The sequence below is a fragment of the Schistocerca gregaria genome, chromosome 7 (assembly GCF_023897955.1).
Source record: "Schistocerca gregaria isolate iqSchGreg1 chromosome 7, iqSchGreg1.2, whole genome shotgun sequence".
Lineage (NCBI taxonomy): Eukaryota > Metazoa > Arthropoda > Insecta > Orthoptera > Acrididae > Schistocerca > Schistocerca gregaria.
The window spans coordinates 182610527-182898884 of record NC_064926.1 but is presented as its reverse complement, the minus strand read 5'-3'; the positions used below and the strand labels follow the sequence as shown (position 1 = coordinate 182898884).

Genomic DNA, 288358 nt, shown 5'->3' with positions numbered 1-288358 from the left:
TGTACTGTGGAACCTTGTTGCTTGTGAAATGTCATGGTTCTAGGGCAACGAGAAATGCGCAATTGGTTTTTGCGAGATATGAGGCATAAGTGGCTGTATCTCTTGACTGCATTGACGAAGAAGCTTAAATTTTTTGTGCAGTCAAGGGACCACAGACCTTAGTATGTAACATAAATTTCAACTGGGCGCTTCCACCCGGTTCTGATCAAAGAGATGGGTAGACAGTCGGAAAAAAAGAAATAGAAATATTTTTATCGTATGATAGTATTAAAAAACAACAAATTTCGGATTTTTTCCTTTACTTTTACTGTAAAACCTTTCCTCTTGGGAAACTTCATGATTCTAGGTCAACGGGAAATACCCTATAGGTTTCGATCAGTTTGCAAGTATCACAATATGTGACATAAATGAGCTTATCTTTTGATTGCATTGACTCAGAACATTACATTTTTTACACCGTCGAGGGACCACAGACTTCAGTACAAGACATAAATTTTAACTTGATACGTCTACTCGAGCCTGAGACAAAGGGTTCTTAGCAGTCAGATAGACAGACACACAGACAGACAACCAAACGAACCTATAAATGTTCCATTTTTACCGATTGAGGTATGTAAGCCTAAAAAAAAGTATCTAATCTGTTTTCCACAGAGCCGAAGCGAAACGATCGTCCCGGAGGTGTAATAACTCAAAAAAACTTAAATATATTTTAATTTAAAAGGCACTATCATACTTGTCACAAAACACGTATATGTACAATATACTGAGGTGCATATGATGATTCTTGGGCTACTGTAGCCACACATCATCGAAGCGAAAAATCAGTTCACAACACTTATTTACACTGACCATATAACTGCTCTAAAGATGTACAGAAGTCATAGTTAAATTATTTGATATTATTAAAAATATATACATATGCAGAAATTCATCAGTGGAGTAGAAGCTTGCCACCAATCAATCCTCTAAACTCCTCTTAAACTGAACTGTACTAGTAGTTAAATTTTTTATAGCTGCTGGAAAGATACTGAAAATGTGTATTCTTGAATAATTGACACCTCTCTGGATCAAAGTAAGTGACTTCAGATATTTATGAAGATTACTCTTACTTCTGGTATTGATTTCATAAACTGAGCTGTTGGTCTGGAAAGGAGATATATCATTTTCAACAAATTTCATTAAGGAATAACTACATTGGAAAGCAATAGTTACTACTCCGATTTTCTTGAACACGCCTGTGCTGGCCGTTCTTGAGTTCACACAGACTAGTTACCATACATGTGGTTACAGTGTTGCCAGATTGCCACTATTTAACGTCCTTTTTCTGGCCGATGTACTCGCAGGACGAAATTTTGTGAGAGACTTTTTTTTGTCGCTGGCATGTGAGGAATCGCACTGCGAAGCCCAAGTGCGCGAATTTCGCTTCACCCTGTACATGACTCACATGTATGAAAAGAAAAGAACGAAAAAAAAAAATGATCCATTAAAATGCCCTCCCCCCCCACCTGTACACTGACGTCATACGGAGGTGCACAGTGTTGAGCTTATTTCCCTTTTTGAGGGATAGCCCTGGCCGGTATGGGCGTAGTCTTTATTTTTCTGCCACTGGAGTTATCCTGCATGGTTATCAATTTATATGGGCATTTCAGTTTCCTTTAACACAAACATACTTAAGTTTTCTTTCATTAACAAAGTGCTTGCTGTTACCGCATAGTCCCATTATTTTCAGTCAGAACGTGTCCCATATTTCCAGGCTCTCATGTGTTCCTTGTATCTGACATCAAATGTTCTCCCTGTTTGCCCTATGTATGTGCCTTCACAAGTGTTACACTGTAGCTGATATATACCTGCTGTCTGGTATATGTCTCTGATTTTTGTCAGTTCTGGGGGGTATTTTTGTATAGAATTGCCTGTTGTGTATGCTATGTTTATTCCATGTCTTTTGAAAATGTTTTTGATTTTATGGGTGAGTTTGTGTTTGTATGTCATTGTGTACCATCTTGTGTTTTCTCTCATCTTTTTCTGATTATACTGTGTAGTTGTTATGGGACTGCATGTTTGTGTTTGTCTCTATCCCCCCCCCCCTTTTCTCTCACTCATGCACACACACACACACACACACACACACACACACACACACACACACACACACGGTATAAACATCATAGATAGAAGTTAGTAAGGAACATATACCTCGTTAGTTTGGCAACAAATAGGTAAACATACTAAAGAAGATGAAGCACGTAATGGAGTCGCAATATTTACGCTGTGAAAAGTAGTGTACGACGAAATAGTTGTGTCGAGTGACAAAAGAACAATAGACCACGACAAAAAAGAGTGAGAAACATGGTGAACAGTGTGTGGAAGGCGAGAACACAAAGATGTGATTATATGGCAGTGATAAAAGTGGCAGTTATATTTACAAAACAATTAAAATAATTAGTTGTTTGTAAACAGAACTCAAATCTGACAATACCAATGACATGGAATACTTATTCAATGTTTAAAGTGCAGCTCAATATTTACTTGTTATGTTCATTGTCTGATAGACACGAAGCCCACACCTACTACAGTAATACAAGTTTATATGCCAACTAGCTCTGCAGGTGACGAAGAAATTGAAGAAATGTATGATGAAATAAAAGAAATTATTCAGATAGTGAAGGGTGACGAAAATTTAATAGTCATGGGTGACTGGAATTCGAGTGTAGGAAAAGGAAGAGAAGGAAACGTAGTAGGTGGATATGGATTGGGGCTAAGAAATGAAAGAGGAATCCGCCTGGTAGAATTTTGCACAGAGCACAACTTAATCATAGCTAACACTTGGCTTAAGAAACATGAAAGAAGGTTGTATACATGGAAGAACCCTGGAGATACTAAAAGGTAACAGATAGATTATATAATGGTAAGACAGAGATTTAGGAACCAGGTTTTAAAGACATTTCCAGGGGCAGATGTGGACTCTGACCACAATATTTTGGTTATGACCTGTAGATTAAAACTGAAGAAACTGCAAAAAGGTGGGAATTTAAGGAGATGGGTCCTGGATAACCTGACTAAACCAGAGGTTGTACAACGTTTCAGGGAGAGCATAAGGGAACAATTGACAGGAATGGGGGAAAGAAATATAGTAGAAGAAGAATGGGTAGCTTTGAGGGATGAAGTAGTGAAGGCAGCAGAGGATCAAGTAGGTAAAAAGATGAGGGCTAGTAGAAATCCTTGAGTGACAGAAGAAATATTGAATTTAATTGATGAAAGGAGAAAATATAAAAACACAGTAAATGAAGCAGGCAAAAAGGAATACAAGCGTCTAAAAAATGAGATCGACAGGAAGTGCAAAATGGCTAAGCAGCGATGGCTAGAGGACAAATGTAAGGCTGTAGAGGCTTATCTCACTAGGAGTAAGATAGATACTGCCTACAGGAAAATTAAGGAGACCTTTGGAGATAAGAGAACCACTTGTATGAACATCAGGAGCTGAGATGGAAACCCAGTTCTAAGAAATGAAGGGAAAGCAGAAAGGAGGAAGGAGTATATAGAGGGTCTATACAAGGGCAATGTACTTGAGGACAATATTATGGAAATGGAAGAGGATGTAGATGAAGATGAAATGGGAGATACGATACTGCGTGAAGAGTTTGACAGAGCACTGAAAAGCCTGAGTCGAAACAAGGCCCCGGGAGTAACAACATTCCATTGGAACTACTGACGGCCTTGGGAGAGCCCGTCCTGACAAAACTCTACCATCTGGTGAGCAAGATGTATGAGTCAGGCGAAATACCCTCAGACTTCAAGAAGAATATAATAATTCCAATCCCAAAGAAAGCAGGTGTTGACAGATGTGAAAATTACCGAACAGTCAGTTTAATAAGCCACAGCTGCAAAATACTAACACGAATTCTTTACAGACGAATGGAAAAACTAGTAGAAGCCGTCCTCGGGGAAGACCAGTTTGGATTTCGTAGAAATACTGGAACACGTGAGGCAATACTGACCTTACGACTTATCTTAGAAGAAAGATTAAGGAAAGGCAAACCTACGTTTCTAGCATTTGTAGACTTAGAGAAAGCTTTTGACAATGTTAACTGGAATACTCTCTTTCAAAGTCTGAAGGTGTCAGGGGTAAAATACAAGGAGCGAAAGGCTATTTACAATTAGTACAGAAACCAGGCGGTAGTTATAAGAGTCAAGGATCTTGAAAGGGAAGCAGTGGTTGGGAAGGGAGTGAGACAGGGTTGTAGCCTCTCCCCTCTCAATCTGTATATTGAGCAAGCAGTGAAGGAAACAAAAGAAAAGTTCGGAGAAGGTATTAAAATCCATGGAGAAGAAATAAAAACTTTGAGGTCCGCCGATGACATTGTAATTCTGTCAGAGACAGCGAAGGACTGGGAAGAGCAGTTGAATGGAATGGACAGTGTCTTGAGAGGAGTATATAAGATGAACATCAACAAAAGCAAAACGAGGATAATGGAATGTAGTCGAATTAAGTCGGGTGATGCTGAGGGAATTACATTAGGAAATGAGACACTTAAAGTAGTAAAGGAGTTTTGCTATTTAGGGAGCAAAATAACTGATGATGGTCGGAGTAGAGAGGATATAAAATGTAGACTGACAATGGCAAGGAAAGCGTTTTTGAAGAAGAGAAATTTGTTAACATCGAGTATAGATTTAAGTGTCAGGAGGTCATTTCTGAAAGTATTTGTATGGAGTGTAGCCATGTATGGAAGTGAAACATGGACGATAAATAGTGTGGACAAGAAGAGAATAGAAGCTTTCGAAATGTGGTGCTACAGAAGAATGCTGAAGATTAGATGGGAAGATCACATAACTAATGAGGAAGTATTGAATAGGATTGGGGAGAAGAGAAGTTTGTGGCACAACTTGACCAGAAGAAGGGATCGGTTGATAGGACATGTTCTGAGGCATCAAGGTATCACCAGTTTAGTATTGGAGGGCTGCGTGGAGGGTCAAAATCGTAGAGGGAGACCAAGAGATGAATACACTAAGCAGAGTCAGAAGGATGTAGGTTGCAGTAGGTACTGGGAGATGAAGAAGCTTGCACAGGATAGAGTAGCATGGAGAGCTGCATCAAACCCGTCTCAGGACTGAAGACCACAACAACAACAAATGTTGATTGTATAAAGGATAACCACTTCATGTGCTGAGGTATACAGTGTTGTATCATCAATACTATATGATATGTACAATGAGTGTTTACACCATCTGAGGTACCGAAGCACGACTCACGCCCGGTACTCACAGCTTTACTTCTGCCAGTATCCGTCTCCTACCTTCCAAACTTCGGTAGCTCAGATGGTAGAGCACTTGCCCTCGAAAGGCAAAGGTCCCGGATTCGAGTCTCGGTCGGGCACACAGTTTTAATCTGCCAGGAAGTTTCGTTTTATAAATCATGTGTTTGACGCTTCCATGGGTAGACGATGCTCGTAGTAGTTAGGTTTCGACTCCTTGATTGTTTGGTGGTGCTCAACCAAAGCTCAGCATCGCGATATGTGATGTAATGCAACTGCTTTCCTCTTCACATACTTTCACCCTATTACATTCATATGTATCATAAACTTATAACTATTTTTGACTTGCGATGCGGTTCAAAAATGGTTCAAATGGCTCTGAGCACTATGGGACTTAACAGCTGTGGTCATCAGTCCACTAGAACGTAGAACTACTTAAACCTAACTAACCTAAGGACATTACACACATATATGCCCGAGGCAGGTTTCGGACCTGCGACCGTAGGAGTCGCACGGTTCCAGACTGCGCGCCTAGAACCGCGAGACCACCGCGGCCGGCTTGCGATGCGGTCCTTCTTATTTTTATATGGTACCTAACACTTTACAAGCATTTTTATTTCTTCACTTTAGGACGTGTCGATGCATCGTTCCCTGGAAGAGAAACTTAATACTAACTTAAAATTAAATCTTCATAGATAAATGTAAAGTGGCTCGATGGCTACTAATACTTCTTTCATATATTCAACCATGTATTCACTCACTTCAGTGCGCAGTTGTGCTATCACAAATGGCTCTAAGCACTATGGGACTTAACATCTGAGATCATCAGTCCCCTCGTCTATCATTAACTCATTTAATGTCATGTGTGTATCTCTACTTACCTTATAAATGTGGAAGATAACGTTTGTTACAGGCATGGTGCGCCCTCTTATTCAGTTTGGCACAAATATTGTACGCGTTTGTTTACCTGCAGGAAGACCTTTCTGGTCCATCAAATATAATTAGTGCGTGTACTTTCAACACTTACTTTTGTAAATACTGTAAACATATAGATATAATATAGGTAGTAGCGTAACTTACGTAAATATCACGTAGTTTAGGGTCCCTTTCCGTGTATGTAATCCCGTAGCTTATCTTTGTTCTTGTGGATTGTGTAGATAGTCGTAGTTGTAGTATAGATTTTCCCTTAATTTTCTATGTCCCTGTTTATCAATAGGCTTTACAAATGCTAGTGCAGGCTGTAACTCATAGGGTTTGTTTGCTATGAGTGCTCCAACACTTCCAGCAGTGTCTGTCTGGCGCGCACGCGCTTGCTTTTTGTTGACTAGTTTGCTCCCCAATGCACATGCGCTGCGTCGTTCTGATACCACTAACATCGCGGCGAGTTGTGTATTGCACTGCGCGCTACCGTGTGTTTCACAAGTTCGGTTATTTGTTTACAACAGGGCTACGCGCAAGGCGAAGCGATATATTTAAAGTATCTTCGTCTCTAGACACATAAAAGTAAAATTCTTCCTTGTTACATCCACTCGTCTCATCATTTACACATTTGACGTATAAGGAAAAAAAACCCAAAAATTTTCCTTATCAGTTGACAACATAAATTCTGGAATGTTTTTCCTGCATACTAAATCTAATATTATTCTATATACATATAAATTTGAGGTTATACAGCCCTTTTCCAATATATAAACGATCTCAAGCCTTTGTGTGAGTAAAAGTCCTTGTCTTTACCCATGTTCGTGTGTACCGATCTGTATGCTCCAGGGTAGAGGATTTTAGTAATTATGTATGGTCCAGTGTACAGTAGTTGCCACTTACGGTTCAGGTTTGTGGATTTGGGATGTGTCCTAAGTAACACCTTTTGTCCTATATAAAACTGTGTTGTACGTTTCAACTTTCTGTCATAAATTCCTTTCCCTTACATAGCCCAGGTTTCAAGATTGATTACTGCTTGTCGTATTTTGTAATCCACTGATAATTCCGATATCGGTATCTTGGCCGAAGCTTTTTCCCACTCGTCTACCTGGTTGCAACTGAACATCAGCTCATTTGGTGTAAATTCAGTTGATGTATGCGGGAGGTTGTTAACAACTTGTAAAAAGGAGTGACATATTCAATCCACTCTTTCCATTTACATCCCACAAAATATAAGGCATTATTTGTTAACATGACTTCTGGTTTTCCAGCTCTTGCAAAATAATCCTCTTTAATTTGTCTTAAAGTTGAACTGAATGTAACGTTCTTTGCAACATACAGGTTCACGTATTTTGTGAAAATATCATACAGATCTACTATATATTTTACTCCCCCCTTACCTCTGGGATAGGGTCCAGTCACATCTAACGATACCTTTTCTACAGGTTTCTTAGGCACAATGGGATGTAATTCTATCTGTTTGGAGATGTTAGAGCGTTTTGCTTCCTGACAAACAATACACTTTCTTACCACCTGTAGTACTCTTCGTCTAAGGTTGGGGGAACAATAATATTTACCTACTTTATCAGTGCATTTTGCAGTGCCGTAATGGCCCCAAGTATTGTGTGTGTGTATGAGATAAAATGATCCACATATTCCTCTGACAAACACACCCGCCACTGTTCTAATTCAGGAGGGTTATTGTGGAACAGAACACCTTTAAGAATAGTGGAAAACTTTTTTCACTTTTCATCGCCGTCTTGCGTAAGTTTCGCTCTTACCTTACTCCAGCGTGTGTCTCCCCGCTGAAACAGCTCCATGTGTTTACACATGTGGACATAGCATGGATGGAGCGTTTTGTCCTCCATCAACATAGTTCTTATTTCACCTCCTGCTCTAAAAGATCGTTGAATTCCTCTAAGCCTTATGGTAGTCGAGAAAGAGCATCATATTTTATGTTTTGATTTCCTTTTATGTATGCTATTTCAAAATCTAATTCTTGAAGATACATACACCACCAGGCTATCCGTCTGTGTAGCAATTTACAAGTTAACATAAACGATAGGGACTGATGGTCACAATATACTTTTGTGTGTTTACCCCAAAGGAAATATTCAAACTTTTTAAAGGACCAATTTACAGCCAAACCCTCCAACTCCAAGACTGAATGTGAACGTGGGATCCGCACCAGGTAGGGTTGGTAGAAGAGATAGAGAAGATCCAACGGAGAGCAGCGCGCTTCGTTACAGGATCATTTAGTAATTGCGAAAGCGTTACGGAGATGATAGATAAACTCCAGTGGAAGACTCTGCAGGAGAGACGCTCAGTAGCTCGGTACGGGCTTTTGTTAAAGTTTCGAGAACATACCTTCATCGAAGAGTCAAGCAGTATATTCCTCCCTCCTACGTATATCTCGCGAAGAGACCATGAGGATAAAATCAGAGAGATTAGAGCCCACACAGAAGCATACCGACAATCCTTCTTTCCACGTACAATACGAGACTGGAATACAAGGGAGAACCGATAGAGGTACTCAGGGTACCCTCCGCCACACACCGTCAGGTGGCTTGCGGAGTATGGATGTAGATGTAGATGTAGATGAACGTTCAGCTTTCGATAAGGTGCGGCTGGCGAAGCTAATTACATTAGGGATGAGATTTCTCTCTTCTTCTACCATTTGAAAAAGGCATGCATCCAGAGAAGACGCGTCGCTGCACAAACAAAAATCTTCCTTTATGTCTGGTTGACATAAAATATTAGCATTTAATAAAGCTTACTTGATGTTCTCTAAATCGGTTTGACATTGCTTGTCCCGTAACCAAGGTCTGTTTTTCCAGAGAAGATTGAGTAAAGCATCACTTTTCATAAGTTGGTTAGGGATGAATTTCCTGAAAAATGACACTAGGCCTAAGTATGCCTTTAATTGTCTCTTGTTTTGAGGAACAGGGCTGTTACTAACGGCATCAAGTTTTTTAGGATCTCACAGTATGCCTTCCGAAGAGGTTATGTGTCCTCAAAATTTTATCTTTTTTTTGTCCGAAATTAGATTTCTTGAGATTGTTGTTACTCCATATTCGGAAAAGCGTCTCAATACTTGTTCAAATAATCTTAAATGTTCTAATCTTATCAATGCTACGTGCGTCGAGGACCAAGCGCACGTTGCCATCTGGCTTACTCGCGGCCAAAATAGGACGACAATAGGAGGAAAATGATGGTTGTATTATGCCCCATTCAATCAATCAGTTAATCTCTTTTCTTACTGTCTTTGTCCATGGTGTAGGGTATGAGGTAGAGCACAAAGTTTTGTCAGATATACTTCTATTTTGTACATCAAATCCTTAAGATACCTGGTCTTTTTTCAAATACATGAATATACGCAAGTATAGTTCCCTAAGTTTCGCTCGCTGTTTTTGAGACAGCACTTTGATTCACTTATCTTTGAGCTTATTGTGTCGACGTTTACTTCTTCTGCTGACGACTGTTCGTTATTGTATGTGTTGACAAACATACCTAGAGGATTTACCAATTGAACTTCAAAGTTGTGAGTAACTTCAGTTTTACATCTATTAGTACTTCCCCTGATTAGGCTTATTTCAAATAATTGGTCATTTACAGTGAAATGACATTGGTCTTTTCCTATATCAACTTGTACTTGGTATGTCCTAAATGTATCCATATCACTTACACAATCAACTATTAATTTCTCCTATTAAAAAATTGCATCGTACAGGAAACTGTCCTAAGTTTATGAGAATTGAGGCTTGTATCTTGACTCCTTCCGATTTCTGACCAGTGGCAGTTTGTACCTTGCAATTTTGCGCTGGAAGTTCTTGAAAGAATCTCTGTGACATCAAATTAGTCGTAGCACCTGTGTCATGCACAATGGATACATCAAGGTCAAATATTTTGCCTTTAATAGTTGCTTGTACCTTCTGTCAAGTTTTTCTGCGTATCCTCTTTACCTTGATTCAGATCACCTTTCACATCACTACCATGATCGTATTTGATGAAGCAAGTGTTGATCAAGCTCGTGCCTCCAACCTCCACCAAGGTCACAGAACGGAGGCCTACCGTGACCGGTTCAAGTTTTCCATCGTCTCGACTGAAATTCTCTTTGCCTCTGCGCGTTATTCGGCATATATGCGTTACTTTGCTGGCCGAATTCCGCTGTCTGTGGGTTGTTTGGTTGTTGGTATTGTTTTCCGTTTGCCAAGAAATCGGCTGATTATTGCCGGTAGCTTGTGTCTGTGTATATTGTACAGGCTGGCCATACGCTACTCGCCCGTTGCAGTCGTTTTTACTAAATTTTTGCCCATTTCTTTTATATCCGCCTTTGAATTTACGGCTTTCTCCATTGCCGTTGTGTTTACTGCTACCATTGCCATAGGTCTATGTGGGGTAAGGTTGCCATCTGTGTTTTGCTTACTTGTTGGTCCGTGAATCTCTGTGGCGCTATCGGTGTATTAACAAGCTTAGGTTGTTCTCGTTCCTCTTCGTATATCAAATCTATTGATAAAAACGGCTGAAAGCAAACAGCCTGCAGCAAACGTCGGAAGGGTCCGGGCTGGAGCAGGTAGTGTTTGGTCTGGGGAATGTTTTCGTAACATCCCCCGGGGTGATCTCGTCATTTTGGAAGGCACACTGGATCAACAGAAGTACGCATCTACCCTTGGGGACCATGTCCATCCCTACATACAGCTTGTTTTTTTCTCGGCGCTACAGAATTTTCCAGCAGGACAATTCAACGTGACACTCTCAGTGTTCGTGTATGGTTCAGGGAGCACCAGTATGAGTTAACCGTACTCCTATGGCCACCAAACTGCCCGGATTTAAACCCATTCGACAATCTGTTGGACCACCAGGGTCGGCAATTCGGTATTGGCGACGGTACAGCAGTCAGCGTACCATCTCTGTCGGTACCTTCGAGACTCTCATTGGCTCTCTTCCCGCACGACCCACAGCAAAAGATGCCTATTAGGGCTTTTGACAGGTAGTTACATCAATTTGAGGCAGCAGTGTAGTTATTTATGTAGCCGTTCAACTCCAGGACCGGTAATTATAGCTTTGCTATAATCAAGAGTTCCTGCTCACCTGGAAATCACTTTTAGACACGCTCACCGTGTTTTTGAAGACAAATACCCGCTGTAGCCTGCAAAAAATAATATTCATCTATTGCAATGATTAAGTTCTATAAGTATGTACAACGAGCTGTTAAAAATAAGATTTTAAAGTTAAGTAGAGTCACCAAAACATTTTCCTGTACCATTTTCACTTTTCAGCTTCTGGGACGCAACTGATGATCTTTTAAAGGGATTAAAGGGAGTCCATTCTAATATGAGCTTCATTATTTCTAGTCACCAACTTTTTTAGCCGATTTTCAAAAGTTTTCATCCCACTTGAGTTTGACATTATATTTATCCCAATAATTCAATTGACATCTTTTTATTACCTACCTGTACTTGTTTTTTTTTTTATTGGAATGGATTACATGTCACAAGCGAAAGACTTGCCATTAGAAATATTTTATGAACTTTCATTTAAAAACTGTGCTATAATTTTCATCCAGTATTCTGAAACGTGATTGTTATAGGGCACAGGAATATCTGCCGAGGGGAGCGTGTAGTGGGAACAACGCTGACCCCATCCCCTATAACCAAGCCAAACTGGCATTCAGCCCCACCACACAGAGAGATATGCCGCTCGGTTATGGCAGTTTTGAACCTGACACTCATTGTTCATCATAAAATATTCTCAGTGTATTTGCGAGGACAAAGCTTAAGTTTCTATTATTCCATTGTTAACGATCATGCTGCAGACAGAGCATGCCTACAGTTCGAGACACCGTAGTTTTTGTCTTCAGATGTTTAGAGAAACCAAACGGATATTAACTCTGTTTCTCTAGAGTGTGATAACTCGGGCAGGGAGCGACGGTGATAAAGGACGGAATCAGGGTTAGTGGGGGTGGCAGAAACAGGTAGGTAGGAATTGGATTGGGAGAGTGGGAGAGCGTGACAAAGTAAAGGCAAAGTTGGGAGAGGGAGTATCAGAGAGAGAGAAGCAGGAGGGAAAGATGGAAGGAAAGAGGGACAACAAAACAGATCGATGAAACATGCAAACTGTGAACTGCAGATAGCGCAGACAATACGGGCCGCGTTCTGTGCAGATGCCCTCGCTGAAAACGTATCGGGTGCAGTTTGTTGCTGCACTGAGTATCGAATATCGTGAGCATCGTTTTCGCATCTTCACAATCTCCTGACCTAGTTTCATGTAATGTTTTCCTCGTGAGGCTGTATCGGACATCGTGTGTTTATGCATCTGGGACAAAGCACGGGTTTCAACCATGACCTGCTGAGAAGTTTCTGGCGGCAGAAAATAATACTGACGTCAACTGAATCAAATGTCATTTGCGAGGTATGCCTAAGACCCGTAGGGATTCGTTATCGACTGATTATGACTTAATGCCACGCCCACTATATTTGTTTAGCAGTCATACTCCGTAAACATGCGGGTGGTTGTAAATAAACTAGCGCAAATCACTTATGTTATTTTTTTCTGACAAGTTAACTGTCAGTATTTGATTCACATGCTGGTCGTCTATAAATTTTCTTGCATTTACTTCCCGTACGTCACAAAAAGGAAAGGACAAGCTGGAAATAACTGACCAGATTACTCAGTTATAGTTTTGTTCTTTAAATCATGAACTCTGTAATGAGGAGCATGTTAATTGACACATGTTTGGTTGTTTTGCTAAATGGCGAAAAAGTGCTGGAAATCATCCCTGAAAGTTAAGGAGCAAAAATGATCAGATAGGCATGCGGCAGTAAACACACGATACTTATGTTGCAGGGTGTTTATTAACCATGCTGTTCCCATTAAAAATAGTATAAAATCTTGGTACTTCAGGTCATAATAACCCAACGGGCAAAACTCTAGGAGACTGCCTTAAGGAAATATTATCACATGAAATTTAACATAATTTAGTTCTTTTTTTTTTGACCTAGGTAAAGCATTATATATAATTTAATACTGATATTGATCAATATTCAGGTAAAGAAACGTAGAATGTATCTTTTAAACACAAATAATATTTCTGTAAAAATATAAGCCAATATCGGACTATCTATAGTATGGTACAAAATACAATAAAATAATAATCGATACATTAATTTTTAACAAAGGATGTCAAAATACAAATAAATGACAGTATATTTCCTTATCGTTATGGATTGCGCTCATTAGCATACTATTCTTATTTGTCGTTGGATTTTAGGATAATACTGTGAAATACAATTGTGAACTGTGGACGTCCTTGCATGATACCTTACGCAGTTCTGTCTTTTTTTTTCTAGCTGTACCCAACATCGTAACCTTTCTTTTGCGAAGTGTATGACCGCGCATATAGGATGCGAAAAAAATTATTCCATATAACATTCTGTCCTGTTAGCTCATGTGTAACAATCACGGCAACACACAAACCTTGGTTTTTCTCACGTACTACGTCAGGTGGTTTTCCTCTGTAGTTTTGCGTTTTCAGAACATACGAACTAGCACTGTCGCAGGGTATCGATACGTTTATCCCATACGTAACTGGTACGCTTGGAGTACGTTGTTTGAATTGGCAGCGGCCTCTAAAACCAACCAGTTGTTCATCAACAGTTACTTTTGGTCAACATATATATGATTACTCCGCAATTCACAATTAAGTGCCTGGCGGAGGGTTCATCTAACTACATTGAAACTATTTCTCCATCGTTCCACTTTCTAAAAGCTCGTGGGAAAACCTTCACTTGAATCATTTCTGGCGAGCTCTTATTTCTATTTTCTTATTATGATGATTCTTTCTCCCTATTCACGTGGGCGTCAAGAAAACACTTTCGCTCTCTGAGGAGAAAGTTGCCGATTGAAATTTCGTGAGAAGATCCTGCCGCAGCGAAAAACGCCTTTATTCAAAAGATGGCGACTTCAATTCGTGTATCATATTCATGACACTCTCTTCTATTTGGCGATAATACGAAACGACCTGTCCTTATTTAAACTTCTTCGATTTCCTCCCTTAATCCTATATGATGCGGATCCCACACGGCATAGCAACAATCCAGAAGAGGGCGGACAAGTGTAGTGGAAGCAGTGTCTTTAGCAGGCTACACCTGTTGCATTTTCTGAGTGTTGTACCTATAAATCGCAGTCTTTGGTTCGGTTTCCCCACGATATTGTCAATGTGATCGTTCCAATTTAAGTTATTCGTAATTGTAATCCCTAAGTTTTTGGTTTGATTTGCAGCCCTTAGATTTGTATGGTTTATCGTGTAGCTGAAATTTAGCGAATTTTTTTATTGCTCATGTGGATGACTTCAGACTTTTCATTATTTAGATTTAACTGCAATTTTTTGCACCGAACAGATATATTATCTAAATCAGTTTTCAATTGGTTTTGATCATCTGTTGACTTTACAAGACGGTAAACGAGTGCATCATTGCAAATAATCTAAAAGGGCTGCTCAGAACCAAAGAAATCGTTTATCCAGAGCAGGAACAGCAGAGAGCCTGTTGAAACTTCCTGGGGAAACGCCAGATATTATTTCTGTTTCACTCGATGACTTTCCGTCAGGTACTGCTGACTGTCACCTTTCTGACAGCCAGTCACGAATCCAGTCTCGCAGCTGAGACCATACGCCATAGGAAGCAATCAGATCATAAGTCGCTTGTAAGGGACGGTATCAAAAGCCTTTTGGAAATATGGAATCAATTTGACATCCTCTGTTGATAGCTCTCATTCCTTCGTGAGGATAAAGAGCTAGTTGTGTTTCACAAGAACGATATTTTCTGAATCCACGTTGGCTGTTTGTCAGTAATCTAACAAAGTATATGTTGCAGAATCCTACAGCGAATCGACGTTAGTGACATAAGTCTATAATTCAGCGGGATTACTCCTGTTTTCTTTGTTGTGTCCAGGATTACGTAATTTTGCAAGTGTTACAACCCACTGTTCCCGTCCCCCTTATTGGTCTTTTCATCCAAACCTAACACTCGGGAGATGCAAAAGAACATCTTTAGTGACATTGCACCAGGAAAAGCTGCTCTAACTGATTCTGGTTTCCATGAACGTCTTTTTAATTCACCAAACGATTTATAAACAACAGCAAGCTGTAATACACCAATACATTTCTAATGTAATTTCATTAAAAACTTCCCATTTGTCGTCGCACACTCTTTGGCTCTCAGTATTAGCCATTGGCAGCACAATACCACAGTGAATTTTGTTCATAATTACTTAAAAAAACAACAGATTTGACATCATTTAATCTGGACGTAGCAAATTAGGTTTGATCAGGTGTTTCTTTCAATATATTTGCATGGGATATCCTTCCACAGTTTGGAAAGGATACCAAACGGCAATAGATGTTCTTATCTTTCGACTGAACTACTTCTACATTTTGCGAATTGTCACTACTAACCTCATTGTCTGAACCACAGTCTTCCGATTCTGACGTAGGGTGAACGTTGCCTTCACTAATATGGTTTTCTTCTTTTGAAGTATTCTCCTCACTATCAGATACATTGCTCATTGCTTGTAATTCATTTTCAGTTAGGCGATATTTTGCCATCATAACAATATACCACTATTATGTGAAAGACCTAAAAATATAACGTCTTCGTTCAACAGTAAATCGGACGTACCTGATTTCCTAATCTCCAACATTTACACTCTCATCTTGTTGCAAAAGCAAACTGTGACAGCCATTATTATGTACATTGATATGAACATGGACCTGGATATAGTGAAACGTGAAGCTCAGTGAAAGAAGGGTAGAAATGACTGTTAACATAAGTGCAGCAATTGCAGCTATAAAAAGGAGAATAATGTTTTTACAACAATTCAGGGTTTTATGGGAAGTAGTTGTAAATGGAAATAAATGCATAAAGTTACGAGCACCAGACATTACATTTAAATTAGTAATAGAAAGATGAATTTATTGTCGATCAAGCTGACACAAGCGCAACAGCAGAGTTATTTAATTAAGCTTGTACCATATAACGCAATGCACTAGAAGCTGTGATGAGACCACAGTTATCAAAGTGTTCAAATTGTCACCACCGGCCTCTAAACATACATGAACACGACGTAGCAGCCACTGAAGTTCATTTTCAGTTGTGCCACACTCCACCCCACTGGGATCACAAGCAACATTAATGCGTTGTTCAAGTGTCTGCACATCTGGAATGGGTTCGGCATACACGATTTCTTTCAGGTGCCCCCACAGGTAGAAATATAATGATTGAGACCTGGCGATTTTGTGGGCCATGCTGATGCATTTCGTCCGATCCATCCGCCGGGGTAGAAGCCTCAGCACGGAAATGTGGCAATGAATTGGAGGACCGTTATGTAGTAATCACATGATCCTTCGTACCACTCAAGGCACGTCTTCCAGCAGAGAAGGCAGGCTCAGCAACAGGACGTGTAGATACGCCTCTCCAGTGAGGCGTTGGGGAAGGATGAAGTGGTCGCCAATAATAACCGGCCAGACACACGGGGTGAACCAGTGCTGATGGCTTACTGCCACTATAGGGATTCTACATAGCCCACAGGTGGGTTTGTGAAGCTTGACAATACCGCTCCTTGTGAAGGTAGCCTCATTCACTGATGAGCCAAAACATTATGACCACCTGCTGAGAAGCTTGTTTGTCCGTCTTTGAATGAAATGCATCACTTATTCTACGTATCAGGGCTCCGACAGTTTGTTGGTAGGTTTGTGGAGGTATATGGCATTAGATGTCTACAAACAGGTCATGTAACTCAAGTAAATAAAAGGCCGCTGATTTGCGTATGCGGTGAGGGCGTCCGATATCATCCAGATGGGTTCCTTAAGATTTACATCAGGCACATTTGGTCGTCGAGAAATCAACGTGAGTTCATTAATATGCTCCTCAAGCCACTGTAGCACTGTTCTGGCTCCAACTCACTGACAGTTATATTGTTGAAAGACGACAACACCGTCAGGGAAGCATAATTAAGCATGAAGGGATGCAGGTGGTTTGCAGCTGTCAGTGTGTCTTCGATTACTACCACATGTCACATGCAAGCATAGGAAAAAGTGTGTCGCGCTACACGTTTCGAACCGCCGTCCACCTCGAGCGAAGAACCGATACGTCTCCATTGATCGACGGTCGAATCCCGATGGTCCTGTGCCCGCTGCGATCGTAATTGACGGTGTCATAGGGTCAACATGTGTACATGTAGGGGTGGACTGCTGCGCCGCTCCATGTTCAACAATGTACAATGAACGATGCACCAGTACTGCGCTCTTTCAGCAGAGATGCCACAGATTACCATTTATCCTACTTTTTTTTTTTTTTTTTTTTTTTTTTTGGTCATCAGTCTACTGACTGGTTTGATGCGGCCCGCCTCTTCATCTCAGAGTAGCACTTGCAGCCTACGTCCTCAATTATTTGCTTGACGTATTCCAATCTCTGTCTTCCTCTACAGTTTTTGCCCTCTATAGCTCCCTCTAGTACCATGGAAGTCATTCCCTCATGTCTTAGCAGATGTCCTATCATCCTGTCCCTTCTCCTTATCAGTGTTTTCCACATATTCCTTTCCTCTCCGATTCTGCGTAGAACCTCCTCATTCCTTACCTTATCAGTCCACCTAATTTTCAACATTCGTCTATAGCACCACATCTCAAATGCTTCGATTCTCTTCTGTTCCGGTTTCCCCACAGTCCATGTTTCACTACCATACAATGCTGTACTCCAGACGTACATCCTCAGAAATTTCTTCCTCAAATTAAGGCCGGTATTTGATATTAGTAGACTTCTCTTGGCCAGAAATTCCTTTTTTGCCATAGCGAGTCTACTTTTGATGTCCTCCTTGCTCCATCCGTCATTGGTTATTTTACTGCCTAGGTAGCAGAATTCCTTAACTTCATTGACTTCGTGACCATCAATCCTGATGTTAAGTTTCTCGATGTTCTCATTTCTACTACTTCTCATTACCTTCGTCTTTCTCCGATTTACTCTCAAACCATACTGTGTACTCATTAGACTGTTCATTCCGTTCAGCAGATCATTTAATTCTTCTTCACTTTCACCCAGGACAGCAATGTCATCAGCGAATCGTATCATTGATATTCTTTCACCTTGTATTTTAATTCCACTCCTGAACCCTTCTTTTATTTCCATCATTGCTTCCTCGATGTACAGATTGAAGAGTAGGGGCGAAAGGCTACAGCCTTGTCTTACTCCCTTCTTAATACGAGCACTTCGTTCTTGATCGTCCACTCCTATTATTCCCTTTTGGTTGTTGTACATATTGTATATGACCCGTCTCTCCCTATAGCTTACCCCTACTTTTTTCAGAATCTTGAACAGCTTGTACCATTTTATATTGTCGAACGCTTTTTCCAGGTCGACAAATCCTATGAACGTGTCTTGATTTTTCTTTAGCCTTTCTTCCATTATTAGCCGTATCGTCAGAATTGCCTCTCTCGTGCCTTTACTTTTCCTAAAGCCAAACTGGTCGTCACCTAGGGCATTCTCAATTTTCTTTTCCATTCTTCTGTATATTATTCTTGTAAGCAGCTTCGATGCATGAGCTGTTAAGCTGATTGTGCGATAATTCTCGCACTTGTCAGCTCTTGCCGTCTTCGGAATTGTGTGGATGATGCCTTTCCGAAAGTCAGATGGTATGTCGCCAGACTCATATATTCTACACACCAACGTGAACAGTCGTTTTGTTGCCACTTCCCCAAATGATTTTAGAAATTCTGGTGGAATGTTATCTATCCCTTCTACCTTATTTGACCGTAAGTCCTCCAAAGCTCTTTTAAATTCCGATTCTAATACTGGATCCCCTATCTTTTCTAAATCGACTCCTGTTTCTTCTTCTGTCACATCTGACAAATCTACACCCTCATAGAGGCTTTCAATGTATTCTTTCACCTATCTGCTCTCTCCTCTGCATTTAACAGTGGAATTCCCGTTGCACTCTTAATGTTACCACCGTTGCTTTTAATGTTACCAAAGGTTGTTTTGACTTTCCTGTATGCTGAGTCTGTCCTTCCGACAATCATATCTTTTTCGATGTCTTCACATTTTTCCTGCAGCCATTTCGTCTTAGCTTCCCTGCACTTCCTATTTATTTCATTCCTCAGCGACTTGTATTTCTGTATTCCTGATTTTCCCGGAACATGTTTGTACTTCCTCCTTTCATCAATCAACTGAAGTATTTCTTCTGTTACCCATGGTTTCTTCGCAGCTACCTTCTTTGTACCTATGTTTTCCTTCCCAACTTCTGTGATGGCCCTTTTTAGAGACGTCCATTCCTCTTCAACTGTGTTGCCTACTGCGCTGTTCCTTATTGCTTATTATCTATTGCGTTAGAGAACTTCAAGCATATCTCGTCATTCCTTAGAACTTCCGTATCGCACTTCTTAGCTGACTAATGTCTTGAACTTCAGCCTGCTCTTCATCACTACTATATTGTGATCTGAGTCTATATCTGCTCCTGGGTACGCCTTACAATCCAGTATCTGATTTCGGAATCTCTGTCTGACCAGGATGTAATCTAATTGAAATCTTCCCGTATCTCCCGGCCTTTTCCAAGTATACCTCGTCCTCTTGTGATTTTTGAACAGGGTATTCGCTATTACTAGCTGAAACTTGTTACAGAACTCAATTAGTCTTTCTCCTCTTTCATTCCTTGTCCCAAGCCCATATTCTCCTGTAACCTTTTCTTCTACTCCTTCCCCTACAACTGCATTCCAGTCGCCCATGACTATTAGATTTTCGTCCCCCTTTACATACTGAATTACCCTTTCAATATCCTCATACACTTTCTCTATCTGTTCATCTTCAGCTTGCGACGTCGGCTTGTATACCTGAACTATCGTTGTCGGTGATGGTCTGCTGTCGATTCTGATTAGAACAACCCGGTCACTGAACTGTTCACCTTCCTATTCATAACGAATCCGACACCTGTTATACCATTTTCTGCTGCTGTTGATATTACCCGATACTCATCTGACCAGAAATCCTTGTCTTCCTTCCACTTCACTTCACTGACCGCTACTTTATCTAGATTGAGCCTTTGCATTTCCCTTTTCAAATTTTCTAGTTTCCCTACCACGTTCAAGCTTCTGACATTCCACGCCCCGTCTCGTAGAACACTATCCTTTCGTTGATTATTCAATCTTTTTCTCATGGTAACCTCCCCCTTGGCAGTCCTCTCCCGGAGTTCCGAATGGGGGACTATTCCGGAATCTTTTGCCAATGGAGAGATCATCATGATACTTCTTCAACTACAGGCCACATGCCATGTGGATACACGTTACGTGTCTTTAATGCAGTGGTTTCCATTGCCTTCTGCATCCTCATGTCGTTGATCATTGCTGATTCTTCCGGCTTTAGGGGCAATTTCACACCCCAAGGACAAGAGAGTGCGCTGAGCCTCTATCCGCTCCTCCGCCCTCTTTGACAAGGCCGTTGGCAGAATGAGGCTGACTTCTTATGCCGGAAGTTTTTGGCCGCCAATGCTGATTATTTATCAAAATTTAGGCAGTGGCGGGGATCGAACCCAGCGCCGAAGATGTTTCGATTATGAATCAATGACGCTACACCTAGACCACAGGTACCTGCTTCGCAGAGTACGTAAGGCTCTGAAACCAACGTTCTAACGTTCTGTGAAGAGTCGTGGACGTCCGACCATTTAGCGCCTAGTGGTAGTTCCACTGTCCTCCTACTTCCTTCTGTACAAGTCAGTTTTTATTTAATCGTACGGCTTGGGCCCCCGGCGGGCAGACCGTTCGCCGGGTGCCGGTCTTTCAATTTGACGCTACTTCGGCGACCTGCAACCGAAGAGGATGATCGGATGATGATGAGGACAGCACAACACCCACATTCGACCATCTTCACCGTTTTCGAGGTACTTGTTCCCAGGTTCTGCGCAATAACAATTCGTCCTTTGTCAAAGTCGCTTATCTCAATGGTTTTCCCCATGTGGACCCCACAACTTCACTAGGATCATCCCCCGTCCGTGTCTTCCCCTCTTACATACGAAGCGTGTTTTTTAAGTAAGTACCGTTTTGAAACTAAAAAAAGACGTGCTAAGATATCTCAATAATTTTATTTTTACGTGAAAGCCTGTATCTTAATCTACTTTTCTACATAATTTCCGTCAATATTGAGGCACTTGTCATAACGTTGTACCAGTTTTTGAATACCCTCCTCATAGAAGTCTGCCGCCTGACTTGTTAACCACTGCATCACCACTGTTTTGACTTAGTCATGAAGACGCTGACCGCCCAGGTGTTTCTTAAAGTGCAGGAACAGGTCGTAGTCACTGGGCGCAAGATCGGGGCTGTACCGAGGATGATCTAGAGTTTCCCATCGAAATATGTGATGAGGCCTTTGATCTGATTCGCCACATGCAGCAAAACGATGCCCTTGCTCAACTTGACACGTCTTTTATTCTGAATTGAACGGCGTAGATTGTGCAATATCTTACAGTAAGCTGCTGAGATGATTGTCTCATTACGAGGCAGTAATTCCACATGCAATAATCCTTTTCTGTCGAAAAAAACTGTGAACATGTATTTCCGGGCAGAAATTGTTTGCTTAAACTTCACTTTTCTGGGTGAATCTGAATGCCGCCATCCCATGGACTGTTGCTTTGATTCTGGTGTGACGTAGGCCACCCATGTTTCATCTTGAAGAAACACCTGGGCGGTCAGCGTCTTCAAGACGATGACGAAGTCAAAACAGTGGTCATGCAGTGGTTAACAAGTCAGGCGGCAGACTTTTATGAGGAGGGTATTCAAAAACTGATACAACGTTATGACAAGTGCCTCAATATTGAGGGAAAGTATATAGAAAAGTAGATTAACGTACAGGCTTTCATGTAAAAATAAAATTATTGAGATATCTTAGCACGTCTTTTTTTAATTTCAAAACGGTAATTACTTTAAAAAATACGCCTAGTACTTTTGTTACCGCGAAACCTGCGCGCAACGTCACCAGGCGGCATCCACCTCCGCGGAGGGCAGTGGTCCTAATGTTTTGGCTGATCAGTGTATGTGAGTGGGATGGATGAGAGGAATCTCAGCACCGTGGTGGCCTGTGCGACGAACCAGCAACAAAAACGTCAACGCGCACCCAAGTCTGTAGTTAAAAACGCCTGCGAGCGACGTAAATGATACGGACAGTGGCAGCTGTGTGCAGAATCTTAACACACGATCATCTGTCTCACCCCATGTTGGCGGGAAAACTACTTGGTGCTGATACTGGGATCATATTCCACAGTATTCCAAACCTTACAATATTAAACAAAATATTCACGGGTGTACTGCCGGTCTACAGTGTCCAACGGGCACAATACTTCGCCGATCATACATGTCGCCATCATCAGGTGAACTGACGGACTGAGCTCCTGTGAACGTGCGGGCACGCTATGGATGCTCAGAGGGAACTGGGTTCGCTCGCGACGGCGGCAGATTTAAATACCCTCCGCCCGCGGCGCTCGGACAACGGAGGGAGCGCGGTGGAACAGATTGCGACGGCGTCTGAGATAACGTCAGAGTGATGGCTCTGTCCGCCGTGGTCGTCACAACTATACGTCTGCTCGATTTACTCTTGATTAACCCAGTCGCTGGTTCCCAAGCCTTGCTAAGATTATAGCCACAGTCACGGTTTATTGGTGCGAATTTCGATGGCCTCTCTAACAACGCTGTCCCAGTATCTCGACGTCTGTACCAGAATCCTCGTGCGGTCATACTCCATAGCGTGATTTTCCGACAAACAATGTTCAGCGACCGCCGACTTGCTCGGATACATCAGTCGAGTGTGCCTCTGGTGTTCACGGCATCTATGCTCGACGGTACGCATCGTCTGACCAATATACGACTTGCCACATTGACACGGAATCTGGTACACGCCGGCCTTCCTCAAACAGAGGTCATCTTTGGCGCTCCCCAACAGTGCACGAGTTTTATTCGGAGGACAAAACACAATTCCGACGCGGTGTTTCTTCAAAATGTGGGCGATTTTCCCCGAGAGTGCGTCTGTATATGGAATAAACGCAGTGCCTACCTCCTCCCTCGTGATTTCATCCATCTCCACAGGTTGTGTTGTAGTGGTTGGGCGGAGAGCACGTTCAATCTGCCACTCTGAGTGCCCATTTTTTCGAAATACAGTTCTCAGATGTTCCAATTCCTGGGGTAGACTCTCTGCATCAGAGATAGTGCGCGCCCTATGTACTAGAGTTTTAAGTAGCTCATTCCTCTGTGAAGGATGGTGGCAGCTGTCTGCGTGCAAATACAGATCAGTGTGCGTTGTCTTCCGATACACCCCATGACCTAGGGTGCCGTCAGCCCTTCTCTTGACCAAGACGTCAAGGAAAGGTAATTTACCCTCCCTTTCAGTCTCCATAGTGAATTTGATGTTGGGGTGTGTGGAGTTTAGATCTGTAAGGAAGTCAAAGAGTTTATCCATACCATGTGGCCATATGACGAACGTGTAGTCCACGTAACGGAAAAAGCAAGTAGGTTTCCATTCGGATGACGACAGGGCTTCCTCCTCGAAGTTCTCCATGTACAAATTCGCCACCACCGGTGAGAGTGGGCTACCCATGGCGACTCCCTCCGAAAATACGTGGAAGTCAAGACATGCCTAAAAAGTTCAGTGGTCTTCTCGTCAAACTTCTGGCTAATCAATTCTAGTGACTCTCACAGGGGTATCCTCGTAAACAAGAATCACTTAAAATATTACTTTTACAGTACCGGTAGTGGAAATTGTCTCGTTTAAGCAGAATCGGGCATCTTTGTGGTTCGTGCTTGAAACTTACATCGTGATGGAGGAAACATATATCCGCGTAAACATTTTTGTGGAATCGCATTAGTGTTCAATACCTGTGAAATTTATAAAAGGAGGCATGTATAATATCTCGGTCAGAAATGAATAAGAATCGCACTTCTGCCTCATGGAGCCCGCGCCATCTGTCTCTCTCTTATCTGATGTTTTATGAAAAACATTTCAGTTGATCAGTATGTCAAATTAACTGAATAATTACTGTGTTCTATGATCTATTGCAGTGTGGGTCATTTCAATTCCATTACCCGTCTCATATCTTCCATGCAAATAATTTTCTCTGTGTTTTTTAGAATTTGTCGTATTTCAGGCTTCGAATAAGATGGATTGCTGTCTTATTGTTGGCGAACGACCGAATGGCAACCGCGTTCTCCTGTTAATTACTTCTTTAAATGTAATTAAAGCGCTCCTAAGTCAATTTGTACCGATCATTATTCAATAGCTTACGTGAAATTCTTCGTAAGAATTGTACGAGGTTGGTGGGTCACCCGCCGTCTAACAAGCGCGTTAACCAGTTTGCTCACAGGTCTGATGATGTATCGTCAAGCCAGATAGCTCGATGAAACTTGGACAACGCATAGAAAGAAATGATACAGTATAGTAAACAAGGTAACTGGAAGTAATCCTCAATGAGGCGAACAAGACGACACATTGATTCAAAGACAATAATTACGAGCACACCGAACTCGCTACGAATCATTCGGTTGACAACTGCCGGATGGTCGATGTAAACTTGATGCAATATGAAGACAACGAATCCCATTCGTACTCGGTGGGAATTAAAGTGGGGGAACAGGAAGGCGAGTTCATTCGCCGAACATCCTCTCGTGCCAAGAGCTCCTTATAACGACTTATCAGTATTTTTGCTTGTTTTGCTTGTGCTAGTAAAATTACTTTGTCTCAATATAATGAATAATTATGCTCTGAGCCGTTAATGACAAAGAAATGAGTCTTGTTTATAAAGTATGAATCCCTAGTGTTCCAAAAAGTGGTCTAAGTTATGATGTCTTTGTTATGTGTCTAAACATTCATGGTGGTGTCTGTTTGTTCTATAACGTGTCTCCCTACCACTTTCGCGCAACGACGCTCTGAGCGTGTTTTTTAGGGAATTAACTAGTTTGAACCTGGGACTTGTTGTTGGTAAGGAGACCCCAGACCACACATGACATGTAGAATTCAGAAGAGTTCAGTGAGACTAGCGATGATATAACCAAATACTTAATGATTTCAGCGTCAGCTTCACTGCACTCCCTGTAAAAGAATCTTAATACTAACTAAATTTAGTGGAAGGGGTTCAAGGCTTTCCTATTTTTAGTTAGCTGGTAAAATAACGTCGAAAAAGCAGTTAAGTTTACCATTGGAAATTTTATTCTACTCACAAAACATCGTTTATAAATTGCACTATTGATAAAAGGAAATGTTTTAATACAGGATGGTAAAAACCAACTGCGTTCAACGAAAATGTGAACGAATATTCCATGAATGGGTTTCCAAGTTCTACAATGGATCGAAGGATGACCTATGCCACACCACATCTATAATCTAGGTTTAATTTAAGTTTCACAAAAGAGAAAACTATCAAAATGGTCTACAGTGACCCTCAATTATCTTTAATTACTTATCTAACTTGTCGTAGATTACAGTGGCTGATGTGGCTTCTCAATAACTACATAACAGAAAAATCATCGCGTTTCAGGTTTTTACTTCAAGTGGCAAATGTGAACACCATGAGCTTTAATTGACGATCGACACTAGTATTACGCAAAAAGGGGGTGTAACATATTAGACTTCTGCAGTTCTGAGTGAAGTCTTATGCGCTCAAAAATGCGGCATCGTGTGCGTTTATTACCTTGTCGGTGTTTAGGCAGCGTCAGGGCAGCGGCGGGCAGCACAGCTCCGCTCACCTCGCCATCTCGGAAGCAACTCTTCTCCTAACTTCTCCTTACTACAATTTACCGAAGTTGGTTTAAAAAAAACTATCTGGCTGTGTTTTCATCTCACCAATCAGGGTCTCAATGTTAACCTTAAGCTCCGCCTACAAAAATTCTGTCTATCCAATGAGAAACGTTATACTTTTCGTGGTGGGGCAATGTTTTTAAAGTTTGCAACGTAACAGAGACTCGAAAAAGTCTTACGCGAAAACCTGCAGCTGGTGTGGTCCTTTTAGCGTTATCGTGAGATCCATACTGTTCTTCTGGAGGGCTCTATCTTTTAACATGGGCTGGGGGGTGGTCCTAATGTAACAGAGACGCGAAAAAGTCTCACTTTAAAACTTGTGGGTGGTAGTGGCCCTTTTTGTGTTATCATAAGATCTATACTGTTTTTCTGGAGGGCTCTAGCTTTTAACGTGGGCTGGGGGGTGGTCCTTGACGTAACAGTGACGCGAAAAAGTCTCACGCTAAAACTTGCGGGTTGTGTGGCCCTAGTGGTTAGCTGGCGACATGGGTGTCCAGTCGTCCCTTATCGTAGGGCCTTCTAGCTTAACACGGTTCTGCTCTCGGCTTCTATTTCTCCCCTCGGAACTGCGTCTGTCGCACGGTGGGAAGGTATGGCATGCATTTAGGCATTCTTGTGTTAGTCTGTGGTATTCCATTTGTTCACTCGTTACTCGTATTACTTTGGTTCATTTAATGTCACTATTCATTCGGAGGTATATGACATACTACTGGATTTGCTTAAAATGTCAGGGTTTTCATGGAAGGTGTTGGATTTGCCTGACACCTTCCATGTGATCTCTTTTGATTTGTCTATCTTTCTTCCTCTCTCATTTCCTTCATTACCTTCCCTCCTTCTGGCCTTGGACTGTTGAGATGTATGCATCACTGTAAATAAATATAAGTGCAAATAATTTTTTATTTCGTTCAGTAATGACTCTTGTTTTATTATTTCTTGACATTAACTTCTTTAATATGTTACTGACTGCATCCCAAGCGGAAATGTGGGTGGGTCTTGTTGCTGAGCGCGAATAACCGGCTTGAGCATTATTTGTTTAGGTGTCTTTAGCGCCATCCCTGAGAGATTACTATGAATTGTAGTAACTGCTTAGAATTTGAATATCATTTTATTAAGGAAAGTCCGAGTGCCCAGTGCGAATCAAATTAGCTCCCTTGAGACACTCCAAATCTTCAGGGTCACGAAAATACGGAGCCGAGAGAATAATATGTTGTACCTTACAAATTTTAATCCATAGACCTTTCGTCAACATAAACTTCCCCGGTACTAATCAGGGGCAGTTGAATCCGCCACCTGCGCCGTTCTCTAAGGTCGCGCATTGTCGCCATGGAAATGAAGTCCAGGCTGATTGTACGCACATGGGGAAGTACTGCAGTGCCACAAAAATTTTGACCGGCGAGTGTACCGTTCTGAAAAAAAAAAAAAAATAAAATGGTTCAAATGGCTCTGAGCACTATGGGACTTAACTGCTGTGGTCATTAGTCCCCTAGAACTTAGAACTACTTAAACCTAACTAACCTAAGGACACCACACACATCCATGCCCGAGGCAGGATTCCAACGTGCGACCGTAGCAGTCGCACGGTTCCGGACTGCGCGCCTAGAACCGCGAGACCACCGCGGCCGGCCGTTCTGAAACATTTGGAGGTCAGTTCGCCCATGTAACATTATTCCTCCCAACATCATAGCACCTGGGCCACCAAAACGATCATGTTTGGCAGTGTTCCTGCGTGAATTATGTGTCCCATCTCCAGCTATAGGAATGTAGTCCAGAATGACTACTCATACAAAAACGTCTCTCATCCGCGCTCGAGATACCACGCTTCGTTGATCCAGTGCCCATGCTCTTGGCACCACAGCAAACGGGGCAGTAGTGTGATACGGGGTTGTAACTGCACCCGCTGTATTACGTGGGTCCCTCCTTGCCTATTGCAAAATGTAGAGGCCATCTGCTGCTGTAGTTGACAGTGGCACGGCGACTGCAAGGGGATGGTCTTTCTGCTCGACGACCAGCACGTTGTGTTCTATGACGTCCAGCTTTCTGCACCCAGCTGTTGACCAGCACCAGCAGTTTCTTTCAGTTTTCACCGACTATGTTTGTTACTTTATTACTCTCATTTTTACGTTTTGCAGAGTGATGCAATATTATATTGAGGAACGTCACTGTTCCTCTCAAACTGTAATTCGTTGTTGAAGACAAAATATGAAAGGAATCAAATTTACTATGAGGCTGTTGCCAAAATGCTAATCTGTTTAAAGAGCTGTTTACAAGAAGTTCTAGAATGGCTACCACACATATTAAATACAAACTTCCGTGTAACAAACAGTTGTTTTTTTCAATGATGAGCTACCCCAGAAAACGATGTCATAAGACTTTGGTGAATGAAAATAGGAATGTAATATTTTTCACATTTTCATCTCCAAAAAATTATAGCATTCGTAAGGAAAAATTCGTAGGACTAAGACCTTTAAGAAGATCTGTAACATGTGACTTCCATTTCGTGTTCCTATCAATGCAGACATCTAAGAATGTAGAATACTGTGTTTCGCTTATTGATTTAGACTTATATATATGATATGAAATGGTGTGGCGATGCCGTCCCCGGTACAGAATTTCATGTGTTGTGTTTTATCTAAATTCAGCGACAGTCATTTGTAGAGAACCATTTTCTAATTTTCAAGAAACTATTATTTACGTTTTCAAGTGTTGAAGTTGCTCCACTAGGTTTGACTACAATAACAGCATCGCCAGCAAAGAGAACTATTTATATTTCTTAGATATATAAGGTTGGTTGGTTGATTTAGGGGAGGGAACGAACCAACGAAGTCATCGATCCTACCGGAGTAGGGAAGGATGGGGAAGGAAGTCGGCTGTGCCCTTTCAAAGAAACCATCCCGGCATTTGCCTGAAGCGATTTACGGAAATCACGGAAAACCTAAATGAAGGTAGCCGGAACATGGTACAGCAGGGTACAGCTATACAGCAGTGTGAGTAGTGGATCCGGCCACATCTCTCATTTTCCTCCTTAGAGTTCTCACCACACGCTCAAACTGATAAGTAACTTCCTGTCTATAATTCACATCAAATCCTGATCTACTACTAAACTAAATATGCTGTTCAATACCTTTTTGACATCACGCAAGATATGCTCTCCCTATAAATTTTTCAAAGTCAATTATGTGGGATTTATGTCATGTGAAATCACCTCGCTCGGTAGGTGTATGATGGACGACCATTTATATAGAGTATAACAAGAACAATACCTGAGCCAATACAGATTCCTGAGGTACACTTGCAGAGATTATGCCCCACTCTGAAGATGCTGATTTATTGTGTACACTCCTTGATTTTCTTAAAGCAACACTGTACATGCTTTCAGCTAGATAGGATGGAAACAGTTACCAGCAAAGTCTCTGGTACCAGAATACTTGGCCTCCTCCAACAGAAAACTGTGAACTGCAGGATCAGGACAAGTCACAGAAGATTTCAATTGCTAATATTTTGTTATTCAGATTTTATATAATTTGATTAGTCAACTGATTTGTGAACTGATTTGTGGAGAGACCCATCTGATTCTTGGAAGTGAAAACATGATTTACGGTATAAAATGTGCCGTTTGCATGCACTTTATAGCAATTCGCACAGTACAGTTGTAAAAGTCTACGACTATTGTACAGTGTTTGTGTTCCTGCTGAAGACGAAAATGCCAATATAAAACCATTCCCTTCCCCTTACAAATGGTCCCATGTTTATCGTACACGCTTAACGAACGAAAAACCACCAAGTTTGTGTTCTGCCTCTGGAATTTGAATCCGCCACTGCTACTCGCGGTTTATTGACTTGGGCCTGGAGGCATGTTTGCAACTCTCCGTGTGAAGCAGCGACGGCAAATATGTGGCCAGCCAACCACGAAAACAATCTCGTCCTCCTGACTACGGTACATCCATGTAGCTCAGAGCTAACGTTATGATAATCAACTGCTTGCAAAAGGAACTGTCGTAATTAATAAAAAAAGTCAAAAGTAGCTAGTTTGAAACAAATAGTCAGTTGAAAGTTACCAGTATGCTTTGATCACTGTGAAATAAGTAAACTGTAAAGAAGAGAGAAGTTTTTGGCAGAAACTGTTGTGACTGTCCCATGATTAATAAAGTAATCAATATTTAATAGTCTGTGGTTTAAAACAGCGGTAGCTGGAATGACACACCAGGCCACAAACTGCACACGCAACATCGATCACAGACTATTAGGCGATTACACTTCCAGAGGTACCATAATAACAAAAGAAAACTAAAGAAACATCAGTGTTATAGAGGAACGTCAGGAAACTGGATCTAGCAATGAAGTTAGTGTTTCACGATATTAGTATATCTAGTGTCAACTTCTGCATTTTTTTTCTTTAAGAGTGGTTGCTTATTGAATTATCAAGTGATTTGTTTTCAGAACCACAAAATGAGGTACAACTGTGGTGTTAAAGAATGAACACAGCGTGGCTAGAAAAATGCGTTATGCGTCTGAAAGCAATGAAAGAATGACTGAACTTTTAAAAAAAATCAGTTCTTATTTATCAGGATTTATTGTGCATTTTTGTGTTGATATTATTTGACTTATCAGCTACCTGTGTAACCATATGATCTTGTAGGCACATGGGGAAAGGCAGCGGGACAGTGAAACCTAAGCACTCTCTACTCGTCTCTCCTTATAAATTATGTTCCTATCGACCCGCTCCGACTTTACACATGTAGCACTAAGTAGCTACGGTCAGATATACCAAATCTTTCTCGTGTATCAGTCTGTCTAATAGTGAAAGCCAAGTTCCTACAGTAGCTCCTCAGATTAACATTCACATAGAGACAGAAAAAACGTGGCAGGAAACTTCAAGATGTAGTATACTGCCAGATAAAAATGTGTAGCACCAGAAGACATGGTCAAATGTCAGTGTATTAGGTTGATGCATAAGTTCGTAGCGTTTTTGTTTTGCATGTTGGTATTCCGGTTGCTATGGATTTATTTACCGATTGTCGTTTTTTATTTGTAAATCACTATTGCTATTTGAATTTACATATGGTCATTCTATCATTTGAAGATAGCGAGTGTAGCTGTGGACACTAGAAAAGGGAGTGCCAAGTGGAGAGCTCGGAACATTTCGGACATATAACATTTGCACTTTGTGTAGAGATAATAGAGTTACACCCGTGGTCTAGGGATCGTGTTCGGTCAGAGGGTTAGCTGCCCTCCGTAATAAAAAAAACTGAGTTCATGGACCAATGATGAATTCGAACGGATGTCATGGGGCGCCCGCCCCGAACAAATGCAACGAACGGAAGCTAAAAAAATGGGATAAAAAAGGGGGGTAGCGTCCTCGGTCCCGGATTCGAAACCCACCTCCACTTAAATTTTGATTAATAATCAGCATTGGCCGCCGAAGACTTCTCGCATAACAAGTCATCCTCATTCTACCAATGGCCTTGGAAAAGAGGGCGGAGGAGCGGACAGATGTTCAGGGCACTCTCTTGTCCTTGGCTTGGGAAGCTGCCCCCTAAAGGCGGAAGAATCAGCAATGATCAACGGCATGAGCATGCAGAAGGCAATGTAAACCACTGCTTTAAAGACAAATAACGTGTATGCACAAGACATGTGCCATGCAACTGAACAAGTGTCCTGATGATCCCCCCATTGGTAAAAGATTCCGGAATAGTCCCCCATTCGTATCTCCGGGAGGGGACGGCCAAGGGCGGAAAAGATTTGAAGAATCAACGAAAGAATAACGTTCTACGAGTCGCGGCGTGGAATATCAGAAGCTTGAATGTGGTAGGGAAGCTAGAAAATCTGAAGAGGGAAATGCAAATGCTCAATCTAAGTATAGTAGGGGTCAGTGAAGTGAAATGGAAGAAGGCAAGGATTTCTGGTCAGATGAGAATAAAGTAATATCAACAGCAGCGGAAAATGGTACAACGGAAGTTAGACTCGTTGTGAATTGAAAGATAGGGCAAAGAGTGCGTTACAGTGAACAGTTCAGTGATACGTTGTTCTTCTCGGAATCGATAGCAAACCATCACCGACAACGATAGTTCAGGTTTACATGCCGACATCACAAGCTGAAGTTGAAGATACAGAGAAAGTATATGAGGATATTGAAAGGGTAATACAGTACATAAAGGGAGATGAGCATCTAGTAGTCATGGGGGACTGGAATGCAGTTGTAGGGGAAGGAGTAGAAGAAAAGCTTACAGGAGAATATGGGTTTGGGACAAGGAATGAGAGAGGAGAAAGACTACTTGAGTTCTGTAACAAGTTTCAGTTAGTAATAGCGAATACCCTGTTCAATAATCACAGGAGGAGGAGGTATACTTGGAAAAGGCCGGGAGATACGGGAAGATTTCAATTAGATTACATCATGGTCAGACAGAGATTCCGAAATCAGATACTGGATTGTAAGGCGTACCCAGGAGCAGATATAGTCTCAGATCGCAATGTAGAGGTGATGAAGAGTAGGCTGAAGTTCAAGAGAAGGGTAAGGAAGAGTCAATACGCAAAGAAGCGGGATACGGAAGTACTAAGGGATGACGAGACACGCTTGAAGTTATCTATGGCTATAGATACAGCAATGAGGAATAGCACAGTAGGGAGTACAGTTGAAGAGGAATGGACGTCCCAAAAAAGGGCAAACGCAAAAGTTGGAAAGAAAAACACAGATACAAAGAAGATAACTGCGAAGAAACCATAGGTAACAGAAGAAATACTTCAGCTGATCGATGAAAGTAGGAAGTGCAAAAATGTTCAGGGAAATTCAGGAATACAGAAATACAAGTCGCTGAGGAATGAAATAAATAGGAAGTGGTGATGGTAAGATCTTCTGGGACCAAACTGCTGAGGTCATCGCTCCCTAGGCTTACACACTGCTTTATCTAACTGGAACTAACTTTCGCTAAGGACAACAACACATCCATGCCCGAGGGAGGACTCGAATCTCTGAAGGGGAAGCCGCGCGAACCGCGGCAAGGCGCCTCAGACGGCGCGGCTACACCGCACGGCAAATAGGAAATGTAGGGAACCTACGATGACTCAGCTTGTAGGAAAGTCAGAACAACCATCGCTGACATTTAAAGCAAGAGTGGTAGCATAAAAAGTGCAATGGGAATTCCACTGCTAAATGCAAAGGAGAAGGCGGGTAGGTGGAAAGACAACATTGCGGGCCTCTATGAGAGGGAAGATTTGTCTGATGTGATAGAAGACGAAACAGGAGTAGATTTAGGAGAAATAGAGAATCCAGTATTTGAATCAGAATTTTAGAGATCTTTGGAGGACTTGATATGAAATAATGCTGAAGGAGTAGATAACACCCCATCAGAATGTCTAAAATCATTGGGGGAGTTGCAACATCTACATCTACATCTACGTGATTACTCTGCTATTCAGAGTAAAGTGCCTGGCAGAGGGTTCAATGAACGACCTTAAAGCTGTCTCTCTACCGTCCCACTCTCTAACGGTACGCGGGAAAAACGAGCACTTAAATTTTTCTGTGCGAGCCCCGATTTCTCTTATTTTATCGTGGTGATCATTTCTCCCTATGTAGGTGGGTGCCAACACACTCTTCACGTTGGTGTGTAGAACGTGTGAGTCTGGTGACATACCATCTGACTTTCGGAAAAATATCCTCCACACAATTCCGGAGACTACAAAAGCTGACAAGTGCGAGAGCTATCGCACAGTCTGGTTAACAGCTCATGCATCCAAGTTGCTAACAAGATAATATACAGAAGAATGGGAAAGAAAATTTAGGATGTGTCAGATGACGATCACTTTGGCTTTAGTAAAGGTAAATGCACCCGAGAGGCAATTCTGACGTTGCGGTTGATAATGGAAGCAAGACTAAAGGAAAATCAAGACACGTTCATTGGATTTCTCGACCTGTAAAAAGCGTTTGACAATGTAAAACGGTGCAAGATGTTCCAAATTCTGAGAAAAATAGAAGTAAGCTAAAGGGAGAGTCGGATAATATACAATATGTGCAAGAGCAAGGGGGAATAAGTGCTCGGATTAAAAAGGGTATAAGACAGGGATGTAGCCTTTCGCCCGTACTGTTCAATGATAGAAGAAAGTTTCAGGAGTGGAATTGAAATTCAGGGCGAAAGGATATCAATGGTACTATTCACTGATGACATTGCTATCCTGATTGAAAGTCAAGAAGAATTACATGATATGCCGAATGGAATGAAAAATCTAATAAGTACAGATAAATATGGATTGAGAGTAAATCGAAGGAAGCCGAAAGTAATCAGAAGTAACAGAAATGAGTACAGCCAGAACATAACACCAGTATTGATAGTCACAAGGTAGATGAAGTTAAGTAATTCTGTTACCTAGGCAGCAAAATAACCAGTGACGGACGGAGCAAGGAGGCCAACAAATGCATACTAGCACTAACAAAAAGGGCATTCCTGGCCGGAAGAAGTCTACTAGGCCTTAATTTGACAAAGAAATTTCTGAGAATGTATGTCTAGAGCTCAGCATTGTATTGTATTGAAACCTAGACTGTAGGAAAACCGGAGCAGAAGAGAATCAATGCATTTGAGACGAATATTGAAAATTAGGGGATTGAAAAGGTAAGGAACGAGGTGGTTCTGCGCAGGACTGGAGAGGAAAGGAATACATGGAAAACATAGACAAGGATAAGCGACAGGATGATAGGACATCTGTTAAGACATCAGGGAATGTCTTCTATAGTACTAGAGGGAGCTGTAGACGGAAAAAACGAAGACAGAGATTGGAATACATCCAGAAAATAATTGAGGACATAGGTTGCAAGTGCTACTGTGAGATGAAGATGTTGGCACAGAAGAAGAATTCGTGGCGGGCCGCATCAAACCAGTCAGAAGACTGATGACCCAAAAAGAAAAAAATGCCAATGTACAGAGCACTGCAAGAAATTATTTTCTCGTGTTATGGAGGATCGTTTTGACATTAGTGACGCTCCACGTTCACGAAGACCCCCGGGGTTTTGATGATCGTTTAAACGCATTAATCTTCAATCTTCCACGTCAGCGTACTCGACAACTGGCAAATGGGATGAACTACGATCATTCCACCATAGTACGACTTTTGCATTCAATGAGAAAGGTTAAAAAACGGGTATATGCGTACCGCATGCTCTGAGCCAAAATCACAAAAATTGTCGGGTGGCCAGACGTGCATCCTTGCTTGTTCGTCATCAAATGGCTTTTGAACAGCACTGACCATTCCTATTCACTATCGTTAATGGCGAAGGGAAATGGTGTGTTTGTGCCAACATAAGGAAGAGAAAGTAATGGTTGAGCCCAAATAAAGCATCAACTCACCTCTCACATCCACAAAAAAGAATGTTATGCATCTGGTGGAATAGGGACGGTGTGGTGTTCTTCGAGTTGGTTCCCCGTGGTGTAATCATAGCTGCTGACATTTAATGTCCTGCAGACGCAATACAAGAATAAGGATCAGAAAGACAGCAAGAAGTGATGGTACTCCACGATAAAATCCGTCCGTATTCTGCTAGACTAACTAAAAACTCTATACAGGAGTTGGGTTGGGAAGACATTCTGCACCCACATTATGCACCTGTTCTCGCACCCACAGAGTTTCACCTTTTCCGCTCTCTATCGAACAACCTACAAGGAACTTCCTTCCCGGATGAAAATGCGTTCCGAATATGGCTCGATGAGTTCTTCGCCTCGCCCTATATAAGGGATGTGAACGGCATCAAATGTTGAGTTATCACTTTGTAGGACACATAAACGGCGCATACTCGTCAGATGATGATGATGTTTGCTTTGTGGGGCGCCCAACTGCGCGGCCATCAGCGCCTGTACAAATTCCCATCTTTACTCAGTTCAATCTTGCACTTCCATGAATGATTATGAAATGATGGGGACAAGACAAACACCCAGTCCCTGGGAGGAGAAAATCCCCAAGCCTGCCGGGAATCGAACCCGTTACCCCGTGATCCAGAGATATCGACGCTAACCACTAGACCACGAGCTGCGGACTAGTCGTCTGAGACAGCGTTGTCAGCACTTGACAGTTTGAAAGGGGTCGCATTTAGGGTGTCAGTTTCATCGGCTGGTCGAATCGTGCAGTACCCAGAGTTGTGGGGTATTCGGCTGTGACAGTGGCCCGATATTGGCGGCATGGGAACCTGAGGGCAGGCACACTCGTCGATCACAACTGTGAAGCACAAGGGAGATCACTTCATTGCGTTCCATGCACAATGTTACATCATCACATCTGGGCCTGCGTCATCCGAAAACAAGTAGTGGGTGTCCTGCGACATATCATCCCGCTCCATTGCTCTGAGACTAGTACGAGGGGCGGTTGAAAAGTCGGTGCAAAAATAAAAACTACTTACATGTTTGGGGTAAACCCTTTTAATTTTTTGACATAGTCTCCTTTTAGACTTATACACTCCGTCCAATGCTGTTCTAATTTGTTGAACCCTTCTGAATAATTGGAATTGTCCAAGTCTGCAAAACAGCTATTAGTTACTGCAATCACCTCCTCGTTTGAATAAAATCTTTGTCCCGCCATCCTTTTCTTCAAATTGGGGAACAAATAGTAGACTGAGGGAGCGACGTCTGGAGAATAGGGAGGGTGTGAAACGATTTGGTATCTTATTTCCATTAATTTTGCGACCACAACAGCTGAAGTGTGTGCTTGTGCATTGTCGCGATGGAAAAGGACTTTTTGCGGTCCAATCGCTAGCGTTTTTCTTGCAGCTCGGTTTTCAAACGGTCCAGTAACTATGAATAATATGCACCTGAAACAGTTTTACCTTTTTCCAGACAGTCGATGAGGATTATCCCTTACGAATCCCAAAAGACAGTCGCCATAACCTTTCCGGCCGAAGGAATGGTCTTTGTCTTTTTTGGTGCAGATTCTCCCTGGTAACCCATTGTTTAGACTGTTATTTGGTCTCAAGAGTATAGTAATGTATCCATGTTTCATCCACAGTGACGAAACGACACTTACAAAGTCTTGCGGATTCTTCCTGAACAGCTGCAAACAATCCTTGCAACACTTCACACGATTCCGTTTTTGGTCAAGCGTGAGCAATCGCAGAACCCATCTTGCGGATAGCTTTCTCATGTCCAAACGTTTATGCAAAATATTATGTACCCATTCATTCGAGATTCCCACAGCACTAGCAGTCTCATGCACCTTTTCTGTCACCCATCACCATATCATGGATTTTATCAATGACTTCTGGAGTCGTAACATCCACAGGGCGTCCAGAACGTTCAGCATCACCTGTGCCCATATGGCCACTCCCAAAATTTTTAAACCACTTATAAACTATTCTAATTGAAGGTTCAGAGTAACCGTAGTGTTTATCAAGCTTCTCTTTAGTCTCCGGAGGCGTTTTGCCTTTCATAAAGTAATGTTTAATCACCACACGTAATTCTTTTTCGTCCGTTTTTTGACAATCACTCGACTTCCTTTATTGACACGAATTCCAAACATAAAGAAATAGACCAATATGGCTGAAAGTTGATGTGTGTTCTTTCCAAAGATGCTACTAACTAAATATGACATCGATACGTGACGGTGGTGCCATCTCTCGGACTTTGCAAGGACTTTTCAAACGCCCCTCGTAGCAGCCAGGCTACGGAACTACCCCACCACGCGCAGGCTGCTGTTAACACCACAACGCAAACAGTTACGTTTGGAGTGGTGGCGCGACTGGGAAGCTTGGACTGCAGGTGAATGACATATTGTGTTCGGCGATGAATGACGGTTCCGTACACCACCGACTGACCATCTTCAACGAGCATGGCAGCGACCTGGGGAGAGGCCCCTTCTTATAATGTTTTGGAGAGGCACAGAGATGTTACTCCTGGCGTCACGTTATGAGAAACCGTCGGGTATTATTTCAGGTCACGGCTTGTACTGACTGAGGGAGGTCTCTGAGGACACTAATGTACGTCACGGACGTCGTGCGCCCTCATGTTTTAATTCTGATGCATCATTATGATAATGCCATTTTTTTTAACAGGACAATTCTCGTCTGCTAGGGCATACGTCTCTATGAGCTACCAACATGTTGAGATACTCCAGTGGCTAGAAAGCTGCTCACATCTGTCCCTGATAGAACTTGTGTGAGACCAGCTCTGACGTCAGCTTCATTCCAGTGCCAGTATCCAGGATATAAGGACTAGCTGAAATAGTTGTGATCCAGCTTGCCTCAGGATAGCATACAGTGGCTTTTGGACACTCTGCGCAACAGATTCAGGCTTGCATCCAAGCCAGAAGGGGAGCAGCGTAATACTGATAAGTGGATTCATAGCGCCAAGTTCTTTGCAAATTTGATTCGAGATTTTAATCACTTAGGTAACACCAAACAGTGAAGTTACATTTAATGTCCTGCTTTACTTATGGGTACTTCACTTCTTATTCAGGTAGTGTCTGTACAACTTCTGGTCAAGATTCTCTGTTATCTGGAGTTGTGACGGCTGCTTTCCCACCAGATAACGCCTCCTCACTAGATGACCATGTAGTTGCAAACGCCAAATAAAATGAAGCAGGTAGCAGACGGAAGAAAGCGGCGGGGGTCTTAATTTTTAAAACACTCTAAGACAAGAAAACAAATAAGTAAATAAAGAAATGTAATGTACATGTAGAGACAAGCAAATGATGACAGTTTCAGACAAATTGGGCGATTTATCAAACAGAAAGAGCTTCACAAACTGAGCAAGTCAGTAAGCCGTTGGTCCGCTTGTTGGCCCTTATGAAAGCAATTATTCGGCTTGGGATTGATTGATAGAGTTGTTGGATATCCTTCAGAAGGATATCGTGCCAAATTCTGTCCAATTGGCGCGTTAGATCGTCAAGATGCCGAGCTCGTTGATGTGTCCTGCTATAATGCTACAAACTTCTCAATTGGGGAGAGATTAGGCGGCCTTCCTGGTCGATGTAGGCTTTGGCAAGCACGAAGACAAGCAGTAGAAACTCTCGCCGTGTGTGGGCGGGAATTATCGTGCTGAAATGTAAGCCCAATATGGCTTCCCACGAATGGCAACAAAACGTGGCGTAGAATATCGTCGATGTACCGCTGTGCTGTAAGGGTGTCACGGATGACAACCAAAGGGCATGAAAAGAAATGGCACCCCAGGCCATCACTTCCGGTTATCGGGCCGTATGGCGGTTGGTAACCCACTGCCATCCACGGCGTCTCCAGGCAGGTCTCCGGCCAGGGATCTCATTGGCTGAAGTAGAACTGTCTTCACTGAAAAGCCCCGCTTCGATTTCACCCCAATTCGTCCATATCTTTCAAAGAAATATCTTCCTCAAAGAAAGTATCTGCCCAAATCTGTTACAGATCCATTTAGTGTATTCTGTTTCCAGTCGCACAGCTCTCTGATGAACGTTGCCACTTCTCATATAGATAACAGAAAGCTTCAATCAAGTGCTTGAAATATCAAGAATATAGGGAACAAATAGGTAAAATCTGGGTTGTCCCTTTAGAAAATAGAAATGAATTTTTATAAACTAATTTCCATACACACACTATTGTGAAGTCGTGAAACTTGGATAAGAAAAGGACAAATATAGAATCCAGAAGATTGACATCAAATTTTTCAGAGGAGTTCCTGGACCCTAAAGGGAGAAGAAACGTGGGAAGAACAAGAACTAGCTTCACTGTTTGACAGGAACAGGCAGTATGCCTAGTAAGAGGAGTGGTGGGTGAAGTAGATGCTAGAAAACTTCTAAAACAACGACGCGTCTGACAGCCCAGTATTCAGTAAAGCATTCACTTATGGATCCAGAAGACAACGTTGCTATTGGAAGGCATCCGCTGACAATACTTTATGAACGGCCTTTGTATTAAGAATGTAATACCACTGCCATATGGTGAATGCTTCCACAAAAGTAGTTAGTAATAAGGCCTCGCGTTGTTAGTGACCCCATGGCAATGTACCAGAAATTAGTCGACGACGCTATACAGTAACTGAGGTAAAAGTCAACGGTTTCCCCGTCTCGTGCGTTATCTACTTAAGTTTCCCATATTTCACAAAGTATTTCTCGCACATAGAAGTCGTTCTGCGACAGTTGTTGTATTCTTAATCGTCGGTGACGTCCACATCATGATAATGTATGGCCTGCAAAAAGTCTTGGCACTTGGCAGCTTTTTCCGCCAAGATAGTGCCCGACACAAACTCTGATGCCAGCGACAGAGACAAAGAAGCAGAACTGACACTTCCTGTATCTAAAAGGGACAGTGTTTCAAGCCCTCCCAAAAATCAGTGGAGCTCATGTTATACTAGGTACAGAAAGCTGGTAAAAACTCGAATTTGACAGCTGTGTGTTTTTTGCAGTAAATATGAGAGCATATAGAAAGGATATATTACTGGGAATAGGAGGTGCTCTCTTCGCAGCTGTAGACAAGAAACTAAAATCAACAGAGAGAGAAATTACGCAAGATTGCTTGGACAGAACTTAGCATCAAGAATGGGCATAAACCTTCAGATATAACCGAAAACATTAAACCTCATCTCATTAACACATATGTTCCTCAGGCATACTGTCATTATTGGAGGAGACTTTAATCATCCAAAAATCGGTTTGGATAATAGTTTTATAGGTGATGTGTTTGACAAGGTACCCTGTGAAATGCGAAATAATACAAAATGCTTTCTCTGAAAACTACTTACAACAGATTGCTCGGAAGCCAACTCATGGCGGAATGTATTGGATCTAATGCTAAGATATAGACAAGATCTCCTTGATAACGTCCAAATTAAAACTGTTACAAGTGATCATGAGGCAACAATTATTACTGAAGCAGAAAGTGCAACTAAAACAAGTAAAAAAGTGTATGTGCTCTTTAAACTAGATAAAGAGACAGTTGTGTCACATCTCAAAAGGAACTTAAGACATTTACCTGTTCGCAGCGGCATGTAGAGGATTTGTGGTAAAAGCTTAGCTAAATAGTTGACTAAAAATAGTAGAACTGAAAACTGGCAGAACAGTTCATGACCGTATAAAGTTATTTTAAAGAAAATTCCAACAAAAAAGCTACTACTACGTAATACGTGTAAAACAATGTAGTGGTCTAGAAACAGAGCGATGGAAAATTAAATGCATTTGGCTGTCAAAAGGGCAATGCCTACGACCTCATACGGAACACAAAGAAATTTGGTAATATTTTAATACTGTTGGTGGCGCCGACTTTACTGTCCAGACAGTCATGGATGACGCAGGAACTAACTTGAAGACAGAAAAGCAAAAACCAGAGCGCTAAACTCCGTTTAAAATGTCACTTTGTAAAGGAACTGCCCCAGACTATTTAAAGTTTTGGATACGTGACAACCAACAGCCGTTAAGTACTTGAAAAAAAGTGCATTAGTAATCATCAGCTGTTTAATATAAACTTGTGTGTCTACCGGTTTTCATCATAGACCATCGTCACACGACGTAGAGTGGAAAAGATCAAGTAAAAGGATATTTAGTGTCCCTAATGGACGCTTGTAATATAGAAGTTATCATAGTGAAAGTGCACAATCAATAGTGAAGTGCAGAACTTTGAATACAATCCAATTAATCACTATGATACTGTAAGTGCTGCATCTTACTACTGACTGTGCACTTTCACTATGGTAACTTTTATATTACACGAATACATAAGCAACATTAAATGTACTTCCACATGATCTGTTTTGGCCTTACGTCCTGTGAAGATGGTCTTTGGCCGAAATCGGTACAGATATAGATGTATAACAAACAGCTGATCGTTAATAACGCATTTTCTCAACTCAAATTTAATCCCTGCACAACCTCAAAGATGAGTAATATAGATAATAGTATCAATGACGTCGAAGAGGCATTACAACCGCTAAATTTAAACAATGCTCTGGGGCCCAATGGAATTCCTACCAGATTTCATATAGAATCTGCAACTGAAGTAGTCCCTTTCTTAAGCATAATAAACCGTAGATACCTCGAACAAAAACCTGTGCGCAGTAAATTTAAGAAAATACAGGACACTCATGCTATACGAAGGAGATCAGCAGTGATCTTCAAAACTGCACCCAAATGTAGGTTTCGCATGATCGAAGTTTTCGGAATCCACGTGGTTGGCATGGAGGGGATCACGATGTTCGATATATCTCAAATAGGTTTCATCTCAGAATTTGTACTTTCTTTTGAGTTATCTGTCTTTTGGCTGGTGAGACGTGGCGCACCACGAATTTCTCTCCTGTGCTAACCTCTTCGTCTCAGAGTAGCATTTGCACTCTATGTTCACAGTTATTTGTAGGATGTGTCCCAATCTTTGTCTTTCTCTACAGTGATCACCCTCTACAGCTCCATAGTGTCATAGAAGTTATTCCCTCATGTCTTAACAGACGCCCTATCATTCTGCCCATTTTTCTTGTCAGTGTTTTCCATATGTTCCTTTCTTTGTCGATTCTGCAGTGAACTTCCTCGTTCCTTGTCTTATCGAACCTCCTAATTTTCAACATTATTCTGTAGCACCACATCTAAAACGCTTCCATTCTCCTCTAATCCAGTTTGTCCACTGCCCATGAGTCACTACCACACAATCCTGTGCTCCAAATGTACACAACTGACCATTAAAATTATGCAGATGATAAACGGGTATTCATTGTACAAATATATTATACTAGAACTGACATGTGATTACATTTTCACGCAGTTTGGTTGCATAGATCCTGAGAAATCAGTACCCAGAACAACCAACCACCTCTGGCCGTAATAACGGCCTTGTTACGCCTGGGCATTGAGTCAAACAGAGCTTGGATGGCGTGTACAGGTACAGCTGCCCATGCAGCTTCAACACGATACCACATTTCTTCAAGAGTAGTGACTGGCGTATTGTGACGAGTCAGTTTCTCGGCCACCATTGACCAGATGTTTTCAATTTGTGAGAGATGTGGTGAATGTGCTGGCCAGGGCAGCAGTCGAACATTTTCTGTATCCAGAAATAACCTGCATCATCTTGCTGAAATGTAGGGTTTCGCAGGGACCTAATGAAGGATAGAGCCACGGGTCGTAACACATATGAAATGTAACGTCCATTGTTCAACGTGCCGTCAATGCGAACAAGAGGTGAGCGAGACGTGTAACCAATTTATCCCCATACCATCACCCCGGGTGATACGCCAGTATGGCGATGACGAATACACGCTTCCAATATGCGTTCACCGCGATGTCGCCAAACACGAATGCGACCATCATGATGCTGTAAACAGAACCTACATCCATCCGAAAAAAATGACGTTTTGCCATTCATGCACCCAGGTTTGTCGTTGAGTGCACCATCGCAGGCGCTCCTGTCTGTGATGCAGCGTCAAGGGTAACCGCAGCCATGGTCTCCGAGCTGATAGTCCATGATGTTGGAAACGTCTTCGAACTGTTCGTGCAGATAGTTTTTGTCTTACAAACGTCTCCATCTGTTGACTTAGGGATCGAGACGCGGCTGCACGATCCGTTACAACCATCGGATAAGATGCCTGTCATTTCGACGGTTAGTAATACGAGGCCGTTGGGATCCAAGCACGGCGTTCCGTATTACCCTCCTGAACCCACCGATTTCATATTCTGCTAACAGCAATGTCGCGATACGATAAACCGCAATCGTGATAGGCTACAATCCGACCTTTATCAAAGGCGGAAACGTGATGGTACGCATTTCTCCTACTTACACGAGGCATCACAGTAACGTTTCACCAGGCAACGCCTGTCAACTGCTGTTTGTGTATGAGAAATCGGTTGGAAACTTTCCTCATGTCAGCACGTTGTAGGTGTCGCCACCGGCACCAACCTTGTGTGAATGCTCTGAAAAGCTAATCATTTGCATATCTTCTTCCTGTACGTGAAATTTCGCGTCTGTAGCACGTCATCTTTGTGGTGTAGCAACTTTGATGGCCAGTAGTTTATATCCTCAGGAATTTACTAGTAGACCTCTCTTGGCCAGGAACGCTCTCTTTACCTGAGCTACTCTGCCTTTATGTCCTCCTTGCTTCGTCCGTCAAGGGTCAGTTTTCTTCCAAGGATCTGAAATTCCTTAACTTTGTCTATCTCGACCAGTTTTGATATTAAGTTTCTCGCTATGCTCATTTCTGCTGCTTCTCATTACTTCTGTCTTTTTATGGTTTACTGTCATTCCACTCCCACAGTCATTACACATACCCTGCAATTCATCTCCATGAGGATACCAATGTCATCGACAAATCTTATCATTGATATCATTTAACTTTGAATTTTAATTCTATTCTTGAAACTTCCTGTTACTTCCTTCATTGCTTCTTCGATGTACGCCGGCAGCTGTGGTCGAGCGCTTCTAGGCGCTTCAGTCTGGAACCACGCGGCTGCTACGGTCGTAGGCTCGAATCCTACTTCGGGCATGGATGTGTGTGATGTCCTTAGGTTAGTTAGGTTTAACTAGTTCTAAGTCTAGGAGACTGATGACCTCCGATGTTGAGTCCCATAGTGCTTAGAGCCATTTGAACCATTTTTTTCTTTGATGTCCACTGACGAACCAAAACATTATGGCCACTGCCCACTGCGACGTTGGATGCCACCTAGTGGCCTTGCGGCAGCTGAGGCCTTAACAAAAGTATGTAAGCGGAGGAGACACGGACGTGGGATACTTCTACCAAAGGTACGGGCTGCATATAGGGAAATCCATTGAGATAAGCAACTCTGACAATGGACAGATTATTATTACGCAGAGCCTTTGAACGAGTATCTCGAGAACGGCGATGCTGGTCGAATTTTCACGTGCTTTTGTTGCGAGCATCTGCGGAAGGAGGTAGAAGGACAGAAAGCGCTAAATGGTTGGACGTTAACGACTCATCACAGGACATGGGGTACGGAGGCTTAAATGCTCTGAAAAGTAGGATAGGTAATGATCTGTAGCATCTCTGACGAAAGAACACAATGTTTGTGAATGTACAAGTGTTCTGGAGCACACCGTTGGTGCACATTGTTGAACATGCAGCTTCACAGCTACGTGTAACACCTCACGTTGACCCAACGACATCATCAGTTACTAATGCAGTGGGCACGGGACCATTGGTATTCGACTGTCGACTATTGGAATCGTATATCTGTGCGTCGACATCTAATGACACATTACCTCCACAAGCCCCCTAAAAAACAGTCGGATCTCTGATACGCAGAATCAGTGATGTATTTCGTTCCAAAGGTGGACAAACAAGCTATTAAGCACGTGGTAAAAATGTTTTGGCTCATCAAGTACAGACTGAACAGTAGAGGCGAAATACTACAGCCCCGTCTTGCACCGTTTTTAATCTGGGCGCGTAGATTTTGGTCTTGAGTCTCATTGCTCCCTCTTGGTTCTTGTTGATATCGTGCGTGGGCGTTCAATAAGTAATGAACATATTTTTGTCTCGGCCTGTTCCGTTTGAAAAAATTTGTAACTTCTTGTGGGACATGATGGAAAATTCCTCGTTCAGCATCTCTACAAATAGCTTTGTACAGTTCCGATAGGTGGCGGCGTTTATAACGGATTTGGTTTCCAACGAGAGAACTGTCATTGAGTTTTCTTTTACGGAAAGCGAGAGCCTCGCAGATATTCGCAGGCACTTGCAGAATGTCTACAGTGAACTGTTAATGAACAAAAGCCCGGTGAGTTGTTGGGCAACAAGATCACGCAAGTCTGTCTGATCTCCCGCGGGTCTGCCGACACCACGCAGCGGTGACTCCTGCAATGTTAGTACATGCGGACTCTCTCATTCGAGGTGATCAACGGATCACAATCAAACATGTCGCTGCTCAACTAGAGCTTCTGTTGAGAGTGTTGACAGACTCATCCACCAGTTAGGTCACTCAAAGATGTGTGCCCACTAGGTTTCTCACCGCCTAACAGAAGATCATTAAGAGCAACGAAGGACCATGGCCGACCACTGTGGCCGAGCGGTTCTAGGCGCTTCAGTCCGGAACCATGTTGCTGCTACGGTCACAGGTTCGAATTCTGCCTCTGGTATGGATGTGTGTGATGTCCTTAGGTTAGTTAGGTTATAGTAGTTATAAGTCTAAGGGACTGATGACCTGAGATGTTAAGTCCGATAGTGCTCAGAGCCATTTGAACCAATTGAAGGACCATCTGTGCGGAATTGCCTGGGCGCTACAAGACTCATAGTGACAATACTCTGTCGAACATCGTCGTAGGCGATGAAACATGGATTCGTCATTTCGAACTGTAAATAAACGGCAATCCTTGGAGTTGTGCCCCACAACCACTTCTTCGAAGAAAAAGTTCACAGCCACACACTCAGCAGGTAGAGTCATGGCAACGGTCTTCTGGGACTGACAGGGTTATTCTATTTGATGTCTTCCCTCATGCTGAGACGACCAACTCTGAAGTGTATTGCGCAACCATCTGCGAACTGAAGAATCGACTTCACAGTGTTTGTTGCCAGAAAAATACAAACGAACTTCTCCTTCTCCATGACAACACCTGACATAAGTCTGCGCTCCCGACAGGAGCTCACAGAACGTCAATGCACTGTTCTGCCTCATGCACCCTACAATGCTTATCACGCACCTTCTGCCTTGCATCTTTTTGGTCCACTATGGGAGAAGCAGTTCGTGGATGATGGGGAGGATATTAATGCAGCAAGACGTCGGTTTCTATGTGGACCAAGACCGGGATTCTATGTGGGCATACAGGTCCTCCGAGTAAGGTGGCGTAAGGCCGTCGCTTTGAAAGGAGATTATTTTGAAAATTCAGTTTTTATAGCCAAAAGAGTGTGTAACAATATGATCTATTGGAATCATGAAAAAACCAATCTGCTTTCAGAAAAATTTGTTGCATTATCTATTGAACGCCCCTCGTGTAAGATGTGTGGGGTACCACCAGCTGAAAATATATCAAACATTTAAGTTAGAAACTCTGAGACATAGTGTGCGAATTACCCAGACTGTATTCATCCAGTATCTGAGACTAAAGTGTTTAGTGACTTCCACAAGCCTTACACATCACGAGGTTAGTCGGACCAAGGAGAGTCGGTTGCCGGATCTGGAAGAGGGGGCGCGCTTTACTGTTCTGGTGGCGGAGGATGCCCCATGGAACCTTTCTTGTGTCAAATCACCCGCCACGGGAACCAGCGAATTGGTGGTTCCTCGCCACAGAGAACGCTTTCTAACTAGGGGGGCGGCTGTAGGCTGCTGTCAGAGGCAGAATGGTCGCGCGGCTCGGTTGGGAGTGATGCTTTGTGTGGGGTCCCTGATTTGGTCAACTTGGCCGTTAGTATTTGGTGAGACACCTGTTGACAGGGTGGTTCTCCGACGTTACTCCCGAGTGCCATCATTGTAAGCGATCTTGGCTCTGTGTGTTCCTTGAGCCCCAAAATTTATTTCATTTGTACGTCAATCTGGGGATTCAGTTTGTATGAACTGCGGAGGTGTGGTGTTTTGGGGACTCTGATTCAAATGTGCTTCGTCTTTGGATTAACGGATTACCGCGCTGTCCGTTGGGCCACTGAGTTTGGAACTGGTTAAGCACCTTAGACGGGCTAAGTCAGGAGAAAGCTATATTGGTGGTGTCTCGGTTTCTTTCCGGTCCCGTTATCTTGCCTCCCGATGCCGGGCAGAATCAAGAGGCTGCAATGCGACTTTTGCGGAGGTAGTGCCTGCTAAGGGAATCCTTTCCTGACAGAAAACCCGATTACGGCGGCTAATGGTGCCGCAACTTAGGCGCTCCCTTAGTTTTTTCCAATCTTACGGCTGTTCTGACACATACACAGAACACCGAACTCGTTGGTCCCATAGTTTATGTTGTGGACAGAGCGCCTACGTACATCGGCTTGTGGCGTCGCAACTAGTGCGAGCGCACAGTTTTCTATCAAATATTTACTGTGAAATGTAGACAGACTGTAAAGTAGCCATCAGATTAGCATATGTGCTGTAGCGGGCAGATTACCGGTGTCCGTTCGTCTGACGTCACGACCATATGGCATGTCTGTACCGTGAGAATGTAAGACCTGTGCGCTAACTAGCCGCGTGTATAACGTGGAACTTTCATCTTTAATAACTTCTAACTGAGGAACCTGAGGAAATTAAAAGTTAATATACTAGTTTCTGTTATGAATAAAAATAAGTCATCCAAATTTGAGCTTTGAAACCTGCATATTTTGGAAATTAGAAAAATCTTACAGAAAACGCAAATTTCTACAATTTTCGAGTCTAAATAAATACCATTATGTATAGATCACCTTCAGTGACCATCCAACTATGAAACAAAATCACCTTCCGTGCTTTTGTATTTATTTTGAGAATTTTACTTTTAGAAATTCACCTATAACTTTGTTAAAACCATAAATGTTTTGAATTTTTGTGAACAGTTATTTTATATGAGTAGGTGAGAGTGAATGAGTGTGCCTGAGTGAATGAAAGAGGGACATTCGCCATTCTTTGCAAGTGTATAAAATCTAGGTTGGAACTCGCAAGTGTTCAGACGATGTAACCGTGGGAACAGAGTCGCCAGTGGTTCCCCATCTTAGTGAATGTCGGATGTCCAAGAGTGTATGGTATTGTACAAGCAGCCAGAACGTTCGCGAGTATTTAAATAATTTCTGGAAATAAAGTAAAGTCTAGTTTTCCTTTCGGTTTGTTAAATTATACAGTAAATTTTGTGTAACAAGAAATCATGACGTAAATGATTCAGAAGTCATGACTGGTGCGTGCTAGATTTTGGCGCGAGGCGCACCCAAAGAGTTAATTCTGATTGGCTGTGTGATGTGTGAGCCAATGAGATGCGAGGACGGTTAGCAGACTAGGAGAGTGAGTCGCGAGTGGAGGAGGAGTCGCGAAGGAACTGTGATCGAGAAGAGACATGCTTGATGTGTCCTCGCGAATAATGTGTAAAATGAAGTCATAAAACGGCTTCATCGGTTCGGTACTGTGCGATTTGAGACTGGAAGAGTCCAGTAACGCGTAGTGTGAGTTTGAGCGAGTTGTGACTTTTCGTTCCGCGAAAGACGCGAGTAACTTTAATAATTAAAAGCGTGGCGGTACTTCGTAAACTTTTACTAAGTGCTTATGGCGAGCATTAACGTTAAAAAACGAACTATTATTGAACATCGACTGCAAACGTGTATGTTAGAAAATCGTCTGTGTTGCAGTTAAGTAAATTCCGTAACTTTGAAAGTTAATTCTGGCGGGGTTTGAGTGTGGATAGAATTGTGAACTGAACTTTCTTCAAACGTAGATTAGCGGGCTGATGATCAGGCTTAAAGGCAATAAAGAGCTTAAATAGAATTACCAACTTCGCGTTCTCGTTTGAGTAAACAATTACTACCATTCCAATAACTCAATTTATTTAGGAAGATTGCTCATAGATTGTATTTCAGCAAACATGTATCGCGGCCTCCGGTGAGCGGCTATTAAATTGCAGTTTCTTCAACACTGCTTTTCTGCAATTTTTCCAGTAGCTGCTATCAGGAGAGGCGAGTGCAGCAACTACCTAAGAAACGAGGTAGGTGGATTTTCTTTCAGGGAAAGGAAACTGCGCGATAAGAGCCTGACCCGTCGCAAGTGGTGCATCGGCCCGGGAAATAAAAATAGTAAATTCCAGTGAATTTCAAAAAAAAGCAGTAGTGACAATTACCGGACAATACAGAAGTGCTCGCTATGTGTAGGAACTGTGTAGCGTACAAATTGATATCGCCACGTGAATAGGAAGGACAGTGAAAGTGTCCGTGAACTGTAATGTGTTGTACGGAACGGAAGAATTTTTCGGTGACTACGCGCCGATTGGAATAGCAGTCTACGACGGCGTCTGGCAGACGACGAGCTACGGAGACTACGCAGAGGCGACGACAGCAGTGGCAGTTGGCAGCGCTGATTCGAGCGGGGGCCCGGAAACTGGTACAGCATTGCAGTGTATGGTGAACGGACCCGCAGTTTCATCTAGCAGCAACGCAGCACGCCGAAGCACAAAGTTAAGTACAGTGCTTTTGAAAACTTTGTGTGTTTGTGGAGTCAAACTGAGAAAAATGGCTGAGTTTCAACCAAGTGACAAAAAGGCGGAACTAAGTTGTGATAGTGGGATGGAGACAGGGGAAAATGACCCCATGAATTTTAGTTTAGACGTGTCTCAACCCAATTTCAGTAGTAGTTTGACTGATTCATCCTATGTTAATTATAGTTTGGAGTCAGATCCAAATATGTCAGTGCCCAGTGAGTTACAGTTACCCATGCCGGTAGTTAATGTTAATAGGGACATTGTATCAGCAAATGAGGGGGCGAAGGATAATGTCGCCAGTATGCTGATGAATCTATTAACTAAGATGAACGTGTTGGATTCCAATATGTCAAGTAAGATGGATTCCAGTATGTCAAAAATGGATTCCAGTATATCAAAATTGGAAACTAATATGTCACAAATGGAAACTAATATGTCAAGTAAAATGGATTCAAAAATGTCTAAATTAGGATCTGATTTAAGTAATGAGATGACTAAAATGGGCGCTGATTTAGATTCCAAAATATCCGATCTCAGAGACTGTTGGAAGCAAGATTTAGCAGTGCTCAGTAGTAAAGTAAATGTTGAAATACAGCAGGTTAAACTAGAATGTACAGAAAATATTGTTCAAGTGCAAAGTGAATTGACGACACGAATCGAACAGGTTACTGAGGATCAACAGCAATTTAAATCCCATGTTGATGCAGAATTAGATAAAGTATGTGAGCACATAAAAGTGGTAGAGAATTCCAATGAAATTAATCATGCCGCCTTAGAATGTAAAGTAAATGATACCAAAATTCGGTGTGAGAAACTTGGAGAGCAAGTTGTAAATAAGGTCAATAATTTAGAGACTCACATAAGCCATTTCAGTGAAAGTGTGAATGAGCAACTTTGTGGGCATGAATGCAGACTAACCAAAGTAGAACAGTGTGTTTCTAACCATAGTGGTAGTATAATTTCCAGTGGAATAATTGAATCTACCGAGGTTGCGTATGTTACCCACAGACAGTTTTTAAAATTTGACCCAAGTAAGAACATGCACCCCAGAGAATTTTGGAACGATTTTGAAGACGTTTTGCCGAAAGTATGGAGCGATAAACAAAAGATAGGCTTTATCACTTCAAATTTGATGGGAGAGGCCAGAGTATGGGGGAATTTAGCCTCTGAAAAATACGCGAAATTGTCAGAATTTAAATTAGCGTTCTTTGAGGAATACTGGGGAAAGAGAAAGCAGATGGATGTTCTTAATCGGTTCTGGTCGGGAGAGAAGTATGACCCCAAGAGAGAGGGCATCAAACGATTTGTTCAAAGGTGGGTAACAACTCTGTCCTACCTTAGTAATAAGTTAGAAACAGAACAGATCATATTAGGGGTAGAAAATAAGCTACCGTGGAACTGGAAAACTAAGATCATATCTGCGCCCCGAGATAACATTGACAAGTTCGTACAGTATTTAGAAAGGGTTGAATCCGTCCAAAAAGAAGAAGAAAACATGAGGAGGGAGCATCGCCCGCCTGCTAGGCAGAATGACAATCGCGCGGATGTAAACATTAATAGGATGGGTGTTCAGAGAGGCGGCGGATACCGTGGCAGTTCACGTGGTAGAGGAAGAACATATGTTAACAGATTCAATGAACGCGAGCAGTATGACAGCGGCCGACAGATGTCAGGAGGTGAGGCGGTCAGCTGGAGGCATAGTGATGACGCACCGCGCTCGGAAAACCATTAATTGTCTACGAGTGTGCTGGCGATCGTAGGCAACAGCGTTTAAAGTTAAATCCGCTGGCAAAACCATTCATAAGAAAGCAGCCTGAACGACCACCTAACATAAATGTTGTTGCTACAAAATTTAGGGAGGATAACGTAAAACAGACAGAGATAGTAGCTTTAAGTCAAGTGGAGGTTAATGAACCAATTAACTGTAAGAATAATCATAAGAAGCCACTTATTGAAGAACTAAGTACTAGTTATAAGGGTAATAATCAGAAAGACATTATGCACAGTAAAACTAATGAAGAGCTGTCGGATAGGGGTGAGAACAGTAATAATGGCAGGGTTGTGACTGTGCTTGATAAGATAATTGATGTTGTAGATAGTTACGAAGAAGAGGATAGGTTAGAGGAGGAGGTAGAGGTTAATGACGACGCCTTGGATAGGGTCGTAGAAAAGGAGGTTAATGAGAAAGAGGGGGAAACATTGGAAAAATGTTTTGACTTAGCAATAGTGGATAGGCTAATAGGAGCTGCCACTAGAATTGAGGGTGATAATAAGCATGAAATAAACCCTGTAAGTGTGAATGTGATTGCCATCCAAAAGACAGGCTTCGAAAGGAGAGAAATTGTGCAAGATTTATTGGAGGAAGCAGAACCCAAAATAAATAAAGAGTACTTAGGGCAACCGATAGTAGAGCTAAGAGTATTAAATGAACCAGTTAAATGTTTGATAGATACTGGATCGGAAGTCTGCGCAGTATCCCAGAACTTGGTAAATGAACTCCCTAACAGTAAACAGATTGTTAAGATGCCAGTAAGTGGCTTGAACATTGTAGTAGCAACCGGTAAGACTAAGAAGACAGTAAAACAGGAAGTGTTTCTACCCATAGCATTTAAGGAAGTAGAAATAAGACAGAACTTCTTAGTTATAAATGGACTGAGTGTAGACATATTGGTGGGGGCTGACTTTTTGAATAAATATGAAGGATGGGTGAATTTTTCTACCAATGATGTTATGGGAAAAATTAAGGGTAAACTAATTACTATACCTTTCATCGGTAAGCAGCTATGTGAGGATCCTGAGCAGAATGATTTTCCTATATGTATTTGTAAAACAGAGAAATTCTTGGAGGGCTATAATGAGTACGGTGGCAAAAAAGTAGAGGATCCGTCTGAGCTTGTGAGTGTCAGAAATAGGATCGAGGAGAAATTACTAGAATTAATTGATATTGATGAAGCAAGGAAAAACGATTTAAGACAAATACTAGTCAAACATGCCGAGGTTTTCTCAGATCAACCAGGGCTAGTAAAGGATTATGAGTGTTTTTTGACAGTGAAGAAAGACGCTCATTTCTTCAAAAAACCATTTGCAATCCCAGAAGTACATAAGGAGGCAGTACGTGACTTAATTCAAAATATGTTAGAGTGGGGAATTATTGAAAGGGCTGTTAGTGTGTACAATAACCCGCTAGTCATAGTTCCTAAGAAGGATGGCTCAATTAGACTAGTGTTGGATGCTCGAGCATTAAACAAAATAGTACTACCTGAGAGTGACCGTCCGGAGAATATTGAAGAACTGCTACAAAAGTTTAAAGGTGCTAAGTTCTTTACATCCATGGATGTGACCTGTGGATATTGGAACCTACCGTTAGCAAAGGAATCAAGAAAGTACACGGCATTCTTATTCGAAGGTAGATGTTATCAGTATAAGGTGGTGCCGTTTGGTTTAAATATAAGTGTATGTGCCTTTGTAAGAGCTATGTCGCAGGTATTAGGGGACCATCTACTAAGAAGAATTACAGTGTATGTAGACGACGTTTTGATATCGACACCAACGTGGGAGGAACACTGTATGTTATTGGATGAAGTATTGAGGGCCATAAAATTGGGGGGTATGAAATTGAAGCTAGACAAAACTGAATTTGTGAAGAAAGAAATTAAATTCTTGGGGCACATAGTGAGTGGCGATGGTATCATGCCGGATCCAGAAAAGATTAGAGCAATAAGGGATTATGCTGCACCTACAACACGTAAAGCATTAAAGGGGATGTTTGGTTTGTTTGGGTTTTATAGAAAATTTGTGTCTGGACAATTATTCAATGCACCGTGCCTGCGAGAACTCTTAAAGAAAAATGTAGTTTATAAATGGACTTCTGAGTGTCAGAAGGCGTTTGAAGAATTGAAAGAAGCTCTTATTAATAGTAAGATTTTGAACCATCCCGATTTTTCGAAACCATTTTGTCTGGGATCTGATGCTTGTGGTTACGGGTTAGGAGTTGAACTATTTCAGTTGGAAAAAGAAGGAGAAGAGGAAGTCCACAAGACCATAGCCTTTGCGAGCAGGTCATTGCAACAATCCGAGAAAAATTATAGTATATCTGAACTTGAAGCATTAGCTGTTATTTTCGGCCTGCAAAAATTTGAAAAGTACCTTTTAGGACATGAAATTTGGATCTACACAGACCATAGTGCCCTTACATATTTAGACTCATGTCAGCTAAAACATGCTAGATTAAGAAGGTGGTCCCTGTATTTACAGCAATTTAATTATAAGATGATATACATTAAGGGTTCCGAGAACATCGTGGCGGACGCCTTATCAAGAAGTGTGAAAGATACAGGACAAGAAGGGAAATCTTTAAGAAATACCGATAATAATGAAGTAATGTTGGCCATCATGCAGCTCCAGGACGATGGCTTAATTAAGCGCATTTGTAAGAACCTACGGAGGGAACAGAACCAGGATGACAACATTAAATTAGTAAAGAGTAGATTAGGTCATCCAGACTACCCAAAATTACTGGTCTACTATAAAGTGCATAAAGATGTATTATTTAGGCGCAGGAAAGACAGTGAGGAGAATTGGAAAATATGTTTTCCGGAGCAACATGTAGATGCACTTATAGACTACGTACATTGTAAGTATGGGCATTATGGCGCTCGTAAATGTATAGCTAAGTTAAGTGAAGTGGTAATTTTTGATAATATGTGGAGAAGGGTGCAACAGCGATTAGAATCCTGTGATCGTTGCCAGAAAGTTAGGGCCAACAATAGAACTATCCAAGGACAGATGTATTCAGTAGAACCACAAAATCGGCTGGATTTAGTAGCTGTAGATTTATTTGGTCCACTACCAGTGTCTAGAGGGGGATGTGAATATGTGTTTGTGATGGTGGATGGGTTTACTAAGTACGTAAAATTTTACCCAATTAAGAAAGCCAACTCTAAAGTATTAGTGAATAAGTTGGAGAAGGACTATTTTGGGAAGATAGGAGTGCCAAAGGCAATATTGTCAGACAATGGGCCCCAGTTTATCTCTAAGAAATTTAGTGAATGTTTACAACAGAGAGGTATCGATCACATAAAAATCTCCGCGTACTTTCCTCAAGGGAACATGTGTGAGCGAATTATGAAGGAGTTAAACAGATTGTGTAGAACATATTGTCATAAAAAACACTCCGCTTGGGCCAATTATATTGAATACTTCGAAGAAGTAATAAACCATCTGAAGCATGAAGCCACAGGATATGCACCAGTAGAGCTAATGTGTGACATTAGGCCGAATAATATTTTATTCGACCTGGTCGAGTTTCCAAATCTCACAGACATAGCCATCGAAGAGAAGGAGAGACTGGCACGTATTAATATAAGAAAGAAGGCCCTGGAAAGAAAGAGAAGGCATGACGCAAGAGCTGATCCCACTAGTTTTCAGGTAGGGGATCTAGTGCTAGTGAAAACTATGGAAAGATCTAAGAAACTTACGTCAGAAACAAAGAAGTTTACCGATGAGTACGTGGGCCCATTTAGAATCGTAGAGAAGCCTCACCCAAATGCTTATAGACTGGAGTTTGTGAAATCACATAAGGTGTTAGGGCTTAGGAACATTGTGGATTTGAAAAGATATGTTCAAAAGAGAGACGTGGCCAGGAGTGAGTAGATACCTCAGAGAGCTTTGCACTCTTTGCAGAGCTAAGTGCGTGACGAGCACTAGGTCTCGAGTCGTTTGACAATATTTCTTCCACTTTCTTTTCTGTATTGTCAACCTACCTCTTCTTTCATTCAGAACTAAAATTCTATCGTCTTTCCTTCTTCTCTATCGTAGTTTTTAAGTGATAAAGTGTTTAAGTAATGAGTAGGAAAGAACCTCAGTGCAGTATAGGTTAAGCGTAAGGAATGAGTGTAAGAGAAAATCAAAAAGGATTAAGATACCTCAGATAAGTAATAAGTCTCAGTAAAGTAAATGTTTGGCCTAAGGTGTGAGTAATGCCCTTAGAAAGGTAAAATAACTAAGAAATGTAAGAGCCTCGGAAAATATGGTGACGAACATTGAAGCTGTTTGTTAAGTAACAGAACGATATGTTAAGACGTAGCATTAAGCTAATGTTTAGGAAAGGAAATGGAGCAGTACAGCAAAACTGTCTGTTCAATGAAGTCAGAGCCTCAGGAGGTGATTTAGTGGTAAAATGAGTAAAGGTACAGTGCAACAAGGTTGACTGTCAAAGGGGTAAAGGAAGTTAAGTTAAAGGGACAGTGCAGCAGGACTGACTGTCAAATGAAGAGAAATATGTGAGAAAAGGAGAAAGAATGAGCATAGTGTTTGGCTAGCTCGATATTAGGAAAAAGTGAGGCTACGAAGGTGAGTAAATAAAAAGCTTAATGTTGGTAACCAGAGGTGGCGTTTGTTGGTAAACAGAGGAGATGTTTGTAAACAAAAGGAAGTGAGGCTACGAATGTAAACAGAGCTGAGGCGACGTTGGTAACTCAGGAGGTGGATGTATGTTAGAAAGTATGGGTAACGAGGTTTCGCAGATTAGTAGGAAACGCTTCAACAAATACTAACCTGAGTGTGTGAAGTATGAGTATGAGAGTTGTAAATTAAACCCGAATGTGACTAGAGAAAACCTGATGTTGACAAGAAATTGAAGTAACTCCAGATATGTGAGATGAGGAAAGTACCCATGACATCGATTCCATTTTTGACCAGAGACACACAAAGCTCCCCAAGTTTGTCGTAGAGATTAGTATAAGGATTGTAGTGTTGATAAATGAATAAGTAAATATGTATTTTTCAGTGTTTAATTTATGATATAGGACTACAGGAGATTGCCTGGAGACAGAATTGTAATGTTGATAATTTTGTGTATATTTTATATTGTTGTGTATTGTACAGGAACTGGAGAGTCACCAGTGCTGGCGGAGATTTATTATGTATTTGTGAACTATTTGTAGGAATTGTTTTTCTTAGTATTTCTTATGTAACCATAACTTGTTTGATTATGAGATGAAGAAGTAATTAAAGAGTAAATGTGCCACTTCGGTACTGCATTAGGAAAGTCAATTCACTTTTCACTTAAAAAAAAAAAAAAAAAAAAAAAAAATTTGAAAATTGTACATACTGTAAAGTAAATTTTATCAAAAATATGAGACTTTAGAGTCAAGCAGATAGCGCCATTTATCGCTGCTGTAGGTTAAGACGTAGCAGTTAGAAAGGGAACTGAGGCCAGCTGATGTTTCAGGTGCGCCGAAGTAAACAGAGGTGGTAGCACGAGACTTGAAATGGACCTCCCAAGCAGGACCCGGTCGAACTACGAGTGCTATCAAAATCTTAAGTGTAAGTGGTAAAAAAGTGACGCTCACCATAGCGATAGAAGTGTTAGTGTGCGTGTGACGTACATCAAGATAGTATTTAGGTTTGTTTTCTCTTTCAGGAATTTGTAAATAGAATTTTGTAATCTGAAAAAATTTTTTTTGAATGATGATAAAAGTGCATGTTTAGATATAAGATGTTTTGTAGGTCGTCAGCCCTAGGTATAAGTGGATGATTGATGTACAGGAACTATAAATGTTAAATAGCTGTTTGAGTAAATCTTTAATAGAAATTTTTTTTAGAAAACTAAAAGTTTGTCATGAATGAAAAAATTTAGTTTCCTCAGGAGGTGTGTGGCGTCGCAACTAGTGCGAGCGCACAGTTTTCTATCAAATATTTACTGTGAAATGTAGACAGACTGTAAAGTAGCCATCAGATTAGCATATGTGCTGTAGCGGGCAGATTACCGGTGTCCGTTCGTCTGACGTCACGACCATATGGCATGTCTGTACCGTGAGAATGTAAGACCTGTGCGCTAACTAGCCGCGTGTATAACGTGGAACTTTCATCTTTAATAACTTCTAACTGAGGAACCTGAGGAAATTAAAAGTTAATATACTAGTTTCTGTTATGAATAAAAATAAGTCATCCAAATTTGAGCTTTGAAACCTGCATATTTTGGAAATTAGAAAAATCTTACAGAAAACGCAAATTTCTACAATTTTCGAGTCTAAATAAATACCATTATGTATAGATCACCTTCAGTGACCATCCAACTATGAAACAAAATCACCTTCCGTGCTTTTGTATTTATTTTGAGAATTTTACTTTTAGAAATTCACCTATAACTTTGTTAAAACCATAAATGTTTTGAATTTTTGTGAACAGTTATTTTATATGAGTAGGTGAGAGTGAATGAGTGTGCCTGAGTGAATGAAAGAGGGACATTCGCCATTCTTTGCAAGTGTATAAAATCTAGGTTGGAACTCGCAAGTGTTCAGACGATGTAACCGTGGGAACAGAGTCGCCAGTGGTTCCCCATCTTAGTGAATGTCGGATGTCCAAGAGTGTATGGTATTGTACAAGTAGCCAGAACGTTCGCGAGTATTTAAATAATTTCTGGAAATAAAGTAAAGTCTAGTTTTCCTTTCGGTTTGTTAAATTATACAGTAAATTTTGTGTAACAAGAAATCATGACGTAAATGATTCAGAAGTCATGACTGGTGCGTGCTAGATTTTGGCGCGAGGCGCACCCAAAGAGTTAATTCTGATTGGCTGTGTGATGTGTGAGCCAATGAGATGCGAGGACGGTTAGCAGACTAGGAGAGTGAGTCGCGAGTGGAGGAGGAGTCGCGAAGGAACTGTGATCGAGAAGAGACATGCTTGATGTGTCCTCGCGAATAATGTGTAAAATGAAGTCATAAAACGGCTTCATCGGTTCGGTACTGTGCGATTTGAGACTGGAAGAGTCCAGTAACGCGTAGTGTGAGTTTGAGCGAGTTGTGACTTTTCGTTCCGCGAAAGACGCGAGTAACTTTAATAATTAAAAGCGTGGCGGTACTTCGTAAACTTTTACTAAGTGCTTATGGCGAGCATTAACGTTAAAAAACGAACTATTATTGAACATCGACTGCAAACGTGTATGTTAGAAAATCGTCTGTGTTGCAGTTAAGTAAATTCCGTAACTTTGAAAGTTAATTCTGGCGGGGTTTGAGTGTGGATAGAATTGTGAACTGAACTTTCTTCAAACGTAGATTAGCGGGCTGATGATCAGGCTTAAAGGCAATAAAGAGCTTAAATAGAATTACCAACTTCGCGTTCTCGTTTGAGTAAACAATTACTACCATTCCAATAACTCAATTTATTTAGGAAGATTGCTCATAGATTGTATTTCAGCAAACATGTATCGCGGCCTCCGGTGAGCGGCTATTAAATTGCAGTTTCTTCAACACTGCTTTTCTGCAATTTTTCCAGTAGCTGCTATCAGGAGAGGCGAGTGCAGCAACTACCTAAGAAACGAGGTAGGTGGATTTTCTTTCAGGGAAAGGAAACTGCGCGATAAGAGCCTGACCCGTCGCAGGCTGCTGACATCGTATTTGCCGAGTCTACCGGCTCCTACGTCACCTCACGCCGCAGAGAATGAAGTTACATAACATTATTATGGGAGTCTGCCACAATAATTTTAAGATTTTTGTTTTATTTTCCTTTTTTATAGGAGAAGTTAGCTTATCTAGCGTTTCAGTTAATATGGGTTTCAGAGTTACACTTTCTTGGGTCTATGTTTTCTGAGGTCATGGACGGTCATGGACCAGGTTGTTAAGATTTTTGAAGAACCGTGATCGGACGTTTCATAATTTAATTTTTTAATGGTTTTATGATCTGGCAGTGGCAAAGTTTTCTTAATTAAATGAGCATTCAGCTGTAGAGGCTTTATGTTAATGGGTTGCATCTATAAGTAATTGTTCTTACTACCCATCGTATTCTTGGTTTCAAATTAGTCGGGATCCCGCTCGTAGATTTGTATTCTGGTATAAGAGTCTAGAAGATCAGCTGGTCCTCTTTGTTAGAATAATTTCACCACATGCTGGTAACGATAGTTTTTTTCCCTTTTTTCCCTAAATGTGTAAACTCAGAATTAGAGTAAATTCCGTTATTTCTTGTTCAAGTCTTATTTAAGTGCCCTTTGTGTTTGTTCCTAAGTTGCTAAAGAATTCTTTCAGATTCAGTCTATTTCAAATTTACCTAGCGGCAATACTCGTTGGGTATATTCAGAAAATTTGCCTGTTGTAAAACTGGATGTTTGCACTTAGAACCTTTTATAATAAACGTTTTACAAATAATGATGTTTAGCCAAACCCTGGTCCAGTCCTCATCCTGAGGGCCTGACCGCCACTTGAGTTACATCCGGTCTCATAGAGTCGATGCACCAACTAGAATCGTCATTTGGTTGCCAGTTCCCCCAATAATTTTAGAACTTCCATTCTGCCTTATTTCATCCTAAATCTTCCAGCGGTCTTTTAAAATCTAACTCTCGATCTCCCGTTGTCTTTCATATCTACTCCAACTCCTTCTTTTATGTTACCAGAGAAGTCTTCACCCAAACCAGGCCTTCAATGTACTCCTTTCACCTATCCGCTGTCTCTTCTATGTTTAACAGTGGAATTCCCATTGCATTCTTAATTTCACTACCATTGCTTTTAATTTCACCGAAAGTTGTTTTGACTTTTGTGCATGCTGAGTCAGTCATCCCGACTATCATTTCTTTATCGATTTCCTCACACCTTTCTTTAAGGAATATCACCTTGCCTGCCTTGCATGTCCTATTTGATTCGTAATGAATTTACATTTCTGTATTCTTGAGTTCCCCTGAAAATTTTTATACTTGCTTCATTTGTCGATCAGTTTAAGTATCTCTTCTGTTAACCAAGGTTTCTTCGGCACTGCCTTCCTTTTAATTATGTAATCTTCATCATTGTTGAACTATAATCTCAGTCCATATCTGCTCCTGATTACGTCTTACAATCCAATATCTCAGTTCGGTATCTCTGTCCTATCATGATGCAATGCAGATGGAATCTTCCCGTGTCTTTAGATCTTTTCCAAGTATACATCCTACTATTGCGATCCTTGTACGAACTGTTCACTGTTATCGTCTGAAATTTATTACAGAAATCAATTAGTCTTTCTTCTTTCTCATTACTACTGCCAATCCCATATTCTCACGTACCCTTTCTTTTACTCCTTCCCCTACAACGCGTTGCAGCTCCCATGATTTCATCTCCCTTTACGTACTGAATTAGCCGTTCATTATCCTCACATATTTTCTTTGTCTCTCCGTCTTCTGCTTGCGACGGTGACGTGTATACCTGAACTATCGTTGTCGGCGTTAGTGCGGCAGTCCCCTCCCGGAGATCAAATGGGGGACTATTCCGGAATCTTTTGCCAAAGGAGAGGATATCATCACGTTGATCATTGTTGGTTATTCCGACTTTTAGGGCCAGTTTCCCACCACAAGGGAAAGAGAGTGCCCTGAACCTCTGTCGGTTTCTCTGCTCTCTTTGACAAGATTTCGTTGACTGAGCAAGTGAGACTTGTAATGCCAGAAGTCTGCGGCCGCCATTTCAGATGATTTTTATTCAAAATTTAAGTAGCGGCTGGGTTCGAACTCGGAACCCAGGATGTTTTGATTGCTCGTCAAAGCCACCACGCCCCTTTTTTTCCTTCGTTGATCTCAGTTTGTTGCATTTGTTCGGGGCGGACGTGCCCTCTTTGATCCATACACTCAGCGAGTTTTTTTTTTTTTTTTTTTTTTTTTTTTTTTTTTTTTTTTAGGAGCGAAATTAACCCATTGACCGAACACGCTGAGCTACCGTACCGGCATGAGTTGCTATGTAATGAGGATTTATTTGCTTTGTGTTTTGAAGAGGAGAAAGATGTGTTTCGTCGGTATTAAAAAATGAAAACGATGGAACAGGTTACTGTTACTTATTCCCGGTTCCTAGACCACGGGTGAAGATCGGAGGATTTTATAACGAAAGTAGACTGTAAGTTCCTCGATTACTTCTGCTACCTTTCTTGTAGACAGGTGCAGCCTGTGGTTTCTTCCAGTCACCGGTCACAGCTATTTAATAACGGTATCTGCGAAATCTTATGGTTAACATGGGAGCTAATTTAGATGAAAATTATACATAGAATCTGACAGGAATCCAATAAAGCCCTGAAGAGCTTATTTATTTTAGTAATTTTAACTGTTTCTCGCCACCAAACTAATATTTAAAGCACCGGCCTTTTTAAATGGTTCAAGAACTGGGGAAATGTTTCTATATCATGGTTAGTGAAGAATCATTTGAAAATAGAGTTCGCTATTTGTTTTGCTTTGTTGCGTCATCCATGAGAATCTGGTCACGACCTTGAGACTACTTTTGTCGATGATTTCTTTAGCAGAGATCCTTCGATAAGATTCTACTACTGTAGTGCTCCTGACAGCCAAACAACTTTCATTTAGCATCTCTGTCTATAGCTCTATACTTTGTTTTACACCTGTTATGTGGTAATCTCTATTTCTTTCGAAGCTTCTTTACAGTGACTGCATAACACTTAGCCCCCCCCCCCCCCCATAATGAACTATCCTACTAGGTACATATCTACTCAGTGAATGATCGACTATTCTTTTAAACTTCAGCCACAGTTCTTGTACATGCTTCTGCCCACAGGTAAATGTTTTTAGTTCCTCTTTGAGAAACGATCCGGCTGCCTGTTCATCTACCATACTGAACACGTATATAATCTTACTTGTGTTATCTGCTTTTTGTTCTTTAGCACAACTGACTATTGATCACTGGTACCACTTTCAGTACGGGAAACTGAAGAAAAGTGTCTGTTTGTTGACATTAGATATAAAATATATCCGTCACGAGTGGTCTTCGGAGTTACATATTCTAGGTATCTTTGAGATTAGGTATTTAGTTCTGTTTCTTAGATATCTTGTGGTGCCCATCATTTACAAAACGAACTACTCCAATTGATTGTTGAATGACGATGACAGTATGATGGCGAACATATTAGCGAACTGAGGTTTTCTCCAAAATTTTCGGTTGAACTGGTAGTGAGTCAATTGTTAGATGAAAAGATTAAAATTACAAGTTTACGCCTACGCTCGATACTGAGTCTTGACTAGTCTCACATGTTGTCTTGGTTGTTTCCCATTTCTTGTGTTCTGTGACAAATAAAGCACCTCCATCTCCCACAAGCCTTATGCGTTAGGTCGGCAAAACTGCACGGCTGGCTGCGGGGCATGATGGGAATTAGTACGGTTAATATGTTTTGGTTTAGCGACGAAGCCCACTTTCCTTTGGGTGGGTTCGTCAATAAGTAAAATTGGCGCATTTTGGGGGACTGAGAATCCGCATTTCGCGATCGGGAAGTCTCTTCACCCTCAATGGGTGACTGTGTGCTGTGCGATGTCCAGTCACGAATAATTGGTGCGATGTTCGTTGATGCCACGGTGACTACCGAACGGTACGTGAAGATTTTCGAAGATGATTTTATCCCCATTATCCAAAGTGACCCTGATTCCAACAAGATGTGGAGCTCGACCCCATGGAGCAGGAGAGAGTCTGATGTGCGGGAGGAGCGTTTTGGGAACCGCATTTTGGCTCTGGGGCACCCAGAGGCAACTGGCATGGTCCTCGATTAGCCGCCATATTTTCTAGATCTGAACACATGCGACTCCTTTGTGTAGGGCTGTTTTAAAGACAAGGTATACAACAATCACCCCAAAACCATTGCTGAGCTGAAAACAGCTATTCAGGAGGTCATCGACGCCGTCTTCACTATTCGTCCGCGCCACATCATCGTCCGTGATGGCAGGCATGTTGAATAAGGTGTATGCACGCCATAGTTTGTAACTAATTTAGGTTTTTTTCATATAATTCAATAATTGTCACCCTATACGAGCTCCACTGTTCCTTAGGACTACTTCGAAGTCTGGAAAGGAATTGTGAATGCTTCGACATTTGTTCACTAGGATTTAAATTGTTAAACCTCCGGGGGTCTATTATTAGCTGAATTGGATGCAGAGCCGCCTAAGGTCAACTGTACTTTACACAGTCATTTACCTGGGTAGGAGCCTTTGATGCGTAGTGCAACGATGACCCATTAGGGGCCCCTATGATTCTCGGCCCCCTACACAATAGTTTGTCACTAACCTTTCGAAGTCTCTTTCTTAAGCTTTCTACTCGGTGCAGCACCAGAGGGTTTCTGTCAGTTCCAGGAACAATTCTGCAGATTGGCAGTCTTGCTTTACTTCGGTAAGTAAGGTTGATTCTTCTTAACTCTCACCGCTGGAAATATCCAAATATAACCTCGGTACCCAGACGAAAGGCAACATCTGTTGTAACATTGTTACAATCTGCAGCGTGATGCATCCTTGGCCCTCAGTAGCTGTTGGAAAAGCGTCTTCAACATATTGAATGACGCCTCCAGGCATGTTTAAGGTGAACTGCCCCATTCGTCGCAACCTTTTCTCATAGGAGTACCGTTATTTGGCGTACATTTTAACTGCTGACAACCGATCGATGTCCACCATATTGCACATGCTTCCTAATAGGAACATGAGCACTGAACCTGTCACTGAATATGAGCACTAAACCTGTCACTGAAATGAGACGCACAGTGAAATGGGCAATCGATGACAGATCCTGTACTTCCTAAGGATGAGGCAATATCAGCGGGGAGGATAGTATTTGAACGACCTTCGATACATACATCACTCTCAGTATGTCATGCAACACATCTATTTGAAGCTGCTTCCAATGGCTTTACAATGGTCAGAGTGACTTCTAAGAGCTTACAAGCAAAGACTGTCTCATCCCGTAGACGAGAACAGCATGCAAACGTGGGCTGCATTCTGACTGATGCCATATTTATCTGAGCGTTAACCGACTCTAAATTGACCCCGATTATGTTTTAATTTCAGGATCTGCTACGCTACAAGAATTCCAAGTTCCCCTTAAGATCTTAACCTATAACGCCAAAGAAAGTAGCTTGTATAAATAATGAGAGAAAAACCTTGGATAACATTTACAGATTCCAAGAAGATAACTTTGTTTCTCGAGCTTTTGTCCAAGTTACTCAGACTATATATGTGAGTGTATTGTCAAAAATCTAAACTCATTGTTGCAATATTTCATTTTCTTCTCCAGTTCGTGCCTTTCGCATTAGAGATATCGATTTGTTTTTAATTGTACAACACCCCACTAACCTGGAAAGTCCTACGAAACTCAGAGGTATTTATTATTTATTTGAAAATAATCGTCAAAGACGCCTAATCCCCATAATGATGAACCTCACATTTTATCACTTTTCACGCACCGGTATCGTATCTTGTTGTTGATAGTTGAACCAAACTCTGTCAATCTTAAATTCTACGCCTCCTCCAGAATTCTAAGTGAGAAACTACAAATTTGTTACAAATTTGAGAGTACGCTCATACGATTGTAACAAGAGTAGGTGTACTTTTCATTTTTTCACTTCTCTCCGAAAGTATTCTTCTGGAGTTTTCTATCAATGCTGAGGTTATATCACTTACCTTTCCGTTTAATTTCCAGAAGTATTTATCCACATAAGCAGTAATAACAATTATTTCAAAATTAAAGTAAACGTGTGCGAACTGTGCTACTGAAGGCGGTGTTGCTGGCCGATCGGCTGGTTCGTTTACGGTTTATTGGCTATCGGCTGTAACAGGCGCAACATTTAACAGCTGCAGAGCGTTTGTCATGCAGGTGTTTTAATATTCTTCAGTTTGTGTCGTATCAGTGATCTTCCAAATGGTGTTGTGCTTTTGACCGTTTTCAAGAAAGTTTTCATCCATAGTATAATAGTGCTTTGTGGTGAGATCGTTACTGTTGCAACTTCGTATGAGAGTGAGTGGACACGTTTTGCGAAAAGTGTTATTTGCGAGACGGAAGACTGTCCAGGAGCGAGTTACAGGTATACTGGGTTTCGGTTGTGTAATTTCTGAATGGCGAATGTGGTTTTCAAAAATTATCAAAAAGATAAAAACGTATTTTTTGTTGAAAAATATGGTTTTCAAACATTTTGAAAAGTATACAAAATTATTCTACTTGAAAGATAAAAGCATTCACTAATAGTACAGAACTGAGAGAAGTATTACACAGCTATTACCGTAACATTTTGCACAACACTTGTGTACCACTAATTGTATCAATCTCCTTGAGAAAATATGTGGTACGTGAACACCCATATTCTGACATTTCTTTAAAGCTGACCACATATTATTTGTATTCTGAGAACTTCCTATCCTCTTAGTGTAATACATGATGTCCTCTAGAAAGCAGCCGAATTTTCTAAAAGCAATATTATGTATATACTTTTGGTTTTGTGGCATCATTGCAAAGGAGCTCAAAAAGCTTTGTACAGATTTTCTTTCTTCGAAACGATTCCTTTTGTTTTGTTCCAGGTGCTACATAATTACCAGAAGTGACTATACCTCAGGAGAGAGCCCAATGTGTTCTGTGGTGTACGGAAACGAAATCATTCATTGCTGACCAAAGAAATTTTCGACCTGATTTCAAAGGGCGCCACCAGACGATTAAGGCCTGGTATGACTAGCCACTGGGAGTGTAAATAGACAGTTAGGTTCTGACAGTAGCACGTCCGATGAAATGGAGGAGAAGATCAGAGATACCTTCCAAAGAAGTCCATGGAGTCATCGAGAATCTCGGGAGTAAACATTTCTTGCTTAGTAGCTCACAAAGTGCCGCTTAAACAGTTTCGTCTAAACATTTACAAACTGCAAATTGTGTAAGAACTGAAGCGAAACGACTTCCAGCTCCGCTGCGAATTTGCCGTTGAGATACCGGACCGGGTCAGGCGAGATCTAGGAATTTTCTCTGACGAAGCAACATTTCGAACAAGTCAGGACTTTAATCGGAACAACATTCACAGCCGGCCGGAGTGGCCGAGCGGTTCTAGGCGCTACAGTCTGGAACCGCGAATCCTGCCGCGGGCATGGATGTTTGTGATGTCCTTAGGTTAGTTAGGTTTCAGTAGTTCTAAGTTCTAGGGGTTTGATGACCTCTGAAGTTGAGTCCCATAGTACTCAGAGCCATTTGAACCATTTTTGAGCCAACATTCACATCTGTGATTTGAAAAACCGCCACAGTTTTCTGGAACATATCAGAGACAACGAAAAGGTGAATGTGTGTTGTGGCTGATGCAACGTAATCCTTGAGCAGACAGTTATAGGAACAGTTTATGTGGACGAGCTGAAGCAATTTTCTGTCCCTCAGCTTCTTCCCCTTTCAGCCAAATTTGATCCTCTAGGAGGACGTGCACCACTGCAGTGAAGTTCACTCGTTGGTGACTTCCTGGACCGAATGTTTCCACAGCGATAGATAGAGCTTGGTGGACCAACCAACTGGCCACCGCGATTTCCAGACATAACCCATCTGGAATTCTTCCTATAGGACTATGTGAAAGACAATTTGTGTGCCTCGCCCGTACGTGGCCTTGGCAATCCCAGTAAAAGAAATATGGTTGCAATGGTCTTCACCACCGTTGACATGCTTATGTAGACATGGGTTCAGAATGTCGCACAGACATTTTACGAGTTACGAAAGAAGCCAATGTAAACATGAATTAATTTTTTGTACAAAACTTTTCAATTTATTTTACTTGTTGCCATAAACCATAAGTTTCTAGGTGTAATAGTTCTTTATTTTTTGCTGTTTTTGTAACTGCAATTGGAAATGAGGTTAGTTTTAGAGTTTAACGTCCCATCGTCTACGACTTGGAAATCAGGGAGGTTTCATGTCGATACCCTGTACATTGTTTTAATCAGTCTGAAAACATTCCTCAGCACTTTTAAGTGCCGTCTAAAATTCTGTAGATGAGCTGTGACTGTTCATATTATAACAAAGCTCCCCAGGACATTACATGCCTGTTTGGACACTGAATATTGTCATGCACCACATTCATTGAGTGTTCGTACAGTTTTGTCCATTTCCTGCAACGATGAAGGTAAGAAGACCACGGGATCAGACATAAAGCGTTTCCTACAATGTGTCACATGTTATTGCCGACCCGTGGTGACCACTTGTGGCCGCAAGACAATAGGCACATATGTCACTCCTGTTATATTTGGGTAGATTGTTAGAGTGAAGCAAGATTATAACTGGAATGAGATTTTCACTCTGCAGCGGAGGGTGCGCTGATATGAAACTTCCTGGCAGATTAAAACTGTGTGCCGGACCGAGACTCCAACTTGGGACCTTTGCTTTTCGCGGGCAAGTGCTCTACCAACTGAGCTACCCAAGCACGACTCAGGCCCCGTCCTAACAGCTTTACTTCTGCCAGTACCTCGTCTCCTACCTTCCAAACTTTACAGAAGCTCTTTTTCGAACCCTGCAGCACTACGCAGGAGAGCTGGGTAGCTTAGTGCCTGGGTAGCTTAGTTGGTAGAGCACTTGCCCGCGAAAGGCAAAGGTCGCGAGTTCGAGTCTCGGTCCGGCACACAAGATTTTAACTGTTACTCTGTGGTCTAAAGTAGGCGGTACTATAGTGCTGCCATCCCATATTTCGTAATAGTACCAAAGTATAAGCGACCATCGCTACAGATCGCCGTGTCGAGCTGCTTATGCAGTCATGCCTGGCGATCTGAAGCTCTTTCGTCAGATGAGGTAGATATAGCACACTGAGTATGCATCCGCTTCAGCAGGTAAGTGTGTACGTATTTCCATCACAGTAAGGTCAGGTGAGGTAGATATAACACAATGAGTATGTATCCTCTTCAGTACGCAAGTGTCTACGTCTTCACACCGCAATGAGTTCTCAGTCCCGCCTTTTTCCCTCTGCGTTGGAGCGTTTGCTTCGCCGCTTCCGCAGAGATCTCTCGTCGATCGGCGGCTCCGTGTTGACAATCGAAGCCAAGATCTTGTCGTAGATCAGTCTTCTGGCGTTACGTCCCCACATGAAGTCCATGTGTGTGAAGCCGACCTCGGGCACCCTGTACATCTCCACGATGTTTTTGGGTAGAGCATCTTGCAGGCGTTTCACGTCCTGTAACACAAATGTCACGATCACAGTATGCCTCTACATCGGAGGGGTGCAGCCCCGATTTCTTAATAAGTGCAGTCTTGTCGCCACAGAGCAAGAAATCCGGGGGAAGTGTGGGGGGTAGCTAGGAGCTATCTCGCTCTGGCACTGAAATATCGTTCATACCGAGCTACAAATGTAGCTGTTGTGATACTCATACTTATTGCGCAGTTGTATCAATGGATTGTCAACTTGATCTACATAATAGTTTTGTTTATAAATTGTTTGTGTAATTATCAACGACCTATATAAACAATGTAGACTGACAAAGGCGCTGCCGCATTTGAAGCCATTTAAAATTTAGTAGCCATAACAATTTGTCCATTTTATTTGGACTGTTGAGCTCCGCGGCCGTGGATAATGATATTTTTACTATAAGAATACAGCGACCAACCACTTTTTTAATGCGTTTTATTTATGCCAATATGCAATTCGGGTTTGCACCCATTTTCAGCTGGCAAATTACATGTATCTTCAGTTTCTACAGCGGTAAAATATCGACAACAGTTTGGATGCTGTAGCTGTCCTGTGCAAAAGCAACGATTCCAATCATTTACTTCAATTTCTTGAGTTTAAAGTTACGCACTAACAGTTGTTCATTTTACTTACATTCTACTCTCCTTGTTTTTTCTTGGCCTTTCTTCTTTTTGTAACAGCACAAACACTTTTTGTCACGTATTTTACACAGGCGCACTGCGTTATCCGATTCGAATGACATTAAAGTTTTGCATATTTATCAGAGGTGCCGTCAACAGACCGTTGGTATTTATAGTAAAAGCAAATGAGTAAACAAACATTTAAAAACGTTCTTCGAATGCTTAAGTATCGTTGTTCTAGAGGAGAACTGCATATATGCAGGCAAGATTTTTGTTCTTGTAGCCTTATGTCGTTTTTGTGTGGCTTTGAGAAATTGTAATGGAAGCCAAGACTGTCATGTTTTATGACATATTGTTTTATATTTGTTTGTGGAAAAGAGCAAATACGGGATCCCCTGTACTTAACTTATGTAGGTTCAATATTAATACCATTGCGTAACTTGCTTGCATGAATTAACACCATAAAGGACATCATAAATCTGATGTTAACCTGCTACCGTAATTGTATAAAAGCAACTATTACTGTTTAACAAGCGAAACCATTGTTTTTACAGTGGCGCGCTTTCAAGAACCGTTTTATAAAGGATAAAATGAAACTGTAACATATTATTGTATGTGGTGCAATGAACTAAAAAACAGATCTCTACAGGAAATCTAATATTTCTCTTGTAAAACTAATAGGAATAAAGATAAATGAAATAAACTCGTTTGTAATATACAGTACTTGACAAGTTTAATAATAAATAGTGCTGTGTTACCTAAGCTTACAATTATTCGACAATAAAATGTAGCTGAGACCAATTTTCTGCATAAAGTAGGACAATTTACAATATTATATCTACATACGTTTACTTTATCTGTTTCCCTCTGTCCGCCATTGATTTAGTGTTGCACAAATGAATTAACCTACAAGTTTAACAACGGCTTTATCAGAGCAGACTATAATATTTCTCTTCCATTTCAGAGGAACCATTAGGAAATCAACCCAGCAAATACTCATGGTCTACGTCCCAACATTCTGAATACATCGAGACATAAGCTTAAGAGAAAATTGCTCTCCCCTGCTTTGATGTTTCATTAGTGCCCTTTCTGCCACTTTGAACATATCCTGGGCACGATTTATGATTCAGAAAAAAATTTCTTCACCATACTTTGATCACAAATCAAAACTTCTGTTGTAACAAAGAGGTATACATTTTTTATAAAGGTTGTTCTGTTGTATGCTGACTGTGTTGACGTTAACAAAATGTGGCGGCTAGTTTTGCTTGTTGCTGCTACCCAGAGCGCTGTTATGACATAATAATGCGTGAAGAATAAAGATGAAGAAGGTAAATAATCTTTGTTTTATTTTAAAATCTTTAAGAGTTCAGATACGGAAATAGTCAGCAGTCACAAAATACAAAGTTAGATGGAAAATATTAAGAGATCAACAGAGAACATATAATAGTCGAAAATGCCTTTTTGACAGACTTCTCACAATCAAAATTTAAGTAGTGGGAAGAAAACATTGCACAAAGTGAGCAGCCCTTATTGATGATTGTGAATATCGGTACGTCAATCACATGACGGAACGGGATTTATAAGCGAAGCGATCCGTGCTGACAGACCGATTATGTCATATCAGATACGAGCCTCGGAAGCAATCAATTGATAGCTTCACTAAAACGAAAAAGAAAAGAAACCAATAAACAGTTCGAAAAAATAATGGTACTTTCACAGGAATAGGGGTTTCTGTGGTAGATATTCTTGTTATTAATATCCTCAAACATACAAAAACTTGATATCAGATCACAGGGAGAAAATAGGGTTATTCGTTGGGGACGAGAATGTATATACGGAATGCGCAATATATATATTGAAAATTGTCAAGGCACTTTCGTTGAATTCGCCAAGCAACAATCTGACTGTGACCTTCGCACCTAACCTGAAACTCGGACTGCACATCTCCAATCTCTACCCACATAGTGTAAATAAATAGCAATATCCATTCTACTGAACAAGAGCTAAAAGACAAATTGCAAACAAAATACAAACTAGAACTGAAAGTTACAAACGAACACATTATAGGCGCTCTATAGATAACATATGAAGTCACAGTTCAAATATACCAATGGCTTGTGTTGTTCACTAGACTGAAATATTCTACGTCCTGAAGCAAAGAGCATGAAGAGCTGTACCATGACGTTAGGGTGTAATGAAACAGTTAAAAATTACGTCTGTACATTATAGACCCACAAAGTAAAAGTCATCCGTCACATAGATATAACTAGCTTAGAGCCTGCTGTTTCGCTCGCGAAGGCTCAGTGGTCTGTGCAGTTTTTCATTTCTTGCTTTTCTTTAATCGAATGTTATGTCGTTCATAAACTGCAACACCTTCTAAGCCTTTCACGCTAATTAAGGCCACAAAAGCATGGTGTTTTCGAATGTACTTCTGGTCACAAAGCGATTCTGATAGATGGAATTCAAAGTCTTTGTTAACCGTGCATTTGCGTTCTTGTGATGCTATTTCCACAGAAACTTTTTTATCCTGCAACATAAATTTTTTGTATCAAACCGAATTTTGCCGGGCGATGATGAGTCAGTCAGTCAGGACATTGCCTTATGCAGGGTGCATCATAATTAATGGCGTAAACGCATACAGTTGAAAGTACACCATACTAGAAGCAAAATAGTCTCAGTAAGCATAGGGTCGAAAATGCATACCTTAAGAGCAACGAGCGATTTTTCTTCTTCGATACTGTGAAACAAAGAAACGTCCAGTAAACATGTGCTCTAAAATACATTCCTTAAGAGCTATGAGCACTTGTTCATCTTTGCTACTTTGAAACACAGCTCTTCTAATGATCAAGTGCTCGTAATTATTAAGGTACACGTTTTAGAGAACTTGTTTCCTGGACGCTTTTTTCTTATTTTGGTCCCTAATACCACTTCCCAAAATATGGAAAGCAAAGAATTTGCCGTAGAAGAAATTTGTACCACAGTATCGAAAATGAAAAATTTCTCGTAGCTTTTAAGAAACGTATTATCGGCCCTATGTTTACTGAGACTTTTTAGCTTCTAGTATCGTGTAGTTTCAACTGTATGCGTTTACGCCATTAGTTATGATGATCAAAAAGTCAGTATAAATTTGAAAACTTAATAAACCACAGAATAATGTAGATAGAGGGGCAAAAATTGACACACATGCTTAGAATGACATGGAGTTGTATTAGAACAAAAAAAAAAAAAAGCAAAGTTTACAAAATGTCCGACAGATGGTGATGTTCGTGTGCTCAGCCACCACTCTCGAAATGCTTGGCCTCTCAGGTCCCCAGACCTCAGTCCGTACGATTATTGGCTTTGGGGTTACCTGAAGTCGCAAGTCTATCGTGATCGACCGACAGCTCTAGCGATGCTGAAAGACAACATCCGACGCCAATGCCTCACCATAACACCGGCCATGCTTTACAGTGCTGTTCTCAACATTATTCCTCGACTACAGCTATTATTAAGGAATGATAGTGGACATATTGAGCATTTCCTGTAAAGAACATCATCTGTATTTAGTCTTACTTTGTTATGCTAATTATTGCTATTCTGATCAGATGACGCGCCATCAGTCGGACAGTTTTTGAAATTATTTATTTTTTTGGTTCTAATAAAAACAGTCCATGACCATTCCAAGCGTGTGTGTCAATTTGTACCTCTATCAGCATTATTTATTCAGTTTTCAAATTTACATTGACTTTTTGATCACCGGTATATATATATATATATATATATATATATATATATATATATGGTCCGGTCACTATCAAGGACCACCATATATATATATATATATATATATATATATATATATATATATATATATATATATATATATATATATATATATATATATATAAATGGTGGTCCTTGATAGTGACCGGACCAAATATCTAACGAAATGAGCATCAAACGAACAAACTACAAAGAACGAAACTCGTCTAGCTTGAAGGGGGAAATCAGATGGCACTATGGTTGGCCCGCTAGATGGCGCTGCCATAGGTCAAACGGATATCAACTGCCTTTTTTTTAAAAATAGGAACCCCCATTTTTTATAATATATTCGTGTAGTACGTAAATAAATATGAATATTTTAGTTGGACAACTTTTTTCGCTTTATGATAGATGTCACAAACGTATAAGTACGTGATTTCACGTAACATTCCGCACGTGTGGACGGTATTTACTTCGTGATACATTATCCGTGTCAAAATGGACCGTTTACAAACTGCGGAAAAGGTCTATATCGTGTTGATGTATGGATATTGTGATCAAAAGGCGCAACGTGCGTGTGCTATGTATGCTGCTCGGTATCCTGGACGACATCATCCAACTGTCCGCACCGTTTCCCGGATAGTTACGTTATTTGTGGAAACAGGAAGTGTTCAGCCACATGTGGAGCGTCAACCACAACCTGCAACAAATGATGATGCCCATGTGGGTGTTTTAGCTGCTGTCGCGGCTAATCCGCACATCAGCAGCAGACAAATTGCGCGAGAATCGGGAATCTCAAAAACGTCGGTGTTGAGAATGCTACATCAACATCGACTGCACCCCTACCATATTTCTATGCACCAGGCATTGCATGGCGACGACTTTGAACATCGTTTACAGTTCTGCCACTGGGCATAAGAGAAATTACGGGACGATGACAGATTTTTTAACGCGTTCTATTTAGCGTCGAAGCGTCATTCAGCAACTGTGTTAACGTAAACCGGCATAATATGCACTATTGGTCAACGGAAAATCCACGATGGCTGCGACAAGTGGAACATCAGCGACCTTGGCGGGTTAATGTACGGTGCGGCATTATGGGAGGAAGGATAATTGGCCCCCATTTTGTCGATGGCAATCTAAATGGTGCAATGTATGCTGATTTCCTACGCAATGTTCTACCGATGTTACTACAAGATGTTTCACTGCATGACAGAATGGCGATGTACTTCCGACATGACGGATATCCGGCACATAGCTCGCGTGTGGTTGAAGCGGCATTGAATATAATATTTCATGGAAGGTGGATTGGTCGTCGAAGCACCGTACCATGGCCCGCACGTTCACCGGATCTGACGTCCACGGATTTCTTTATGTGGGGAACGTTGAAGGATATTTGCTATCGTGATCCACCGACAACGCCTGACAACATGCGTCAGCGCATTGTCAATGCATGTGCGAACATTACAGAAGGCGAACTAGTCGCTGTTGAGAGGAATGTCGTTACACGTATTGCCAAATGCACTGAGGTTGACGGACATCATTTTGAGCATCTCTTGCATAATGTGGTATTTATAGGTAATCACGCTATAACAGTATGCATTCTCAGAAATGATAAGTTCACAAATGTACATGTATCACATTGGAACAACCGAAATAAAATGTTCAAACGTACCTACGTTCTGTATTTTAATTTAAGAAACCTACCTATTACCAACTGTTAGTGTAAAATTGTAAGCCATTTGATTGTGACTATGACAGCGCCATCTATCGCAAAGCGAAAAAAGTGGTACAACTAAAACATTCATATTTCTTTACGTACTACATGAATATGTAATAAAATGGGGATTCCTATTTTTAGAAACGCAGTTGATATCCGTTTGACCTACGGCAGCGCCATCTAGCGAGCCAACCATAGCGCTATCTGGTTTCCCCCTTCAAGCTAGACAAGTTTCGTACTTTGTAGTTTTTTCGTTTGACGCTCATTTCGTGAGGTATTTGGCCCGGTCACGATCAATGGAGCACCCTGTATAGTAAAGTCAAGCGCCGCCACACCAGTCGGGAACGAGCAGAGAGGGATGTGACAAGACGTCAGCCAATTGCACGCTGACCGACCCATCTCCAAGATGACAACGCGACATTAGTGGCTCCTAGGTGAATAGGACATAAGCGCCGCGCCCTACTGGTCGCGACCCAGCTGAAGAGCAGTTTCAAGTTTAGGCACTTGTATCACAGCGACTATTCTGTTCAGTTCTATGTGACACGGACTTGGGAATTGTTATACTGAAGAGCTTTCTTATTTTGTCTGTCGCCCTTTGTTTGCGACACACGAACACGAACTTAAGCATTTTTTTTCATTTTGTAATAAAACTCATTAATACGATTTATTTGAATGTTATCTAGCGATCCGAGAAAGCAGGTTTCCTAGAAACTCTATACTTGACTCTATACTTGACGACTAGGCTGGATTTAACAATATATATAAGCAGAGTGTACTCACTTGCATGGAGACGTACCAGTCGTCATCGCCATACATGACCATGTGTGGGATGGCGACTTTCTCCAGCGGGTAGTCCGGTGGTGTAGCGCGACCATAGCGCCGCATGTTTCCCGCGCGGCCATAGTCGAATTGACGGAAGTGACCTGTGGCAGAATGCAGACGTCTACAGTTGTACTAGGTTTACGCACAATGAAGTCTAATATGTTGTAAGGGTATCTCAGACTCTTAATTATATGTAATGCTCTGGAGTGTGTGTGTGTTGGGGCTTATGGGCGCTCAACGTCGAGGTCATCAGCGCCCTGACACACATTAAAAGGAACGAATATGGACGGACCTAAGAAAACTGAAGCACACACGCAAAGAAAGTAGGAAAAGAAGGAAACTGCTACATAAGAAAGTAAAACGCAAGGAAAGGGAAAACGTAACAGCAAGAAAGCCACAGGAAATTGTCATTGGCTGGCCACTTACATAAAATATGGGTGAGCTTGTCACGCAGTGAGCAAATTAAGACCCTCTCCCTAAAATCTTTGTAAAAACATTTGACATGACACAGAACTTTAAAACATTCGTCCGAGTGTTTCCTAAAAGAGATGGCAGGTCCGCTGGCAAGTCAGCCGCGGCCCGCTGGTCAGAAAATAAAACGCAATCGAATAAAACGTGGCTCATAGTGACCTGGACACCACAAGCACCACACATTGGAGGGTCCTCTCACCGGAGCAGGAAGCCATGCGTCATGGGGCTGTGGCCTATTCGAAGCCGAGTGAGGAGAACCTCGTCCCGTCGACGGGGCTGAAAGGAAGTACATCACACACGCGTTGTGGGCTTGGCTATACGGAGCTTATTATCAGTCACTTCCAGCCACTCATCCTCCCACCGACGCATGACTCCTGAGCCCAACAGCGAGGTGAGTGCATGCAGGGAGATAGCACACTGAAATACTTATGGATGGAAACACGCCTCCTTGGCTGTGAGATCTGCCCTTTCTTTCTCAGCAATGCCGACGTGCCCCGGAACCCAGCAGAAAGCCACCACCTTCCCCGGTCGCTGTAGTTGGAGGAGGGCATCCTGGATGGTCTAGACTATTTTATCTGCTGGATACAAACGTTGCAATAAGTGAAGGGCACTTAGTGAATCGGAACAGACAAGAAAGTCAGGACAGGAAGAATGTCTCATCTGCTCCAATGCCCGCAAGATCGCAGACAATTTTGTATCAAAGACAGTAAAAGTCTGAGGTAGTCGAACATTGAGGTCACGATCCGGGAAAACAATAGAGCAACTAACGGAATCCCCTTGTTTCGGCCCATCCGTAAAAATAGCTACATAGTCGTGGTGCTCGGATAAAATGGCAGAACATGCTGCATTAAAAACGGTGACAGGAGTGCAATCTCTTTTGTACTGCACCAAATCTTAAAACACTCTGGGCCTCTCCAGTAACCAGAGTGGCAGGCGGTTAAAACCCAGGATTTGGGGTTTACAGACTCCACACCGAGGGACTCTAGAACACGTTGCACACGGATCCCAAACGCCAACGTAGCCCGGGACGGTGAGAAAAAAGGCGTTCCAGAGGTGCATGAGCAACAATATGGTGAGCAGGCGAGGGTAATGTCCTGGACATCAAACCATATACAGGCTGCTCCTTCTTGGTATGACGGAGAATGGAAAATTATCAGTGTGGTACAATAATTCAGGTCTGGAAACAACTGAGGTGAAAGTTACGAAGCTGAGAGCGTAGAATATCAGAGTCTACGAAATGTTGGAACGTTCTGCAAAAATGAAACAGTGCTAAACCCAGTCATTAGCTTTCATGGCAATGCTCTACTGAATGAGATATCCGTTAAGCATATGCTCAATAGTTTCTTTATTTGTACACTTTTTCTTGCCTAAATCCGTGTTTAGCCGGCCGTGGTAGCCGTGTGGTTCTAGGCGCTACGGTCTGGAACCGCAGGACCGCTACGGTCGCAGGTTCGAATCCTGCCTCGGGCATGGATGTGTGTGATGTCCTTAGGTTAGTTAGGTTTAAGTAGTTGTAAGTTCTAGGGGACTGATGACCTGAGCAATTAAGTCCCATAGTGCTCAGAGCCATTCGAACCATTTTTTAAATCCGTGTTTCATTATCTTGAACTATTTAGAAATACGAGGAGTGTTGTTGTGGTACACCTACATAATGGCCTTATCACACAAAAATATTATGCTACATTTCCAGTTTAGGGCCTTTTTTCTAGAACTATTCAAATACATTAATACTGGACAAACACAGAGACAGAGAATTAGTAGCATGCCACATAAAACTCTTTCTTACAGGAAACAAGCGACCTGATCTGTCATCGCTCTGGTATCACTAAGTACATGCAGCGAAAGGACTAATTTGGTATAGCGGTGATAAATTATACACACACAAACTTTTCACGTGAACCAGTCTACCTATCAGTGAAAACCGTATCAAAATCCCTGCAATAGTTCCTGAGATCAGTCTTCACACACAAGCAGAGAAAAGCAGCATTTCAGTTGCATGGGGTTCTCCGTTTCTTCAGTCAGTGAGTCGTTAAAACAAATGTGCAGGCAGGTCGAGATAAATTTCATAAAGAAAGGTATGATTACTATTATGAACTAGTCCTGACTGTCACTGCGTGTCTTAGCTAAATGATAGTTCACTTATCTACTTTTTATAGTTAATATTCTACGTCTGTAATTATCAGGGTTTCATGGTTGATTTAGATGGTTGTTCATTCTCATCACATTTGTAATAAACTAAAGAGTTCACTTAAACTATGGTTCCTGTAGATGTATCTCCCTGATCATATTTAATATTTTTCAATGGTAAAATGCATATTCCCCAACTGAAGGTTTACTGCTAGGGCCACAGCGTTAATCACTCCGCTGCGTACATTCATTCTAGACTTGGATCTTAAGGGTGTGTTTGGATCAGCACAAGTTCTGATTCAGTTAATTTCACCCATAAAAACGTGGGGTTTTTCATTCAGATTAGCCTTCAAACACAGACACAAAAATGTGCCCAAGATTTCAATTTAGTAATGCACATAGGTGCTTAAAATGCTTTCCGCTAGCATTTAAAGAGTTTTCAAACCGTCATTGAACTGTGGATACGCTGATGAGTCCCTGGAGCATTACGTACAGTTTTGTTACGTTCCACACTATGGCCATTAAGACTTGCTACATCTTGTACCGGAATTTGATACACAGGTGCTTCCAAACGTCCCATGTGTGGATGCGTGGATGACCACTACTCAGCTGATGTGCTCTCATATGAGGAGAGCGGATGACCACATTCGTCGTTGATCCAGTCCCCGATGTCTTCGCACCATCGCAAACGGCGCCGCTGACGTGCGAGTGTCAACGGAACACATGGTACTGGTTGCGGGGCAAAGGAACCACCTCCACGCAGTTGCAGTACCACTGTGCACAGGGAAATTGTGTGTCTCGCAGTCTTGTCAAATGTGGTTGCAATTGCACCCACTATGACGTGGGTCCCTTCTTGCCTGTTGCACAATGTAGCAGTAAGTAAATACACTACTGGCCATTAAAATTGCTACACCAAGAAGAAACTCAATCATTGGACAAATATATTATACTGGAACTGACATGTGATTACATTTTCAAGCAATTTGTATGCGTAGATCCTGAGAAATCAGTACCCAGAACAACAACCCCTGGCCGTAATAGGCCTCGGCATTGAGTCAAAGAGAGCTTGGATGGCGTGTACAGGTACAGCTGCCCATGCAGCTTCAACACGATACCACAGTTCATCAAGAGTAGTGCATGGCGTATTGTGAGGAGCCAGTTGCTCGGCCACCATTGACCAGACGTTTTCAATTGGTAAGAGATCTGGAGAATGTGCTGGCCAGGGCAGCAGTCGAACATTTTCTGTGTCCAGAAAGGTCCGTACAGGACCTGCAACATGCGGTCGTGCATTATCCTGCTGAAATGTAGCGTTTCTAAGGAATCGAATGAAGGCTAGAGCCATGGGTCGTAACACATCTGAAAGGTAACGTCCACTGTCCAAAGTGCCGTCAATGCGAACAAGACCTGACCGATACGTGTAACCAATGGCACCCCATACCATCACGCCTGGTGATACGCCAGTATGGCGATGACGAATACACGCTTCCAATGTCCGTTCATCGCGATGTCGCCAAACACGGATGCAACCATGATGATGCTGTAAACAGAACCTGGATTCATCAGAAAAAATGACGTTTTGCCATTCGTGCACCCAGGTTCGTCGTTGAGTACACCATTGCAGGCGCTCCTGTCTGTGATGCAGCGTCAAGGGTAACCGCAGCCATGGTCTCCGAGCTTATAGTCCATGCTGCTGCCAACGTCGTCGAACTGTTCGTGCAGATGGTTGTAGTCTTGTAAACGACCCCATCTGTTGACTCAGGGATCGAGACGTGGCTGCACGATCCGTTACAGCCATGAGGATAAGATGACTTCATCTCGACTGCTAGTGATATGGGGCCATTAGGATCCAGCACGGCGTTCCGTATTACCCTCCTGAACCCACCGATTCCATATTGTGCTAACAGTCATTGGATATCGGCAGACGCGAGCAGCAATGTCGCGGTACGATAAACTGAAATCGCGATAGGCTACAATCCGACCTTTATCAAAGTCGGAAACGTGATGGTACGCATTTCTCCTCCTTACACGAGGCATCACAACAACGTTTCACCAGGCCACGCCTGTCAACTGCTGTTTGTGTTTGAGAAATCGGTTGAAAGATTTCCTCATGTCAGCACGTTGTAGGTGTCGTCACTGGCGCCAACCTTGTTCGGAAACTCTGAAAAGCTAATCATTTGCGTATCACAGCATCTTCTTCTTCTCGGTTAAATTTGTCTGTAGGACGTCATCTTCGTGGTGTAGCAATTTTAATGGCCAGTAGTGTAAAATCGTATGGCATGAACGGCTGGGAAGCGCCGAAGGGCAAGTTCATGCAGGTAATTGGAACGGTTTTCCTATCCTCCGCACTCGCAGGCGCCTTTCCTTCGCGATGAACGAGAACTGTGTGTGTAAGTGTATGACTGTAATGTTGTGTGTAGTGTTGTGTAGTGCAGTGTCGTGTTCGTGGTCGAGATAATGAGAGAAGGGGTAGGATGAAACCCGGTTCTGGCAGATGGCCTATTCTTCTGGAAGAGCACCAAGGGGGTCGCCGAGGTTAACATCACCGTCCGACGGACGGATCACCATCAACAGTGTCACATGCCCTCAGCGCATGGGACAATTTGGATAGGTTTGAAATTCAGGTGACTGGCGCAAAACCGGTGATCAAGGATTTTACGCCACCACCCTTCCTGCACCCTCTATCGTAAGGGGGAAGCGAAAAGCTTCAGCAGCGCGTTGGGTGCGGTCACCCATCTAAGTACTGACTATGCCCAACGATGTTAATTCTGTGATCTGACATGAACCGGTGTATCCGCCATGGCACAGCCGTTGACACAATGCAGCGCTCATCTGCTGCATCGACCAGTTTACCTTGGACAGCAGTGCCTCTGTTTCGGAACGTCGCCCTCCCCCTCCCCCCCCCCCCCCCCCCCTATCCCACGTGAAAAAATGCTGTGGGCAGTACTAAACTGCTGGGCTACACCCTTCAGACATCGTCCTTCTTCTAATTTCCCCGTGTGAATTCATCCAAATATAGTTTCCAGCAGTATTGTTATGAAGAACATCTTCCTTGCTCCACACAACCACGCGCTTACGCCCCCACCCCACACACACAGATACATTGTTTTTTCGTATTCGTTGAAATGCCTCGTATTGTGGAACGAGTCCCATTAGGCGCTATGGTTACGCTGATCTCATGCCATGTGGCGTCCAAATTTTTATACGCTAGTGGGACACCTCTGGCAACATGCAACCGCAATGTCAATCATTTCCACTAAGTAGCTAATATGCTGCTTTATCTAGCCCGGGGATCTAAGGCGCTGCAGTCATAGATTGTGCGGCTGGTCCCACCGGAGGTTCGAGTCCTCCCTCGGGCATAGGTGTGTGTGTTTGTGCTTAGGATAATTTAGGTTAAGTAGTGTGTAAGCTTAGGGACTGATGACCTTAGCAGTTAAGTCCCATAAGATTTCACACACACATCTAGCTCGGCTTTTGCAGAGCAGTGCATGTCCATTGCCTCTGAGAAACACAGGGTGTCCCGGGAGGAATTGTCAATATTCAGGGATATGACAGGAACTATCATTCTAAGCAAAATAGTCTAGTAAACATGTGGTATAAGATGCACACCTTAACCCTGTGGTGCAGTTGTCCACTGCAGAGGCAGCTGTTAATGTCGCTTATTTGGCATATTTAATCAGTCCTGGAGCTTCAGCAGTCCACTTCAGTGAATACTTCCTCATAGTCATGTGCCCTCCATGCATTAAAAATGCAAACGAAGCGACATTAACAGATCTCCATTGCAGGGGACAACTGTCCACACTTCTTCATCTTAGACTGACAAAAATCTCTTCTACTGCAACCTCTTTGCTTCCCATTTTTTGACTAGGTTGTATGGACCAAAACAAGAAAAAAATTGCAGAATGAGATTTTCACTCTGCAGTCGAGTGTGCGCTGATATGAAACTTCCTGGCAGATTAAAACTGTGTGCCCGACCGAGACTCGAACTGGGGACCTTTGCCTTTCGTGGTCAAGCTCAAAGGTCCCGAGTTCGAGTCTCGGTCGGGCACACAGTTTTAATCTGCCAGGAAGTTCCGTATCAGCGCACACTCGGCTGCAGAGTGAAAATCTCATTCTTGAAACATCCCTCAGGCTGTGGCTAAGCCAAGTCGCCGCAATATCCTTTCTTTCAGGAGTGCTAGTTCTGCATGTTTCGCAGGAGAGCTTCTGTAAAGTTTGGAAGGTAGGAGACGAGATACTGGCAGAAGTAAAGCTGTGAGTAGCGGGCGTGAGTCGTGCTTCGGTAGCTCAGATGGTAGAGCACTTGCCCGCGAAAGGCAAAGGTCCCGAGTTCGAGTCTCGGTCGGGCACACAGTTTTAATCTGCCAGGAAGTTTCATATCAGCGCACACTCTGCTGCAGAGTGAAATTCTAATTCTGGAAACATCCCCCAGGCTGTGGCTAAGCCATGTCTCCGCAATATCCTTTCTTTCAGGAGTGCTAGTTCTGCAAGTTTCGCAGAAGAGCTTCTGTAAAGTTTGGAAGGTAGGAGACGAGATACTGGCAGAAGTAAAGCTGTGAGTAGCGGGCGTGAGTCGTGCTTCGGTAGCTCAGTTGGTAGAGCACTTGCCCGCGGAAGGCAAAGGTCCCGAGTTCGAGTGTCGGTCGGGCACACAGTTTTCATCTGCCAGGAAGTTTCAAGAAATAAATTGTCTACTAGACTTTTTTGTTTGGACTCATGGCTCGTGTCACATCCTTGAATATTGACCATTCCTTCCTTGATATCCTGTATACAGGCTGCGTCACTAAGTATCACCACCTACAATAACTCCGAATTGTGTGATAGTACTTGAAAAGTTTGTGGGACAAATGTTGCATGGGACAATGGGGCCCATAATATGACGTTGGTTTTTTGTTGCTAGGTGGGGTTACGTCAGAGATATGAAGGTCAACTTTGTTTTTTTAAATGTTTGGTAATTATTTTCTGATAGCAGCTATCGAGACGAATCGAATGATGTGTAACAGTAAGGTAAACGAAGGTAAAAAAATGTGGCATGAACATCCATTTTCAAAAGGTGTTTGAAGTGATGCCTACTAGTATAAGTAAGTCCCATAGTGCTCAGAGCCACTACTGGTATAAGTACAGTGCTGCAATCTTCTTATCATGGCTTGAGTGGTATTCCTTATTACTTTGGCACTTATCGAAACACATGCTCTGACAATTGTCTCTCGTATATCATGCAAATAGTAAAATTCGTCGAATACGGCGTATCTATCTAACGTGTCACTGACACGTAAACACCAGTAGGAACGGTAAGACTAGTATCGTCGAATCAGGCGAATGTGAATGATATACTCCTTCGAAGAAAAAGTCGATACGCTTTTCATTTACGGAGAATGCCAACGAAATTCAGTGAAAGATATCCTCAACGTACTCACCCTACACGTGGAACATTTAATCACGTGTATGATAAATTGAGAACAATTGGATCTTTAACGCATCGTAAACATATCCAGCAAAGGCAAGTTACCAACGAGGAAGCGGAAACTGGTACTCTTGCCACTGTGGTTGGAGATCCTAGTTTTAGTTCGCAGTCGGCCGGTGTTACCGAGCGGTTCTAGGCGCTTCAGTAGTTCTAAGTTCTAGGGGACTGATGACCTCAGAAGTTAAGTCCCATAGTACTCAGAGCCATTTGAACCATTTTGAACAAGGAACAGAATGTGGTATCAGCACTATGGGTGCCCGGCACATATTTTGCTGATGGCTAGAAACGAGTTGCAGAGACAATTCCCAAAACGTTGGATTGGACACGGAGGAGTTGTCGCGGCCGGCTTGTTTGCCAGACATGACGCCTCTGGATTTTTTTCTTGTGGGGATTCGCATAAGACATTATTTGCAAAGACGTTCCAACTACTCCTGAAGATATGTGAGAGAGAAGTGTCAGAGCATGTGTTTAGATAAGCACCGAAGTGCTAAGGAATGCCACTCAATCCATGATAAGAAGATTGCAGCACTGCATTAATAGCAATGGTCATCAGTTCGAACACCTTCTGTAAAACAAAGTTGACCTTCATATTTCTGGAACGACCCCACCTAACAACAAAAGACCAACGTCAAATATGGCCCCAGTTGTCCCATGCAACTTTTGTCCCACCAAATTTTCAGCTCCTGTCATAGTTTCGGAGTTATTCTTGGTGGAAATAGTGACTTACCCTGTATAGATAGTAGAGGCCAGTTGACACTACTGTAAATAACCATGCATTAGTTATTTTTATTAATTTATTTTTGGTTTGTAACGCATGCGTTTTGTGGCTGAGGGCACTTCTGGTTCTAGTATCTTTTCTCCTTTTCTCGTTTCATACGTGAGCGGTGCGCAGGAAGATCGAAAGTACGGAAGTCACGGTATGAGCTCTATTACGTCTGATTGTTTATTACCGCCATTTCATGTGATGTGTGCTGGAGGAAGTAAATATACTGCACGATTCCGCTTGTCAAGCGAGCTGTCGAAATTTTGGCAGTAAACGCCTCCGAGCTGCACCTCGTGCAGCGCCTGCCACTGGAGTTTCTGAGGATCTCATATCTCATTTTAAGAACTGTGAATTGATTTTCAACACTGAAGTGCTGATGTCAATATCTCGATTTGTGAGTCTATACGGTAGTCAGACATTGGCGACATAGTATCCTTGTGCGTTCGCAGCAGACTTAGCGGCCGGCCGGAGTGGCCGAGCGGTTCTAGGCGCTTCAGTCTGGAACCGCGCGACGGCTACGGTCGCAGGTTCGAATCCTGCCTCGGGCATGGATGTGTGTGATGTCCTTAGGTTAGTTAGGTTTAAGTAGTTCTAAGTTCTAGGGGACTGATGACCTGCGATGTTAAGTCCCATAGTGCTCAGAGACATTTGAACTTAGCGAATAATCAACGTGTGAAAAACACTGGTTACAGTAAAGGGCTGGAAGATAGGACATGTGTTTGGACAGCGAGGAATAACTTCCGTAATAGGCGAGGGGGCTTCAGAGGGTGAAAACTGTAGGGGAACACAGACAATATCGAAGAAATAATTGGGGACGCTTGGTGTAAATGATTTTCTGGGAGGAAGAGGTTAGCAAAGTGGTGAAGTCGTCGCAGGACGTATCAAACATCAGAAGACTCACGGAACAAAGAAATTTGGCGTCTCATTTTCCTGCAACTACTTTTTCGTTCCATTTTAAGTCATTCTGCATGCATACTACTAGTTATCTAAAAGCTGTTACTGTTCGTGGTGACATATCGGCAATGAGGTACTCAAGCTGCCATTTGTCTTTCTGCATATCTTTTTGTAATATGTTAAATTTTTATTTCCTTTGTGATGCACTGTCAGTGTTTGCATCAAACGTCGACCGTCTTCAGGGCTTCCTGCATTTTACTTCAATTTGAGGCTCTCCGGTGTACAATAGCGTCAAGGAGATTCTAACATTATCCACCAGATAGTTTTTGTATTTCCAGAGCCGTAACGGTCCTTTATCAGTCGGTCGGTGTGCACCCGAAGCTAATTTAACATTTCACCCCATTTCCTGTTAAGATAAGAACAGTTATATGTGCTAGAAAGTTATACATGGAATCTCCTATCTTGTCCGATCATTATACGCAAATATTATTTTCCAATTCATTTACGTCAGCAGTGTAAAGCTATAGTACTCGTATCTTTCTGACGGCTCTTGTTTGAAACGGGCATCACTTATACTTCTTCTGATTGGTTGAAAAGATGCTTTGCTGTAGTGACCTGCGAGAAATTTAAAAATTTATAAATGGAGGAAGCTCTTTCAGATAATCAATGTAGAATCGTACACGTATCCCGTCATGTCTAGCCAGATTTCCTCCGCAAAACGATTTCACGCGATATTCTATTCCGCTATCACTTATCTCGATAGATGTCATTAGGGCGTGTGTCCAACGATTAGGAGGTGGGTGTGCGGTATCATCTTTGAAACTTTGACAGAAGATCTGGTTATCAGAAACTTTGCACTATCAAGTCGTGGCCAAATTCTGGTGATGAGAATTTCTACAGCAGCCACGGTTTAAACTAGGACTTCCGGTCAGTATGACACCACACTAGGCAGCGTTAACGACTTCTAAGGACGCGGCCCATTTACAACAGTGGTGCTAAGAACTAAGAATGCAGAAGTACAGCGTGTTTCAGAATGAATATGCGGGTTTTAAGGCTTTGTAGCATTTATCACATTCACCTTATAGTTATAAATAAACATAAAATGAGGGAGCAACTAATGTGTTCAATATGAGCACCATTCGCCACACATCGAGTCGATAGGACAGTTCTTCCCAAACCTTGATCAGTGTGTCTGGATTAATTATCGCAACAAAGCTGTTTCTAGAGTCGGGCAGAGCAGCTGGTAAAGGAGGCACATACACTGGTCCTGTATGAATAAGAACCCCCAAAGGCAAAAACCACATGGCGTCAGATCGTGAGTGAAGTTGGAGGTCACGCAAAACAAGCTCTGTCATCCGGCCCCTTGCAGACAATCCAGCAATCGGATGCAACATCGTTTAACGAACGGGTACTGAGTTATGCCAGTGAGGTAGCGCACCATCTAGCTGCCACATAAAGTTCTGTGACTCAGCTTCTTATAATTAAGAGTCATAGTTCTATAACATCAAGATAAGAAACGCCAGTTAAATTAGCTTCACCGAAAAAGAAAAGCCGATAAACTTTCCGCCGGGATATGGCACAAAAAACATTCGATTTGGGCGAGTCTCGTCGCAACTGTACCATCTCGTGGGGATTTGCTAACCCCCAGGTGTGCACATTATGTGTGTTTACATTTCCAATTAGGCGAAAATTCGCTGAAGTCGACACGATCCAGAAAATTGTCCTCATCATGCAGCAACATTTCCCTTGCAAAGTTGGCACGTGAACCACTGTCTGTAGGCTTTAGAGCTTGTAACAACTGCAAACGATAAGGACGAAGTTGTAAGCGTCTGTTCACAGCTAGCCTTCCGAACTGATTTCTTGCGGCTACGGGCGAAAGACTTTCACTCGTACAGCACATTTCGCTTTTCGCACTGGTGTAGAAACAAAACTGTGAATTGCTCTTTCATTTAATGTATTATTTGTAACTGTTAAGCTGGATGTAATACATTGTACATAGCCCTAAAACCAGCATATTTGTTTTGAAATAGCCTGTATTTGTTTTTAGTCGCCACACTTCATAAAATGATTTGTGAAGTATACTTGTAGATGTGCAAATACAACGAATGGGTGTCAGTGTTGTAGTTTTCTTCTTAATGAATCGTGTTGCACAGAACTGTTACTTTTGAGTTGAGCGTTAATACGTGCTAGGGGACGGCGCATATACTCCTTATTTGTGTCAGGGGCGGAAGAATTCAGTTCGCCGCTGGCAAGAAGAAAGTTGTCTCGCGGCCTTGTCGCGATAGCTGGCGGCAAGGAAGACGGGTGTCTGGTTCTGGAGCTGTGGAACCGGTTCAACAAGCACTGAAAATACCGTCAGTCGGAAACTAAGGCTTTTTCTTCTCCCTCACGCTTCCATGCACGTAACTGGTGCGAGCCGACGTTTAGTGGATTCCTTTTGGATGCGTGTGTCACGGAGAGGAATTTTAGCTGCGTTTTTAGAAGAATTAACGAAAACGACACTGAAGTTCAGGCCAACGCAGAGGAAGTCTCCGAATACAAACTGCAGTATATTATCATAGGTCGATTTTACGGTGGCTGTGTCTGCGGAAAAGTTGTAACGCCGGCCCACAGGGTTAGGTACCGTATTCATTTCGGGGACGGCACCTAGTACAAAAGAGCAGTGTCTTCACGTTAGCGTCGCACGGAGAGGTCGATCCTAGAATTAAAGTAGTCCTCTGCGTTAAAGACAAACAGGGATAGTTGTGTGCAGCCACCCTGTAGGGTTCACAACACGGACGACGCTTTTAACAGTGGAGCCATACTACGCAGGTTACAACGCTGCTCGATATTGCTAATTTTGCTCCCTCGTTTTGGCTCATTTACTTGATTTGTTTCTCGTCGACGAGCGCATTGACACAGCAATCTGCCGCCATTATAGATTACAGCATGCTCTGGCTCCCATTACCTTGTAGCTAAACTTTAAGAGTCCAGGCTTATCACTAATTCCTTCGCGTCGGAAGAAGACGGCATAGACAGGCACACGAGCGGAGAACAGGCACGCCGGGGTTGACGCCTATGATACATCGATAAGCGCAATTATCCATGCCGCCTCTTGCAACGAATCCCTAGTATCACCGTAGCTAATTTACAACTCTCATTTTTCTCTGCTTAGTTCTCAAGCGCGTTTATGAACAATTTTCTCTGCTTCTTACGTAGGCTTGGTAGTTAACTTAGTCTGCTGTCAGCTTGTTAAGTTTCTAACATTCTATGCGCGGTAGTAAACGAACTTCTGAACTATTGTAATACTTTTTCTGCTCTAATTATTACCGTCGTGTGACCGGACTATTTCCACATATGTGTTGTGCAGTAGTGGCTCCCGAAATGAAATGGCTGCCTCAACTTTCTTTCGTATTGAAGATTATACACCGCCTGACAAAAAAAAGTTAAGCACCCATAAGACACTGTCAGCAGTCTATGTATTCGTACACGTGCACACCATCGGTGGATGTGTAAATGATTAGTTGCAGTTGTCTGTGACAGATAGAACGGCCACCAGAGTAGATTGGTGTTGTTTGTGTTTAGTGTTGTTACCAGGCCGGGTAGGGTATCTAAGAGGAATTATCGATGTTACTTGTCGAGTAATCACTATTAAGGACAAGGAGATGCCGCGTACTCGTGTGAGACAGAGTTATAAGCTCCTGATAGAGTTTGAAAGGGGCCTCATTGGCAGTGTCCATTTGGACGTCTGGCCGAATCGAGAAACATACGGATTTGTGGGGCATTACTATGCGACAGTGGCCTGATACTGGGCTGCGGCTGCCGTATGAGAAAAAGTAATGGACTCCCTGAAATATTATATGTCATCCCGCAGCATTGGTCAGAGGCTAACAGTAGCCAGACGAGAGAATTACTGTCCCATGCGCAGACTGCTGGCAACACCGCTACTCAAACTCCTGAGTTTGGAGTGGTGCTGTGAGTGAGAAGCTTGGACTGCTGGTGGATAGTGTCGCATTGTGTTCAGCGATGAATCGAGATATCTGCACTACTCGGGGCGACTATCGTTGGCGAATATGGCGGCGACCAGGGGAGAGATCCCGTTCTTTCAATGGTCTGGAGAGGTAAAGTGACGATACTTCCAGCATCATGGTGTGGGGCGCCATCGGGTATCTCTTCATCTTGTGCCTGGTAGTGGTTGGAACTCTGAAAGCACAACGATACGTCGCGGATATCCTGCAACCTCATTCGAAAATTTTTCAACACGCGATGCTGGTCCACATAGGCACGTGTGTCTACGAACGGTCTGTGTGTTACTGAACCTCTCTCACGGCCAGCAAGATCCCCAGATCTGTCCCTGATAGGCGCTGGTGATGTGACGCGTCTACCGTGGAACCCCGGCGGCTAAATGTTTGCCTGCTGCACAATTCAAAGCCCCGTGGCCCCTTTCGAACTGAGGCAGAGGCAAGGAGCAGCGACTAGACCACGATAGGGCGACGCTGGAGGTCGCGCCAAACTCCCAGTCGTCATGCACAGCAAGCATCGGCGTGCGCCAGTCAGCACTATGTTCTGCTTCTGCAACCCAGCTAATCGGAAACTAGTAGCACACCGCAACGTCGAGGATTTAAGCTCGCGCCTGGGCAGCAAAAGCAATGACTCCGCCAGCCCGGAACCGACGAACTTTACCACAGATCTCCAGTCCGCCGTCCACCGCCTCTCATCAACCGAGTCGTCGCATCCCCAAGGACTTGACGCTGCCGGTACCGCGCATCTGGACTTGGTCATTATTTCGGCAATTTTGGCTAAAAGCATTAACTTTTTCATTACTCGTATTCAGCACGGACTTAGCGTTCACAACGGGAGTACACCACAGTGGCTTGTCGAAATTTAACTTTTCTTCTAACTGTTATACCGTCCGCCAAGGGACTTGATTATTCGTTTTCCAATTATTTATGTTTCATTAGACAGTCTTGTTTCTTGCAGTGTTAAAAATAGCTCTGCTTGACACCATAAATTTTCTGAAGAAATATTTCTGTGGCGTTAATTGATTAGGGTTGGAAGACATTTCAAGAAGAATTTTTTGTGTTGTTAACATTTAACTTAAGTCTGAGAACTTTGCACAGTCAACAAACTGGTGTCAATAAACAGTTTTTCAATTTACATTCCGTGTATCAGTTATGTAGGAGAGAGTAGTTACAAACTGTTTTTTATGCGTGCCTTTGCAGAAACTAACTGTAATTTTTCATTCTCCACGGCAGCTCCACAAGAGGCAGACCTGTACTCACATTCTTCCAGCAGATGCGGCAGACCAATGAGAGGTTTGGGGAGGATGGAGATTATATCCCAGATCTCCACACTGTTTCACGCCCCCCCCCCCCCCACCCCACCCCCTCTCGCCCTCCTGCCCTTCGACCAGAAGGTGGAATCATGAAGCTGCTATGTCGTCCGACTAGAACTACACTTCCGCATCCATAATGTGACAGGCGACACGCAGTGACGCGCTTTTCTCCTGGCTCATATGGTCCTTTAGCTCTAATTAGTGAAACTACACCCTGAAGCAGAGACCCAAGGCCCACTGAAGGCTAGACGGTCAGAATATTTCGATCCACAGAGCCACGTCAGAGCTACGAGGTATAAGTCAAGAGGTAGCATCTGAGTCCTAACATGAATGGATTGCCCGGCTACAAGGACTGTCAAGAGACTATACTAATGAACAGTGTCGTCATTTTTGTGCTCCTCACAAAACTCGTCAAACATCACATGTGGTAACGGCGAATGTACATAGCCACCACAAACATGGTTTGCGCTTGTACCACGTGCCAGTCCAAGCAAGTGGCCCCTGATCGTGGATATTTCCCACTGACGTCCACCTCAGCTCATTGGCCAAGGATTCATCTGAATTTCGCTGACCCCTTTCTGGGGACCTCTTGGTTCGTTGTGGTAGACACAGGTTCTGGATATCCATTTGTCTCTCGAATGCTTTTCACCACTTCGGCTGCCACCATCCAGACGTTTTCCAGGATATTTTCCTTGGACGGTTTCTCAGGAACCCCATTTTACATCCACAGAATCCCCAGAATTTTGTGAAGTTAATGTAATCACGTTAGTCCATATAGCTCCATTCCACCCGGTTTCAAACGGCATGGAGGAACATTTTGTAAGAACTCTCAGAGCTCAAATGTGTAAACTCTGCCAGCATCACTCAGTCACCGATGCACTTCCCCTTTTTCTGTCTTCTCGCCAGGGAAAGCTTCACAAAGATGTGTTACCCACCGAACAATATTTCTACATCTACATCTACATACAAACTCCGCAAACCACCGTACGGTGTGTGGCGGAGCGTACCCTTTACGACAACTAGACGTTTCCCTTCCTTTTCCATAAGCAGATAGAGCGAGGGCAAAACGACGGTCTATATGCCTCTTTATGAGCCCTAATTTCTCGTATTTTCGTGGTCCCTACGCGAAATGTATGTTGGCTGTAGTAGAATCGCTTTGGAGTCAGATTCAAATGCCGGTTCTCAAAACTTTCTCAGTAGTGTTCTTCGAAATGAATGTCTTCTGCCCTCCAGGGATTCCCACTTGAGTTCCCGAATAGAGTCCTGCATGACCGAGTAAGCGAGCACAAAATACGAGGTGGGGCGAGCAAACCCTAACTGGATAAGCTGCCCGCACTAGTTCTTGTGACCGAGCATAGAAGCCGTGACTGAATACGTAGCACGTAACTTCAAACATATTATACGTGTTATTATCCGTATGAGACTGCAGCCAGTCCGGGTTTCTCATTTGTGGTGTGTCTCTCTCTGTAATCATGCAGCACGAGGAAGCCAGTGCAGTAAGAAGAAAGATTGAAACCAATATTTACACATTGAATAAAAGGGAAGGTTTAAAAAGCCAAGTATGGAGAACATTTCTGTTGGTTGTAGACGAAAACAGTGCGTCTACTGGGTTCGTATCGTGCATAAACTGCTCCACATTATTGTGTTTCCAGTCGGGAACCACTCATTTAAAGAAACACTGTTGCAAGAAACCTCACAAAGATACAGCTCCTTCAGGGATACCGACAGTAATAAAAAACAGTGTTACAGCAAAGTGTGTTGCAATGTGTGCTAAAGATATGAGACCTTTTAGTGCTGATTCAGGTGAAGGTTTCAGAGAACTAAGCCAAGAACTAATACATCTAGGCGCGTATTAGTTAACGTAGCAGATGTCATACCACATCCCTTTACCGTAAGCAGATATGTCAACGAACAAGCTGATGCAATACGAAACAGCGTAATGCCTTCTGCGGAAGTTATTAATAAAACGTGCTGCGACAGTTGATATGTGGACTGATTCGCATAATCAGGTGCACTATTTGACGCTCACAACACATTACATTAACACAGATTGGTCTGTTGTGAACAATGTTTTATTTACAAGAAAATTCAGGGACGTTAAGATGACGGGAGTAAATATTATGAAAGAAATTGACGAGAGGATGGCTGATTGGGACATTTCGCCGGACGTGTTGCACAGTTTTGTTTTTGTCTCCGACCAGGGTGCCAATGTAATAAAGCATTTGGAAAATCCCGAAAGGATTCCTTGTGCTGCTCATTGTATAAGCACAGCACTTAGCCATACTTTCAATAAAGATAACTTCTTGTTAAATCATGTTCCGAACATCGCATCAACAATAAATACTGCAAAATGCATTGTAAGGAACATTAAGAAAAGTGGCCTCTGGTCATCTTTGAAATCATTGTTGAAACAAGAGGTCTGCACACGCAGGGACAGCTTGTACACTATGCTGGAATCCTTACACACTCAGTATAACGAAGATGCTGCTTTGCTCACGGAAAAGGACTCCGCTTACAGATTGCAAGGATATGATATTGAGCTTCCAGGAAAAATTGCGCCTTTTCTGAGACCATTTAAAGAGGCCACAGATGAATTAGACGGCGAAAAAGAACCGACAATCCAGTTACTTCTTCTTTGGTTTCACGAACTGCAACAAATTTGCAGTGTCAATGACACTGACTGTCAGGTGAGTAATTACTGCAATTAAAAGCGCTGTTTCATTATGATACGATTTGGCTCTGAGCACTGTGGAACTCAACATCTGAGGTCATCAGTCCCCTAGACTTAGAACTACTTAAACCTAACTAATCTAATGACATCACACACATCCATGTCCGAGGCAGGATTCGAACCTGCGACCGCAGCAGCAGCGCGGTTCCAGAGCGAAGCACCTAGAACCGCTGGGCTACAGCAGCCAGCTCATTACGATATGCTATAGATTTATAATTAACTAGCGTGATTGATGTGTACTAGCAGGTATGTATTTTTTAATAGAAGGTACAAAGGATTGAAAATGGAGCCTTGACTTTCGTTTGTGAGAAGACTGTGATCACTCCCAGACATAAAATTGCTACGTTTCTTTGGCCGTCTTTTCGTGATCTTAATATGCTTGAAATAAGTGAAAAGCAGGAAATTCTTAGCAATATGCGACAAATGCGTGCTACTTACGCAGGTACAACATGCAATCATTAACGTACTCGTTTTTGGGTAGTTAACGGATAGTGTATTATAGAGAAACGGGAATGTTATAATTCGTATAATATTTCATTAACGTACAATACGTCGTTTTAACGGGAACGTTTCGATGATTTCCACATAAGTTCTGTATTACTTGCCCCTTCTGTTTATTATTGTGGATCATTCAAGTACTGTGTCATCGCCACCAAGAAAGAGAGATCGTTTCAAGGACTGGAGGAACAACAGATCATCCGCAGCAGATGAAGTAGATCTCTACGTTTTAATGCACCCCAGAGATGATGATGACAAAGTGGTGGAGCAGACATGAAATAGATCTGCCAGGCCTTGCTGCAATTGCAAGACGTATTTTATTTATCCCAGGAGCAAGCGCACCTAGTGAAAAATGCTTTAGTAAAGCCGACGTCTTACTCACAAATCGCCGCAGCCAATTAAATCCGGAACGCGTTAGTGATTTACTGCTGATCAACAATAACTATAATTTTGTTTCTGTTGCAAACAAGTGAAAAGTATGACAAGTTACGTCTGTAAATGTTTAATGTTCTTTGTATGTTTTCTTTATGAAGGTTGTTGTCTTCTAGATTACAGGGACAGCACCTATTTAATGTTTCCTATTAATGAAAGGAAAAACATATCTTCTGTTTGGAAATGAGACTTGTCTTCTATCTGCGATTGTACTGAAATATCATTTTACTTTCCAAGTGCTTCATTAATTTAGCTGTGTCACGTACCAGTTCTTGGAAACGTTATTTTTGTATTAAAAGAGAGAGAGACAGAGATAAATACATTGTGTGTGTGTGTTTGTATGCGTGTGTGTGTGTGTGTGTGTGTGTGTGTGTGTGTGTGTGAGAGAGAGAGAGAGAGAGAGAGAGAGGCGTTGGATTTGCACAGTACAGTGCAGCGACCGGGGGCGAGGCGAGGTGAGACGTCAGCGGTGACCGGTCATGCTCGGTTATCAGCGTGTCCAGAATCCGGACATCAGACATGGGGAGAGTCCGTGACCGAGCCGAGTCGTATGGGGCCGGACATTAGCGGCTCGGTCCTCCTGTCAACAGGCGAGCCGTGACCGGTCAAACATTGAGCGTTGCAGCACTCTATTCCCGAAGCATATCCGTTACAGTTGCATACTGATCGAACCTACGGCAAACAAATCTGAGTTACTCCGATGTCTTCTTTCAATTCGACCTGGTTCGTATCCCAAACACTCGAGCAGCACTCGAGAATAGGTCGCACTAGTGTCCATTGCAGTCCTCATTGACACCTGACACTTCTTCCGCTCACATCATGACATATATGCGCCGGCCGCGAAGGCAGAGCGGTTCTTGGCTCTTCAGTCCGGACCCGCGCTGCCTCTACGGTCGCAGGTTCGAATCCTGCCGCAGTCATGGATGTGTGTGATGTCCTTAGGTTAGTTAAGTCTCATAGTGCTCAGAGCCATATGAACCATTTTGACATATATGCCCCCCCTCCCCCCCCCCCCCCCAAGACCCATGATTTCAAATCTATATATTACAGGTAGACCACGATGGGTTCCAGCAACTGCTCAGCGTCTCCTAGGAAGGGCCATGGTATAAATAACGTATACTAATGTGTCCAGAGACAGGCGCCACTTGACCCCAAGTCGACCCAGGGACCTTACTCTGCTAGCTCGGCGCGTATGGACTCTGTCATCGTTTTGGTGATTTTAGCTACAAACATTAACTTTTTCGTTATTGGTGCTAGGCATGGACTTGGCGTTCACCACAAGTTGCTCCACAGTGGCTTGTCAGACCTTTTGTTCCACCAGTTATATCGTCCAGCAAGGGACTTGATTTTTCGCTTCCCAGTTACTGAGGTTTTGAAAGACTGTGTTGTTTACTACAGTGTTAGAAAGTAGATTGCCAGAATAAATTTTCTGAAGAAGTATTTAATTTCTTTGGTGTAAATTAGTTAGTCATGGAAGACACTTCAAAAAGAATTTTTTGTGTTGTTTATATTTAGCTAAACGATAAAAAGAGTTCGTATTCAGAATTATTGTGTGAATGAACATTTTTTCAGTTTAGATTCCATGTATCAATTATGTTGGACGTAATATGTGGGACCAGGTCGTACGTTAACTCCGTCGTAGTGGCAGTATCCTAAATATCAAGGATCTGTTAAAACAGTTGTTGCCCAATATTCCTCAGAAAACGATATAATGGTTTTACGACACCCTTCCCAACCTGCATGCATCCAGACCAATGGGTGTGTACTGCCATATTGATACGTGTGCTGACACTACCAAGTTATTTTTTTGAATTTGGCCCTAATATACAATCACTCAAATAACATCACATACCCTTCCAACCAGTCATTTCGTTTTCGCCACCCCTTCTGCATGCGGCACTTTTTTCGTCTGGCAGTTTACTGAAATTAAGTGTTAATTGTCTGTAAACGTCTCACATATCCTAGTATATTCATACAGCAAGTTTCGGCAGAGAAGCCTGCAGTAGTACAAGAAATCCGACGCTGCCATGTTCACGATGACAGGGATATTTCTCTGGAGGTAACAAATTACTTACATACAAGAAGGGAACAAAGAGACCGTTTGGGAGCGTCTAGAGCCTAGGTCTACTCACCGCTGAGGATCTCCTGCGCATAGTGGACCGCCTGCCTGAGTGAGCCGCCCTGAGAAACGTGCGTCAGGTAGACCGCCATCGTCAGCTGGAACAGAAACAGATCTCGAAGTCAGTGGGTGGCGGGCCTCTCGCTCTATTAGAATTATAGCTTCCACCTGTCTCTTAAATGTGCAAGGTGTGATCAATAAGTTTCCAATTGAGTTCGTTGCTGCAGCTTATACACACTACTGGCCATTAAAATTGCTACACCAAGAAGAAATGCAGATGATAAACGGGTATTCATTGACCAATGTATTATATTAGAACTGACATGTGATTACATTTTCACGCAGTTAGGGTGGATAGATCCTGAGAAATCAGTACCCAGAACAACCAACTCTGGCCGTAATAACGGCCTTGATACGCCTGGGCGTTGAATCAAACAGAGCTTGGATGGTGTGAACAGGTACAGCTGCCCATGCAGCTTCAACACGATACCACATTTCATCAAGAGTAGTGACTGGCGTATTGTGACGAGCTAGTTGCTCCGCCACCATTGACCAGACGTTTTCAATTGGTGAGAGATCTGGAGAATGTGCTGGCCAGAGCAGCAGTTGAGCATTTCCTGTATCCAGAAAGGCCTGTACAGGACCTGCAACATGCGGTCATGCATTATCCTGCTGAAATGTAGGGTTTCGCAGGGATCGAATGAAGAGTAGAGCCACTGGTCGTAACACATCTGAAATGTAATGTAACGTCCACTGTTCAAAGTGCTGTCAATGCGAACAAGAGGTGACCGAGACGTGTAGCCAATGGAACCCCATACCATCACGCCGGGTGATACGCAGGTAAGGCGATGACGAACACACGCTTCCAATGTGCGTTCACCGCGATGTCACCAAACACGGATATGACCGTCATGATGCTGTAAACAGAACCTGTATTCATCCGAGAAAATGACGTTTTGCCATTCGTGCACCCAGGTTCGTCGTTGGGTACACCATCAAAGTGGTTCAAATTACTCTGAGCACTATGGGACTTAACTGCTGAGGTCACCAGTCCCCTAGAACGTAGAACTATTTAAACCTAACTAACGTAAGGACGTCACACACATCCATGCCCGAGGCAGGAAGCGATCCTGCGACCGTAACGGTCGCGCAGTTCCAGACTGTAGCGCCTAGAACCGCTGGGCCAGGGATTACACCATCGCAGGCTCTCCTGTCAGTGATGCAGCGTCAAGGTTAACCGCAGCCGTGGTCTCCGAACTGATAGTCCATGCTGCTGCAAACGTCGTCGAACTGTTCGTGCAGATGGTTGTTGTCTTGCAAACGTCGCTGTATGTTGACTCAGAGTTCAAGACGTGGCTGCACGATCCGTTAGAGCCATGAGGATAAGATACCTGTCATCTCGACTGCTAGTGATACGAGGCCGTTGGGATCCAGCACGAAGTTCCGTATTACCCTCCTGAACGCACCGATTCCATATTCTGCTAACAGTCATTGGATCTCGACCAACGCGAGCAGCAATGTCGCGATACGATAAAGCGCAATCGCGATAGGCTACAATCCGACCTTTATCAAAGTCGGTACGCATTTCTCCTCTTTACACAAGGCATCACAACAACGTTTCACCAGGCAACGCCGGTCAACTGCTGTTTGTGTATGAGAAATCGGTTGGAAACTTTCCTCATGCCAGCGCTTTGTAGGTGTAGCCACCGGCGCCAACCTTGTGTGAATGCTCTGAAAAGCTAATCATTTCCATATGACAGCATCTTCTACCTGTCGGTTAAATTTCGCGTCTGTAACACGTCATATTCGTGGTGTAGCAATTTTAATGGCCAGTAGTGTACAGTGTAGCGCAACTGGAAAGCAAGGGATTCGTTTGACATTAGTGTCTTTGCGACATGCTTGCGGTAAATGAGGAAACGTGAACTATGAATTATTACCAAATGCTTCCAATCCGGACCACCGTGCTTTTATTCTTTTCTTGGGTGTGGAAGGACAAACTTCGAAAGATGTCCATTGGAGAATGAAGAGAGCATATGGGGCAGAATCTCTGTCGAAAATTACCGTTGTGGAATGGTGCGCCAAGGGGCAGCGTTGCCTCAAGAGAACGCACTTCCCCATATAGCAAATCTCGTAACGCATAAGTTACGCCAACTGAAGAGGGAGACAATGGAGCACCCACCCTATAGCCCTGATCTCTTCCCACGCTATTATCACTCCTTCGACTCCTCAAAAAAGGCTCTAGAGGTTCAGCGATTCCCGTCGGACGAGGATAAGCAGCAGGCAGTAGTGGATTTTTTCACGCAACAGGGCACGTGTTTTTTTATCGAGTGGGTATATTCCACCTGGGACGTCGGTAGGACGATGGCCTTAATGCTCACTGCAATTTTGCCTGACTGGCATACCGATTACGGACTCCATAACCTTGAAATGGAAAGTTTTTGATCGCTGCTTATAGGAGTTTCGATTGAAATTTGTTGTGGGACATCGTGGAATATTCCGGCTTTAGCCCCTATAGATTTATGAAGTTCCGAAAGGTTGCAGCACTATTCGTAGCTTTCAAAATGGCAGCTGTAACGAAGGTGCGTTCCAAGCACAGAGGTATCACTGAGTTTGTTTCGACGGAAAACCAAAGCATCGCATATATTCATAGACGCTTGAATAATGTCAACGGAGTCGTGACAGTGAACAAAAGTACGGTGAGTCATTGGGCGAGGTGTCTGTTATCTTTGCAACAAGGTCGTGCAAACCGGTCCAGTCTCCCGCGTGACTCCTGCGATGTTGGAGCGGGCGGACACTCTCATTCGACGTGGTCGACGGATCACAATCAAAGATCTCACTGCTCAACTCAACGTCTCTTTACTATACTGGGTGGACCACTGATAGATGGCGCTGTAATAGTCACAAACGTGTAAGTACGTGGTATCACGAAACATTTTAAAATGGACCGTTTACCAATCGCGGTAAAGGTTGATATCGTGTTGTTGTATGGCTATTGTGATCAAAATGCCCAACGTGCGTGTGCTATGTATGCTGCTCGGTATCCTAGGCGACATCATCCAAGGGTCCGGACCGTTCGCCGGATAGTTACGTTATTTAAGCAAACAGGAACTGTTGAGCCACATGTAAAACGTCAACCACGACCTGCAGCAAATGATGATGCCCAAGTAGGTGTTTTAGCTGCTGTCGCGGCTAATACGCACATCAGTAGCAGACAAATTACGCGAAAATCGGGAATCTCAAACACGTCGGTGTTGAGAATGCTGCATCATCATCGATTGCACCCGTACCATATTTATATGCACCAGGAATTGCATGGCGACGACTTTGAACGTCGTGTACATTTCTGCACTGGGCACAAGAGAAATTACGGGACGATGACAGATTTAGCGACGGAGTGTCATTCACCTACAGCGGTAACGTAAACCGGCATAAAATGTACTATTGGGCAACGGAAAATCCACGATGGCTGCGACAAGTGGAACATCAGCAATTTTGGCGGGTTAACGTGTGGTGCAGCATACTTTTCAAATGGTTCAAATGGCTCTGAGGACTATGGGATTTAACAGCTGAGGTCATCAGTCCCCTTCAACTTAGAACTACTTAAACCTAACTAACCTAAGGACATCACACACATCCATGCCCGAGGCAGGATTCCAACCGACGGCAGGAGTGGCCATGCGGTTCTAGGCGCTACAGTCTGGAACCGAGCGACCGCTACGGTCGCAGGTTCGAACCCTGCCTCGGGCATGGATGTGTGTGATGTCCTTAGGTTAGTTAGGTTTAATTAGTTCTAGGCGACTGATGACCTCAGAAGTCGCATAGTGCTCAGAGACATTTGAACCATTTGATTCGAACCTCCGACCGTAGCGGTCGTGCGGTTCCCAACTGAAGTGCCTAGAACCGCTCGGCCACCAAGGCCGGCACCATTTTATCGATGGCAATCTAAATGGTGCAATGTATGCTGATTTCCTACGTAATGTTCTACCGGTATTACTACAAGATGTTTCACTGCATGACAGAATGGCTATGTACTTCCAACATGATGGCTGTCCGGCACATAGCTATACCCCTACTTTTTTTAGAATGTCGAGTATCTTGCAACAATTTACATTGTCGAACGCTTTTTCCAGGTCGCCAAATCCTATGAAAATGTCTCGATTTTTCGTTAGTCTTGCTTCCATTATTAACCGCAACGTCAGAATTGCTTCTCTCGTGCCTTTACCGTTCCTAAACCTAAACTGACCGTCATCTAGCGCATCCTCAATTTTGTTTTCCATTCTTCTGTATATTATCTTGTAAGCAACTGGGATGCAGGAGCTGTTAAGCTGACTGTGCAATGATCCTCGCACTTGTCAGCTCTTGCCGTCTTCGGAATTGTGTGGATGATGCTTTTCCGAAAGTCAGACGTAATGTCGCCAGACTCATACATTCTACACACCAACCTGAATAGCCGTTTTGCTGCCACTTCCCCCAATGATTGTAGAAGTTCTGCTGGACCTGTCCCTTCTGCGTTATTTGATCTTAAGTCTTCCAAAGCTCTTTTAAATTTTGATTCTCATACTGGATCCCCTGTCTCTCCTAAATCGACTCCTGTTTTTTCTTCTTTCACATCAGACAAATCTTCCCCCTTATAGAGGCTTTCAATATATTCTTTCCACCTATCCGCTCTCTCCGCTGCATTTAACAGTGGAATTCCCGTTGCACTCTTAATGTTATAACCCTTGCTTTTAATGTCACCGAAGTTGTCTTGACGTTCCTGTATGCTGAGACTGTCCTTCCGACAATCATTTCTTTTTCGAAGTCTTCCCATTTTTCCTGCAGCCATTTCGTCTTAGCTTCTCTGCACTTCCTATTTATTTCATTCCTCAGTGACTTGTATTTCTGTATTCCTGATTTTCCCGGAATATTTTTGTACTTCTCCCTTTCAGCGATCAATTGAAGCATTTCTTCTGTCACCCACGGTTTATTCGTAGTTACTATCTTTGTACCCATGTTTTACTTCCCAACGTCTGTGACGGCCCTTTTTAGAGATGTCCATTCCTCTTCAACTGTAATGCCTACTGAGCTATTCCTTATTGCTGTATCTATAGCCTTAGAGAACTTCAACCGTATCTCGTCATTCCCTAGTACCTCCGTATCCCACTTCTTTGCGTATTGATTCTTCCTTCTTAATCTTCGGCCTACCTTTCATCATCACTATATTGTCATCTGAGTCTGTTTCTGCTCATGAGTACACCTTACAATCCAGTATCTGATTTCGGGATCTCTGCCTGACCATGATGCAATCTAACTGAAATCTTCGTGTAACTCCCGGCCTTTTCCAGGTAACCCCCTCTTGTGATTCTTGAACATTCGCTATTACTAGCTGAAACTCGTTACAAAACTCAATTAGTCTTTCTCGTCTCCCATTCCTTGTCCAAGCCCATATTCTCCTGTAACCTTTTCTTCTACTCCTTCCCCTACATATCCATTCCAGTCCTCCATGACTATTAGATTTTCATATCCCTTTACATACTGTAATACCCTTTCAATATCCTCATACAGTTTCTCTGTCTCTTCATCTTCAGCTTGCAACGTCGGCATTTATACCCAAACTGTCGTTGGTGTTGGTTTGCTGTCGATTCTGAAAAGAACAACCCTGTCACTGAACTGTTCACAGTAACACACTCTCTGCCCTATCTTCCTATTTATAACGAATCTTACTCCCCTTATACCATTTTCTGCTGCTGTTGATATTACCCTATACTCATCTGACCAGAAATCCTTGTCTTCTTTCTACTTCACTTCACTGAATCCTATTATATCTAGATTGAGCCTTTGCATTTCCCTTTTTAGGTTTTCTGGTTTCCCTACCACGTTCAGGCTTCTGACATTCCACGCCCCGTCTCGTAGAACGTTATCCATTAGTTGATTATTCATTCTTTTTCTCATGGTAACCTCCCCCTTGGCAGTCCTTTCCGGAGATCTGAATGGGGGACTACTCTGGAATCTTTTGCCAATGGAGGGATCATCATGACCACATGTCCTGTGGATACACGTTACGTGTCTTCTTCAATGCATTGGTTTCCATTGCTTTCTACATCCTTATGCCGTTGATCATTGCTGATTCTTGCGTCTTTAGGGACAGTTTCCTACCCCTAGGACAAGAGTGTGCCCTGAACCTCTGTCCGCTCCTCCGTCCTCTTTGACAATGCCGTTGGCAGAGAGAGGGTAACTTCTTATGCCGGAAGTCTTCGGCCGCCAACACTGATTTTTAATCAAAATTTAAGCACCGGCGGGATTCGAACTGGGGCTCGAAGATGTTTTGATTAAGAATCAAAGACGTTAGACCATGGGTGCAATGAACCTACCGATAACAACTCTAGCAGGACACCTCTGAACTGCTTCGATGTCTTCTTCTAATCAGAACTGGTGAGGATCCCAATCACTCGAGCAGGACTCATGAATGGGTCGTACTAGAATTCTGTACACCATCCCATTTACAGATGATCTACACTTTTACAAAATTCTCCCAATAAAATGAAGCCGATCATTCGCCTTCCCTGCTACCAACATGGCATGACAGTTTCATTTCATCTCGCTTTGCAACGTTACGCGTAGATATTCGGTTGATGTGATCGTGTCAAACACGACAGTACTAATGCTGTATTCGAACGTCATAGGATTGTCTTTGTTACTCTACTGCGTTAACTTACATTTTTCTACATTTGGAGCAAGATGGCATTCATCACACCAACATAGGTCCCATGTTTTCGCTAAGTTGCGACATGAATTCCTTTTTTCCCATTTAGATTCAGAAATTTTCATTAGTTAGGCGATCTACCCGTCTAATCGTCAGCATCATATATCAAGAGCTTCTGCTCTCTTCTTGTCCGTCCTGTTTACCGTCAAGTTTAATTTCCATACAAAGTAAGTGCGTTCACAAAAAAACTTCCTATTACTTAAATTTATATTAGATCTCAAATTTTTAGAAATGTTTTCTTCGTTTTGCCAGTCCGTATTTTAAATATTCTCTGTTTCCGTCCTCGTCAGTTATTTGCTGGTCAGAAAGGAGAACTCATGCATTACGTATTACTTTCAGCGTCTCATTTCATCAGCATTGGAGTGATCTCCATTACCTTGGCTTTACTTTTTCCAACGATCATCAGATGATCATTTTTAAAGACACATTATATGCCATTCAGTTGATCAATTAAATTCTTTGCCATCTCTAACAGGATAACTATGCCATCGGAAAACATAAAAGGTTTTCTTTCTTCTTTCTTGACCTTAATTTCTTATCCAAATTATTCCTTAGTTTTCTTCACTACCTGCTCAGTTTACCTACTACATAGGCTGTCCCTGGAGGAATGGTCAATATTCACGCACAGGACTGGAATGATGATTCGAAGCGAATGCATACCATAAGAGCAATGAGTACTTCTTCAACTTCTATACAGAGACACAACTCTTTTCTACTGCAAGCTCTTTGCCTTCCATGTTATGGGAGGTGGCAGTATGGACCAAAGCAAGACAAAAACCAGTAAACATGGTCTATAACACGCATACCTTAAGAGCTATGATCATTTGTGTACATTCTTTATTTTAAAGGCCCGTCTTCACAACATAATTTTTTTTCCGTTTCACTGACCGGTTTCGGCTACTGCCATCTCCAGATCATAAAATATTCCGATGTGGTATCAACGTCAAATTAAAACATGCAGGTAGATAGTAAGTAAAAAAAAAAAAACACTAACTCATTTTCAGACTTTTATGTCTTCAATTGAAAAATTGTGTATATTTGCTACTGTGAAACTGAACAAGAGAACCTCATAGCTCTAAGCTCCAAAGGTATGCACTTTGGAGCCTATGTTTACTGGACGTTTTTGCTTCTAATGATCGTTCCTATCATATCCCTAAATACTGACACGTTGTATTATACAGGGGGGTGGACAACAACTGTGTCTTACTCCCTTTCTATTTTTTTTTTTCCTTTCACGGATTTCGACTCTGAGAACTGCAGTCTTGGTCCTGTACAGTTTTTGATAAAATTTCTATCCCTGTATTTCATACCTGCTATCATCAGAGTCGTAAGGACTTCATATTTGGAGTTCCGATGTATCACCATGTGACTTCCCATGTTGGGTGTCCCAACTAGGTCGTTGCGTGGAAAAACATTCAGTGACTCTTTCTTCTTGTGAATGGAAGTAAAAGCTGCCTATTCAATGGAAAAATGCACTGCCCTTGAATGGAACAGTACAGATAAATAACATATTTGAATCTTTATTAGTCGCTGGTAAATTTATAAAAAATACCCGTTCATAATTAGAATGATCGTCAATTTACCGGATCGTCATAGTGAGACACACAGAGGTGAGCAAATAAATCACGTTTGGGTACTTGTAATTGTGACATAAAGTCATGCAAATCAATAGTACTGCACAACTGCTGTACTGGTTACTAAATAAGAGCCGTCCGGTGTGGCCGTGCGGTTCTAGGCGCACAGGCAGGAACCGCGTGACCAATACGGTCGCAAGTTCGAATCCTGCCTCGGTCATGGAAGTGTGTGACGTCCTTAGGTTAGTTAGGATTAAGTAGTTCTAAATTCTAGGGGACTGATGACCACAGATGTTAAGTCCCATAGTGCTCAGAACCATTTGAACCAATTGAACTAAATAAGAGGCCAGCAGGTGACTGTATTTGACACGATTCGGGTGGAATACGTCATCAGATTGTCATTGTCATGAATATCTTAGAGATTAGACGTATAAAGATAGTATATAACAAATAAAGCTATCATGACAGTCATTGGTTTATCAACTGGTGGCTGCTTATTTAGTGACCTATACAGAAACTGTGCAGTACTCCAATTAACGTCTGGGAAAGCAAAGAATCGTAGAGTCGTCGAAACCACAATGCAAAAATAAAAACAGCTTTCATCAAGAGCAAATTACTTTGTATGCAAAAATATGTTTTTATGTTTCATCGTGATTTTCAGTACGTGATGTTATGCAGGAATTGTTATCTCTGAATTCGCATACACAGACACGTACAGAGGCACATATTTTACGGAATTATATATTGTTTTTTTTTCTTCTCTCAGAGCATATTTCGCTGTTACATTCTTTTGCTTTCTTCTTTTTCGGTTGCGTGTTTCGTGCGGAATGAATGATGAGCGAGTGGCGCGAACCCCGTGAGAGTTCTGCGCTGGTACGTTTTTTTATTATTATTTTCATTAATTTGTTTTGCATTGGTTTTTGGTTGTGCGCGCTTCGTGTATCCAGCAAAAGTCAGCTAGGTGCAGCTAAAGCACCCACTGGTTTTTGCGTAGACTCCATATTGTGCTCCGTTTACGACGATTAAACACTGACCACGAACAATGACCACCAAGACACAGTATAATATTTAATTGTTGCCGGTGGCTCTATTTGACCGAAACAATTGGTTACCAGAGTATTCCGCTTCAAAAGGAAACAAGTACTTAAGGCCAGGATCTCATTCAAAATCGTCATAAATTTCATTTTTTATGTTTATTGCATGCGCCTGGAATGTTGGGGCGAAAAGGTTTTTTAGTCCGTGCTATACAAAAGTTGCTACTGCCCGTTGTTCGAAGCAGTGTCACGGCCTCCGTGGGGCGCTCTCAACCGGAGACACCCGGCTCAAGTGGAAAACTGGTCGTGCCGTGACGCACGTCCACAAAATGATTTATACTGCAGTATGCACGCAAACACATTCGCCAGAAAAATCTGACGAACAACGTATGCAGGGTGCCGAACGCAGCATATCGAGGTCAGCCGGATCTGCTTTTCGCGCTAACAAGAAACAGGGAATTGCTCTCCACGAACAATTCAAGTTAGAGAAAGGGTCCCGGGACTGCAGAATAAACGTAAGTAAAGAAAACCCTTTTTTTGGTCAAATTTTGGCCAAATGTTGGTCAAAGTTGGTCAAATAGTAGTTTTTGGTCCACCATATTGGTTTGCCATTTTGAATTTTGAAAATATAATTTCAGATTTGTGTTCAGCAACAAGTAGTTTTCATGCAAATTAAACTAATAACACATATATAAATGTTTTCCTAAACTTTAAAAAGTTTTTCTCGAGAAACGATTTTTCAACACTGCGAGAAACATTAAATGAAAACAGTTCGAACCTATTAGCTTCTACCTTTGACTTCCAAAAAGTAAACACTTTTTTGGGGAGCTTATACCTTTAATAAGTGCAAGTTGTTGATATTAAGTATTTTTCTAAGGCCAGGGCAGCAGTCGAACATATTCTGTATCCACAAAGGCCCTTACAGGACCTGCAACATGCGGTCGTGCATTATCCTGCTGAAATGTAGGGTTTCGCAGGAATCGAATGAGGGGTAGAGCCACGGGTGGTAACACATCTGAAAGGTAACGTCCACTGTCCAAAGTGCCGTCAATGCGAACAAGAGGTGACCGAGACGTGTAACCCGTGGCACCCCATACCATCACGCAGGGTGATACGCCAGTATGGCGATGACGAATACACGCTTCCGCTGTGCGTTCACCGCGATCTCGCCAAACACGGATGCGACCATCATGATGCTGTAAACACAACCTGTATTCATTCGAAAAAATGACGTTTTGCCATTCGTGCACCCAGGTTTGTCGTTGAGTACACCATCGCAGGCGCTCCTGTCTGTGATGCAGCGTCAAGTCATGGTCTCCGAGCTGATAGTACGTGCTGCTGCACTCGTCGTCGAACTGTTCGTGCACATGGTTGTTGTCTTGCAAACGTCCCCATCTGTTGACGCAGGGATCGAGACGTGGCTGCACGATCCGCTACAGCCATGCGGGTAAGATGCCTGTCATCTATACTGCTAGTGATACGAAGCCATTGGGATCTAGCACGGCGCTCCGTATTACCCTCCTGAAACCACCGATTCCATACTCTGCTAACAGTAATTGAATCTCGACCAACGCGAGCAGCAATGTCGCGATACGATAAACCGCAATCGCGATAGGCTACAATCCGACCTTTATCAAAGTCGGAAACGTGATGATACGCATTTCTCCTCCTTAAACGAGGCATCACAACAACGTTCCACCAGGCAACGCCGGTCAACTGCTGTTTGTGTATGAGAAATCGGCTGAAAGCTTTCCTCATGTCAGCACGTTGTTGGTGTCGCCATGGCACCAACCTTGTGTGAATGCTCTGCAAAGCTAATCATTTGCATATCACAGCCTCTTCTTCCTGTCGGTTAAATTTCGCGTCTGTTACACGTCATCTTCGTGTTGTAGCAATTTTAATGGCCAGTAGTGTAAGTAAGTGCGGGCTGCACGTGGGACAGGACGTAACGGAAGTGTGTGTAACAACTGCGGCTGCGGCCGTCGGTGTCCTGTGACTCATGTGGAAATTTGGAGTGATTACTGTGGAGACATTGGGTCACTGCCTCTCGGAGGTGAACGAGGCCCACGTAGCATGGACATGTTGGTACGCTGCTTTTCATGGGACGTGGTAGATGGGAGCAGTTACCTGTTCTGTAATACGGATGGGCCGAGTCAGGGAACTGTTATGTGGGAGGCTACCTGAGTAATTACGCATGGAAGGGAATTTGGTGCTCTGAACTGGCATTATTCATTGCTTGTTCTCACTTGTTTTACCAGACTCATGGACGATTTAGCTTGTCTTCACTTTGTAGCCCCCTAAGCATTATAGAACTCATGTAACGTAACAGATGTGGTTCAAGTGGCTCTGAGCACTATGGGACTTAACTTCTGAGGTCATCAGTCCCCTAGAACTTAGAACTACTTAAACCTAACTAACCTAAGGACATCACAAACATCCATGCCCGAGGCAGGATCCGAACCTGCGACCGTAGCGATCGCGTGTTTCCAGACTGAAGCGCCTAGAACTGCTCGGCCACTTCGACAGGCCGGAACAGACGTTATTGGTCATTGTTTGCGTATCGGGTTAGTGCGTATGCTGTGGTGCGACTCTAAAGTCCATAGTACGGTGATGTGGAGACTGGACTACGACGTATTTTTGGTATCAAATCATTTTCACGTGGAGTACTAACAGTGTCATCGGAGCTCGCGTGATTTTTCTGTATCTTTCTGGGCATCAGGAACTGTATCGTTTAATGCCTCCGTTTCAGATGAATCATACGTATGGTAACCTGTTATCTGTGTGGACAGTAAACAGAAATGCTCGAACAAGTAACGGCGGTTAGATGAGTGGAAATGTACCACGCTGATGACAAAACATGCATGTGTAAGAGCCACTTTCCCGATGTTTACTAGTTATATAAATGTTTGTTTTGTATCTTGATGATGCTTATGTCCTATATTAATGTGCTTGAAATTTATTAATTAATAAATTAGATTGTAATTTTAGATTCTAGTAATACTATTGTTGGCTTCAAATTTTAGTAATGCTCTTACTGATATTAAGTGAAAATCTTCAAATAAGAGTGCAGGGGCCCTCTGTAGAAAATTATGATATAGAGGTGTGGATATATAACGACGGAGTTATATACGTCCCGTTAGTATTACAGGTTTGTTATTATCACTGCAAAATATCGGATAACTTGTATGACTGGAAATAAGTGTTAAGGAAACCGTGTGCTCTTGCTTTCGAATTTAAGAGACAATGAAGCACAATGAAATTTCTTCATTCTGTAACGGCTTATTGCTCGTAAGATGTTCCTGCTCCGGAACCTAATCGTCTTATCTTTTCTGTGAAGATTTTCTCATGAAGATTTTGGTAACGTACTAGATAAATGTGATATTAATGTTTTAATAAATGTCACCCTGTACTCATTTTCCGAGTTTAATTTGAGTAGTTAAAGGCCCACGGCACAGGTGGTGGCACAAGACTCCGAGTCAATGACATATATTTAATTCAATACTTCTCCACAGTGTCCCATGAGTTGATGGCATTTGACATTGTGGATGGTGATTAGTCTGTCGAATGGGGACGCTGAGCCCGTCGCTACCCTTGGTGCTATATAAAAGGATTGGGATTTCACCCTCTCCCTTCGCCTGAAAGTCGTGGTTTAGTGGCTAGCGTTGCTGCCTCTGGATCATGGGGTCCCGCGTTCGATTTCCGGCCGGGTTGGGGATTTTCTCTGCCCGGGAACTGAATGTTTGTATTGTCCTTATCATTTCATCATCTTCATCATTTGTGACAGCGTGTAGATTGTATTGTGAAAAAAATGGACTGTGGAGGAATTGCGACTTTGTACGGGCGCTGATGACCGCCCAGTTGAGCGCCCCACAAACCAAACATTATCATCAGCCCTCTCCCTTCTGTCATCGTCATCATCATCATCATCCAACACTAAACACACACATCCATTACACTCAACCACACTCAAGTGGCTCTGAGCACTATGGGACTTAACATCTGAGGTCATCAGTCCCCTAGCACTACTTAAACCTAACTAACACACCGGCCGGCCCAACCACACTCAACAAATACATAAAAGACACAACTTGCATACATCCCCAAGGGCGCTCTCACCTGTGGGGAAGGGGTTGGGGGGGGGGGGGGAGGGGCACCCTCCCCTCCCCCCTCTCCTCCAGCTCTTTATTTTTTCGAGAAAAGATTGAAAATTTGGCATTACGCGGGTGTGTAACATGACCTTCTTAATGGCTGCTTACTAGTCGTCATGCGTCTCCCAAAATATTAAAAAAATACTCCATGCCCCATATTTCCCCCTCCTTAGTAGAAACTATCATATGGACGCTCATGTACATCCCCGAGAAAGAAACCCCTTTCGGAATAGAGCGAATAAAATTGTAATTTCAAATTTGTTGAGGATTAGGTGGTCACATGTTGACATATACGGCATATTCTGTCAGTCACCTTGCGGACGCACGCCAGGGAGGCCGTACTTGATACTTCCTGTTCTGGTGTGATTTGAAAATTTGTGCAGCTATCGATCCCTGTTTGTGAGTTTTCGACACATGCTGTGGTACAGGCTCTCATCATTCCTCGTAGCCAGGACATCTACAAAGGGTATCAGTTGAACTTTCTGTACCTTTACAGTAGACGCTGTTAACAAGGGCTGAACCACAGCGGTAATAACTAGGAAACGATCTCAGAAGTCAAATGGCTCTTAGCACTATGGGACTTAACTTCTGAGGTCATCAGTCCCCTAGAACTTAGAATTACTTAAACCTAACTAACCTAAGGTCATCACACACACCATGCCCAAGGCAGGATTCGAACCTGCGACCGTAGTGATCGCGCAATTCCAGATTGTAGCGCCTAGAACTGCTCGGCCACTTCGGCCGGCAACTCAGAAGTCGACGGGACAATTACACACACAGGAGTTGGACAAAAATACGGAGACACTGCGAGAAAGGCATGCTAGAACATAAATCCAGATGCTAGCCAAGCCTGCAAGTTGCACTGTTGTACACTCCTGGAAATTGAAATAAGAACACCGTGAATTCATTGTCACAGGAAGGGGAAACTTTATTGACACATTCCTGGGGTCAGATACATCACATGATCACACTGACAGAACCACAGGCACATAGACACAGGCAACAGAGCATGCACAATGTCGGCACTAGTACAGTGTATATCCACCTTTCGCAGCAATGCAGGCTGCTATTCTCCCATGGAGACGATCGTAGAGATGCTGGATGTAGTCCTGTAGAACGGCTTGCCATGCCATTTCCACCTGGCGCCTCAGTTGGAACAGCGTTCGTGCTGGACGTGCAGACCGCGTGAGACGACGCTTCATCCAGTCCCAAACATGCTCAATGGGGGACAGATCCGGAGATCTTGCTGGCCAGGGTAGTTGACTTACACCTTCTAGAGCACGTTGGGTGGCACGGGATACATGCGGACGTGCATTGTCCTGTTGGAACACCAAGTTCCCTTGCCGGTCTAGGAATGGTAGAACGATGGGTTCGATGACGGTTTGGATGTACCGTGCACTATTCAGTGTCCCCTGGACGATCACCAGAGGTGTACGGCCAGTGTAGGAGATCGCTCCCCACACCATGATGCCGGGTGTTGGCCCTGTGTGCCTCGGTCGTATGCACTCCTGATTGTGGTGCTCACCTGCACGGCGCCAAACACGCATACGACCATCATTGGCACCAAGGCAGAAGCGACTCTCATCGCTGAAGACGACACGTCTCCATTCGTCCCTCCATTCACGCCTGTCGCGGCACCACTGGAGGCGGGCTGCACGATGTTGGGGCGTGAGCGGAAGACGGCCTAACAGTGTGCGGGACCGTAGCCCAGCTTCGTGGAGACGGTTGCGAATGGTTCTCGCCGATACCCCAGGAGCAACAGTGTCCCTAATTTGCTGGGAAGTGGCGGTGCGGTCCCCTACGGCACTGCGTAGTATCCTACGGTCTTGGCGTGCATCCGTGCGTCGCTGCGGTCCGATCCCAGGTCGACGGGCACGTGCACCTTCCGCCGACCACTGGCGACAACATCGATGTACTGTGGAGACCTCACGCCCCACGTGTTGAGCAATTCGGCGGTACGTCCATCCGGCCTCCCGCATGCCCACTATACGCCCTCGCTCAAAGTCCGTCAACTGCACATACGGTTCACGTCCACGCTGTCGCGGCATGCTACCAGTGTTAAAGACTGCGATGGAGCTCCGTATGCCACGGCAAACTGGCTGACACTGACGGCGGCGGTGCACAAATGCTGCGCAGCTAGCGCCATTCGACGGCCAACACCGCGGTTCCTGGTGTGTCCGCTGTGCCGTGCGTGTGATCATTGCTTGTACAGCCCTCTCGCAGTGTCCGGAGCAAGTATGGTGGGTCTGACACACCGGTGTCAATGTGTTCTTTTTTCCATTTCCAGGAGTGTATTATACCATGAGCGACACCTATCGTGACCAGGGCAGTGTTCTGTGTAGCTGGGAGTTCATTATGTCGTAGCTAAGTGAATCCGAACGTGGGCAAATTGTTGTGTTCGTATGTTGTGTGCTTCCATAATTAAGTGAACCGAAGAGTTTGGTGTTTCAAGAGGCACCGTATCGAAGATTTATGCTTCATGTATCGAGAAAGTAGGAAAACATCGTCTGCTAAGTCACAACGCGGACGAAAGTGTGAATTGAGTGATAGTGACAGACAAACAGTAAAGAGAATTGTGACTAAAAATAAGATGGAACAGCTGCAAAAATCACTTCAGAACTCAGTGCCGCACTAGCGGACTCTGTCAGCACCAAAACATCTCGGAGGGAGCTGCATAATAGCAGGGCGAGCTGGAAACCACACAACCGTAAGAGGAGAACTTAGTACCGTAGACATGAAACCTGGACTACGGAGCAATGGAAAAAAGTAATTCTTTCGAATGAGTTTAGTTTCACACAGTTTACAATGTCCCGAGAGTAAGGTGTAGCGGTGGTTCCGTGATGATCTGAAAGGCAATATTGTGGTATTCCACGGACCCCATCTATGCGCGCCGACTACGTAGGTGCGGCGGGGCTCAAGCACCCACATACATAATCTTGTACGTGTGCTTCACCCACAGAATTTTTAGTTTGACAAAAACAAAATAAAATAAATACACTACTGGCCATTAAAATTGCTACACCAAAATAAATGCAAATGATAAACGGGTATTCATTGGACAAATACATTATACGAGAACTGACATGTGATTACTTTTTCACGCAATTTGGATGCATAGATTCTGAGAAATCAGTACCCAGAACAACCCCCTCTGGCCGTAATAACGGCCTTGATACGCCTGGGCATTGAGTCAAACAGAGTTTGGATAGCGTGTACAGGTACAGCTACCCAAGCAGCTTCAACACGATACCACAGTTCATCAAGAGTAGTGATTGGTGTATTGTGACGAGCCAATTGCTCGGCCACCACTGACCAGACGTTTTCAATTGGTGAGAGATCTGGAGAATGTGCTGCCCAGGGCGGCAGTCGAACATTTTCTGTATCCACAAAGGCCCGTACAGGACCTGCAATTTACGGTCGTGCATTATCTTGCTGAAATGTAGTGTTTCTCAGGGATCGAATGAAGGGTGGAGCCACGGGTGGTAACACATCTGAAATGTAGCGTCCACTGTTCAATGTGCCGTCAATGAGAACAAGAGGTTGTAAGAGGTCCGTAATTAAAGAATTTGTTGCTAGCGCACTCGAGCTGATGTAATTTTGATGTATTGCTCACGCGATGCCTGCGATATGTAAGCCAGAAGAGCATCTGAGACCAAAGAGCAGTATTGACTGCAGTAAGAACTGCGTAGCAGTAGGAGTAAGTAGTTGCTAGCGAGCAGTCTGGTGTATCGTGTTGGCTGGGCCGGTCGTGTGCAGCGATGGCGGAGCCTGAGCGTTGTAGGATAAGGTAAAAGCAGCCTCGCGCATATGTAGTATTGTTACATCAAGTCCCATGTAAATGTTTAAAAAAATCTGTTAATAATAATCTCTCTCATAAAAAGTAACTTTTGACATTCATCTCAATTTAAAGAATTCACTAATTTCTCCAATCTTTGGCCATCCCGATTACTGAAAAGAAAAATCAGTTCTTCCCTTTTATATAAGACAAATCTATCGGCCAGCATTGCACTTAGCTGCGCCAGGGAAAATTTCTTATAGCAGCAGATATATACGCGTTACCCGGCGATCTAATTAAGGTAAGATTTTTCAGTTTATTCAGAATGATGTATCAGGGCCATGACGCAGCATTGCTGACGTCCAAAATTTACCAGATTAACTTGACTGTCAATTATTGAAAGGTTATAGGTTTGTCACATTGTATTATATTTTCACTGTTGGGTAGTTACGCTAAATGAGAGTATTATTCATATTATTTTATTTTGTTGGGAGGTCATATTATTTTATTTTGTGGGGAGGTTACACTTGTCGACAACCGGGCAGGATCGTATTTTTGTGAATTTCTGAGAAGTGGTCAGCTATATATCTGCTCTTATTTACTTAATATTAAAAGTAGTTTGCATCTGGCGCAACGTATTTACTAATTTGTCACTTTTTCTTTCACAGATCATCGGCAATTTATTGCTCTTTGTTGTAACTGTATTATTTCCATTTTTGCTTTGTCTTTGTTTGATTTTGTGCTTAACTTTGAGTTGTGAAAATGCCGCGAAAAACTGCTAACAGTACATCGCGAGTCGTAATGAGTGAAAAAGCCGACTTTAATAATTTGACTGATAATACTAGCGACACTCAGTGTCTTGATGATAATCCTCCAGTTACAGACAATCAGTGCGTACCGATCACTAGTAATGATTTTAATGCTAATGATGAGCAAAGAAATTCAATTGTGTCCTCTGTTAATTTAACGACAATTGATGACGCGGCACTTTGTTACAATGAGAAATTTGAAAAACAGAACAGCCAAATTGACGAACGTTTTAAATTGACAGAAATGAAAAATATTTCAGCCTCTAACACGACACAGCATACGCCACATTCCGAACATTTGCCACACTCACACAGCCAGTATAATTTAGGTAATTTACAGAGAGTACATGACTTGGATTCCGAACAGACAGAGACAAACAGATTATCATACAGTCCTGAACCTCTTGAGACATTCAGAGACGAAAATTTTGATTACAGCACTTTCTGTACGTTAGGAAATTTAAGGTATTTAAAAATGACAGAATAAAAATGCATCCTTTGGATTGGATACAACAATTTGCTTTTGAATTTTCACCGGCATTGCCTGTAATGCAGAAGCTAAAAATTATTTGCAGCGCGTAAGTGACCTCAGGGATTCATTACACTTCGATGAATAGCGTGCACAGGGCCCCGAGACGTAGTAGTGCTATTTCATCTTTAGTTTTCTGCACTGCTGCCTTCTCTTTTACTATCCTTTATAGCTATCGAAAAAACTCTTCAATTATCGATCTATCTAGTGCTATGAATGAGTAAAGAAAACCTGATACGACAAGTTTTACCTGAAAGTGACAGTTATCTTTAGACACTCCCGAAACGACAAGAACTACCAGCGTAATTTTTATAACAGACAACATTTTAATCATCAGTATATGCAAAATTATCAGCAATCGCAAACACATTTTGGGAACAATAGAGGGTTTTCACCGCAACAGCATCAAAAGCAGCCGGTTGGCATACCTAACCAACAATGTAGTCTGCAAGGTCAACCAAGCTTTAATGTTTCGGCGCCTACACGTATAGCGTCGGCTCCACCAAATAGTAACGCACAGCAACAAGGAATTCACTACGTACAGAAAACACACCATTTCAACTCATATCGCAATGCGCCGTATAGCAACGATTATTATGACAGACGTAAAAGTAATGAGCACAGTTTTCAGCGTAACAGTAGGTCTTACCAGCAGCAGAATCATCCGCAACAACAGTTTATCATGAATGAACCAGACAGTAGATATTATCCTCAGGGAGAAATAACAGAACAGTACAAATAGTGAAAATGCCACAGCATCCTTCCGCAAATTACAGCACGTCAGATAGAATTTGACTAGATACAGCACAGGTTGAACCTTCCAGCGATGTAAGCAATACTTTTGATACACAGACTCTTGTTCAAGAGAATGTTATTACTTTTGACGACATCCGAGACATTCTTTTGCATGAAAAACCAGTTATTGAAAAAACCATTTCCCACCCTGTCATTGAAGTAAAGATTGGATCATCCACATTTTCGGCAGTAATCGACTCTGGATCACCTATGTCAGTTATAAATGAGGAAACTTTCAACGAATTTAACGAAGAGAATACTTATCCTACGTTACCATTAGGTAAAGCTAAAGTAAAAGGAGCAGTATCTGGTAAAGTAGTAGATGTAAAATTACAGGCACACTTATCATTTTGTATTGCAAGTCATACGTTCCACTCAAAATTTTGGATTGTTCCCTTATTGACAACAGACGTTATTTACGTACGAATTTTTTGGTACAACACGACGCAGTTATTGACTTTCAAAATTCCTATTTAATGTTAAAGGATGAAAATGTACAACTGGCATTAGAATTTCAGCACTCTTTATCTGCAGACGAACAAACAATTAATCGGACAGAGGTCATTTCTGCATCACGTAACATAGACTGTCATTCCACATTGTTCACAGATACGTTCGTACACAACTATAATACACCAGACGAAGCTGACTATGACGTTATACAAATGATTTCGGATAACGTTGAACAGAGCAGTGCAAATACAGACGACGAACGTACGCAGCTACGCAAAATTCTTTTGCAGCAAGCTCCAGTTTTTGACAACATCCCTGGTACTATGTCCGGTTTCATGTATGAATTTCAAGTTAAACAGCACGACACATTTAAAGCCAAACATTATCCCATTCCGTATATTCACAGAGAACAGGTTAAGAAAGAATTGCAAGCTATGCTTGACCAAGGCATTATTGAACCAGCAGTTAGTCCGTACATAAACCCGCTCCATATTGTTAAGAAAAAGAATGGATCACTTCGCCTCGTACTTGATTCGCGTCACATCAATGACATTATTATTAATGAAACAGATCGCCCACAAACACTAGAAGAACTTCTACAGAAATTTCATGGTACTGTTATTTATTCCACATTTGATTTTAAATCGGGATTTTGGCAAATTCAGCTCCACCCGAACTGCAGAAAGTACACAGCATTTCTCTGTTTTGGTGACTGCTATCAATTTTGTAAATTACCGTTCGGTTTAACAATTTCTTCAGCAGCGTTTATTCGCGGTTTGAATACTATACTTCCGACAGAATCACAACGTATGTAGACGACATTCTTATTGCAGAAGCTAACTGGTCTGAACACAATTTGATTCTGGAACAACTGTTGCAAACTTTTCGTGCACGAGGACTGACAGTTACTCTTAGCAAATCTCACTTTGGCAAAACTTCTATAAAATTTCTTGGACATGTCATTTCAGCAGAAGGCATAGCGCCTGACCCGGAAAAACTTCAAGCTTTACGTGACATTATTGTTCCAACGACGAAGAAACAACTACGCAGTTTTCTGGGGTTAATTAACTTTTTCCGTAAATTTATTCATGACTCTGCTTTAGACACCCCTAGATTATGCCAACTGACGGGTAAAAACACTATTTGGTCCTGGGATAGCCAAGCGCAGTCTGAAACAAGCTTTGTTGAACGCACCACTTTTATCACACCCAGATCTCACTATAAATTTTTCCATTGCCACTGACAGTTGTAACACAGCTTTAGGCGTACACATTTTTCAGGAAATTGAAGAAGACGGTAATACAGTAATTAAAACCATCGCTTTTGCAAGTCGCATTCTGTCACCTGCTGAACGCAATTACTCTGTTACAGAACTTGAAACATTATGTGTTGTATGGGCATTTACTCGATTTAGGCATTTTTTTTATGGAAGACATACTACCGTTTACACAGACCATAGAGCTATCCAGTTTTTACTTTCCGCTAAATTTACACATGACAGATTAAGCAGATGGAAACTTTATTTACAGGAATTTAATTTTACAATTTTTCACATTCCCGGTACACAAAATATTGTAGCAGACGCGCTATCCCGTTCTCTCTGCAACAATCAGCAAGACATCGCAACCGACTTCTGCCAAGCAAATTCTAGCGTCATGTATATTCAACATGTCGCATTTGAAAATTTCATTTCATCGTCATTACGAGACATAGCACAAGAGCAGAGTAAAGACAACGTGTGGAAAGAAATTAAACACCTTTGGCAAGATAAGAATAACGTTACCATTAGAAACCATTACATGGTACGCAATAACATTCTGTTCCGCCGCTCTCACCCTGACGGCAACAACTGGTTATTATGTATTCCTGACGAGCTTGTTAACAAATTAATTTGGTATACTTATTTAAGTTACGCACATTATGGAGCCAGAAAATGTTTTCTTATACTGAGACAGAACTGTTATTTTGCCAACATGGAGAAACGTATTCGACGAGTTTTAGCGTCATGTAAAATCTGCCAGAAAGCTAAATCAGACACGACTTCACATATTCCTCCGTTACATCCCATTGTACCTGTTAAATTGAGACATGCCCGCTGTAGACATTTTTGGACCGATTCCCAGAACTAATAGAGGTTTTTGCTACATCTTTTGTCGCTGTTGAACTCACTTCGAAATTTGTTACCTTCACTCCGTTGCGCAAAGCTACTGCTAAATCTATTTCGAATGCATTTGTAAAACATTTTTTATTTCATGTAGGGCATGTATTGAAAGTAATTTCCGACAATGGACCACAATTTCGATCTGCGATATGAACACGTTTGTTACGAGCTAGAAACATTTCTCCGATCTATATATCAAAGTATCACGCTTCTTCGAACCCTTGTGAACGATTGATGAAAGAAATTGGTAAACTGTATAGAATGTACTGCCATAAAAGACATATTATTGGGATACACACATACTCTGATTCCAGGATGTAATTAACTCCATACCAAATGAATCCACTATGCTATCTCCGACTGTTATATTGAAAAATGTTGAACCACCTAACAAAATTAAAGAATTAGCACCCTTTCCTACATCTCGTCGACTACGCCACCATGAAATAATTGAGATTGCGCTCAACAACATCAAACGTGCCGCAGAGCGCCGGAGAAGACAGCAAAAACAGGTTTGTACACGCCGTGACTCACATTGGACAGAAGATACTAGTACGCACACACTATTTATCCAACAGAGGAAAGAGTAGATGCAGTAAATTTGAACTTCTATAAGCAGGTCCATACAGAATTCGCAGCATTCCTCATCCCAATGTGGTACATGTTGAAACTTTGAGAACCAGAAAAAGCAAAGGCAATCACCATGTCTCCAATATTAAACCCTTTATTGAATGAACATACTTTATGATTTATCACATTGTAATGCCTTTTCCGGTTATTGATATGAACACTTACTGATGATTATCATATTTTCTCGTGGCAAGTGCCCGGCAAGGTAAGGTTAGCAGGTCGCTTTTCTTGTCGTTATATATCAGACCGTGCACATTTTCGATTTTTTGTGTATGTATGATTGTTTTCCTATCGAAAGTGGAATTTTTGTTTTGTATGCACTATGAAATGTTTAAGATGTAACAAACACCAGTCGACATTGACATTTTGCATTATGATATCTCAACATCTTGACTATTTTACATTTTTTGCTACTACATTATGATACTGTGTGTACATTTTTTGCACTTGAAAACTGTCTATGTTTTTGACCTAATATGTTTTCTGTCATGCTATGCTGTATGCTTAATTATATTACTAGAAACAAGTTTTTATGTAATGGGTATATGAATTAAATGCAAGATATTAATCCATATTCATCATTTTTCAGAAAGCAATACCTTGTAAAAGAAATGAATTAAACAACCACAGTGGTTTACTATGAAATGGAAATTTTACCATCAGAATGAAGGAAAGAAAATGCAATATATTGTCATGAAGATTAAAGGAATCAGAATTAACAAGCATTAACTAGAATATACTGTACACATCGTATGATAGCAGTCTTGACTAATTATTTTTCTTTCAGAATATAAGGTAATTGATGCAGACTGTCAGACAGAACTAGAGATGTTAATTTTAGTGATGAAATATGCTAGAAGTAAGAAACTCTATACTATATGAAGCAATGAATGATAAGTAATAGTTGTATGAAGTAAATGGTAATATGAATATGCATAATAAAGTGTCTATTTTTTGAAGATGATAATAAATGATGATGAATAGTTATATGAAGAATATGCTTATGCGAATAATGAAGTTTTTCTTTGCAGGTGATTATAGTGATGAAGTTATGGTAATATGAATAATGAAGTTTTTCTTTGCAGATGATGATAATATTTACTGTTACTTAAGAAATGCTATGTAGTTATTTAAGTATTTGTGGCAGTTCCTTTTGACAGTATGTCTTATGTCGCATAGTATAATGACTGAATGTATTGGAAAAGACAGCTAGAGTACATACATATTAAGTACACGTTTCATTACCTGTTAATTCAAAGTTCACTATTTTTCAGCATAATATGCGTTTCTTCTTTCAGCTCAATAATCCTTTTTGTATTTTTTCCAGGAGAAGCTTTTCGTGACATAATATGCTATAAGTAGTTAGTTATTGTAACTGTTCTAGTACTTGCATTTTGTTATCCAGTTGTGTCTATCATTTATGAATGTGATCACATATACTGTACTTGTTTCATAACATTGCTACAGCTGACTCATGACGTTAATAATCCTTATTTCCAGCAATAAGTCAAAATCAAATATTTTCATGCCCCAGCAATTAATTATCGATCCCAGTGATGCATTGCCAAAAAAAAAAAAATATTACAAGTCCCAACTATTACCAGTATACAACTAAATAATGCTACCAGATATATTTTTAGTCCTAAAGATAATGCAAATTTTCTGTGTATTGATTCCATTATGTCTATGTATTGGAATACCGACCTTGAGTAATAGTTCCAATGTCTTACATTTTAAATATGCTTTATGTCACTTGCATGATATCATATATAAACACCAGTAGCTTGATGCTACACTCAATAACTCCAGTTTAAATGATGACTTGTGAATAACACTGAATAATGTTTTGTAACACTATATGAATACTTTGTAATTGGCCAATGAGTGCCAATACACTATATGAATACTTTGTAACTAGCCAATGAATGTCAGTAATTCAATAGCTCCTGTTTTAAATGATGACTTGTGAATAACACGGAATGAAGTTTTGTAACACTGTACGAATACTTTGTAACTGGCCAATGAATGCCACTTATTACTGTAATATGACGATTTATGCATAAATGCTATGCTATTAGTTAAGTCTTGCTTTGAATGATGACTTCTGAATAATGAAGAAAAATGTTCAGTAACCAACCACTGAATTCCAATAATTATTCAAATCGGTTGATACACTAGTGTAATTCTATGATGTCTAGCATAAGACTTAATGTGTCCTTCACCTTCTGACCCAAGTATTGCAATATGCGTTTGTCCTGTCCATCCTCATGATCATGGAGTACTATATTGGTTTTTGCACTAATTCTACGTTGCTGTAAGAGTATGGATTCTACAAGAATAGGGTGTTGACATATCAAGCTGTCCACCACCTTGAACGATGGAGATATTATTATGGTCCTACTGTTTGGTGTACCTAATGTACTACCAAAATGATAACATTGAATATTAATACAACATTTCAGTGTCTTGGCTACACTGATAAATACTTCAGGGAAGACATCTTCAGATTGTCTCACTTGGTGTTGTGCTTCTGTAGAAAGATATGGACTTTCAGTGCAGCTACGTGCAACCTACTGTGCTACAACCATGATGCAATCCTTCCCATTCCTTTCCTAGTTCCTGTAAAATAGTAAAGGCTTATACAGTGCATTTAAATTCTTGTAAAATTATAAAGACATATATATATATATATATATATATATATATATATATATATATATATATATAGTGCGTGTGCACTTTATTTCTTTTCTTAATGAATTCAGCACTTACAAAACGTTAAAACTTTTTATGGTGCGTGTGCACTTTATTTCATTTGTTAATGTGATCAGTTCATGTAAAAATGCTAAACATGTATACAGTGCGTGTGCACTTGGTCATTTGTTAATATATTTTGTACTCATTGCGTATATACTTTGTCATTTCTGAATATGTTTTGTACTCAGTGCATGTGCGCTCTATTTAATTTCTTAATATGTTCTGCACTTATCAGTGATGTATATACTCTGTGATTGTAGCCTTAGTAAACTAAATAGATTATAGAAAAATTTGTTGCTCATGGCAAGTCCAATTGACTCACCATCGCTGCCAAATTTTTGCCCCCCAGTGGAGGGTTATGTAAGAGGTCCGTAATTAAAGAATTTGTTGCTAGCGCACTCGAGCTGATGTAATTTTGATGTATTGCTCACGCGATGCCTGCGATATGTAAGCTAGAAGAGCATCTGAGACCAAAGAGCAGTATTGACTGCAGTAAGAACTGCGTAGCAGTAGGAGTAAGTTGTTGCTAGCGAGCAGTCTGGTCTGGTGTATCGTGTTGGCTGGGCCGGTCGTGTGCAGCGATGGCGGAGCCTGAGCGTTGTAGGATAAGGTAAAAGCAGCCTCGCGCATATGTAGTATTGTTACATCAAGTCCCATGTAAATGTTTAAAAAAATCTGTTAATAATAATCTTTCTCATAAAAAGTAACTTTTGACATTCATCTCAATTTAAAGAATTCACTAATTTCTCCAATCCTTGGCCATCCCGATTACTGAAAAGAAAAATCAGTTCTTCCCTTTCATATAAGACAAATCTATCGGCCAGCATTGCACTTAGCTGCGCCAGGGAAAATTTCTTATAACAGCAGAAATATACGCGTTACCCGGCGATCTAATTAAGGTAAGATTTTTCAGTTTATTCAGAATGATGCATCAGGGCCATGACGCAGAATTGCTGACGTCCAAAATTTACCAGATTAACTTGACTGTCAATTATTGAAAGATTATAGGTTTGTCACATTGTATTATATTTTCACTGTTGGGTAGTTACGCTAAATGAGAGTATTATTCATATTATTTTATTTTGTGGGGAGGTCATATTATTTTATTTTGTGGGGAGGTTACAAGGTGCCCAAGACTTGTAAACAATGGCACCCCATACCATCACGCCGGGTGATACGCCAGTATGGCGATGACGAATACACGCTTTCATTGTGCGTTCACTGCGATGCTGCCAAACACGGATGCGGTCATCATGATGCTGTAAACAGAACCCGGATTCATCCGAAAAAAAATGACGTTTTGCCATTCGTGCACCCAGGTTCGTCGTTGAGTACACCATCGCAGGCGCTCCTGTCTGTGATGCAGCGTGAAGCGTAACCGCAGCCATGGTCTTCGAGCTAATAGTCCATGCTGCTGCAAACGTCGTCGAACTGTTCGTGCAGGTGGTTGCTGTCTTGCAAACGTCCCCATCTGTTGACTGAGGGATCGAGATGTGGCTGCACGACTCGTTACAGCCATGTAGATAAGATGCCTGTCATCTGGACTGCTAGTGATACGAGGCCGTTGACATCCAGCACGGCGTTCCGTATTATCCTCCTGAACCCCACCGATTCCATATTATGCAAAGAGTCATTGGGTCTCGACCAACGCGAGCAGCAGTGTCGCTATACGATAAACCGCAATCGCGATAGGCTACAGTCCGACCTCTATCAAAATAGAAAACGTGATGGTACGCATTTCTCCTCCTTACCCGAGGTATCACAGCAACGTATCACCAGGCAACGCCGGTCAACAGCTATTTGTGTATGGGAAATCGCTTGGAAACTTTCCTCATGTCTGCATGTTGTAGGTGTCGCCACCGGCGCCAAGCTTGTGTGAATGCTCTGAAAAGCTAATCATTTGCATATCACAGCATCTTCTTCCTGTCGGTTAAATTTCGCGGCTGTAGAACTTCATCTTTCGTGGTGTAGCAATTTTAATGGCCAGTAGTGTACATAATTTTTAGGTCTGCCGCAACCACAGAATTTTTAGTTTGATAAAAACAAAATAAAATAAATATTTCGCACTTGCTTTTATCAAAAGATAATGAACCTTTATCAAAAGATAATGAACCACTAATACACTGAGATGGAAGTTAAATTTTCTGATCGCCAGAACATATCTATTCGTTTCAGACGTCTTTGAGCGTATACAACCAAGCAACACACTGCCCCGTTCCTTGCCTTTTTCTGGCCGAGTCAGAGGTACTCCCCAGAATAACAGTCGCACTATGCTGTGAACAGAATCCGGTCTTTCCGACTTGCCTCACAAGTGACATGCTACAACACGCCAAGTACATTGTTCAACAACAAAATAATCCAAGATACAAGAGGCCGATTGTTATAGACTACCTCTTGTTCAGATGCAGCGTTGACACAAGTTTTGAGAAGCAATGTTATTGGCTACAACATTGGCAAACAAATGCGACATTCTAATGGCTGTTTCCACATCATTGTAGCGAAGTAAAAGAGCAAATTTGTTGGTATGCAAAATGTTAACCATTTCTTCAAAAATATTTTCCCAAAGTTTACAAATTCAACTTCCGACGAAGCAATGTAGTAGTAATTCTTCAAAATGAATATGAGGAGGATTTATGTAGTAAATTCTCCAGCCCAAAAAAGGACTGAAAAAATAAATAGCCTCATTAACCTCGGTAACTGATTAACAAAACTATTAGTAAAATGTGAATTCAATCGTAGCTGTAGCGTCCCACATTAAAATTTCAGCTGTTTTTAACTACCCCTTTACTGTTTCTTCGACTGAACGCTTATTTTTGAAGCTCATACTCATAATTTTTGTTTAATACTTTGAATATAGTACACGAATGATCTCTTTGTTTATATTACATGGGATTTTACAAAACGCTCCATTAAATTTCTGTTTCTACCTGCTGTAACGAAAGTTACGTTAGTTAATGATAGGTTATACATTTTATGTTAGGGGGGTCAGGAATTTTATTTTTGCAGTAGGGCCCGTATCGCGCACGTTGGGTCTGTGGGTCTGTGGGTTCGTCCACGTATATCTGAAGCCGAGTTTGCTATTAAGTCAGCAGTGTTTCCGACTGAGCTTGGGCAATCTCAGCGTATGCCTCTGGCACCGGTATACTTTACGTCATCACAGCACTGATCTTTATGACACAGGCAATGATCATAAAAGATTATAAATGATAATCATTTTTAAAAAATATCGACAGTCCCATACTACATCCCGCCATTGTTAAGCACCCACAGAAATTTTGGAAAGTTGGCCCCTCCCCGTGCTTACTCAGCATAGTCGCATCACTGCAAACGATTATGGGACAAATTTGGCTGATCAGCTCCATCCGATGACTGAATGTTTATTTCTCATTGGTGACGCTGTGTTCCAAGGCGACAGGTCCCCGCTTCACACAGCACACATCGTCCAGGACTGGTTGTGTTAGCACGAGGGTGAATATCGCACCTCCTCTGGTCACCACAGTCACCAGACCTCAGAATTATTGAGCCGTTGTACTTTATGGTCTACTTTGGAGAGAACAGTACGTCAGTGATAGACACCTCCATTATCGTTACCTGATATTTCCATTATTTTCTAGGAAGAATGGTATAATATTCCCTTGAAATCCATAAAGAATCTGTATTTATCCATTCCGAGACGACTTGATATTTTGAATGCTAAGCGGTTTCCTACAACGCATTGGTCGTGGTACTGTGTTGTGTTTTTCGTGGTACCATATTTTTGTCCAACCCCTGTATGTAATCTCCGTCACCAAGAATGAAAGCTCATACTTTGACAAAGCCAGCTTTCGAAACGTCAGGAAAATCTCCCACCAAAAGTCAGCCCAAGATTGCAAGGCAAAAAACCAACAAAATATTATTTATTTCTCCTATTATTAAGTCATCATATTCGAAGTAAGAGTTCCTCCAGCGAAGACGGTGAAAGAGTCATACATGGTGCAGCTTCATACTGGTTGTTGAAACTGTTAAATTTTTAGTTGATTTTTACTATATAGTTATCGATAGTACAGTCGTCATTATTCTTTGCTATGTGATATTCGCCTTCCGTTCGTCATCTTACTTTTCTAGCATAGAGTGATCTTAACCCTTTCCTGTCTGGACGTCTGTACCTCTGACGTTGCAGACAAAACTCTTTGGCTATGTCAGTTCAATATATCTACTCACAGAGAGAGACAGAGAGAGAGAGGGAGAGGGAGAGAGAGAGAACGAGAACGAGAGCCTGTCATAGCGCTCTATTGTTAATCTCATCATGGGAATGTACAGGCTCTGCTGACGTGAAAGGACATCAATAATTGCGATTAGGAGCGGTTGCCACGAGTTGGGGGGAGGGGTGGGGGGGCTATGGGGACTAAAGGGGCTATACCCCCCTCCCCTCCCCCCAATGGAGTATCATATTGCACTGGATAAACTGACTTCAGAAATCAGCGAATATATTACTTAAGCAGATTCAATCAATTCTTTTATAATTATGTAGCAATATAGGTTGCAATGTATTGTAAACATATTGAAACAAAAGAATTAAAGCGGCAATACCTATCTAAACCAATAAACATCATTTAACTTAAAATGTGAGTGTTATTATTTACACTACTGGCCATTAAAAATGCTACACCAAGAAGAAATGCAGATGATAAACGGGTATTCATTGGACAAATATATTATACTAGAACTGACATGTGATTACATTTTCACGCAGTTTGGGTGCATAGATCCTGAGAAATCAGTACCCAGAACAACCACCTCAAGCCGTACTAATGGCCTTGATATGCCTGGGCATTGAGTCAAACAGAGCTTCAATGGCGTGTACAGGTACAGCTGCCCATGCAACTTCAACACTATACCACAGTTCATCAAGAGTAGTGACTGGCGTATTGTGACGAGCCAGTTGCTCGGCCACCATTGACCAGATGCTTTCAATTGGTGAGAGATCTGGAGAATGTGCTGGCCAGAACAGCAGTCGAACATTTTCTGTATCCAGAAGGACCTGTACACGACCTACAACAAGCGGTCGCGATTTATCCAGCTGAAATGAAAAGTTTCGCAGGGATCGAATGAAGGGTAGTGCCACGGGTGGTAACACATCTGAAATTTACCGTCCACGTTCAATGTGCCGCCAGTGCGAACAAGAGGTGACCGAGACGTTAACCAATGGCACCCGATACCATACCGCCGGGTGATTCGTCGGTATGGCGATGACGAACACACGCTTCCAATGTGCGTTCACTGCGATGTCGCCAAACACGGATGGAACATAATGATGCTGTAAACAGAACCTGGATTCATCCGAAAAAATGACGTTTTACCATTCGTGCACCCAAGTTCGTCGTTGACTACACCATCGCAGGCACACCTGTCTGTGATGCAGCGTCAAGGGTAACCGCAGCCATGGTATCCGCGCTGATAGGCCGTGCTGCTGCTAACGTCGTCGAACTGTTTGTGCAGATGGTTGTTGTCTTGCAAACGTCCCCATGTGTTGACTCAGGGATCGAGACGTGGCTGCACGATCAGTTACAGCCATGCGGATGAGATGCCTGCCATCTCGACTGTTAGTGATACGAGGCCGTTGGGATCCAGCACGGCGTTCCGTATTATCCTCCTGAACCCCACCGATTCCATATTATGCAAAGAGTCATTGGGTCTCGACCAACGCGAGCAGCAGTGTCGCTATACGATAAACCGCAATCGCGATAGGCTACAGTCCGACCTCTATCAAAATAGAAAACGTGATGGTACGCATTTCTCCTCCTTACACGAGGTATCACAGCAACGTTTCACCAGGCAACGCCGGTCAACTGCTGTTTGTGTATGAGAAATCGCTTGCGAACTTTCCTCATGTCTGCACGTTGTAGGTGTCGCCACCGGCGCCAAGCTTGTGTGAATGCTCTGAAAAGCTAATCATTTGCATATCACAGCATCTTATTCCTGTCGGTTAAATTTCGCGTCTGTAGCACGTCATCTTAGTGGTGCAGCAATTTTAATGGCCAGTAGTGCATTAATATACATTGGATGTATGTTAATGCACCACTTACAGTAATCAAGAAAGCTAAATATGGCGGGCATGCCTGCCAACACAAATTGCTAACCTCAAACTTCGAAATCTCCGGACATCTGGGTCAAATGGTATTATTTTACTGGGCACACACGTTCTGTAGACGCGTTGCAGTGCTGGGAACGCTAGCGGGCGCGCCCCTCATACCTACCAATAGATATAAGCTACAGACGAGAATAACAGGAATTTGTGAAAGTGCATTGTAGAGCCGTTCATGTTCAAACGTAGTAAGAGTTTGCAGTAAGGAATATAAATGTAAATTAAGTCAGTTTTAATACAGCTCACTGAGTAAAAGGCGGATGACATGCAAACTATCCAGTTGTTGGCGGGCGGGGCTAGACGCAGTGAATACGATCGCCGACTGTAAGCGGCTACTCACTGTCTCAATAAAGAAGTACAGAAAATACAGAGTGTTCCAAAACGATCTTTACAACTTTCATCATAGATATTTCACAAATGTGTCTGTAATCTTATGGAACTTAACTGTTAGGGTCATCAGTCCCTAAGCTTACACACAACTTAAACTAAATTATCCTAAGGACAAACACACACTCCCATGCCCGAGGGAGGACCGGAACCTCCGCCGGGATCAGCCGCATAGATATTTCAGAAACGTGTTGAAAAGTGATGGTACATTTATATATACATAAATTTACAGCGCAGCATCTGATATTAAAGTTTAAAAGCCAACCAAAAATTGATAACCGAAAAGGCTGAAAGTGAATGTAAATAAAACAACTCAAACGCGGAAACTAAGTGTAAACATTCATATACGGGTGCAACCGCGTGAAGAAACTGACTGGACGGAAAAACAATCGACTGACCAATCGATAGTTAAAAACAGTCGGTTGTCACCCCACTAGTTCCAACTCTTCTACGTGCTGTCAGCCAACACTTCTCTTCCGCTTAGGATTATTGACACTATTGAAGTGTGTAACTGAGTACCAAATTACACGTCGTGAAGTGTCAATTTTTCCGAAATAATAGTGTGTTAGTGATTGAAGTGAGTGATTAAAGACGCAAGCTAACAGATTATTTTGGAAAACGTGAGTGTAGGACCAAAAACCCTCTTAAGGAGTCTGATGTTGCTTGCGCTACAGAATTGGAACCGTCACAGGCTTTTACATCTTCGGTCTACAACTTCGACAAAACAAAACAATTCGTAAGGGTCATATCTTCTTAATTTTAAATAATACTACCTTCATGTTATTGAGATTTTTTATTAGAGGTCATTAGTTTGATTAAGTGAGATTAGGGATTTATGTTTAATCCGTAATTAATGGTAAGAATGCGACTGGTTGAAAACATTAAAAGTGAGGTCATTTGTTAAAGACGTCATTGATGTATGAGGTAAAATATTTTTTGGTCAAACCGGCATTGTTAAATTAATTTGTACCGAAAAATAACACTTTATTGTTGTATTTTTTTTACTAAAATGCCTATACGTATTTTTAGTATTAATAATACCTACAAAATTATTCAAATTTTCCTTTCTCGACGTGGCCGAGCGGGACTAGGCGCTTCAGTCCGGAACCGCGCTGCTGCTACGGTCGCAGGTTCGAATCCTGCCTCGGGAATGGATGTCTGTGACGTCCTTAGGTTAGTTAGGTTTAAGTATTTCTAAGTCTAGGGGACTAATGACGTCAGATGTTACGTCCCATAGTGCTTAGAGCTATTTGAACCTTTCTCAACAATATCTATTAACTTTCAATTATCGTCTATAATCATGTGAAAACATATCTGAAGGTTCTAAAAGCTTTTCAGATTACCAGAAGAAAGCTTATAGGCCTGCAGTAAGGAAAGTGATGCGGAATCTTTCCTGGTTTTGCTGTTATTAATCTGACTGCGACCGACTGACTGCACAGGGCGGAACCAAGCAACGATCTTCATTGACATAGATCGCTAATGCCGTGTTAAATTTTGAAGCCTTAATGTAGGAATATTTGTAAACAAAGGCCACTAAATTAAGAGAAACTTAGATTTTACGTATCTTTGGACTTATAATACCGTTTACGGGTCGGTTTCACAGAGTTACCGAGCGTAAACTGTATCTTGATAGTCCGATTCCGTAGTCGTGAATCGGTAGAAGTCGAGAGACTTTGTCCAGTAGTCACCTGTTCCAGGCTTCTGGGAACGTTAGGTAGCTACAACACTGTCTCAAGTAGCCATTGTTATCTGCTTTCTTATTCTTTACTGCTTCACTGTTCTGAGTCTTTTTTCCTTGTCATCACTGTTCGGAAATGCTGCAGTTAGTACCTTCATTAAGCATATCAATACATACGACCATTTCAATTCTGTTTACCAAGGGCGCCCATACGAATATTTGTAGGAGGAAACACGTATGTTTTTGGGGGTGTCCGGATACCTTTGGTCACATAGTTGATGTAACTATTCGCCCAGCGACTTCAGTAGCAGACGGTGCTGCATCAGATTTCCTTGTGAAGTGTGTGCCAGTTGTCAGGCGCGTTGCGTATCCGGCACTATCGATAGCCACTTGTTCTGTTTCCGTGTGGTTCGGCCTGCGCTGAGGCGGCTGCTGCCCTCTGGAGGGTTTCCCGCAGGGGGCCGGTCGCGCTCGGCTCGGGAGTTGGATTCGCACCGAGCTGGCGGTATTTTGTCTTCCGCCCCGGCACGGAGGTGTGGTACGTTGATTTGGGCATTGGGCAGGGTGTCGTGTTGATGATGTGGTGTAGTGGACAACTGATGGATTCCCGCACGAGATCGCTCGAGGTTCTCAGCCTCTGAAAAGGGTGCCACGATATCGCTTGGGTTTCCTAACTCAGCAGTTGTAAGGACTGCAGGGCAGTTTTGCCGGAGTCTGGGTGTCGAGTTTTCTGCTGGTGTGTACCCGGTCATCGGCCCTGTTTTCCCGCCCGCGGGGCGGCCGTTTCTGTTGGTGGGAATTATTTAGCAGCGTGTGTTTTGCGTGGACCCGGTGTGCTGACGCGCCCTGATTCTGAGTTGACATTACTGTGGTCAGGCTGGCTCGGTTGCTGGAGTGTGTGTTGTTGGTTTCTGGCTTGCTGGGGACTGCGCGCGCGCCTGTTCCGTTTGTGATGTGGCAGCAGTCTGATATCTTTATGTGTGCTTGTTAAGTTACTAGCAATTGCGTTTAGCCTTGTGCTTTCTTATTTTATTTAAATTGCTGTCCTATTACCTTTATTTGTAGTGTCAATTAAGCCTAAGATGATGTCCAAGGTGCTAGCAATTGATTTTAGCCTCGTGTGTACTTGTCAAAGTATCAAATTGTAAAGTTTGTTTGGCAGTGATTCAAACAATACGAATAAGTTTCTCTGTTCACATTTCACATTTTTATTACCTCATATTGTAAGCAGTTTGATTGTTTGTGTCACTGTAAATTGTAAACCATAATGTAATTCATTACAATTAATTAGTTGTTTTGGGGAAATAAACCTTGTATTGCATTTCCCCTTTTCATTAACCGAACCCATCCAAATCGTCCGCTCAAAGTGTTTTCAATGAGCAGGTACAAACATTTATGAGGGCATACCGTTCTACTCAAACGAAATGAGCTCAAAAATGGCTCTGAGCACTATGGGACTTAACTTCTAAGGTCATCAGTCCCTTAGAACTTAGAACTACTTAAACCTAACTAACCTAAGGACATCACACGCATCCATGCCCGAGGCAGGATTCGAACCTGCGACCGTAGCGGTCGCGCGGTTCCAGACTGTAGCGCCTTTAACCGCTTGGCCACCACGGCCGGCCGAAATGAGCGACATTGGTCTTACACATAGTCAGAATTTTGTTTTTAAGCTTAAATATATAATTTACGACACAAAAGACAGGCAGACTGTCTTCGGAACGATAATAATTTCCGCAAGCAACCGCTCTCTTCCCTAGCGACTTAACACTGTCCTCTGCTCTAGCCCCAATAGGGCGGCTCCATAAGGAACACTGGTGTCCAAACCTTCCCCATATAGAGCTTGATAGGGCTACGTATAACGCCGCCACCTATCGAAACTTCGCGAAACCAAAGGGACTGACGCGGGAATATTACATTATGTTCGACTACCAAATAGGCATTTTTTCAGCCGAAAAAAAAAGTGGTGCATTTGTTATTGGGTGCTGGCAGTGCCTCCAGTCGGTGACATTTGGAACTTATTCTGAAGTGCTGCATTCAAAGTTTACGGGGTTCCAGGTGAAGGTACCCGCTGCTGTAAACTACTGTCTTCCCCATCGACGCAGGAATATCGCACCGAAATTAGTGAGGCGCATGAGAAATAGTAGGCGAGAGAGTCATTTGTTTGGCACTCACGTGATCGTCCTCGAGGTCGCTGAAGCCGGCCAGCACGGAGTAGGCGACGACGGCGGGCAGCAGCGTGGCCGGGTGGCCCACCGGCAGGCTGAGCGGCGGCGTGCGGCCCTTCAGCAGCGCCCTCGACGCCACCTGCCGCACGCCCAACACATACAGTCACTGAAATCAACTCAACACAATAAATTAAAATTAGTTTTAAAGAGCATCTGCACTCGACACATTAATCCGACAAAGTGAAGTGCTTCTTCTCCTGCGACCTCAGAGCTGCCTATGTGTGGCCCAGTGGCCCAATCACGGGCGCAACCAGAAAGCACGCACTCTTCAGGCGGTTTAAAAAAAAGAACAGTGACGCGACAGTGCCCCGACCGGCCCACGATTACACCGTGAGGCCCTCCAGAAAGACAGGCCGCGGCGCGTACGTCACAGCTCGCGACACTGCAGGTCTTACGAGTGACAGCAGCCGTCTGCGGCGGGGAGCGAGTAACTGGTACAGAAGAGTTTAATAATTCTTTACTGAGTGCTTAAAGCATTCAAGCTCTCCATAGCACACCACAGTACGTTATCATTGACATACACAATTGGCCATTAAAATTGCTACACCAAGAAGAAATGCAGATGATAAACGGGTATTCATTGGACAAATATATTATACTAGAACTGACATGTGATTACATTTTCACGCAATTTGGGTGAATAGATCCTGAGAAATCAGTACCCGGAACAACCACCTCTGGCCGTCATAACGGTCTTGATACGCCTGGGCACTGAGTCAAACAGAGCTTGAATGGCGTGTACAAATACAGCTGCCAATGCAGCTTCAACACGATACCACAGTTCATCAAGAGTAGTGACTGGTGTATTGTGACGAGCCAGTTACTTGGCCACCATTGACCAGACGTTCTCAATTGGTGAGAGACCTGGAGAATGTGCTGATCAGGGCAGCAGTCGACCATTTTCTGTATCCAGAAAGGCCCGTACAGGACCTGCAAACTGCGGTCGTGCATTATCCTGCTGAAATGTAGGGTTTCGCAGGGATCGAATGAAGGGTACAGCTACGGGTGGTAGCACATCTGAAATGTACGTCCACTGTTCAAAGTGCCGTCAGTGCGAACAAGAGGTGACCGAGACGTGTAACCAGTGGCACCCCATACCATCACGCCGGGTGATACGTCAGTATGGCGATGACGAATACACGCTTCCAATGTGCGTTCACTGCGATGTCGCCAAACACGGATGCGGTCATCATGATGCTGTAAACAGAACCTGGATTCATCCGAAAAAATGACGTTTTACCATTCGTGCACCCAGGTTCGTTGTTGAGTACACCATCGCAGGCGCTCATGTCTGTGATGCAACTTCAAAGGTAACCGCAGCCATGGTCTCCGAGCTGATAGTCCATGCTGCTGCAGACGTCGTCGAACTGTTCGTGCAGATGATTGTTTTCTTGCAAACGTCCCCATCTGTTGACTCAGGGATCGAGACGTGGCTGCAAAATCAGTTACAGCCATGCGGATGAGATGCCTGTCATCTCGACTGCTAGTGATACGAGGCCATTGGAATCCAGCACCGCATTCCGTATTACCCTCCTGAACCCACCGATTCAATATTCTGCTAACAGGCATTGGATCTCGACCAACGCGAGCAGCAACGTCGCGATACGATAAACTACAATCCCGATAGGTTACAATCCAATCTTTATCAAAGTCGGAAACATGATGGTACGAATTTCTCCTCCTTAGACGAGGCATCACAACAATGTTTCACCAGGCAACGCCGGTCAACTGCTGTTTGTGTATGGGAAATCGGTTGGAAATTTTCGTCATGTCAGCACGTTGTAGGTGTCGCCAGCGGCGCCAAGCTTGTGTGAATGTTCTGAAAAGCTACTCATTTGCATATCACAGCATCTTCTTCCTGTCGGTTAAATTTCGCGTCTGTAGAACGTCATCTTCGTGGTGTAGCAATTTTAATGGCCAGTACTGTAATATTTCCCGTGTGTCCTGCACGGAGCGAGCGGTCGTGAAGTATGGCGGGCAAGCGAACTAGCGTGTTGTCACAAGTTCGTTGCGGGGCCCGAATTTCTCGTGGGTCCCGTTGCACCGGCTGCGGTGCCACATTGACGGTCTATTCACAGTGGCCAGTGTTTATTCCGGCGTGTGGCAGTGCACTTAGAGTCCCCGGGCTGGCGACTTTCTCGGACGGTTATCTCATGCTGATTGCTGTGATGTTGAATGAAGAAGATAAGGAGTGAAAAAACCGAAGTGGGTTCATCAGGCGTGGAAAAACAGAGCAACAGGAGGGGAATTTGTCACTCTGTGAGCAGACAGATGATCAAAAAGTTCATATGTGTGTGAAATCTTATGGGACTTAACTGCTAAGCTCATCAGTCTCTAAGTTTACACACTATTTAACCTAAATTATTCTAAAGACAAACACACACACCCATGCCCGAGGGAGGGCTCGAACCAACGCCAGGACCAGCCGTTCAGTCCGTGACTGCAGCGCCTTAGACCGCTCGGCTAATCCTGCGCGGCACTGACAGATGGTTGAGAATAGTTTTATAAATGTTTCAGAATGTCAGAAAGTTCTTTTAGCTTGCTATTGAACAATTTGGAAGTTCATCTGAACAAGCGAAACACACTGAAGAAGAGCCATCACACCAAGAGAACTGCTCGCCATTTTCTTGAGCTTCGTTAATCTATAATATAGTGTGATTCAAAAAGAAAGAACAGATTACAGTCGCGTATTACAGACGAAGTATAAAAGACTGAAACCCATTGTACGTGTCACTGGACAGAGGAAGCTCAAAGTTTCGACACAGTTGCGCTGTTGTTTCCTTGCATCAAAACGGCGACTACCCCGAAACAGAAGTAATTTTTTGCTTTTGAATTCGCGCGAAATCAATTCATTCTTCAAGTGCAGAATGCTTTCCACTGTTGGTTTAGCAAGAAGCAGCAACTCCACAAGTAGATTTTTGACTAGCATAAATAGCTCTAGAAAGGAGGTAGCTTATGCAAAGGAAAGAACACCTGGTTGGCCACGCACATCTGAATAAAATGTCGAGCGTATCCGAGATGCGTTTACTCGGAGGTCTCGGAAGTCCACAAGGTCAGGAACTTCCAAGTTCCTCAAACAACAGTGTGTCGTGCTCTGCAACGACGCCCGCACATGAAGCAATAGAAGTAGCAGTTACTGCAGCAATTGCGTCCCGGCGACCATAACAGAAAGTATGAATTTTGCATTTCTATTTTCCATTATATGTCAGAGGATACTTCTTCCGAACGACTCTTCTTTTTGGACGAATCGATGTTTCATCTATCGAGTGAAGTAACCCGACGTTCTGAAAGAATTTGGGGGTCACGAAATCCTAGCGTCACCATCGAACAAGAGACTCATCGAACCTACCGTTTCTATTCACATAGCAAGTTGCTGTTGTTGTTGTTGTTGTCTTCAATCCAGAGGCTGGTTTGATGCAGCTCTCTATGCTACTGTATCCTGTGCAATCTTATTGATCTACCGGTACCTAATGCAACCTACATCCTTCTGAATCTGCTCAGTGTATTCATCTCTTGGTCTCCCTCTCCGATTTTTACCCTCCACGGTGCCCTCCAATACTAGACTGGTGATCCCTTGATGCCTCAGAACATGTTCTACCAACCGATCCCTTCTTCTAGTCAAGGTATACCACAAATTTCTCTTCTCCCTAGTTCTATTCAATACCTCCTCATTAGTTACGGACCTCTTTTTTGCGGAGGAAACTGTGTCAGAACGTCATATATGAACGTACTGCAAAACTAGTGGTTTCCTCAACTTCACGAAGATTCCAGTGATTTCATTTTTATGTATAACGCCGCCCCGCCTCACCTTCACCTTGAAGTTAACAACACCGTACCACAACGCTGTATGGAAGAGCTGGACAAGACTTTGTTCATTGTTTTAGGCCTCCCAGGTCACCAGACCTCACATCTAACGATTTTTTTCGCCGTAGGATTACATAAAAGGCAGAGTCTTCGTCCCACCGGTGGTAGCTACTCTACAAGATCAGAAAATCGAATTATTGAAGCGTCGATTCAATAAACATGTTCAAATGGCTCTGAGCACTACGGGACTTAACATCTGAGGTCATCAGTCCCCTAGGACATCACACACATCCATGCCCGAGGCAGGATTCGAACCTGCGACCGTATCGGTCGCGCCGTTCCAGACTGAAGCGCCTAGAACCGCTCAGCTACAACGTCCGGCCAATAAACAGGGATTCGAGTGTGGAATGAAATGGACTACTATTCCGATGCTTCTCGAGTAATGCACGGTGCTCGTATTGAGTGTGGTGGTGGTGGTGGTGGTTAGTGTTTAACGCCCCGTCGACAACGAGGTCATTAGAGACAGAGCGCAAGTTCGGGTTAGGGAAGGATTGGGAAGGAACGTATTGAGTGTGCTTTATAGCGTCTGCGCGAACATAAGACTTTGAAACTATCCTGTGACATGCGCGATTGTTTGTGTGTTTCTCAATCTTGAGTGTTTCCTTCTGTTTCGCACGATACTGATTCATTACCATTAACACCACATGTGAAATATTCGCTTGTATATATCCCTATTGTCTACCTTTTTCATAGTTTTGGTCACGGAGATGCGCCAAACAAGATTTCATTTGGTTATCATTTATCGCTCTCTTTTTCGGTTTTAGGGAACCAAACGAAGTACACATCTTGCGACACCGTCTCTGGCCAGCCGCTTGAATTCGAGAGCGAAACGACGTTATTGGCTAACTTCAGTACTAGTTAACTCGGTGCAACGTATCGTATTCTTTTCTGAAGAAGTACTCCTCAGCACAAGGTGCCCTGCAACAGCCTTACAAGCTTAATCTAACAACTCTGTGTGCCCTCCACTGTTAGTTCTGCAGCTGACGTCTGTCAGTGCTTACTCCACGATGACGTCGAACGTAGGTAGTTGTCAAATGTGACTGGACCTTTTATTAAACGACTACCAACGAAGGGGGAGCGACTACTTGTTTCCCCATGGCGTCGCACTGCAATCGCTCCTTGAACAATGTACGGCGTGCGAGACAAATTAGAAGTCTGGTCTGCTGATTTGATCGAGAATATTTACTGGCAGACTCATATTAATTCTCTGCACTGCTGCAATAAATATAAGATGCCAACCTCGCTTTGAGTCGCTTGACACGCATAAAATTTATATCTGCTCTGACATCGTCAGTTATTTAGCTACCCAAATGGCAAAACCCATCCGCTGTATTTAATGTATCATTTGATAATCGAATTCCTGTAGTATCGCCTGAGGGGCGTACGATAAGTAATGCAACATTTTTTTCTCAAAGCAATTTGGTTTTATTGAAGATTGCAATGTACCATACTGTTCCCCACTGCCGCGCGGGATTAGCCGAGCGGTCTTAGGCGCTGCAGTCATGGACTGTGCGGCTGGTCCCGGCGGAGGTTCGAGTCCTCCCTCGGGCATGGGTGGATAATTTAAGTTAAGTAGTGTGTAAGCTTAGGGACTGATGACCTTAGCAGTCCCATAAGATTTCATACATGTGTGTGTTCGCCACTCTTTTGGCTATAAAGCACTATTCTTCGACCTAATCTTAAGCGCGACGGCCTTACTTCACCTTACTGGAAGGGGCAGTATGTCCTCAGGCTATCGCTTACTGGTCGACGTCGGAGTCAACGTCTCGCTGCTCAATAACCTTCCCATCATCCACTTACTCCTACTTGCGAAATGCATCCTTCATTGGGCCAAAGAGCTGGAAGACGGAAGGTGCGAGATCCGGGCTATAGGGTGGATGAGAAAGAATAGTCTAATGAATTTTTGTGGGCTCCTCCAGGGTGAGGTCTTGCGTTGTCATGAAGGAGACGTTCGTCTGCATTTGTGTGGCGACAAACATGATGAAGTCGTTAATTCAGTTTCCTGAGGGTAGCACAGTATACTTAAGAGTTGATAGCTGCACCATGAGGCCGGAGATCAGAGTCCCAGAGCATAGTCACCGTGACTTTACAGACTGAGGGAGAGCCTTCGAACTTTTTCTTCGGAGGATAGGTGGAGTGGCACCACTCCATGACTGCCGCTTTGTTTCCGGTTCGAAGTACTGAGCCAACGGCCTTGCCGAAGTGGTAACAAAAGTTCCAGTCGGATCACCGAAGCGCCGTCTAGCTGTGTTAGTACTTGGATGGGTGACCATCCGGTCTGCAAACGGGGTGCACTCAGCCCTTGTGAGGCACCCAGAGGAGCTACTTGATTAAGAAGTGGCAGCTCCGGTCTCGTAAACTGACATACGGCCTGGAGAGCCGTGTGCTGACCATATGCCCGTCCATATCCGCATCCAGTGACGCCTTTGGGCTCAGGCTGATACGGCGGCCGGTCGGTACCGTTGGGCCTTCCAAGGCCTGTTCGGGCGCAGTTTAGTTTTCTTTACGCCGGAAACGGTGGCGAGCGGTTCTAGGCGCTTCAGTCTGGAACCGCGCGACTGCTACGGTCGCAGGTACGAATCCTGCCTGGGGCATGGATGTGTGTGATGTCCTTAGGTTAATTAGGTTTAAGTAGTTCTAAGCTCTAAGGGACTGATGACCTCAGGTGTTAAGTTCCATAGTGCTCAGAGCCATTTGAACCATTTAGTTTTCTTTTTTAGTTCGAAGTATTGAACCCATGTTTCATTGGCTGTGAAGATGTTCACAAAGAGTTGTCACGATCAGTATCGTAACGCGCAGGCAATTCCGCACAGGTGGTCCTTCGTTGCTCTTTATGGTCTTGTATTAGGTTACGAGCAACCCAGCGGACACACAGCACTGAATACTCCAACTTCTGAATGAGTGTGTCGGCGCTACTAACAGAGACGTCGAGTCGACCAGGGAAGTGTCTGATTGTGATCCGCCGATCACCTCGAAGACATTATCCGCACGTTGAACATTGCAGGAGTCACAGCAGAGAGCGGTCGGGCGGCAAGCTGGAGATCTGACAGGTTTGTGCAACCTAGATGCGTTGATAAGACGCCCGACGACTCGCCGTGCCTTTCTCCGGTCTCTTCGTAGACATTCCGCAAGCGCCTGTGAATATCTGCGACTCTTGGTTTTCCGCCAAAATAAATTCAATGGTAGCTCTCTCCAAGAAACGCACCTGTGTTGCAGACGGCGTTTTGAAGGCTACGTGTTGCGCCACCACCTACCAGAAGCTCATGAAACCATACAGGCTGAAGCGAGAATATTCCATGACGTCTCACAACAAGTTCTGACATTTTTCCAACCGAAATTGGCCAAGAAAAAAAAGTGGTGTTTCAGTTATTGAACGCCCCTCGTAATTATTCTACACTCGATTGTCCATGTTTTAGTTTCGTTTCTGACCATCTTAACAAACACTCTTCAAGACACTAAGCAACCTACTCAACTGGTCTTCCTAGTTCTTTGCTTTCTGTGGCAGAACTAACCGTCACAAAAGTTGCGAGTTACGGCTTTTCCCTTTGGGACTCTGCGCATGCGCGTCTCTGGCAGTCGAGTACTTACGGCGATGGACTGCGCCAGAGGCGCTGCGGCGCGCAGCGGCGGGCTGTAGAGGTCTGACATGAAGACGGCAGGCGCCAGCAGGAACGCGGCCCGCACCTTGCGGCTGTACTCGGGCCGCAGCGAGGCCAGCACGTAGAACATGGTACCGCCCATGGAGTGCCCCACGTACACCAGCCCCGGCCGGCGCGTCTGCTGCAGCACGTAGTCCACCACCGCCGGCAGGTCCTCCATTCCGCTTTCGTGCCAGCTGTGGGCAGGTACAAGTGCTACAAGAGTTGTAACACTAACGTAGGCTACCGCAGATTATCATAAATAAACTTCTTGTTCATTAATTAAAACTTCCAGGCTGAACTGCCGTGGTCCATATATAAAACCTCTTCTCCTACCTGACGTTTCGTTTCCTACTGCGGGCAACATCTTCCGAGGTGACTCGGCGACTTGCTGCTGGGTGCTGGAGGTCCCGCTCATATAGAGCGCTTAGATGGCGCCACCACTCATCACGTGCTTTCGACTTTAAAACTATCTCTGGCTAGTGCCATCTCTCTCGATTACAGGTAATCGATTGTCACTTCGTTAGTGCAAAGTCGACCTCCATATCTTGTCTAGTTTTAATCCTTCTTCGTTTTTATTAAAATTATTTTCGTGCTTGTAGATCTCTATAGCTTCTCTATACATGCGGTTGTAATAATGTGAGGTTCTAGCTATCACGTTTGTCTCACTAAATTTTATTTCGTGATCACCGACTTTGAAAACGTGTTCTGGTACAGCTGATTGGCAATTTGTCCCAATCTACAGTTCCTTTTGTGTTCCGTTAGGCGGGTATTAACACTCCGTTTAGTTGTTCCAATATAAACCGTGCCACAGCTACCCGGAACTTTATACACACCTGGGGTGGCTAAGTGGTGTCGTGCGTCTTTCACCGATCTTAAACTTTCACTAATTTTCTTGGTAGGGCGAAAGGTGGTCTCCACTTGAAACTTGGCCAAAACTTTCCCAATACGGTCCGTGATATTATGAATAAATGGACGAAAAACTTTTCCAGCCGACGGTTATTGTTGTAGTGTATTTTCGGACACTTTTCTTCTAGGGTGGACTGCTCGATCAATGGGACATTGGGCTTGTGTATCTTAGGTAACCCATACAGTCTAGAAGGGTAAGCTTCCGTTTTGCAAAGGTATTATTTATCTTCTGTAAGAATGTGCCAAAAATTTCTCTTCTCCCGAATTCTATTCAGTACCTCCACATTAGTTATGCGATCTACTCATCTAATTTTCAACATTCTTCTGTAGCACCACATTTCAAGGGGTTCTATTCGCTTCTTCTCTAAACTGTTCAACGTCCATTTTTATTTCCATACCCGACTACACTCCATACAAATGCTTTCAGAAAGGACTTCCTGACACTTAAATCTATACTCGATGTTAACAAATTTCCCTTCTTCAGAAACGCTTTTCTTGCCATTGTCACTCTGCATTTTACATACTCCCTACTTCGACCACCATCAGTTATTTTCCTTCCCGTACAATAAAACTCTACTACTACTTTAAGTGTCTCATTTGCTAATATAAACTCCTCGGAATCACGACATTTAATTGGACTCATTCCATTATTCTCGTTTGGATTTTGCTGATGTTCATCGTACTTTCTCTTTTCAAGACACTGTCCATTCCGTTCAACTGTTCTTCCAAGTCCTTCGCTCTCTCTGACTGAATTACCATGTCATCGGCAAACCTCAGAGTTTTTATTTCTTCTCCTTGGAGTTTAATTCCAGGGTGAAGTAAACGTAGACTACGATAATTTCCCAAGTAGCCTTGGTCTGTTACCTAGCCACGTTACGATAGGCGTCTTGCATACCTGTCGGGCGTTACCTCATCTCGATCACTTTTTCTGCACATGTGATCAGTGTATTACAAAGTTCCCCTAGAAACCAGAATCGGCGATAGTCTAGAAACTCAGTGAGGATATATAATTAGGTAGCAAAAGTCATGGGATAGTGATGTGCACATATACAGACCCGTGTAGTATCGTGTACGAAAGGTGTAAAAGGGCAGTACAATACTCAGGTGCTTCATGCGAAAATGTTACAGACGTGATTATGGCCGCGCCACGAGACTTAACTCGCTTTGAACGCTGAATGATGGTTGGACTGAGGCATGAGACATCCCATTTTGGCAGTCGTCAGGGAATTCAATTTTCCGGGACCCACAGTGTCAAGAATGTGCCGAGAGTAACAAATTTTTGACGTTACGTCTCACCACGAACAACTCAGTGACCCACAGCCTTCACTTAACGCCCGAGTGCAGCGGGGTTTGCGTAGGATTGTCAGTGCTAACAGCCAAGCAAGTGCGTGAAACAGCCGCAGAAATCAATGTGGGAAGTACGATGAACGTATCAGTTAGGACAGTGAGGTGAAATTTGGCGTTAATGGACTGTGGCAGCAGATGACTGACGCGAGTGCCTGTGCTAACATCACGACATCGCCTGCAACGCTCTCCTGTGCCCGTGGCCACATCGGTTGTACCGTATCCAACGGGAAAACCGTGGTCTGGTCAGATGAGTCCCGATTTCAGTTGGTAAGAGCTGATGGCAAGGTTCGGCTGTGGCACAGACACCGCGAAGCAATGGGTTCAAGTTGTCAACAAGGCACTGAGCAAGCTGTCGGTGACTCCGTAAAGGTGCAGAATGTGTTTACATGGAACGGATTTAGTACTCTGGATGTTTGGCTACTCGGAGACCGCTTGCAGCCATTTATGGACTGTTTGTTCCCAAACAACGACGGACTTTTTATGGATGACAACGCGCCATGTCACTAGGCCACAATTATTCGCGGCACGTTCTTTCTGGACAATTCGAGTGAATGATTGGATCTCCCAGATCGTCCGACATGAATCCCATGAAACATTTATGGAACATAATCGAGAGGGCAGTTGGTGCACAAGATCCTGCAGCAGCAACACTTGCGCCATTATGGACGGCTATAGAGGTAGCCAACGACTTGATGAGTCCATGCCACGTCCATCTGCTGCGCTAAGCTGGGCAAAAGGTCTGACATGATGTGAGGGGTATCTCACGAATTTTGCCACCTCAGCGTGTAAAGGGTCGCTTAACCTACGGAACATTACTACTCTACGGAGTTATTCTCCTGTCTGTTACTTAAAGAAGGTCAGTATTTATAGAAAAATTCAAATTGTCAGGTTTTATTCGAAAATTGTTGATTTGTAATGTGAAGAAGAGGGATGTTATAGCAAGAATAAGGAAAAAAGTACAGAGTTATCATATAGTGATAGAAAACAAAATTTCCCGAAAAAAAGATAAAATTAAATAAAAAACTCATGACAAAAACACATATAACATCCCATCAATACATCCTCGAGCTTATATAAAACATGTTTCTGTTATTCACAAACAAATTTTCCTCTTATCAACAGTAGCAGAAAACTCATGCCTTTGTTCGTGATGAAAAACCTTGTATTGAGTATAAAATAACAAAAAAAATTATATAGATTTTTATGTTCCTGCTTGTAAAATGTACTTACATAAAAAATGATTGCTTTGGTTACATAAAAGCGCAAAAGTTACGCAGTCAACTAAAAATACTGATAGAATACTTATAGATACTTATAAATCGCAGTTTATATTTTATAAGGATATAAAATACTGAATAAACTAACTCTGAACGATGTGCGGCCCTTATTATATGCGAAACAAACAAACAAAAAACAAAAGGCCGTTGGCTTCGAGTTTCTCTCCCGCACATTCATTTATGTTTCTTTCCCTACCAGTGCTACCGGTAAACCTACCATTTTCTACGTCATTTATGTAGTGTACTGAAACTACCGAATCCTCGCTTTGGTAAAGCGCACCTCTAACTGTTAGCCATTACAAGGTAAACATCAGTAACGATAACGACGAAATTTTACTTGATGTGGATATACACCACAGTTAGAGGAATACATGATTAAATTTGTAGGTGACATAGGTGCGAAACTGAGATCACAAAGCTGATATCTGATATGTTTCTGGGGCGGTGGGGGAAGGTGGAGGGAGGGGGGGGAAGTAGGCAAATTTCCATTACTGTATTTATCGATACCAATGTTTACAAATACTCTCGACACTAAGTCATAGCTGAATTATGCGATAAATATGAATACTTATCGATAAGCAAGCTACAGCGTGCACTATGAGTAGGTTCCTAAAAGCTGCGCAGAAAAAGTAGATTTTTCCAGTGCTCATACTTTGGATTATACTGGTGATAAAAAGATGGGGTTAAGTGTTTTGGATAGACCTTGAACTAGGAACAATTTGTATACCCAACAGAAGGATCGTCTTACTGTAACTATCCTACTTTTTGCATTATTTGCGGTCTACGGTACGTCTGAAGTGTCTTATGGAGGCATCATTTAGTTCATGGATGGTTCCTGAGAAGAGCAACTAACATCAGCAAATAGATCATATTGTAACGGAATGTTCTTTAGGCATTTATCTAGAAGTGCCAACTATCTGCTTTCAAAAATGTTTATCCGTTACCGAGAAACAATCCTAAAAACATTATTTTTAGGTACCAGAACCGAGCAGTAGAATCCAAAGCCGCTATGCATAGCAAATAGGTGTAGTGCTTATAATATATTCCTAAGATACCAATCTCCAACAACATTACAAAATTTCTTGATATCTTCACCCATTTCCGAAATACAGAGATTCAAAATTACCCTACTTGTACACGTAAAATCTGATGTGAGTCGAAAACGTAATTTATGAAGTGGTATAACGCGGAGAAATATTTTGTAAAGTGTTTCAATCATCATCAGAAGGGTTCTGGGAAGCACACGTAGCCATACTAAAGCACAGTAAAAATTTTGTGCACATAAAAACATGGATGAGGTGTAAAATTACTTTTGTGTTATTTCACTTCCACCCAAGTAAACTATCAAAATTTTAACTACCAATCAAGTTGTTTTCATGTGAGTGACATGCCCTGCTGTAACAAGAAAAGAAGGAACCAGCGTAAAAAAGTTTCTATTGGAGCAGAAAAAGGGCGAATATGCTCCTGTTTCAAAGACTCTGATTGAACAGTGGGATACTGATGCCTGAAATTTTGACATGCGAACATATTCGCACTTTTTCATGCTGAGAGAGAAGCAGTCAGTGGTAGTGGGAAAGAGAAGTGAAAGTGATAAATATTGGAAGATAGAAGGCGATGGTTGTGGTATAGAAAGTGGTCGTGGTATAGAAAGAACGAAAGAGACAATGGCAGTGTGAGAGAAAGAGACAGACTGGCAGTGGAACGTAAGTGACACTGACAGCAAAGTGCCAGGAAAAGAGTGAAAGACACAGTGCCAGTGGGAGAGGAATAAAGAGAAGAAGAAAGTGAAAGTGAGTGGGAGCCAGCAATAATGAGAGACAGTGTATTAGAATGACAACGTGTAAGAGAGAGATAGCGACAGTGGGAAGAATTGAATGAGATAGTAAAAGAGAGCAAGAGCGAGACAGTGGTAGCGAGAGGTGGCAGTATTAGTAGGACAGAACGAAGGAGACTGTGGCTGTGAGACAGGAGACAGGTGCAGTTAGAGAGACACAAAGAGATAATGACAATGAATTGGGCTGAAAGAGGGAGTAAGAAAGGGCGAGTGGTTGTGGATGGGTATGACCGTATTACAGCAATGGGCTAGCGGGTGTGAGCGTGTTACAGTTAGGGCAGTTTGTGGGGTGAGAGGTGAGTTGCATGTTAAAAGGAACGCTAATATGTTCGCATGGCAAAATTTTTAAAGCTGATGAAGGTATAATGAGGCAGCTGGTACCCTACTCTTCAGAATCTTTTAATAAAGAGGAGCGTATTAGCCGTTTTTGTGCTCTGATAGCAGCATTTTCCGCTAATAAGTAAGTATTTTATTCAGTTTGTGTTGTAAGTGGGAAAAGCATTTCTTTTGACCTGTAGTGAAGTACAATACGAACGTTGAACATACAGTAATAAAAGTTCGACATCACATCATTTATTTTAGAATAAAGGAAGTAATTAAAAACAAAAGTGGGACCTGATGATCCAAATAACACTTTGTTTCTTTTACGCTGCGTATTAAATATGTAATGTGTAATCAGTATGTTCTAAAAATTGTTGAAATTTTATTAAATATGTCCCACATTATCCTTCATTACTCAGCATTTATTTATCAGTCTCATGGCATAATACTGTGGTACATTTTTCAGAAACGTTTTATTGAAAGAAATATGATAAAACTAATATATCTAAAAAGTGTGTACCACCTAAAATTTCTACACAGGGCAAAGCTATTAGGCCTCCTTTCCTCCATTTCTGAAATAACACTTTTGTTTCTCCCAAAATATTTTTTTTAAATTATTGATAATAAAAACTTTCGCATTACGGAATGGTCTTTCGTAAAATGGAATACTATGTGAATAACCAATATTATATTCTTGTGACCCTAATTCTCAGGCTTCTGTTAATGTATACTTTGGTCAAAGTTAATTTGCTAATTATTAAAGTTGATGAAACTAAAAGGTTTTTATGTGACAAAACTATCGCTTCAAATGAAAAGTTGCAAGTATGGGCGTTACGCGGAAATTCTGCGAGTGTGTTTAGCTTTTGATCTGTAAAGATACGAGTACTGTGCCAGGCAGTCTGCCGTTACCTTACTTCTTGCTAGATACTGTGCTAGTCGACAGAAGATGTTTGTTGTTTGTTTCACTTGTGTGTAGAAGTTGTGTCGCGAGCTGTTGGTCTGGTGTTAACAAATCCGACCTTACACGACGAACAGGAAGCAAGAGAGGAAGATAAGTAAAACATATTTTGTTTGTAATTATTTCCTCCTCGTGACAAGTAGTGCAAGGATGGTCAACACTTACACCTAAAGTGCACTTCTACATCTACATGACTACTCTGGCAGAGGGTTCATCGAACCACCATCAAGTTATCTGTCTACCGTTACGCCTCCCGAACGGTGCACGGGAGAAACAAGCACTTCAATCTTTCTGTGCGAGCTCTGATTTCTCCTATTTTATCGTGATGATGATCATTTCTCCCTGTGTAGGTGGGCGGCAAAAGAATATTTTCGGAAACGGAGCAGAAAGTTTGCGATTGAAATTTCACGAGAAGATCCTTCTGCAACGAAAAACGCCTATGTTTTAATAACTGCCATCACGGTTCACGTTTGTTACTCTAATTCACTTACGATTAAGTGCCACTCACTCCCTCATTTCACGATAATACAAAATGAGCTGCCCCTCTTTCAGCTTTTTTGGTGTCCTCCATCCGTTCCAACTGACGCGGATTCTACACCGCATAGCAATACAGTCGACGATGGCGGACAAGCATGGTGTAAGCAGTCGCTTTTAGTAGACTTGTTGCGCTTTCTAAGCCAATAAATCGCAGTTTTTGGTTCCCTTTTCTCACAAAATTACCTATGGCAACGTTTCAATTTAAGTTATTCGTAATTGTAATGTTTAAGTATTTGGTTGAACTTACAGTCTTTAGATCTGTGTGATTTACCGTGTAACTGAAATTTAGCCGATTCCTTTCAGTATTCATGTGTATGATTCCAGATGAAGTTAAATATCTTTTTTATATACTAATTGAGATCGAATACTAATGAGTGGGCATCAATTCCAAATGAGCTTGAATGACTGATACTGACGTATCTTTGTACGCTATTTCAATACGCTAACAATCACGAATCAGAGTGGCTGGCGAGTTTTGGCGTTCCAGCCTTTTGGCAACCTATAATATTTTCAGCAAGTGGGAAATCTAGAGTACATATTGACCAGGGCAACCGTCGAACATAATTTGTAGCGAGATAGCTCTGGACAGCACGGGAAAAATTGCTTTGTGTTGTCTTGCTAAAACACAAGAGTATGGAAGCGTCGAAGATACGGCGGAGCCATTAGCCCTAACACGCCAGGAAAGTAACAGCTGGTGTCCATATCACCGACTATGCGAACCAGAGGTGACTGTGTTATGTAGTAGATGATACAGTCACGCCAAGTGTTGAGTCTATGTGATAATGACGAATAAAATCGATGTACGCTCGTTTTCTTTGGAGCTTTCACAAAAGGGATGCATCCGTCGTGGTACTGCATGTACAACTGGTACTCATTAAAAAGACGACGTGGTGGCACAAGGCAACTAGAAACAAGTGGTGTCCCTCCTGCGCCAATATGACCGTTGGTACATAGTCGGCACGCACCCCTCCGCTGCCGAGTTAAGGCCAGCCCAACTATGACCCCCGTACTGAATGTCCGTGGTGCTCCACACATCATCGCACTGTACGTGTGGAGACTTACCTTGCTGCAAACAATCGTGACTCAACGTATTTAACGTAGCTGTATTGTCCTTCTGAGCCCATCGATTTCAGTCTGCTATGACAGACTTTGGATTCCGAGAAACACTAACGTCAATATTACAGAAAGATAAACCACAAGTGTGATAGGCCACAAGCTCTCACTATTGAATTTTGACGTGCGCTGGTAAACTTGTCTCTTTCTTGCCACAAAAAGGCAATATTCAAATTGGACTTCTGAATGTGATATCAACTACTGAATATTTTTTTATATACAGAATGTAGGTGGGCGTAAATCCTAACTGATTTTTGTGGTGGCACTGAAACTCTAATCATGCGAATGCCACTGTTACGTATCTTGCACACAGTCTTCATAGTGCTAAACGTTTAGTAGCCAGGAGTGTGTTAATAGCGGGGAGGGCCGTTGAAAAAGGTCACAGCACATGGAATACCTTTTCAAACATACGACTGACCTGTGGAAGTTTTCGGTAAGAAAACACACACCGTCGTCCGGGACATTTACTGTTCATATGAGACAAAAGTAAAGCTCTACACCAATATTGTTTACTACATGACACTTTGGACTAATGTCACATATTGTTATATGCACTCAAGATGACTATGTAAAAGTTGAAATCTACATATGCTGCAATAAAGCGATGGAGTTTGTGATCGATTTGCTGTTCTTTTCTTGATTGTCCATGTTCAACGATCGCTGTATACAATGGGATCACACGGATTTCAGTCTAATTAAATATAATTTCTGTCCCTCCTCCCCTCACCTCAAAATCTACTACAACTAGATCCCTTAAACACCATGATGTTTGTTCTTGGGGTGGTTGCTAGACGAATAACGATACTAGAGACATAATCGATAGATGTCAGACAACTGTGCAATGTTACTAAAGCGGTGATCCTAGTAAATTTGGAATGTGGATTTCCCTGAATGGGAGGCATTATCACAGTCTCTAAAGCACTTGCAGTGGCCGCCTTCAATCTGTAGAAGCCGAGGAAGTATGTCGTATCAAAGGTGCCTGAAATAATCATGATTGGTTTTCGTGCACCATGACTCTTAACACATGGTCACGCTGTCACCATGGTAACATCCAGTACACCCACCACTATTGATTATGGAGAAGATGAGGCATTATTCTTCCGAAAACTTCAGATTTCGCTACTCAGAAAGATACTACGTGCCTATTGCAGTCTGAAGCATTAATGGTTTCATAATAAAGGAAGCTGATGCAATGGAATGTGTGTCACCATTCTAGTGCGTAATTGATGGTGCAGAACGTCAGCACTTCCTCTGGAGTACTGCAAGGTCGACTCAGTATGTACTCAAACATGGATGGCCAACATCATAAGGGGAAGATTTGTTTACAGTGACTGACGTAGTACTCGCTTGACGCTACATACCCTCTTCTGCCCAGTGATCCTAACACACATCGCTCTTGTAGCTGCATCTCTTGAAGCAGATGTCACATTTCGGAAAACTTGTTTTGCTCAGAAAAACCCTTCTGCTCCGTCAAGACTCCGTAACTCAAAATAGTTTCGGCTACTACATGAAATGGCTTGATATTCTCAGTCTCTTTCACTATCGATCTCTTTCTTTGTAATTAATTTACCATCTCTCTTTGAGTAATTCAAGTTATCGTGTTTGGTTTATCTTTTAGAAATTTGCGCTGCATCACTAATATCTTTCGAAGGTCTGGACCACCTCTTATTTGTGTCTTGTGAGGGATAGATTCCGTGAAATAATTCTGCCAAGCCTGATATGAGAGCTCTGCTCAACTTACACTTACATAGTTTCTTTGAAAAAAGTTCGGAAGTAATTGAGGTATCAAAGTCGATTTACCAGGTCCAAGTAACTTGATGCAGATAATTTTTTTCACTCCAGTTAATATTACTTGATTAAAGCACTGATACAAATCCCCGATTACTTAAGAGGTACTTCGTCCTGAAAAAATCCAAGTCCTGATTTGTAATGTAATCTATTATGAGCTGCCAGCTGTGTTTTAATCTGTGGTTGTATGGAATGATCTGACTGTAAACTAGTGATCTTAATTTTTGTGCTAGAAAAACAAGAGCAAAAATGGGAATTGAATATAATAATAATTCCTATTTCTTATTGTTGTTGCATATTCTGATGATTGTATCGTACCCCGTAAGTGCAATGGCCACACTGAGTTTAATTAAAGTGTGAGGATTTTTTGCCCTGAAAACAAGTAAAGCAATTTCTTTACCTTGATGCCACACAGTATGGCCTTATGGAGATGAATCCAGTGTTTAGGAGTGCCTCATGTAACTTTCTCACTCTCTTGTCTGATGCATCTGAAAATGACCTGGGAAGCTTGAAGTAAAAAAGAGAATTAAAACATTTGGATTTATCAAAGTTAATTATACATGAAGGAAGTTTAATTGCGTAGCAGAAAGTGTACTTATGTGCTACTGTCCGTTACGAAATGCAAACCTGACAGTGATCAGCATTGGGACGGGGTGCCTCTTTGGGAACAAGGGAAAGGATATTATAAGCTTGTCCATGATCCAACGTACTGAACCAGAGGGAATCTTTATTTGCACGGGACAAGAGAGAAAAACTGATGTGAATAACAGCCATTGAAACAAGAGAACCATCATTCAGTTTAACTTAAACTATGGTGGTCTAAAGACTTAGCTTACGACACACGTGGCAAACACTTCATCAATTCGGAAAGAATTTGGTGCAAAGAATTGGTACTGCTAACCAGTTCTAATCACGGACTAACGATAGCCGGCCGGAGTGGCCGTGCGGTTCTAGGCGCTACAGTCTGGAGCTGAGCGACCGCTACGGCTACGGTCGCAGCTTCGAATCCTGCCCCGGGCATGGATGTGTGTGATGTCCTTAGGTTAGTTAGGTTTAATTAGTTCTAAGTTCTAGGCGACTAATGACCTTAGAAGTTAAGTCGCATAGTGCTCAGAGCCATTTGAACCATTTGACTAACGATACGCAAGTGAGCAGTTACTTTTTTTCTCACAATCGCTGCTTCGTGGTACAGCTCTGCAGTGTGTCCGTACCGGTCCACAACATCTCCAACGCCTGCAGCTTGTAGCACATCTCACCTTCAACTGCCCTCAGTCACTCCTCCTCACCCGCGAGAGGGTGCACTTTTTGGAGAACCTCCCGGCCAATCACAGCTCTAACTTTGGGGCGCAATATGACGTCCCAGTCGGCTCAAGTCCAAAACGCGCCGTCTGTAGCCGTTGTTCGGGTATCGAAAGCTCTCGAAACTTCTACTGCGAGCTACCTGCAACTAATGGAAAGACACGTCCACGAATTAGCGGGGCAGATCGTTCCACCTACCTTCCCAAAGTCATGTACGCAAAGACAGAATGGGGCGGTGTCCTCTGCCACCATCTCTGTCCTTCGATTCCTTCCCTTGCTATAATCATGTGTATTCCACCGGTTTTGCCCTCCTTTTTTTTATGCTTGGAGAGAACAGAAAATTCTCATTAGCCAACAGCCAAAATAAGAGAATGCGTTTCATGCAAGACAGAGCGTTCATGAAATAGAAGCTGCCGATCATAAAGGGTAAGTCAGGACCAAATAAAGCACATGCTCCACACACCACTTCTTGTAGGCATTGGTCTGTGTAGAAAATGATAATGATGGCGTATGAAAATGATAAAATACCGCGTCTAGATGATAAGCTATACCCTAATGAGTGGTGTAGTCAGATAAACGCACATCTTTCACTGTTTTTATTACGAAATCTTTTGCTGTATACACTAATGGGCAAACAAAGTGAAGCACCGGGAAGGGAGGAGGGAAACGAAATGGAAATTCATAGCTGGAGAGGATGTGTGGGAAGTTCGAGTCCGCTTATCAGTATGACGCTCCCACCTCCCCCCTCTGGCCTAGACTCATGCGCTGATTCGGTTGGAACTGCTGTCATAAAGCCTCTGTATCCTCTCGTGAGGCAAGCTGGCCCACGACTGCTGTAGCTGGTACTTGATATCCTGGATACTGGCACTGAGACTGTCTTGACATCCAATCTAGTCCCACATACGTTTTGTCAGGGGCAGATCTGTGGATCTCGCTGCTCACTGGACTACAGCAGCATCATGTAGACAGTCCATAGAGGCAAGGGCCATGTGTGGACGAGCGTTGGCTTGTTGGAAAATGGTTCTACTGCCAGGACGCAGAATGTTCCTGACATACCGTTGAGGCGTCAGAGTTCCCTCAACCACTACCAGTCGTGTCATGTCTTCCCACACCATTACACCAGGAGTGAACCTCTCCAAAACGTTGGAAAAATGGGACCTCATCCTGGATCGCCGAGATAGTCTCCGACGATAGTCATCTGGGGTAGTTCAGAACCGCAATTCACTGATCAACACCATGTGACGCCATTCATCAGCAGTCCACGCTTCACTGTGACGATTCTACTCCAAACACAGCCGTTTATGTTGTGAAGCTAATGGCAGCGTACACTTTGGATGGGAAGTTCATAGAACATCTGATCGTAGTCTCCAACCAATGATGCAGGACGATACAGAATGTTGTACAGTGCCCATTACTTGTTCTCGGATGTCGGATGCAAACGTCAAGGGATCATGATGCTCTTGGTGGGTAATACCGTCTCTTGTGCTGTTCAGACGTGTTTAAGCAGAACCTTTACGACAAGTAATCCTGCCCTCACATTCCCTTGCAGTCCAAAATCAGACCACTGTCACATCCAAACGACTCACAAATCTGGATCTTACGCTATTCGACCAGCTGCCCAAATGGAGACCAACAATGAAGCGCCTTTCAAACTCTGTCAGGCGTAGATAGAACTGTCTCACACGAGTATGTGGCACCTTCCTATTCTTCATAGTGATCGTTCTCAATCTGATGATTTTCACATCAGTTGTATACCCTACCAGGACAGGTAACATCACTAAACGCGAGAAGCACCAATGGACCCTTGTGACCATTCTACCTGTCACAGTGAATTTGCAACTTAAATGATTCACGTGCCTGTCGATGGTGTGTACTAACACAAAATGACATTGACGTTCGATCACGTCTTCTCGGTGCTTCACTTTTTCGTCTGGCAGTGTAGACATGGTGTTGAAAAGGCCAAAACTGAAAAATATTACGACGTAGTCAACAAGAAATGTTTTTCGTTAGGCAGCCTGGTGTCAGAAATGCGTTTTGAGAGAGCACTAAGCATGACTAAGTACACAGAGATAAACAGTACCTTTTCCAACATCGTTGAACTTAATTTGATTTGCTGTACCTAATGTTGTAACGTCCTGTTGTTCGCACTGGACCAGCTCGGTGGGCCCTGGTGCATGTTGCAGAATCAGGATGGGCACCATCAACGCATACTTTCAGCAATCGGTGGATCAGCAAGGGAGGACCCCTAAATTGGCCTGCAACATCTACGGACCTTACCCCACATGCCTTCCTTCTCTGGGGCTGCACAAAAACCAAAATGTATTCTTGCGCTGCGGTTAGTGGTGGTCCTTTTGAACATTCATTATAACTCTAGTCTTAACAGTAAAGGACTGAAACACATTTAACATTGTGTCATTGTCAATCACAACCAGTAACCTCCTGGATACTCAGTACTCAGTATGCATCTTTAAGACCTTATTGCTTTACACAATATGTTTGTTGTCATCTCCATCATCAAATTTGTCCGTTTGGGTACTGAATTTTTGAACATCATGTATATGTGGTTTCCCAAGAAAACATTACAGGTGCTCTGCTATTCTTATTCTACACAAACGATTGGAGAGACGGTATGATCAGCCCTCTTAGATTGTTTGCAGATGATTCTGAGAGTTTACCGACTCATAAATTGTTCAGAAGACGAAGTAGATTTATAAAATAATTTAGACAAGACATCTGTATGATTCGATAAGTGGTAACTGGGCCCGAACAATGGTTCAAATGGCTCTAAGCACTATGAGACTTATTATCTGAGGTCATCAGTCCCCTAGACTTAGAACTACTTAAACCTAACTGATCTAAGGACATCACACACATCCATGCGCGTGGCAGGATTCGAACCTGCGACTGTAGCAGCAGCGCGGTTCCGGACTGAGGCGCCTAGAACCTCTCGGCCTGGACTGAACAATAAAAAGTGCGAGGTCTTCCACATGATCCCTAAGATCACGGTTACGCGACAAGTCACAAAAATTTAAATGTTATTGATTCAACTAAATACCAAGGGATCACATGGCATAGTCACACAGAAAATTTTGTGCAGAAATTCGAAAAATGACTGAGTTTTATTGGCAGAATATTTAGAAAGAGCAATAAATCTACGCTTATTCGCTCTCTTATGGATAGTATTGTGCGGTATGGAATCCTCTCCATAAGGGGCTGACGAAGGACGCTGAACAAGTTCAAAGAAGGGCAGCTCGTTTTTTATTTTCACAAACTAGAGGAGAGAGCCTAACGGATATGATAAGCGAGATGTGGTGACCATCATTAAAACAAAGGCGTTTTTTGTAGCGTCAAAATCTTTTCACAAAATTATAATTATCATTGTGGTGACCAGCATTAAAACAAAGGCGTTTTTTGTAGCGGCAAAATCTTTTCACAAAATTATAATTCTCAACTCGCTCCTTGGAATTTCAAAATACTTTATTAATTTCTACATAGTTAAAAGGAGTTATATGGCAAAATATCAGTTTGCACAGGAGGATATAGGTGCTCATTTTTCTTACGGGCTTTTGGAGAGCGGTACTGTAGAAAAATAGTCTAAATGAACCTCTGGTACACTCTCAAGTGCTAAATGTGCAGTAACCATAGATGTAGATATAGGTGAAGTACTATTGCGCCAGGCGTTTTGTTCTTTCAAATCAAACTCCAGCCGATTTTACCACGTTCACCTTTGTCGTATTTCTTTTCGCTGCCGTGATAAGATTTTAGCGTTAACTGAAAAGCTACTCTCCACAGACAAAGCGAAAATTTCTACCTCGATTACGTCCTCGCACTGTGTGAGCCACTAGTCCGCAGGCGACGTCGCCGGTGGCGCAGCAATCACGGCACATCAAAGGGACACAAATGTCCGCAATATGTGTGCACACGCTAGACGGTGTGCGCTAATGGAATAGTAACAGTCTGCCGTGACGCTAGCCCCACCCCCCTATCTAGTCCACTCTCCTAGCTGATAGCCTTGGTTTCGCTTACATGGTTCGCTCCTCAGCATCGCATTCCATGATCTCTGCGAAGTATAGGAAGTCTGTTGCGTCTACACCTTTCATTATTCTGAAGCATTTATTGTAAAGATATGAAAGGGTTGTTGGAAACGAGCACTGTATGCCAGGTATGTCTTTTAGCGATGGAGCGATGGACACCATTCGCTTTAATTCCCTTTATACTTGAGCTTTGAATCGTAAAATTGTCGATTATTTTGCGAGAATAAATGTTTGTTAGTAAGATCTCAAGGGAGTAAATCGCATCAAATATTGTCTCACATTCTATCTTACTTTTAATAATGTACTTGTAATGTTATCTTTACGTAAACATTGGAAAAAATAAAAATAATAAAAGAATTTATGATCTTACCCCTTTTTTTGTCTTTTTTGAAAGTAATATCACCTCCTCAACAGCGCGACAATAGCTGTGTAATCAAATAAATAAAATAAAATGACGTCACGGACTCTGGTGATACAAGAAAAAGAGGAATTAAAATGATGCTTTGCATATTGTGTTAACTAAAAAAACTACTCGGATGTATCCAAATAAGAGTGTAATCCTTTACGACATTTGTGCTAGAAGCGAACGATAGTGATTTGAAATAGCTGCATTTAATTTTCACCAAATGACAACAGCAAATAATTGTGTTTCAGAATGAGTTTCACATATATGGACAAAAGTACTCTGCGAAATCAATAGGTTAGAGGACTTTCAAAAGTTAATAACCTAGATCAGTCAACTACAATTGATATTTCGTTGAAAAATAAATTTGAATGTGGGGGTACCATATATCCGTATACTGGCATAACACGAGTGACCCAAAACAGGTCACAGGAAAAAACAGTAGACGATCTGCAGCTGGAAGCACCGTTTACAGTTATATGGAGTTAGTTTTGTCCAGAGTGCCGTTCTACTAACCAGAGCTCTACAAGAGAGATTTCCATGTTACAATTTTTGAACCAGAAATCATTGTGAGGATTCTCATTTTCACTGAGACACTTTTGAAATATCGTTTTGTATGTGTACGGCGCTTCTATCTGCTTTCAATAACGGAATGACAGTTTGTCTGAATTCTATGTAGACGCATTAATTATCAGCTATAAAGTGCGGCTGAACTTTGATATATGAAAGATATTGCAGCTGTGACCAAAATTACCCAATCTACTTCTACATACACTGAAGAGTCACACAAACTGGCACACGTGCCTGACATCCCGTAGGGCCCCCGCGAGGATGCAGAAATGGACCAACACGACGTGGCATGGACCCGACCAATGTCTGAAATAGTGCTGGAGGGAACTGACACCATGAATTCTGCAGTGCTGCCCATAAATCCCTAACGGTACCAGAGGGTGGATTCTCTTCTGAACAACACGTTGCAAGGCATCCTGGATATACTCAACTATGTTCCTGTCTGGGGAGTTTGGTGGCCAACAAAAGTGTTAAACTCTGTTCCTGGAGTCGCTCTGCAGCAATTCTGGACGTGTGGGGAGTCGAATTGTCGTGCTGGAATCGCCCAAGTCCGTCGGTGTGCACCTTGGACATGAATCGATGCAGATGATAAGACAGGATGCTTACGTACGTGTCACATGTCAGAGTAGTATCTAGACGTATCAGGAATCCTATATCACTCAAATTGCATACGCCCCAAACCATTACAGAGCCTCGACCAGCTTGAACAGTCCCCTGCTGACATGCAGGGTCCACGGATTCATGAGGTTGTCTCCATACCTTTACACGTCCGTCCCCTCGATAAATTTAAACGAGACTCGTCCGACCAGGCAACATGTTTCCAGTCATGTCGGTGTTAACGGGCCCAGGCGAGGCGTAAAGCTTTGCGTCGTGCAGTCATCAAGGGTACAAGAGAGGGCCTTCGGCTCCGAAAGCACGTATCGATGATGTTTCATAGAATGGTTCGCACGCTGACACTTGTTGATGGCCCAACATTGAAATCTGCACCAATTTGTTGAACGGTTATACTTCTGTCACGTTAAACGATTCACTTCAGTCGTAGTAGGTTCCGTTCTTGCAGGATCTTTTTCCGGCCGCAGCGATGTCACAGATATGATGTTTTCCCAGATTCCTTAGATTCTTGGTATTGTCGTACGGGAAAATCCCCACTTCATCGCTACCTCGGAGATGCTATGTCCCATCGCTCGTGCGCCGACTATAACACCACATTCAAACCCTCTTAGATCTTGATAACCTGCCATAGTAGCAACAGTAACCGATCTAACAACTGCGCGATATACTTCTTGTCTTACATACGCGTTGCCGACCGCATCGCCGTATTCTGCCTGTTAACATATCTCTGTATTTGAATACGCATGCCTCTACCAGTTTCTTTGGCGCTTCAGTGAACATCCTTCTGAATCTGCTTACTGTATTCATCTCATTGTCTTCCTTTACGATTTTTGCCCCCACGCTTCCGTCCAGTACTAAATTGGTGATTCCTTGATGCCTCAGAATGTGTCCTACCAATCGATCCCATCTTCTAGCCAGATTGTACAACAAATTTCACTTCTCCCCATTTCCGTTACGTACCTCCTCATTAGTTGTGTCGTCTACTCATCTAATCTTCAGCATTCTTCTGTAGCACCACATTTCAGAAGCTTCTATTCTCTTTTTGTCTAAACGATTTATTGTCCACTTTTCACTTCCATACATGACTACACTCCATACAAATACTTTCAGAAAGGACTTCCTGATACCTAAATCTATATTCGATCTCAACAAATTTCTCCTCTTCAAAAACACTTTTCTTGCCATCGCCAGTCTACATTTTATATCCTCTCTGCTTCGGCCATCATGTTATTTTGCTGCCCAAATGGCAAACTTACACTACTTCTATAAGTGTTTTATTTCATAATCTAGTTCCATCAACATTACCTGATTTAATTCGACCACATTCCATTACGCTCATTTTTCTTCTGCTGATGTTCATCTTATATCCTGCTTTCAAGACACTGTCCATTCCATTAAACTGCTCTTCCAAATCCTTTGTCGTCTCTGACAGAATTACAGAGTCTTCGACAAACCAAAGTTTATATTTCTTGTCCCTGGACTTAAATTCCTACTTCAACTTTTTTTTCCTCCACTGCTTGCTCAATATACAGACCGAATGACATCGAAGATAGGCAAGAGCCCTGTTCCACTCCCTTCTCAACCACTGCTTCCCTTTCGTACCCCTCGACTCTTATAACGGCTGCCTAGTGTCTGTGCAAATTGTAAATAGCCTTTCGACACCTTTAGTATTTGAAAGAGAGTATTCCAGTCAACATTGTCAAAAGCTTTCTCTAAGTATACAAATGCTATAAACGTAGATTTGCCTTTCCTTCTATGAGAATCCGTAGGGTCAGTATTGTCTCGCGTGTTCCCCCATTTCTCCGGAATCCAGACTAATCTTCCCCGAGGTGGCTTCTATCAGTTTTTCTATTCTTCTGTAAAGAACTCATGTTAGTATTTTACAACCGTGACTTATTAAACCGATAGTTCGGTGATTTTCACGCCTGTCAGCTTCTCCTTTCTTTGAAATAAGAATTGTTATATTATTCTATAAGTCTAAGAGTATTTGGAATGTCTCATGTATCTTGCTCACCAGATGGTAGAATTTTGTCGTGGCTGGATCTCCCAAGCCTATCAGTAGCTGTAATGCAATGTTGTCTTCTCCCGGGGCTTTGTTTCGGCTTTGTCAAATTCTTCCCGCAGTATCAAATCTCCCTTCTCGTCTTCATTTACGTCCATTTTCATAATACTGCCCCCAAGTGAATATCCCTCGTATTGAGTCTCTATATACTCCTTCCACCTTTCTGCTTATCTTTCTTTGCTTAGCTCTGCTTTTCTATTTGAGCTCTTGATTTTCACACAGGCGGTTCTCTTTTCTCCAAAGGTCTCTTTAATTTTCCTGTAGGCAGCATCTTTCTTACCCCTAGTAATATATGTTTCTATATCCTTACATTTGTCCTCCAGCCATTCCTGCTTAGCCCTTTTTCACGTACTGTGACCTCATTTTTTAGGCGTTTGCACTCCGTTTCGCCTGCTTCACTTTTTGCAATTTTTATATTTCCTCATTTCATAGATTAAATTCAATATTTCTTGTGTTACCCAAGGATTTCTAGCAGCCCTCGTCTTTTTACCTACTTCAGCCTCTGCTGCCTTCACTGTTTCATCTCTCAAAGCAAACTACTGTATTTTTCCCCAGTTTCTGTCATCGTTCCCTAATGCTCCTTCTGAAACTCTTTACATCTGGTTCTCTCAATTTATTCCGGTCCCATCTCCTCGAATTCCTTACGTTTGCAGTTTCTCGAGTTTTAATCTGCAGTTCATAGTGAATAAATTGTGGTCTGGCATGTGCTACTGGGAATCTCTTACAATTTAAAAATTTATTCCAAAATCTCTGTCTTACCATTATATAATCAGTCTGAACTCCCCCTCCCCGTTTCACCACGTCTCTTCCACGTATACAAACTTCTTTTATGATTCTTAAACCAAGTGTTAGCTATGACTGAATTATGCTCTGGGGGACTATTTTATCTCCGAAATATTTTACGCAAGAGGATGCCATCACTATTTAACTGAACAGTAGAGCTGAATGCCTTCTGGAAAAATTACGGCCGTAGTTCCCCTTGCTTTCAGCCGTTCGCAGTACCGGCACAGCAAGGCCGTTTTGATTGATGTTACAACGCCAGATCAGTCAATCGTCCAGACCGTTAACCAATGTACTTAACAGTAAGATATGAAGTCCCCATACTCTTCGTTCAGTTCCATTGAAAACTGTTACAATTGACAACGGAATAAGGCGCGATTTCAGAAATTTTACTATTCGTATCATTGATTTGTTCACGTGCTCCATTCCTGAAAATTTAGCACATAATGTTTCTTGATGTATAGAAAAATGTATCCTGTCGATTGTTATAAGTTTTTGCTCATTCATTCTCAACTAAATCCTTAAATTCTTTCTGCATGGCATTGTGATGTCGTTTCACAGCAAATAAGCAGTACCAGTCGCTTATGCAAAATGACAATTCTCCTCCTACTCTTCTGTCATTCGTATACATTTTAAAGAATTCGATAGATCACTAGATTTTCTCTTTTTGTGAAAACAACCACGCGACCTGTGAACGTCCTTGACACCACGAACGAACAAATAGCGAAGAGTGAACAGTGCTTACATCATGATCGAGCTGGACACAGAGTATTGCGCCAACCAACAAATGCCATACCGCAATGCTTAATGAGACGTCGCACTGTTCCACATACTTCCAAGAAGGACCGCGCAAAAGCTGTGTGACAGGCAGGGCCTTGGCCCACACGCGACCCACACATACTACGCGCGTGAAGTTTGGCATGCTGTGGTCTTAGACCATTGGGGCATTCAACGTCTTGCATCATATGACGGGAGACAGAGTAGTGACTCGACCGACCGCGCTATACGCCTCCACTCAGCTACTATTCATTTCTAAGTTTTTTGGGCTACTGAAAGCCAAATGTCTATTTCGTGTAGTTCATTCCGCAACCCTCTCTCGGAAATAGGTTGAGGTGGACCTGAATTAACTCACAGCTTCGACTATTTTCGGGTCTGGAACCAACTGATGTTGACAGGGCGTGTCATCATTATCTGGCCCCTCTCGGTTACGAACTTTTTAGACCGCTGGTCTCACGCAATGTTATATGGCTGCGAGGATCATACACTGTGTACACTTTGGACAGTCCGCATTGATTCCCCAACAAACAGGACACTTCATTCAAGATGTGGTCACGCAACGCCCAAACACAATAGCTCCATTCTGCCATTGAGTCACGTCTCCATGTTGACTTAACTTTCTGCTCTGATTCCACTCAACTGACTGGCCCATATAAACCGGTTGACTACCATGACTTACGCCAGTGATGGAGAGTCAAGTGACTGACCCACACCAGTTTACACATCTTACAATGCTCCAAAGGACTAATGATTAGTAGTTGGACAATCTTTTTTTTTTTTACATCTGACCTACATAAAAGGATAGTGTCATTGCTTTTGCTTCCTTCCCGCGTTCAGAACCAGCATTATTTTGTATTTACTGACTTGTATACCCCTGTCAGATTACATCTTCAGCATGTTACTTAAGCGGAGCAGGCAGCATATAGTTTACAGCATAGACACACATGCTTTTGCGTGACGGTTTAAAAATAATACACAAGAGTATGTAAATAAAATATACCCCTAAACATTTTTCACAAATGGAAGTGGAAAGTATGTTATTCTGATATGTCACCGGAAAATGGTAAGGTTACTGACGTTCTTTCAATTACAATTAGTATGAATCTTTGATTTGTTCCACAGATTTCTGAGCATTGGCCGAAGGATAGATCAGGCCGATTTATCGTAAATGTTCCTTCGTTCAATCGTCCAAGTGTGGCATCAATTTTAACTTCTAATGCTATTTCCATTTTCAGTTTATACAGTTCTTCATACGCTCTTACTATGATGTCTTAGAACAGGCAAGTCTGGTGCCAGCAGCCGCGGTAATTCCAGCTCCAATAGCGTATATTAAAGTTGTTGCGGTTAAAAAGCTCGTAGTTGGATTTGTGTCCCACGCTGTTGGTTCACCGCCCGTCGGTGTTTAACTGGCATGTATCGTGGGACGTCCTGCCGGTGGGGCGAGCCGAAGGGGTGCTTTAGAACAGTATTCCGCAACCGGTGTACCACGGTGAAGGGTGTGTGCGAACATTTATAAAGTAAGAGATTCCTCTATTTGACATACCGCTAATTTTTATGTTTTTTAAGAAATTAAATGTGATATGTATCTTCTTCGATTTTAATTAAGGAATTTGTCTATTCTTTAATTATTTAATACATGCTGATAACTGTCAGATTTTCGTAGAAATTAAACGTAATTTTTTTAGATAATATTGTTGTTATAATTTGACATTTTTCTCTGTTACCGCGAATGGAGTACCGTGTTTTACAAGTGAACATAATACCGGTCACAAATACCTGAAGGATTGCTGGTGAATGCTTTTCGCCCTCCATCATCTTTCGGAAATTTCATGAGAGAAACTGTATCCATTCATATAGAAAGTATGCAAACCCTGGACGCACCTGACTTTCCCGTTCGAGCTGCCTTCTGCCAATGGATCTTTACACAATATGTGAATGATCAACAGTTCCTCGCGTAAGTGTTATTTACAGCCGGCCGGAGTGGCCGTGCGGTTCTAGGCGCTACAGTCTGGAACCGGGCGACTGCTACGGTCGCAGGTTCGAATTCTGCCTCGGGCATGGATGTGTGTGATGTCCTTAGTTTAGTTGCGTTCAATTAGTTCTATGTTCTAGGCGACTGATGACCTGAGAAGTTAAGTCGCCTAGTGCTCAGAGCCATTTGTACCATTTTTGTTATTTACAAGCGAAGAATGCTTTAGCCGAAATGGTGTTATGATCATCCACAACACACACGATTCGGCTTATGACACTAACGGTGCCTTCGAGATTGGAACATCAGTGGAGATTTCCTTTCAAAGTTTGGACAGGTGTTATTGGTGATAGGGTCACATTTCCTGTCTGGTTGACTTACAGGTCCTGTGTATCATTTACTGCCACACAAGCTAATCTGATATTTGCGTGATGTTCCTTATGGTGGAAGGCTACATATGTGGTATATGCTCAGGGGTGCACCGGAAGCAGCTGCCGCTTTGGGGTTGAGTCGGACTCACCTGAACTGCCAGAATTCCTCGCTGTTGGGGTCCAGCCGCGTGTGGTTGGTGGAGTACACGTTGCCTCGAGCGTTGCCCAGCCACACGTCATAGCCAGCGTCTGCCAGCACGAAAGCTGCAACACCAGAGAAGCGCAGTGTAGCACCACTCCATCTCATGGAGGAAGAGCACTTACTCAGACGGCACGAAAAAAGAGGAAAGCACTTAACTGCTGGTTGAGTGACTCCTGTCGAAACAGAGCGCTGACCTAATTGGATAAGTATGGTGATGGAAATGGAAATGAGCGTTTGGCGTCATTGGCCGGGAGGCCCCTTACTGGGCACGTCCGGCCACCTTGGTACAGATCTTAATACATTCGACGCCACATTGGGCGATCTGCGCGCCGTCTGGGGATGAAATGATAATGAAGACAACACAACACCCACTCCCTGAGGAAATCCCCGATCCAGTCGGGAATCAAAAATGGTTCAAATGGCTCTGATCACTATGGGACTTAACATCTGTGGTCATCAGTCCCCTAGAACTTAGAACTACTTAAACCTAACTAACCTAAGGACATCACACACGTTCATGCCCGAGGCAGGATTCGAACCTGCGACCGTAGCGGTCACGCGGTTCCAAACTGAAGCGCCTAGAACCGCTCGGACACACCGGCCGGCAGCCGGGCATCGAACCCGGGCCCGTAGGACAGCAATCCGTCACGCTGACCATTCAGCTATCGGGGCGGACAGTAAGGTGATGATTATTATTATGATTTTATGCCGCTGAACAATAGACTCGACTGCACCTTCACATAAAAGAGAGACTAATGTCGTTAAAATCGATTGAAAGTACAAAATTCTCTAAAACCAAACAAGAAGAACGCACGAAAACATCGAATAGAAGTTAAAATACAATACTGACTCAAAGAAAATCAAAATAATAATTCGAAGCACAGATAAAAACAAAGGAGCATAATTTTTGATAAATACTCCATATTCTGAGCTCAATCGGAGTATCTTGAGCTAGATGATCTACTCCAACCAAGCGCCATTGATTTCGAAAACATCGGTCATGGGAAACCCAATGCGCGCTCTTCTCGCATGGTATCCTCAAAACTATGGATCTAAGTACCCATGTAGATACAGTGTCTCCCCAAAATTTTTGGAGGCAGTACCGCGCCAACATTTATTAATGAAAGTATGATTATACTGAGATGATAAAAGTCACGGGATAGCTATATGCACACAAAGTGTGCTCTGAAATTCCCGTTACAAACTCCTAGGACCTATAGACAGGAGTGATTACAGAATATTTTGGATAGCAACCCATGTCCGGAAACGTACTCTTTACCTTCCACGAAGGTTTCAATCAGATGCTTAACTCGTCCACTTCTGCTTGAGGAATTGAATTGGGCAAGACACTGTGCAATTTTTAGGTAACCGTTGGAAAGGAAACATGACGAAAGATCCATTTATCACTTAAACACCTTTGTTTGTATTAACACTGAAACATTACGTGTTTACATTATTCCAGACCTTCAGAGAATCCAGATGTACAAAATAGTACTGATGCAACGTAGACGTTAAATGACATCAGGTGACCGTCTGGGGCGTAGTACACTTCACCCTTTGTATCCTATTGCATACCACGATAAGCAGGTGAGACTTTTTTCTATCCGTCAGCAGAAGTGGGCGCGTTACACATCTGTACTGAACCATCGTAGAACGGGAACGGTAAGTTTCCAGACATGGCTTCCTATTCAAAGTATTATATACTCACTCACGTGTACAAGTTCTATAAGTTTGTAACGAGGCTTTATGGACACCCTGTAAACAGACGGCGACAGTATCGCTTAGAAAGTATAAAAGGGCAGTGCATTGGCGGAGATGTCAATTGTACTTAGATAAAAAATGTAAATGTCGTGTGACGGGGGCCTCACATCGGGTAGGCCGTTCGCCCGGTACAAGTCTTACGACTTGACGCCACTTCGGCGACCTGTACGTCGATGGGGATGAAATGATGATGATTAGGAGAACACAACACCCAGTCCCTCAGCGGAGAAAATCTCCAACCCAGCCGGGAATCGAACCCGGGCCCTTAGGATTGACATTCTATCGCGCTAACCACTTTTATTTATTTGTTGTTCTCCTTTTGTTCGTTGCATTTGCTCGGTGCAGATGTCCCATGACACACGTTCAAGTTCAGTGGTGAGGCGTTGAGTCAGTTTTTAATTAGAGAGGGTAGCTAAATCCTCTGACCGAATACGCTGAACTACCGCGCCGGCTACCACTGAGCCACCAGGGCGGACTGTACTTAGGTGATTCATTTGAAATGGTTTCCGACGTTACTGTGGTCTTACGACAGGAATTAACTGACTTTGAACGCGGAATGGTACTTGGAGCTAGACGCAACGGACATTCCATTCCGGAAATCGTTGGGGAATTCAGTATTTCGAGAGTAACAGTGTCAAGAGTGAGCCGAGAATACCAAATTTCAGGTATCGCCACTCACCACGGACAACGCAGTGGCCGACGGCCTTAACGACCGAGAGCTGCGGCGTTAGCGAAGAGTTGTCGGTGCTGTCAGACAAGCAACATTGCGTGAAATAACCGCAGAAATCAATGTTGTACGTACGACGAACATATCCGTTAGGATAGTGCGGCGAAATGTGGCGTTAACGAGCTATGGTAGCAGACGACCGACGTGAATGCCTTCGCTAACAACACTGCAGCGCCTCTCCTGGGCTCGTGTCCATATCGGTTGGGCGCTAGACGATAGGAGAAACATTGGCTTGGTCAGACGAGTCCCGATTTCGATTGGGAAGACCTGATAATAAGATTTAAGAGTGGCGCAGATCCCAGAAGCCGTGCACCCAAGTTATCACAAGACACTGTGCAAGATGGTGGTGACTCCATAATGATGTGGGCTGTCCTGTAGTCCAACTGGACCGATCACTGGCTGGAAATGGTTACGTTGGGATAATTGTCGACCATTTTCCGTCATTTTCGGAAATCATGTTCTCAGACAGGGATGGTATTTTTATGGATGACAATGTCCCTTGTCAATGGGCCACAGTTGTTCACGATTGGTCTGAAGAAGTTTATGGAAAGTTCGATCGAATGACATGGTCTCCCAGATCATCAGGCATCAATCCAATCCAACATTTACGGGATATAATCGAGAGGTCAGTTCGTGCACAAAATCCTGCACCGGCAACACTTTTGCAGTTAATGACTGCTATAGAGGCAATATTTCGGTAGGTGACTTCAAGCGACTTGTTGAATCCATGCCACCTCGAATTGCTGCACTACTCTGGGCAAAAGGAGGTCCGACACGATGTTAGGAAGCATCCCACGACTTCTGTCACTTCAGTGTATATGCTGCATTAAATAAACTTTGTGTCGGGATTGAGTTTTTCTTGCTAGAGAGGACGTAGCGTGGTATCTCGGATGAAGAGTCATCCAGAGATGTAAACGTAATCTCAAGGCGAGCCGTGTGGAGGTATATTGGGACAATTTCCGTTCATGTTTTATGTTAGGGACATTGTAGACAACATTAACAGTAATATCAGACTTTTACAGTTTATAAAGCTCTCTGTAATGAAGTACTTATCTAAAAAAGGCTGCAAAAATATAGTTAGACCTCGATAATATTTTAACGTGGTTCGACGATTGGTAACTTGCTTTAGACGGTCATAAATATTAAGTTGTGCGCCCCACAAAACGAAGAAACATAATATTCTGCATCTAATCAATAAGTCAGACCGCGCGGGATGAGCCGAGCGGTCGGGGACGCTTCTGTCATGGACTGTGCGGCTGATCCCTGCGGAGGTTCGAGTGCTCCCTCGGGTATGGGTGTGTGTTTGTCCTTAGGATAATATAGGTTAAGAAATGTGTAAGCTTAGGGACTGATGACCTTAACAGTTAAGTCCCACAAGATTTCACACACACACACAGTAAGTCATATTTGGAATTAGTCAACGCATACAAATATCTTGGTGGAACTAAATCGCCGCGCAGGATTAGCCGAGCGGTCTGAGGCGCTGCAATCATGGACTGTGCGGCTGGTCCCGGCGGAGGTTCGAGTCCTCCCTCGGGCATGGGTGTGTGTGTTTGTCCTTACGATAATTTAGGTTAAGTAGTGTGTCAGTTTAGGGACTGATGACCTTAGCAGTTAAGTCCCATAAGATTTCACACACATTTGAAATTTTTTGGAACAAAATCAAATGGCTCTGAGCACTATGGGACTTAACTTCTGAGGTCATCAGTCCCCTAGAACTTAGAACTACTTAAACCTAACTTACCTAAGGACATCACACACATCCATGCCCGAGGCAGGATTCAAAGCTGCGACTGTAGCGGTTGCGCGGTTCCAGACTGTAGCGCCTAGAACCGCTCGGCCACCCTGGCCGTCTTGGTGGAACAGTTTGCGTGGATATAAAATGGCATGATCACTGAAGCTCCGTCGTACATAAGTAGTTGGCAAATTTCGGTTCATTGGCAAGATACTGGGAAGATAAAGCCAGTTTACAAAGAAAACTGCTTCCAACACACTTATAACATCGTTCAAATGTGTGCTGCATATACAAAACAGGACTAGCAGACGACAGGCCTACTGAAAGTATTCAAAGAAGGACAGCACGAATGTCACGGGCTTGTCTGATTCATGGGAGAGTTTCCCGGAGATGTTGAAGACACTAAGTAGACAGAGAATCATTGGCGTGTTTAGATTGTGCCGAAAATTTCTCCCCACCACTCGATATAGAGATCAAGTTTAGGGCAGGAGAGAATTGTGCAAAACGGAAAAGGGACAAAAGGGTATAGCCTCCACCAGACCATGATTGGAGTGTTTCTAATATACCGCCCCTCCTCTTTTTCCCCCTTTCTGGCGACGTCGACGGACACAGAGTCGTAAGCCATGGTATGATTCGCTATGTTTAAAAGCTAACGAGCTCTTATCCCCTCCCTTTGGATGGAGAGTAGCATTCGTGAGAGAGTGGTGGCGGCAAACGACAAAAGAAGGCATAGTATAAGACGAGAATGAAAATATTACGACTGGACGGAGGAGAGTACGAAGGGCGTTCTATAAGTAATGCAACACATTTTTCCCTCTGCCAGTTTTGGTCGAAAAAATGGAGAGTTTGTTGTAGGACATCGTCGAATATTCACACTTCAGCCCTTATAGTTTCATGAAGTTCCGATGGGTGGTAGCGCTATACGTAGCCTTGAAAATGGCGTCTGTAGGATGCGTTCCAAGCAGAGAGCTGCCATTGAGTTTCTTTTGACAGAAAATGGAACATCGCAGATATTCATAGGCACATGAAGAATGTCTAAAGAGACTTGATACTGAACAAAACTACGGAGAGCCTTTGGGCGAGGTGTCTGTTAGCAACGCAACAAGGTCGCGGAGACCTGTCCGATCTCCTATGTGCCAGTTGGCTGCACACATCTGTAACTCCTCTAATGTTGGAACGTGCGGACACTCTCATTAGAGGTTATCGATGGGTCACGATCAACAACTTCGTTGCAAAACTGGACGTCTCTGCTTACACACTCTGCTTACACACTCGGCCACCACTCGTCGAAGGTGAATGCCGATTGTGCCGACTGTGGTCTTCGCCGCTTACCAGAAGACAATACAGAGCAATTCTGTTCAGAGTATTTCACGTGTTACGACGGAAGGTGTGAATATCATAACGACACTGCAAACCAGCGAACTGAAACGGCACGTGAGCATACTCTTCTAAAAATATAATGAAGATATTCCAAGAGCAAGATTCTCAAAGAGAGAGAGAGAGAGAGAGAGAGAGAGAGAGATGATGATGATGATGATGATGATGATGATGAAGATGATGAAAAAAAGAAATCTACAAACTAGCCGATGTGTAGAGATAGTTCAAAGTTATTTTTTTTTTTCAATTGTGACATTCAGTACGTTGCTAAAAGTCTTGTATCTATAATGGGCAGTCAAATCGTCCTAACAAACTTCCGTTGGCCACATCTGCAGTTATAAAGGGCAGTCAAATGAAAACGGCACAGATAGAAAAAGTAAGTAAACTGCTCAATTTTCCAAAGTAATCACCGTACCCGTTGTTTATACCATTGTGAGAAAAGACGGTCAATGTCTTCATGGACGGTTGTCTATGGAATCATAATTGTATCCAGGGGTGCACCTCTTCGACTGAAGCAAACAAACGGCCGTCGTTTTTTCATGAAGGCATTGACCGTCAGTGGGACAAATATATTAACAGTTAGGGCGACCGATTTTGAAGTAATAAACAGTTTACTTACTTTCATTAGACTGCTCCTTATAAAATTAGAAGGCATGAAGTACGCTGTAGCCTTCAATGCAAGAAAAATGACGAAGTATTTATTAAGGGGAGGTTAATTTCAAATAGGAACGAAACAGCGTTTTAGCTGGTAATACCTCGTACGTTAATGGTATGCATGTTGCATGTTTGCAATATAAAAGTGACATAGGAATCACGTTCGTAAGTCGAAGTGAGCAAAAAAAAAAAAAAAAAGCACTGCGTCTTCAGCTACAAGTGGCCCATCGGGACCATCCGACCGCCGTAGGATGCGGGCACAAGGTGCGTGTGGTCAGCACACCACTCTCCCGGTCGTTATGATGGTTTTCTTTGACCGGAGCCGCTACTATTAAAGGTTATTCGAAAATAAAGTGGAAAATTTTCCGACATACAATATGGATAAATAAATATCTAAAGTAAAAAAAAATAGTGATAAGGACACTGAAGGCGAAATGGATATTTTATACACTTAAAACAGCGAAACGACTGTTATTTGAGCTTAAAAACGTGTGTTAATAATTACGTTTATTTTACTCAACATCCATACATTATTGTATTGATTTTCATTAAGGTTTCTTTACTTAATTTTCTATGCCTTATTGTATGTCCTTTAGTTCTATTTCACTGTGCAGAAATACAATTACCACACGTGTCTTCGACCTGTACGAACACGCAAACACATTGGATTTCGCAGGTTGTATACGAATCAAACATTCGGTTTATCCACAGCGATACAAATTATAAGTGTGGAACTGCGTTAAGATGAAGTTATGTAAGTAAAATTCTGAATCAATTTAGTGCGTAGCACAAATGAAAATTTCGCGTATTTACTCGAGTCATTTCCGCTTGTAGAGATCCAGACATGAAAACCGAAATTAGTCTCACTTACAGAGGTTTATTTGGGGGGGGGGGGGAGGGAGAGGGAGAAGGGATGGAAACCATTGTGCCTTTCTTTTCATATCCTTCATAAAGTGTACTTAGTTATGTAGTTCGTACTTCTCCAGATTCGACTGTGGTCTTCGTATATATTTTTCTACATAACCATTTTTCATATCTTTTAAGAAACTGACAGATCCCCCCCCCCCCCCCCCCCCTCCGCGCCTTTGCATTAACTCTGCTTCCTTTGATTGCAGCCAGCCATTGACAGCGGCTTCAGGCTCTTCGCCGGAGTCAAAGCGATGACAGCCAAGTCAGCTTTTGATGAATATGAAGATGGAGACACAACTTTGAGCCCAGTGTGTGCCATAGGGTGCATGTTCAGAAACTATAATTTGAACTGCCGCAAGAGTTTGTGATTCTGGTCAGAGTGACGTGTAGCGTTGTTGTGCAAAAAGTAAAGTACCGCTAGCCAAGCGGCCGTCACATTCACTTTTAACAGCTCATCTCATATTTCGTAACGTCCCCAGTGGCCTTCAGAACCGTATTTCGTACCATGTCCTACATAAAAAATTCAATTAGCGTCCCTAAAGGCACTAGCCAACCGTCATGGCTTGCAAAGTTTGCAGAGCTTTTATTGGTTTGCTTGGTGTGGCAGTATGTAGCCACACCGTTGAATGTTGTTTTGTCTACCTATTAGCACAATCAGACAGCTCATCGCAAGTAAAGATTCGTCTAACATGCCTTTCCACCACACCGAAAAAAGAAAAGGCTCAGTAACCGGTCCCACGTCGACGTTTACGGTTCTCTAAAAGAGGTTCTGCAATTCAAAGATAACGAACTTGGTACACCTTACATTTTCGTCACGATGTCTTGTGAAACAGGGAAATCTACGGACAGTTATCAAACAGTAAAGACATCGAGAAGTGCCGCTTTTCACGATTTTTTTTCGGCAGCTTTTTACATCACTTTAGTCGTCAGTATAGATGTTTCTTCCTTCAGTCTAAAACGAAGCAAACCATTATGGACAACGTTTTCGTCACATTCTTTCCTTACACATTACGATTAGCCGATAACTGCTAACGTATTTGAGACTTATTTTGTAACTAATAACCGAAATACAGGATGAATTTTACATTTCCTAGTATTTTCACTCACAACGATTGTTTTGGATTCCACTACATCTACATACACACAAATACTCGCAAACAACTGTACCAACATTATCTGTTTTCTTTTCTGCTCTGTTCGGGTATAGAGCGAGGGAGGACTGACTGACTATACCTGTACACACGCCATAATCCCTCCCTTATCTCACTCTCACGATTCCTACGCGGGACATACACAGAGGTGGTATATACAGGGTGTTATAAAAAGGTAAGGCTCAACTTTCAGGAAACATTCCTCACACATAAAGAAAGAAAATATGTTAAGTGGGCATATGTCCGGAAACGCCTACTTTCCATGTCAGAGCTCATTTAATTACTTCTCTTCAAACCACATTAAACATGGAATGGAAACACACAGCAACAGAACGTACCATCGTGACTTCAAACACTTTGTTACAGGAGATGTTCAAAATGTCCTCCGTTAGCGAGGATACATGCATCCACCCTCCGTCGCATGGAATCCCTGATGCGCTGATGCAGCCCTGGAGAATGGCGTATTGTATCACAGCCGTCCACAATACGAGCACGAAGAGTCTCCACATTCCGTACCGGGGTGGCGTAGACAAGAGCTTTCAAATGCCCACATAAATGAAAGCCAAGAGGGTTGAGGTCAGGAGAGCGTGGAGGCCATGGAATTGGTCCGCCTCTACCAATCCATCGGTCACCGAATCTGTTGTTAAGAAGCGTACGAACACTCCGACTGAAATGTGCAGGAGCTCCATCGTGCATGAACCACATGTTGTATCGTACTTGTAAAGGCACATGCTCTAGCGGCACAGGTAGAGTATTACGTATGAAATCATGATATCGTGCTCCGTTGAGCGTAAGTGGACGAAACTAAATTGAGCTCTAACATGGAAATTAAGCGTTTCCGGACACATGTCCACATAACATCTTTTCTTTCTTTGTGTGTGAGGAATGTTTCCTGAAAGTTTGGCCGTACCTTTTTGTAACACCCTGTATAGAGGTCCGGCGTAGTGCAGCAACTCGCCGTCGCATGGACTCAACAAGCCGTTGTAAGTCCTCTGCAGAAATAATGAGCCACGCTGCGTCTGCAGCGGTCCATAACTGTGAAAGTGTTGCCGCAGCAGGATTTTGTGCGCGAATGACCTCTCGGTTATCTCCCATAAATGATCAATTTGATTCATGGCGGGCGATCTGGGTAGTTAAGTGAAGGCCGTGGGCCACTGGGTTTTCCGTGATGAGAGGTAATTCCTGAAATTTGTTATCCACAGGACACACTTGACACTGTGGATGACGGAATACTGAATTCCCTAATGATTTCCGAAATGCAGTGTCCCAGGCGTCAGGCACCAAGTAATGCTTGGCATTCAAAATCTGTTAATTGCCTTCGAGCGGCCATAATCAGGTCGGAAAAGTTTTCGCATGGATCACCTGAGTACAATCTACAGCTCCAGCAACGCACCGCCCTTTTATATCTTTTGTGGACGGTACTACCGCCACCTTCTTTATGTGCCATACCGTCATCGCATGATTTCCGTCACCCCAGTGCGCGTTGGTGGCAGCATAACGGTAGCACTATCTTATTCGAGTACACCTCTCAATTTACCCAACAGAGATTCGCGACACCTCTCTTGCAAGGGTTCCCATTTAAAGCCACCGAACATTTCTCTTGCATTCTCGTTTAGGCTACAGTGCTACACCTACTTAGCAGCGCATCTCTCAGCTCCTTCGATGTCTCTTGTCAAGCCTACTCGAGAATAACTTCCAACACCGGAACAATACAGGGTGCTTACAAATGAATATCGAGATTTTAACGCTTTATAATATTTATTACATTAAACTGAGAGTTATAAATCATATGTCAAATGAAAGAGCAACTCAAACAGTTGTGTTTGGCACCAGTGCGCATGCGGAGTGCCCAATATTTCCTCCCCAATCCGCTAGACAGCGGTAGTAGCGAAGACGCCGACTAGTGAACAAAAGCGTTTTGCAGTTTGCAAAGAGCGAATCTGTAGTTACTGTGCAAAGTGCGTTCGGTTGTAATCCTTCAAGCGATAATAACATTCGTAGATAGTATCATCAGTTTGAAGATACCGGTTGTCTTTGTAAAGGGAAGAGCACAGGACGACCAAGAGTTAGTGAAGAGGCTGTTGAGCAACTGAGAGAGTCGTTCACTCATAGCCCAAAGAAATCATTCTGGAAGGCTAGTCGTGAATTACAAGTTCCCATGTTGACTGTTTGGAAAGTTTTAAGAAAACGCGTACAACTACGTCCTTAACGATTACGGTTATAACAGGCGCTAAAGCCGGCAGACCATGGATTAGTGCCAACTTCGCAAACGAAACGTTTTTTAAGGTGTCAGGCAAATCCAACAAGTCGGCCGCGGTGGTCTCGCGGTTCTAGGCGCGCAGTCCGGAACCGTGCGACTGCTACGGTCGCAGGTTCGAATCCTGCCTCGGGCATGGATGTGTGTGATGTCCTTAGGTTAGTTAGGTTTAAGTAGTTCTAAGTTCTAGGGGACTGATGACCTAAGCAGTTGAGTCCCATAGTGCTCAGAGCCATTTGAACCATTTTGCACCAAATCCAACACCTTCCATGAAAACCCTGACATGATAAGCAAATCCAGTAGTATGTCACATAGATCCGAATAAATCGTGACATTAAATCAACCAATGTAATACGAGTAACGAGTGAGCAAATGGAATACCACAGACTAACACAAGAATGCCTAAATGCATGTCGTACCTTCCCACTGTGAGACCGACGCAGTTCTGAGGGGAGAAACAGAAGCCGAGAGCAGAACCGTGTTAAGCTAGAAGGCCCTACGATAAGGGACGGACTGGACACCACGTCGCCAGCTAACCATTAGGACGACACCACCCGCAAGTTTTAGCGTGAGACTTTTTCGCGTCACTGTTACGTGAAGGACCACTCGCCAGCCCATGTTAAAAGCTAGAGCCCTCCAGAAAAACGGTATAGATCTTACGATAACGCAAAAAGGGCCACTACCACCCACAAGTTTTAGGGTGAGACTTTTTCGCGTCTCTGCTACATTAGGACCACCCACCCAGCCCATGTTAAAAGATAGAGCCCTCCAGAAGAACAGTATAGATCTTACGATAACGCTAAAAGGACCACACCAACTGTAGGTTTTAGCGTGAGACTTTTTCGCGTCTCTGTTACGTTGCAAACTTTAAAAACATTGCCCACCACGAAAAGTATAACGTTTCTAATTGGATAGACAGAATTTTTGTAGGCGGAGCTTAAGGTTAACATTGAGATCCTGATTGGTCAGATGAGAACACAGCCAGATAGTTTTTTTAAACCAACTTCGGTAAATTGTAGTAAGGAGAAGTTAGGAGAGGAGTTAGTTCCGAGATGGCGAGGTGAGCGGAGCTGTGCTGTCCGCCGCCCTGACGCTGCCTAAACACCGACAAGGTAATGAACGCAGGAGATGCCGCATTTTTGAGCTCTTAAGGCTTCACTCAGAACTGCAGAAGTCTAATCTGTTACACCCCGTTTTTGCGTAATACTAGTGTCGATCGTCAATTAAAGCTCATGGTGTTCACATTTGCGACTTGAAGTAAAAATCTGAAACGCGATGATTTCACTGTTATATAATTATTGAGAAGCCACATCAGCCACTGTAATTTACGACACGTTAGATAAGTAATTAAAGATAATTGAAGTTCACTGTAGACCATTTTGATAGTTTTCTATTTTGTGAAACTTGACTTAAACCTAGATTATGGATGTGATATGGCATAGGTCATACTTCGATTCATTGTAGAACTTGGAAACCCATTCAGGGAATATTCGTTCACATTTTTGTTGAACGCAGTTGGTTTTTACCATCCTGTATTAAAACACTTCCTTTTATCAATAGTGCAATTTATAAACAATGTTTAGTGAGTAGAATAAAATTTCCAATGGTAAACTTAACTGCTTTTTCGACGTTATTTTACCAGCTAACTAAAAATAGGAAAGCCTTGAACCCCTTCCACTAAATTTAGTTAGTATTAAGATTCTTTTACAGGGAGTGCAGTAGAGCTGACGCTGAGATCATTAAGTATTTGGTTATATCATCGCTAGTCTCACTGAACTCTTCTGAATTCTACATGTCATGTGTGGTCTGGCATCTCCCTAACAGCAACAGGTCCCAGGTTCAAACTAGTCAATTCCCTAAAAAACATGCTCAGAGCGTCGTGGCGCGAAAGTGGTAGGGAGACACGATCTAGAACAAACAGACACCACCATGAATGTTTAGAGTTTCATGACGATTAAGATTTTGTGGATCATATTGTCTTCAGTGACGAATCGACCTTTCACCTTAGTGGACATGTTAACACTCACAATGTGCGCATCTGGCGCTCAGAAAATCCTCATGTGGTACAAATGCAGCGAGGTTCCCCTGAAGTGACTGTTCTTTGCGCCGTATCTCCGCGGAAAGTTTATGGGCCTGTCTTTTTTGGTGAACGTATTGTAACTGGTACTTCTTACCTTGATACACTAGAGCAATGGCTCTTCCCTCAGTTGGAAGAAGATGAACCAGAGAAGTTCATTTTCCAGCAAGATGTTGCACCACCTCACTGGCATAGTAAAAACTTCACTGTACTCAAGCGCTGGATAGGTCGCAAGGGACCCAATGACAGGGCTTGCTTTGCATGGTCTCCACGTTCACCCGACTTAAAGCCATCCGATTTCTTTCCTTTGGGACTTCAACAAGGATCGTGTGTACGTGCCTCCGCTACCACAGACCTCCCTGAATTAGGAAAATGGATTGAAGCAGCTATTGCTACAGTCACACATTTATCAACGTTTGGGAAGAACTCGGATGTAGGCTGTAGCTTTTCAGAGCATTCACGAAAGGTTGGCGCCGGTGGCGACACCTACAACGTGCTGACATGAGGAAAGTTTCCAGCCGATTTCTCATACTCAAACAGCAGTTGACTGGCGTTGCCTGGTGAAACGTTGTTGTGATGCATCGTGTAAGAAGAAGAAATGCGTACCATCACGTTTCCAACCTTGATAAAGGTCGGATTATAGCCTATCGCGATTGCGGTTTATCGTATCGCGACATTGCTGCTCGCGTGGGTCGAGATCCAATGACTGTTAGCAGAATATTGAATCGGTGGGTTCAGGAGGGTAATATGGAACGCCGTGCTGGAACCCAACGGCCTCGTATCATTATCAGTCGAGATGACAGGCATCTTATCCGCATTGCTGCAACGAGTCGTGCAGCCACGTCTCGATCCATGAGTCAACAGATGGGGGACGTTTGCAAGACAACCATCTGCACGAACAGTTCGACGACGTTTGCAGCAGCATGGACTATCAGCTCGGAGACCATGGCTGCGGTTACCCTTGACGCTGAATCACAGATAGGAGCGCCTGCAATGGTGTACTCAACGTCGAACCTGGGTGCACGAATGGCAAACGTCATTTTTACGGATGAATCCAGGTTCTGTTTACAGCATCATGACGGTCGCATCCGTGTTTGGCGACATCGCGGTGAACGCACATTGGAAGCGTGTATTCGTCATCGCCATACTGGCGTATCACCTGGCGTGACGGTATTGGGTGCCATTCGCTACACGTCTCGGTCACCTCTTGTTTACATTGACGGCACTTTGAACAGTTGACGTTACATTTCAGATGTGTTACGACCCGAGGCTCTACCCTTCATTCGATCCCTGCGAAACCGTACATTTCAGCAGGTTAATGCACGACCGCATGTTGCTGGTCCTGTACGGGCCTTTCTGGATACAGAAAATGTTCAACTTCTGCCCTGGCCAGCACATTCTCCAGATCTCTCACCAATTGAAATCGTCTGGTAAATGGTGGCCGAGCAACTGGCTCGTCACAATACGCCAGACACTACTCTTGATGAACTGTGGTATCGTGTTGAAGCTGCATGGGAAGCTGTTCCTGTACACACCATCCAAGCTCTGTCTGATTCAATTCCCAGTCATATCAAGGCCGTTATTAGGGCCAGATGCGGTTGTTCTTGGTACTGATTTCTCAGGATCTATGCACCCAAATTTCGTGAAAATGTAATTAAATGGTTTAAACGGCTCTGAGCACTATGGGACTTAACTTTTGAGGTCATCAGTCCCCTAGAACTTAGAACTACTTAAACCTAACTAACCGAAGGATATCACAAACATCCAAGCCTGAGGCAGGATTCGAACCTGCGACTGTAGCGGTCTCGTGGTTCCAGACTGTAGCGCCTAGAACCGCTTGGCCACGAAATTGTAATCACATGTCAGTTCTATTACAATATATTTGTCCAATGAATACCCATTCATCATCTGCATTTCTTCTTGGTGTAGCAATTTTAATGGCCAGTAGTGTATATTGTGGAGACATGGCTTGGTCACACCTAGGAGAATGTTTCCCACGACCTATATTGTTTATTCAGTAGTCCACTTCTTTTCCTGAAGAACTGTTCAAAATGCGTCACTGTGTAGCATTCACGTAAACATGACGGCATTAGGCTAAACGTATAACGTGCAACTGATTCTGGATCTGTTGTACCAGCACATGGGGCAGCTATCTTGGGCAACTCGTTCAGTTGCTATGCTAGACAGCAAACGAATGGAAATATGAAGAAAGTGCACACTGGTCGTTACTGACTGTTCTGATAACTTACATTCAGCACAAATGAGCAGCATTTCTGCCTTCTCTTCGTTGGAGTATATTGTATTCAGACATACTTTCAACTGGGGATGATTCACTGAATGATCGAAATCAATTTTCCTTATGTTTCCATTTGGTTAGTCCGTTAGAACTACTGACAGCCTTGGGAGAGCTAACCATGACAAAACTTTTCCGCCTGACGTGCATGACGTATGAGACAAACGGAATATCCTCAGACTTAAAACAGAATGAAATAATTCAAATTCCCAAGAAAGCAGATGCTGACAGGTGTGACTATTAGCGAAATATCATTTTAATAAATCAAGGTGTAAAATTCTAACATGAATTCTTTACGGAAGAAAGGTAAAACTGGTAGAAGCCAACCTCGGAGAAGATAAATTTGTATTCCGGAGAAATGTAACAACACACGTGGCAATACTGACCCTATGGATTATCTCAGAAGATAAGGAAAGGCAAACCTACGTTTATGGCATTTATAAACTTAGAAAAAAGAAATGTTGACGAACACTCTATTTGAAATTCTGCAGACAGCATGGGTAAAACACAGGCGATGAAAGGTTATTTACAAATTGTACAGAAACCAGACGGCAGTTATAAGAGTCGAGGGGCATGAAAAGGAAGTAGTACTTGAGAAAGGGGTGAGACATGGTTTTAGACTGTAAGGCGTCCGGATTTTACGGACCTGGCATGAGCTTGATCCATAACGGCAGGACGATACAGTATGAGATCCTCAGAAAATAATAATTTAATAATTATATTATATCAACAAAAGGCAACTGCAGTTAATCTCATGCAACGAAAACTAACAAAACAATATCTACCAGTATATAGACTGGCATGAACGAACAAGATAAAGTAAAACGCATTTTGGAGACGAACCGAGGCAGCTGGTTAATAACATCGTAAAACTCCCATTTAGCAAGAGAACGGCGGGCTTCAGAGCAGAAAAGGATAAGGCCAGAACCATACATTATTCTTTTTAAAGTAAACAAGGCTGGGACTGAGGGTAGGTGGCTGCACGTCATTAACAGAGCTAGGCTGCGACCCAGCAAGAAAAATATAAAGTACTCATCTGCAGCGAGTCGGTGATTGGCTGAAGCCATTACTTGGCAACACGGTTGGGAGATACCCATTATATTAAAGCAATTTGAGACCTAAAATTTCTATCTCTGTCTCTTCCCGTGGCGGACTGCCAGGTGTGTGGAAATAAGTGAGGGCGTTGAGAGCTTTGCTTTCTGTGAAGTGAGGACGACACGCTTCACGTATCATGGTGATAGGTAGCAAAGTGGTAGTTAATTATTCCTGCGGGAATTTTTGCTGGCAAAGAAATTGTGCACGTCGCTCCAACCCATAGCGTGTGTGCAATATCTATTATTTCGACTAGGGAAAGATTAACGTTCTACGGAACGCAGGAAAGTTGCGTCTGAGTGAATGCAGTAAAGGCCAGAGTAGGGCATTAGCGTTCCAGATCCAGAAAAGCCGTTACAGATGCCACTAGGAAAGTACCATCGCGCATTAGGTTACAGTAAATGTTGAGTCTAGATTTTGGTAACTCCAACTTGCGTATGATTTGACCATTGAATATCAAAAGATTGGATACTGACCTAACCTCACATTGCATACACCAGTTTTTATTCTCCACCAATCCAGTGCATTGACCAATTACGACAACGTAGATTTAAATGAACAGATGAGGATTTTAATAATCATTATTCCCTGTGATAATTTTTTTTTTCATGTGTAGAGATAACGGTTTTAATAATCGTCATTTCAGTATGTCCAAGAATTAAATATTTTGTTATTGAGTGTCAAAAGTAATTGAACGTGATTGTTGTGTATCACTTGACTCCTGAAAGCACAGTTGAGGAATTATATGTAGAATAAAAAAGGGAATAGCTCTTTCATCTTTCTAGAATGGACACCGAGCTTTCACTTTTATTAATTCATGCATTCTAGTTACGTGACAGCAGCATTTCTAATGATTTTTGTTACGGTCTGCACCTGTTATTAGCTGCCTTACAGGGCCACTGTCATATTTATTTAGAATGTCTGTTTGACACCCTGGGCTTAAGAAGACAGTGCAGATGTTTTGTCCATTTGCGAGCTAAGTGGTAAGCTAAGTTTGCTCACGTTAGTACACTCACTGTGCAGATACAAAGGTCGGACGTAGGACAAGACTATCCCTGCCGTTATTCAGTCTAGACATTGAGCAAGCAGTAAAGAAAACCAAAGAAAATTTCTGAATAAGAATTAAAGTCCAGGGAGAAGAAATAAAAACTTTGAGGTTCACTGATGACATTGTAGTTCTGTCAGAGACGGCAAAGGACTTGAAAGAATAGTTCAATGGAATGGACAATACCTTGAAAGGAGGTGTAACCTGGTAGCCACGTAAGGCAGGATTCGGTTACGATTGTGGATGGGGCCGTAATCAGTTACTATTGGTTCCCTTTTGCAATTGCACACATTTATTTTAACGTGGTAATTCCAGACTCAGCAATAAATCAAGATATCACACGTTATTAATGAAGGAATAAACAACTGTGTTATTAGTAGTGCTTTCAGTGCATTACAATTTACCAAATGAGCATAAATTACAGACACAGCAAAAATGTTTTCAAAAACAAGCCAATGTGATCCTAATTAAGGCAAGTAACCACAGTAATGGCTGAAGGCCTTTAACGCTCAGAACTTCAATTATAAAAAATTAACAAACATACCGTAAAACAACAATGCAATAGCAAAGGACAGGCAACTGATCACCAAATGTGAGACAAAATGGTGGTAAACTTGGTAGCACAATAACGCCAAGAATGGCAGTTATATAAAAAAAATTAGAAACATACAATAAACCAACAAATACAATAATAAAACAGAAGGGCCAGTCAGAGTTGGTGCACCAGGAATCGACCTCTGCGAAGGTTCGGCAACAAACACTTTCGCGAGCTATGAGATAGGCAGCGAAGAGTTGCATTCACTTCACATGATGGTAACTCAGACTAGTGGCAGTCTAACGAATGACTAGTGATAATCTTGCTGAGGCTACCTGACGCCCAATAAGCCAAATGCAAAGATGTAAAAATACGCAAAATCCAGAATCGGTGCAGAATACTGTGCTCAGAACGCCCGGTACGAGAATCACTACCACCAAAGTAGAAGAATCGCCAAACAACCTACATTCAAGAAATCTGTTAAAACTACTAACCTCACTGGACAGGAGCAGCAAGGCGACGAAACGTAGACTGCCGTTACATACACTAACCCTCAGGGCAGGTAACTGGGGCGTTAGTGGCCACCAGGCAGGAAAAATACCGCTGGTTGAACTTAACAAATTGTCACAAGCTGAACGCAGTAAATAGTAATAAAAAGTGGAGGAAAGTTGATAAGATCTGCCTTGCCCAAGCACTCCACTCGCTGCTCTTCACCTCGCCGACACTACGAGCAGCAACATAAACCCAAGTCACTGGAGAATCGCGAGATGTCACAATGGTGGAGGTTTCTCAACTGAATTGAAATGCACTCATCCTCGGTTTACGACAAGGTTGTGCACCCTCGTGACCACAGCCATTCCACCCAAATGTTCAAATGTGTGTGAAACATTATGGGACTTAACTGCTAAGGTCATCAGTACCTAAGCTTACACACTACTTAACCTAAAGTATCCTAAGAACAAAAACACATACCCACGCCCGATGGAGGACTCGAACCTCCGCCGGGACCAGCCGCACAGTCCATGACTGCAGCGCCTAAGACCGCTCGGCTAATCCCGCGCGGCCTTCCATCCAGCAGTTCATGCGTACCACCCGCGGTGCCGGCGTGTTCTCGCACTCCTCCTGAATCCCCATCCGTACTGCCACACTCACACGACAAGGCAAAACAACAGTTACTACTTATCGATAACTGCCGCTGCTGCCACTAGCGGACAGGCAATACTTGTAAAACCTAGGGGCGCCAGAAGAGAAACAACCGCAACTATGTCAACTATACTGTCTGGCCTGCAATAGAGGGCGGAAATCTACAAGCAGCACCAACGCGAACCGCAGCATGACTCTGGAGGATATAAGATGGCGTCTGTCTTTTGCATAGTGACACTTGCTTCTGCAGCTTTGCTCTTTTCCTTTAGCTGTCGCCGCTCTGCTGCATACTTACGAAAGGACTTTTCGCCGAGCAGCAGCCAGATGTCTGAGCTGGCGACGACGCCGTGCTGCAGGTAGATGGCGGGCCGAGCAGAGTCTGGCGGCTGGGCCTGCTTCTGCGACTGCGGGCGGCCGCGCGGTACACGGAACACGCGCATCACGTAACCCGTCTCGCCCGTCACCCAGTGCTCCTCCACCGGGTAGCCGTACTTCTGCACACGCTCCGGCTGCAACAGCGCGCGCAGCACCTCTAAACACAGCACCAGGCATGTACACCAACACGAAGACGTGGACCTGCGGATGGCGAATCAATAATTAATGAAAAGGCGTTCCAGCTGCTTAATTAAAACGTCATTAAGTCCACACGACCGGTTTCGGGATTTATGTTAGGTCATTATCAAGTGTATCTGAGGCTACGGCCTTGACGCAGTGAATACACCGGTACCCGTGAGATCACCGAAGTTGAGCGCTGTTGGGCATGGCCGGCACTGGGATGGGTGGCCATCCTGCCGCCATGCGCTGTTGCCATTTTTTAGGGTGCACTCAGCCTCGTGATGCCAATTGAGGTGCTACTCGACCGAATAGTAGCGACTTCGGTCAAGAATACCATCATAACGACCGGGAGAGCGGTGTGCTGACGCCCTGCCCCTCCTATCCGCATCCTCCTCTGAGGATGACACGGCGGTCGGATGGTCCCGGTAGGCCACTCGTGGCCTGAAGACGGAGTGCTTTATCAAGTGTGTCTAAAACTGCCTCATGTTAATATACCCTAACACACAAAAAAGAAATAAAAATAAAAAAAGACAACGACGTACCAAAAAGGAATTATCCGAATAAAACGTAAATCGGTAGTTGTGGTGTACATGTACAGACCAACAAATAATTACAATTTCATAAAATTGAATGATTTATTCAAAAGAAACAGCTTCACGAATTGAGCATGTCAATAGCGCCTTGGTCCACCTGCGTTCCCTACAAGCAGTTATTCGGCTTGGCGTTGATTGATAGAGTTGTTGTTTGTTCCTTTCAGGGATATCGTGTCAAATTCTCTCCATTTCTCGCGTTAGATCGTTAAAATCCGGAGACCGTTGGAGGGCTCAGCCCATAATGCTCTAAAGTTATCAGTTGGAGAGAGATCCGACGACATTACTGACCAAGGTAAGGTTGGGCAAGCAAGAAAACAAGCCGTGAGGGGGCGGACATCTTCTTGCTGAAAAGTAAGCCCGGGATGGATAGCCAAGAAGGGCCACAAAACGTGGCGTATAAAATCGTCGATCTACCGTTGTGCTCTAAGGCCACCGCCAATGACAACCAAACTAATCATACTATCAAAAGAAATTGCACGCCAAACTATAACTCATGGATGTTGGGCTGTATGGCGGGTGACAGTTTGGTATTCCACCACAGTCCGGGGCGTCTCCAGGCACGTCTTCAGACTAAAATGTCGTTATTTACTACCAAAGACAGTCTTGATCACAAATTATTTATTCCAGTGACCGGTTTCGACTACAACTGTGGTCATCTTCAGATAAATAAGTAAGAACTTCCTTCTGGTAGTAGTCGTGATTTACCACCAGAAGGAGGTTCTTACTCATTGGTCTGAAGATGACCACAGTTGTGGTCGAAACCGGTCACTGGAATAAATAATTTGTGATCAAGACTGCTTTTGATAATAAATATTTGTAATAACATTGGTCACTGTATACTTCCACAATGTATTCAAAAGTAATTAAAATGTCATTGACTGGAGAAGAACTGTGTTCATTGATGAGTCTCGCTTCGAAGTAAGTGCATATGGCCAATGAAGACGTGTCTCTAGATGCACCGGATTGTGTTGAGATACCAATACGATCGTCGTCCACAGTACTCCCCTAAAACCAGATGTGATCGTCTGGATTGGCATCTCTTTTCGTAGTAGGAACCCTCTGGTTGTCACCCGCTGCGTCCTTACAACTTAGCTGTATGTATGACGGCCTCCAAGGCCCCGTTTTGTTGCCATCCCAGACTTACATGTCAGCAAGATAACGTCCTCCAACACACTGTGAGTGTTTCTACTGCTTGTTTTCGTACTTGACAAGCCCTGATGTGGCCATGAACTCTTCCGAATTGAAAATGTTTGGAGCATTATGCTCACGGCCCTTCAACCACTCAGATTTTGACGTTCTGACAAGCCAGTTGGACAGAATTTAGTAAGATACCCCTTGGAAGGACACGCAGCGACTCTAACCACCGATGCCAAGCCGAATAACTGCCTGTACAAGTTCCAGAGCTCGACCAACGCACTACAGACTTGTTCGATTTTTGGAGCTCTTTCTCTTGAATAAATCAGACAATTGTTCTGAAATTGTAATCATTTGTTTGCCTGTGTATGTATATCACATCTACCGATTTCAGTCCCATTCGGATAATTCCTTTGTGGTGCGTCCTTTTTTTGTCTTACAGTGTACATAATATGATGGGTATGTAGATACCTTTTATAATTGGAGGTGAGAGAGAATGTTTATATATGTACAGTACAAGTGAAGAAAGAATATACAACTCACGTTACGCTGTAGAAAAGTAACGTCAGATGATGGCAACAGTGATAGTCACATGGGTTTAAAAAAGTTTCGCATTCAATGAGATCATGAGAAAAACAGGCGTTTAGTGATTACAAAACAACTGTACAATCCGATAACCGTTAACATATATTAGCTAAAAAAAAGTTGTATTATGACTTTGTTTCAGAGTTACAATTGCATGTTTTTCAAATTAAATGCTGTTAGTGATTATTTGGCATTAATAAAAGCCTGAAATAATAGCAATGACAGAGGCGCCCAAGTTGAGCGTAAAGGTAGGATCTCTAACGAGAAAAATTTAAAGTACCGGGAACTGTTGAGGGCTCTAGCAAAGCTTGGTCACGTTGTCCATCGCTTACAAAAGTATGTTTACATACAACTAGCTACAGGTGCGAACTTGCAGAATATCTTTGAAGGAATTTGTCAGCAACTGGGCGGTATACATACAAGAAACTGTTGTCCCTTAGTGTTCGTTGCCCGTTAAGGAGCTTTTCCTTGGCTTTTTCAACGTGAAAGTCAATTTCTGTCTCTTCATAATAAATTCATCAAGTTCCTTTAAAGTTATTCCGCAAGTTCGCAGCTGTAATTAGTTGTTTGTAAACATACTTTTGTAAGCAATCGACGATAGGTCCGAGCTACAGTCGTCAACAATTGCCGGTGGCTCAGATTTTACTCGTTAGAGATTGTACATTTACACTCTACGTCAACGTCTCGTTCATTGCAGCTATTGTATACCTTAATTATTTACAAGCAATTACTTTCAGAGTTTTATCTGAGAAACATGCAGTTGCAATACTGACACACGTCCGAATATAGTTCTTTTTAAACCGAAGTATGTTAACAGTTTTGATGTGCCAGATTATACAGTTTTTATAATTGCGACACACCCATTTTCCTAACGATGTCAATGCGCGTGACTTACACCGTTTTCATCATTTGACGTTGCTTCTCTACAGCATAACGTAAATTGCATATTCTTTCTGCACCTGTAGTGTACATATATAAGAATTGTCTCACGTCTACGATTATCAAAATTATCTATATACCCACCATACCATCTATTAACATTTGGCTGTTTCAGCTCGATAAGAGCCTAATATAAAGAGCGAAATTGGTCGTGTGGATTTAATAAAGTTCTTACTAGGCAAATAGAGCGACTTTTCATTAATTGAGCAACAGTTGGGGAATTGGCATCATCCACACATGAGGAACTTATAATGAATCCAGAAACACTCCCTGGTGGGGGAAACAGGTTTCATCTCCCACAGGGCATTTCTAGTAGGCGTTCTAGGAGAATGCAAAGTTGCTGTGAACTCTGTTGTGAGAAAACACAGTATGTGTGTCCACAAGTGTCTGTACGTTGCCTACTCAAGGATGTCCACTCACTTTTAGGTTGTGTGCAGTCCATGCCTTCCCTGAGCGACAAATAGATTTTCTCGGCTAGAGACGCTGTAGCTTCAACACGATACCACAGTTCATCAAGAGTAGTGACTGGCGTATTGTGACGAGCCAGTTGCTCGGCCACCATTGACCAGACGTTTTCAATTGGTGTGAGATCAGGAGAATGTGCTGGCCACGGCAGCAGTCGAACATTTTCTGTATAAAGAAAGGCCCGTACAAGACCTGCAACATGCGGTCGTGCATTATCCATCTGAAATGCAGGGTTTCCCATGGATCGAATGAAGGGTAGAGCCACGGGTAGTAACACATCTGAAATGTAACGTCAACTGTTCAAAGTGCCGTCAATGCGACCGAGACGTGTAACCAATGGCACCCCATACCATCACGCCGGGCAATACGCCAGTATGGCTTCCAATGTGCGTTCACCGAGATGTCGCCAAACACGGATGTGACCATCATGGTGCTGTAAGCAGAACATGGATTCATCCAAAAAATTTTGCCATTCGTGTAACCAGGTTCGTCGTTGAGTACACCATCGCAGGCTCTCCTGTCTGTAATGCAGCGTCAAGGGTAACCGCAGCCATGGTCTCCGAGCTGATAGTCCATGCTGCTGCAAAAGTCGTCGAACTGTTTGTCCAGGTGGTTGTAGTCTTGCAAACGTCCCCATCTGTTGACTTAGGGATCGAGACGTGGCTGCACGATCCGTTACAGCCATGCAGATAAGATGCCTGTCATCTCGACTGCTAGTGATACGAGGCCGTTGGGATCCAGCACGACGTTCCATATTACCCTCCTAAACCCACCGATTCCATATTCTGCTAACAGTCATTGGATCTCGACCAACGCGAGCAGCAATGTCGCGATACGATAAACCGCAATCGCGATAGGCTACAATCCGACCTTTATCAATGTCGGAAACGTGATGGTACGCATTTCTCATCCTTACACGAGGCATCACAACAACGTTTCACCAGGCAAGGCCGATCAACTGCTGTTTGTGTATGAGAAATCGGTTGGAAACTTTCCTCATGTCTGCACGTTGTAGGTGTCGCCACCGGCGCCAAGCTTGTGTGAATGCTCTGAAAAGCTAATCATTTGCATATCGCAGCACCTTCTTCCTGTCCATTAAACTTCGCGTCTATAGCTAACTCGTAGCAACAAGTTACTAATTCACGTAACCTTTCAATTCTGCATTTTTAGTCATTTCACGTATCTCCTCAAGAATGACAAACATTCGGCTGAAATTTACGCTGCTGTTAGCTATCGACATAAAACAACATACATTTTGAAATACATTAAATGTATTCTCAGTCGTGAATATGGACAATCATTAGCTATATAATCTGTTGTCGACAAAGAAAATTTGTTCCGGACTCGGACTCTAACCCGTATTTCCCGCTTATCGTGAGCGATCGCCTTACCATTTGGCTATCTGAGCGCGATTCATGGCCAGTCCCAAACTTCCAGATGTGTTTACGACCTGTACTCATACATTAATAAAACCGAGAAACTTTAGAGATGGAATGCTGATTGGAAGGTCCTATGAATATGTCTCCGTAAATGCATCATTGCCACGGTAGATGACGCTGACGAATGACAGTTCCTCTATCCACGTGTGACATACGCAGCGTACTGTAAGCAGCACTGTGTGTGGTATTCACGTTGGGAAGAAGACGAGATGTGGACGGCCAAGCAAGCGGAAACAGTCGAGAGGCAGCCTAGCTGTACCAAAACAAATACCCTCATAGAAACCAACATTATACAACATTTTAAGCCCTTTTTGGGCGTTGGTGAGGTAATGGATCCTTTCAGGTTGGTGAAGGTGCATGGGGGCGGCGGACTGTGCACACACCAGATGTGGAGGACCAGATTATGCAGGATGCTGAGACGGGCCCTAGTACAAGCTCCAGGCGAGTCGCCCGCTAACATGGGGTAAACCAGAGTACAGTTATGTGTGTCCTGCACGACAACGCCATGTGGCCAGAGGAGCTGCCTTTCGTCAGCGCCATCTACCGAGGCAATGATTCATTTTCAGACACACGGTCAAGGCAATCTTTTTCTCCATTTCTAGTCAGGAACCTGTTCCTTTGGTTTGTCGGTTTTAAGATGTTCACTCTGTATTTGCTGTATAGCGAATAGCACGTATTTTTCAGTAAACATTTTTCAATACTGCGCTATTATGCAAACCTAATGTGACAGGTGTCTGCAGTTGTGCTAAACACCTTTCACACCACGCTCTCACGGCCCCAACGCTAGTCGTTTATCTGCCTCAAGGTTCTGTAGTTACATATCTGTCTGCTGGCATCATGCAGGTATGATAAGAGGAGCCGATGTCCGCCATGTAAGCTGCTTCTGGTGGACATGTTTTAATCAAGGTGGCCAGGTTGCGTCACTTACGGGTGTACTAATAATTTTGGTTACAGTCGTAAATGTACAGGAACAACGTTTCATTAACAAGTGAGCTCGTTCAAGCGATGTATTCTTTTACATACTTGAATTTTGGTTGCGCTGGTTTCTCTTATTGTAGCTGAGACGCCCTGCTAAACCCGCGGGACAGGACAGGTAGTTAAAATTCTGGAAAGGGGTCAAAATAAGCGGCTGTCAGTTACACTCGAACCTAAAACTCTATTTATTTGACGAAACATTACAAGACCCAAAACTTAAAAAACAATACAGCATTAATTTTTGGGACTTAATAACCGACTGAATACGCCATAAAATCTCATGCCTTGAGGGAAAGACCACTTTAATTTAAAATTGGCTGGAAGTCAATAACTTAAAACTCAAACCCAAATCAGAAATTTTAAAGAGAGAAGGCCTTATCTTAAATCAGTTCTTTCAATTAGGCTAAAGGCCCCAAAAATCTCACACCTTAAGACCAAAATAACTTTAAATTTAAAAAAAAAATCGGCTGAAGGCCCATCTCTTAAGACTCAGACCAAAATAATTTTTTAAAAGGCCAACAGTTCTTTAATTAGGCTGAAGGCCCAAACAATCTTACGCCTTAAAGGCAAATCAACATTAATTTAAAAATCGGCTAGAAGCCATACAAATACAAACAACATGCACATATAAGAAAAGGCAGTACAGCCAACTGCGCTCAGAAGTTTCTGTGGGTCGGCCTGGAATTCAAACACTAACGGCTTAGGTGAGACAGGCAGCCCAACCATTCTCGATCCGACGACAACAAAACCGACAGACAGTCAACGGACCCACCGACAAGTTAACTTCCGCTCCACCCGACGAACACACAACAGGGATTTCAATGGAACAACGTGAAAGGTTTTGGCGCCCACAACCAATTATACATTGAGCTGTCGAACTACACACCGTGCTGGACAGCGACAACACGATACCTGAACTTACATCAACGGCCAGGGCAGGTAACCGGTACGTTAACGGCCGCGAGGCAGAAGATTCCGCGGGTGCACTTCAATTAAAAATAACCAAGTACAGCTAAACTCCACCAGAGGGTGGCTAAAATTTGCCAACTTGAAAACACACGTTGTTGCTCGCGGAAATGTCCCAGCAGCTGACAACGAAATCCAAACGACACAATGCGAGCGGCCGGGACTTGCTCATAGATTAAGTCAAAACCCAACTTTCGTGTCAAGGATCGGTGAGTCACGGACCTCGTAGCAATGGGAACAGCACCACACACTCCGACCGCGCATGGACGCGGCCAACGGCCTAGGCCAAGCTAAGCGCCGAGGAGATTTCCTCGCTGCTCCACGGCAACCGACCAACTGCCCAGGCCCGAAAACGGTGAAAGGACCAAATATACGTCGGCCGATGAGTCGACCAACCAACGGTCGTCCAACTCCAGTCTGCCTCCGTCGGACAGTTGATGGGTGCGGCCAGCGGTCGGCGAGCACTGGCTGCCCGCGCCTCACCGGCGCTCCGACCCCCACTTCACTGCTGCCGTGTCCCGACTGCAGTCCTGGTCCGTCTCCAACTTGCCAGACACGACGACTCAGAAATACTATCGGTCGCTCCACCGTTGGTACGACAGTGCACGTAGCGATACGCGCTGCTGCTGCCGCTCACGGGCAAGTAAGGCAGGAAGTTAGTGATGCCAGTAAATGAAATAAGAAAACGAGGCGGCAGTACCGTAATAGAAGATGACAATGAATAAATGGCATGAACACGAGCCGCGTACGGCTCAGTAGCGGTTTTATTTCTGTCATTTGACTTCATATTAGCTATCAGTGCAATGCAGAAAGCTCTCTGGGTGAATGCTATGTGACGGTATCATTGGAAACCGACCAAACATAGCAAAATACGCAGTCGGTATTTTCGGGAAGACGACGTAGACCGAACATCAATTTCTTCAGCCAGTATTAAGGAAAATTCTGTATTACAAAAGCAGCCTTTTCATATCACATACTTCTTGCTTATTCGAAACGTATGAGAAAAAGAAAACCTTTTCGTATCACATACGTCTTGCTTATTCGAAACGTATGAGAAAAAGAAAGATAACGTTAACGAGACGAAATGCATCGTATTACTCGATCAAATACGCATTTAAGAACACAAAAACCTCTGAAAATGCTTTCTGAGATTGTCTTATTCACGAAAGCACTGTAACGTTAACATTTTAAAACAACTGTTGTGTACACACAATAGAAATTACGGCGCCGGCTTCAGAGCAACGCACAACGTAAATCTGTAGCTCTTGCTCCCCTTATTATACCTCCATTAATGCTATTTCTCATCTCTGCATTGAAAGTGAGTTTCGTCTCGACATTTCTGCGACCTTCCACGGGAACCAGCCAGTAGGGAAGCAAGGCAGCAGAACTAGGTACAAGGCCTCTTGGTCGGCAGTCAAAATGACATTCTCTCTCGGTTGGTGCTGTGGAGACTGTTTAGTAAAACGTCACTTTGTGTTGTGATTATGAAATAGATACATTCATTCGTTCCAGCTGCTGGCTTGCACATTTGTGTTGCTTTTACACTGAGGTGACATAGGTCGTAGGGTACCTGCTAATATCGTGTCGGATCTCCTTTTGCCGAGTGTAGTGCAGCAACCCGACGTCACATGGACTCAACAAGCCGTTGGAAATCTCTGCAGAAATACTGAGCCATGCTGCCTATACAGGCGTCCATATTTGGGAATGTTTGTCAGTGCATCATTTTGTACGCGAGCTGACCTCTCGATTATGACCCATAAGCGTTCAATGGGATGTATGTCGAGAGATCTGGGTGGCCAAATCATTCGCTCACATTGTCCAGAATGTTCTTCAAACCAACCGCAAACGATTGTGCCCCTCTGAAATCGTACATTGTCATCTACAAAAATTCCATCGTTGTTTGGGATCATGAACGGCTAAAAATAGTCTCTAAATAGCCTAAGATAACCATTTCCACTTAAATTTCGCCACGTTTCTCCTCACTGTCCTACGGATAAGTTCGTTGTTATGTCCCACACTGATTTCTACGAATCCTGCTTCGGGCATGGATATGTGTGATGTCCTTAGGTTAGTTAGGTTTAAGTAGTTCTAAGTTCTAGAGGACTGATGACCTCAGAAGTTAAGTTCCATAGTGCTCAGAGCCATTTGAACCATTTGATTTCTACGGTTATTTCACACGGCGCTTCTTGTCTGTTAGCAGGGACAGCTCGGCGCAAACGCCGCTGCTCTCGGTCGTTAAAGGAAGGCCTTCGGCCTCTGTGTTGTCCGTCGTGAGAGGTATTGCCTGAAATGTGGTATTCTCAGCACACTCTTGATATTGTGGATCTCGGAATATTGAATCCCTAGTGATTTCCGAAGTGGAATGTTCCATGCGTCTAGCTTGAACTACCATTTCGCATTCGAGTTTTATTAATTCCGTCGTGCGGTCATAGTCAAATGTTCAAATGTATGTGAAATCTTATGGGGCTGCTATGGTCATCAGTCCCGAGACTTACACACTACGTAACCTAAATTATACTAAGCACAAACACACACACCCATGCCCGAGGGAGGACTCGAACCTCCGCCGGGACCTGCCGCACAGTCCATGGCTGCAGCGCCTAAGACCGCTCGGCTAATCCCGCTCGGCTGCGGCCGTAGACACATCGGAAACTTTTCACATCAATCACCTGAGTACAAATGACAGCTCCGTTCGTGCACTGCCCTTCTCTGCTTTGTGTACGCGATACTGCCGCCATCTGCTTATGTGCCTATCGCTATTCCGTGACTTTTGTCACTTCACAGTGCATGGTTATAGAGATAGTGCATTAAATTTATTTTCCCGATATATTTTGCAGTCGTGTAAAACTTAGGGAACTTAAGTCTTTGTGTTTTCAGCTTCTAAGGGGTCTCAGGGAACCCAAGAAAGGGCGTCCGTCTAAAAGGGGGTAGGTACAACACAGTAAGCTAGTAGTAGAAACGATCGGTAGTGTAGCTGTGCTGGGAAAGAACCAAAGCCCCAGTCCCTAATAGAAAGCACGGAAGATCAAATAATTATAAGCACAGAAAGCTGGCTAAAGCCGGAAATAAGTAGAGTAGATTTTTTTTCAAACGATCTAACAGTGTTCAGAAAGGATATATTAAATACAGCTGGTGGTGGCGTATTTATTGCTGTCAGAAGTAGTTTGCCTTGTAGTGACATCGAAGTAGATAGTTCCCGCAAAATACACTCCTGGAAATGGAAAAAAGAACACATTGACACCGGTGTGTCAGACCCACCATACTTGCTCCGGACACTGCGAGAGGGCTGTACAAGCAATGATCACACGCACGGCACAGCGGACACACCAGGAACCGCGGTGTTGGCCGTCGAATGGTGCTATCTGCGCAGCATTTGTGCACCGCCGCCGTCAGCGTCAGCCAGTTTGCCGTGGCATACGGAGCTCCATCGCAGTCTTTAACACTGGTAGCATGCCGCGACAGCGTGGACGTGAACCGTATGTGCAGTTGACGGACTTTGAGCGAGGGCGTATAGTGGACATGCGGGAGGCCGGGTGGACGTACCACCGAATTGCTCAACACGTGGGGCGTGAGGTCTCCACAGTACATCGATGTTGTCGCCAGTGGTCGGCGGAAGGTGCATGTGCCAGTCGACCTGGGACCGGACCGCAGCGACGCACGGATGCACGCCAAGACCGTAGGATCCTACGCAGTGCCGTAGGGGACCGCACCGCCACTTCCCAGCAAATTAGGGACAATGTTGCTCCTTGGGTATCGGCGAGGACCATTCGCAACCGTCTCCATGAAGCTGGGCTACGGTCCCGCACACCGTTAGGCCGTCTTCCGCTCACGCCCCAACATCGTGCAGCCCGCCTCCAGTGGTGTCGCGACAGGCGTGAATGGAGGGACGAATGGAGACGTGCCGTCTTCAGCGATGAGAGTCGCTTCTGCCTTGGTGCCAATGATGGTCGTATGCGTGTTTGGCGCCGTGCAGGTGATCGCCACAATCAGGACTTCATACGACCGAGGCACACAGGGCCAACACCCGGCATCATGGTGTGGGGAGCGATCTCCTACACTGGCCGTACACCTCTGGTGATCGTCGAGAGGACACTGAATAGTGCACGGTACATCCAAACCGTCATCGAACCCATCGTTCTACCATTCCTAGACGGGCAAGGGAACTTGCTGTTCCAACAGGACAATACACGTCCGCATGTATCCCGTGCCACCCAACGTGCTCTAGAAGGTGTAAGTCAAATACCCTGGCCAGCAAGATCTCCGGATCTGTCCCCTATTGAGCATGTTTGGGACTGGATGAAGCGTCGTCTCACGCGGTCTGCACGTCCAGCACGAACGCTGTTCCAACTGAGGCGCCAGGTGGAAATGGCATGGCAAGCCGTTCCACAGGACTACATCCAGCATCTCTATGATCGTCTCCATGGGAGAATAGCAGCCTGCATTGCTGCGAAAGGTGGATATACACTGTACTAGTGCCGACATTGTGCATGCTCTGTTGCCTGTGTCTATGTGCCTGTGGTTCTGTCAGTGTGATCATGTGATGTATCTGACCCCAGGAATGTGTCAATAAAGTTTCCCCTTCCTGCGACAATGAATTCACGGTGTTCTTATTTCAATTTCCAGGAGTGTAGTACGAATGGAGGTTATACCTGACAATCACTCTAAAATATTAATTGTATCGTTTTACTGACCGCCGCGACTCAGATTATACAGTTGCTGAACAGTTCAAAGAAAATTTGAGTGAAATAGGTACCCCACTCATACAGTTATAGTCAGTGGTGACTTCAATCTACCCTCGATTTGCTGGAAAAATTATACGTTTAAAGCCAGTGGCAGGCATAAAACGTCATCCGATATTGTACTGAATGATTTCTCATAAAATTATTTTGAACAATTAATTCATGAGCCCACTTAAAGCGTAAATGATTGTGAAAGCATACTCCATCTCTTGTTGTTGTGGTCTTCAGTCCTGAGACTGGTTTGATGCAGCTCTCCATGCTACTCTATCCTGTGCAAGGATCTTCATCTCCCAGTACCTACTGCAACCTAATCCTTAATCTGTGTAACGTATTCCTCTCTCGGTCTCCCTCTACGATTTTTACCCTCCACGCTGCCCTCCAATACTAAATTGGAGATCCCTTGATGCCTCAGAATATTCACTACCAACCGATCCCTTCCTCTAGTCAAGTTGTGCCACAGACTCCTCCCCAGTTCTATTCAATACCTCCTTATTAGTTATGTGGTCTACCCATCTAATCTTCAGTATCTTTCTGTAGCACCACATTGCGAAAGCTTCTACTCTCTTCTTGACTAAACTATTTATCGTCCATGTTTCACTTCCATACATGGCTGCACTCCATACAAATACTTTCAGAAACGACTTCCTGACACTTAAATCTATTCTCGATGTTAACAAATTTATCTTCTTCAGAAACGTTTTCCTTGCCATTGTCAGTCTACATTTTATATCCTCTCTACTTCGAACATCATCAGTTATTTTGCTCCCCAAATAGCAAAACTCATTTACTACTTTAAGCGACTCATTTCCTAATCTAAATCCCTCAGCATCACCCGACTTAATTCGACTACATTCCATTATCCTCGATTTGCTTTTGTTGATGTTCATCTTATATCCTCCCTTCAAGGCACTGTCCATTCCGTTCAACTGCTCTTCCAAGTCGTTTGCTGTCTCTGACAGAATTACAATGTCATCGGCGAACCTTAAAGTTTTTATTTCTTCTCCATGGATTTTAATACCTACTCCGAATTTTTCTTTTGTTTCCATTACTGCTTGATGAATATACAGATTGAATAACATCGGGGAGAGGCTACAACCCTGTCTCTCTCCCTTCCCAACCATTGCTTCCCTTTCATGTCCCTCAACTCTTATAGCTGCCATCTGGTTTCTGTACAAATTGTAAATAGCCTTTCGCTCCCTGTATTTTACCCTGCCACCTTCAGAATTAGAAAGAGATTATTCCAGTCAACATTGTCAAAAGTTTTCTCCAAGTCTACGAGTGCTAGAAACGTGGGTTTGTCTTTTCTTAAACTAGGTTCTAAGATAAGTCCCAGTATTGCCTCACGTGTTCCAATATTACTACGGAATCCAAACTTATCTTCTCCGAGGTCGGCTTCTACCAGTTTTTCCATTGGTCTGTAAAGAATTCGCGTTAGTATTTTGCATCCGTGACTTATTAAACTGATTTCTCGGTAATTTTCACATCTGTCAGCACATGCTTTCTTTGAGATTGGAATTATTATATTCTTCTTGAAGTCTGAGGGTATTTCTCCTGTCTCATACATCTTGCTCACCAGATGGTAGAGTTTTGTCAGGACTGGCTCTCCCAAGACCGTCAGTAGTTCTAATGGAATGTTGTCTACTCCCGGGGCCTTGTTTCGACTCAGGTCTTTCAGTGCTCTGTCAAACTCTACACGCAGTATCGTATCTCCCATTTCATCTTCATCTACATCCTCTACGATTTCCATAATATTGTCCTCAAGTACATTGCCCTTGTATAGACCCTCTATATACTCCTTCCACCTTTCTGCTTCCCCTTCTTTGCTTAGAACTGGGTTTCCATATGAGCCCTTGATATTCATACAAGTGGTTCTCTTTTCTCCAAAGGTCTCTTTAATTTTCCTGTAGGCAGTATCTATCTTACCCCTAGTGAGGTAAGCCTCTACATCCTTACATTTGCCGTCTAGCCATGCCTGCTTAGCCATTTTGCACTTCCTGTCGATCTCATTTTTGAGACGTTTGTATTCCTTTTTGCCTGCTTCATTTACTGCATTTTTATATTTTTCCTTTCATCAATTAAATTCAGTATTTCTTCTATCACCCAAGGTATTCTACTAGCCCTCGTCTTTTTACCTACTTGATCCTCTGCTGCCTTCACTACATCATCCCTCAGAACTACCCATTCTTCTTCTACTGTATTTCTTTCAACCATTCCTGTCAATTGTTCCCGTATGCTCTCCCTGTAACTTTGTACAACTTCTGGTTTAGTCAGGTCCCATCTCCTTAAATTCCCACCTTTTTGCAGTTTCTTCAGTTTTAATCTACAGTTCATAACCAATAGATTGTGGTAGGAATCTACATCTGCCCCTGGAAGTGTCTTACAATTTAAAAGCTGGTTCCTAAATCTCTTTCTTACCATTATATAATCTATCTGATATCTCCAGGGTTCTTCCATGCATAGAACCTTCTTTCATGATTCTTGAACCAAGTGTTAGCTATGATTAAGTTATGCTCTGCGTAGAATTCTACCAGGCAGCTTCCTATTTCTTTTCTTAGCCCCAATCCGTATTCATCTACTATGTTTCCTTCTCTCCCTTTTCCTACTCTCAAATTCCAATCACCCATGACTATTAAATTTTCGTCTCCCTACCTGAATAATTTCTTTTATCTGATCATACATTTAATTAATTTCTTCGTCATCTGCAGAGTTAGTTGGCATATGAACTTGTACTACTGTTGTAGGCGTGGGCTTCGTGTCTGTCTTGGCCACAATAATGCATTCACTATGTTGTATTACCCGAACACCTATTTTTTTATTCATTATTAAAACTACTCATGCATTATCCCTTATTTGATTTTGTATTTATAACCCTGTATTCACCTGACCAAAAGTCTTGTTCCTCCTGCCATCGAACTTCGCTAATTCCCACTATATCTAACTTCAACCTATCCATTTCCCTTTTTAAATTTTGTAATCTACCTGCCTGATTAAGGGATCTGACATTCCACGCTCCGATCCGTAGAACGCCAGTTTTTTTTCTCCTGATAACGACGTCCTCCTGAGTAGTCCCTGCGCGGAGATCCGAATGGGGGACTATTTTACCTTCGGAATATTTTACCCAAGAGGACGCCATCACCATTTATCCATACAGTAAAGCTTCATGCCCTCGGGAAAAATTACGACCGTAGTTTCCCGTTGCTTTCAGCCGTTCGCAGTACCAGCACAGCAAGGCCGTTTTGGTTAATGTTACCAGGCCAGACCAGTCAATCATCCAGACTGTTGCCCTTGCAACTACTGAAAAGGCTGCTGCCCCTCTTCAGGAACCATACGTTTGTCTGGCCTCTCAACAGATACCCCTCCGATGTGGTTGCACCCACGGTACGGCTATTTGTGCCGCTGAGGAACGCAAGCCTTCCCACCAACGGCAAGGTCCATGGTTCCTGGTGTGTCCGCTGTGCCGTGCGTGTGATCATTGCTTGTACAGCCCTCTCGCAATGTCCGGAGCAAGTATGGTGGGTGTGACACACCTGTGTCAATGTGTTCTTTTTTCCATTTCCAGGAGTGTATTTTAAAAAGCTGATAAAAATTCTCTTAACGCGTTTTTAAGAGACAGTTTTCACTCCTTCCCATCTGTCCGTGTAAGTGTAGAAAAATTGTGGAATGATTTCAAAGAAACAGTATCGATAGCAATTGAGAGGTATACACCACATAATTTAATAACTGATGGTACTGATCCCCCCAGGGTACACAAAACGGGTCAGATCGCTTTCGCAGAAGCAGCGAAAAAAGCATGCCAAATTTAAAAGAACGCAAAGACTGGCAAAGTTTTGCACAAGTTCGGAATATAGCGCGTCCTTCAATACTAGGTGCCTTTAATAATTTCCACAAAGAAAGTGTGTCTCGAAATCTAGCAGAAACCCCAAAGAGATTCTGGTCACACGTAAAGCACATCAGTGGCAAAACACAATAAATACCTTCATTGCGCGACAACAACGGCGAAGTCACTGATGACAGTGCCAGTAACGCAGAGTTATTAAACACGGTTTTCCGAAACTCCTTCACCAAAGAAGACGAAGTAAATATTTCTGAATTACAATCAAGAACAACTGTCAAGACGAGAAACATGGAAACAGGTATCCTCGGTGTAACAAAAAAGCTTAAATCACTTAATAAAGCCAAGGCCTCCGATCCAGATAGTATACCAGTCAGGTTCCTCTCAGTGTATGCTGATACAATAGCTCCAAATTTAGCAGTCATATACAACCGCTCGCTCACAGAAAGATCCGTACCTAAAGACTGGAAAATTGCTCAAGTTACACCAATACCCAAAAAGGGAAGTAGGAGTAATCCGCTAAATTACAGGCCTATGTTACTAACGTCGATTTGCCGTAGGGGTTTGGAACATATACTGTATTCGAACATTATGAAGTACTTCGAAGAAAACGATTTATTGACTCATAGTCAGCAAGGATTCAGAAAATATCGTTCTTGCGAAACACATGTAGCTCTTTATACTCATGATGTAGTGAGTGCAATCGACAGGGGATGACAAATTGGTTCCATATTTTTAGATTTCCAGAAGGCTTTTGACACCGTTCCCCACTGCGTGCCTATGGAATATCACCTCAGTTGTGGGGCTAGATTTGTGACTTCATGTCAGAAAGGTCACAGTTCGTAGTAATAGACGGAAAGTCATCGAGTAAAACAGAAGTAATACATGGCGTTCACCAAGGAAGTGTTGTAGGCCTTTTATTGTTCCTGATCTATATTAACGACATGGGAGACAATCTCAGTAGCCGTCTTAGATTGTTGCAGATGATGCTGTCATTTACCGTCTTTTAAAGTCATAAGATGACCAAAACGAATTGCAAAAGGATTTAGATAAGATATCTGTATGGTGCGAAAAGTGGCAGCTGACCCTGAATACAGAAAAGTGTGAAGTTATTCACATGAGTACTAAAAGAAATCCGCTTAATTTCGATTACGCGATAAGTCACACATATCTGAAGGCTGTAAATTCAAATAAATACTTAGGGATTATAATTTTAAATAACCTAAATTGGAACGATTACATAGTTAATGTTGTGGGTAGAGCAACCAAAGACTGTGATTCATTGGCAGAACACTTAGAAGATGCGACAGGTCTACTAAAGAGACTGCTTACACCACGCTTGTCCGCCATATTCTGGAGTATTTCTGTGCGGTGTGGGATTCGCATTAGGTGGGAGTGACGGATGACATAGAAAAAGTACAAAGAAGGGCGGCTCGTTTAGTATTATCGCCAAGTAGGGAAGACAGCGCCACAGACATGACACGTGAATTGGAGTGGCAATCATTAAAACAAAGGCGTTTTTCGTTGCGACGGGATCTTCTCATGAAATTTCATTCACCAGTTTTCTCCGATTGCGAAAACCTTCTGTTGGCATCTACCTATACAGGGAGAAATGATCGTCACTATAAATTAAGAGAAATCAGGGCACCCACAGAAAAAATTAAGTGCTCGTTTGTCCCGCGTGCCGATCGAGAGTGGAACGGTAGAGAGCTTGAAGGTGGTTCGTTGAACACTCTGCCAGGCACTTTATTGTGAACAGCAGAGTAATCACGTAGTTGTAGATGTAGATATGTTCTTTAGATCAGTTGGGAATGAATATTCAATTCTGCTTCAGGCATCTCAGATTTAAAGAAATTTATCTCATGGCTCTTCTGTTCGTGAAATAATGTTGCCGGCGTGGATGCTAATATGTGGTGATTGCTTTTGTCTTTAGTACATGGCGGTACTGTAAAGATAGTGTGTTGGATTGTATCTGTACATAAAATATATCATCTAGTACTGAAATATTGGACTGTCAGTACATTTGACCATAATTTGGAATTTTTGCGAGCTTATTATCACCTCCCCTACTTGATGGGGAAGTAGCGGCTCCTGTCACGAAAATTGGAAACGGTCGGGAGAGCGGTGTGCTGACCAATCAGCATCGAGTGACGTCTGTGAGCTGAGTATGACACGGCGGTCGGTCGGTACTGTCAAGCCTTCTAGGCCTGTTCGGACGACGTTTAGTTTTTATTATTGCCTCCAGTGTTACTTTAACCTTCCTTCCACAACCATGCCTCCACATTAGGTCACTCGTGACTCATGTTCTAGAAATGTTTTGCGTTCATTTTAACTGCATTTAAAAACTGTGAGGAAGTAGCCTGCCATAAGCAGAAACTGGATATTTCTTAAATAAAATTTACAACTATACAAGTAAGTTCGCACTGCCGTTGCACTTTCGAGACAAGTGCCAACGGAGAAAGAGCCACTGAGGAAAATACTGTTACCACACTAGCTCATGGTTTTCAAGTTATTATTAGCTGATGTACTGCACCGATTGCAAAAAAGGTTTTGGATGCAGTTCTTCTTGCATCCGTAGTAGTAACTGCATGAGATCTTCAATTTTGTCTTGGTTACCTTTGGCTAGTCCCACTTTGGTTGTTGCTTTGCGCCTTGCGAAAGTTCTTGCCACTCCAAAACTTAAAACAATTTCAGTGAGTTGTGTCTGTTCTTACTTGCGTCAGATTTAAGATTACAGGGTAGCATTTCAGAATAAAATGTCATATGAACTTCCACGTTAAATTATAAATCAGAGGGCAGTGTTTCTGCAGTTCTGAGATCTATGAACTGTTAGATATTGTGCCGACCGTAGTGGCCGAGCGGTTCTAGGCACTACAGTCTGGGACGGCGCGACCGCTACGGTCGCAGGTTCGAATCCTTCCTCGGGCATGGATGTGTGTGATGTCCTTAGGTTAGTTAGGTTTAAGTAGTTCTAAGTTCCAGGGGACTGATGAGCACAGCAGTTAAGTCCCATAGTGCTCGGAGCCATTTGAACCACTTTTTTTGTTAGATATTGTGCTCACGAACCGATTCGCGCTGTAACAATAGATAATAATGGTAACTCTCGTTTGATAAAGTAACATAGCGGAATTTACGTCAGTGTCAGTGATGAAGTGAGGTGATAGAAAGAATACTTCGGAAAAGGTGTAGTAACAGAAACTTTCCTTATCACATTTTAACCAACAAACCGAAAGACTCGAAACCTGCACCACTTTCTCATGGCACATGAGCGCGATACCGGATTTCGGAAATCATTTTTCACTGTCGTTTTTCATATTAGGCCTATATCGATTCTGTTGGACTGTTCAAGTAACGCTTTTGCGAGAGTCACTTGTTTCACAAATGACTTGTTCCAATTTCGCCTGCACAATGAAGTATGATTCTGAGTAGTTTTCTAATTTTTTAAAATAAAGACTGTGTTCAGTATCTTAATGGCTGTCAGTGAACTGTAAGAAAGAGGCAGAGAAAGAGATTGTAGAAGACGAGATGTTTAAAAATCTTATAAAGGCCACGAAATTGTTTTCATGTACTTACCAAATCACGTGCATTGTGTGGAAAAATGCATCATAATCACTGATGGAATTATATTGTACTCCATTTTTTTTGAGACCTGCAATGGCTAGGAAACGTCCGAAAAAGTAAAGGCACCCAAAATTAAGGAATGTTGTATCACGAGCGTCTGATCTGTGATGCAGAAAGGGATAGGGCTTAACACTTCACAAATTAGGTAAGTGTTTAGTATATATGTAACTGTTGACAACTTCGATGATCCTGATTAAAGAAATATATCATCTAATATTAATACGTGTTCTGCTCCTCTATATGAGCAACTGATTGGCCAATCAAATACGTTTCTACGATATTGCACACACACTCACTTCTCACAAATTAGCTAACATTTTCAAAAGCAAGTAGCAGCCTGACAACACAGATGCAACTCAAATAATGTACAACGTGTACGTGGTGCGAACAGTTCGTGGAACTGAAGTTCGGAAGTCACAACAACATCTGGTCTAGCGGTTCTAGGCGCTCAGTCCGGAACCGCGCCACTGCTACGGTCGCAGGTTCGAATCCTGCCGCGGGCATGGATGTGTGTGATGTCCTTAGGTTAGTTAGGTTTAAGTAGTTAATAAGTTCTAGGGGACTGATGACCACAGATGTTAAGTTCCATAGTGCTCAGAGCCATTTGAACCATTTTTTTCACAACAACATGACTAAAATTATGGATTGTTTGATAGCCATCGAGAAGCGCTAGTGTGAAATCGATTTATGGAAGACCGGAGTTTGAGCCCAATAAACGTAACGAATATATTAGCAGCGGTCAGTGCATTGGCGAGCTATCTCTATGTGCAACTTCCAGTGTTGCGGTCACATGATGACGCAGCGGTGTAACGGGGCTACTAGCGGTCCGCTAGTGCAGCAGCACCAGACACGTCACAGACACGCCATCCGCACCTTTCACTTTCCACGTTCGGAGTTCCTCGAGATCGCACCGACGTCACAGCTCTGTCAATGCCGTAGCTAAACTGCTGACGGGGACAGAGAGAGAAAGAGGTCGGTCGGTGAGCAACTGGTTAGTTAGAAGTTGCCTAGCGGTATGGAGACACGTGCGTGGGCAGAGAGCGGTTAAGGGCGGATGCTCGTGAAAAAAAAATTATTTTCAAAAAATAATATACAGTGCCTTTCATAAGTTTTGGGACGAACAGAATGGTTTTGTATCTACTTTGAGAAATAACAGATAAAAAATTAAACGTATTACGTTTGTTATTCCAACAGACAGAATGTATTCACAGAGCAATAAACTGAACATTTTACTTCATTTACTGACTCACAAAATACAAATAATTTCATATTATGTGAAATAACATGGATTTGCCTTAGCAAAATTTTTGGGAAAAAGTACAGAAATAAACAAGAAACTACGAAATAATGAGGAATTAGTACTTTGTACTTCTACCGCGACATTATCACACTTAAGTCAGCCGTTTTGATCATTAATTAATAAAATAACGTGTCCTAAAAAAACCACATTTGTGCGAGCGTGAATGCTAAACCGGCGAGACCTGGATGTGACCTGCGAAGTATTACCCATGGAAAAAAAGGGGGCGCGTAAGCAAAACCCATGCGGCACTGAACTTACTTCAAGCGTCATATAATTCAGATGCAAGCCCTACTGAGTACGAAGTGTCTACTGCAGAATCAGTCGAAATGATTCATACCATAAAGTATAATGTAGACGACTAAACTATAATTAAAAGTATCAATGGGTCGTGAATATGTCACACAGCGCGGAGAGGCTGTCTGAATTCCGTGCTGTGCATCAAGAACTACTGTAAATGAGGGCATTTACGAAAATAGCAATGACGTAAATCAATTAGCCGCGCTGATTCCGAGGTCCATAACTAGTATTATGGCTAAGGGAAGAGACTGAATCTGTTGTATCTGCAACTCACGAGGCTATGTGATGATCTAGCTTCAAGTTACTGTGCTAGACGATGAAATACTAAATGACTGTCATATGATATACCCGTTAGGTATTGGATTCAAATTATAGATTCGTCATACAATACGACGATTATACGTGTGATAAGTTGCCTATAAGTTTTAGGGGTAGTGGCAGAGTACCTACAGAATGTTATATTGTGAGCGCCTACATGTCTGTATACACAATTTATTTATAAAACAACTAATTCTCTCCCTCTGTTTTACCTGAGCTTATAATGCACCAACAAAAAACGCAAAAACTCTAAAAAAATATGATCAGCTGACTATAATTGGTCATTAAGAAGATGATCTGGGTATCCAACATACTAAGCTTTTTGCTTTTGGGAGCTTCGTGAAGAGTTTTCATGCTACGGCGTATCTCCACTACTCTAGGATGAGCGGAGATGATTCCTAAAGGTAGTTCTGTTTTGTTCACTTGTGTGTTCTCTGAAGCAGATGAACTTCATTTATTGTTACATGGCAATTTTATAACAAATTCCATAAGGCACGTGGAATTTTGCATATTTTATATATCCGTGATATGAGCTGTACTCTCCTTCCATGTCCCGTTAATATCTTTATGTTTTCCCCCAAAGATCAGATGAGGGCAGCATAAGGCTGTTGAAGCTGGTCACCTTGGAACAACAAAAGTGTCTATACTACGACCCCGGCGTACTAAGTGTGTTCCTTTCCATAAACACAAGCATTACATTACACATACGCCCCCCCCCCCCCCCCCCACCGCATGCACACAGTACATACATGTAGTATTACGAATATTGTACTGGAACACGTCGCAATAAATAAATGCACACACACAAATGTTGGACACACAGCTGAACAACACAATGATGATTATTAGTAGTTCCCTAAGATCAACACCCGTCGAATGGCTGCCCATATGGAGCACTTTCGACCCCTTGGCCTTAGACGAAAATCAGGTCATCTCTGTGATTCTAGTCGCAAACAAAGACACTGTTATCCTCGGAAGAGACCAGTTTCGATAAAGAAAACAATCGATGTAAAGAGCCATGGAACTACACACGTCTCAGTTCAACTTAACCGACTCACGGAAACGAGACTGGACAGAGGATTGAACTCCACATTGCCATAACTTGCCCGGCATAAGAAACAACCCCCATCCATTCGACGACGATTAACAAAATACGCGTCAATCGTGGCAGAAGCGCGGACTCTCTTTATAGATGGGTTAAGGTTCTATCTCCAAAATGCAGTTGTGAAACAATCAGGGAAACCGTTCGCCACATTGTTACAGAATGCCCCAACAGCGAATGTCGAGCAACTTTCGTCAGCATCGTGATGGCAACGAACGACGCAACTGATTATATTAGAAATTTATATATTACATGTTATTGTTTGTATTTTGTTTGATAGTGTGCTTAAAAGCCATACTATAAATTAAATAAATATAACCAGCCAACTGTGTCAGTATAAGAGTGTTCCAGAGGGTACCTTATGTAAGGATTTGTAGAAGAAAGACGATAATCCCCTATTGAACACACATTATAAAGCAATTTACTGACCCGTGCAAACTCATGAGTAATACAATTAGAGGCATCTTCTGCGTTACAGAGAGCGCTGTCTTGCCGCTAATGCGAGTTTAACGGTAAGTAATGTCACGTAAGTGCGTTGCTATCTGATTGACAGATTTGTGTCGAGGGGGAAAGACACGCAACATGAGTGCGTCTGATCTCGGCCAGATCGTGTAACCGACGCTTGGGGCACGCTCAGATCCTGCAGGGACTCAACTCTCTAGGTTGCACAGATATTATCTCGATCGTATCGCAGAATGCGTTAGTTAAATGTCAGAGTCTAAGTGTAACAGGTTTCTACGTAATTTCTTGGCAGACCTGGATATGTGTACGTAAGGAGCCCCCCAGGTAGCCGGATATTTGCTACAGAATGCAGCTGGAAGGGAGTTACAACTTTAAGGTCGACTAAGGTGCCAGCATATTGCTAGCGCTTGTCAAAACACCAAGTACGGCGAAGATCAAGGTCATGCACGAGATTGGAAGCACCCAGCAACGATTCTTGTCTATCGAATGGAAATTAAGGTGATCGCGTAGGTGGCATGTTCCAGAAATCCAAATAGGAGAAGGCTCTTAATAAAAGTACAAAGGGACAGATGCGGGTAGTATCAGATCAGCAATAGAGTGTTGGGTACTAGAGGTGAGCAGCAAAGGAGCGGAATGGCGTAGTATCGAAGAATTAACCAGGAGAATCAGCAATACTGCCTGATAGCAGACGCTACTGGTGGAGCACTAGGGCTTCATCCATAAGAAGACAGTGTTACTCAGGCTGCATAACGGCAACTGATAGATGAGTAGCAACTTCACAAATATCTTATATATGTTTCATTGGAGTGGTGAACAGGGACAGTCTGTCTTTGTCTCAAATAGCAGTGCAGCAAATTTCATTAGCTATTAGAATCAAGTAGCTGCATACTACTTGTCTCCTGTGAATTAGGCCAAGTGCCCATTGACTTAGTAGCTACAAAAAATAGTTCTAAAGTCTCTGAGCACTATGGGAGTTAACAACTGAGGTCATCAATCCCCTAGAACATAGAACTACTTAAACCTAACTGGCCTAAGAACATCACAAACATTCATGGCCGAGGCAGGATTCGAACCTGCGACCGTAGCAGTCGCGCGGATCAGGACTGAAGCGCCTGGAACCACTCGGCCACCGTGGCCGGCGCTTAGTAGCTACACCAAGTGGCAATTTATTCAGTGGACAGCAGAACAAATGCACTTGTCTTTCAGCTAGGCGTCGCTGGTTACAGGAGAAAGAAGCCAGATGGCTCTTGCCTCTCGATAACGAGAAGCCTACGTGTAATAGGCCAGAGGGGTTTCTTCAATAAAAATTTTGTATCAACTGCGGCTTGCATATGAATTTTAAGGGATTTTGTTGGTAAAACACCTCACATATAAATAAATACTCCTGTTGTTGTGGTCTTCAGTCCTGAGACTGGTTTGATGCAGCTCTCCATGCTACTCTATACCGCGCAAGATTCTTCATCTCCCAGTACCTACTGCAGCCTACATCCTTCCTAATCTGCTTGGTGTCCCTATACGATTTTTACCTTCCACGCTGCCCTCCAATGCTAAATTTGTAATCTTTTGATGCCTCAGAACATGCCCTACCAACCGGTCCCTTCTTCTTGTCAAGCTGTGCCACAAACTCCTCCCCTATTCTATTCAATACCTCCTCATTACTAATGTGAACTATCCATTTAATCTTCAGCATTCTTCTGTAGCATAACATTTCGAAAGCTTCTATTCTCTTCTTGCCCAAACTATTTATCGTCTATGTTTCACTTCCACACATGGCTACACTCCGTACAAATACTTTCAGAAACGACTTCCTTACACTTAAATCTATATTCAGTGTTAACAAATTTCTCTTATTCAAAAACGCTTTCCTTGCCATTGCCAGTCTACTTTTTATATTCTCTCTACTTTGACCATCATCAGTTATTTTGCTCCCCAAATAGCAAAACTCCTTTACTACTTTAAGTGTCTCATTTCCTAATCTAATTCCCGCAGCATCACCCGACTTAATTCGACTACATTCGATGATCCTCGTTTTGCTTTGGTTGATGTTCATCTTATATTCTCCTTTCAAGACACTGTCCATCCCGTTCAACTGCTCTTCCAAGTCGTTTGCTGTCTCTGACAGAATTACAATGTCATCGGCAAACTTCAAAGTTTTTATTTCTTCTCCATGGATTTTAATACCTACTTCGAATTTTTCTTTTGTTTCCTTTACTGCTTGCTCAATATACAGATTGAATAACATCGGGGAGTGGCTACAACCCTGTCTCACTCCCTTCCCAACCACTGCTTCCCTTTCATGTCCCTCAACTCTTTCCCTTTCGGTCCCTGTATTTTACCCCTGTCACCTTCAGAATTTGAAAGAGAGTATTCCAGTTAACATTGTCAGAAGATTTCTCAAAGTCAACAAATGCCAGAAACGTAGGTTTGCCTTTCCTTAATCTAGCTTCTAAGATAAGTCGTAGGGTCAGTATTGCCTCACGTGTTCCAATATTTCTACGGAATCCAAACTTAACTTCTCCGAGGTCGGCTTCTACCAGTTTTTCCATTGGTCTGTAAAGAATTCGCGTTAGAATTTTGCATCCGTGACTTATTAAACTGATTGCTCGGTAATTTTCACATCTGTCAGCACATCCTTTCTTTGGGATTGGAATTATTATATTCTTCTTGAAGTCTGAGAGTATTTCTCCTGTCTCATACATCTTGCTCACCAGATGGTAGAGTTTTGTCAGGACTGGCTCTCCCAAGACCGTCAGTAGTTCTAATGGAATGTTGTCTACTCCCGGGGCCTTGTTTCGACTCAGGTCTTTCAGTGCTCTGTCAAACTCTACACGCAGTATCGTATCTCCCATTTCATCTTCATCTACATACTCTACGATTTCCATAATATTGTTCTCAAGTACATTGCCCTTGTATAGACCCTCTATATACTCCTTCCACCTTTCTGCTTTCCCATCTTTGCTTAGAACTGGGTTTCCATGTGAGCCCTTGATATTTATACAAGTGGTTCTCTTTTCTCCAAAGGTCTCTTTAATTTTCCTGTAGGCAGTATCTATCTTACCCATAGTGAGGTAAGCCTCTACATCCTTACATTTGCCGTCTAGCCATGCCTGCTTAGCCATTTTGCACTTCCTGTCGATCTCATTTTTGAGACGTTTGTATTCCTTTTTGCCTGCTTCATTTACTGCATTTTTATATTTTTCCTTTCATCAACTAAATTCAGTATTTCTTCTGTTACCCAAGGTATTCTACTAGCCCTCGTCTTTTTACCTACTTGATGCTCTGCTTCCTTCACCACTTCATCCCTCAAAGCTATCCATTGTTCTTCTACTGTATTTCTTTCCCCCATTCTTATCAATTGTTCCTTTATGCTCTTCCTGAAACTCTGTACAACCTCTGGTTCTTTCAGTTTATTCAGGTCCCATCTCCTCAAATTCCCACCTTTTTGCAGTTTTTTAGTTTTAATCTACAGTTCATAACCAATAGATTGTGGTCAGAGTCTACATCTGCCCCTGGAAATGTCTTACAATTTAAAACCTGGTTCCTAAATCTCTGTCTTACCATTATATAGTCTATCTTAAACCTGTCGGTATCTCCTGGCTTTTTCCATGTATACAACCTTCTTTTATGATTCTTGAACCAAGTGATTAAGTTGTGCTCTGTGCAAAATTCTATCAGGCGGCTTCCTCTTTCATTTCTTAGCCCCAATCCAAATTCACCTACTACGTTTCCTTCTCTCCCTTTTTCTACTACCGAATTCCAGTCACCCACGACTATTAAATTGTCGCCTCCGTTCACTATCTCAATAATTTCTTTTATCTCATCATAGATTTTTTCAATTTCTTCGTCATCTGCAGAGCTAGTTGGCATATTAACTTGTACTAATGTAGTAGGCGTAGGCTTCATGTCCCTCGTCTCTTATAACTGCCATCTGGTTTGTAAATAGAATTTCGCTCCCTGTATTTTACCCCTGCCACCTTCAGAATTTGAAAGACAGTATTCCAATCAACATTGTCAAAAGCTTTCTCTAAGTCCACTAATGCTAGAAATGTAGGTTTGCCTTTCCTTAATCTAGCTTCTAAGATAAGTCGTAGGGGCAGTATTGCATCTCGTGTTCCAATATTTCTACGGAATCCAATCTGATCTTTCCCTAGGTCGTCTACTACCAATTTTCCCTTTCGCCAGTAAAGAATTCGCATTAGTATTTTGCTGCCGTGACTTATTAAGCTGATGGTTTGGTAATTTTCACATGTGTCAACACCTGATTTCTTTGGGACTGGAATTATTACCTTCCTATTTGTAAATAAACTTGTTTAAAGAGTTCTTATTATGTTACTACTTTGGCAGATCATCATTCCTGTCAAAGATTCTTTTCTGTTCCCGACACCAACGCTAAACAATGAAGGCAGGTCTACTCCCTCTCGACTCAGTTATAAGGATTAATTACCGACAACCAACCGAACAATATTGTTATTTATTTCCGGTAGAACAGCTTCCAAGCGTACCCTTTCTTTCGCGATCCTTGGTTTGCGGCTGCAGAAAGCCGAACCATAAGCGACTCTCGAAGTCTGTCAACACAGAGATGTAGGAGAGCAGAATGGTGGATTCTGAAACCGGATGTTCTGTTTTCATTCTTTTTATTAACTGACGCTATCATAAACAGTTGATTTCAATAAACAAAGTACTATGCTTTAGCAATGCAAACATTTATAAGGTAATGAGAGAAAAATCTTTGCCATATGAAGTCAGTTCATTACGCTGATGCTCGAAAGTGAAGAGAATTAACTCCCGAATCTCTGACACGATGATGCATGGAAGTTCGTGAAGAAGCTGCAGGATATTCAGGCGTGAAGTGGCTGGGTAGAGGAATTTATAGTCTCTGGCCGTACTGTTTGGCGAGCCGAAGGCAGTTCTGTCAGAGGTTGAAGAGCGTCCTCTGAAAAGTTTGATGGCAGTCAGAAGCCCTTCAAAGTCTACGTCTCGAACGCCTAAGAGTGCGAACTCGTTTCGAAGGCGACACGACGCCGCGTGAGAGTCTCATTCCAGAAGGGGAAAACACAGAGGTGGAAAACTTTGCAGAGTACGTTTCACAGTTTCATTCACCTGAGATGTGATAAAGGGTTTGTGATTCGTAGATCGATTCTTCCCTACATTCAGTCCCAACACTTTACACAGAAATCAAAATCTGGCAAGTTTGCGTGTATCGTCATATTTTTTACAACAGCACAAGTAGTCAACGATTGAGGAATGAAGACGAAGATAGAGCCCATTCCCTGATGGTGTTAACTGTTGCAGCCATTCTCAGGTGACCCTTTTATAAAGCGAGCCTCATCTAGAAGCTTTTTCTATCAGCATTCTCCGAACTGCCTAGCAGTGGAAAAGTTTGCTAAGTAGTTCTAGCCTAAAAAGAATTAAGAAGGTGGCTGCGAAAAGGGGGTAGAAGATGTCGAAATATATTTCATGCTTTTCCCTAACGGGAGAATATCTGCCGTTTGTTAATATACATAGCTCGCGTTAAAGGGCATGGAAAATGCCCATTTACTTTCAGTATTGTATTCAGTTACGTAGTAATTTACTTGCAATTTTTCAGAAAGACTAGCAAACAGAAAAAAGTTATTATTTTGTTTACGTCGAACAAAAACAATATTCAGAAACTGTGAATGAAAGGGTAACAGCTGAGCTTGACACAGAATGGTAAAATGAGTTTTTTCTCTTTTGCTGAGTTTCTGTGACACATAACAGAGAATGTTTCAGAGACAGGAAATTGGAAAATATAACATTGTTATGAAAAAAAGTTTTTGATAAGTTTATTTTTTCCATTTAATAGTAAAAAATCATCAATTTAAGAATACATAAAAAAAATTTATTTGTTGCAGATGACATCTTGCAAGTGAAATTCATTTTTGGGCAAATATTCCTGCAACCTCTTAGATAAGTTGAGCATGGTTGCAAGTGACATTTCACCAGGAATTTCGGCAATTGCTTCTCGGATCTTAGCTTCCAAATCTTCTGTTGTAGTAGATCCATTACGATACCGTTTGCTTTTAAGGTGATCTCAAAGAAAGAAATCGAACGCTTACAGATCAGGGGATCTGTGAGGCCACGGAATGTCAGTGTTTCACCTAATTCTACGACTGGCAAACAACTGACGTACAGCAGCTAATGCTATTCATGCTGTCCCATATCACGTAGTTTATTATGTGATATGGTATGCTGTGTGTGGCGTTGATACATCTGTTTGCAACCAGCCACAGTTAATACCCGTACTTTGTGGATATGTCTGTAGTTATGGGCAACGAAGATTTCAAGCGTGGCGACGTACCTATCCGATGTGACTTTTGTCTCAAGGCTATAGTCTTAAAAATAAAGAGTGCCGATTATGATAAATGATGATACGACAGACCACGCGGTACCTTTGTTGCTGTGCATTGGAAGCTGATGTATGTGAGTAGGGTTTTCTTTTGCCCAAGAAAGAAAATTTTGTTCGGTAACAAAGCCATTAAGAATTTGCCATTTGTATGGATGGTAAGGTAAGTCCTGCTCCAGTGTTCTTCGTACGCTTGAACCACACAACTGTAAAGACGATAAATGACGGATTGAACCTGAGGGCATCGTATGCCAGCTACTCGAATGGCTTCGATATTGTGGGATGTGGTATCGATTCGCACACGACCTGGAAGTTCCTTTTTCATTGTTGAACCAGTTTCAAATAGCCCAAATGGCTCTAAGCACTATGGAACTGAACACCTGAGGCCATCAGTCCCTTAGACTTAGAACTACTTAAACCTAACTAAGGACATCACACATATCCATGCCCAAGGCAGGATTCGAACCTGCGACCGTATCAGCCGCGTGGTTCCGGACTGAAGCACCTAGAACCGCTAGGCCACCGCGGCCGGCTGAACCAGTTTCTTCAAGCGCACGTATACAAATGTTAATTGCATATGACGGTGGAACATGATCGAGGCGTCTTAAATTGAAGTGATGGAAAGTTTCTCTATGTACAGCGTCCAAACTGTAATTGTTTTTGTAAAAAGCTTTGATGACAAAAGCACGTTGAGCACCAATCCAAGATCCTGTGAGCTGGTTTATGTAAGATACTTAGCGTTAATAATCTTCCAGGGCAACCAGCAAAAATTCCCATTTCTTTGTCACCCTGTGTAATGAAAACGATCCACTAAATTATGTTTTTCTTTGTATGTTTTTCTTTGCTATACCTATTAATACGTCGGTCGCCGAGAAGTAAACATACGACAGATAAAATGTTTTTGAAACACCATTGTTTCCTTTTGGCAGTGTGTACGAGGCAGCATAACAAACTACAGCACCTCGAACCATAAATACACTGCCGGAAAAAAAATAGTACACTCTTTGGGAGAATTCAAGTACCCTCAAGATTTATCGTTGCAACAGTGCACATGGATTACATGAAACGATTACATTTACAAATCCACAGCACAAGCGATTCTGTGGTGTCAGGTATCGACCCACACCGCAACATCCGTATTAGTATCTGGTGTAGCCTCTACAGGCGGCAAAACAGGAGCTGACTCTGGCATCCAGTCGATCGCACAGATGGCGAATCCTGTCCTGGGATACATTTTGCCACCCCTGCTCGACCTGTTCACGTGGTTCCGTAACAGTTCTCGGCTGACGAGTCGCACGAGTTACTTCTCGACCCATGATATCCCACACTTGCTTGACTGGAGAAAAGTCCGAAGATTGTTAGGCGTCTTGCAGAACACACTGAGTTTGACAGGAGGTGTGTAGGCGAGCATTATGCTATTAAAGCAACACATCGTGTTCCCGTTGCAAGAACGTCAAAAGAACGGGTCTAACAACATTCGGCACTTGCCGAGCTCTGGTTTGCTCCCCTCCAGAGACACCAAATGTGAAAGAGAGTTGTAGCTTACCCTACCCCACATCATTAGACCTGAGATGGGTCAGCCGGCCTTGGTGGCCGAGCGGTTTAGGCGCTACAGTCTGGAACCACGCGACCGCTACGGTCGCAGGTTCGAATCCTGTCTCGGCAAGGATGTGTGTGGTGTCCTTAGGTTGGTTAGGTTTAAGTAGTTCTAAGCTCTAGGGGACTGATGACCTCAGAAGTTAAGTCCCATAGTGCTCAGAGCCATTTAGATGGGTCAGTGTCTGTTGGGCGAATGCATTTTAGGAGGCAGTGCTCACTAGATCTACGTTGTGCGTGCAAACGACAATCACTTGCGTGCAGGCAGAATCTGATTTCATTATTGAAGACCACGGCGCTCCATTCCAGCTTCTGAGTGATCCTCTGAAGGCCCCGGTCGAGCCGTGCAACCGGATGCTGAGGCGTGAGTGGAAGACGAGCTGGAGGTGTGCGTGTCCATGGTCTCACTGCTAATAGTCAGCTGTTTACAGTTCGGTTGACTCATCTGGGATCACAAGCCCGGCTGTCTGCGTTGTGGTAGCTGTACGGTCCGCCACTGCTGTCGTTACAGCACGACGATCCTGGCGGACGTGTATGTTGCGTGGACGTCCACAACCTCATCTACGGTTATGAGGTTGTTCACGTGACCACTGGTACCAGCATCGTTGGTCAATTGAGCAGGGCGTCCAACTCGTGTGGCAGTTCTCCGAAAGGCCCAGCCCACCACTCGGAAGGACACAATTTTAACCCCTTTCAAACTCGCCCAGTTCACTGTAGAAGTACGTGTGTCTCTCCCTGGCATGCCTGCCTGCTTGCTTCACACCTTTGAACGACACTGAGCCTTCTTGCTGTGTGCATTCCTTATTAAAGCGGAGAAACAGCTGGTGCTCTGGCGGCTATGCCACTACGCTATCTGACGGCGGACGACGTTGAAACCATTATTAGTACATTTATTACCCTCAAGGTGGCATACGCTGTCACCAGATCAAAATCGACGTCGTCTTTCCAGCTGTACTATTTCTCTCCGGCTGTGAATTTGTGTGTGACCATGATTTACCAGATGAGCCATTCGATCTCATCTTACCACCCTTCGCAGCTTGTCTGGAAGTACATCTACAAACCTTCTCCCTCATTGGTGGATTAAAAATTTTGAAGAAGGGTTACTGTGGAGAATTGTGTAAGCACATTCAAGGGCCTGTTTCCAGACAGATACGCTTCCTCTGCAGTGCGTGTTTGAGCAACGCCTCTGCTCTCGTGTGCAGAAAATAAATCACATCACAGTGTAGAAAGTAACTCCTTACTTGTGTGAGTTGAGACTGCACTTGGCAGCGTCTGGAATCGTGAGAGCTCTTGTATTGTTACAGGTCGTGCCAACAATGACGGGAACGTTAGTGCCGGAAACTGTGAAAAATTAATTTTTAGTTTTATTTGATTTGTATCGTTACTTTCCACGTGAATCTCATCAAAAATTACGAAAATGTGAATCACAAGCATAAAACAGTTTGGTTCTTTCGTAAACTTTCCTCAGTATATAGGCCAGTTTCTTTCATACTTTGCCCGCCTCTCGTGGTCGTGCGGTAGCGTTTTCGCTTCCCACGCCCGGTTTCCCGGGTTCGATTCCCGGCGGGGTCAGGGATTTTCTCTGCCTCGTGATGGCTGGGTGTTGTGTGATGTCCTTAGGTTAGTTAGGTTTAAGTAGTTCTAAGTTCTAGGGGACCGATGACCTAAGATGTTAAGTCCCATAGTGCTCAGAGCCATTTGAACCAATCTTTCACGCTTTGAGAATTTTAGGAGATTTCATTCTTGTAACAAAGTGACATCTAGAAGAAAATGAGATCATCTGCCAAAACATTAGTCACTCCTTAAAAGAGAACGCTAGTCACTTTGGAGGCTGCAGATGGTGTGTGTTATGACCAGATGAAACTACAATCGTCTGGCTATAATTATGGGTTCTTTGAATGCTCCGGGAAATGGCTCCATTGAAGAAAAAGACATCAAATATTTGTTCACTTTATTGCATGAATGATAAAAATACTTAACTTGATATAATGTTTTGCCACAAGAGTGCCTGATAATTTACAGCGGCCGTTGACTATTAAAGAAAGCATCACTCGATGTACTAGTTAAGAAACTGTTCTCTTGAAGTACAATGTTTAACATTTAGTACGGTTCCATCTGAGACTTGATTAACTCTTTAGTTCCACTCGATGATTCTGGTTGCTTCAGCTGACGTCACAAACTGGACTGAGCACTTTCATGATCGGCTCTATATTGACCTTAAGCAAGGGCGCTGCTTTTCTGAGAGGTACGGCACGTCGCACCCTCTCCTATTCCCTGTTGCGGATTGCTGCGAGACATGGTTAATATCTGTGATATCGCTATGCTTTGCCGTGTTTGATGAGGCACCGTGATCTTTGGACGATACCACTGACAGTGGTTGTAAAAAGACCCTAACCAACAGGGACCGGAACAAGTGTCATGCCCTGAAACACAATTTATTTCAAATCTGAAAAGAAGGAAGGAAGGAAGATTGGAATTAACGTCCCGTCGACATCGAGGTCATTAGAGACGTGGCACAAGCTCGAACTGTGTCAAGGGCGGGGAAGGAAAACAGCCCTTCAAAGGAACCATCCCGGGATTCGCAGAAGCGATTTAGGGAAATCACCGAAAACCTAACTCTGCATGGACGGACGCGGGCTTGAACTGACGTCCTCCCGAAGGTGAATCCAGTGTGCTAACCACTGCACCACATCGATTGGTTCCGACAAAATGTATGCAGTTGTGAGCCGACCAGTGTCAAAGCGAACACCGCAAGGAAGGCTGCATGAAGTGAGACTTTGAAGTCACATACCTCCCAAACGAGTATTGCTCGTAGCGGCCAGTAAAGATCCACGTCTTCGATGGAGAAAATAACACAGAACATGAATAACAGGTGATTGAGGACATGTAAAGTGTCACAACGAGTATCTATTTTGCCTCTTTTCCAATTGTGTAAGGCATCGAGTCCACAGACGGTCCAATGAAGTCTTAACTCACAATGTGCAGAGAGTGTAGTTTAGGCCAGTGGTGGTTCCGTAACGTTCAGTGAGTGTTCTTACCCTTTCTTCTACATATTCCTGTTGAGAACGCCGTGGACATTCCTGTCCTCCAGTATGACAACTGCCGTACTCACGCGGCTGCAGTCACACGTTCCTGGTTTGATGAGCGCCCAGGCACCTTATCGCTTCTCGGATTACCTTCTAAACCACTAACTCTTAAACCTATAGATAATGCCTGGCTACATTTCAAGCAGCAAGTGACACATCTTTTCAGTATGGTAGCTCTACGGGATCGATTCATCAATGCGTAGCCTTCACTGGATATAGCATGGAAGGTATGAATGCTGGAGCGTTGTTACATATCATGAGTGTGATGTTTGCTGGAGGTAAGGAATTTTTGTCCAGGTGACTTAGTAGATATGTTTGTTTGAGTCGGATTTATTAAGTTTATTGGAGATTGACATTAGTGTAAAATCAAGTTATGGAACTTGACCAGCAAGTAAACGCGTTTTCACTGTCACAATATGCAATATTTGTAAATCTCCGGGACATTCCACATGTCAGTGAGCTGTCACAGGTGTGATGTGCCGAACACGGAGTAACGAAATTCAGAAATGGGGCACAATCTCGGACTCGACAGATATGGATAATAAAATAAGCATAGGAACCATCCCAGCATTCTCCTGAAGGAATTTGTGGAAACGGAAGAAATTAAACCAGAATGACCAGAAAGCAATTTGAACTGGGCCGTTCGTGAATGAGAGACACGAATCTTTATGGTTAAGTGAGAGTAGCTTATGAAACGGTACTGTCAATACGCTTCATACGATCTGTCGTTTGGCATCACGTTATACTGAATCTCAAAAAATGGTTCAAATGGCTCTGAGCTCTATGGGACTTAACTTCTGAGGCCATCAGTCCCCTAGAACTTAGAGCTACTTAAATCTAATTAACTTAAGGACATTACACACATCCATGCCCCAGGCAGGATTCGAACATGCGACCGTAGCGTTCGCGCGGTTCCAGACTGTAGCACCTAGAACCCCTCGGCCACCCCTGCCGGCTACTGAATCTCACTCTTTTACTATTGCCGGCCTGAGTGGCCGAGCGGTTCTAGCCGTTACAGTCTGGAACCGCGCGATCGCTATGGTCGCAGGTTCGAATCCTGCCTCGGGCATGGAAGTGTGTGACGTCCTTAGGTTAGTTAGGTTTAAGTAGTTCTAAGTTCTAGGGGACTGATGACCTCAGTAGTTAAGTCCCATAGTTCTCAGACCCACTTTTTTTATTTTTATTTTTTATTTTTTTTACTGTTTCGAGCTCCTTCTGGAAGGAGGATGAGCGGGATAATGTGTTTACATTGAGGTGACAGAAGTCTTGGAATACCTCTTAATATTGTGTCGTACCTCAGTTGTCTGGCTGCCAGCAACTCGACGTGGCAAGTCCCCAACAAGTTGCTGGAAGTCTACTGCAGAAATATTGAGCCATGCTGCCTATGTAGCCATCCATAATTTCGTAAGTGTTGCCGGTGCAAAATTTTGTGCACGAACTGACCTGTTGACAATGAAACATAAATGTTAGATGGGATTCATGTCAGGCGATGTGGGTGGCCAAATCATACGTTCGAGCTGTCCAGAATGTTCCTCAAACCAATCGCAAAGAATTGTGGCCCGTTGAGATGTTCGGGAACATGAAGTATATAGATGGCTGCAAATGGTCTCCAAGTAGCCGAACATAACATATCCAGTCAACGATCGTTTCAGTTGGACCAGAGGACCCGGTTCATCCCATGTAAATACAGCCCACACCTTTGTGGAAAAACCACCATCTTGGCCTTTATCTGATAATAAATATGCAACCAGTCGCTGAGCCAGTGTAAAACCAAGTGTAGATACATACTGTGTTTATTTGTGTACATAGTTTAGTATTGCACGCTATAAGAAGCAATATGATGCGAATACCACAAGACAGTGCACTCAGCACCAGCACTGCATCTATCTACACTTGGTCTACAACAAAATGTTCTTGTAACACGTCCATTTGAAGATGATCCTGCAGTGGCTCAAAAACATGTTCATGGTTGAATAAATGGTAAAAAAGCGACTGGTTGCATACTTATTACCAGATAAAGACCAATTTAAATCACAGTCCCAGTTCGTTATCCACAATGAATATACTGTATAAACCATCATCTTGCACAGTGCCTTGTTGACAAGTTGGGTCCATAGCTTCGTGGGTATGCATCACACTCGAGCCCTACGATAATCTCTTACCAACTGAAATTGGGACTCAACTGACCAGGCCACTGTTTTGCAGCAGCCTAGGATCCGACCGATGTGATCACAAACCCAGAAGAGGCACTGCAGGCCATGTCGTGCTGTTAGCGAGGGCACTCGCGTCAGTCATCTGCTGTCGTAGCCCATCAACACCAAATTTCGCCGCACTGCCCTAAAGGATACGGTCACCGTACGCCCCACATTGATTTCTGCGGTTGTTTCACGCAGTATTGCTTGCCTGTTAGCACTGAGAACTCAACGTAAACGTGGCTGGTCTCAATCGTTGAGCGAGGGCTTTCGGCCACTGCGCTGTCGGTGGTGAGAGGAAATGCATGACATTTGGCATTACCGGCACGCTCTTGACACTGTGGATCTCGGAATATTAAATTCCCAAACGGAATGTCTCATGCGTCTAGCTCCAACCACCATTCCGCGTTCAAAGTCTGTTATGTCCCGTCTTGCGGCCATAACCACGTCGGAAACCCTTTCACATGAATTACCTGAGTACAAATGACAGCTCCTCCAATGCATTGTCCTTTTCTACTTTGTGTACGCGATGCTACCGTCATCTGTATATGTGCAAATCGCTATACCACGACTTTTGTCACCCCAGAATATTTATAGCCACTCCTTCCCGGAAACATTCCTGAATTTGTGGACGGATGAATCAGTCTGTTTCAAAGTTCCGCAAAGAACCAAAGATCCAACTGCAGCCGGAATGAGCTACTCCAACAGTACAGTATATAGTCGTAGGACTAGCAGTGAACGCAGGGCGTGTCAGCGAGGTTGCGCTGCTCGGAACCGTGCTGTCAAGCAGCTGGTAAGCTAGGTAACGGCATTAATTCCCCTTCCTCTTAGTGAGGTCGGGCCTGCCAACCCGCTGCGTGGGCCATCTGATACAGTGTCTTTATTGAGTTAACTGTTATTCTGACTATTTAGACTTTCCCGGCGTATTAGTATATCAAATTCTTATCGGGTTTCCAGCCGGATCAAACTGTCACCTGAGCACAATATTTCAGCGTAGCTTTTCTCACCTGATGATGGCGACCAGGTGGACCGTTGAAATATTGTGCTCAGATGACAGTTTGATCCTGCTGGAAACCCGACAAGAATTTGAGTTAACTGTTGTTGTTTGGAGTGAAGACATCGAGTCGTTATTTTACCATGTAGCAGCTTCCAATCGCTTTCCGTTTAGTGCTACATTTCAATGGTTATTTTCATGGTTCTGTTTCTCGGTTTATGTAATCAGTTTTCGCATGTACGATGCGCTTGATGAGATGGGCTTTATCCATGAGAAGATGCTCCCATGTATACTTAAATATCAATGAACTGAGTATTCGGTACTTTAGTGCGACATGAAATTTACAGTCCTCAAACCAGTCACAAAGGAGAGCCACAAGAAAACGCAAACACAGACTTGTAGATCACAAAGATTTATTACACATACCCCCAAAAACAGTTTTACAAAATCTTTTACAAAACCGACCTTCCAATAGCTACCAATAACAAATATACACAATTAAAAAACTTATACAGCCTTTACAAGAGTATATGGACTGAAACAAGTTAAGTATAGATCCTTCCATTTAACTAAATAACAAATAAGCCCAGATAAATATAGATGACAAGCACGATTGCCCACAAATTTAACAGGAATTTACCGGGACTAAATCCCCATTGGTAAAACAAGCAACACTACAGAATATTGAACAACAAATTTTAAGTAAAAGAGAAAATTCCCCAACGAGAACCTTAGACCAATAAACAGATCACAAAACAACAGAATTCCACCAATGAGTGACTTCTTCCACTGAATTTCCTCGTGAAACCTCTTTCAAGTATAACAACAATATGTAGACAGAAAAGACACCTTAATAGTCCGTTTAAGTTCCATGCAACAGCGGGCACACCCCTAACAGCCCTACGGATGCCCCACCCTAATACAAGTGCGACCAAACCACTAGGAAGAGGGGACGCACCTTGGCGCAGTCCGACACATTAACGAGAGAATACTCAACTTCTGTCAACTACTGGTGCAAGCAGATACTCTGACAGGATACAGCCGAGTAGCGCCGAGCGTTACCAAGACGTAGCTGGCCGAGCTAACGGCGTCCGAACATGTTTCAATCAAGGTTGCGCTCCGTACATTGGTCAATCTGGAACTGATTGTGCCCGCAGCTCGTAGTACACTATAACTTAAAAAAAAGACAGACAACCAAACTAAAGGACATTACACAAACCCTCTTATTTCATAGTTATGCCCCGCTCTCCCTTGAATTTAATACCCTTAACACATGCAAGATCTCTAATAAATAGCATGGAAAGTTATTCACTTCTTACAGCTCATAATTCTTTACTCTTACAGGCAAACCCCAATAACAAGCATATAGTTTGGAGAAGTTAACGGCCTGTCGAACCAAGAGCATAAAATCCCATAATACAAGACACCAAAGTCACGACCCCTTCAAACGGAGCAAACGGTGACTACAGAATAAATCATAAGATAGTCTAGTAACATTAGATGCACACTGTCTTAAAAATAGCTTGCACACTCTCCTAGAATGACTCGTGCCGCCTTCACACTACTCACGCTGTCTGCCCCCGGCAGCTGAGTGGTCAGCGCGACAGAATGTACGTCCTAAGGACCCGGGTTCTATTCCAGGCTGGGTCTGAGATTTTCTCAGCTCAGGGACTGGGTGTTGTGTTGTCCTAATCATCATTATTTCATCCCCATCGACGCGCAAGTCTACGAAGTGGCGCCAAGTCGAAAGACGCACCCGGCGAACGGTCTACCCGACGGCACTAGTCACACGGAAAAAAAACCTAATAACTTTTAGTGCTCCCGTCACTGATCAGTGTTTTACCCTCTTAACACCACAATTCTACACATACTGGAACCAAAGCCGGCCATTGTGATCGAGCGGTTCTAAGCACTTCAGCCCGGAACCACGCGACTGCTACGGTCGCAGCTTCGGGCATGGATGTGTGTGATGTCCTTAGGTTAGTTAGGTTTAAGTAGTTCTAGGTCTAGGGGACTGGTGGCCTCAGGTGTTAAGTCCCATAGTGTTCGGAGCCATTTGAACCGGAACGAAGAGTGAATTCCTTATTCCCGCCAAGGCGGGGATAATCACAAACATATCACTGTTTCCGGCTGTGAGCACAAATTACGATCACATTTAGTAGTGCATTGAAGGCCACTACCACCAGCCCGCCGCCGCCGCCACACTCCTCTAATCATAACACGGCTCCACGAGCAACTGCCGCTCCTCCGTAACGGTCACTCCAAGACTCGCCAACACAACATATGCCCAAGCAACGGGTAAGCACGACCACTACGAGTCTGGAGCGTAAGAAAAAAGAGAGACATAGCCGGAAGCGCCGCCCTTAAATAGCAGCCAGAAGTGAAAAGCCAAAGAGAAAACGCGCATGGCAGAACGAACGGGATTACTGCCGCTACTATACAAGAGAATCACTGGCGCCAGCGACTCCCCAACGGCTCACTTAGTTTATTTCTAAATTCAAATCATGTTTATTTAGGAAACTTTTTAAAGTCGTTTATACAAGAATTAGTGTGATTTTAACCTGTTTGTTCATGCTTTACTCTTCATCCTTTGTTGGTGGCCTCAACATGTGACCCTGTAGTCGATCAAAGCTCATCCTGAACTGTTTAAATGAATGCATTTTTAGCGACTGCATTTTGTCATTTCGCTGCCGCTCATCAGGAAATATTTTTCTTCGAGTTGAGAGATTTTCGTCCAATGTTGAACATAGTTTTCATAGGCCAAAGCTACCACGTGTCCTTTATTTTACACCTAACAAGCAAAACTAGGCTTCAGATCGTCGTACATAAAATTAGGAACCTAACGAGTCCCGACATGCGTAATGATTTTTTTCGTATTCTTCATTTATAGTATTTAAGGCGCCTTTCACCAGCTCGGTATATGGCCAGTTGCAAGCCTGCGCTCGCCCTGTTTTTATTCTAGTCAGTTTGATTATAAGAAATGAATCGCTGTAGATTCTAAACACATCAATCTCTGAATCCTAGTACGATAATTTTTATGAGTTTCTTTTCATTTTCATTATTCCTTACCACCTTCCCTATTCACTGTACAAATAAAGCAAGTTACGTCTGTGGTAGCACCCCATGGTCATGAACGCGAGTTGTTTGTTATTTTAGGGGCCTGCATAATTAAATTTATAGCATTTTCATTGTTATCCATGTTTCATTGGCTGAAGCTGTTCTTATTATCCTCTTAGTGTAAAGAACGCTAGTTACAGTATGTGCTTAGAGAGAATAAATATCCATTTTTTGTGATCATTCAGCCACTAACTTTTATTCATGAGCCTCATAGATTCAAATATCACCTTTTTCCACGAGATAATCTGTCACCATAAAGTAACGAATGCTAGAAAGGCAAATGAAATTAAGAATTAATGAGGACGGGTCGTGAGTCGTGCGTGGGTAGCTCAGTTGAAAGAGCACTTTCCAGCAAAAGGCAAAGGTCCCGAGTTCGAGTCTCGGTCTTTCACACAGTTTTAATCTGCCAGTATGTTTCATATCAGCGCACACTTCGCTGTAGAGTGAAAATTTCATTCTAGAAATTAAGTATTGACACACATACAGTGTGTCTTAAACATTTAGGGTCAAGTTGCAACATGAAGTGCGACTATACTGAGACAGTGGACCAACGGTGGTAAATGCATATTTATTGCGTTATGGACACACACAGCGTACACCTCTTAACAACAACGTAGCTCATATCAACTGTTCAAACCGCGAGTCGCAGTGCAGTGCATGTATTGCAACGACGCATACAGTTCTCCCGCATTATCACGAAGATCCTAGGTGTCTGCTCTACACAGGAAAAGGCTGCGGGTGATAAACAGCGTACACCCCTGACCACAAAGCGGACATATTGTACACAATTAGTTCACAGCACGGGTGTAATGTGACGAGTGCAGGCATCGCATCGAGGCATTAACCTTTGTTGCACGCTACACTTAAAAAAATCGACTTTATTTTGCTCTTAGTGATGTAGCGGTATTTTGTCTAGAATCGATCGCTAAACTCATTTTCAGGAGATTGTAGTACCTCGACATATTTTTCAAAGCGTGCTCCTTCGCGCACAGATGCTGTGAAAGAAAACCATAGTACCGATCTGAGTAAAGAACTTTTAAAAATTCAGAAGGTTAAACTTACAAATCATTTACCCAGCTAACGAAAGTGTTGCCTACTTTTATCTGAAAGTTTGTTTTTGAGGACCATATCCTTCATGGGAATATTTTTAGAGTTCCACACTTAAATGATTTAGAGGAGCCATAATGTCTGCTAAAAGTCCACAATCAGGTACCAATTCAGGGTCATGCAAAAGCAGCTCGAGACTTTCTTTCTCCTCCAAAAACTAAGCCACTGCGTGGCCTAGTCTAACAACTCTGGAAATCACTTTTCCATTGTTCAGCCAGCGTACCTCAGCATGGTAAGGGATATCTGGATACTCCTTTTCAAGTTAAATAAGACATTCTTTGAACTGACTACGAGTAAGCCCGTTAGAACGAATACAGTTGGCGATACTCATGACTACTTCCTGAAGACTGATAACTTTTGCACAGAGAGCCTCTTGGAGTAAATTAGCCACATTAAGCTTTTTCCACACTAGGCCAATAAACCCTTGTACTTTACCGCGCATTCGAGATGTCCCGTCTGTAATTACAGAAAACAGCTTTTGCCAAGTGAACCCTATTCCTTCAGCTGCCATTTCAACCGCTTCTAAAATGTCTGCTCCTGAAGCAGTGTCCTTTATCGAAATCATGTCCAGGAACTCTCCAACTCTCCAGTTACATGTAGGTTGTCGTACACGAACGAAAATAGAAAAAGAAAACAAAACGCTTACTGAGCCGTGTGGCTAATATGCGTGGGCTCATCAAGTGTGATGGAGAACGCTAGGAGGTTTTTAATTTTGGCTGCTGATCGTTCATGCAAATTCCTGGCAATGTCGCAGAGATATTGCAGTACTGAAAAGCGATATTCTGCTACAAGAGGGAGATAAAACGGGATTCAATGTCTCTACTACGTACAACAAAATATTCTTTTAACGGCACTTCCACAAACGTCTTTTCACTCTTGCCAAAAGCAGAGTGACTTTATAACGAGCTCTAAAAGTCCTTTTGCACCATCCATCTTCTTAGCCCTAAATTAGAGAAAAAAGATTGTTTTAGGAATAAGACAAGCGGAAACGATAGCCAATAGCCGGCCATTGTGGCCGAGCGGTTCTAGGCGCTTCAGCCTGAAATCGCACGACCGCTACGGTCGCAGGAACGAATCCTGCCTCGGGCATGGATGTGCGTGATGTGCTTAGGTTATTTAGGTTTAAGTAGTTCAAAGTTCTAGGGGACTGATGTCCTCAGATGTTAAGTCCCATAGTGCTCAGAGCCATTTGAACTATTTGATAACGAATAAACATTTGAGAGGAATTTAAACAAACTTCATTTCATAGGACCTTTAACGAAAGTGAACATGCTAAAGTACTGATACATACCTAATTTGTGGATACAGAATTCTTCTCTGCAAGAGTTTTCAGTTTCCTTAATTCTTCCTCTCTGCCGTCTCCTACGATTTCACTGCACGTTTCTGAATGGAATCTGCTGTAGTTTCTTTCAATAGACGATTTTTTTTACACACATAATTTCTGTGCCGCAGATTACACATTTGGCTTTATCGTCACAACTAACAAAAACACAAAAAAAGTTCACACTCCGGTTTAAATGGACTTTCTGAAATCTTTCCTTTTTTAGAAGCAGGTTGTTCTATTATTCTAGTAAATGTCTTGCGTTTACCGATTTTAGTCTCCAATACGCCGTCTATTAACGCACTCGATAGGGCACCACGGCGGCCTCATCATGCCAGCGGAGCTGAGGCGAATTAAACCGAGTTGGACCGATACGCCGTACAACGACCCTCTACACCTCGCTTCGCACGCGCGCAATTTGCTGTGTATGAGAGGCCGTTATCCGTGTTCTAATAATGGTTATGTTCATGAGCTCTGTTGCTAACGACTCTCTAATGGGCCACCACGTTCTGGAAGGTTCCGCCAAGGACGGAAGTCACCGCGCCGCCCTGAGTGACTCTCCTGCTCTCTCGCGGTGCTGACTTAATGTGGCTCTTACCTAACACAGCCACACTCCTCCGTTAGACCAACGTTTCCGCTCAGGCGTCGGTGAATGAGGTAACCGCCTGCAGTGTTAACTGGTAGGAGCTCAAGTTCATAAGAACTGCCACGTATTTAAAGGTGTCCTCAACATGGAAGTTGTTTTAATGGGTAACACCACTGTAGAGTATTCAAAAAAATTTATTGGCTTAAAAGATGCTTTGAACCTTGTAAAACATGAAGCAAAAAGTCTAATGCTGAAAAAAATTGTTGTACGGAATTACGAATTACTCCTCTAGCTCCTCGGACGACGCGAAACGGCTTACCTGCGCCAAGTCGATATCTGCTGTAGTATCTGGCCATATGAGGATGGGTCGAAACGTTTCACAACGATAGTACGTTAGCCTGGCGTCAGCAAACATCATACGTGTAAGAAAAAGACAATTCTTTCTCTTTGGATCTTGATGTTTATGTGCAGTGTCGTCTTTTGATAGTGTATCTGTGAACTTACAGTACACAGTTTTGTCTTTCGAGTAAGATTCAAATGTTCAAATGTGTGTGAAATCTTATGGGACTGCTAAGGTCACCAGTCCCTAAGCTTACACACTACTTAACCTAAGTTATCCTAAGGACAAACACACACACTCATGCCCGAGGGAGCACTCGAACCTCCGCCGGGATCAGTCGCTCAGTCCATGGCTGCAGCGCCCTAGACCGCTCGGCTAATACCGCGCTGCTTCGAGTAAGAATGAGTGGTAAGAAAGTGTTCTCGGGCAGAAAAGGTACGAGAATATCGTATCAAACGCGTCGTCGTCAAAGCGTCCAAAGAATAGATACGAGGCCGAGAACAGTTCGGAAGGAGTCAGTGCCTCTGCTACGAAATTGAAAGACAATGACCAGGATTTTGATGTGAATTACGGATTGAGCTATAGGATTATAAATTTTCTTGCCGTTTGATGTAAAGTGTAAACGTACAATGCAGACATCACGCTGCAAGAACTAAGTTCTCGAGGCTTAGGTTTCACAACAGTTATTGCCCGTCCATATTGCCCAAAAGTTTTTATACCAAGTAGTAAGTTTATATTGAATGCATATCAAGTCAACCCTCGAATCGTTGTAGCAATGCGCCTGATTGCAGTAGTGCTAAACGGAATTGTAAAGTGCTGTGCGTTCATGGAATTGTCATGACCGATATTTCAATAGTTACATGATAAACAGTACCACAGGCCATTGCTGGGATAGCGCATTAATAGTAAGAGTTTTCTGAAAGGAGAGTGTTTCCATTTGTTCACGTCTACGAGTATAGCACATTTCAAAACTTCAAACTCTTTTTTCTCAGAATATGATTTTTCAAAGCGGCACGCAGCGTAGAAACAACAATTTTCAAACTCAGCGCCGCACTGAGGAACAGAGTGAGCGCTGGGAAAAACCTGAGAGGCCTCTGTTGTTGGCTGTCTACGTTTTTATTATTTAGCGTATTATACAACCATCTTTACTGGTTACAGTCAATATTCACAAAATTTTCGTCACGCGACCGCTCTGTTCCCCACGATTTACGCCTCCACAAATAGTCTCTGACATCACAAGTTTTAACGTTTTATTTGCTATGTATAACCGTAACATGTCCGTTGCTAACAAGCAACCGTTCTGCCTCCCCAAATCCCCCCTCCCCCTTCCCTACAAGCACGCACACACGCACACACACACATACACAGACAGAATGGCGGGTCGGTCATATCAATTCAGTGAAGACTTTGTTTAAAGCATCCATGAATCTAAGCATGACACATGACACAGTTCGTAATGGAGGTAGCTTCCCGATGCCAATATCAGACCTGTTATGAAGTGTCAAATGCCTCTGCATCGAGCGGATGAGGGTGTGCACTTGCGCAATGTGGTCTCGTCATGGGTGAGGCTGATAAATGGGAAGGGAAGGTGTGAAACCGTAAGCAGGAATAGAGGAAGATTAGGGTTTTGACGCTTCGACGATGGTAAGGCCATTGGAGACGAAGCACAAGCTTGGTTTGAGAAAGAATGGAGAAGAAACTCGTTTGTGCGATTTTCAAAGGGACCATCCCGGCATTTTCTTTAAGCCATTTGGAGACCTCGTGGAAAACCTAAATCTGGTAGCCACATGGGGATTTGAACCACCTTTCTCCGAATTTGAGTCAAGTTGTGGATTTTATGCAACACTGCGAATTATGATTTGATGACTGTTTAGATTTGCATCACTGTGGCAGCGTTGCATCCGGGTAGAGAGAATTTTTACTCACTTAACTGATGGCAGATGATGTAGCCATCTCGATCCAATGTGTGTGAATGCTGTCTGTGACAGTAGGAGAACTTGGCCTTGAGCCGCGGCAAACCAGAGGAACTCCCGTAACCCACTCCCCCCCCACCCCCCTACCCCTCCACCCCCCCATTGGCCCCAAGAAGCGTAACTCTCAGTAATTATATGTTAGATTACTGTATAGGTATCACGAAATAGAGCCCTCCGCGGGCAAGCGACAAATCGTTAGTAAGCAAAGCACTCCGCCATCTGGTCCAGATGGTAAATTGGGACCGACCGACCGCCATATCAATCTCTGCCAATAGTGTCATTTGGATGCGGTATGGAGAGGCACAGAATCAGCAAACTGCTCTCCCTGTCGCTGTCGGATATCTTGTCTTTCGAGCTCCACGTCTGAATCAAGTTGGCATCCCCTGGCCAAGTGCAGCCTGTTCTAGTCCCCTCACCAAGGGAATATACCTGGCAGTACTGAGAACCGAAGCCGGGCCCTTCACGCAGCAGTCAGACACACTAGTCACTAAGCAATGGGGGCGGACGAAATAGTTAGTCGTCGTCATCAGACAGCGTCTGTGATGTGAACACGTGTCACTCAGCCTAGCCCGGTGCATTGTGATGCAAACACGTAACTCATAATCAGATGGAATTTTTATGTTTCTGTAAGTGAAATGGTTCAAATGGCTCTGAGCACTATGGGACTAAACATCTGAGGTCATCAGTCCCCTGGAACTTAGAACTACTTAAACCTAACTAACCTAAGGACATCACACACATCCGTGCCCGAGGCAGCATTGGAACCTGCGACCGTAGCGGTCGCGCGGTTCCAGACTGAAGCGCCTAGAACCGCTCGACCACAACGGCCGACTGAGTGAAATGAACGATAAGCCTGCCTCTGGCAACATTTAAATCGATATTAAAAGATCAGGACGAAAACATAGTCATGTTAGAGTACTTGTGGAGCTCGAGAAAGTATTGACTGATTTTCGGATTCCAGCTGGCTCTCCCGTCGATATGAACGTTTCCTTATTTCACCTGGGTAAATAAGTGAGGTGGCCTCCCTCTGTCTTAAACAATTCAGACATTATTGTTGTGACAGTAGTAGCGATCCGACAAGCCACACTAAATTTCACTATTAGAAACGGCATTGTTGGAAGCTACAATTTACGCAGAAGAATTCTAGTGGGGAGAATGAAACAGCTTCGTGCGGGAATCCCTAAGTATCTACGGCCTACGATTTATCTGGTGTAGCGCTAAATAATCCAAACATTCATCCTGAATCAGCTGTCTATTAGAGAAAACCAGATCAAAATCACTACAATAGTGCCTGAGATTAGACATTACAGACAGGCAGAAATACGAGGTGGAGGATTTAAATTTATTACAGTTCTACCAATTTGCACGAAACATTTATATTGTATATCCACAAAATTCCGTGTGAATCACTATATCATTGAAAGCCGTATCAAAATCTCCAGTTTTCACATTCCGGTATAGACAGAAAAACGTAGCGAGGGACATTAATCCATACACACACTGATTACCAGAACATTATGACCACTGCCCATCACGACGTTGGATGCCGCCTGGTGGCGTTGCGGGTACATGACGCGGTAACAAAAATATGTAAGCGGAGCAGACAAGGGGGGGCTGCAAATGGGGAAATACATTGAGAAAAGCGACTTAGATAAAGGGCAGGTTGTTATTAAACAGAGCCTGGGAAGGAGTATCTCGAAAACAGCGAAGTTGCTGGAATGTTCACGTGCTATTGTCGTGAGCATCTACGGAAAGAGGGAGAAGGACAGCGAAAGTATCACTAGGACATAAATGGTCTAAATGGTTGGACGACCACGACTCTTCACAGAACGTGGGTTCAGAGGCTTGTCTGCTCTGTAAAATAGATGGTGATCTGTGGCATCTCTGCCGAAAGAGCACAATGCAGGTGCACGTACAAGTGTTTGGGAGTACAACGTTCACCGTACATTTCTGGACATGGAGCACCGCTCCTACATGTTCACATGCTGACCCAACGACATCGTCAATTACGATTGCAGTGGCCTTGGGACGTGCGGGATTCGGCCGCCGATCAATGGAAAAACTTGTCGGCATTTCGGGTGAGTCACATTTTTGCTACAATATGTCGATGATAGTCTCCACAAACGCCGTCATCGAGGTGAACGGCGGCTCGAAACGTGCAGCGCGCCACGGACGCGGGCTGCTGCGAGCAGTATTATGCTGTGGGAGAGATCTACTGCACTTGCTTGGGACCTGTGGTAGTAATCAAAGACAGCTGACAGCTGCGAACCACCTGCATTACTTCATGCTTGATGTCTTTCCTGACGGCGATGTCATCTTTCAGCAGATTAATTGTCCGTGTCTCGGAGCCAGAACCGTGCAACAGCGGTTTGAGGAGCATTACTGTGAACTCACGTTGATGTCACGGCGACCAATTTCGCATAATGTAAATCCTATGGAATCTGGATCGCTACTGGGCGCCGTCTCCGCGTACACAAATCAGCGGCCCATTATTTACATAGAGATCTAATACTACATACCTCTTCAAACATACCGACAAACTTTAAGATCCATGAGTGGTATATTTCGCTATAAAGACTGACAAACAAGCTATCAAGCAAGTGGGCATAATGTTTTGGTTCTTTACTGTATAATACTACTTATTTACGCATTTTTCACATATCCGCCTAAACCACTGAAGCCATTTCAACCAAATTTAGTACATATACAACTTTACATATCATTCCAAACTTTTACAAAACTTTTTCTTTCTGACACTCTCCACAAAATATTGAAAGGAAAAAAGTTAATAGATTATCACATTTTCTATGTTCATGCAGTAATACTACCACATCAGACATGACGTTTTAATTGATTTCTTCTTTACTATTAACTCCATTCACAGCACATTTTCCAGGTGGTATTCACATATAATACCACGGAATGTAATTCGAAAATTATGTCTTTGGACGACATATATGTCAGTATATATGACGTCATAAATATCGAGTTGCGTGAAAAACTGCTGCATAATGCATGACGTTTCAATTTCTTAATTTTTTACTGCTAAATATACCCCTTAATATAACTCCAACACATATTCGCGAAACGTGACGAGACGTTCAAGACCGCACGGCTACTCCGCGCGGCCCGTATGCAGACATGTCCATATAACCTACTGGTGTATAGTAACACAAAGTGGGCAGCTTAGACTGCGAATTCCGACGTGTGACTCACCATCGGCAGGCAGTGTCACATGCCCTCGCTACGAAGCACACTTCTGGTCTGCTTGAAATTTAACAGAGGCCGCTGACGCAAGGCGTAGTGAACAAAGAAACAGAGCCACCTCCTCCTTCGAGAACCCGCCTTTCCCCTCTCCTCTTATGACCAAATACTGACAACGAAATCTTCGTCCGCTGCCAGCAATCACGTCGAGGTCGAGCGCCAGTCCGTTAACAACCTCGTTACAAAAGAGAATGTGGGACAATATGAGGTTACAAAAATGTTTCTCAGTGTCAGCGTGCCAAGACATCGGAAGAAGCAAAAGTATTAAAGACGTTTCAGCAGTAGATTAATTATTGCAGTCGAGGAGATCATGTAAACAAGTGATAAGAATACAGAAGAATTCCATTTACTGCTGTCGGCATATTTTAGCCTGTAGAATGGAACTGTTATACCATGCCAGTGTTCAAATTTCGCGACTTCTAATTAGCGCATTTCGTACTACGCTGTCCGATGGCGTCGTTATCCGTTTTCACAACGTATCGGGTCGTTTAAGGACTCTCGGAATAGCCGATAACCAGGTCGGAGATTGCTCCATTACATGTAAGGGTGCCATAAACATGCGTCTGTAGAGGTCGGCTTGAATCCCAATGTAACATAAAATGTGCGCAACTAGATTGTAACATTTCACAGGTTGATCTCGTCCTGTGAATAAATGTTTCCAGACGATTACGCAGCTCCTTTTCTTTTATCTTTCTCCTAATTTCGTTGCCTTGACTAATATCATCAAAGTTCTTATTTAATTTAATTAATAATGGAGTAAGCATTCAGTATAGTTTGTCTCTGCTATAACATTATATTTCTTTGTATTCTTCTGTTCGTGAAACGAGTTTTTCAAAAGCGGCTTTCTTGTTCACAAAAAACTACTTCGATGCCATTGATTAACATATAATAGAAAACGTTTATTAATGTTTTTTGCAAATGCTAGAGAGAATTATTTAAGCAATCGATAACTGAAACTTAATCGAAACAGGTAACTATGATTTGACACAGAAGTTATGGACTCTGTCATTGCATATTACTTAAGAAATATTTCCGACATTAACAATGTTATTCAGAGAACAGAGCCAGTAGGAACAGTATCTTACAGGCGATACAATTAGATGTGGCAATCACACTGTTTACTAAATATAACGTTCGTTGCAGCTCTCGCAAACTTAGGAAATAATGGTGTGCTCAATGGCTTAATCACATCGAGTAGAAAATACTGTAACTAAACGCTTGATAAGCTTTATTTCATCAAACCAACTTTGCACAAGACAGAAGTGAAAGAAAAAGTTATTTGACTGTGTTGTCTTCGTGTTTGCTTGACATGAACTGTGTTCCGTGGATCTAGTGGCAGAGGCTCTCTGCTATGTGGGAAGAATTCAAGGGTGAACGTTTTAAGTAAATCAAATAAAAAGAAATGGTTATATTATTAACAATAATCAGATCACAATGACAATATTAATTATAGTACTTAAAAGGTTAACCTGAAGAGCTTCTTTTAAGATACTTTTTAATGGAACAGATGATTATTGTTACAAGGTTCCCTTAGCGAACCAAGTCTGTTTAACATATACGTTATTCATTTGACATACCAAACTTGCATCGAGTAAACATAGCTTCCTTCGCTGATGATACAGCGGTATCTTACACCGACAACAATCACGACCAACTCCAATGGGTTCCACTACTGGTTTAAAAATAGTTTACAGAATGACGGGTCAAAATAAATGTAGGAAAAAGTGTGACCTTTTATAGAAGAAAAACTCAAGATTTACAAACCCCGCTGCTGTTGGATAGGAAAACATTTGTTGGACTGAATCCGACAAATATCTTGACGTTCATTTGGACAAGCTTCTTAGCAAGTCCACCAACGGAGTAATATTAGGTGTAAAATATGTGTAGCCGAAACTTTTTTGCACAGCGGTAGGGGTCGGTGTAATGAATAACATACTAAAAATCGAAATCAGTGGGGTGTGAGCGAGGGATGGGACGTGAAGGTCACTTTTTTATGTTTTTCGTGAATAACTCGAACACCGCAGTTCCTGGTGTAACAGTTTTCCCGTACTAAATGAAACTACATTAAATTTCCCACGAAAATGGTTCTACTCATTTTTTTCTCTAGAACTAACACTTTCCGCGTTGCAGGTGATGGAAAAATTGTAGATTATTAAAAACAGTGTTTTCATGGCATAAAATCAATGTGCATTGTTAAATAACATGGATAAAAAACAAATATTGTATGTTTCTACCACATCACTGGCGACACAATGCGCAGACACCCCAAGGAGGGGGGAGAGGCGTGTTTATTTGCCACAAACTATGTCAACACTACAATGAACACAGAATGCTTTTGCTCGTGCTTCTGCCCAACACCTCCAACTCTCCAACCTGTTAGCACCTCCAAAACACAATTTGCTGCGGAAAAAATTAATGGTACTTTTCTTGTAGGGAATTTAATGTACTTTTATTTTGTAGTGGGAAATTTTTTTTTGAAAGTTGCGATTTTCGAGTTATTCAAGAAACACATAAAAAAGTTACCTTTTTTTTTAGTACGTTATTCATTAATTCCCCCTTACAGCTCCACAGAAATTTGTCACTACATGAATTTTCTCCCCAGATAACTTTTTCTGAATTCCTTGACTGGGCTAACCTTTAGGATACACAAAACAGAGCTGTATGTTGCGTGCCTTCTATCTCTTAATTTAAGTTCGTCTTGAAACAGAAAGAATAACCTCATACTTTCTTCTTCTTCTTTAGTTTATCTGTCTTATAACATGTATGTTGCGTGCCTTCTATCTCTTAATTTAAGTTCGTCTTCAAACAGAAAGAATAACCTCATACTTTCTTCTTTAGTTTATCTGTCTTATAACATGTTTCGACTGGAGGCTGTCGTTCATGTCCTGTTCTTAGTGTCTTCTTTGTTGTTTGTATGTTCGTCCATTTCTGTCGTCCATCATTACAATTCTCTTCCTGCCATTCCTCTCGTTGCTTCCACATTTCCCCTATACAATTCTTTATTTCAGACAAATTTCTGTGCTGTATATGTCCCAGATAATTCCATTAATCTTCTTTTTTACCCTTTTTTCTTCATTGCTAATTCATGAACGCAAACGCCGCCGTTCTCGGTCGTTAAGTGAAAGCCATAGGCCACTGCGTTGTCCGAGCTGAGGGGTAATGCCTGAAATTTGGTATTCTCGGTACACATTTTACACTGTGGAAATTGAATGTCCCATGCGTTTAGATCTAACTACCGTTCCGCGTCTAAAGTTTGTTAATTCCCACCTTGCGGTCATGACCATGTAGGAAACCCTTCACATGAATAACCTGAAGAGAAATGAGTGCTCCACATATCCATTGCCCTTTTATACCTTGTGTACGCGATAGACCCACTATCGCCATCTGTATATGTGCATATCGCTATCTCATGAGTTTTCTCATCTCAGTGTATAAGGTACAGCCTCAGTTCAAAAACGATCATCGGAATGGAGATTCAAATTATTTGAATCACTTATTATACCCACTTCATGGATGCAGCTGAGATTACAGTAGTGAGTTTAACGGCAGGTGCATCGTACATAACCCGCTCTTCAACTTTTGGGAAGAAGGGTGGCGAGGAGGTGCAGCACATCCAGATTTTATTTTATTTTTTGAGGTGAAACTTGATTAATATATATATAATAATCTCTCTCGTTGATCATAGGGAATAACGCCGTTTTGCCTATCTCAGTGGCCGACTGAAAGCTGTCTTGTTGCCCACATTTTCCCAAGGTTGTTTCGAGTACGCTGCAGAAGTTCAGTTGGAAACCTCTTACACATTCTCTATACAGTCCCAATCTCTCGTCATGTGAATTTCATAATGCTGGAGTCCTTAGAAAAGACATTCGCGGCCGTCGATTTGCTTCCGACGAAGAGGTACATGCCTGGGTACAATCATGTAGCCGTAGGCAATTACAAACATTTTTCCATCAAGGCACTGACCGTCTTGTCTCACAGTGAGACAAATGTATTCACAGTTAAGGTGGTTATTTTGGAAATAAGGAATATTAATTTTTTCGATCTGTCTCGTTGTCATTTGAATGTCCATTACGGACAATACTGAAGCGTATCCAACTTCGATATCTACACTACTAATGTTCATCATAAAATTTGCCTTAGCCGTACCGTTATAGATATGTTAAAGAAAGTATGCAAAATAGAGAATAGCAGTTGGCAATGAGAGACGTTGGCTGATTACATGAGGTGGTGGAACGTGCTACGAAATTGCCTTCGTTAAACGCCATCGTGAAGTGACCGATAGAAATATAAACGGCAGCAGCATGAAATTTACTGCTCTGCAGAACTGAATATTAAATTAACGCAACATATTAACAAGTCGGTAGAAACGAATGTTCGGGAGGGTGTTGTAAGAGGCGTTCCACTCGTGCTCAGACGGCTGGACGTCACACGACGTGGGGTCAGCACTGGTATAACGCCAAAGGGGCTGGCATTGCAACACGAGGCAGCTGAAGGAACGCGAAGAGACAGTGTGTCAAACAGTGAGCAGTTAGGACGCACTCTGGTGCTGTCCTTCGTTACAACGTGGCCCGGAGACATCTGGAAAACTGCACGAGGGGTAGGGTAGAACAGCTGGGAAACTGGAAAAAGGACGAAGCGTGATGAGTGAAGTCCAGGAGCTTGGTACTCATTACATCATTTTTTCGCGTGGATGGGGAGCGTTGCGAAACTGACGGAGGGGAGATGGCCGACCACGGCCAACTACAGCAGCAGATGACCTCTACGTCGTGTAACGGTCAAGAAAGGATTCACGTCAAACAGTGGGAGCAACTGCAACCAAATAAGGTATACAAGGCACGCAATCTCACACTCCACAGTGACACGGCGACTGCATGAAGGTGGTCACTTTGCTTCATTAACACACGCACGTCGTTGGCTTTCTTTGGTATAACGCCAGGAGCATAGGGACTGGAGTCGCGTGCGCTTCTAGGATGAGAGCAGATTCAATCTGAGTAGTGATTCTGGGCGTACACTCGTATGACGAGAGGTGATAACACATCATGCACCAGGAACATAGTCGAACATGATTGTTATCATGGTCCAGGTGTTATGCTGTGGGGTGCTATAATGTTGCATGGTCGTACTGGCCTCCGATTCTTTAAACATGATACGCTTAGCGATCAACATTATTGTGACGCTATTCCCGGCTGGGTCGGAGATCTTCGCTCATTGACTGGGTGTTGTGCAGTCCTCCTTCTCATTTCATCATCATCAGCGGCAGGCAACGGGAAAACACCACTGGAATCACTTCCCTAGACGCTCATGCGGTGGACCTCTCTAACGGGGCTTCCCCCATGACAAGACCTGCCGGAAGGCAGGACACAAGGTTTATACTACTTGCTCATGTGCGTCTTTCCAGGGGTGCATTCTGTCCTGACTTCATCACTAAAGATGACAATGCGCGACCGCAACGAACAGCGCAAGTGGAGAAGCTCTCAGAACGAGAGGATATTCGGCGAATGGACAGGGTTGCCCATTCCTGTGACTTCAGTTCCACTGAGCAAGTGTGGGTTGCGTTGGGAGTACGCACTACAGGACATCCACATGTACCCACCACCATCTAGCAGATATTAACTGTATGGGTGGAAGAATGGAAAGCCGTATCTCAAAAACTCCTCAGCAAACTCGCGGACAGCACGGAGTATATTGCAGGGCATGTATTACAGTCCGTAGTGTTCGCATACCCTATTAAGAACCATGTTCAGACGTTTGTAGAGTCCAAGGGCACATCACAAGTCGCGGTGATTTCAGTATACTCATTATACACTACTGGCCATTAAAACTGCTGTACCAATAAGAAATGCAGATGATAACGGTTATTCATTGGGCTAATATATTGTACTAGAACTGGCATGTGATTACATTTTCACGCAATTTGGGTGCATAGGTCCTGAGAAATCAGTACCCAGAACAACCACCTCTGCCCATAATCACGGACTTGATACGCCTGGACATTGAGTCAAACAGAGCTTGGATGGCTTGTACAGGTACAGCTGCCCATGCAGCTTCAACACGATACCACAGTTCATCAAGAGTAGTGGCTGGCGTATTGTGACAAACGAGTTGCTCGGCCACCATTGACCAGGCGTTTTCAATAGGTGAGAAATCTGGAGAATGTGCTGTCCAGAAAGGCGCGTACAGGACCTGCAACATGCAGTCGTGCATTATCCTGTTGAAATGTTGGGTTTCGCAGGGATCGAATGAACGGTAGAACCAAGGGTCGTAACACATCTGAAATGTAACTGTCAAAGTGCTGTAACTGCGAACAACAGGTGACCGAGACGCGTAACCAATGGCACCCCATACCATCACGCCAGGTGATACGCCAGTTTGGCGATGACGAATACACGCTTCCAATGTGCGTTCACAGCGATGTCGCCAAACACGGATGCGACCATTATGATGCTGTAAACAGAACCTGGATTCAACCGAAAAATGACGTTTTGCCATTCGTTCACCCAGGTTCGGCGTTGAGTACACCATCGCAGTCGCTCCTGTGATGCAGCGTCAAGGGTAACTGCAGCCAAGGTCTCCGAGCTGATAGTCCATGGCCGGCCGCGGTGGTCTCGCGGTTCTAGGCGCTCAGTCCGGAGCCGCGGGACTGCTACGGTCGGAGGTTCGAATCCTGCCTCGGGCATGGATGTGTGTGATGTCCTTAGGTTAGTTAGGTTTAAGTAGTTCTAAGTTCTAGGGGCCTGATGACCTAAGATGTTAAGTCCCATAGTGCTCAGAGCCATTTTTTTTTATATAGTCCATGCTGCTGCAAACGTCGTCCAACTGTTCGTGCAGATGGTTGTTGTCTTGCAAACGTCCCCATCTGTTGACTCAGGAATCGAGACGTGGCTGCACGATCCGTTACAGCCATGCGGACAAGATGCCTGTCATCTCGACTGCTAGCGATACGAGGCCGTTGGGATCCAGCACGGCGTTCCGTATTACCCTCCTGAACCCACCGGTTACATATTCTGCTAACAGTCATTGGATCTCGACCAACGCGAGGTGCAATGTCGCGATACGATAAGCCGCAATCGCGATAGGCTACAATCCAACCTTTATCGAAGTCGGAAACGTGACGGTACACATTTATCCTCCTTACACGAGGCATCACAACAACGTTTCACCAGGCAACGCCGGTCAACTGCTGTTTGTGTATGAGAAATCGCTTGGAAATTTTCCTCATGTGAGCACACTGTAGGTGTCGCCAACCTTGTGCGAATGCTCTGAAAAGCTAATCATTTGAATATCATAACATCTTCTTCCTGTCGGTTAAATTTCGCGTCTGTAGCACGTCATCTTCGTGGTGTAGCAATTTTAATGGCCAGTAGTGCAATTTGTGTTCACAGCATTGCGTATTTATTTTCTGTTACCTTCTGTATTATACAAATAAAAACAGTTTCTGCGTCAGTCCCTCCTTTATTTTGCCACTACGGGTTTGGATGGCTTACGCCATTTCCATGCGGAGAATTGGTTAGTTACTTAGCTGCTACTGGCGGAGAGTACAGATATCTTTTCACAGTAGGCTATGTTGCGACTTTTTCTAAGGATAAAAATTGTTTGTTTTGAAAAAGGCCCCTTTGCGGTCAACAAACATTAGTTTCTGACAGTGCATTGTGCTTACATGGACGGTAGAGGCGTAAACAGTCTGCATATTTCTAACTGATGTATGCACTCCCCACTACACGTTGCGTTTACACTGTCACTTCAATGATGTTGTACTTTTTACATATGCAGGTTGGTCCATTGATCATGACCGGTCCAAATATCTCACGAAATAAGTGTCAAACGAAAAAACTACATAGATCGATACTCGACTTGCTTGAAGGGGGAAAACCAGATGGCGCTATGGTTGGCCCGCTAGATGGCGCTGCCATAGGTCAAACGGATAACAACTGCGTTTTTATTAATAGGAACCCCCATTTTTATTACATATTCTTGTAGTACGTAAAGAGATATGAATGTTTTAGTTGGACCACTTTTTTCGTTTTGTGATAGATGGCGCTGTAGTAGTCACAAACGTGTAAGTACGTGGTATCACGTAACATTCCGCCAGTGCGATCGGTATTTGCTTCGTGATACATTACCCGTGTTAAAATGGACCGTTTACAAATTGCGGAAAACGTCGACATCGTGTTGATGTATGTCTATTGTGATCAAAATGCCCAACCGGCGTGTGCTATGTATGCTGCTCGGTATCCTGAACGACATCATCCAAGTGTCCGGACCGTTCGCCGGATAGTTACGTTATTTAAGGAAACAGGAAGTGTCCAGCCACATGTGAAACTTCAACCACGACCTGCAACAAATGATGATGTCCTAGTAGATGCTTTAGCTGCTGTCGCGGCTAATCCGCACAGCAGCAGCAGACAAATTGCGAGAGAATCGGGAATCTCAAAAACGTCGGTGTTAAGAATGCTACATCAACATCGATTGCACCTGTACCATTTTTCTATGCACCAGGAATTGCATGGCGAAGATTTTGAACATGGTGCACAGTTCTGCCACTGGGCACAAGAGAAATTACGGGACGATGACAGATTTTTTGCACGTGTTCTATTTAGCGGCTGCGGCAAGTGGAACATCAGCGACCTTGGCGGGTTAATGTATGGTGCGGCATTATGGGAGGAAGGATAATTGGCCCCCATTTTACCGATAGAAATCTAAATGGTGCAATGTATGCTGATTTCCTACGTAATGTTCAACCGATGTTACTACAAGATGTTCCACTGCATGACAGAATGGCGATGCACTTCCTACATAATGGGTGTCCGGCACATGGCTCGCGTGCGGTTGAAGCGGTATTGAACAGCATATTTCATGACAGGTGGATTGGTCTCCGAAGCACCATACCATGGCCCGCACGTTCACCGGATTTCTTTCTGTGGGGAAAGTTGAAGGATATTTGCTATCGTGATCCACCGACAACGCCTGACAACATACGTCAGCGCATTTTCAATGCTTGTGCGGACATTATGGAAGGCAAACTACTCGCTGTTGAGAGGAATGTCGTTACACGTATTGCCAAATGAATTGAAGTTGACGGACATCATTTTGAGCATTTATTGCATTAATGTGGTATTTATAGGTAATCACGCTGTAACAGCATGCGTTCTCAGAAATGATAAGTTCACAAAGGTACATGTATCACATTGGAACAACCGAAATAAAATGTTCAAACGTACCTAAGTTCTGTATTTTAATTTAAAAAACCTATCTGTTACCAACTCTTCGTGTAAAATTGTGAGCCATATGTTTGTGACTATTACAGCGCCATCTATCACATTCTTTACGTACAACACGAATATGTAATAAAAAGTGGGGGTTCCTATTTTTTAAAAAACGCAGTTGATATCCGTTTGACCTATGGCAGCGCCATCTAGCGGGCCAACCATAGCGTCATTTGGTTTTCCCCTTTCAAGCTAGACAAGTTTCGTTCTTTGTAGTTTTATCGTTTGACGCTTATTTCGTGAGATATTTGGCTCGGTCACGATCAATGGATGACCCTGTATATGTAAAAAAAATATAAATGAACTGCACCTGAACATGAAAGTATGCACAATTCAGTTATTGTATTAATTTGTTACACAACGTGATTTGTCTTACCGTGAACTAACTGTAGGGATTGACCGATGAGAGGATACGGAACAAAAAACGTCTGATGAACTTACGTCCGAAGTGCATGCTTTCCATGCTAGAGACCATTTATTCAACCATACTTTGTTACAACGACTGCGGTCTAATACACACTGTAACCATGCAACCAAAGTTACAGTAAGCATGATTTCCTCCTAGAAAGTGGTACTGTTCCTTATACGTCATGCCCTAGCGCCCTCTGCTGCCATATTAATTGTTAATATTGTGTGCGATTCACTTCTCTTGCTGACCCATCTGATACAGCGTTGTGCACAATGGTTGGAGAGCTTGCCAACATCGTGTTTACTTACGGAAAGGCAAATGGCAATGGGCAGCATTCAATGATTCCAACAGAGTTTCACCGTTTGTCTGATAAAGGTTCGTTTCAGGAAGCAGTAAATCATAAAGGATGTACCCGAAATGTTCGGACAACAGACTTGGACCAGGAAAATGTGATTAACACTGCGAAAGGCGATCGCCGTGCCAGTACCAGGCAGCTGGCCCGCCAGTACAGGGTAAGCCATGCGACCGCGTCGAACATTCCCCCATGATAACTGTTACTACCCTCTTCACTTACAGCGTGTGTGGGGCTTACTAGCGACAAACGTTCCACATCGGGAGCAGTTTCGTCACTGGCTTCTTTACCAGGCAACGACGGCTCCGGTATTTAATACGCGCTGTACCATGCAGCCACAATTACAGTATTTCTTGAGAATGGTTCCCATGTGCATCAACGCATGCGTGTACGCGCCGTAACATGTTCCGTCTCACACGTTCACATCACAGAGGAGGCCACCTATACGCAGAGTGGTATCTTAAGCTTTCATAACAGCCATTTGTGGGGTAGCAAGCAAAATCCCCATGGTATAGTGACAGCGAATCATGAGCATCGGAGTTTATGGGCCAGGATAACTGGCGACCGTATGTTGTGACTAGTCTTTCTTCCACGACGCGTAAGCGGCCGGAACTATCGGGGTTTCTTGCAGGTCACTTTGCCTCCACTGTTAGAAGAAGGGTCGTTGATGTTTAGAGGCGTTATATAATACATGATCTACAGCCCACTTCACCGTTAACGTCCGGACGCATTTCAATCATTTCTTCCCTGGTAGATGGATCGGACGAGGGGATCTAGTTGCACGGCCCGCTCGTTCTCTGGATCTCAACCCGTGCCATTTCTAGTTATGAGGCCATCTCACAAATATCGTGTATCCAGAGCCCATTAGGGATGTGGAGACACTGGAGCAGAGTATTCACGCTAATTTTGACACTGTTCGGATGCAGCCTGGCCGATATGTACATGTGAGACAGAACATGCTACGGCGCGTACACGCATACGTTGAGGCACATGAGAACCATTCTCAGGACATTCTGTAACTGCTGCTGCATTGTAAAGCACATGTAAAACCGCAGTCTCTGTAACAAAGTATGATTGAATATATGGTTTCTAACATGGAAAACACGCATTCCCGGACATAACTTCATTAGACATTTTTTGTACCGTATCCTCTCATCGACCAATCAAAAAAATGGTTCAAATGGTTCTGAGCACTATGGGACTTAACATCTGTGGTCATCAGTCCCCTAGAACTTATTACCTACTTAAACCTAACTAACCAAAGGACATCACACACATCCATGTTCGAGGCAGGATTCGAACCTGCGACCTTAGCGGTCACACGTTTCCAGACTGAAGCACCTAGAACCGCACGGCCACACCGGCCGGCATCGATCAATCCCTAGACTTTGTACACGGTGGAAAAAAACACCCCGTATACAAAAAGATGACAACAGATCATGCATATGTATTGTAGGCTGAACTTATTGAGAGATTAATGCGAGTGGTTACATTAATTGCTGTGCGCTGACACTGTAAATTATACGAATGTCTTACGTACTTTGCCAAAGCTTTTGAAAAAGTTGGTTGACTTTGTTTCAGTGTTGTCTACTCAACGACAATTCTCCATCTGAAGACGATGGTGTGAGCCATCGAAACCCGCAGTGGCAAAATGAACAAGAGACTGGCGCCGAAATTGTTTTATTTGTATTCATCAACAGTCGCAGCCCTCTTAATGGCGTCCCTTATGGACGAAATATTCGTTACTCTACACTATACCGTAGAAGTTGTTCCCATGTTTTGTCCAAGTTTATTTGAGCTATGTTACTTGGTTAGCCGGTCGGTGTGTCCGAGTGGTTCTAGGCGCTTCAGTCTGGAACCGCGCTGCCGCTACGGTCGCAGATTCTAATCCTGCCTCGGGCATGGGTGTGTGTGATGTCCTTAGGTTAGTTAGTTGTAAGTAGTTCTAAGTTCTAGGGGACTGATGACCTCAGATGTTAAGTCCCATAGTGCTCAGAGCCATTTGTTACTTGGCTGCGGTTTATCATGCGATAGTTACTTTCGTCCTTAAGTTTTGCACACCCGTGCATTAATCAGTACAAAATAATATACGTAAACCGGAATGTGCAAATAAATTTGAGCTGTGCTCTGAGGTACCAACCTGACCATCACCTCTGAAATTGCTACAGATTTTTAAAAGAAAAAACCATGTCCCAAGCACGAAAAAATATTTTTCGAAATAAAAATCATAACAAATCCCATTCAGTTCATATGTTATACAAAGGGCGCTGCATCTGCGACTGATTCGTAGATTATCCGTAACAGGCGCTACGGCAACCGTTGTTAATATTTGTCAAATTTTCCACCGTCCGAAATAATACTTTTGCTTATCTAACCCGGTCCTATACATTTCATGAAGAAGAAATGAGGCTGTTGAATGATTACATAAAAGAAAACTGTCGTTAAGCATTTTTATCTGCTCCTTTTAAGAATGTAATTTCACCGTACTGAAGGCGCTCTAATATTTTTTTCTGGGACATTGCGACTGGTTTCCACAATGCTTGCATATTAGAAATCCGTGCATTGTTTTACTTTATGAAACCTCGTTGGTGCAGCCTACTGAAACGTGCGCGTGAAAAACTGGTTCAAATAATCGAGAACAAATTTCCACATACTCCACACTAGAAGCTACGAAGTTTATAAACATCGTGTGAAAATTTTCTTCGTTAAATATTGCTAAACATATATTCCAGTTACATTAAGACAGGCTCCGATAAATTGTAATTTGGTAACAGTAATTTGTAATACGGTGGGTTTAAGAAACGTCGCCTGATTTTATGTTACGGCTTTTAGTAAGCTAGCTTATAGTTTTAGGGACATTTTTTTGTTACGAAACTCAAGTTTTATAAAAAAGTGGATTTGATGGATTTTGGAACCCAATGAGTTTATATTCTATTACTACTTATAACACTATAATAGTTGATATTAATTACGGAAAAGCTAACAACACACTACGGAATGAAGTGTCAGTGGTGAAAGTTAGCGCTCAAGATGCCAAAAGTTATTCAAGATGTAAGGTAATGAGAAACAAGCTTACGTTGATCTAAATTACAACAGACCCTGAGAAGAAAAATTATACGTACCACATTCATTAGAATCTGAAGTTCTTTCATAGTCTGGGTAAATGTTTACTCATTCATACACGTGTTCACACTCTTCAGTTCTTGTGCAGGTACCCAGACTACAAATAATTAGGTGACGATTTTGAGCCGTATCTCTACAGATGGAATGGTAACTTATGAAGAAAGAAAAATAGGAAAGTTGGGAGATCAAATAAATAGAAAAAGAACTACACGTCTGTGCGTATTATTTCATCTTAAGTGGTTATGATGATAAGAACTGCTTTAAATGTGCAACGAACATTTTGAAAAACCTGCAAATCGTATCTCGGAATATTTACCGAAATTGCCAAAAGAGCGTAACACGTCTGCGTTAACAATATCTACGTTACATAATGCAGAATGGATTTTTTTAAATTTCGTTAAAACAGATCTGTGATGCAGCATTGCTTCCTACAAATGAATACAGCCTAAGAAATATGCATAGCTGCTGCGCAGACATAGTTGTCTGTGAGTCTGACGTCCTAAGGCAGATACAGAAAAACAAATGGGTAGCTCGTAACAGAGACATTACTTGTCCAAGGACACTGACGCCAGGTGAAAAACGCGCAGCTGGATCCCGGCACTGCTGTATTCTGACTCTGAACCGCATTCCGGCGACATTGCAAGGGCCCCTTCCCCCACACGCTAGTGATACATCACAGCAACCCGTCGCAAGGTCGCTCTATTTGTCCACGGATCAATCGTATGTGGTCGAATCGCAGGTCACAGCAATCGCCTGCTGGTCGCTTGGAATTCCCATGTAATCTGATCAATGGTATATGACGTGTAGCAAATACACTCCTGGAAATTGAAATAAGAACACCGTGAATTCATTGTCCCAGGAAGGGGAAACTTTATTGACACATTCCTGGGGTCAGATACATCACATGATCACACTGACAGAACCACAGGCACATAGACACAGGCAACAGAGCATGCACAATGTCGGCACTAGTACAGTGTATATCCACCTTTCGCAGCAATGCAGGCTGCTATTCTCCCATGGAGACGATCGTAGAGATGCTGGATGTAGTCCTGTGGAACGGCTTGCCATGCCATTTCCACCTGGCGCCTCAGTTGGACCAGCGTTCGTGCTGGACGTGCAGACCGCGTGAGACGACGCTTCATCCAATCCCAAACATGCTCAATGGGAGACAGATCCGGAGATCTTGCTGGCCACCTTCTAGAGCACGTTGGGTGGCACGGGATACATGCGGACGTGCATTGTCCAGTTGGAACAGCAAGTTCCCTTGCCGGTCTAGGAATGGTAGAACGATGGGTTCGATAACGGTTTGGTTGTATCGTGCACTATTCAGTGTCCCCTCGACGATCACCAGAGGTGTACGGCCAGTGTAGGAGATCGCTCCCCACACCATGATGCCGGGTGTTGGCCCTGTGTGCCCTCGGTCGTATGCAGTCCTGATTGTGGCGCTCACCTGCACGGCGCCTAACACGCATACGACCATCATTGGCACCAAGGCAGAAGGGACTCTCATCGCTGAAGACGACACGTCTCCATTCGTTCCTCCATTCACGCCTGTCGCGACACCACTGGAGGCGGGCTGCACGATGTTGGGGCGTGAGCGGAAGACGGCCTAACGGTGTGCGGGACTGTAGCCCAGCTTCATGGAGACGGTTGCGAATGGTCCTCGCCGATACCCCAGGAGCAACCGTGTCCCTAATTTGCTGGGAAGTGGCGATGCGGTCCCCTATGGCACTGCGTAGGATCCTACGGTCTTGGCGTGAATCCGTGCGTCCCTGCGCTGCCCCAGGTCGACGGGCACGTGCACCTTCCGCCGACCACTGGCGGTAACATCGATGTACTGTGGAGACCTCACGCCCCACGTGTAGAGCAATTCGGCGGTACGTCCACCCGGCCTCCCGCTTGCCCACTATACGCCCTCGGTCAAACTCCGTCAACTGCACATACGGTTCACGTCCACGCTGTCGCGGCATGCTACCAGTGTTAAAGACTGCGATGGAGCTCCGTATGCCACGGCAAACTGGCTGACACTGACGGCGGCGGTGCACAAATGCTGCGCAGCTAGCGCCATTCGACGGCCAACACCGCGGTTCCTGGTGTGTCCGCTGTGCCGTGCGTGTGATCATTGCTTGTACAGCCCTCTCGCAGTGTCCGGAGCAAGTATGTTGGGTCTGACACACCGGTGTCAACGTGTTCTTTTTTCCATTTCCAGGAGTGTATGACTGCCTGGCTATATGTTGTCCAGATAATACGGGTGTTGTGCAGTTTTGTTTCAATTCGCTATACCCATGTAGCGTAAGAAATTTACGTTTCAATTTATATTTAAAACCTCTATGCATGTGAAATAATGCGACTGTGATGAATAAAAGTTTTCAGAAGTACCCTTTGTGCCTTTTGTGATGGTTTCATTTTTATTGTATCGTGACCTGTTTCAAGTCGCCTAGCGACTCTTCATCAGACGGTGCACACTCTTAATGATTGTTTGTAGCACTGCAGGGGTCACGTAGCTGTGGCAAGACAGAAAAATCGAAACAGTAAATATTGAACTTGACAGGTATCAGGATTTATTTACATCATAATACTTACTTGAAGGCATTACTTGCAGTTGTTAGTAACCATGGATAATAGTATTGTATCGTGATGGCTGGGTGTTGTGTGTTGTCCTTAGGTTAGTTAGGTTTAAGTAGTTCTAAGTTCTAGGGGACTGATGACCATAGATGTTAAGTCCCATAGCGCTCAGAGCCATTTGAACAATTTTTTAGTACTGTAAATATTGCCTTCAGGTCGACCTTATGATGTAAATAATTCCTGACACCTCGTCACATTCAGTGTTTACTTGTTTAGTTACATCACACCCATACTGGTACAAACATCATTAAAAGTGTGTACCATCCGACGATGAGGCGTTATGTGACTTGAAACCGGACATAGTATAACAAAAACTGAACCATCAAACAAGGCGATTGGCTGCAATTATGTACGAATGCCTGAATTTATAGCTATTCAGGGAGCACAAAGCATTCTTAAAAGTGACGTTGATGCCAAAACCGATGGTTATAAGCTGCACAAAAAATGTACAACTTTGTCGAAAATCCGTTATTGTCTCCCATGGCCACCTTTAAGTTCCAAATTTCGCTGAAAGGCACCCCACGACATTCCTCTGTAGTGGTGCAAAGGCGTGACGCCCTGTGACGTCACTCTCGCACGTCACGGCGACGCTTCAAACAGGGAGTCGACACGCGCAGAAATATGGCCACAGCTCAACAGCGCATTTTAGATGTAAGGTCGGTTAATGACATAACATTGGCTACAAATTTCGCTCCAATTCTGTCTAGCGTCTCCATCCACGTGTCACGCCGATGGGATGGTCGTCACGCCCCCTCTTACCAGCATTTCACCATTTCATTTGAAGGCTCTGCAGCAGAGTTCAGAACCGCGGCACACAGTGTTAAAACTAAGCGGTTCTCTTATGAGTGCCTAGGATAACATTTCAGACGCACCGCCGCTCAGAATTCACAAGAGAAATCCTCAAGAAGTGACATAACAGGCGTCAGTCAAACCACCCCTTGTCTTGGGCGGCGATTCCCACAAATATCGCTAGGGAGGTATGTGTGGAATATTTCGTGGGCAACAACACGGCGTTCTTAAGAACGTTCGACACTGCTGACACCTCTGGCACTATTCAAACCTACTTTAAGGACATAGTGGGCATCGACCCCACTGAATATGAACTGTAGTCCGACCATAATTTTTTACCTGTATACAGAATGGCGAAGATACTTGAGCGTGATCCGAACCAGAAAATGTGTTTTATGTTTTTCCAGCCGTCTTGTTTTGCGCATTCCTATGGCGTTATCATGGAGGGGTGCAACATCGACATGTAAGTGAATAACACTGCAAAGGGTCATCCTGAAACGTCTCCGTTCGTCAACATCCTCCGTGCCACCCACACAGTTTTGTTGAGCACGCTAAAAATGTACCTCTCAGAGTAAGGCCTCGCAGCTGCACTAACGCCTGAGGGCAGGCAGTCCCACCTAAGAGATGCTGAATGGTTGCTGCCCTCGGTCGCTATTGCAGCTGCGAGGCATTACTCAACTGAGAGGGTGTCGAAGTCCCTGACAGGTACATTTTTAACGTGCTCAACGGAGAGCTGAAAAAGAGTTAACCTTCCTTTGCTGCTTCGGATCGCGTTCAGTTTTCGTTGAACGGTTCTGAACGGTCCCTAGTTATTCGATTCTGTATACAGGGCAAAAATTGAGGGCACACTACACTCCAACTGCCGTTCACTCAGCCCCACGAAGTCCCTAAAGCAGGTTTGAACAGTCCCAGAGATGTCAACAGCGTCGAACATTCTTAAGAACGTCATCCTGTTGCCCATTGTATTGCGAAGTGTCCCTCTAGCTAGCGAAATGTGTGGGAATCACCGCCCAAGAAAAGGCGTGGTTTGATTGACGCCTGTTACGTCACTTCCTGAAGACTTCTCGTGTGGATTCTAAGCGGTGGTGCGTCTGAAATGTTTTCTTCGCTTGATTTCAACGCTGGGTGTCGCGGTTCTGAACTCCATTGCAGAGGCGTCAAAAGAAAACGTGAAATGTTTGTAAGAGGCGGTGTGACGACCATCCCATAGTGTGACACGTGGATGGTGACGTTGGACAGATTGCGACGAAATTTGGAGCCAATGTGACGTCATTAACGGACCTTGCACCCCACATCTACTGCTGAACTGTGACTTTTTTTCCGTATGTGTCGATACCTTGCTATCTGAGGCATCGACGCGTGCGTAAGTGACGTCACAGGGCGCCACGCATTTGCACCTTTGAAGGAGAAGACAGTGGGTACCTTTGAGGCAAATTTCAAACTTACTTGTGGCAACGGGACACAATAACGGATTTTCAAAAAAGTTGTACATTTTTTGTGCAGTGTATTAAGAAGGAGTACAAATGTAAAAACTGGAACACCCTCAAATTTCGCAGTAAATGTTCATGGGAAGGTCATAGCTATAGTCACGACGTACAGAGCTATACTGGTGATACTGTTTTACGAAACAACTAGACACCTTTTTAAGATTTTTAATTTTCAAGCGTAATGAGATAATATTAAGTAAAGTTTTAATTTAAATGTTCAAAGCTTACCTATTATATTGCTGTTCTTAAGTCCCCCTCATTTCATATAAGCTAAACGCTTACGATTTGCAAACAAGAGGTTTATAAGCCAGCACTGTAGCAATTGATAACATTTCGGACTTTTGTAATAACAGTATAAATACTTGCTGTTAAATTAAAAGACTAATAAACGAAAGAAAGGAATTGCCGATGTCGAAAGATATTTACAAAATATGAACGGGGAAGACCTACATAACACATTTGACATCAATAAAAAATGTAATGTAGCATAGCCTATAATTTCCAAGTAAGGCGTTTGAAACAAAAATGAAATACATTAAACTTAAAGTTTTTAATTTTTTAATTATTGCAAGTGTTACTATAAAAGTGCCACTGATGCTAAATATAGCATTTCACTTTCCACAACAGTCCTTTGCGAGAGTGGCGCCCGTAATACCAGATGCAACTGCTATGTAAAGGGCTCAGGTCGAAGCGAGCGATCGATTGCAGACGCAATCGCTGCCAGAATCGCCAGCCGTCTGTTGCACGTGTGTTGGGCGCTCAGTGCCGTGGCAAACTATCTCGTTAGCTTGTGTATGTGCAGCAAGCGAGGCAGCACCATATGCTACACGGATAGCAACAACCCGAACAAGAGTTGAACTGTGCGTTAATGCGCTCGCTTTCAGAAAGTTTGCGGACAGGTTGCATCGACCTGGAAGGCAGTCCAGAAGGCTTGTGAAATGGAAACTTTGAAGCAACGGAAACGTAACCCCATTATTTTTACATTAAGAACTGGAAACGATCGCTAGAGGGAGGACAGTAAAAGCCATCTGTATAGTAGATAACATAGGATTTTCCAACAGCGAAAATATATCTGTAACAAAATCAGTTATTCCCTACTAAACCGAACTCAAGAACGACGCGTTTCGCTCGGATAGGGGATCATCAGGTTACCTGAAAATGTAAGGGGAGGACGACACTAATATTAATCCGACGTGGTCCTACCCTGGACTACTATAAAAGCAAAAACAGCTTCAAACACCGGCCGAATATAATTTCGTAGAAAACGTAATGTAACGCACGTTAAAAAATTTAAAAAAATTCTGCCAAAAATCATCCGTCAAAGAAGATATGATACAGAATGAAAAGTACTAAAAGGAAATCTATACGGAAAAATATTGAAAATTAATAAATAAAATATGCGCGATGAGGCATGAGTAGAGAACGAAGGAGAAACCGAAAAATGCGTATTACATGATGCAGGTGACGTCAGGCATATAGCGCAGAACAACACCATGAGCGGGAGCTATAAATACACCCGTGCACTAGAAAAGCGTCGGAATCCAGTCCGTACTCACATAATGCATACATATGAATTGTAGGAGCTCAAGCACAGTACTGGGTTAGTAGTAACGACAGGCGCCATGCGACGCTGCCTTTCGGTTTGCCCTGTCATAACGGCGTAAAATTCATATAGTAATGGACAAATTGAGAAACAAATAAAACCATTACTAGGCCGTATGGGAACATACACAACGAAAGATGTGCTAAATCTAAACTATGTACAGGACATACACTCCTGGAAATTGAAATAAGAACACCGTGAACTCATTGTCCCAGGAAGGGGAAACTTTATTGACACATTCATGGGGTCAGATACATCCCATGATCACACTGACAGAACCACAGGCACATAGACACAGGCAACAGTGTATGCACAATGTCGGTACTAGTACTGTGTATATCCACCTTTCGCAGCAATGCAGGCTGCTTTTCTCCCATGGAGACGATCGTAGAGATGCTGGATGTAGTCCTGTGGAACGGCTTGCCATGCCATTTCCACCTGGCGCCTCAGTTGGACCAGCGTTCGTGCTGGACGTGCAGACCTCGTGAGACGACGCTTCATCCAGTCCCAAACATGCTCAATGGGGGACAGATCCGGAGATCTTGCTGGCCAGGGTAGTTGACTTACACCTTCTAGAGCACGTTGGGTGGCACGGGATACATGCGGACGTGTATTGTCCTGTTGGAACAGCAAGTTCCCTTGCCGGTCTAGGAATGGTAGAACGATGGGTTCGATGACGGTTTGGATGTACCGTGCACTATTCACAGTCCTCTCGACGATCACCAGAGGTGTACGGCCAGTGTAGGAGATCGCTCCCCACACCATGATGCCGGGTGTTGGCCCTGTGTGCCTCGGTCGTATGCAGTCCTGATTGTGGCGCTCACCTGTACGGCGCCAAACACGCATACGACCATCATTGGCACCAAGGCAGAAGCGACTCTCATCGCTGAAGACGACACGTCTCCATTCGTCCCTCCATTCACGCCCAGCTTCATGGAGACGGTTGCGAATGGTCCTCGCCGATACCCCAGGAGCAACAGTGTCCCTAATTTGCTGGGCAGTGGCGGTGCGGTCCCCTACGGCACTACGTAGGATCCTACGGTCTTGGCGTGCATCCGTGCGTCGCTGCGGTCCGATCCCAAGTCGACGGGCACGTGCACCTTCCGCCGACCACTGGCGACAACATCGATTTACTGTGGAGACCTCACGCCCCACGTGTTGAGCATTTCGGCGGTACGTCCACCCGGCCTCCCACATGCCCACTATACGCCCTCGCTCAAAGTCCGTCAACTGCACATACGGTTCACGTCCACGCTGTCGCGGCATGCTACCAGTGTTAAAGACTGCGATGGAGCTCCGTATGCCACGGCAAACTGGCTGACACTGACGGCGGCGGTGCACAAATGCTGCGCAGCTAGCGCCATTCGACGGCCAACACCGCGGTTCCTGGTGTGTCCGCTGTGCCGTGCGTGTGATCATTGCTTGTACAGCCCTCTCGCAGTGTCCGGAGCAAGTATGATGGGTCTGACACACCAGTGTCAATGTGTTCTTTTTTCCATTTCCAGGAGTGTAGAAAACCCTTATGCTCGAATGCAGTGTAAAAAAATGATGAAAGAAAATATGCAGAGTAAGAAACTGACGATTAGGCTACAAATATAAGACTTAAAGGTAACAATGATAAAATGGGAGAATACTGTGGCAGACACATGACAAAAGACCAAGGCCCTGGTAATAAAAAGCTAAAAGTAATATATTGCCTAAAAATGGGAAAGATGCTATCATAGAGAACTGATGTTTTCCGGATAACTGACCATCAAGTAACATATTCTTCTTAGCGTGTCAATGCTTTAACAATTTCGACCTCACTCAGGTTACTTTCCATTCGGAAAGTGGGTTCCCTGCGCGACTGTTATGTGACTTATAAATTATATAGTGCCACAATCTGCTGCCATTTTTCCACACCTGTACTCGTACATTCATTACGCATATTCCCGTACAAGGGAGACATTTTACTTGAAAGTAGCTTGCCTAGTGTCTGCGGATCAAAGATATACGGCAGTGCTTGTGTTATTCCGATTTATGATGCAATGGTCCTTGGAAGATGAATGCACGTCTGAACAAAAGGTACTGCTGCGACTGCAGTTGTTATGAAATGGATGAAATATATTGGCAGTTGCATACAACTGCGAACACAACAAAAAAGGAAGTGAGTGAACTAGTGGCATTACAAAACAAAGCTTTTGTTTTGCGCAAAGTCGATTTGGTTCAAATGGCTCTGAGCGCTATGCGACTTAACTTCTGAGGTCATCAGTCGCCCAGAACTTAGAACTAATTAAACGTAACTAATCTAAGGACATCACACACATCCATGCCCGAGGCAGGATTCGAACCTGCTACCGTAGCGGTCACGCCATTCCAGACTGAAGCGCCTAGAACCGCACGGCCACACCGGCCGGCAAAGCCGAGTAAAAAAAAAAAAGATGTAAATAATAAAGAAGCCAGTAGCAACACAAAAAGTAGTAAGTGGGCATTCGAGTGCGCCAGTCTCACGCTGATGAAGTTCGAAAATTTTTTTTAGATCTGTAAGGCTAGGTTAACAGTTACTCGGCTATGTAAGTAATGCGCAGATAATAAGTGATCTTGTAAGACTTCTTCGAGACGACTGGCAATTAATGTGATTAGTTTTAGTAGTAAACATATGTTTGTATTTATAAGGCAGCGGCTCAGCGGTAGAAGTCGAACACGGTGTTCAAATTTAGGTGGGTCGGTAGCTCAGCGTGTTCGGTCAGGAGACTGGCTGAATGAAGTTTTCATCGATGGAATTTGAACGACGTCATGCGATACACGCACAGAGCTACTGACGAAATGCGACGAAGAAACAGATCGGAAGAACTTACTTTACATTAGCGAGCGTTTCCCCTTATCAGTAGTTGACTGTTCCCAAATGCCACAATCTTCTACCCTGCCAGTCTTCTTCGAATAGATCTGTCCTTTCCATGGCTTTGGCTATAATTCCCGTCGACATTGTCCTCGGACGAGAACTGAGTAATTTTAGAAATTATGTTTTTCGAAGCAAATTCTTTTCACAGAATCTATTCGATCATATTAAGATGTTTTCAACATGGGGATGAAAATCTGCGTTGTCATCCTAGGGGATGGAAATAGTAATAAATTATTGCTTTAGTCCTACCGTTAGCTTCTGCCTATTTTCCGTAACAATAGACCTCACGAAATTACCGCTTTCACTTTTATGCATTTAACCTTGAAAAGTTTTAACACTGCTTTTGCTCCAGTCTACAAAGCACACAGCCGGCCGTTGTGGCCGAGCAGTTCTAGGCGCTTCAGTCTGGAACTGCGCGACCGCTACGGTCGCAGGTTCGAATCGTGCCTCGGCCATGGATGTGTGTGATGTCCTTAGGTTAGTTGGGTTTAAGTAGTTCTAAGTTTTAGGGGACTGATGACATCAGATGTTAAGTCCCATAGTGCTCAGAGCCATTTGAACCAACCATCTACAAAGCACACGTAATTACATACAGATGAAGGTATGTGATAATTAGAAAGTGCATCTAAAAATTATACTCCATCTTGCGCAATGCTTTTTTCGTCCTCTTCTTAATACTGAAAAAATACATTTTCAAACACATCCAGTCAGTATTGATTCCTCGCATTTCTTTGTTGGTCGTAACAACTTTATAATTTTTTCTTTTTTTTTCCCTTTATGTTGACACTACACGATTTTCAGTATAAAATCTTTTATCTGGGGAAAAGTTGAAAGACTGCAATTTTTTTGCTTCGTTTCCTCCGTCTCTACAACATGACTCCTTCGACAATAAATGCTGTGTATTTACGATCACAATATGTGCAGCCAAAGCGCGGTAATCGTGTCGTCGATATGTGATTTTAGCTGTATTGCCAAGCATGTTTTGTGCTAATTTAGATCATCTCTGAACCACTATCGGTGGCTTCAAGTTAGTGCTGCGACATGGAGCTGAATTCAGCTCCTGAACTAAGGTCAAAACTGAATCCCAGTCAGTGACTGGCATAAGGATTTTCTGAGTATCGCAGCGTGTCGTAATGTAATAAACTATGCTGGGGAAACCAAAGTCTCCACCACGGCTTCAGTGGCCTTCCTCAGGGTCAGATCCAGAAGAAGGCCGTTGTAACCGAGGCCGAAATGTTAGTTTCCGCAGCATAGTTTTTTACATTACGACTCTGTACGACATGCAGAAAACGTCTTTGTCATCTGACTCTGGCAGCGGAAGCCGACGCATCTATTTTCAGTCAGGGACCTTTAGACAGTCGCCGCACTCACTCTCCGGACTGTGCGCCGCTCTTGTTGCGCGATGGTCCTGGTGGCGACGATATGCCGAACTTACTTTCTGAAGACGCTGCCAACGCTGGAAAGATTGTCTCGATGAATGGAATAGTTTGGCTTGGCACGTGGCACCAGCCATCTGCGTAAGGCGCGTAGCAGACGCCATTCATGAGGTCTCAGGGCATCTCATCGGAACCAGACTATCCGCAGAACACGTACGGACCACTGGAACTTCCAACCCGCGCAGGCACTGTCCTTATCCTGCATTTCCGTATTAAAGCGCAGCTTTATCATACATTGCATAAATGCCGAACAACAACATTTTTAATTAATTAGTTTTTAGATACCCAACCATTCACTCAGCTCAAATTTTGGTCTGCATATCCACACAACGCGCAAGTTCTTGCAAGTTTGCAATACAAAATGACCTGTAATTAAATTTCGTCGTGTGCTTATTTTTGGTAGAAAGTGGAAGGTGATTCGGCAATACGAAAATGGAATTCAAAAATGGCTCCAAGCACTATGGGACTTAACAGCTGAGGTCATCAGTCTCCTAGACTTAGAACTACTTAAACCTAACTAACCTAAGGACATCGCACACATCCATGCCCGAGGCAGGGTTCAAACCTGTGACCGTAGCAGCAGCGCCGTTCCGAACTGAAGCGCCTAGAACCGCTCGACCACAGAGGCCGGCTAATGGAATGCGCAAGTTATTCTTGTAGCTCGGTGGGAAGTGTGCGTTGCTCAAATACGCGAGTGTAGGATTCAGTTCTGGGCCAAAGTATGTTTCTTTTCATTTTGAAGCTTTGTCTTGCCTAGTACTACTGTAGTATAGATCGATCCTTGAATCATGTTACATCATGTTTATTCCACCTTAATGTAACTGACATGGAAGCGACAAAAAGTTAGTTGTTATCAATTAATTAGACCATTAGCAGGAGGGTACAACCAAGGCGGACATCTCAGTTCGAATGTCAAACGTTACTTAGACGTAGTCGCTAAGTAATGCGTAATGCTGAAAGAGAATGTGTAGCTTAAATATGAAAGTAATAGTTGGGTAAATCAAGACGAAAATGCGAATTTTTTTTGTGTTTGGAGAGGTCAACTGAAGAAAAAGGTAGCGAAGCGTACAAAGCATATGAAAATATGTAGAAGTTTAGTTCATGATAACAGAAAAGAGTGAACGGTTGAAGAAATAATACTTATTTAAAAATGATATGATAAAAAATTGTAGTCTCTTTCCTATGTTAGTATTAAGCAAAAGCATGTGTTTAGCATAAGTTCTGTAGTAATAGCTGTAGCGACTATGGATCAGATATCTTACCAGACAAGGATAAAATAAAGAGATAAAGTTACGGCGTTGTACCTGAATTTAGATAGTATTCGTACGTTCTACTGGGCAAAGTGACGTGGAGGTTAGCCCACTGAACTCGCATTCGGAAGGATGCTGGCTCAAATCCGCATCCGGTCATCTAGATTTTGGTTTTCCCGTTATTTTCCAAAATCTCCAGGCAAATGCAGGAATGGTTCCTTTCAAAATAGTACGACCGATTTCCTTCCCCATCCTTGAAACAATCCGAACTTGCACTCCGTCTCTAATGACCTCGACGTGGTCGGGAAAGGTTCTCCATGATCAACAAAAGCTCGGGTCAAATGCCAAAACCATGCTAATACACTCTATGATCAAAACTATCCGGACTCCCCCCAAAACATACCTTTTTCATATTAGGTGCATTTTGCTGCCGCTTACTGCCAGGTCCTCCACACCAGCGACCTCAGTAGTCATTAGACATCATGAGAGAGCAGAATGGGGCGCTCCGAGGAACCCACGGACTTCGGACGTAGTCAGATGATTGGGAGTCACTTGTGTCATACGTCTGTACGCGAGATTCCCACACTCATAAACATCCCTAGGTACACTGTTTCCGATGTGATAGTGAAGTGGAACGTGAAGAGATAGCATAAAAGCGTACAGATCGAACTCGTCTGTTGACTGACAGAGACCGCTGACAATTAAAGAGGGTCATAATGTGTAATAGGCAGGCATCTATTCACACCAACACAGGAATTCCAAACTGCATCAGTATCCACTGCTAGTACTTTGACAGTTAGGCGGAAGGCGAGAAAACTTGGATTTCAAGGTCGAACGGCTGCTCAAAAACCACATATCAGATCGGTAAAAATGACGCCTCGCTTGGTGTAAGGAGCGTAAACATTGGACTATTGAACAGTGGAAAACGTTGTGTGGAGTGACGAATCACGGTACACAATGTGCCGATCCGATAGCAGGGTTGGGTATGGTGAATGCCTGGTGAACGTGATTTGCCAGCCTGTATGGTGCCAACAGTAATATTAGGAGGTGGTGGGACCGAGCGAGGTGACGCAGTGATTAGACACTGGACTTGCATTCGGGAGGACGACGGTTCAATCCCGCGTCCGGCCACCCTGATTTAGGTTTTCCGTGATTACCCTAGATCGCTCCAGGCAAATGCCGGGATGGTTCCTTTGAAAGGGCACGGCTGACTTCCTTCTCCGTCCTTCCCTAATCCGATGAGACTGATGACCTCGCTGTTTTGTCTCCTTTCGTGGATGCTATGGTGGTGCTATGGTGTGGTCGTGTTTTTGATGGAGGGAGCTTGCACCCCTTGTTTTGCGCGGCACTATCACAGCACAGGCCTTGCTTGCAACTGTTGAAGAGCAGTTCGGGTATGGCGGGTGCATCTTTCAGCACGATCGGGCACCTGTTCATAATGCATGGTGTGTGGCGGAGTGGTTCCACGACAATAACATCCCTGTAATGGACTGGCCTGCACAGGATGCCGACATCGTGCCAGCCCTCACCGACCGACGTCGATACCTCTCCCCAGCGCAGCACTCCGTGAAGAATGGGCTGCCATTCCCCAAGACACCTTCTAGTACCTGATTGAACGTATTCCTGCGAGAGTGGACACTGTCATCAAAGCTAAGGAAGGGCCAACACAATACTGAATTCCACCATTACCGATGGAGGACACCACGAACTTGTAAGTCATTTGCAGTCATTTTCAGCCCGGTGTCCGGATAATTTTCATCACGTAGTATAGTTTTCTTTGACTTTGAAGGATTAGTTCATCATGAGTTCGTGCCAGAGGGACAAACTTAATCGATAGTACTATCGGTACTTGTTGTGACGCATGCGAGAAAATGTGAGAAAAAAATGGTTCAAATAGCTGTGAGCACTATGGGACTTAACATCTATGCTCATCAGTCCCCTAGAACTACTTAAACCTAACTAACCTAAGGACATCACACAACACCCAGCCATCACGAGGCAGAGAAAATCCCTGACCCCGCTGGGAATCGAACCCGGGAACCCGGGCGTAGGACGCGAGAACGCTACCGCACGACCATGAGATGCGGGCAAAATGTGAGAAGGAAACGGCCTGAAACGGGCGAGACAATTCAAGGCTGTTTCACCGTGGTAACGCGTCCGCACATTCATCGCTATTGGTGCGTGACTGTTGCATAAAAAACGAACTCGTTGTGTTGCCTCATACTCAGTACCCGCCAGACCTGTTGCCTGTGGACTTCTTTTTATTTCCAAAGTTGTAAACACCATTGAGAAGGCGAAGATTTGCAACGATAGGCGAGATAAAAGAAAATTTGTGCTATCCAGAAAAAGACTATGCTTCCGGAAGTGGAAACGGTCCTGGGGGTGGTGTATGAGTTATTGAGGAGAGTATTTCGAAGGAGACCATGCGCAGTAAGGAAAAGGTAAACGTAGAAAAATTTTGTGGATAAAGTTCTGAAAATTCTTGAACAGACTTCGTATCAACAAAGCGACATATTTGTTAAAATAAATATCCTCTCCAAATTATGAGTCTTGCTCCTTTGAAGTGGACATAGTACATATTTTAGTAAAGTAAGGTAAAGTTTTGCGTACTGGTCCTAGATGGGCCAATGAGTCCCGACTGCCATGTCATCCTCTATCAATGGCGGCGTCGTAGCGAAATGGAGGGACATGTGGTCAGCACACCGCTCCCCCGATCGTTGTCGGGTTTCTTGACCTTGCAATCGCAACTAATCGCTCCCCAGATGATAGAACGAGGCTGGGTGCACACAGTACCAGTCCTCCCACCAAGGAAAAGTCGCTACAGAGACAGGCACATGTTGTAGTATTACGCAATTAATACTGTTATCCAATATCAGTTACACCGTGCAAAGTCTAAAATATTATTGATTATGTTTCTCTTAGGCTAGCTATTTACTACTAGAATTCTTCCATTTCTACATTTATTTCCTCTTTTATTCGTCTTTGTAAATCACAGAAGAAAACGCAGTGTCTGGGCGGCAGTTTAAAAGCCCAGCATATAATTTAACATCAAGCCAGAAACCAGGAAGAAAAAATTAAACAAAAGACACATTCTGTCAGTCAAATTTTTACTTTGCCTCTACGAAGGTTGATATCGTCATTTCACAGCGACCGCGGTGCGCCGGCGTCATTAATATGTACTACCTACCTTCTCCACCACTGCAATCTGGAGTCCTTGGTTCGAATTCAGAACGCTGACCTTGTATCAGACGCTTTCTTGGCAAACATTGCAAGGCAGACCAGTAGATTAAGAGTTACAACGTTGCAACGCTTCCATGCGTGACGTAATGAAGAGACTGGCCGTTACTGTCAAGATTTATAGATTGCCAAGATGTAGCGGTGTTGATGAGCATTACTTGTAACGAATAGCGCGTCGAAAAGGCTTATCATCATTGGTATTTGACTGTCGTCATAGAAGAGGTGGAAACGCGGATTAACAAACATCACAATAATGCTACGACGTGCTGCGCTGTTTTGCATACTGTTTGGCGGAGGCAGGACGTCTGTATCCACGAATATACTCAGCAAAAATACTTAGAACTACTTAAACATAACTAACCTAAGGACATCATACACATCCATGCCCGAAGGAGGATTCAAACCTGCGATCGTAGCAGTCAAGCGGTTCCGGACTGAAGCGCCTAGAACCATTGGCCACCGCTGCCGGCGATGGACGAGTCGCAAGCAAATTTCATTTATTCTCAAGGAAGATTTAAAAGACTCTCGTTGGACCATGTACCCTGTACCACATGCCTGAAGATGGCCTACAGGGAAGAGACGTAGATATGTGAGACATTGATACTGGTTTGACTTAAACTGTAAATTCCCCCGTAACCGGCTTAGTTGCGGTGTTTGCGAGTTTCCATAAACTACGAGTTTCTCTCTGGTGATATAACGGTGAGTGGTAAAGTACAGTAGTTCACTACCCGAACTTAGGAGAGAAAAACCATGCACGGTGAGCCTCAACTCTACCAACAACATTTCGCAGGTTGTTCAGTGATGTTTCCTGAGTATTTTGTCTTATGACATCCTTGGTGTCAGGTGGCTCGTTAAAGAGTAATTACTTTAGTTTCTGTAAAAATACATTCACAGTGGTGAAAAAACTTCTATTACGCAACAAACAAAAAGTACAAAACACAGAGTAATTAAACAATCCTCAGACCCAAAAGAACTGTGAAATGGTCGCCGTCGTTGCGGTAACAGATTGCGTCATTGCGCGCTCTTCCATTGCATTAAGTGAATTTGTTACTGTATATCGGCCAACTGTTCACCAGTAACCCATTCATCATAAACAACTGTTTACCAATGTTGAATTTGAATTAATACTGTCAGAAATCAAATGTGGGACGGAACCGAGCAGCACACTGAATGTAAATGTGAGGGCGGAGAGTAATGTGTGCGTTACTGTTGACAACAGAAAATGGATGCAACAAGTTTGTTTTCAAACAAGACGCGCAGCGCTTACCATCAACATTTAAACTGTTATGCAGTACACGTACAAAGATAAACAGCAGCAAAAAATAAAAAGAACTGTAATTACTGTGTAACGAGCCTTCACATCCAACGCGGCGTAGGTAGCGAAGAATGAGTACCGCCCGATACGAACGAATGCTGTGTCCGGTGGAGCAAATGGCAAATTCAAGTAATGACGAAGTTCACTTAGTGAACTGTTGGTTAGAAATAGAGTCCAAATACAGCAAAATCTTCATAAGCGTACAGATCAGTTAACAGTGAATAAGAAAAGAGCAGTAGCCGAACACTGTATCAAAGGCGCGGTTTGATGTCTTCAAGCGATAATTTTTTGTTGCGCTATTTACTTTTAAAATAAATAACAGTGAAGAAAAAAATTCGATACCTTGCGCCGTTTACGATTTGATTAGCATTGAAGTTAGCCAATTAGGTCGTTGCACGCGCAATTTCAAGCAGTCTGCCAGAGATGGAGTTATCGAAAGTGTTCTTCGTTTGGAGAAAAATTGGACATGGGACGGCAGCAAGGATCGAACCTCAGCCAAAGGTTCTGCTGTCTCGTGCACTGTCGTCTACGCTATGAGAACAACTGACACTAACTGTATCTGGAGGACCACTTGAATTTAGGAGCACGACCTGATTAGCTAAATCCAGTGCTAATTAAATCGTTAATTGCACAACGTGTCGAATTTTTTTCTTTATAGTTATTTCTCAGCACAGGCTTTCCATCAACACCCTTACAAACTTTTTAACCTATTTCTGACTACCCTGTATGTTTTTGATCAGACGTCTGAAAATGCCTTCGTGGCGTTGTATTATTCACAAAAGCACTGTAACATTTTCTATTTTAAACAACTGTTACGCGTACGCGACAGAAATTAAGAACAAGAAGCAATCGTAAACAGCAGTCTGCTGAAATTTTGGGCACCTAACATGTTGCCACCTACTTAAGTCTGTAGCGCCATCTCCCCTTATTATGAAGTACCTTCACGGTTATACCTCCGCTTATTGTGCCTCCAAGGATGTACACTCGCTTTGTGCCATTTGTGAAACTGCGCCGAACTGCGGGTAATTGAAAGCACAGTATGTAAGGCTCCAATCGATACTGCGGCTTGGCAAGGAATTCCGAATGAGAGTCGTACACAAGAGAGCCACCGGACGACACGAGTCCTTTGTACTAAGTTATTCAGAAAATATCCCAGAAACACTGGGTGGTTACAACTTAAGTGAAGCCAGTCACGGAGGTCCAGTGAGGGCTGTAATTAATGTTTGGCAGCGAAACTTGGTACATACGTTAATGGATTAATGCAAAACCGATTTACGCTGGAAAAATAATTGTCACAGTTTAGGTCACCAGGCGCTAATCTGGCGCTGTGCTGCATCTCTTCGACGTCTCCGGTGCTCATATTGAACAAATTGTGTTAGCGGTGGTTAATAGTAAAATCAACATTATGCCTGTGTCACTTGTTCGACCTTTTCTACCCATCTGGAGTTCCAAATCCATTACATATGGAAACACATCTACACGTTTGAAAGAAAAACAGTCCTCGGTCACTACTTTTAACAAATTAACCTGGTTTCAACACTGCTAGGAGTGTCTTCCTCAGAATTTAAATCAAAGAATGGTCTGCCTATATTCTATAACACGGTCACAGAACTATGACTAAATACGTATGACAGGGTATAAGCACGGAGTCATCGTGAAAGACTGGCAGTACTTATACGTCATTTATAAAATAATAGCCGGCCGGTTGTGGTCGAGCGGTTCTAGGCGTTTCAGTTTGGAACCGCGCGACCGCTACGGTCGCAGGTTCGATTCCTGCCTCGGGCATGGATCTGTGTGATGTCCTTAGGTTAGTTAGGTTTAAGTAGTTCTAAGTTCTAGAGGACTGATGAGCTCAGCAGTTAAGTCCCATAGTGCTCAGAGCCATTTGAACCATTTTATAAAATAATAAATATGCCAAAAGGGCATTAGTCACAAAGACATTTGAGATAAAGAAAACTGTGACGGCGAGCCACTAAGGGCTGCTTCTTACTTGCGTGGTTGCAACCTGCAAAGTTTTCTTTGTCTTAAATATCTTTGTGACTAATGCCCTTTTGGCATAAAAAAATGATTCAAATGGCTCTGAGCACTATGGGACTTAACATCTTAGGTCATCAGTCCCCTAGAACTTACAACTACTTAAACCTAACTAACCTAAGGACATCACACACATCCATGCATGAGGCAGCATTCGAACCTGCGACCTTAGCAGTCCCGCGGTTCCGGACTGCAGCTCCTAGAACCGCACGGCCACCGCGGCCGGCCCTTTCGGCATATTTGTTCTTTTATAAACGACATATAAGTACTGCCAGTCTTTCACAATGATTCCGTACTTATACCCTATCATACGTTTTTAGCCATAATTCTGCGATCATGTTATAGAATAAAGACCATTCTTTGATTTACGTTCTGAGGAAGACACTCCGACTGATGACCTCAGCAGTTAAGTCCCATAGTGCTCAAAGCCGTTTGAAGACACTCCTAGGAGTGTTGAAACCAGGTTACTTTGTTAAAAACAGTGACCGAGGGCTGTTTTTCTTTCAATTTTAACTATTCACGGTCTCTGAATGTGCAGCCATGTAGAAAATTTTGACATCTATACTTCTTTCTTGCAATCAAAGCGCCAGATTTGCACCTGGTGGCCAAAAGTGGAACTAACTGTTTTCCAACGTTAATCGGTTTAGCATTAGAATATCTACCAGGTTTCGCCGCTATACAATTCTTACAGCCCAGAGTAGCTGCACTTTAATTATAACCGCCAGGTGTCTCCGAGATTTTGTCGGTGGTGTTAAGTTACCCGAGTATATTCCTTGACATAGTCTACATCTACATCTACATTTATACTCCGCAAGCCACCCAGCGGTGTGTGGCGGAGGGCACTTTACGTGCCACTGTCATTACCTCCCTTTTCTGTTCCAGTCGCGTATGGTTCGCGGGAAGAACGACTGCCTGAAAGCCTCCGTGCGCGCTCGAATATCTCTAATTTTACATTCGTGATCTCCTCTGAAGGTATAAGTAGGGGGAAGCAATATATTCGATACCTCATCCAGAAACGCACCCTCTCGAAACCTGTACAGCAAGCTACACCGCGATGCAGAGCACCTGTCTTGCAGAGTTTGCTAAACATCTCCGTAACGCTATCCCGCTTACCAAATAACCCTGTGACGAAACGCGCCGCTCTTCTTTGGATCTTCTCTATCTCCTTCGTCAACCCGATCTGGTACGGATCCCACACCGATGAGCAAGACTCAAGTATAGGTCGAACGAGTGTTTTGTAAGCCACCTCCTTTGTTGATGGACTACATTCTCTAAGGACGCTCCCAATGAATCTCAACCTGGTACCCGCCTTACCAACAAGTAATTTTATGTGATCATTCCACTTCAAATCGTTCCGCACGCGTACTGCCAGATATTTTACAGAAGTAACTGCTACCAGTGTTTGTTCTGCTATCATATAATCATACAATAAAGGATCCTATATGTAGACTATAGTGCACTCATATCACTTTCACGATAGAGACTCACACGTGGCACTTGATAACAGGCGTAAGGAACGAACGCACAACAAGCCTCCGAATGACGGCAGTCACTGTTGTCTACGATGTCCTCAACGTCCAGTCACGAGTACGGGTTTGCAGTTAGGAATTAGCTAGCAGCCAGCAGTGACCGCACGCAGCAGGCTGTCCTACTGTCGCCAGATGCGCCCCGTGCAGAGCTGCTCACCGTGTTCAGGTAGGCGTCCTCGGACACGTGGAAGGCGGGCCGGGAAGACGCGGCACACGACGCGGCCAGCGCCACCAGGAGCGCGGGAAGCAGCGGCCCGCAGCGGCAGGAAGCGCGAGACATGGTCGTGTGTGGGGAGCAGATAGCCAGCCGGCGTTAAGTAGCCGGGCACCGGCGGCTCGGAGGAAGGCAGCCAAGGCCGAACCGCCGGCACCTGCGGACCGAGTCCACGGCAAACTGGCTGCAGATCAAGGCGGCGCGCCGGCGGCGGCGGCTGTCGCCCAGGGATCCAGCTACCCCTCAGCGCTTCTCATGAACTGAAAAGTTCTCGGTCTGATAATCAAAGGCCATTGATTCTAGATCCCCTTCTCAACGTTCACTAGCAAAATGATTGATACGGGACTGTATTCACTGACAGCACCCATTCGCGCCCAACAGTAACCTCCCAACAGTAAAAAATATAATTATATCGTTCACATTCAGTATAACCTACCAACAGAAAAAATTACGTAACCTATCAATAATAAAATGTGACTAATCTCTCAATAAAATTGTGACTCACTTATAACCTTTCAGTAATTGATTGTGAATTCAAACAGGTAAATTTTGGACGTCAGCAGTGCTGCGTCATGGCCCTGAAACATTCTGAATCAATTGTAATTCTTACCTCAATAAGGTCGCCGGATAACGCATATAAGTATCTGCCCCTATAAGAAAATTTTCTAGCACAGCCCAGTGCAATGCTGGCCGATAGATTTGTCATGTATAAAAAGAAACACCTGGTTTTTCTTTACAATAATTGGTATGACAATGGATTGGAGAAATTAGTAAATTCTTTAAATTGAAATTAATGCTTGTCAAAAGTTAGTTTTTATGAGGAAGATTATTATTAAGAGACTTTTCTAAACATTTACATGGGACTTGATATAACAACGCTACATATGCGCGAGGCTGCTTTTACTTTATACTACAACGCTCAGGCTCCGCCATCGCTCCACACGACCGGCCCAGCGAACTCGATACTCCAGACTGCTAGCTACCGACACTGCTCCCACTGCATACAACACTGCTCTCTGGTCAGAGATCCTCTTATAGCTTACATATCGCAGGCAGCGCGTGAGCAATCCATCGAAATTACATCTGCTCGAGTGCGCTAGCAGGAAATTCCTTAATCATGGATCTCTTACAACCTTCTCTCCACTGTTGGGATCTTTTCATGACACCACCATGTTTCAGGGCTGTGGGTAGTAGACTAGTTGGACAGTCCAGTTTGAAACAACAACAAATCAGGAAAAATAATACTATGGTATCGGCACGTCCGAACACAGTACATCCCTTCCCCATTCTTTCATATCTCCCTGTCGACACATGGTGCAATTTACGTATCCAGACTGAAGCAATGAATGAAAATTTGTACGAAGGCTGGGATTTGAACATCGGTCTTCTACTCGCTAGGCAGAGGCGCTAACCACAACGCCGTCCCTGGCACAATGGCTCTGCACAGACTACCCTAGCAAACCTCCCTATCAATCCAAATTCCGAGTCACAACTCAACCCACATGGTATTGCTCTTAAACTCGAACAGCGTCACAGAGGTTCTCCAGTTGTATTGGAATAGCACCTCAACATCGAACATAACTGGAGTCCTGCCTGAAACTCAGGACTAGGTGCTTTAATCAAGTGAAACATATGGTTTCAGAGACCTTTTCAAGTCTCAAATATCTATGATGTATACATTAATCGTGACCGGGCCAAATATCTCACGAAATAAGCGCCAAACTAAAAAACTACAAAGAACGAAACTTGTCTAGATTAAAGGAGGAAACCAGATGGCGCTACGGTTGGCACGCTAGATGGCGCTGCCATAGGTCAAACGGATATCAACTGCGGTTTTTAAAAAAAATAGGAAACCCCATTTTTTATTACATACTTGTGTAGTACGTTAAGAAATATGAATGTTTTAGTTGGATCACTTTTTTTGTCACAGACATGTGGCTCACAATTTTAGTTGGTAACAGGTAGGTTTTTTTAAATTAAAATACATTACGTATGTACATTTGAACATTTTATTTCGGTTGTTCCAATGTGATACATGTACCTTTGTGAACTTATCATTTCTGAGAACGCATGCTGTTACAGCGTGATTCCCTTTAAATACCACATTAATGCAATAAATGCTCAAAATGATGTCCGTCAACCTCAGTGTATTTGGCAATACGTGTAACGACATTCCTCTCAACAGCGAATACTTCGCCTTCCTTAATGTTAACACATGCATTGACAATGCGCTGACGCATGGTGTCAGGCGTTGTCGGTGGATCACGATGGCAAATATCCTTCAACTTTCGCCACAGAAAGAAATACGAAGGCGTCAGATCCGGCGAACGTTCGGGCCATGGTATGATTCGACGACCAATCCACCCGTCATGAAATATGCTATTCAATACCGCATGCGAGCTATGTGCCGGACATCCATCACGTTGGAAGTACATCGCCATTCTGTCACGCAGTGAAACATCTTGTAGTAACATCGCTGGAACATTACGTACGAAATCAGCATACATTGCACCATTTAGATTGCCATAGATAAAATGGGGGTCAATTATTCTTCCTCCCGTAATGCCACACCATACATTAACCCGCCAAGATCGCTGATGTTCCATTTGTCGTAGCCATCGTGGATTTTCCGTTGTCCAATAGTGCATAATATGCCAGTTTACGTTACCGCTGTTGGTGAATGACGCTTCGTCGCTAAATAAACGGCGTGCAAAAAATCTGTCATCATCCCTTCATTTCTCTTGTGCCCAGTGGCAGATCTGTACACAACGTTCAAAGTCGTCGTCATGCAATTCCTGGTGCATGGAAATATGGAACGGGTGCAATCGATGTTGATGTAGCATTCTCAACACCGACGTTTTTGAGATTCCCGATTCTCGCGCAGTTTGTCTGCTACTGATGTGCGGATTAGACGCGACAGCAGCTAAAACACCTACTTGGGCATTACCATTTGATGCAGTTCATGGTTGACGTTTCACATGTGGCTGGACACTTCCTGTTTCCTTAAATAACGTAACTATCCGGCGAACGGTCCGGACACTTGGATGATATCGTCCAGGATACCGAGCAGTATACATAGCACACGCCCGTTGGGCATTTTGATGACAATAGCCATACATTAGCACGATATCGACCTTTGCTGCTAATGGTAAACGGTCCATTTTAACGTCGGTAATGTATCACGAAGCAAATACCGTCCGCACGGGCGTAATGATACGTGATACCACGTACTTACACGTTTGTGACTATTAGAGTGCCATCTATCACAAAGCGAAAAAAGTGATCCAACTAAAACATTCATATTTCTTTACGTACTACACGAATATGCAAAAAAATGATGGTTCCTATTTTTAAAAAAAGCAGTTGATATCCGTTCGACCTATGGCAGTGCCATCTAGCGGGCCAACCATAGCGCCATCTGGTTTCCCCCTTTAAGCCAGACGAGTTTCGTTCTTTGTAGTTTTTTCGTTTGATGCTTATTTCGTGAGATATTTGGTCCGGTCACTATCAATGGACCACCCTGTATATGCAGACTCAAATGATGTATGAAAAGTAATGCCGAGGCCGGGATTCGAATCTGGATCTCCTGCTATTATCATCGACTTAAGGGGGAATAGCAACTTTGCTGAGGCGTGAATGGGAATTTGTGTTGAGGGGGTAGGTGTGCTAGGATACTACATGCAGCTGTGGAAAGCCAGGGTGATGTAGTGGTTAGCGCATCTACCTAGTGAGTAGGAGACCAGGGCTCAAATCCTGGCCTTAGTACAAGTTTTCATTCGTCCTGTAAGTCTGCATGTATACATTATAGGTGTTTGAGACGTGAAAAGATCACTGGAACCATATAGTTTCATTGGACATCCTGCTGTGCTGATTCCATACGGCCACTGGCACATACTTACGAGGCCTCAGAATTATTTATGTGAAAATTCATAGAACATTTTAAATGAGTCGTACTTTATGAACTTGTTCCTTATGTTCATATATTTCTTCTCAAGATATCCATCTTGGGGACGAACAAGGTTCTCCCCGTGAGAGAGCAATTTGTTGTATCATCACTGTAGAACGTTTGACTTCGTTTACTGTGCCATAGCCTTACCTCTACTTGCACCGCTTCATTACTATCAAAGTGAATTCCTTGAAGGTGTTCTTTAAGTTGTGGAAACAGACAAAAATGAGGATTGGGCCAAGTAGGGACTCTTATGAAGGATAGTGATCCCAAGGCATCTGACTGCTTCAGAGGTCGCAGCGCTCGTGTGTCGTCTGACACTGTCAGACTTTTCAAATTCTTGCTTCCAGTTTTCTGAGGGCCTCTCAGTACCTTTCAGAATTTATCTTGGTTACATTAGGCATAAATTCCAAATGAACCGCACCTTGAACATCTCATAACTCTTTGAGTATGACGCTGCCTGCTGATGGCATGGTCTAAAACTTTTTTGAAGCCAGTGATGCTTTGTGGCGGACCTCAACTGATGCTCTCTTGTTTTTGGACTCAAAATGTTAAGCCGAGCAGTGCACAGTACAGACGTAAGTACAATCATCAGCTGTGCAGCTTTCATTCTGTGGATTACCACTTTAGGTATGTTTTCTGCAGTTAGAAACTCGATTACAGCAAGCTGTTTCTCACGCACCGGCATAGTTACGTTACACACCGATATGTTACACACCGGCCCGAGTGGCCGAGCGGTTCTAGGCGCTACAGTCTGGAACCGCCCGACCGCAACGGTCGCAGGTTCGAATCCTGCCTCAGGCGTGGATGTGTGTGATGTCCTTAGGTTAGTTACGTTTAAGTAGTTCTACGTTCTATGGGACTGATGACCTCAGCAGTTGAGTCCCATAGTGCTCAGAGCCATTTGAACCATTTGATATATTACACGCTAGGATTTGGAGCCCTCTAGTGGCAGAGGGTTTCAACTTGCATCAACGGAGCCAGATGCCGCAGTAGTTAGCTCACTGGTCTCAAATTTGGGAGGACGACGGTTCAAACCAGCGTCCGGCCACCCTGATATAGATTTTTCGTGATTTCTCTAAATCGCTTCAGGCAAATGCCGGGATGGTTCTTTTGAAAGGAAACAGCCGACTTCCTTCGCCATCCTTCCCCAATCCGATGGGACCGATGACGTCGCTGTTTGGTCCTCTCCCCAAAATCAACCAACCAACTTGCGTCAGCGAAGAGGAGATGTCGACAGAGTAATATGCTTAACATGTAATACCTCAACCGATATTGAGAAGTGAATTAAAAAAATCGGAGGCATTACACTCCAACAAGTTCTTGTACATACTGCGTTACTGTCACGATTTCGGTCATCTGTAGAGAATCAAATGACCGCCTCGTACCAGTTTTACAACGGGTACAGCGCTCCAGAACGATCTGTCTGTTCTTTACCAGCGGTGACTAGTATTTTACTCGGTGAGTTAATGTGTCTGGCACGAATACGTTTTGAGTGACAGACAGACAGATAGATAGATAGATAAATAAATAAACAGATAGATTGTCCAGGATGACAAGTGTTCGGAGAAAACGGTGACAACACCACTCATATTCTCGAGGTACACAAACGAAATGTAGAATTGGATGAGTAGCATTATATGACTCTTCGGTAATGACACTATTGTGTACCGAACAGTGTTGTCATTGCTGGCGTCATTCCGGATTTTTTTTTTTTTAAATGATCTTAAGGCATTGCTAGCCAGGAGGCCCTGTCCGGGGAAGTTCAGCCGCCGTGTTGCAAGTCTTATTGCATGCGACACCACATTGGGCGCCCTCCGCGTCGATGATGATGAAAAGATGATGAGAACAACACAACGCCACGTCCACGGGCGGAGAAAATCTCCAACGCGGCTGGGAATCTAACCCGGGACCGCTGCATTGGAGGCAAGCACGTTACCACACAGCTAATCATGCGGACCATTCAGGACAATTTGGCTAGAATTTCTGTTTTATGAGGTGAATGGCATCTTAGTTCGACTGTGGATTAACGCAGGTTAGTACTGATGTGTAGGAGAAACACTCGAGTAATTTTGTTCGAATGCATTATTAATGGTAAGCTGCTTGACTGAATCGAGTCGATTAAATATTCAGGCTAAACTTCTCCAAATCTCATGAAATGACTCGAAGTCAACTGAAGGAGAAAGGCAAGGCCGACTACATGTTACTGCAAGGGTTTTGAGATATTTTAGCGTTCTGACAAAGATTGAGTAGAGAATGGCTATGTGACTAATTTTTGGGTATTGACTGTGTGTTTTGGCATCACCAGATCAGATTAAAGGGCATCATCAAAATACACTCCTGGAAATGGAAAAAAGAACACGTTGACACCGGTGTGTCAGACCCACCATACTTGCTCCGGACACTGCGAGAGGGCCGTACAAGCAATGATCACACGCACGGCACAGCGGACACACCAGGAACCGCGGTGTTGGCTGTCGAATGGCGCTAGCTGCGCAGCATTTGTGCACTGCCGCCGTCAGTGTCAGCCAGTTTGCCGTGGCATACGGAGCTCCATCGCAGTCTTTAACACTGGTAGCATGCCGCGACAGCGTGGACGTGAGCCGTATGTGCAGTTGACGGACTTTGAGCGAGGGCGTATAGTGGGCATGCGGGAGGCCAGGTGGACGTACCGCCGAATTGCTCAACACGTGGGGCGTGAGGTCTCCACAGTACATCGATGTTGTCGCCAGTGGTCGGCGGAAGGTGCACGTGCCCGTCGACCTGGGACCGGACCGCAGCGACGCACGAATGCACGCCAAGACCGTAGGATCCTACGCAGTGCCGTAGGGGACCGCACCGCCACTTCCCAGCAAATTAGGGACACTGTTGCTCCTGGGGTATCGGCGAGGACCATTCGCAACCGTCTCCATGAAGCTGGGCTACGGTCCCGCACACCGTTAGGCCGTCTTCCGCTCACGCCCCAACATCGTGCAGCCCGCCTCCAGTGGTGTCGCGACAGGCGTGAATGGAGGGACGAATGGAGACGTGTCGTCTTCAGCGATGAGAGTCGCTTCTGCCTTGGTGCCAATGATGGTCGTATGCGTGTTTGGCGCCGTGCAGGTGAGCGCCACAATCAGGACTGCATACGACCGAGGCTCACAGGGCCAACACCCGGCATCGTGGTGTGGGGAGCGATCTCCTACACTGGCCGTAAACCTCTGGTGATCGTCGAGGGGACACTGAATAGTGCACGGTACATCCAAACCGTCATCGAACCCATCGTTCTACCATTCCTAGACAGGCAAGGGAACTTGCTGTTCCAACAGGACAATGCACGTCCGCATGTATCCCGTGCCACCCAACGTGCTCTAGAAGGTGTAAGTCAACTACCCTGGCCAGCAAGATCTCCGGATCTGTCCCCCATTGAGCATGTTTGGGACTGGATGAAGCGTCGGCTCACGCGGTCTGCACGTCCAGCACGAACGCTGGTCCAACTGAGGCACCAGGTGGAAATGGCATGGCAAGCCGTTCCACAGGACTACATCCAGCATCTCTACGATCGTCTCCGTGGGAGAATAGCAGCCTGCATTACTGCGAAAGGTGGATATACACTGTACTAGTGCCGACATTGTGCATGCTCTGTTGCCTGTGTCTATGTGCCTGTGGTTCTGTCAGTGTGGTCATGTGATGTATCTGACCCCAGGAATGTGTCAATAAAGTTTCCCCTTCCTGGGACAATGAATTCACGGTGTTCTTATTTCAATTTCCAGGAGTGTATTTCAGAGGCATGACATACTTTTTAAGGGACGGTTCGAGAACCGCGAGGGTATCAGCAAAGTGGTATGTGAACTTAGAAAGAAGTGGACAATATTTCTCCAAAACGTTGTTGAGGATATTTGAACAGACAGCATTTACGACATACTAACGATTCCAGTACATTCAACGTTCAGGGAGATTAGAGTTGATACTGATACAGGCAATCATTTCTTCCCCATTTCTATGGGAACACAATAATCCTCTTATCCATGGACTGTTTCTCAAATCATTATTACACTTTTCGTTAGTGATTAGGTGGACTATCGTTATCTTGAATGTACATGTTGCGTGCAGCGTACTGGAGACGGACAAAATGATGCCGCACAACGAAAAACCAGCCAGAATGCAAGTTTCACTTTTTTCTTTACTCGATGACTAATTTCGTCCCGAGCAGTCGTCGAGTAAATAAAGAAAGTGACACTTGCAATTTTGGTTGGTTTTTCGTTGTCCTGATTAACAGAAGTTGCTGGTGTGCAGTTACTGCAACTTTCTCGAAGTTCGCAAACTGATGCATATTATCAAACAGCACTTCTGTCCATCGACCACCCGTGAGATACGAAGGCAGAGAGAACTGTCTGCCTGTTTGTTCTATACATGAGGGTGGCTGCGTCACCTGCCAGAAACGCGTCCTGCTGTCAGGCAGCGTACCCAACTCCTCCTCCTCCTCCACCTTCTTCTTTTCCTTATCGTCTAATTACGGGCTCCTCTGTACACGAAATTCGGCAATTTACTTTATTTTATTTTACTGCGATGAACACAAAAGCTCCTTGTTTCAATAATTTTCAATTTGTGTCCAACGTTTATATACAGTCTGTTAAATAAGATCGTGGTCGACATTAGAATCCTTGGCTCCGATTCTCAAGAAGAGACACGAGTGTAGCTTACGTGTAGCATTTATCAAAGAGTGTTTGATGTTGACTACCAAGCGTCGGTTCATCGGCAGAAATGAAGATTGGATACTGCATAAGGACAATGGTCCGAGGCGCCGCAGCAGGTTTAGCAGAGACTGAATTGGCCCTCACAGATGTCTGACGCTAATCCTATTGAAAATATATGGTCAAACATTAAGGAGAAAAGGGGCAAAAAATCTTCATTTTTAAACAACTGTCAGTGAAAATTCGACGCGTTTGGAGGTGTCTTCCACATGACTACGCGGAAAACTTGGTTTCGGTGTGCCTCGGAGATGCCAAGCAATCATAACAGTTCGGGTGACAGGGCGTATTATTAATTGTAATTGCATTTCTCTTTTATTCATATATGATACATGTGTATGTTTTAGTTTGTTTTCATATACCTATTTCAACCGATTAACCCGACCACGATCTTACTTAATAGACTCTACGTTGCACCTTGTCCTTTCGCCATGTTGATTCTACACGAGTAGAGGCGAATCTCTAATCCGTTATAGTGATCTTCGATCTCCCTTTCGTTGTACTGCGTTCAGAACTCCGTAGAGCTTCTGTTGCTTCTAGACTTAAGATTCTCAACTATCTTTTTTCTCTGTAGCTTAACGTTTCGGTGAAACAAGTTAAATTAACTTTTCTGGAAAGTATTACATATATTAGAGTACTGTTATGTTCTAATTTATGTCAAGACTGACCGTCTCTAACATGACGCTGGCCCCAATAGACACTGAGATTTTGCCTTGTGTGCTTGTGTCCCACCTTAAACTTTCTGCTAGATGCCCCTCAGCTGATCTGTCCTTTCCCCTACCATGTAAGTGCTGGCCATGATTTGTTCATCCGCTATCCCAATTGCAGAAACAACTACAACACAATTATGACACTTTGTCTTAACCGAAAACAGTCTACTCAGGATCACCAATCCATTCAGCACACAAGTGTGTGCCGTTGCTGCGATGTTTCATATACCCACACGTGGCAGCAGGACTCTTTTGCTGAAGAAATGGTTGACTCTCCTCATCTATGTTGGCAACAAGTCAAAGGAATTGTCATCTACGTTGAGAATAATTAAATTTAAATTCAGCCAAGCGCTATACACAGATCCTGGCACGATGTCAGTTAAAAAGTTGACTTTGAGTTACAAAGTACTGTATTGTCTCTACTTGTTGCGAATGTAAAATTACATCAAAGAACAATGAAGTAGCAGTGTCCGTGGACAAAAACGTCAGGCGCACTGAATATAATGGACAAACGAGAATTACTGGAGAACAGTGAGGCTGAATTTGGTGTTGAAATATTTTCAAAGACTTCAAGATGCAAGGACGAAAGTGTAATACACTAAATGATAGGCCACGAATTGCTGTTGACGGGTACTATGGCACGATTTGTCATGACGAAATTATTGATGTTTGTTTGTTCGTCAGCAGACAATGACGATAGTGACGATGGATAAGCTGATGAAATTTGCGATCAATCAGAAGATCTTGTGCCACATACCTAGGTAACAATGTATCTGGACAAAATAATCGATTATTTAGAACGCCAGACGAAAACCGTTTCGACCGAACTAGGCCTACTGCTCGTGAAACACCTAGGTGATCCTGCCGTACATAAATGTGAATCGGACTCAAAATGAACGTACTGATTACTGCAGCGTATAAAAATATTTTCTTTCAATATATGGGCAACGGTTATGTGAAAATAATGTGCGAATTTTTTGTTTACATGGAAATGAAAATAACGTTGAGTTTATAGCATTTCATCTATATTTGCCTATATATACCTACGATACGTGGCGGAGGGTACATGTACAACTAATAGTCATTTTCATTCTTGTTTGACTCGCAAATAGAGCGAGGGAAAAGTGACAGTCTACAAGTCTGCGTATGAGCCCTAATTTTCGTATCTTATCTTCGTGGTCCTTACACGAAATATACGTTGGTGGCACTACAATCATTCTGGAGCCAGCTTCAAATGGCGATTCTGCAAATTTTCTCAATAGTGTGCCTCCAAAAGCACGTCGCCGTCCCTCCAGGAATTTACTTTTCAGTTCCCGAAGCACCGTAACACCTGCGTGTTGTTCGATCCTATTGGGAACAAATCTAGCAGCCCGTCTCTGAATTTCTTCAATGTCTTCCTTTAATCCGGCTTGGTACGGCTACCAAACATTCGAACAGTACTCAAGAATAGGTTTCCCTAGCGTCGTAAGTGCGGTCTCGTTTTCACATGAAACCACACTTCCCAAAAATTCTCCAACAAATCGAAGTCAATCATTTGCTTTCCCTACCATTACTCCCACATCCTCTTTACATTTCATATCGTTCTGCTACGCTACACCCAGATATTTAAACCACGCGACTGCCTCAAGCAGGGCACTAAAGTTGAATCCGAACATTACGGGTTTGTTTTTCCTACTCGTCCGCAGTAACTTACATTTATCTAAATTTTGACCTAGTTGCCAGTCTTCACACCAACTATAAATTTTGGCAAAGTTGTCTTGTATCCTCCTATAGTCATACAACTTTGACACCTTCCTGGACACCACGATGTCATCACCAAACAATCGCAGTTTCCTGCCCACCCTGTTCACCAAATCATTCATGCATATGGAAAATAACAGTGGTCCTATGACATCCCCCGGGACATTCCTTACGATATCCTCGTCTCTGATGAACATTCGTCGTTGCGGACAACATATTGGGTTCTATTCCTTAAGAAGTCGTCGAGCCACTCACATATCTGGGAACCTGTTCCACTTGCTTTTATCTTAGTTAAAAGTCTGCAGTGGAGCGCGATGTGAAATGGTTTCCGTAAATTTAAAAATATGGTATCTGGCTGTTGCGCTTCATCCATAGTACGCAGCATATCATGTGAGAAAAGGGCAAGCTGTGTTGCGCACGAGCGATGCTTCCTAATACCATGCTGATACGTGGACATAAGCTAATTGCTCTCAAGAACGTTGTTATATTCAAACTGAGCATTCCATTCTGTCTTACTGTCTTTCCCGATTATTGGAACTTTCCGTTATCCGAACGATGTGCTAACCTACTTAGTCCACATTAACGAGATTTACTGTACTTGCCAACATGTATCTATTTCTCGCTGAACAACTCTCAGCTATAAAACTGTTTTTGTGTTAGAAGTCAGTGTCTGCCTGTCTTCAGTCAAAACTGGTAATACACTCTGATTGTAACCTAGCCGTTTCAGACCCATCGAAAGACTGGTTTTGAAAATACTGTTTAATTTAAGAAAAACATGCCGGGCCAATTTTACTCCTCTCTTTACTTCGTTTGCTATCCATCCAGCCATCGTCTCAACTGCCCTAAATACAAAAGTTCGCCAACTGCTTTTATGACTGCTGATAATTTGTGCCATTTTCTTTTCCATGTGTTGACTACCTAGTGTTTTAGTTCATTATATTTGACTTTCATTTGTGCAGTATTGCGTTGTTTACGTTTGTCTGCACTACAGATAAAGAGTACAGAATCATCAACAAAACGTATTATTTAGGATATAATCCATTAATGCGTATTCCTTCTTCCTTTCCTCAATTCAAGGATCTTAAAGTTTCCTCTATAATTGCTGAGAATACATTTGCTGATATGGAATATTATTGGCTGGCACTTCATTCAGCTCTGACATTTCTACCATCTTGATGAAGTCTAATGGAATATACGGCATCAAGATGCAGTATACTAGCGAATTTTGAATGAAGGACAAGTTTCTCGAAGGCTCTCAGTACAGATTTAACTGAAACTGGGCCAAAAGTTTTCTCAGAACTTGTCAATGCCAGGGTGGGCTAATCCATACAGATCGTCCCGCTTGACTGTTAAACACTCAACGCTAACAGAGTCTAATGTTAGATGCAGTGATGGATAAAGCGAGACGAGATAACTGCAAAGTTCTCGATTCCAACGAGTTCTCAGTTTTGAGTTCTCACTTTGTAGTGTTAGAAAATTGTTGACACAAACGTTTATACTTCCACCAATGGCGCAGACACGGTTAATGTGACATTTGGCTATGCTACAATTTATAGTACTCTACACAGCGGTCGCGCAGTGTAGGAGTTAAAATATGTTCCTGTCACGACGAATGTTGTGAGCTCGGATCCTGTCAAGTGCTTCGAGATTTTTAATTTTAAGTGTTTACCGAAAAGGCTTTGATAATAGTTTTTTTAGTTAATTGTTTTGAACGTAATTTTTTATTCATAAAGGTTTGCCACGCATTTTAATCATCATATTAAATGTTCTATTTGCTCTCATTTTTCTTCCTACCATTCTTTTTTCATTTGGAATCTTTTTTCCCATGATTTTATTTTTATGCATTAACTTCGATTTAATTCTACTATTTTATCATTTTACATTTTCGTCCATGTTGTTGCATTCATCATTTCTATTCCTAATTGTGCTTGAATTTTGCTTTATTTATAACCCCTTCTTTCGTTTAGTCTTCATTTACGTTATTTTGTCCTTACTGCGAAAAAAATGCGTTTTAAATGTTTTTATGGTGATAACCATCCAGAAGTTCTCTATCTTCGGATCTCGGTGCTTAGTTCTCAATTTTTTAGTTCTCGCATCTCAGTTGTTTAAAAGTTTTCGGTTTTCGGGTCTCCATTTTCATTTCTCATTTCTTAGTAACAGGAATTCAGGCAACTTCTTTGTTTTCTTCATCTGTTAAACAAATTAGAACGTTGAATTGAAATGTGTAGTAAATATACACTATACAGTACTGGCAACATCAACCACTCAGAAGCTTGAAGCGAAATGTTGCAGCAACTTTCAGAAATGATTGTCAAAATGCAAGTACGTATAATATTTAACAAATAAGTTGTGATGAACATAATTAAGTTGTTTAAGGACTAATGATACGTAAAGCGGCAACAATATCTGAAAGAGCCCCACAAATGCGGGAACAGCTCCCTGGATACGTCTCGACTTCTGGGCGTCGAAAGTCCTTGGGATAGTGTCAGGGACCCAAACAGCGCAGGTCGCTTTTCGAGTCCTGCATGGGTATAAATTTTAATGTGTGTCTTTACTAGGCACATCCCCGTTATACGTTAGCATGAAAATGCCAACCACGAGTACTGGTAGATGTATTCGTATGTTAAAGCTAGTTCTAACGGAAATAAATCTATACGTTTATTGTGCGTTCAGTCATAAATGTCCCCCTTGTTGAAGTGGTTCTGTAGATCTTTTACATAAGGCTGTATATATGGCATTAGAAAATTACATTAATTAAATTGGTGCGGAATACATCGTGCATTTTGTGAGCTATGTTAACAAAAACAGTCAGTGGGTCACTTAATGTCTCAAAAACGTTATGTTTATCGCTGGTCACTCTCATAGAATAAGAATATCTACGGCGTGAGCGCTCAGATGGGCAAAACATCGTTCTTTTTTCGCCAACAACCATTACCTACGAAACCATGTGAGTATGGTGCTACGTAGGATTTTTCCGTACGCTCTCAGTGTTTTATGAATGTCATTACATTACAAGATCAAGATAAGGGCGTCCATTAGGCACAAGCAAAATTTACACTGAACGACAGCCTGTTATACTGGAAAGTCAACCTACTGGTAAAGTTACTATAACAAATGACAATGTGGATTCAGCTATTTAAGATTCTGTGAGATGAAGTTTAACAGATACGAAGAGAGTTTTTATTTGCAAAATGGTTCAAATGGCTCTGAGCACTATGGGACTCAACTGCTGTGGTCATCAGTCCCCTAGAACTTAGAACTACATAAACCTAACTAACCCAAGGACATCACACACATCCATGCTCGAGGCAGGATTCGAACCTGCGACCGTAGCAGTCGCACGGTTCCGGACTGCGCACCATAACCGCGAGACCACGGCGGCCGGCTTTTGTTTGCAGATTAGTCAAATAATTAATAGTTTACATTATTTTTCTGCTGTATTTAGCTAATATTCAACCAAAACAAACAAAAGGGGAGTGCTACGAGGAAGCCAATTTTTGTAGGATTGTAGAACAAATTCTGTATGACGGCTTTGTTCTTCGTAAGAAAGTAGGGATACTGGTAGTCTGATATGCATTTTCTGCACGCTGTTCCCACAAAAAAAAATGTAAATGCAAGAAAAAGCAACCGTGGAAGGACACCAATTGTCATCTGTTCTCCGCTTTGTTTGTTAACGAAAAATACAGATTATCTGTTCAGTGGTACAGACACGGTTAGCTCAGCTTGTTGTTTGTTGTCGCAGTTTTCAGCCCGAAAACTAGGTTGATACAGCTCATCACCGTAGCCCTACTGTGCAAGATTTTTCAGCTTTGCAAAACTACTGCGACCTTCATTCCCCTAAGCCTACCTACTTTAGTCAATTCTTGGTCTTGCTCTACAATTTTTATCTTCCACTTTATCCTCTATAACGACATAAGGAAACTGAGTGTTCCTTGATGCCTCATGATGTATCCCATAATACAATCATTTCGTTTAGTGAAGTTGTGCCACAATTTTTTTCCTGATTTCGTACAACACCTCTTGATTATCCAAAAGATCCCCCATCTAATCTTTAGCATTGCTCTGCAGCAACACATTTCACATTATTCTGTTGTTATTGTTTGTACTGCTTATCGTCTAGATTTTTCTTTGTAACAAGACTCCAGAAAAATGATTTCATAAAATTTAGTGAAACCAAAGACGCCAGCCGCATTCAACTTTGAAATAAATCCAAAGACGAAACGTGAAAATTTGTGCAGGACCGGGATTCGAACCCGAATTTTCCGCTTAACGCGAGCTGTCACCTTAACCGCTTTGGATATCCTGGCACGCTTACTATCCGACTCAGCTTCCCATTCTGACATACGCAAGTAGCGTAGCTGTCCATTCTCCTCCTGCTGGCAGCACGCCGTGATTCGGACTCTGAGCTCCTATGGGAATCACAGCAGCCAGCAAGAGAAGAAAGGAAAGGGACGCTGCTTGCTTACGCCAGGAAGGGTAGCTGGGTCGGATAGTGAGCATGCCAGGATAGCTGAAGCGGTCAAGGTGACCTTTCGCGTTAAGCTGGAAATCTGGGTTTCAGCCCCCAGTCAGGCACAAATTTGGACCTGTAGAATTTGGATTTATTTCAAAGCCCGAATGCCACTTATGTCAATGGGTTTCACTTAATTGGTATAATTAACAGCCGCAACTACACATAGTGGTGTCTGTTCAGTCGGACATGTCCGATAGAACGGACACCACGCAAACAGACAGTGTATCTTAATTTCATAAAAGACATCATAAAAAAATGGTTCAAATGGCTCTGAGCACTATGGGACTTAACATCTCAGGTCATCAACCCCTAGAACTTAGAACTACTTAAACATAACTAACCTAAGTACATCACACACATCCACGCCCGAGGCAGGACTCGAACCTGCTACCGTAGCGGTCGCGCGGTTCCAGACTGAAGTGCCTAGAACTGCTCGGCCAAAAGACATCATAACATATTTGTATTTGATGTTACCACATTTCTCTTCCCTAAAAAAACTTTTCTTGCTATTTTTACTTCTCGCACTGCCACTTACATTCGCTCCTCAATGAGCAAAAATTGTCTGCTGCTTTTCGTGTCTCTTTTTATTATCTAATTTCCTGTGCATCATATATTTTTACAGCTTTTTTTAACATTCGTTCACACACACACACACACACACACACACACACACACACACACACACACACACACACACACACACACAATCTTTCATGCAGTGAAAAGTGTATAAGTGTAATCTACGAAAGGAACTTCTTAATCGGCGGGTTTGGAATCAGAAAGAACTTTCACTCTGAGGGGGAGTATGCGCATATGCGAAACGTCTTGGTGCATTTAAACTGTGTGCCGGACTGGACTCGAACCCGAAACATTTTGCGTTTTGCAGGAACAGATACGGCTCACAGCTCAGCCCGACAGGTTCAGTTCTGCAGTCTCTCTTGCTTACTTCCCAAACTTGTTGGGACGAATGTTGTGGCTCAGTCGTAAAAGAGTTTCCCGCGGATGACCAAATTCCGGATTCGAATTCTACAACTACATCTACATATATACTCCGCTAGCCACAAAGCGGGCCGGCCGGAGTGGCCGTGCGGTTCTGGGCGCTACAGTCTGAAGCTGAGCGACCACTACGGTCGCAGGCTCGAATCCTGTCTCGGGCGTAGATGTGTATGATGTCCTTAGGTTAGTTAGGTTTAATTAGTTCTAAGTTCTGGGCGACTGATGACCTCAGAAGTTAAGTCGCATAGTGCTCAGAGCGAACCAACCACCAAGCGGTGTGTTGCGAAGGGCATAAGTCTCGCCAAAGTCATATCCCCCCCCCCCCTCCTTCCCCTCTGTTCCACTCCCGGATCGCACGAGGGAAAAACGATTGTCTGAATCCCTCACTACGAGCAACTTGCACTGCGATAGAAGCCACAACAACATTATGGTCGCTAATACCTTCTTGGAGATTAGCTTCCTCAAAAGATCAGGTTTGTTTGTCGCCAAGATATCTAATATGTTACCATCTAGTGTTGGTTTTCTAACCAATTGCTCAATGCTCTATGTTGAGAGCGCTCCTGGAATAACTTCAGACGAGTCTTTGCTTCTGCCCCCTGTGATAAACCTGCAGTTTTCCCAGGCAATGGATGCCAGATTAAAGTCTCCACCTATAACTAATGGATAATTTGGATATTGATTTCCTATGTACTCAAGACTTACCCTGAAACGTTCTGTGACGTTTGTGGCAGATGCTGGTGGTCTATAAAAACATCCTAATACAATGGTCAATCCTTGTCTGATAACTTTATCCAGACTATTCCACAGTCCCAACCAGTATAGATCTCAGCTGCGTTTAAACAGATTTTAACTGCAATGAACACACCACCTACCATAGCATCAATCCCTATCCTTCCTAAACATTGTCCAATCAGAGTTCAAAATTTCACTGCTGTTTACGTGTGGTTTCAACCAGCTTTCGGTACCTAATACAATATTGGCATTGCTACTGTTTATTTCGGAGAGTAACTCGAGGATATTGCTACATACACTTCGACAATTTACTAATATGAGATTTAGCATATTGCAGTGCGGCACACAATTTCGGTCTGCTATGAGGTTTCATGTCAACGTACACTCCACTGCAAAACGAAAATTCATGACGTAAGCTGCCGCTAAGCTATTTCTCCGCAATATATCGTTTCTTCCAGGAGTGCTAGTCTCGCAAGGTATGCCGGAAAAATTCTCTGAAATTTGGAAAGTAGGGGAGGAGTACTAAAGAAGGTAAAGCTGTGAGGGAGCGTTGGGAGTCGAGCCTGAATGGCTCAGTAGCTGCAGCAGCTGCCCTTGAAAAGCCGACAGGTTTAATCTGCCAGGAAGTTTCAACTGGTTTGGAAGATTGCTGTCCACACTGTATTTATAGGTTTTAAACAAACAGCCCCATAGAATAAAAGAAACCGGTTGTTATTTTAAGGTTACAAGAATGCCAAAATTTTAACTTTCTTTCTACCGATCTGCTGAGAACTTTAGCCATTATAACAGTACTCACGTTCAGGTTGCGTAAGTGAACGATACTGCTACGTAGATAAGCTACTGTTCCCAGAATTCGCCTAGTAAATAGTTCGTTCTTGTCCATTTGTCTCCTGTCCGCCCTCTCTCCCACCAAAAGCATCTGATGTTATGTGATCAACACGTTTCATATAACATCGTACCTGTTGTGTGATGTCCTTAGGTTAGTTAGGTTTAAGTAGTTCTAAGTTCTAGGGGACTGATGACCACAGATGTTAAGTCCCATAGTGCTCAGAGCCATTTTTGAACATCGTCCCACGTGCTGTATGTATGACTGAGTCCGCTGTGACGTTGGGTTGGACTGTGCGTCTTGTTGACATTGGCCTCTGTGGCCGCCGGGGGCGGAACGAATACACCATCAAACGAGTTTGCCCGTTGCATCACAGCTTTCGTTGGAAGCCGTGTCAAGGCGAGGACCCTGCATTCCGCTAAGCATTTGCCTGCCGTAAAAGCGGGGAACAGTCAGTTATAACACCGTGCCAGGTGAAACGCTTCTCAACAGAGCAGTGTGTTACAGGAAGCGCGCCGTGAGGATTTTCGCATCTGACACGGAAAACATTGCCTTACGGGCCGGCTCTGTATTTACAACGTAGTTTCTTGATGATGGGACAAAGTCTTAACCCACTGTTACACGAGTGACTAAATTGTCTCAGTCGACCATTCGTTGCGATTGAGCCTACTTGCAGCGCCCCATTACTGAGTACCGCCCGTCACGAATGGTCGTTTTTGTTTACATGTCGACACAAAAAGTGCGTGTTGGTGGAGATGTCTGCTGTGCAGTTTTCCACAGAACTAGTGAAAGCGAGGTTATGAGGGAGCACTATCCTTACAAAAAGTCGAAATATGGTAACAGAATTTAGGAACAACCAGCGGCCACACAGAGTGGAAAAAAGCAACCTGGTGATGAGATTCGGCTGGGGAGGGGACGCGAAACCGACAGAAATTCTCGAAACGACCATAATTCAAAAATACTTAACATGATAGCCAATCAGAGACGAGCGTCTGGCAACTTGTCAATTTAGCCTTACCCAACTAATAACTAATGGGCTAAAGCATTCAGTTACAAATTAAGTCAGCAGCTCGTGGTCGTGCGGTAGCGTTCTCGCTTCCCAAGCCCGGGTTCCCGGTTTCGATTCCCTACAGGGTCAGGGATTTTCTCTGACTCGTGATGGCTGGGTGTTCTGTGATGTCCTTAGGTTAGTTAGGTTTAACTAGTTCTACGTTCTAGGGGACTGATGACCATAGATGTTAAGTCCCATAGTGCTCAGAGCCATTTGAACCATTTTAGAAATTAAACTAGCTGAAGCAACGCTTTCAGGTAAACGTCCTTTTAGCTGAAACTGAGCAAACTTTAAATTCCTATATATGACTGCTTACATTAGACATAAACTTTCTGTGACACTTATTGGGTAAAGATTGACTATTGACCAACTATGCTGGCGGTACCATAATTATATTACTTTGTTAAGCTAATAAAATATACCGACACGTAATGTTGTAAAGTGTAATTCAGTTAGTACTGAAATCCAAAGGACACATGGTTACGGAGAGCAAAGACCAGACTAGTAGGTGTGAAGTCGGACAATGGTGAAAAACAAACAATGGTTCAAATGGCTCTAAGCACTATGGGACTGAACATCTGATGTTATCAGTCCCCTAGACTTAAAACTACTTAAACTTAACTAAACCAAGTATATCACACACATCCATGTCCGAGGCAGGAATCGAACCTGCGACCGTAGCAGCAACGCGGTTCCGGACTGAAGCGACTAGAACCGCTCGTCCACAGCGGCTGGCAAACAAAAAGAAAAAGGAGAGAGAATGAACTTAAAATTTAAACACACTTTCTCTGAAAGCTTGCTTTTACAGTAACTGTTCGAATTTGAAACGTTCTATTTTCTCTTTTCATATTTTTACAGCATATGCTCAAAAATCATAGTTACGGATCACTACAAAGATGGCATCGTCGTAGAATTCTCTCGAAATTTCTTGGTATGTTGGTATGATTGTTGACGCCAGAAAACACTTTTGCTTACCGAATAAATTCTGCGCACTCATAACTGATTGACTGTCAGTTTACTGTCAAAGCACCAAAACGGTACTGTTACGATCTAAGGTTATCTGGAAAATTTTGCTCTATTCGACGTCTCCTACTCTAATCTGTACTTCTGATCAGGTTTATTAATGATCACAGCGTTGTGAATGTGATTGCGAAGGTCGTAGGGTAAATCCTCCATAGTGTTGAGAACGGAAAGAATAGGTAGTGTCTTCGTCAGACTTTTTGAATCTTATTTTCTCAAGAAACTTATACATATAAACACATCGAAAAACATTTGGAAGGCAATAGATTGCGACTTCTTACTTTGTCTTTTGTATCTTGTTTTTCTTGTAATGAGCCAAACTTAAAAAAATTAATTCTCTTGTGCATTTTCATTATTTCACTATTGTAAAGTCCCAAATACATGATTATTTTCAGATATTTGCTCTTTCTTGTGAGAGAAAAGAAAAACAGTAGGAAAATATCAAGTCTTCATGTAACCCTTGCAACATGCCACGAAAACAAAGCAAACAATCTAATAAAGGCTGTCAGGGAACCCCTTGATTGCGAGGTCGCAAAAGGCCAATGGTATTTACGGCATTCGGCGCCCCACATATTATCTATCATGCAACCCCCATATTGGTTGCTAATGGCAACAGGAGGCGGGACTCGTGGTATGATGAGCACACCATGAAGCTACGGAGCGTAGCTGAACTGCTTAGTCGACGAGTAACTCACAGCAGTGCTACAATGCAAAATGTGTTGATGCAAAGCATAGAGATCGGAACGGCAAACAAAGCAAACATTGGGTTACGTCTACAACTGTTGCCGAAGTTGAAATTTCGTCACAAAGAAGCACAAGGAATTTCGCACAGTGACAAAGAAGTGCAGATGGAGTATTAGCGTTTCTACAAGATGAGTCAGTGGTATACGTGGTGTCTCGGAAGTACGGACAATGTACATGAGGAATACACTGATAACGTTACGTGCTTAACAAGACAAATAGAAACACAGAGAAATAGAAACATGTGTCGAGCTATGTAGTTCAACATCATTGTCGGACTGGGAGACACGAGTCCCGTCTCAGTAAAACGTACTTAAGTTCATTACTTCAGGGAACGGCTACTAAACATAATTACGTGCATGGAAGATCATCCGCAGCTTAGTAGAGAAACAAATATGAACAGATTTCGAATGTTTACAGGGTGTGCGTAATAGTGGTCTACTATGTCATGAACATCAAATTGGCACATGAAATTGTTCGCGACATAGATTTCAAGGGAAGTAGTGGATGGTTGCATAACTTCAAACAGTGCTACACAATTGGAAGACGTAAGATATCGAGATTTCGAACACTGCGTCAACTTGACGTTACATAAAAACTGCAGAATCGGCCAATAAATTTTTAGATGAGACAGATAAACTTATTCTATTGTTCAGTAAAGAATTTGTTTTCAACTTTGGCCAATAGGAATTCTAAAAGGAAATGCATATGAAAGGAACCCTGGAAATTAGAGGTACTAAGAGAGATGTATGAAGATCAACTAACATTAGTGCCTTAACATATTCATATACAATCATGCCTACTGTTAATCTGGATGATAAATTGTCTGAAAAGTTATTTATTGTGCTGCGAGAAGTTGAAGGTGCTTTGCCCCTACGAATTTTTCTCGTGTGCATGATCTTGCAAGGACGGTAAGCAATATTTACATTACTGCAAGAGCTAGAGTTAGAAAACTGCGCGTATGAGATCTACAACTACGGCATGAGCACTGCTTTTGGCCAATAGCTGGTCAAAATAACTTACCTTTGCTCGACTCCTGGTTTGCGTATAAAAATCCTACTTCTTTAGAAATTGCAATTCATACCACCCCTGGAACCACTGGACAAATACAGCCCCAGGAAACTTTTTTCCCATGCCTGTAAAACATATTACCACAGTCTCTGCAACAACCCCTTAAAAGACAGGCAGTTTCACTGTGACATTCCATGTTTCATTCAATGTTCATGGTGCAAGTTAATGGTTTGTTTTGGACATTTCTTGAATGTCGACAGTGTCCATTTTGTGAAGTGTAGTACGTACATCCCATAGTAGGTTGATCTCTGCACCTCCCGCACACTCATTTTCTGTCGCCGTCCTGGTGCATGTTCTAAGACATTAGCACGAAATATTTTTCTTGTCATCATTGTTAACACAATTCTTTTAAACGAGCCTTACTAAAGAGTGTGAACTCTCACTCAAGGGATCCCTTGTGAGAAGAGACAAAAGAAAAAATCTATTAGTATAAAAAGAATGAGCACAGTGAGACTAGGTTAAGTTCCGATGCTAGCAGACAACGTCATAGTCTCCTTTTTCTGAGCATGCGTAGTTTCTAGTATATTCAAGACTTTAGTAATTTACACGCGTTAGAGTCAATTGAGCACTCAAGTCACTGACACACTCGAACCGTGGCAGGCGCCTGATATATTTGCAGGCATCCGTACCCCCTGACTAATGTGATTATAAGTGGGAAAAAAATCACATTCGTCTGCCGGTGGGGGGAGGGTGGGAGGACAAGCAAGGAAAGAGACTGTAGGCAACACAAGAGTGTAAATTTGCCCCTTCTGGAACTTGGAGTACAGACGTTTTATTAATTACAGAATACTCGTTCATTTCCAGAAATGGTTGTCTGTGATTCTACTAACCAGTCTTTGTACAAAGAGTTGACGATAATGATGGACAAACATGACATAACCATTTTGGCGATACCTAGATCAATATTACAGGATTTATTAAGCCAAAATGGCAGTCAAAATAGGTGAGAACATGCCTGTACTTCGCACAGCTTTTGTTGTTCTTAAGATGGTTGTCAGTTCAGTAGTGGAGTTCTTCAGCCCTTCTGAGAGACTTTCTATCCCAGCTGTCAGCCGTGGTAACAAAGAATACACACTGATCAATGCGCATGCTCCAGTCAATGAAGACAAGGACGTAATCCCGAGAAAGTTGAACAGTTCTGGGACTCTCTTGAAGAACAGTTAGAGAAATTACAATCTAAGAACCTAGAGATCCTACTAGATGACTTTAACGCTCAGCTGTGAATAGAACCGAAATTCAGATCAACAATTGGAAAGTATCCTACTCACAAGATAACTATCATAAATGGTGTATGTAAGACACGTCAGTTTGTGTCGATCCTTCAGAATTCAGATAATGTATCGATCCTTCAGTCTTCAGATAATGTCAACATTTTACAAACACAAGCCAAGTAAACAAAAGACTTTGCGATCACCAGGCAATGTGTGTGGAGAGAAACTGATTGATCACGTAGTAATCTCTAGGAGAGCAATGAAGGAAATAATGAATGTTAATTTATAGACAGACGCCCAGTTAGACTCGGATCATTACCTCTCAAAGATCAAAATGAATTTCTTCCCTCTCAATAAGGCAGTGAAAACCGGAAATAAAATTCATAAATATGACGTTGCGAAGCTCAAAATCAATCAAAACATATTGGAACAATATCACAAGCAACTGACAT

The 288358-nt window shown here is 43.1% G+C and overlaps 1 protein-coding gene across 2 annotated transcripts; it reads right to left on the bottom strand.

The window, feature by feature from the left end:
• Positions 1 to 67781: 67781 nt before the first annotated feature.
• On the bottom strand, positions 67782 to 264689 carry LOC126282056 (lipase 3-like). 2 transcript variants are annotated; one of them, XM_049981493.1, is made up of 9 exons: positions 264563 to 264689; positions 182103 to 182316; positions 181637 to 181786; positions 162999 to 163113; positions 139839 to 140085; positions 132334 to 132465; positions 96576 to 96660; positions 75711 to 75853; positions 67782 to 68837 (listed from the first exon to the last, which is right to left on the bottom strand). In XM_049981493.1, the coding sequence occupies exons 1-9, from the start codon at positions 264683 to 264685 to the stop codon at positions 68610 to 68612; spliced, it is 1437 nt and encodes a 478-aa protein (XP_049837450.1). In that variant the 5' UTR covers positions 264686 to 264689; the 3' UTR covers positions 67782 to 68609. The 2 variants fall into 2 exon arrangements, with proteins under 2 accessions (XP_049837450.1, XP_049837451.1); XM_049981494.1 differs by lacking the exon at positions 181637 to 181786.
• Between the last annotated feature and the right edge of the window lie 23669 nt (positions 264690 to 288358).

Excerpts from the sequence above, each read along its gene's own strand:
- LOC126282056 (XM_049981493.1), bottom strand. The coding sequence starts at position 264,685 with ATGTCTCGCGCTTCCTGCCGCTGCGGGCCGCTGCTTCCCGCGCTCCTG. Across the intron at positions 181,787-182,102 it reads GCTCGGCGAAAAGTCCTTTC|GAGGAGTGCGAGAACACGCC; the intron begins GTAAGTATGCAG and ends ATGGGGATTCAG. Across the intron at positions 75,854-96,575 it reads TGCGCAGGAGATCCTCAGCG|GTCACTTCCGTCAATTCGAC; the intron begins GTGAGTAGACCT and ends ATTCTGCCACAG.